Source organism: Argopecten irradians, chromosome 14, assembly GCF_041381155.1.
Source record: "Argopecten irradians isolate NY chromosome 14, Ai_NY, whole genome shotgun sequence".
NCBI classification, from domain to species: domain Eukaryota; kingdom Metazoa; phylum Mollusca; class Bivalvia; order Pectinida; family Pectinidae; genus Argopecten; species Argopecten irradians.
In genome coordinates, this window is record NC_091147.1 from 1,421,462 (window position 1) to 1,691,973 (window position 270,512).

General features: G+C 36.0%; 9 protein-coding genes, 1 non-coding gene and 1 pseudogene across 19 annotated transcripts; 2 read left to right on the forward strand and 9 right to left on the reverse strand.

The window, feature by feature from the left end:
- Positions 1–22,886: 22,886 nt before the first annotated feature.
- LOC138308080 (N-methyl-L-tryptophan oxidase-like) lies at positions 22,887–26,770 on the reverse strand (annotated as a pseudogene).
- A 28,286-nt stretch (positions 26,771–55,056) lies between these two features.
- On the forward strand, positions 55,057–67,877 carry LOC138307739 (ankyrin repeat domain-containing protein 39-like). The gene is made up of 3 exons (XM_069248595.1): positions 55,057–55,377; positions 62,572–62,778; positions 67,338–67,877. Exons 1-3 carry the CDS (start codon positions 55,189–55,191, stop codon positions 67,515–67,517), a joined length of 576 nt encoding a protein of 191 aa, XP_069104696.1. The 5' UTR covers positions 55,057–55,188; the 3' UTR covers positions 67,518–67,877.
- Positions 67,878–71,123: 3,246 nt separating this feature from the next.
- LOC138307740 (uncharacterized) lies at positions 71,124–77,615 on the reverse strand. The gene is made up of 4 exons (XM_069248596.1): positions 77,484–77,615; positions 75,265–75,437; positions 72,937–73,023; positions 71,124–72,372 (listed from the first exon to the last, which is right to left on the reverse strand). Exons 1-4 carry the CDS (start codon positions 77,539–77,541, stop codon positions 71,965–71,967), a joined length of 726 nt encoding a protein of 241 aa, XP_069104697.1. The 5' UTR covers positions 77,542–77,615; the 3' UTR covers positions 71,124–71,964.
- Positions 77,616–83,506: 5,891 nt separating this feature from the next.
- On the reverse strand, positions 83,507–93,620 carry LOC138307256 (uncharacterized). Its single transcript, XM_069247898.1, has 4 exons — positions 93,454–93,620; positions 88,742–88,911; positions 88,312–88,398; positions 83,507–85,256 (listed from the first exon to the last, which is right to left on the reverse strand). Exons 1-4 carry the CDS (start codon positions 93,479–93,481, stop codon positions 84,975–84,977), a joined length of 567 nt encoding a protein of 188 aa, XP_069103999.1. The 5' UTR covers positions 93,482–93,620; the 3' UTR covers positions 83,507–84,974.
- Positions 93,621–97,942: 4,322 nt separating this feature from the next.
- Positions 97,943–101,621, reverse strand: LOC138307559 (uncharacterized). The gene is made up of 2 exons (XM_069248361.1): positions 101,245–101,621; positions 97,943–100,512 (listed from the first exon to the last, which is right to left on the reverse strand). The coding sequence occupies exons 1-2, from the start codon at positions 101,444–101,446 to the stop codon at positions 99,299–99,301; spliced, it is 1,416 nt and encodes a 471-aa protein (XP_069104462.1). The 5' UTR covers positions 101,447–101,621; the 3' UTR covers positions 97,943–99,298.
- Positions 101,622–111,060: 9,439 nt separating this feature from the next.
- On the reverse strand, positions 111,061–111,132 carry Trnah-gug (transfer RNA histidin (anticodon GUG)). The gene has a single exon. It is a non-coding gene; the product is annotated as a tRNA-His (tRNA).
- A 1,021-nt stretch (positions 111,133–112,153) lies between these two features.
- On the forward strand, positions 112,154–138,238 carry LOC138307742 (uncharacterized). 4 transcript variants are annotated; one of them, XM_069248597.1, is made up of 18 exons: positions 112,154–112,878; positions 114,937–115,006; positions 115,278–115,429; positions 124,134–124,264; positions 125,870–126,005; positions 126,905–126,973; positions 129,039–129,154; positions 129,336–129,417; positions 130,139–130,306; positions 130,819–130,905; positions 132,217–132,311; positions 132,947–133,054; positions 133,414–133,474; positions 134,703–134,813; positions 135,158–135,222; positions 135,560–135,631; positions 136,004–136,173; positions 136,526–138,238. In XM_069248597.1, the coding sequence occupies exons 2-18, from the start codon at positions 114,943–114,945 to the stop codon at positions 136,717–136,719; spliced, it is 1,881 nt and encodes a 626-aa protein (XP_069104698.1). In that variant the 5' UTR covers positions 112,154–112,878; positions 114,937–114,942; the 3' UTR covers positions 136,720–138,238. The 4 variants fall into 4 exon arrangements, with proteins under 4 accessions (XP_069104698.1, XP_069104700.1, XP_069104699.1 ...); XM_069248599.1 differs by lacking the exons at positions 112,154–112,878; positions 114,937–115,006; positions 115,278–115,429 and adding an exon at positions 116,340–116,363; XM_069248598.1 differs by lacking the exons at positions 112,154–112,878; positions 114,937–115,006; positions 115,278–115,429 and adding an exon at positions 122,793–122,807.
- A 24-nt stretch (positions 138,239–138,262) lies between these two features.
- LOC138307743 (thrombospondin-2-like) lies at positions 138,263–212,314 on the reverse strand. Of its 7 annotated transcripts, XR_011206039.1 has the most exons (8): positions 211,835–212,314; positions 201,291–201,390; positions 145,989–146,048; positions 144,437–144,613; positions 143,403–143,573; positions 142,043–142,207; positions 140,113–141,514; positions 138,263–140,078 (listed from the first exon to the last, which is right to left on the reverse strand). XR_011206039.1 is itself a non-coding variant. In XM_069248607.1 (7 exons), the coding sequence occupies exons 3-7, from the start codon at positions 146,032–146,034 to the stop codon at positions 141,435–141,437; spliced, it is 624 nt and encodes a 207-aa protein (XP_069104708.1). In that variant the 5' UTR covers positions 146,035–146,048; positions 201,291–201,390; positions 211,835–212,314; the 3' UTR covers positions 138,263–141,434. The 7 variants fall into 7 exon arrangements, 6 of the variants coding, with proteins under 6 accessions (XP_069104708.1, XP_069104703.1, XP_069104704.1 ...); XM_069248607.1 differs by having other exon boundaries at positions 138,263–141,514; positions 142,058–142,207; XM_069248602.1 differs by having other exon boundaries at positions 138,263–141,514.
- Positions 147,306–148,669, reverse strand: LOC138308083 (uncharacterized). The gene is made up of 2 exons (XM_069249031.1): positions 147,910–148,669; positions 147,306–147,799 (listed from the first exon to the last, which is right to left on the reverse strand). Exons 1-2 carry the CDS (start codon positions 148,667–148,669, stop codon positions 147,306–147,308), a joined length of 1,254 nt encoding a protein of 417 aa, XP_069105132.1.
- A 13,296-nt stretch (positions 212,315–225,610) lies between the features above and the next one.
- LOC138307840 (uncharacterized) lies at positions 225,611–229,688 on the reverse strand. Its single transcript, XM_069248743.1, has 2 exons — positions 229,632–229,688; positions 225,611–228,994 (listed from the first exon to the last, which is right to left on the reverse strand). Exon 2 carries the CDS (start codon positions 228,813–228,815, stop codon positions 227,130–227,132), a length of 1,686 nt encoding a protein of 561 aa, XP_069104844.1. The 5' UTR covers positions 228,816–228,994; positions 229,632–229,688; the 3' UTR covers positions 225,611–227,129.
- A 19,735-nt stretch (positions 229,689–249,423) lies between these two features.
- Positions 249,424–263,286, reverse strand: LOC138307610 (thrombospondin-2-like). The gene is made up of 5 exons (XM_069248414.1): positions 262,999–263,286; positions 254,273–254,467; positions 253,435–253,605; positions 252,909–253,070; positions 249,424–251,986 (listed from the first exon to the last, which is right to left on the reverse strand). The coding sequence occupies exons 1-5, from the start codon at positions 263,042–263,044 to the stop codon at positions 251,892–251,894; spliced, it is 669 nt and encodes a 222-aa protein (XP_069104515.1). The 5' UTR covers positions 263,045–263,286; the 3' UTR covers positions 249,424–251,891.
- Positions 263,287–270,512: the final 7,226 nt, after the last annotated feature.

Consider the following 270,512-nt stretch of genomic DNA (forward strand, 5'->3'; position numbering starts at 1 on the left):
TAACTTTTAAAATAAAATATGGCAGAAAAAACTATGATCTATGACCTGGGCTGATGCGAAATATCTGTTGAAAAAGTTTCAATTTTCAGCAGCTAGATAATCTGAATTTAATACATGTACCAGCACATGCTGACTCCAGTTTTATCTAAAATCATTTTGAGTATCACTAAAAGTTGAAGTTTGTGTCAATGAAAAATTAGTAAGTATTATATATGTATTTAGAGCCTATGCTAAAATTGGTGATGAAACTAGAACTGTCGCCAGCAGATCTAGAGTGGGACAACTAATAACCCCCGCTGCACAAAATTTAGTAATAACTCCATTAATAGGGAACATATCAGAACCCTATAGTTTATTCAATTTCCCCTTTATGTCAGGGTTCTGTGCACCAAATTTTATCAAAATCTGTCAAGTAGTTTAGAAGGAGTTTGCAGGACAAAGTTGCATCTACAGATGGACAGACAGATGGATGGATGGAGGACGGACAGACGGACAACCCCGATTCCCAGTAGATAACCTATAACACAAAATTTGCCTTAAAACCAAATATTCAACATATATTTTTTCTATCTGCTTTTCTTTTAAATACAGATTCAATTTACTACCGTTATTAATGAAAGTTTAATACAACAGGAAGATAATGCATGTTAATTGTTCTTAGCTTTAGGTAATTTTCTTCTATAATTATATACATATGTAAATAACTATGACTATTAACTTAATTATTATAAAAATTCAAACTATTAAAGTGTTATTTTATAGATCCAGTCCAGTGCCAATACTGTAAATCGTTGGACTTTATTATCGTGCAAGGGGGAAATTTTGTTCAATGCTAATTATCTATCGGGAAAATAACAAACACTGTGTGAAAGTTTACAATGCATACCAATAGCGAACAATTAAGCGGAAAATACTCCATGTAGTATACACTGTATGCTTTTATTAGTAAAGATATGCTCTTAAAAATAATGCTTCTTTATACAGTACATGCATTTAATCATGTGGAGAGGGCATATATAGGCTTTGTCTGCTACCCCGATCCAAAAATTGAGTCTCTTTGATTTAATAAAATATTTTTAAAATAAAAAATAAACCTACCATATCAAATTTGAGAGTTATTTCCTTCAGTATTTCCTGAGAAATACCAATAAAAACTTCATTAAATTGTTTTTTTGTGACAATTCCAAGAAGAAGCTGCCTGGCTGGCATCGTTGTTTTTGATCAGACCCAATAGGCAATGTGTACATACTAGACACCAAGAAGAATTTACATATGCCAATATGAGAAAAAATTCCTTCAGCATTATCTGAGGAAATAGTGCTCATGGCAAAATCCAGAAGATGGCTGTGCACAGTCCTGCCATCTTGCATTGGTCAAAATACAAAATACAAAAAAGGCACCAAGGGGAACCAATATACCCAATTAGAGAAAGATACCTTCAATACTTTTCTGAGAAATTAGCGATAATTGTCAAAATCCGCAAGATGGCTGCCAGTCCGCCATCTTGTTATCCAATCAGTCCTAAAATACAATATGCACAACTAGGCACCAAGGCAAACCTATAAATGAAATTTGAGATAGATCCTTATGTATTTTCTGCAAATAGCTATAACAAGAATTGTTTAATATAGAGGGCTAAAGGACAGAAGGAAGGAACGGATGAACAGATCATGGACATTAGACAATTTGAATCAGATAGGGACTAAAAAATGTTGTTGAATCTTGGAAAAATCTATGTCAGCTTTTGAATAATTCAGGAATGACATTAGCAACAACCCAGGGTCTATACAACAGAGACATGTTCGCAAAGAGAATACACCTTCTCTTCAAAATTGATATAACAAATTTGCTGTCACTGGACAACAACATATTTCTTTAAGACTCTGCAAAAATTATCTCTTTTATACCCTGTAACTTTTCTTCCTTGAGATATCTTTGGTTTAAAGTACAGATAACACTTATCCACCACGGAGTCTTCATCCATATGTATAAAAGACAAATTTCTTCAGAAATAGTTTTAAAACTTTGACATGTTGCGATACAATTCTTAGTCAACCAAACTGTGTAATTTTTCAAGACAAATTACAGTTTGCGTGTTCCTTGACATTATTCAGAAATTACACCAAGATGTAATTCTGGGTGAAAATATGGTGACTATGTGCGAGCTCGATAGCATTACTATTTGTAATTGCCATAAATTGAAACATAATAATACCTTTACAGTTTTGAGAACAAAGAAACCATTAATGTACTATTATTCCCTTCTTCAATGGAATCCCTCTGAAACAACCTTGAGCCCACAACTCTATCATTGACCTCGTCCATTTGATCACCTCGCGGAAGACTGCTCCAGAACAAAAATTTATCCAGACTATCAGGCATAGGATGGTGATCCATCTCTTGGGAAGCTTCTGCAATTTGTCCTTACCACGAAGGCCCTTTTCAATCTGGCCACACTTGTCAATAAATAATATTGAATCAATTAAATTATGTAAATGAGCAAATAGCAGGAAAATGAACAAAAGGGAGAGTTCAATTCAATAGTTTATGTCATCCCAGAGTGGCTACATGAGCATTAAACAGGAAAATACAATAAAGCCTATTCTAAGGCAACCATAATGACCAACAAGCACACAAAACATTTTAATAAGTAGTTATAACTAGCACTTGCAAAGCAAACTGGTTAACTAAATATGCCCCAAGATACTTAACCACTCATTTGGGGAACATAGCAACCAAATGTTGTTTTAATCCCATGGATAAAGTTCAATTATGTTCAGTCTTTTGACATTTCATTTGGTAACAAAGACGAACCAAATGAACAGCGCCATTGTATTTGGCCATCCTTTTCAAAAACTCTGTGGCTTAATCAGGACAATATCCTTCATTTATATATGAATAACCAGAAGCCCTCTCCTTTTGTTGTTTCTATGGTTTTGATTTGGTTTATTAGACTTAATGTCTTATTAACAGCTATCAGGTAATGTAAGGACAGCCTATCCCTCCCCTGTGTACAATGTGTTGTGTGTGTGAATGTCTGTATGATGGTTTGGGAGGCTTGTGTTATGTGATATATTTATATTAGTGTTTCCAAGGTATCCATTGTTATTATTAAACCATGTGATCGGTGGTAATAAATAGACATCCATGTGTATGACAAAATTGATTCAAAGTTTAAAGTTATTGCCTATATTTACAAAACCTGTGTATATTGACTTGGTTACCTTGGCAATCAAAAGTTTGGGAAAATAAGTGTTCTTTTATATCTACACATTATTGTGAATTTTTCTTCACAGAATTGGTCCAGTTCAGGAGGAGTTGTACGGACCAACATTTGCAGATGACAGACATCCAGACATAAGGACAGACTATCCTAAGGGAAGTTTACATCATCCAACGAATATAGCCCTACACTTCAATTGCAGGGGGTATAAGAACAAAATTATTTCAACTATATTCAATACAATTTAAGTTACTTACCAAATGGGCAGGACATAGATGTAGATCAGGAAACTGGTGATGTAATTTCCCGAGCATCTTCCTGTCGCCATTCTTTCCAGAGTCTGAAGATTATCTCTACGTGCATTCAAAGATAAAAGATAAAATGTAAAATCTCTTAATGAAAGCAAAGCAATATTTCCGATATCCAAGATACAGGTAAGCTTGTTTACCTAGTACATGAGCACAATGTATTTCCAATTTCAAGAAGACTTCACGTTCGTTTTTTATTTACAAATGTACATCTCAGATGGATTTGGACATCTGAGGCCTAGGCTATGCCCATTTAACATGCAAGTCCTTTCCAAATTATCAATTAACATTATAAATATACATTCTGCATAACAGCAGCGGTTTTACACTGATATGTGTTGTACTAAGGGCGACACTGACTTTCCTAATACCCTGACTTTCCAATGTTATTGTCATAAAAATGCACGTTATGATTAAATGATACATCCATACCAGCTTGAGCTACACCAATTAGGCTTCCTCAGAAACATAGGTCTATAACATGCTGCTGTGCGAGTTGATATGTTACTTCTGCTGTGTTCTAGTGACTTCCTGATGGCATCCACAGGTAATGGAATTTGTATAAATACTTAACTTATAAATAAATTCAGTCAATTTAACTACAAGTATAGATAACTATCAACAAGAGGCCCAGAGGGCCTGTATCGCTCACCTGTTTTGTTTTTTTTGAGTAATTCTGTAATTTAGTAATTAGTGATTCAAAAATCACAAAGACTCTAACAATTAGGAAAATAGCAAAATTGACTCCATGATTTTGTTTAATTTTGAATCCCAACCATATAATGATGCTATAGTCATACCATACGAATATGCTATCCAATACATAGTTTTCAGAGAGGAAGTAATTTTTATGAAAATAGTAGCCTTATTAACCTTTTTGGCCCCGCGCCTAAGGCCCCGGGGGTCAGCCCCATCATTTGTACAATTTTGAATCCTCACCTTAAGGATGCTACCATTGCACTATGAGTGCTATCCCATGCTTAGTTTCTAGAGAAGAAGTCGTATTATATGGAAATAGCCAAATTGACCCCTTTTGGGCCCCGCCCCTCAGGCCCCTGGGGGGCACGCCAGCCCCATCGTTATTTGTACAATTTTGAATCCCCACCCTATAAGGATGCTACCATTGCTTTATGATTTGCTATCCCCATTCTTACGCGCACGCGCTCTTGGACGGGCCCGCCCCTCGCTCGCCGCCCTTTTTAATTAAAGAATATTAATTTTCTATATTTTTTTTAGAATGTTAGAGAAGAAGTATATTATTTATATAAATGTATATTAATGTTATCGTTTATATGGAAATTAGCCAAATTAGCCCCTTTTTGGCCCACATACCCCTCAGGGCCCCCGCCCCTCAGGCTCCTGGGGGTCAGCCACAATTTTTATTTTATTGTACAATTTTCAGTCAGGTAATGGCCCCACCAATAAGGATGGCTACCAGTCAAATCATATTTGTTGAATTCCGAACAAGCGAAGTTATGCCCATAAGGAAGAAGAAGTCGATATTTGTTGGCGGACGGACCGGAACGACTGTCTACTCGGACGCCACGGTATGGCATAAGCTCACCTCAACCATCGTAACCTTCTCGGACCAAGGTGAGCTAATAAATTAATGCATCTGGTCTAAAGTGAGATATTGACCCTGGTAGTGATCAACAGACATATCTCAAATTTACCATATTGTGAAAAAGTAACTTCACCTCTACTGATGTCTTTGGCTGTAGTGCCATTTTTCATTGAAGAGATCTGGTTAGCATGACGTCATGATCACGATCTGTAATGAGAGTAAAAAATTGTCTAGCGATAAGTGAACAACCACATTGCCACCCTTATATTTAGGATATCTGTAATCCAATAATCATATTTCAAGTCAGCTGTTACACAAAAGACAGTTTTATTCTGAATAAAATATAATGAAATATCCTATTTTCAGGAGTTTTTTTTGTTATTTAATGAAAATATGAAATGATTGATATTATAATATTATGATCATTTTATGAATTTTCAAAGGAAGTTTTGCTTCTAGAAGTATATAGGTTAGGTCTAATGATCAAGGCTCCAGTTGTTCACAAGGTGAATTATTAATAAGCTATCATCATAGTTATGTATGTTTATATAAAATAATCTGAGGGTTGATAAACACAATATAATATAACTTACATGTATAATTGATTTATTGCAATAGAAAAACAAATAAAGATGATATAAGAATGACCTTTTTTTACAAAAAAATGTTAATTATTCATGGCAACAAGTAAGTCCCAAAATGGTGCACTAAAGAACTATTACTGTCGACCGCGGGATTACTTCGAAAGGCCACGGTCTGCATTACTTTCCTCGATATGTGGATGAACTAGTTTACCTGTGCATCTATACACACGAGTGTGGGTTAATTTAATTCTGGGAATTGCAGCGCTTGTTTTCAATGTCGACGCATTTCACTATAAACACCATCGCCCATTTCCTCAAAAAAATAAGCTTCAGAAAAGAAATCATATTTAAAAATCAGTTTCAGTTACCGATACATATCTGACATACGTCGACGTAAAGCAGAAAATTTGTAGGAAAAGCACACATTTTTGCCGATTTTACCTGAAAGACGAATTCTCTATTTATCGTATGAGCATTTTATTTGTAACAAAAAGCCATGCGTGTAGTCAAAAGCCCCAAAACAGCACCGCTGATCGAGGCCTAGAATCTACAACGACGTCCCGTAATTTATTTACCGGCAGTAAACCACAGAAAATCTAGTTAAGTATTAGTTCTTTGTTATATTTCGTAACTAAACATATGTTTTTTTTAATTATAAATAGAGTCGGTTGCTTTTTTACGAAACTACTGCTGAAAATGTTTACATTCTGTTTCGTAAAAATTAGGTCACAATCGAACTGTCAGATTGTCTACCCCCCACCCGATCGCAGATTGTCTTACGTCTACAGATACAGATTTTAAACTGATGAAAAGTAATGTATCGTTTACGGTTACATTGTTAAAATATTACCAACAAGTGGATTGTTTTTGGCTGGAGCTGAATATCCAGCGTTCTCGCTGACATGACACCCGCGTAGGGCTAACTGGCTTGCCCAAACCAGCGTACGGCAACAATGTTTTTACAATATGTGTACGTTGTTGGGGGTGCTGTTTTTTGTGCACATATCTCAGCAGACGCAAATAAAATCTTATTATATATCAGATATTTCAGCGCCAAATAATTTTATTTATTACTTAAAATGTTCATTTGAATTCATTTTCTGTTGTAAAAGGCATTAAATAATGAATCATTTATATTATTCAGGTCTTTAATTCAAAAATCTTTGTGGCAATAATCAAAATACCCCAGTACCGAGTCATTTAAGACAGGATCCCCTATGTGCCTGATTTGCCGACAAAAAATCTTAATTTTTACTTTGATCATGTTGTTTCGAACTGATTTAACTAAAAAGATTTTGTTTTCCCTAAAAAAATGTGTGTTTTAACTATCCGTCAGGTATCAAATTAATCGGCAGCGGCATTACAATATACAGTATATATGTAAAAGTTCTACACCGAAACTGAGAGAGGCCATGTACTAGGCCGTCACAATCTCGGTGATCTCACCTGAATTGAAGAGTTTTTACATGAACAGTGTAGACGTGCTGTCAGTGTTGTTTTATGGGGCGGGGCTTATGAAGTCAGACTCGACCAATCGCCACGCGCATGTTATCCCATATCAATTTTGTGCCTCTAGTGATGAAAGGAACTTCCTCTCCGTCTGTCTGGTATAGTACTTTCACCTGTGGCCTTTCGAAGTAATCCCGTGTCCGACAGTAAATTAAATGAATGAAAAATTAAAGATCCACTATTACTTCAATCTTAAACTCAACAGACTGACAATGATAATCTTAAAAAGGGAAACAAAAGAGCCATGCCGGACTCCAACAAAATGAATGACATGTTCATTCACTATACTTGGTGCCTCTATAAACATATTTTGCATCAGTTTACTTTGAATTCGTAATTTCTGTTTGTAACAAATTAATTAATTTCGTTTACAGTAATCATACCTTCATCAAGAACTGACCAAGAGTTACCCTACCAAACATCATTCATTGGTATGAAAATCAGTCACGTTACTTTCCTCCTTTACTCACCATTCTCCTCCTTGTCATCTTTGTCCTCCTCGTCATCCCCAGAATGTGTGATAAGTCCTCTAGTTGGAGGCCGGTGGGCTTCTTTCATTTTACCTGTAAAGTACACTTGGATAACATAAAGGAAGTAGACTAACTACCCACTGTCACCAGAGTAAACAACTAATAACTCCCCTGTTGCACAAAATTAATAATAACTCCATTAATAGAGGCAAAATTGCAGAACAAGTCCCAATATAGTTTTCTCTCATATCCCCTTATATATCAGGGTTTTTATGTACAAAATTTTAATCAAACTAACACCCCCCTGCCAACGTAGTTTTTAAGGAGATCGAGTTCACCCGAACAAAGTTCCAGTATACCCACCCATTAACTTCATTGCTGGGTGGTATAATAAAAGGAGTCACAATGCTACAATAGTTATTCTGACTTAATTTTGTTAATCGCCTACACTTTTGACTGTTTACCTTACTGTCCCCTACACTTTGACTTTTACCTTAAAGTGCACTATACTTTGACCTTAACCTTACCATGCCCTACCCTTTGACCTTTACCTTGCAGTTCCCTACACTTTGACCTTTACTTTGCAGTTCCCTACACTTTGACCTTTTACTTTGCAGTTTCCATACACTTTTGACCGTTACGTTACTGACCCCCTATACTTTGACCTTAACCTTAAACCGTGCCCCTACACACTTTGACCTTTACTTTACTGTCCCCTACACTTTGACCTTTACCTTACAGTGCCCTACACTTTGACCTTTACTTTGCAGTTCCCTACACTTTGACCATTGGGCCGTGGTGGCCGAGTGGTTAAGATGTACCGACATATTACCAAATGCCCTCCACCTCTGGGTTGCGAGTTCGAATCCCATGTGGGGCAGTTGCCAGGTACTGACCGCTGGTTGGTGGTTTTTCTCCGGGTACTCCGGCTTTCCTCCACCAACAAACCTGGCACGTCCTTAAATGACCCTGGCTGTTAATAGGACGTTAAACTTATCAAAACTTTGACCATTACCTTACTGTCCCCTACACTATACTTCGACCTTAACCTTACTGTCCCCTACACTATACTTTGACCTTAACCTTACCGTGCCCTACACTTTGACCTTAACCTTACAGTGCCCTACACTTTTACCTTAACCTTACCATGCCCTACACTTTGACCTTTAACTTACTGTCCCCTACACTTTGACCTTTACCTTCAAGTGCACTATACTTTGATATTTACCTTGCAGTGCCCTACACTTTGACCTTTACCTTGCAGTTCCCTACACTTTGACCACTACCTTACTGTCCCCTACACTTTGACCTTTCCCTTACTGTCCCCTTCACTTTGACCTTTACCTTACTGTCCCTTACACTTTGACATTTACCTCACAGAGCCCTAAACTTTGACTTATACCTTAAAGTGCCCTACACTTTGACCTTTACCTTGTAGTTCCCTACACTTTTGACTATAACACCTACACTTTTGACCTTTACCTTACAGTCTCCTTCACTTTGACCTTTACCTTACAGTCTCCCTTCGCTTTGACCTTTACCTTAGAGTCCCCTACTCTTTGACCTTTAGATCTTTACAGTCCCCTGCACTCTTTTTGTCCTTTACCTTACTGTCTCCTAGACAACTGATTTGAGAGCTGGACCGATGACATTGATGTGATGTTTTTTACAGTGTGGTTCCATATTTTTGGCCGAAGTTTAACAAATGGCTATTGTCATGTTCACCTGCAAACAAAGAGATATACACTTTCAATGTGATTTTTGCTGGGAATAAAATTGTATTTTCTTTCCACAAAACACATTTTTCTAGCCATTTAGATGTTCAAAATTCACAAAATTTAATTTTATAAAGTGTATCTAACAGAAACACATTATCAGGCTTAATTTACTTACAACAACTAGAACTGTCGCCAGAGTGGACGACTAATACCCCCTGCTACACAAATTTAGTAATAAACTCCATTATCAGGGGACATTGCAGAACCCTATATAGTTTGCTCAACTCCCCTTTATGTCAGGATTCTGGTATCAAAGGACTATGTATGGTTTTGGGCCCTTTTTGGCCCCCAAATCCATCAAATTTTCAAACCTGTTCATTTGTTGTATTCTAAATATTTAGTATATCCCTAATTCATCTATGATGACTGTTTTCTAATTTTGCAGATGAAGTTACCATGGTAAACCATTAATTATGCAAATGTGGAAATTTTGACAATTTTTGCTATTTTTTTTATAGGTATCTAATTTTGCAGCTTCAGTTGCCATGGTAACCACTCAAAATATGCATAAATTATGAAAATGTGGAAATTATTGACAATTTTTGCGATTTTTTATAGGTTAAATTGTTGTTTTAGAAACCATAGAGCGCATCCTTGAACAAACTTTATACTTCTCCTGAAGTATAGGAAGTGCAGACATATTCTCAGTCAATATTAAGTTTGTTCGAGGATGCTCGATAGTTTCATAGACAAAAACTGTCTATACAATTAAGTTAGGGATATACTAAATGAATATGAAAACTACAACAATTTAGATACCAAATAACAGAAGATACTGGTGTCCTTCTTCATCCACACCCCGCATGAAGATCGTTCTGCTGCCTTAGCATAGCACTGCATTGCTGTCCTTCTGGTCCTGCCCAACAACCCTAAAGCAGATAGCAACGATTTAATAATGATTTGCGTAATCATTACTTGCTCCATTAGCAGTAATAGGCACCAATCGTAGCTCTAAAGACGACACTATTATCTGTCTAAAAGTCTTTTGAGCTACAATATTGCAGCTACATTCCTGTTCTACGTCCTGGACGGTACATTTTCACCTTTCCCTCAAGGTCCTGTTAAGTTATTAAAACATTTCATGATTATAATCAGATTCACAATGTAGCCTACAGTAGGTCTACTCTGATGTGAAAACAAGAGGCCCAGAGGGCCTGTATCGCTCACCTGGTTTGTAATGCCAAGTAATGTTCTGAATACAGGTTCATTGCTTCTTTTCTGAAGGAATTTTAATATTAACCTCTAAATCCCCTATTGGGCCCCACCCCTCCTGCCCCCAAGGGGTCAGAGCCAAAATTTATACAAGTTCTGTTCCCCTTCCCCCAAGGATGTTTATGGCCAAATTTGGTCACAATCCAAGCAAAACTCTAGGACAAGAAGTGATTTATAGGATTTACCTCTATTTCCCCTATTGGGCCCCACCCGTCCTGCCCTCGGGGGGCCAGAGTCAAAATTTATACAAGTTCTGTTCCCCTTCCCCCAAGGATGTTTGTGGCCAAATTTGGTTACATTCCATTCAGAACTCTATGACAAGTAGCGATTTAAAAGGATTTTACCTCTATTATCCCTATTGGGCCCCGGGGGGGCCCCTCCTGCCTACCCCCCAGGGGGTCGGAGCCAAAATTTATACAAGTTCTGTTCCCCTTCCCCAAAGGATGTTTGTGGCCAAATTTGGTCACATTCCATGCAGAATTCTAGGATAAGTAGCGATTTTAAAGGATTTACCTCTATTTCCCCCTATTGGGCCCCCGCGCCCTCCTGCCCCCCGGGAGTAGCGATTTAAAGGAAATGTTGACGGACAGACGGACGGACGGACGGACGACGGACGACGGACGCCGCGCCATGACATAAAGCCTCACCGGCCCTTCGGGCCAGGTGAGCTAAAAAATCATACAGTTAAGATTAGTAACGTTATTAAAGGGAAAACAAGTATAACTTGTATTTCAAGAATCGTTTGAGACATTCCCCATTCAAGTGGGCAGCCATATTTGTTTTACATTCCGACACGCTCACTGACCCTATATAAAAGCGTGTGAATTGACACACGAGCGCTCATGATCAGTCTATAACATGTACATATACACCTAGGAGTTGTCCCACTGTGTATCGCCTACTAATACGTAAACAAAGTCATTTATCTATAATTCTGTATAGGGCTTGTTTTAGCAAAAAAACATGTCAACTCCTCTAAGCTTTTATTTTAGATGTTTGTCAAAATCAAAATTTCACACGTTGTCAAGTGAATAGAAATCCAAATAATAATCCGTCCCACATATGCACTCAACTGGCCATGTGCACGTGACTACTTGTCCCGAACGAGTGACAACTTAGCTACCAATTACACACACGTGTCAATGTACGCGTAAAACCTATAAATAGTGTATATTGAAAGTGTTATATTTAAGCATTGAAGTCACTATCTTTTAATTTTCATCAGGGTATGAAAGAAATTGTGTTTGCAAAACTGGCGGATTCTCACAAATGTTTGCAAACAAAATTTATTGAGAAAGTTTTTATGGTGCCGGGCCCCCGATAACTTTTGTGCAGTACTATTGGTTTCTATTGATGGTGAGTTGGAAATGTACGTCAAAAGAGGAAATCCTGTGCTAACGTCATTTCAGCAGGAAGATTACAAAGAGTGACATTCCATCACCACTGGAAATGCTAGTCCCGCACAAACGTTATCGGGTAACACATGGGTTATCGGGTGTATCACGTGCGTTATCAAGGTATCACGTGGTACGATTGAATATGGCCCCATTTGGGATCTAGCTGACAACACATTCATGTATTACTTTCACAATATGTATATATGATTAAACCTTGTCAGGTGAGTGCAATGTTTATTTTTCAGTTTGACATTGTTATTTGCAATATAGGGGCATGTGTACCTAGAGACAAGATATGTTTAGAATGACGCACGTGGTTAGCCCCGAGATTACTCTGGCCCTGACACCAGACTTATAGACATTATGACAGATAGATCGTGTCTGGCGTAGGGAGGGCCAGAGCGTGCAGTAAGAGCACAGTAGTACTCGAAAAACCTGGAATAAGCCCATCTCCGATTCAGATACTGCTTAACAAAACATTACCTAAATCCGCCGAGAGAAGCGTTCCATTTCCTTCGGTCTTTTCAACAAATGAATATTTTTTTTCTATCCATATAAATCCATTTTACCATGCATGCACCTCATAGTCATCTCAATACAGTAGCTTTGGCATAATATGAGAAAATGGCGACGGGCGAGGAGGGAAATTTCAAACTGCGGAAAAGAAGCTACTGTATTGAGATAATATGAGGTGCATGCGTGGTAAAAATGGATTGGTATGGGTAGAAAAAATATTCATTTGTTTGAAAAGACCAAAGTAAGGGACGCTTCTCGGCGGTAATGTGTTTACAAAACTGTCTGAATCGGAGATGACCAGACCCGAATACCAAATGGTTGTCGGCTTATTCCAGGTTTTCGAGTACTACTGCGCTTTGGCCCCTACGCCAGGAACATCTATCTGGCCATAATTTAATGTCCCAAGTCTGGTGTCGGGGCCAGAGTCTCACGGGCTAGACGACACGTGTGTCAAGTCCCTCTCCCGTGCCTTTATATAGTGGGTTGGCCAGTGAAGGAAATAATTTAAGCAGAGCAAAAAGAAAAATGATGCTGCCACTGGGACCTTGGATAGGAACACTGTCTCAGATATAATATTTTTTCGAAAAGTATTTCATGAATCATTATATATTTTTTTTAATTTCGAAAATGCTTGGTTTTTTAACTTGCATTGGTCAGTTTTAAGGCTTACATAGACATAAGAACCTACTTGGTATAGTAGCAGTGTCATTAAACATTGATATATTCAACATCTTTCATAGGTAAAATTTCGTCCATTTTTATTTTTTTGAGGAAAACAACAGTATAGAAAAACAGGTACATTTGTACTTGTCCCTTAACTGTACAGTACATCGCAGGGATTTCGAAATACTGTTTCATTCGCTTACCTCTGTTCAACTACTTAACGCTTAAAGGCTAGCTGTTTGACCTACATGGCATGGCTTCCTGGCATAACGTAAGACGTTATGATGCTATCCTCAGTCTAGGGCATACTACGAAGCGTAGGCAATATGGCGGCGATCGATGTTATTCAAAACCGGAAGCGGGTACTGTAGTTTTTTGATTGGTTCCACCAATGAGATACAGTCCTCTCAAATACTCATTTTAAATACTTTTTTACAAATATGGTCATCCGTGGTTTGGGACCAATCGTCCCTCTGGAAAGTGTGATATAGCTGATAATAATGTACTTGGAACACAAAAACTCATAGCCAGAGTTTTTATAATATAGCACATGATCGAAATTAGATTGCCTCTTGAGATATGGAGCCATTTAAGAATGTGGAGAGGAACAGTCAATACTCTGTACTTGGAGGTAATCATCAACTCCTAGAGTAACCAAATTATGAAAACACCCAGGACATACAGCCTGAATATATTACCTATTCCTCGACCAGTCTTAAACACTTCATATTAGAAAAAAGAAGACTATACTGGGGTTATATTTTAACAGAACCAAACAACACTATAATCCATATAGATGAATAAATACATAAAATATTTGGAGTTACATGTACAGATAAATAGATTAGAGTGAGATTATGATAAATAGATAAATACAGGGAAAGAGATAATGCCTAAAGCCTAATATTATGCTTGAATAACTCCTTATCACAGTGTATCACGCCGATTCATAGAAGTTTACTAAATATCATTGAAATACACATCATATTCTAAGTCAGCTGACTTCTTACATGTACCCCCCCCCCCCCCCCGGCCAGGACCCTAGCCCCTGTGTGTCATACTGCCCCCAAACCCCTGTGTCATAATTGTGACATAAACATCTTCTGTATAAGTCACTTTCTAAGATATTTGGTTCCAGTGCTAAGCTATATTAACAACATATGTGTAATGTGACTTTTTTTAACAAAATCCTCCAATTTACAGTGTTGTTATAAAGACAGGTAGGCCTCCGTATTAAAAATAACTACCAAATATGTATAAAGTACAAGCAAAATACCTTCAACATTCGATTTCCATGTCAAAAACAATGCAGATTGGGGTTCAGTTCAAATGGTAGTCCAAGGGACGCTGAATGATGAAAACGTCATATCCCGTTGTCATCCAAAAAAAAAAAAAAAAAAAAATATAGCATTTTACATATTTTTTTCAAAAATTACCATTTTTGGAAAGCTACATGTCCAAATAAGGACTCAGATATCCAAAACATGGTGAGTTTTGGCTCTCTGCCCTGGGTTGGTCCTGTGTAAGTTCAAGGCTATGTACTGAGCGCGAGAGCGTCGACGATAGGGAAATCCCCTGTAAGAAAATATTTATGAGAATTGAAACAGTTTAAGACTAATAAAAAATTTAAATATTCTTCAATGAAATTTGACCTTAGTACTTTTGACTTATTATCTTATATACTATAGTATAGATAGTGTACAACAGGATAATATGAACAACTGAATTAAACTTTAAGATCAGGGGAGATAACTCACTATTCTTTAACCCCCACTCCCCCATATACATTTGCAATATCTATGGCAAAAAATTTATCCAGAACTGCAAATTTAAGCAAAAGCAAAGTTCCAGAACTGGCCCAGTACTATAGATATATATAACTTAGTAATCAAAAAATATCATAAAGAAATGATTTATAACATATTAGTATGTCATAATATATCTGATATAACACAGAGAAATATGGTGCAGCTTATAATTGGAATTAAACAGCCCCAAAAATTTCAAAATTGCCCTGATTTTCTAAATGACATCTAAAATGCAGAGCAATTTAAGTGATTGTAATTATCACCCTGAACAGATTATATTACAGGAATTATAATCCAAAATTTAAGCAAAAAAAGTTCATTATAAGGCTCAGAATTTCCATTTGAAATAAGTCGATATCTATTCAGAACTTAAGGAAAAAATAATATTATGATCTAAGCAACGTTTTGATTTTATTCATAAATTGTAGTTATTAGTCATGTAACTTAAGAATCGAAATTAACTTTGAAAAAATAATTTTGAAAAATGCAAAATTGAGATCTTTGATGGATAACTTCCAAAAATGGGGGTCAGCCCCAAACCTTTTAGTCAGACCCCATTGAAGATGGAACTGACCTGATTTATAGTCGAATAGTCACCCAAAACGATAAAATTTATTTTATGGTGTAATATGCCAATAACATGTTAATATTAAAATAAGGGAATATATTGTTGTTCAGCAAATGAAAGGTAACTCTTCACCTTATTATCCATCTGAAAAATTAGATAAACAAATCATAATTGAAAATGAGTCTTAAAGTGAAAATATAACAAAGTAATACCAAAATTGCACAAAAAGATCGCTGCAAGAAATTTGTCATAAATATTTCATACCAGAAATTGTAAAAAAATCAAACAATTTAAAATAAAATATAAAATAAATTTTAATCTTTCAATTTGATATATTCATTTTATGTTATTACGGTCAAAGTTACAAATTTTAATCATGAAAAATTAAAATTGATATCTAAATTAATGCCAAAGTCATTTATGGAATAACTGTTGAATAAAATATTCCAGACCAAATTTCAATGACAACTTAAGAATGTTTAAATAGTACAGACCCATGTATATTTTAGAAACAAAACAACACTAATAATTTATAATCGTAATTAAAATTTAACGTTTCAGTTTAAATGCTAATAATTTATGGCGAAATAGAGTAAAAAACTGATAATTTGAAAGCCTATATTTACTTAAAACTTAAAAATTTAATTTATAAATGGAATTGGAATAGAAATTGAATTTCAAGGATTGACATCAAGTTTTATTGGAAAACACAATAGTACACCCTAAATATAATACATTGGTATTTTTTATTACCCTATAATTCAATATTGAATATGATTTGCCTGAACATCCTATTCTATTTCATGAAAATTCATTTTTTATAAAAGAAATATTACTTACGTATTTTCAAAATTGTAAACAGAAAGAGGCACTATCATTCAAATGTTTATTCCAGTAATGATACCCACTCGTGTCTTCATTACTTACATGGGGATTTTGAAAATTACCCAATAAGGTATTAATTTTTTCAATAATATTAAATGTATAACAGAAGAAATGTATCTTATAAATAAATAGGTAAGACAAAGTAATTAAAATGAAATATAGCCAAATTGCTGATTTTGACCACAATCATTAGTTTCAATTCTAGTATCTAAACAAATTTATAATTTGTACACATTCATTCACAGATAAGGATAGCTACCATTTTATCCATTTAAGGATGTGTCAATAACTTGGTTATAACAAAAGAACCTTTAGTATGAAATAGTAAATCATTAAAATTTTTAATAGTTAACATATTTACCCTACAGTGCCTGAATGATCAAAGAGAAGAAAATCATTTGATAACTTTTTGTTATCCCTGGATGTAATAGTCAATTGCATTATGGTGAATGCTATACCATGTTTAAGTTATCAGAGAAAAAGTTTTAGATATATGAAATTGACCATCTTTTGATTTTTGAAGCCTCCGGGGGGTGGAAAACTCAAGGAAATACAACATGACCTAATTAGGAACTCAAAAATGTCATTTTTACAATTTTGAATCCCCACCCTATAAATGATGGTTGCTACCATTGCATTATGAGTGCTATCCCATGCTTAGTTTAGAGAAGAAGTTGTTTATATGGAAATAGCCAAATTGACCCCTTTTGACCCCAACCCATTGCCCCCGGGGGTCAGCCCCATCATTTGTAAATTTGATAATCCCCACCCTAAAGATCTGCTACCATTGCATTAGGTTAAACTTTTCATGCTTGGTTTCAGAGAAGAAGTCGTTTATATGGAAATAGCCAAAATTGACCCCTTTTGACCCCGCCCCTCAGGCCCACCCGGGGGGTCAGCCCCATCATTTGTACAATTTTTTGAATCCCCACCCTATAAATATGCTACCATTGCATTATGGGTTGCTATCCCATGCTTGTTTCAGAGTAGTAAGAAGTCTAAATAACCCCGTTTATATGGAAACCGCAGCCCAAATTTTGACCCCTTTTGCCCCCGCCCCTCAAGGTAAAATGGGGGGTCAGCCCCATCATTTGTACAATAATCCCCACCCTTAAGGATGAAGCATTATGGGTGCATCTCGGTTTCATACCTGTGAATATAAAATAGAAATAAAGATCAGGCCCCCCCGGGGTGATCTTTACACTTTTATGTGGGGGGTCCACCATATGTTTTTTTCCGCACCAAAAATTTACCATTTTTGGTTATCAAGACCATTGAAAGCTATTTACATGTCAACATAAGGTCCTGATTCCAAAATGGGAGTTTGTCTCGCATTTTGCTGCATGGGTGGTACTGGTACTGCAAGCTGTGTACTCGTATCGACAATGAAGATTCCTGTAAGAAAAATTATGAGAATTGAAACAGTTTTGAAATAAAAATTTAAATATTTCAATTAAATTTGAACCTAGACTTTTGACTTTTACTTACAACTATAGTATAGTTAGTGTACTACAGTGAAATATTACCAACTGAATTAAACCTGAAGGTTCCCAGGGGGAGATAACTCATATTCTTTACCCCCACCCCCCATTTTTGGAATTTCTAGCAAAAAAATATCCAGAACTGAACAATTAAGCAAATCAAAGTTCCAGAACTGGCTCAATACTATAGATATATAACTTAGTAAACAATAGAATATCATAAAGAAATGATTATAACATATTATGTCATAATATATCTGATATAACACAGAGAAATTACGGTGCAGCTAATAAAAATATGGATACAAAATAGCCCCAAAAATTTCAAATTTGCCCTGATTTTCTGAATCAGATGATACAAAAGAGATATCCGATTATTTACCGGAAACTAGACTAACGACATCGTGTCCGCTTTAGCAGTCTCCAATCCATTTGTATTTGCCATATGGTCTATATTTTAAAGGCTAACATTCTCAACATTTGTATGTTATATACAAGAACTATGTTGTTTAACTAGTTCCTGACGGGCAAAAATAACAACGTCGTGTAGAATCGCCTAAACAATACACGGAATACGTGTGATGTATATAAGATTTTACTTACATTGCCATTACAAAATATCTTTTTTTTGACATTTTTATATACAGAACTGAGTGATATCTGTAAACACTGTCATGGTACGTGTAAATCTGTATTCGGTTAAATTGTGATAGATAAAACTGTGCTTCTCAGAAGTAGAGATCTAGAATGGATAACGTCATTGGATGTGTTTTCCATTTTTTTTAATAAGTTGCACGATATATTGATGTGTTTTAATAGTCTTTTCAAATGAAAAACCATGTTGATTGTTAATCCCTTTTAAATGTAAAATTTTATACTTTTCAAGCACCTTAATTAACTTGACTTTACACGTGTACTTTATATTAAAAAGCACATTGCGTTCTCCTACATGCTAATCTGATTGTTCCTGTTTTATTTTGGTTATTTTTGATAATTTATTCTATCACCATTGAATGAATCTCACGGGACTTACCGATGAGGAAATGGACGGAAGATGTGTGTACGATATCATTTAGTTTTCACGTCTAGTGTTTAAATGGCAAACCAAACTTAAATTATTAAAGGAGAATGTTGATTTTATCATGTATATTTGTATTACACACTCAATTTCTTTGCCCTTATATGCTTCATTAAAATATCCGACATCCGTGATAAAAGGACGCTCCAATAAGCAATTAAGATGACCGATATCACCGTGTAATTAAGATATGTAGTTCAAATCAATGTTTGGAATATGCAACTTAAGTCAAAGCTTTGAGACCTGGATGGTGGATACCTGTTACGGTTAAGTGAAGAGTTCAAACATTTCCCGGGGGGGTAGGTCCGTTACGACCATACTGGAATGTATCATCATCCTAGCAGCTATATCCGACCGATCTCAATCGCTTGATTTATGCCGCCCAGCCGTTGTCTCCCATGACGACGGCCTAATGCGTCGACGTCACGAGGTCGAGTGTATGGCTGAGAGTTTGGCGTTACCATAGTAGTGATGCATGACCCATCACACCATGGTGACTGGCTGAGAAACTTTACCCCTGGAAAACACAGAAATAGACAAAAGATCAATATAAGTCACTGACAATGTGGTCATCAGACAGATGTTTTCTCCCGGGAAACTTCTAAATTGACAGTATAGGTGGATACTGATGACAAGACGTCGCCACCCCTCGAGGTAAAAATGTCCTTCGCTGAGTATGTAATGAGTTTTTCTCTGTCATGATGTTTTTAGTTATTTCATTTTCCAAGTCACTAACGCTTTTAGTAGCGACCACGGATAAAATACGTTGGTAAGCGTTATATATATATTTGATGTATTCAATTCCAAACCGTGTTTCAATTACTAGTACTACCTGATAATCCACCCTTCAAGGAGTTTAAGTACTAAGCAACATTTTACTGGTAACCTTGAAAAAGTGCTTAACATTATTAGATTACTTTTCCTGGGTAATTATATATTGAAGGAGTCTAATTATCATTGATATTTTACCAGTGGGTAAGTATTACTTAAAGGAGTATAAACATTATCAATACTTAGTACACTGGTAATGTTCCTTGAAGGAGTCTAAACATTATGTAATATTTTAGCGGGTAATATTTCTTGAAGGAGTCGTACCATCATTAATTTTCCCTACCTGGTTCATAATTACTTGAAGGAGTTCAACAATCTTAACCACACTTACCTGACACTGGTAATGTTCCTTGAAGGAGTCTTAAACATCTAGGATAATACTTTATTCTGGGATTATTGCCTTGAAGGAGTCTAAATATTATTATAACGGTTACCTGGGTTGTAATATTCCCTGAATGAGTCTCGAAACTTATTTATAAACTTACCTGGGTATCCTTGAAGGAGTCTAAAATATTATTATAACTTTGCCTGGTAATAGATTCCTTGAACAGGAGGTCTAAAACTTTATTATAACTTTAACTGGTAATATTCTTGAAGGAGTCTAAATAGTCTTAATAACTGGGAGGAGATATTCCTGAAGTGGTCCGCACTATAATACGGTAGCTTGTACGAATCCATGCAGTGAGATCTAAGCATTTCTTCATCTAACGTCATTTGCCCTCCCGCAGTTCATTTCCTGGCATTTCTGCCACTTGTCATAGGTCCCTTTAAAATGACATCACTGTGGCGAGTTTAATGTAGTAGTTTTCCTGAAACTCACAACCAATTTAAACAAACTGCAATAACATCTTGAATATTGGTAGACGGAAATGTATACCTGAGTACAATGATGAGCGACAGACTGACAAGTCAATCATCAACATACTGAGATTACATATTTACAGGGAAATATACAAATTTAGATTATAAATATATATATCGTTAAATGCAGATGATAGCAAATTAATACAATCTGAATAAACTAGTAAATTCTTCGTTGATTTAGACATTTCTGTCAGCCTTAGACTGTGTGGAGGGTACCGACAGGTAAGACTGGTAGCAGGTCGAAGTCGATATTAGTGACTCCCTTCGGGTAATCCTGTGGCCATGATTAGTCCACCCGTAACCATCCTTCACAGAGGGCATACCTGTTCATCAATGATAACCTGCATCATCTAGGGGTACTAGAGCCATCTATGAGGGCAGAGGTCCGCCCGTAACCTTTATACAGAGGAACATTCGACCCTGTCACATCAGATCTATATAGACCATAATCTAGGGGTATCTGAGGACCAGTATAGGTCCACCGTAACTTTTTTACTTCACTGAGGACACCCTTGGGTAGATCATAGACATTTCATCTAGGGCTGTAGGGCAGTTAGGGTTCTACCGGTAACCCTTTCATACTTCACAGCAGGACATATCAGCTCATCGTGTCACATGTATACCTTTAGAACATAATAACTAATCTGAGGACTGAGGGCACCGTACTTTTTTCCTTCCCAGAGGGGCACATCATCAAGATAACATAGGCATCAATCTAGAGGGTAATTTCCAATCCGTAACCTTTTTACCACAGAGGGCATTTTCCCTGTCACGGTCAAGAGAAATATAGACATTAATCAATGGAATTGAGGACCCAGTTAGGTCCACCGTTAAACCTTTATACAGAGGACAGATATATATATCCTCTAGGGTGAGGACCATAGGTCCACCGTCACCTTTTATACAGAGGACATATCCACCTATAGGGTAATGGTGATCGAGGACCAGTTAGGTCCACCGTAACCTTTTATACAGAGGACATATCCCTGTCACATCAAGGATAATATAGGAATCATCTAGGGTATTTTGAGGACAAGTTATGGTCCCTACCGTAGACCTTTATACAGAGGAGGGACATATCCCTGTCACATCAAGATAATATAGATACACCACCTAGGGTATCTGAGAGGACCAGTTAGGTCCACCGATAATATAACCTTTATACAAACAGACATATTCCTGTCAGGACATAACATCAAGATAGAATATAGACATCACCTAGGGTAATTTGAGGACCAGTTAGGTCCTGTCACCGTAACCTTTATACAGAGGACATATCCCTGTCACAGTCAAGATAAACATACGACATCATTCTAGTGTAATCAAGTTAACCGTAATAGACTGTCACATCGTCTAGGGGAGGACAGTTAGGTCCTCCGTAACCCCTTTTTGAGGTCACCAGTTAGGTAATCTGAGGAGACAGTTAGAGTCCAACCGTTTATAATCGACGCTTTATCCCTGTTCAACAAGATAATATAGATTATCATGTCTATGGTAAACTCGACAGAGGACCTCCGTAATCGCTTTATCCCATCCCCTGTCACATCATCATAGACATAATAGATCGAGACCAGTTAATCTTTATAGACTTCACACGAGGGCAGTATCTGATCAAGATAATATAGGACCAGTTAGGTTCCGTAACTTTCTACCGGACAATCTGTCACACATTATAGACACATCTAGGGTAATTTGAGGACAGGTCCACCGTAACCTTTCCCATATTCCGTCGCTGTCACATCAAGATAATATCAGACGATCACCTAGAAAGGACCAGGTTAGGTCCACCGTAACCTTGACATATCCCCTGTAGTTAACTGATGTAAATCTGAGGGCAGTTAGGTCCACCGTAACCTTTTAGGACATAATCCCCACCAAGATAACAGTAACCATCTAGGGTAATATACAGAGGACGTAACCTTTATATCCCTGTCACCACAAGATCAATAGATCTATGGTAAATAGGGCAACATCACCGTCTTTATAGGGGTAATATCAATGGTAATCTGAGGGCCAGTTAGGTACTCGTTAACCTTTTTGTCACTGAGGGCACCTGTCACATAAGATAATAGTAGACATCCCTGTCATATCAAGATAATATAGCCATCATCTAGAGTAATCTAGGGTATACATAGAAAACTGAGGGTTTACCGTAAACGTTCAGCATCATCAGGTGAAATCTCAGCCAGTGTGACAGTCTGTGGCATGGGAACATACAGAGGTCGGAGATCGCCGAGAAGGTCATGAACCTCCGTAAAAAACGTTTGTTGCCAGTAAACACCTTGCGAGTCAATATTGTCCTCCTATTTTCCGTCACCACTCGGCTATTTCCGTTTGGTTGTCGGACTATTCCGGTGACTGTATCGCGTATAACGTCACATCCGTTTTTCGAAGCAATACTTATTTGCGCCATAACAATTTTCCTCGGATTGATTATCCCAGCTTTCTTTTCCTCGGAGATTCCAAGGTCGTCTGGTGCAAAGTCGAAATAGGGAAACTTACTTTTCAGTTGTCGATTATCCAGTATGTCCATATTGCTTGAATATCCCTGATCCCTGGCCTGTTTTTCTACTTTCTCTATATATATTCGGAGTTCCTTGTTCCTACTGTGAGTGACCCTACACTGTCGTAAAAATGTACTCCTGGAGTAAATAAATATAGTAAAAGATTAAAAGTTTGTCTTGAAACTTTGCTATGATCACAGTATACAGTGAATAAAGAAGTATCTTTCTTTGAACAAATGCATTCAAAGCATTCAATATTTAAATTCGTAATAAAGATATTGCGCATGTAAATACATATTAACAAATATGTTATAGCTAGCAAATCAGATTCAAATTATTAAGTCGTATTAGAAATGCGACAATTTTCCACAATCGACTAAAATAAGACCAAGACAAGGTGGGACCTATGTATGTAATGCATGTCTTACATTGTTAGTCAATGACATTTCTCCAGCTTAAAGCTGACAATGCAAGTGAAAAAGTCTGCATTTGAGATATTAAAAAAGTGTAAAGAAGTATCATTAAAAAACGTTCCTGAGACCCTCTCTAGTTATGACAGTATCGTATCCAAGGAAGGGTGTACCGTATCCAAGGAAGAGAGTGTACCGTATCCAAGGAAGAGAGTGTACCGTATCCAAGGAAGAAAGTGTACCGTATCCGAGGAAGAGAGTATATTTTGCTCTACTTGGATATCTTATTTGACCTCGACAGGGGAATATCTCATAAACGATTCGTGAAACACTTTATATTTTTTTTTCAATCTCAATTGAATGCTGTTTACTTGTATTGTCAGCTTTACCTAGATGATAAAAGTCCTTGGTAGTGTGTACCTGATAGCTGTTCCAGCTCCCCGTACCTACGAATTGACCTCTCCGCCAGTATACCCCAGACAGGAACCTTGGACGTTGTTGCTGATGCGATCCTCGCCTCGTCATAATGGGAGCCAAACACTTCATTACCCGTGACAAGTTTCCGTACCTTAACATGGAAGGAGAGAACCCAATCAACATTGGTATTGAATAGTATACACAAACTAAATATACATCGTGGCTAACTCTGGAAGCGTTAATTTATGAAAAAATAGTGAATAGTTCTAGGATATATACGAGCTAATGACAACTGAAAACATTAGAGCATATCTTATGTTACAGGTATCTAGTGCAAATCTTGATAAGATCATGAAAACATTTTATCATTTGATCCCCCTGATTTCTAGTGATTTTACCCATGTAATACTTTTGCTTACATGTATGTTACTAGACATTTGTTATATAACCTGGAGTGTCTTTGAAGAGGACATTGTGACAAAATGACTTCCTCCACAGGTTTTTTTGTGACACATTTTGAAGTTGAGATTTTTTTCAGATCTAGGTTGCTGTTGTTATGTGATCAAAGATACCTTGAAATTTTATGCGTCTATTAAGTTATCTTTAATTTTGCGAGACTTGGATTTAATGTTTACACTGCAAGGTTCGCGATTAATAAAATCTAATGCTAGGTTTACACTATGTTCCCGGCGGCCACGGCAGCCCCGTTTCAGGCCACCGTGGACAAAACGTGGTGACCGCGAGACAACGTGAGACAACGCAGAAGGACGTGATAGATAAACGTGAGCGATCGTGATTACCGTGGATGCCGTGCCAGATTTTTAAACTGTCAAAAAATTTGCTACGGCAGTCACGGTACAGATGGTGAACGCCACAGGACGAAATAAAACGGGATTGACGTAACAAAACGTAACAGTGCGTACGAGGCCGTAACAGAACTTCAAGACGGTCCGTGGTGGAACGGGCAGCAAGCACGGTCCCCAGAATCTCACGGTGATTTCAAGTTTTGTGACGTTCTGTAGCGTTTTTTTTTTCACGTTTGACCACGGTTTGCTGCAGATTGGCTGCACGTTTCGTGCCGTTTTGTCCAGTTTTGTCAAGGTTTTTACGGCAAGCCAAAGTGGATGAAAACCGTTTTGATGCGTTCTGACAAGGCTTCTTACGACTTTTTGCGGTTGAAAGTCCAACGTCATACGGCTTGTTACGTCTTATTACGGTCTTACGTTGCAAGCAAAATATGATAAGGGTATCATTGCCTGGCCTGGTACATATTTGCTACTTCATTAAATTATTTGTATTAATAAATAGGAATATACATTATCAAACACATTTAAACCCTCGAATTATACCAAAGCTATTATTGCAAAAGGCAGAATAAATGAGTACAGAAAAAAAAATATTTGCGTAGAAAACACTTGGCTATAATAATTATATATTTATACCAAATATGCTTTTAACAAATTATGTAATTAAAACGTGTTTTGAAATGACATTTTCGGCAATAAATATTGTTTCATTTGCTCCAAAAAGCCGGCATAAGACTTTCATCCTAGTAAGCCTTGGCGGACCGTGAAAAACGTATTGGAGTCCGATCAAAACGTGTAAAACGTAGCAGACCTCATCAGATCGTAACAGGGCCTAGAGAGAACGTAGTGGTATCCTTGATAGACCGTGCTCAAGCCGTAGCGTTCCTTTAACCTCCGGGAACAGCACTTTCCCCTATATCCACGGTCCACCACGTAATCCGTAAAAGACCGTGTTAAAACTTCACAAGACCTAGCTCAACTTGAATACAGTTGCAAAAATAGCCAAAATTCCACGGCGCACCACGTTTCGGACAAACGGGGCTACCGTGGTCGCCGGGAACATAGTGTAAACCTAGCATTACATGAAATGAGCGATCATTTAAAACCCTGTTTACAACAATTTACCAAAATATCTAACTACGTTGGTAGACGTTAATTCCAGAAAATTTCTAGTCGGTACGTACATGTATACATGTACAATACATAAGCTTGTTTAGCGGACTATTGTTCAATTTTAAATAACGTACACTATGCTAGTATAATGTAATGCAGATTGTACGTGTATATAAAACTTCTGTAGAGGGTCACCTAGTAAAGACGCTAACTGCATTTAGTATAACGCATTTAATAAAAAGGTTTCATTTAAACACCAGGAGCATTGCTATATAAACCATATGTATAATGTGGACTCATGAATGACGAAACCAAACTGCAGGATATAAATAGAATATGTAAATCAATCAATATTGGATCGCGCTTTACAATACATGGAATCAATATGTTACAGTCTGGATTAGAGATAAATAACAGACATACCTTAGGTTCCGCGGGTCCGACCAGACACACCTTGTAGTTAGGGAGTGTGGAGGCCTCCCGAGCGGCCGCGGACACCCGTCATACCAGCTCCTACTACACACAGATCATAAACAAACGCCATGTTGTGGCATTAGTCCACTATGCAAAATTGGCATAGCATGGAGTTACACATATGAATGTGTAATTGGCAATGTTCCTACCTAGGCAGACACTGATTTGGATTACTATTACGTTAGCTATCTAGTGATATGTTACACAACATTTATATATTGTACGTCCATGCTATTCTAGGAAGTCACGGGTGACAGTGTGGTTTATTGATAAGTACGATAACACTAGTACTACTGTGTGCACATGGATACTCTCACGTCGTTTATGTTTACACGATACACCTGACCTCGGTCTATATTGGTATAACTACCTCCTGACCTGGGTCTATATAGGTATAAACTATCTCCTGACCTCGGTGTACATGGTATAAAACCTCCTGACCTCGTCTATTAGGTAACTACCCTCTGACCTCGGTCCTTTACAGGTATAACTACCTCCTGACCTCGGATTGGTATAACTACCTCCTGACCTCGGTCTATATAGGTATAACTACCTCCTGACCTCGGTCTATATTGGTATAACTACCTCCTGACCTCGGTCTATATAGGTATAACTACCTCCTGACCTCGGTCTATACAGGTATAACTAATCTCCTGACCTCGGTCTTTACTAGGTATAACTACCTCCTGACCTCGGTCTTTATAGGTATAACTACCTCCTGACCTCGGTCTTTATAGGTATAACTACCTCCTGACCTCGGTCTATACAGGTATAACTACCTCCTGACCTCGGTCTATACTAGGTATGAACTACCTCCTGACCTCGGTCTTTACAGGTATAACTACCTCCTGACCTCGGTCTATACAGGTATACCTACCTCCTGACCTCGGTCTATATAGGTATAACTACTCCTGGACCTCGGTCTATATAGTATAACTACCTCCTGACCTCGGTATCGGTCTAAATACATGTATAAGATTACCTCCTTGACCTCGGTCTATACAGGTATAACTATGCCGATTCCTGTACCGCGGTCAATAAAGGGGTATTAACTATCCTCCTGACCTCGGACAATATAGGAGTAACTACCTCCTGACCTCGGTCTATACAGTTATAAACTACCTCCTGACCTTGGTCCTATATAGAATAACTACCTCCTGACCACGTCATTTACTAGGTATAACCTACCATCCTGAATCGTTCTATAACAGTATATCTACATCCTGACCTCGGTCCTATAGAGTATAACTCACCTCCTGACCCATCGTCCTATATCGGAATGAACTACCTCCTGACCTTGGTCTATATAGGTATAGACTACTCCTGATACCTCTGTTCTTACAGGTATAAACTAAACCTCCTGACCTCCGGTCAATACAGGTATATCTTCCCTCTGACCTCGTTGTAAGGTATAACTACCTCCTCCTGACCTCGGTCTTTATAGGTATAACTAAAACCTGTCCTTTTTTATATACCTCGGTCTATACAGGTATAACCTATACATCCTGACTCGGTACAACTACCTCCTGACCTCGGTTGACTTTTACAGGTTATATACTATGACCTGGTCCTCGGTCCTCCTGATACTGTATAGGTATAACTACCTCTTTACCTGACCTCGTTAAAGGAATAACAGTTTAGAAAGACGGTCTAGTATAGGTATAACTACCTGATCCTGACCTCGGTCTAATACAGGTATAAATACCTCACCTCGGTCTTAGAGGTAAACGACCTCCTGATGGGTCTATACTGGTACTACCTCCTGACCATCGACTATATAGGTATAACTACTCGGTATAGGTATAACTACCTCCTGGACCTCGGTCTACGGAATAGATAATTACACCTCCTGACCTCTCGGAACTATCAGGGTCTAACTATAACCTCCTGAAATCGGTCATCAGTATCTAACTAATGGCTTGACATCAAGATATTTCTGAAATAACTCGGTCTATACAGAAGTATAACTACCTACCTCGGACTGTACATGATTTGTCTATTTTAACCCAGGTATATATAAACTACCTCCTGACCTCGGTCTCTATATACTTCGTATAACTACCTCTGACCTCGGTCTACATAACTCACCTCGGTCTAATATTGTAAATGTACCTCCTGACCTCGGTCTATACTAGGTATTATCTGTGACCTCGGTCTATATAGGTAGGACCTCCTGACCTCGGTTATACATTCTTATACCTCCTCTGACTCGGTCTTTATCTTTTTGTTAATAAACTACCTCCTGACCTCGGTCTATACAGGTATAACTACCTCCTGACCTCTCATATAGGTCTTTACCTCCTGACCTCGGTCTATACAGGTATATAACTAATCCTCCTGACCTGGTCATAAAATCAAAAGACCTCGGTTTATGATAACTCAGTCTGGTCGGTCAAAACCTCCTGGCCTCGACTGATATAGGTATAACTAGATACGGTATAATATAACTACTGACCTCCCTCGGTCTTTATAGGTATAATCTACTACGTATACTCGGTACGGTCTATTAGGAATATCAAGATAACGTACTGGACCTCGGTTTCCTTACAGGTATATGTAGGACTCCTGACGTACCGTATCACCTACTAGGTATAACTACCTCCTGAGACTCGGTCTAAACCCTTGTGTAAGTATATAAATACTAATCCTCCTGACCTCGGTCTATATAGATAACTACCTATCGTCTAAAAGATAATATAACTACCTGATTGACTCTCATTGGTTTTTGTATATTACCTCCTGACCTCGGTCTTGTAACCTTTACTTTACTTAGGTATAACTACCTCATGACCTCGGTCTTTCAAGTATTACCTACTTCAGTCGGTCTATACTAGGTAATTTACCTTTAGGGACCTCGGTCTAAGTTATAACTACCTCCTGACCTCGGTCTTATACTTTATAAAAAAAACTCCTGAATTAAAAGGTATATACACCATGTTCTATATAACAATACCTCCTGACTCAAATCTACCTAAATTTTTCATATAGGTACGTGGTCTAACTACCTCCTGACCTGTATACGGTCAACCTAGGGTATAAACTCCTGACAATCAAATTTACCTCCTGTGACCTCGGTCTATATAGGTATAACTACCTCCTGATTGGTATCTTTAGTGTCTACACTACTAGTATAACTACCTCCTGACCTCGGTCTACTACCTCCTGACCTCGGTCTATATAGGTATAAACTACCTCCTGACTCGGTCTATACTAGGTATATCCTCCTCCTCACCTCGGTCTATATAGGTAATAACTACCTCCTGACCTCGGTCTATACAGGTATAACTACCTCCTGACCTCGGTCTATACAGGTATAACTACCTCCTGACCTCGGTCTATACATAGGTATAACTACCTCCTGACCTCGGTCTATAAGGTATAACTACCTCCTGACCTCGGTCTATCCAGTACACGGTCTTTATAGGTATAAACTATCTCCTGGACCGCGGTCTTTCTAGGTAAAGACTAACCTCCAGACACGTCGTGTCCCTACAAATGTATAACTAGCCTCCCTGTACCTCGGTCATATTATAGGTATAATACTACTCCCTGACCTCAGTCTAAACTAGTAATCTACCACCGCCAGTACTCGGTCTACACTAGGTATACCTACCTCCTGACCTCGGTCTTTATTAGGTAGTATAACTACCAATTCCTGACCTCGTCTATATAGGTATAAGACTACCTCCTGGACTCGGTCTATCACTAGGTAGATACTACCATCCTGGTTCTCGGTCTCATGACTAAGTACTAACATACCTCCTGTACCTCGGATCTATCCTAGTTATGACCTACCTCCCTGATACTCTGGTCTTATAACAGGTAATAACTACCTCCTGACCTCGGTCTATATATAGGTTATAACAACTACCTCCTGACCTCGGTCTAGATAGGTAAATACTACCTACCTGAACCTCGGTACTATAGCGTAGGTATAGACTATCCTACTGGTACTCGTCTTTACAGGTATAAAACCTACCTGTCTGACCTTCGGGTCTTATACGAGGTATAGTCCAACCTCCTGACCTCGGTCTATTACTAGGTATAACTACCACTCCTGGACCTCGTTTCTATACTAGATGGTAACTAACTTCCTGACCTCGGTCTATATAGTGTATAACTAAACCTCCTGACCTCTCGGTCTATACATTAGGTATAACTAGCTACCTCCTGACCTCGGTCTTATAGGTATACAACTACCCTCCTGACCTCTGGTCTTTACTAGGTATAACTACCTCCTGACCTCGGTCACAATACTTAGTATATAACTACCTCCTGACCTCGGTCTTATAGGTATAACTACCTCCTGACCTCGTCCTATATATAGGATATAACTACCTTCCAGACCTCGGTCTACATACTAGGTATAACTACCTCCTGACCTCGGTTCTTATATAGGTATAGTTCTACCTCCTGACCTCGGTCATTACTAGGTATAACTACCTCCTGTTACTCGGTCTTTACAGGTATATACTACCTCTGACCTCGGTCTATACAAGGTATAACTACCTCCTGTACTCGTTCTATATAGGTATAACTACCTCCTGACCTCTGTCTATATAGGTATAACTACCTCCTGACCTCGGTCTATACTAAGTTATAACTACCTCCTGACCTCGGTCTACATAGGTATAACTACCTCCTGACCTCGGTTCTATACTAAGGTATAACTAACTCCTGACCTCGGTCTTTACAGGTATAAACTACCTCCTGAGCGACCTCGGTCTATATAGGTATAGACTACCTCCCTGACCTCGGTCTATACTAGTATATCAACCTACCTCCTGACCTCGGTCTATACAGGTATAACTACCTCCCTGACCTCGGTCTACATAGGTATAACTACCTCCTGTACTAATACTAGTAATAAACTACCTCGGTCTATATAGGTATAACTAACTACCTCCTGACCTCGGTCTTTACAGGTATAACTACCTCCTGACCTCGGTCTTTATACAGGTATAACTACCTCCTGACGCTCGGTCTACACAGGTATAACAACCTCCTGACCTCGGTATACATAAGTAATATCTACCTCCTGACCTCGGTCTATACCCTAGGGTATAACTACCCTCCTGACCTCGGTCTATACAGGTATAACTACCTCCTGACCTCGGTCTATACTAGGTATAACTACCTCCTGACCTCGGTCTATATAGGTATAACTACTACCTCCTGACCTCGTCTATATACAGGTATAACTACCCTCCTGACCTCGGTCTATATAGGTATAACTACCTCCTGACCTCTGTCTATACTAGGTATAACTACCTCCTGACCTCGGTCTATACAGGTATAACTACCTCCTGACCTCGGTCTATATAGGTATAACTACCTCCTAAACCTCGGTCTACTCGAGTCTACCTACTAGTCTATAAAACTATAACATACCTCCTGACCTCGGTCAATATAGGTATAACTACCTCCTGACCTCGGTCTACATACAGGTATAACTACCTCCTGACCTCGGTCTATATATGTATATATCTACCTCCTGACCTCGGTCTATATAGGTATAACTACCTCCTGACCTCGGTCTATACAGGTATAACTACCTCCTGACCTCGGTCTATACTAGGTATAACTATCTCCTGACCTCGGTCTATACTAGGTATAACTACCTCCTGACCTCGGTCTTTACTAGGTATAACTACCTCCTGACCTCGGTCTATATAGGTATAACTACCTCCTGACCTCGGTCTATACTAGGTATAACTACCTCCTGACCTCGGTCTATACAGGTATAACTACCTCCTGACCTCGGTCTATACTAGGTATAACTACCTCCTGACCTCGGTCTTTATAGGTATAACTAGCTACCTCCTGACCTCGGTCTATACAGGTATAACTACCTCCTGACCTCGGTCTATATAGGTATAACTACCTCCTGACCTCGGTCTATACTAGGTATAACTACCTCCTGACCTCGGTCTATATAGGTATATCTACCTCCTGACCTCGGTCTATACTAGGTATAACTACCTCCTGACCTCGGGTCTATATGAGGTATAACTACCGTCCTGAGCCGTCGTGTCTATATGAGGTATAATACTACTACTCCTGACCTCGGTCTATATGTATAACTACCTCCCTGACCTCGGTCTATATATGGTAATAACTACCTCCTGACCTCGGTCTATAACAGGTATAACTACCTCCTGACCTCGGTCTATACTAGGTATAACTACCTCCTGACCTCGGTCTTTACTAGGTATAACTACCTCCTGACCTCGGTCTATATAGGTATAACTACCTCCTGACCCTCGAGGTCTAGTACTAGGTATATACTACCTCCTGACCTCGGTCTAATATAGGTATAACTACCTCCTGACCTCGTCTATACAGGTATAAACTACCTCCTGACCTCGGTCTATACAGGTATAACTACCTCCTGACCTCGGTCTATACAGGTATAACTACCTCCTGACCTCGGTCTATATAGGTATAACTACCTCCTGACCTCGGTCTATACTAGGTATAACTACCTCCTGACCTCGGTCTAATATAGGTATAAGACTACCTCCTGACCTCGGTCTATATAGGTATAACTACCTCCTGACCTCGGTCTATATAGGTATAACTACCTCCTGACCTCGTGTCTATATCAGGTAGAATAACTACCTCCTGACCTCGGTCTATACTAGGTATAACTACCTCCTGACCTCGGTCTATATAGGTATAACTACCTCCTGACCTCGGTCTATACTAGGTATAACTACCTCCTGACCTCGGTCTATATAGGTATAACTACCTCCTGACCTCGGTCCTTTCTAGGTATAACTACCTACCCTCCTGACTCGGTCTATATAGGTATAACTACCTCCTGACCTCGGTCTATACAGGTATATAACTACCTCCTGACCTCGGGTACTAGGTTATAAACTACCTCCTGACCTCGGTGACTATATAACTACCTCCTGACCTCGGTCTATATAGGTATAACTACCTCCTGACCTCGGTCTATACTAGGTATAACTACCTCCTGACCTCGGTCTATACTAGGTATAACTACCTCCTGACCTCGGTCTATATAGGTATAACTACCTCCTGACCTCGGTCTATACAGGTATAACTACCTCCTGACCTCGGTCTATACAGGTATATCTACCTCCTGACCTCGGTCTACATAGGTATAAACTACCTCCTGTACTCGGTCTATACAGTATAATAACTACCTCCTGACCTCGGTCTATACATAGTATAACTACCCTCCTGACCTCGGTCTATATAGGTATAACTACCTCCTGACCTCGGTCTATACTAGGTATAACTACCTCCTGACCTCGGTCTATATAGGTATAACTACCTCCTGACCTCGGTCTATACAGGTATAACTACCTCCTGACCTCGGTCTATACAGGTATAACTACCTCCTGACCTCGGTCTATATAGGTATAACTACCTCCTGACCTCGGTCTATACAGGTATAACTACCTCCTGACCTCGGTCTATACAGGTATAACTACCTCCTGACCTCGGTCTATACAGGTATAACTACCTCCTGACCTCGGTCTATACTAGGTATAACTACCTCCTGACCTCGGTCTATACTAGGTATAACTACCTCCTGACCTCGGTCTATACTAGGTATAACTACCTCCTGACCTCGGTCTATATAGGTATAACTACCTCCTGACCTCGGTCTATATACAGTATAAACTACCTCCTGACCTCGGTCTATACAGGTATAACTACCTCCTGACCTCGGTCTATACAGGTATAAACTACCTCCTGACCTCGGTCTATTAGGTATAACTACCTCCTGACCTCGGTCTATATAGGTATAACTACCTCCTGACCTCGGTCTATACAGGTATAACTACCTCCTGACCTCGGTCTATATAGGTATAACTACCTCCTGACCTCGGTCTATACTAGGTATAACTACCTCCTGACCTCGGTCTATACAGGTATAACTACCTCCTGACCTCGGTCTATATAGGTATAACTACCTCCTGACCTCGGTCTATATAGGTATAACTACCTCCTGACCTCGGTCTATACAGGTATAACTACCTCCTGACCTCGGTCTATACAGGTATAATAACTACCTCCTGACCTCGGTCTATACTAGGTATAACTACCTCCTGACCTCGGTCTATACTAGGTATAACTACCTCCTGACCTCGGTCTATACAGGTATAACTACCTCCTGACCTCGGTCTTTACAGGTATAACTACCTCCTGACCTCGGTCTATACAGGTATAACTACCTCCTGACCTCGGTCTATATAGGTATAACTACCTCCTGACCTCGGTCTATACAGGTATATCTACCTCCTGACCTCGGTCTATATAGGTATAACTACCTCCTGACCTCGGTCTATACTAGGTATAACTACCTCCTGACCTCGGTCTATACAGGTATAACTACCTCCTGACCTCGGTCTATACAGGTATAACTACCTCCTGACCTCGGTCTATATAGGTATAACTACCTCCTGACCTCGGTCTATATAGGTATAACTACCTCCTGACCTCGGTCTATATAGGTATAACTACCTCCTGACCTCGGTCTATACTAGGTATAACTACCTCCTGACCTCGGTCTATATAGGTATAACTACCTCCTGACCTCGGTCTATATAGGTATAACTACCTCCTGACCTCGGTCTATACTAGGTATAACTACCTCCTGACCTCGGTCTATATAGGTATAACTACCTCCTGACCTCGGTCTATACTAGGTATAACTACCTCCTGACCTCGGTCTATATAGGTATAACTACCTCCTGTACTCGGTCTATATAGGTATAACTACCTCCTGACCTCGGTCTATACTAGGTATAACTACCTCCTGACCTCGGTCTATACTAGGTATAACTACCTCCTGACCTCGGTCTATACAGGTATAACTACCTCCTGACCTCGGTCTATATAGGTATAACTACCTCCTGACCTCGGTCTATACAGGTATATCTACCTCCTGACCTCGGTCTATATAGGTATAACTACCTCCTGACCTCGGTCTATATAGGTATAACTACCTCCTGACCTCGGTCTATACTAGGTATAACTACCTCCTGACCTCGGTCTATATAGGTATAACTACCTCCTGACCTCGGTCTATATAGGTATAACTACCTCCTGACCTCGGTCTATATAGGTATAACTACCTCCTGACCTCGGTCTATATAGGTATAACTACCTCCTGACCTCGGTCTATACAGGTATAATACCTCCTGACCTCGGTCTACTACCTCCTGACCTCGGTCTATACTAGGTATAACTACCTCCTGACCTCGGTCTTTACAGGTTATACTCTACCTCCTGACCTCGGTCTATATAGGTATAAACTACCTCCTGACCTCGGTCTATACAGGTATAACTACCTCCTGACCTCGGTCTATACTAGGTATAACTACCTCCTGACCTCGGTCTATACTAGGTATAACTACCTCCTGACCTCGGTCTATACAGGTATAACTACCTCCTGACCTCGGTCTATATAGGTATAACTACCTCCTGACCTCGTTCTAACAGGTATAAACTACCTCCTGACCTCGGTCTATACAGGTATAACTACCTCCTGACCTCGGTCTATATAGGTATAACTACCTCCTGACCTCGGTCTATATAGGTATAAACTACCTCCTGGACCTCGGTCTATATAGGTATAACTACCTCCTGACCTCGGTCTATATAGGTATAACTACCTCCTGACCTCGGTCTATACAGGTATAACTACCTCCTGACCTCGGTCTATATAGGTATAACTACCTCCTGACCTCGGTCTATACAGGTATAACTACCTCCTGACCTCGGTCATTATACTAGGTATAACTACCTCCTGACCTCGGTCTATATAGGTATAACTACCTCCTGACCTCGGTCTATATAGGTATAACTACCTCCTGACCTCGGTCTTTACTAGGTATAACTACCTCCTGACCTCGGTCTATATAGGTATAACTACCTCCTGACCTCGGTCTATACAGGTATAACTACCTCCTGACCTCGGTCTATATAGGTATAACTACCTCCTGACCTCGGTCTATATAGGTATAACTACCTTCCTGACTCGGTCTATACAGGTATAACTACCTCCTGACCTCGGTCTTATAGGTATAACTACCTCCTGACCTCGGTCTATACTAGGTATAACTACCTCCTGACCTCGGTCTATACAGGTATAACTACCTCCTGACCTCGGTCTATACAGGTATAACTACCTCCTGACCTCGGTCTATATAGGTATAACTACCTCCTGACCTCGGTCTATACAGGTATAATCTACCGGTCATACAGATAACTACCTCCTGACCTCGGTCTATATAGGTATAACTACCTCCTGACCTCGGTCTATACATAGGTATAACTACCTCCTGACCTCGGTCTTTACTAGGTATACTACCTCCTGACCTCGGTCTATATAGGTATAACTACACTCCTGACCTCGGTCTTATACAGGTATAACTACCTCCTGACCTCGGTCTACAGGTATAACTACCTCTGAAGGTCTATACAGGTATAAAACCTACCTGACCTCGTCTACAGGTTAACTACCTACTCGGTATAAACTACCTCCTGACCTCGGTCTATACAGGTATAACTACCTCCTGACCTCGGTCTATATAGGTATAACTACCTCCTGACCTCGGTTCTATATAGGTATAACTACCTCCTGACCTCGGTCTATATAGGTATAACTACCTCCTGACCTCGGTCTATACAGGTATATAACTACCTCCTGACCTCGGTCTATATAGGTATATTCTACCTCCTGACCTCGGTCTATACAGGTATAACTACCTCCTGACCTCGGTCTATACTAGGTATAACTACCTCCTGACCTCGGTCTATATAGGTATAACTATACCTCCTGACCTCGGTCTATATAGGTATAACTACCTCCTGACCTCGGTCTATACAGGTATAACTACCTCCTGACCTCGGTCTATACAGGTAGAACTACCTCCTGACTCGGTCTATACAGGTATAACTACCTCCTGACCTCGGTCTATATAGGTATAACTACCTCCTGACCTCGGTCTATATATAACTACCTGACCGCGTCTATCAGGTATCTACCTCCTGACCTCGGTCTATATAGGTATAACTACCTCCTGACCTCGGTCTATATAGGTCTCTCTATAACTACCTCCTGACCTCGGTCTATATAGGTATAACTACCTCCTGACCTCGGTCTATACAGGTATAACTACCTCCTGACCTCGGTCTATATAGGTATAACTACCTCCTGACCTCGGTCTATACTAGGTATAACTACCTCCTGACCTCGGTCTTTATAGGTATAACTACCTCCTGACCTCGGTCTATATAGGTATAACTACCTCCTGACCTCGGTCTATATAGGTATAACTACTCCTGACCTCGGTCTATATAGGTATAACTACCTCCTGACCTCGGTCTATATACAGGTATAACTACCTCCTGACCTCGGTCTATATAGGTATAACTACCTCCTGACCTCGGTCTATATAGGTATAACTACCTCCTGACCTCGGTCTATATAAGGTATAACTACCTCCTGACCTCGGTCTATATAGGTATAACTACCTCCTGACCTCGGTCTATACTAGGTATAACTACCTCCTGACCTCGGTCTATATAGGTATAACTACCTCCTGACCTCGGTCTATATAGGTATAACTACCTCCTGACCTCGGTCTATACAGGTATAACTACCTCCTGACCTCGGTCTATATAGGTATAACTACCTCCTGACCTCGGTCTATACAGGTATAACTACCTCCTGACCTCGGTCTATACAGGTATAACTACCTCCTGACCTCGGTCTATACAGGTATAACTACCTCCTGACCTCGGTCTATACTAGGTATAACTACCTCCTGACCTCGGTCTTTACAGGTATAACTACCTCCTGACCTCGGTCTATACAGGTATAACTACCTCCTGACCTCGGTCTATACAGGTATAACTACCTCCTGACCTCGGTCTATACAGGTATAACTACCTCCTGACCTCGGTCTTTATAGGTATAACTACCTCCTGACCTCGGTCTATATAGGTATAACTACCTCCTGACCTCGGTCTATATAGGTATAACTACCTCCTGACCTCGGTCTTATACAGGTATAACTACCTCCTGACCTCGGTCTATACAGGTATAACTACCTCCTGACCTCGGTCTATACTAGGTATAACTACCTCCTGACCTCGGTCTATATAGGTATAACTACCTCCTGACCTCGGTCTATATAGGTATAACTACCTCCTGACCTCGGTCTATATAGGTATAACTACCTCCTGACCTCGGTCTATACAGGTATAACTACCTCCTGACCTCGGTCTATATAGGTATAACTACCTCCTGACCTCGGTCTTTACAGGTATAACTACCTCCTGACCTCGGTCTTATACAGGTATAACTACCTCCTGACCTCGGTCTATATAGGTATAACTACCTCCTGACCTCGGTCTATACAGGTATAACTACCTCCTGACCTCGGTCTATATAGGTATATAACTACCTCCTGACCTCGGTCTATATAGGTATAACTACCTCCTGTACTCGGTCTATACTAGGTATAACTACCTCCTGACCTCGGTCTATATAGGTATAACTACCTCCTGACCTCGGTCTATATAGGTATAACTACCTCCTGACCTCGGTCTATACTAGGTATAACTACCTCCTGTACTCGGTCTATATAGGTATAACTACCTCCTGACCTCGGTCTATATAGGTAGGTATAACTACCTCCTGACCTCGGTCTATATAGGTATAACTACCTCCTGACCTCGGTCTATATAGGTATAACTACCTCCTGACCTCGGTCTATACAGGTATAACTACCTCCTGACCTCGGTCTATACTAGGTATAACTACCTCCTGACCTCGGTCTATACAGGTATAACTACCTCCTGGTATACAGGTATAACTACCTCCTGACCTCGGTCTATACAGGTATAACTACCTCCTGACCTCGGTCTTTACTAGGTATAACTACCTCCTGACCTCGGTCTATACAGGTATATCTACCTCCTGACCTCGGTCTATATAGGTATAACTACCTCCTGACCTCGGTCTATATCAGGTATAACTACCTCCTGACCTCGGTCTATACTAGGTATAACTACCTCCTGACCTCGGTCTATACTAGGTATAACTACCTCCTGACCTCGGTCTATATAGGTATAACTACCTCCTGACCTCGGTCTATATAGGTATAACTACCTCCTGACCTCGGTCTATATAGGTATAACTACCTCCTGACCTCGGTCTATACTAGGTATAACTACCTCCTGACCTCGGTCTATATAGGTATAACTACCTCCTGACCTCGGTCTATACTAGGTATAACTACCTCCTGACCTCGGTCTATATAGGTATAACTACCTCCTGACCTCGGTCTATACTAGGTATAACTACCTCCTGACCTCGGTCTATACAGGTATAACTACCTCCTGACCTCGGTCTATATAGGTATAACTACCTCCTGACCTCGGTCTATACTAGGTATAACTACCTCCTGACCTCGGTCTTATACAGGTATAACTACCTCCTGACCTCGGTCTATATAGGTATAACTACCTCCTGACCTCGGTCTATACTAGGTATAACTACCTCCTGACCTCGGTCTATACTAGGTATATCTACCTCCTGACCTCGGTCTATACAGGTATAACTACCTCCTGACCTCGGTCTATACAGGTATAACTACCTCCTGACCTCGGTCTATACAGGTATAACTACCTCCTGACCTCGGTCTATACTAGGTATAACTACCTCCTGACCTCGGTCTATACTAGGTATAACTACCTCCTGACCTCGTCTATAGGTATAGGTACTACCTCCTGACCTCGGTCTATACAGGTATAACTACCTCCTGACCTCGGTCTATAAGGTATAACTACCTCCTGACCTCGGTCTTTATAGGTATAACTAGCTACCTCCTGACCTCGGTCTATATAGGTATAACTACCTCCTGACCTCGGTCTATACAGGTATAACTACCTCCTGACCTCGGTCTATATAGGTATAACTACCTCCTGACCTCGGTCTATACAGGTATAACTACCTCCTGACCTCGGTCTATACTAGGTATAACTACCTCCTGACCTCGGTCTATATAGGTATAACTACCTCCTGACCTCGGTCTATACTAGGTATAACTACCTCCTGACCTCGGTCTATATAGGTATAACTACCTCCTGACCTCGGTCTATATAGGTATAACTACCTCCTGACCTCGGTCTATACAGGTATAACTACCTCCTGACCTCGGTCTATATAGGTATAACTACCTCCTGACCTCGGTCTATACTAGGTATAACTACCTCCTGACCTCGGTCTATATAGGTATAACTACCTCCTGACCTCGGTCTATATAGGTATAACTACCTCCTGACCTCGGTCTATATAGGTATAACTACCTCCTGACCTCGGTCTATATAGGTATAACTACCTCCTGTACTCGGTCTATACTAGGTATAACTACCTCCTGACCTCGGTCTATATAGGTATAACTACCTCCTGACCTCGGTCTATACAGGTATAACTACCTCCTGACCTCGGTCTATACAGGTAAACTACCTCCTGACCTCGGTCTATATAGGTATAACTACCTCCTGACCTCGGTCTATATAGGTATAACTACCTCCTGACCTCGGTCTATATAGGTATAACTACCTCCTGACCTCGGTCTATACAGGTATAACTACCTCCTGACCTCGGTCTATATAGGTATAACTACCTCCTGACCTCGGTCTATACTAGGTATAACTACCTCCTGACCTCGGTCTATACAGGTATAACTACCTCCTGACCTCGGTCTATACAGGTATAACTACCTCCTGACCTCGGTCTATACAGGTATAACTACCTCCTGACCTCGGTCTATACTAGGTATAACTACCTCCTGACCTCGGTCTATATAGGTATAACTACCTCCTGACCTCGGTCTTTACTAGGTATAACTACCTCCTGACCTCGGTCTATATAGGTATAACTACCTCCTGACCTCGGTCTATATAGGTATAACTACCTCCTGACCTCGGTCTATACTAGGTATAACTACCTCCTGACCTCGGTCTATACAGGTATAACTACCTCCTGACCTCGGTCTATACAGGTATAACTACCTCCTGACCTCGGTCTATACTAGGTATAACTACCTCCTGACCTCGGTCTATACAGGTATAATCTACCTCCTGACCTCGGTCTATACAGGTATAACTACCTCCTGACCTCGGTCTATATAGGTATAACTACCTCCTGACCTCGGTCTATACAGGTATAACTACCTCCTGACCTCGGTCTATATACAGGTATAACTACCTCCTGACCTCGGTCTTATACAGGTATAACTACCTCCTGACCTCGGTCTATATAGGTATAACTACCTCCTGACCTCGGTCTTTATAGGTATAACTACCTCCTGACCTCGGTCTATATAGGTATAACTACCTCCTGACCTCGGTCTTTACTAGGTATAACTACCTCCTGACCTCGGTCTATATAGGTATAACTACATCCTGACCTCGGTCTTTATAGGTATAACTAGCTACCTCCTGACCTCGGTCTATACAGGTATAACTACCTCCTGACCTCGGTCTTTATAGGATAACTACCTCCTGACCTCGGTCTATATAGGTATAACTACCTCCTGACCTCTGTCTATATAGGTAAAACTACCTCCTGACCTCGGTCTATACAGGTATAACTACCTCCTGACCTCGGTCTATACAGGAATAATTACCTCCTGACCTCGGTCTATACTAGGTATAACTACCTCCTGACCTCGGTCTATACTAGGTATAACTACCTCCTGACCTCGGTCTATACTAGGTATAACTACCTCCTGACCTCGGTCTATACAGGTATAACTACCTCCTGACCTCGGTCTATATAGGTATAACTACCTCCTGACCTCGGTCTATATAGGTATAACTACCTCCTGACCTCGGTCTATATAGGTATATCTACCTCCTGACCTCGGTCTTTACTAGGTATAACTACCTCCTGACCTCGGTCTTTACAGGTATAACTACCTCCTGATCTCGGTCTATATAGGTATAACTACCTCCTGACCTCGGTCTATACAGGTATAACTACCTCCTGACCTCGGTCAATATAGGTATAACTACCTCCTGACCTCGGTCTATATAGGTATAACTACCTCCTGACCTCGGTCTATATAGGTATAACTACCTCCTGACCTCGGTCTATATAGGTATAACTATCTCCTGACCTGGGTCTATACTAGGTATAATCTACCTCCTGACCTCGGTCTATACAGGTATAACTACCTCCTGACCTCGGTCTATATTGGTATAATTACCTCCTGACCTCGGTCTTTATAGGTATAACTACCTCTGACTCGGTCTATACAGGTATAACTACCTCCTGACCTCGGTCTATACTAGGTATAACTACCTCCTGACCTCGGTCTATACAGGTATAACTACCTCCTGACCTCGGTCTATACAGGTATAACTACCTCCTGACCTCGGTCTATACTAGGTATAACTACCTCCTGACCTCGGTCTATACAGGTATAACTACCTCCTGACCTCGGTCTATATTGGTATAACTACCTCCTGACCTCGGTCTATACTAGGTATAACTACCTCCTGACCTCGGTCTATACTAGGTATAACTACCTCCTGACCTCGGTCTATATAGGTATAACTACCTCCTGACCTCGGTCTTATATAGGTATAACTACCTCCTGACCTCGGTCTATATAGGTATAACTACCTCCTGACCTCGGTCTATATAGGTATAACTACCTCCTGACCTCGGTCTATATAGGTATAACTACCTCCTGACCTCGGTCTATATAGGTATAACTACCTCCTGACCTCGGTCTATACAGGTATAACTACCTCCTGACCTCGGTCTTTACAGGTATAACTAGCTACCTCCTGACCTCGGTCTATACAGGTATAACTACCTCCTGACCTCGGTCTATATAGGTATAACTACCTCCTGACCTCGGTCTATATAGGTATAACTACCTCCTGACCTCGGTCTATACTAGGTATAACTACCTCCTGACCTCGGTCTATATAGGTATAACTACCTCCTGACCTCGGTCTATATAGGTATAACTACCTCCTGACCTCGGTCTATATAGGTACAGGTATAACTACCTCCTGACCTCGGTCTATATAGGTATAACTACCTCCTGACCTCGGTCTATATAGGTATAACTACCTCCTGACCTCGGTCTATATAGGTATAACTACCTCCTGACCTCGGTCTATACTAGGTATAACTACCTCCTGACCTCGGTCTATATAGGTATAACTACCTCCTGACCTCGGTCTATACAGGTATAACTACCTCCTGACCTCGGTCTTTATAGGTATAACTAGCTACCTCCTGACCTCGGTCTATACAGGTATAACTACCTCCTGACCTCGGTCTATATAGGTATAACTACCTCCTGACCTCGGTCTATATAGGTATAACTACCTCCTGACCTCGGTCTATACTAGGTATAACTACCTCCTGACCTCGGTCTATATAGGTATAACTACCTCCTGACCTCGGTCTATATAGGTATAACTACCTCCTGACCTCGGTCTATATAGGTATAACTACCTCCTGACCTCGGTCTATACAGGTATAACTACCTCCTGACCTCGGTCTATATAGGTATAAACTACCTCCTGACCTCGGTCTATATAGGTATAAACTACCTCCTGACCTCGGTCTATATAGGTATAACTACCTCCTGACCTCGGTCTATACTAGGTATAACTACCTCCTGACCTCGGTCTATATAGGTATAACTACCTCCTGACCTCGGTCTATATAGGTATAACTACCTCCTGACCTCGGTCTATATAGGTATAACTACCTCCTGACCTCGGTCTATATAGGTATAACTACCTCCTGACCTCGTCTATATAGGTATAACTACCTCCTGACCTCGTCTATACAGGTATAACTTTCTCCTGACCTCGGTCTTTACAGGTATAACTACCTCCTGACCTCGGTCTATACAGGTATAACTACCTCCTGACCTCGGTCTATACAGGTATAATACTACCTCCTGACCTCGGTCTATACAGGTATAACTACTCCTGACCTCGGTCTTTATAGGTATAACTACTACCTCCTGACCTCGGTCTTTATAGGTATAACTACTACCTCCTGACCTCGGTCTATACTAGGTATAACTACCTCCTGACCTCGGTCTATATAGGTATAACTACCTCCTGACCTCGGTCTATATAGGTATAACTACCTCCTGACCTGGGTCTATATAGGTATAACTAGCTACCTCCTGACCTCGGTCTATACTAGGTATAACTACCTCCTGACCTCGGTCTTTACAGGTATAACTACCTCCTGACCTCGGTCTATATAGGTATAACTACCTCCTGACCTCGGTCTATATAGGTATAACTACCTCCTGACCTCGGTCTATATAGGTATAACTACCTCCTGACCTCGGTCTATATAGGTATAACTACCTCCTGACCTCGGTCTATATAGGTATAACTACCTCCTGACCTCGGTCTATATAGGTATAACTACCTCCTGACCTCGGTCTATATAGGTATAACTACCTCCTGACCTCGGTCTATATAGGTATAACTACCTCCTGACCTCGGTCTATATAGGTATAACTACCTCCTGACCTCGGTCTATATAGGTATAACTACCTCCTGACCTCGGTCTATATAGGTATAACTACCTCCTGACCTCGGTCTATACTAGGTATAACTACCTCCTGACCTCGGTCTATACTAGGTATAACTACCTCCTGACCTCGGTCTATATAGGTATAACTACCTCCTGACCTCGGTCTATATAGGTATAACTACCTCCTGACCTCGGTCTATATAGGTATAACTACCTCCTGACCTCGGTCTATACAGGTATAACTACCTCCTGACCTCGGTCTATATAGGTATAACTACCTCCTGACCTCGGTCTATACAGGTATAACTACCTCCTGACCTCGGTCTTTACAGGTATAACTACCTCCTGACCTCGGTCTATACAGGTATAACTACCTCCTGACCTCGGTCTATATAGGTATAACTACCTCCTGACCTCGGTCTATATAGGTATAACTACCTCCTGACCTCGGTCTATATAGGTATAACTACCTCCTGACCTCGGTCAATATAGGTATAACTACCTCCTGACCTCGGTCTATATAGGTATAACTACCTCCTGACCTCGGTCTATATAGGTATAACTACCTCCTGACCTCGGTCTATATAGGTATAACTACCTCCTGACCTCGGTCTATATAGGTATAACTACCTCCTGACCTTGGTCTATACTAGGTATAACTACCTCCTGACCTCCTCATATTTTATTTGTGTCACTTGATGAACTCGTCTATTGATTGCGCATGGATCATGAATTGAGTAGTAAATGTCCATTTAAATTACAGTAAATGCTGCCCAAACTAATTCGTAACATGGCTAAATTTTAGAAGGCGTACGCGTTTTTCCGTTCCGTGTTTGACTTTGAGTTGTTGATAGTTCTAGCGTTGACAATGTTTTATTTCACACACCCCAGCTCAGTCCTAATTACTGTGACTCCTTGTTGTGTTGTCGTCACGTCGAATGCATAGTTCTCCTTATGTTACACGTTTTGTCAATCCCGCCGAGAATCCTGAATAAATATAGCATGTCACATGGAATTTTTCTTTACTGAAGACATGGAATCCCTAGTATTTTCAGTCATTTTGCATGCGTTTTGTCTTGAAGCATTTAACCTGCTTTGTTGGCCTTCTTTGCACATTTTTCAGTTTTTATTATGTCTTTTCATTATAACGGTCACCACACTGTTAATATTCGCGTTGCGGCCTTATTAGCGACTTAAAAATTATAAACATCTCATCCATATAGGGATTGGATTGTTAGCGCCCCATATTGAATATATTCTTAGAGGAATTGCTCCATACAAGCATGGTTAACATAAAAACGAAATCCAATCCCTATATTTACACTCACACGAATTTTTATTTATATTGTATGCAATAAAATCGTCATTTGAAAGTGACGTAATAATTCAATAAAAGTCGGTCAAAAGTGGGAGGAGCTTACTCAATTGAACTGCGAATGATGACTCTTCACGTAAGATAGAATTACATGTATTCATCCGCGACGAAAAAAAAGTTCAATATTTTAGTGTAAAATAAACATGACAAACAAAGTAAATTTCAGAGATAATTTTATTTAAACATATCAGAACTTTAAATAGGTATTCAATTTTGCTAAACGTTAATATATACTAATATGATGTTTATAATCTTCGTGTAGTTTCGTAGTTTGTTGTGGTGTGTATAGATGTATGTTGAGGAAATGTAGATGTAGAAATCCAACGCAGAATGGTACGATACGTTTATTGGAGTCTTAGGAATCGACCCTGTACAGAGATTATTGGGGAGTTAATATAGCAGTACATCAGGATAACATATGTCAATATTTGGGTATGAAAGCCAATACCTGGAACAATTCATACCACCGTAGTTGCTGTATTACATAGGGAAACATGGTTACTCATTAGAACTTACCATGTATCATAATTAATAACATGGCTAGGTAATTAGCAGTTATACAATGACCCTAACAGAAGTTGGTTTCCACTAGACTTTACATGCACGTACATATACTATTGTAAATATGAAACACATGTGCTTGACCTACACAGTGTAACATACCCCGTACGGTGAAAGATATTACAAATGTAGGTAATTATATATTAGTCCAACTTTCAAACTCTAAAATTCTTATCATTTATATATATTATACCACAATAATATAGCGTAATAACATAAAGTATTTGTACTCGGCCACACGTGTGAACTCGGTGACCGTTATTGTGCAGTGAGGCGAGGCTGACGCACGATTACACACTGGAGTTTTCCGAAGTTATCAAAACACACCGATGTTCAAGTAGCTAAATTTGTTTGGGATTGTCGTCTGACTTGACGATATTACATCCTTCGGAGCCATGTGATTATATAATCTACGCTTATATCTATCGCCATCTATAGATGGAACAACTTCACTTGTATTCGATGGATACAATGTATTTGTGGTGACGTGTGACTGTCAACACGTGGATTACTAGCGGTGCATGTTTTATAATACACACACAGGGACCTGGCACGACTTTTTTAAACAAACAGTATACATATATATATATTATAGTATCAAGGGTATGAACTCGGCGGTCGAGAAAAACGGACCTATTTTTTTAAAACCGTGATTATTTTAATAAATGGGTTCTACACAACATTGACGGATATCTTACCTTAGAGAGAAATAATTTATCTTTCCATTGAGTGCTTGATGAACAAAATTGGCCAAGTATTGACGAAGTTATGGCTTGATGAATCGGGAAATTTACGAAAAATATGCTAGGTAGACATTTCCCTGTCCGGTCGAAATGTCGTCTCGGCTCTAATGGGCACCTCAAAAACCAAGCCAAAATCACAAAATCTACGCTTGTGGTGGTAAACAGTATCCATAACTGTGTTCATCCACAATCTCCTTTGGAGTTGTCATGACCCGTACTTTGTAGAAACCCCATTTAAACATCGTTTCAATTTAATGATATTTGGCGCACGCTGATTCTGGATTGATATAAATGATTTCGAGAGTATCAGTTCTTCTGTCGTACCCTTTTTAATACGTTACATCGAGCTGAAATTCTCCTTTAACAAACTGCTTTCGTATTGTCTTTGTCATCTGTCTCTATGTTCGATATTCCTAATTTAGAATTGTCTTAAAGTTGTATGGTCTATAACTTTCGCTCTTTTGGTCATAGTGAAAACTGTTTAAGTGTTATACATATTTTTCTACGTCTGCCTGAGGTTTAAACTTTCTAATTTTACCATTTTTTATAAAGTTGCAGCACTGGAAGTATCTTTAATTATAAAAGTAAAGAATCTTTTTAACGTGTACACGTGAAAAATAGGCTCGAAAGATGCCGAATCATTCCGAACTCTTCCGAACATCGTCGCGACAATCTTGAAGTAAAACGAGAGTTGTGAAACCAAGAGAAAATATCAACAATTTTTCATAAACAAAACATGTGGTCGACCTCATCAGACTCTACCTACAAAGAAAATAATGCTCGCACATTACAATATTTGATACACACAACATTTTACGGTAATGTGTAAATTGGATGTTTCAAATACTCAATCTGTGGACATATACCAGCATGATTTGCTCATATAGGCCAGAAGGAAAACGTAAACAAACACATGTGTGCTTACGCTAGTTACCTGGCTCACCACGTGCAGATCGTGTCGAACGTCAGTCACGTGATACGATTAGGAATCCGACAAAACCCGAAGTCACTGAACATGGCGGTGATTGAAGGTGCTTTATTCAAAACCAGGAATATATGATTCCTAGATTTCGGCTCTCTTATAGGCCGACATATGCTTTTGGGGAGCTAAATCATCAAGTTACATGTCAATGTTTAAATATCAAATGTTTAAGTTACATATCGTTACAGTGTAATTAGCAGCAATACAACTTTAAATTTCACAAATTGCCAAATCTTGTTTGGATTTGATTTTAATTTTCTTTCGCTTCTCGTAATGTATTGATCCTTTCCTTAAAGAGGATTTTGCTTTGTTCTGGTCAGTAAAATGTATAATTTGTATTTGCTATGTAGTAAAATTTCCTTTGTAGATATGCCATATTTCTGTTTACCTTCAGTGCCTTATATTTATAACTTCCAGGTTTACACTTTATGTACAAGTTTGAAAACTTATGCCAATCCATTTACACCCATGTAAAATATCACCATAAAACATGTCCAAATAAAAAAGATGATGAGCTTTATCCACTTTCTGATTCACTAGTAGCCATTGCTTTAATTTTTCTCCGTACTTATACACATTTTGTCGACAAAGTATTTCCAAGAATTTAGAGTGTCCAGTTCGTTGTCAGTGTTTTACATTTGTCTCTATAAAAGACCTTTCTTTTCTGTCGATTTCAGATCGATACTGTATGTTAAAGTTGTATGACTATTGTGTCCAAATGGATTCCTGCAGATCTGTAATGCCATCCTCTTCCTTTGTTATAATCGCTTCGAATTCTATGATTAATGGACCTTGTCTATATATCTAGTCTTGTACATGCTTTTCTTAATACAATATCCTGGAGTCAATTTCAAGCGGCCTAAGTGAGGGACTAATCTAGTTTATTTTCTTATACATGTACATAAAGTCACCAACAAAGATTACATTTTACTATTTAAACATACACAATAATCTGATATAATATTGTCGCTGATAGATGATTCCCGTTTCGTCTTTTTTTTCAAAACAAAATTCACATGAAAATTTCAGCAAAAATAGCAAACTACAATGTATTTAATTCTTTGTTGCTGTTTTCATCGCCAGATTGACTTCTGTAAACACAGCCAATGATAATTTCTAATTGTTATTGTGACAAAAACTGGACCCGGGGTGGTATTAGAATTCTTCGTTGGTAGCGCTTTGGCAGTATCCAGCACCCAGAGAGACCAGTATGCTTTACTGTATTGATCCTGATGTGATACATCTTTCCATAGTGGTTTTTCTTTATATTGCTCTTTCCAAGCTATTACAGTTGCTAGGACTTTATCAGTTTTCTGTGCTTCTCTGAGTTCATCTTTGGTCCTGGCTTGGAACCAGTCCATATTTGTATCTGTGGTTAGAGATCTAATTTGACCGTCATTATTTTCCTTAACTTCCTGTCTATGACAATAGTCACAGGGATGACATGGCCTTCTCGATAATCCGTCCGCATTACCGTGTAGTTTTCCTGGCCTATGTTTTATGGTAACTTGGTAGGTCCCTAGGATTTCCAACCAGCGAGCCATCTGTCCTTCTGGATTCTTGAATTTTAACAACCAGTTTAAAGCCCCATGGTCGGTTCTAACAACAAACGGAACACCATATAAATAATGGTGGAAATGTTTTATAGCAACAACTATAGCTAAGAATTCCCTCCTAGTTACACAGTAATTCCTTTCGGCTTTGTTTAAAGTTTGGCTGAAATAAGCTACAACTTGCTCCTTGCCGTCTTCAACTTGAGATAAAACTGCCCCGATTCCGGTTCCGCTTGCATCGGTATCCAGTATAAAAGGTAGTGAAAGATCTGGGTATCTCAAAATGGGTACAGTAGATAATTTACTTTTCAACTCTTGAAAGGCATTTTCACATTCGCTTGTCCATAGGAACTTTTCCTGTTTCTCCGTCAATTTATGTAAAGGTTTAGCGAGCTTGGAAAAATCCTTGATAAATCTTCGATAATAGGAGCAGGTACCCAAGAAGCTTCTTACATCATGAACATTTTTAGGTTGTGGCCAGTTTTTAACTTTTTCCACTTTTGCTGGGTCTGTAGCTACTCCTTCATTTGACACAATATGTCCCAAAAAGTTGACCCTCTGTTTAAAGAAATGACATTTCTTTGAAGAAATTTTCAATCCTGCATCTGTTATCCTGGTCAAAACCTCGGCAAGCCGTTCTACATGAGTTTCTATGTCCGAAGAAAGTACGATTATATCATCCAAGTATATCAGACAGTGAGTATACTGGAGTCCTGCTAATGCATATTCCATTAGTCTTTCAAAGGTTGCTGGAGCATTGCATAGACCAAAAGGCATTACATTAAACTCAAATAAGCCTTGACTAGTAACAAAAGCAGTTTTGTGTTTATCTGTAGTGTCCATTTCCACCTGCCAGTAGCCACTAGCAAGGTCCAACGTCGAAACCCTTTAAAGCATCCAGAGAATCTATCTATCCATGGAAGGGGATAAGAATCCTTTAAAGTTACGTTGTTAAGTTGTCTATAGTCAACACAGAATCTTATGGAACCATCAGCTTTGGTAACCAGAACTACTGGAGCTGCCCAAGGACTTGTAGAAGGCTCTATTATCTTATTATCCAACATCTTTTTAATTTCTTCTCCTACTACTTCTCGTTTGCTGAGTGGGACTCGTCTTGGTGGTTGTTTGATTGGAGTTGTCTCCCCTGTGTTGATTTTGTGTTTAATGATGTTTGTTTTTCCCAGGTCACTCTTGCTTTTAGCAAAACTGTTTTGAAATCTCAGCAGCAGCTGTTCTATATTCTCTCTTTTATCTTTTGGTAAATTTTCCTGGCTCCTTTCTAAAAGATCTTTTAAATGTTCTGGAAAATCTTTTTGGGCTCTAATTGAACCTACTCTGAAATTATCTGTAGTTTCTTCTGATACATTCCTTTATCTGTAGTTTCTTCTGATACATTCCTTTGTACAAAGTATAGGGTTCCCCAGTGGTGTTACAAAGTCTTAATGGGACTCTTCCTCCTTTTGGATCCACTAATGTCTTAGCTACGGCAATACCTTTCTTGGTTACACAGGTATTTCCTTTATCAATCAATACAGCTTCTGTATCTTTGTTTCCCTCTATCTTAGCTGTCACAACCATCTCTGACTGTGCAGGGATTACTACATTTTCCTCCAGGACAATACGAAATATTGAATCCATTTTACTCTCCTTCTTGCAGGTTAATTCCTCTCCATCAAAATGTAAAACACCAGTTCCTATATCCATTTGACGGTGATGGGCATGCAGGAAGTCATATCCGATAATTGCTGGAGAATTGATGTCAGCAACAACCATTTCATGTTCAACTTTCTTCCCATTGATCTCTAATGTAGCCATGGTATAACCCATAGTGTTAATTGTAGCACCATTTGCTACTCTAATATTTGTTTTGGTCCTTATTAGTTCCGGTCTTTGATCTGCCGGGATACTATTATATTTATCTGGATGAAGAACTGTGATTGTAGATCCTGTATCAAAGAGACAATTTAAAGTTACACCACAAACTGTTGCTTCAATATAGAGTCCGTCTGGAGTTGCTTTATTTTTAGCTTGTACTAAAGGTTTAGACCTTTCCTTACTATTGGCTAATGTATGGTCCATTACACCAGCCGAATCTAGTTTTCCGATTGCCCTGTCTTCTTAAATTTCTTGTTAAGATACTTTTTGTACTCTGTGCAATCTGCCTTTCTATGTCCTGATTTCTTACAAAAGAAACAAAGCCCTTTAAATCCAACTTTGTCATTTTCCTCATTTCTTGCCTTTTCCTTTGAAAATCTATCCTGATTATCTCCCATGGAAGCAATCCTCAGAGTGTCCAAAGTTTTCAGTAAATATCCTAGATCTTCTATTGATGTCTGTTTTCGTTCCGTCTCTTCGTCCATGGAATGGCTACGAATTATTGTTCTGGATGAGGCTACTTTCCTTTTCCTGATTTGAAAAGACTCGTATTCCATGCTAGCTCTCACTGCCTCATCTATAGTCCGTACTTGTCTTTGTTGTACAGCCCATTCCATAGCAGAGTCATTCAAACTGTCTATATAACAGTCCATCATTATTTGATCTCTCATTGACCCATTGTCCTTTGGGTGAGCTAGCCTGACTAATCTTTTTACGTCCTGAGCCAGTTCAGGTAATGTTTCGTCTTTCCTCCTAAGTCTACTTTTCATCTCGGCCTTGTAAATTTCTGTCAAATTATCTGGATGAAATCTGGAGGTCAATGCTTTTACCAGCATCTGATAATCATCACGTTGAGAGGGTGCCAAACTGCCTAACAGCGCCTGCGCAGACCCACGTAGGGCTACGGCTAGCTCAAATGCCTTTTCCTCTTCATCCCATTGGTTTAGCTTAGAAACCATTTCGAAGTGGACTAAATAATCTGGCCAACTAGTCTTGCCATCATATGCTGCAGGTTTCCTATTTTTCTTTGGTTTCCTATACTCTACAGGTCTAATCGATCTATGACTTAACAAGTCTCCTCTATGTTCTATGGGATCAAACTCTTCTATTAATCGTTGATACCTTGTGCGATCAGGAGGACCCTCCAAAGAGACAGCTCCCCGGGCATGATCCAGGTCTCTCGAAGCCCGAGTAGACCCCCACATGCCTTGATTATTTCCCTCAAGACATGGGCCTGTAATATGCGACTCTCCATTACTCTCCCTTGAGTAATATAGTCCCTGGCTATATCCGCCTTGTACATGAATATCATGTATTCCCATTACAGGTATATTATGATTTCCGCCCTTGCTGAGCACGACTCCTCCCGCTGCTCCGTTTCCCCCAGTAGTGTTCCCCTCTCCACAACTACTGGACGGGCAGTCTCTCCCATGGCAGTGGCCATTCTGGGATTCGCTCCACCACCTGTGGCTGGGGCACCAGCAGGCAAGAACGTTGATGTCAGACCCCTATTTCCGGTCTGCTCATCCCTACCACAAGTCTGACGAGTAGTTGTTATCTCCCTTGTTCTGTCCTCCAATTGTTGCCTTAATATATTTAATTGCTCATGCAGGTATTTATTTTCTTTTGTCAGGGTTTCTCTCGCTGTGATGGAGGCTTCTGTTCCTAATCCACTATCCAGTGGACGTGGAAGTCTAAATTGTATTTAATGGAGTTTCTACAAAGTACGGGTCATGACAACTCCAAAGGAGATTGTGGATAAATACAGTTATGGGCATTGTTTACCACCACAAGCGTAAATTTTGTGATTTTGGCTTGGTTTTTGAGGTACCCATTAGAGCCGAGACGACATTTCGACGGGACAGGGAAATGTCTACCTAGCATATTTTTCGTAAATTTCCCAATTCATCAAGCCATAACTTCGTCAATACTTGGCCAATTTTGTTCATCAAGCACTCAATGGAAAGATAAATTATTTCTCTTTAAAGGGACAATTCGGTCTAAGAGTACATTTAAACTTACACATATCTTGGAAACAAACCAGTTCTAATGGAAATTAGATTAGTTGGTTTAACTGTGATATGTCAGAAAAGTCCACTGTAGCCAATTGTATGTGAAATGTTCAATCGCCATTGCACATAGCCTTGTATGCCGAACCCTGACCCTTGCCTGTGTAATAAAGAATTTTTTGTCTAGAACTACTGAAAACACTCTTACAGTTGTATTAACAATAGAAGATGCATGTTCTTGTCTAAAAATAATTTCATCAACTCCTCAGTGGTTATATATTGCATTTGTTTAACGTGCGTGACTTTGACTATAAGGGTACAACATACATGTTGTACCTGCTTAATCGTATTGATCAACGATTTGGAATTTCAACGGCATTAATAAAAATACTTAACAATGTTGTGGAATTTGTCACTATTTCTTGTCATATGTTTCATAAGGAATGTAGAACAATTCATTTATGTCATATTTTGCTTTGTGGTTATGTAACGAATTAGCCTGAGTGAATTGTCCCTGTAAGGAAGATATCTGTCAATGTTGTATAGAACCCATTTATTAAAATAATCACGGTTTTTAAAAAATAGGTCCGTTTTTCTCGACCGCCGAGTTCATACCCTTGATACTATAATATATATATGTATATTATTGGTTAAAAATTTTCGTGCCAGGTCCCTGTGATGCACACCAATCTGCATTATCGCCAAAACAATCACTATACGTATTTGCGAAATATTGTGTCAAGCGCATTCGGGCTTCTTACTTTGAAAAACAAAAGTTTATTTGAATATCGACATTATTCATCCAAATCCACATACAAATATATATATTTATTTTTAGATTCCTGTCCATTTTTGACCGGGTCAATTTTTACATGGTAATCTTTTGTCCTAGCACCGTCACCGCTGAGACGAACTCTTCTGTAGCATGAGGAGGGAAAGGTGTATCAATATAAACATGGATTCCCCACATGTCAATACAGCTTCTGCGAGTTGTTTCATGACATATCTTGAGATGTAAAGCCTGTCTAGCGATCGTGTACAATGTCGAACAGCTCACATTCGTGTTCAGGGCACCTTGCCACCCCATCTGTCCACCAGACACTTGATGAACTGGAGTTTGGGAGAGGAATCTGGATGTCTGCCCTGGACGGAGATGTCGGTGAGGTCGAGAAACATTTATCGAAAGGTGTTTCTCCCAATGTTACAGACAACTCCGGCTATACAGCCCTAGTGCGTATTATTTTAATGTCTTGCGCATTGTCATATCTCTCAAAACTCATTATATATGCCATAGCTTGATATGTAAAGATGAATTCATGAACATGCTATTTTATTTTTCTGACAATTCATCGGTTCACGTCCACAATTACATATCATGCTGCTTATATTGACATATCAGGAGTGCGCATGGTGAAAATATCTAAAATCCACTACTGTTCCAAAACGGCTCTAAATTTTTAAAAAGGTAATGTAAAACGACATCAATTATTTTGTTGAGTCGCAAAAGTTGTTTACTTTACGTAATACTACACACACATCATCATCTTCTGAACAATTTAATTTTTAATCAATAAAATTTTTTCATAACGCGGTCAGTGTCATTAGCAATTAAATTACAAATACAATTGTATGGTATATACTGGTTTAGAGAGAGGCTTCCTGTTTGTGAAGAAAGCACATAGGTAAAATACTAGCTGTATGCTCTACTGATTGAGTTATTTGGTTGCTGTTGTTTGATCCACTGCAGCCGACCCCGCTATACAGCCAATACTAGTTAGCTTTCTTACATCCCATTTCCTACTGTATATATATATGTAATGAAACTGCGGTGCGCTTCGTTGCTATATTTTCCGGAAATTATATTAACCGGGACTTTGGCGGGAATTTGCTGGGCACGAGATCTCGGGACTGCGCCGAGGCTTTTCAGTTTTCAACCGGGCCTTGAGAGGTGAGGGTTGTGTTTTTGAATCCTATGTAATTTTTATATATTTGTCGCCCATCCTTTCCCTAATTTGCTGTTATCGTATAGTATGGAAATGCATTAACATTACTGTGTGTGTATTTTTCGCTGTCAGTCGATATTTTTGCTATATTTTTGAGTTTGAAATACTTGTGAAATTGTGCAATGTCGTACTTGGCATGTCTCGCTTGTAGACGGGTTTCGATAGTAATTAAAAGTCTTCACTCTTGTGTTGAGAGACGTTGGTAGGCTGGAAAAGAGTGGGAGCCTCCTGTGGTGAGTTTCGGGGTTAACCGTTAAGGAGATATTTTGAGAATCTTCGCTGGAGAACGGTGTTTGTGAAATTGGAGGTTAAACTATCGATAATCGGCCCGGTGTGTAGTGCCACGTGCTCGGTCTTTCATTGATGGGTAGGAGTTAATTCTGATAGCGAAAACGTGAGAATATTAGCAGCAAAACTGTCCATTACACAGTACTTCCCACTGAGCCACGCAGGTATTTTCTTGTTCTCACCTTTACACATGTTAAATATTAATAAACTGTTAAATGAATTTGATGTCGTCCATTGTCCATACTCACTAGTACCTTTGAATATTGTAGCGAGACATAGGAATCTGCAAGCTAACGCGGCAGTCGAACCCAGGGCAAAACAAATTAATTGTATCATTCTTACTCTACGCTAATGACTGCGGTCGTAGCGAAACAAGTCGTTACAATTTGGAACCTCCGGCGGGACCCTAATTAACTAATTAATTAAATTGAATTTTTGATTGTTGACTTCCTACTCGTTTATTAACTAGGCGGTGTGACGAGTCCCTGTGTTTGTGAAATTTATACAGGTGAACTGTTTACGTTTCGGTTGAGTGGTTATGCTTGTGTGTATAATTTCTCAGGTGTGAGCTATTTATAGCTTGCACTGTGTTTCTCTATTGTATTCTAGATTTAGTCTGGTTAGCTTGATTAACGAAACTTGTGTAGGCGTTTCACATTAGTACTGGTGGGAATGTGGACAGTGCAGATTTTGGAAATGAAATATAGGCTTTATAATCCTGTGTAAAACTTTCATTGCGAATGCTCATGGGAGGTGTCGTGTAACAGGGCATGGGGGAAGGATGGGCGACAGTATCACTGGGGAGGCCGCTCATGGGTAAAGGGGACTAAGTAGGATTTATTGTAGTAACTGATATGGGGTTAGAGTGAGTTAAATTCCGAAACTGATAAGGCCAATACTGAAAATACAAACTTGTAATTAAGATATAAGAGGGGTTGTTATTGTTTAGTAGTATTGATGTTACAATTTGATGGGACTGACATTTGTTGTTCAACTTGTTTTTCATATCTGCTGTATACTGGTGCCCCTGACCTGGGGAGGAGGAACCAAGGAAGAGGACCCAGGACCCTGTGTCATTGCTGGTGCCACAACGTCAAAGCGGTTTGGGGAAATGCATACGGCCCTGCCTGGACCCAGACGTCCTTATTGTTATTCCGGAAGTACAAAGTGTGATATAAAGTGCCCGGAGGAACTTTGATGTCATAAGTGTCGGGACATTGGGGTGTTGCTTTTGGCCATGGTAACAAAAAACCCCAGTACCTGATTCCAGGGAATTTCAGTGTTACACAAGGAGAACATTATAGTTTGGGCCCGATCGGGCAGGGTAATTACCCCGAACCGCGCAGCACAGGGGTCTGGAGGACACCATGTCGACCCCTGAATATCCCTTCCCCCAGGGGGTATCAGAACTATTGGATAATGTGCATAGTGAACATTCAAATTTCAATGTATTGATAAGTATTCCTGAAATGTTCATATCTGTTTTATATTTTTTTTCGTTTTGTTATTGGTAGGCTAAATATGGCTTTAGTCATGTAGTGTTAAGTATAATTTTTTTTTTTGGGGGGGGCTGTTTGTAATATTGTCTATATAATGGGGGTTGTAATGTAGGTGAACTGGGGGGGGGGTATATAATGTTAGGTGTAATTGGTGGGGGCGACCAGGGGCATGTAGATAAGACTAGGTATAATTGTAGTTAGTTAGAGAGAAGGTCCAGGTGGTTGGGGGTGTCTCAGCGGGGGGGGGGGAGGGGGGGGGGGGTAAGAGTTAACATGACCAACACCTCGAGGTAACCCTAACAAGGACTTCTCCTATCAAAATTGTTGGGGTGGGTATTTTTGGCTGTTAGGCATTCTGGCCACTGGGGACTATGGTTCTGGTGGTTAGAGTTGATACGATAAGTAAAATCATAAGAGTGGCTTCCCCAGTCTTGTAGGATCGTTTAGGACCCGGTGGAAAACTTTGTTTTGTTAATTGTATGTTTTTGTATTTGTGTATTTTTTCCCCATAATGTCATTTTTTTTCTTTCGTTCTAAAAATCGTGTAAAAGGGATGTGGTGTCCAAGGCAGGAAAAAAATATCTAAGGGTACTTTTCAGATTTTGGATTTGTCTAAAAGTATAAAGGAAATTTAACTTGGTTAAAAGACTCTTGGGACATTGTTCTGGTTTTTTTTTTATAAATGCTGGAATCTTGTGAAACCCACAAGGTTAATGACTGCAAGGGAATATTACGTTTATCTATAATCTTAAAGTTTTCGTGTACAGAGTTCCGGGACATGGAGCTTAAACTTTTTCTGCCTTGGAAAATTATTCAACTCTCTAAGTTATGTTTGGTGGTGTCTAACTTTGCACAGCGGAAAGTGTAACGCGTGCAAATATATATGTTAGGGGTAAAATCAATTGCTGATTGATGTCCATTTCGCAATAACAATTATTATGGTCTCACCATTGTAATACTCGACAACATCTAATATACATTTATTGCAAAAGTAAGCAAGGGTGCCTGTTACAATTCTTTTAGCACCCATTTCTGCACTGAAATTATCCAGTCTGCTCCGAGGTCACTTGGCATTGTACATATACAAGGCATCTGCAGTTGATTGCTAGGGCTGTAAAACAAGTATACAAAGAGAAAGAAATACAAAAGAAAAGGAATGAAAAACAACCATGCCCTAAGCTATATATATATAATCACTACTATGCAGATGTGATTGATGTACTCATAGAGAAAATAAGTGATATTACAGGTGAGCTGAGTATTGAATTTTGCTAGCCACCAGCTACTACCTATACCAAGGGCACATAACTCATGTGACTCTCTGAGCTGTCTGGGGGTTTCATAGCTTGTCTCTGACAATACTACATTTAATACAACAGGGTTGTTTAAAGTGTATGTTTTCGGGTACATACCAGTGGTGTTACAGAATAAAGATGTTGAAATAATTAAATATCTATAAAAAAAAAAAACATAAGAGAAATAAAAGATAAGGAAATATTACTTGTGTAATTTGGTTGCAAATGAAATTCGTAGATTCGCACAGGATTCCTTGATGAAATATAATGCTTTCGTTGTTTTAACCTTTGATGCACTAGCATTGTGGTTATTTAGCAAGAATATCAATATTGAACATCTTAGGGATAATTAATCGGTGATACTTGTACATGTTCTATACTTGTGATGTGATATAATTAATATTGTGTACTGGCGTTGGGATGATTGTAATTTTTTTTATTCCCAATTCCACTTCAGTATAATTGTTATATAGAGAGTCCACCTCCTCTGTTTTTGGTACCTTGTACAATTGGTTTTTTTTTTGTTGTTGTTGTACATGTTATGATTGTGATTTTGGCCAGTGAGGAATAATTTAAAGATAATGACATGTTCTATCTCCTGTTTAGAATGGCCATGGTATGTTGATGCATTTCCGTCCTCTGTAATTGTAGGAAGTTCTCACATTATTTTTTTTTTCTTGCAGTAGGTTGTTAGTGGCTGCGGGTCGCATCCTGTCTAGGTGGTTGGGGGGACAATACAGGTAGTTTTTTTTTCTTTTTCTTTTTCCTTAGCTGACGTTTCCTTATTAAAGGATTTGTGCAGTCAAAAATCATAATTTTAGTTTATGCTGGAAATGGCTTTATTAGCAAGTGTACCTCTCCGTGCCGTGCGCGACCGGAATAACCCGTAAGCCGTCGATATTGAGGTCCAAAATTCTGACCGCCCGATTATGCATATTTTCTAGCTCTAAACCGTGTGACGTCATAATAGTCCGTGGCTTATAGCTGTACTATAACTGATGTGCTATTACTTACATCGACTGTCACAGAAACAGCCGATCAACGATATTTTATTATTACTTTTGAGTGAAGTTAATCGTACAGTAACTTTGGCTCGAATGTAAATAACTAAAAGAAAAAAAAAAGAAATTTGATGTTTCAAATACTCTAATTTATGCTTTAATAGCAGGTATTATAAAAGATCAAAATATTGAGATATTAAGCAAAACAAACTATTTTTTCAGACCGTGCGGTAGCTTTTAATTTTTAATCGATATACATATGTACGAGTAGATACTCCGATATAGATATATAATTAGCCATGCCTTTGGTTTGATGGTTATGTAATACCTGGAACAGGATGTTGTTTACCTGTACACAACGTCATTCATCGAACTCACCTGTAATTACCTGACCGCGGGCAATTTGCTATTCGGTGGACTATATCGGGTATTTGCTATTGTCTTACTGTCAATCAGGTTAGGACATCCGTTAATTGGATTGTTATTTGAATTATGGAAATCCATAATCTGATTTTCCTTGGATTACCTCCCTTTATTAAGAGATGTTTGATTTTGTGAACTTAAGGTTTTTCTTTCCTTAAATTACCTCCCCTTGATAGGTTCTTTAAAATTTAGTTTGGGTTTTTTCCATTCTATTTTTATTCTAGTTCGAGTTCGTGAACTGGATACTTCCAAATTCGAAATTTGTGCATCTTACTTTTGGCTTTAAATGTTTAAACTTTTGTTAGGAACTTTGTGGTTTATTTTTTTTCCAAATTATCTCCCTTGGATCAGTTTTATGGCTATGGGTCGCAGCCTGTCTAAGTGGTTGGGGGGTATGTAACGAAGCTGCGGTGCGCTTCGTTGCTATATTTTCGGGAAATTATATTAACCGGGACTTTGGCGGGAATTTGCTGGGCACGAGATCTCGGGACTGCGCCGAGGCTTTTCAGTTTTCAACAGGGCCTTGAGAGGTGAGGGTTGTGTTTTTGAATCCTATGTAATTTTTATATATTTGTCGCCCATCCTTTCCCTAATTTGCTGTTATCGTATAGTATGGAAATGCATTAACATTACTGTGTGTGTATTTTTCGCTGTCAGTCGATATTTTTGCTATATTTTTGAGTTTGAAATACTTGTGAAATTGTGCAATGTCGTACTTGGCATGTCTCGCTTGTAGACGGGTTTCGATAGTAATTAAAAGTCTTCACTCTTGTGTTGAGAGCCGTTGGTAGGCTGGAAAAGAGTGGGAGCCTCCTGTGGTGAGTTTCGGGGTTAACCGTTAAGGAGATATTTTGAGAATCTTCGCTGGAGAACGGTGTTTGTGAAATTGGAGGTTAAACTATCGATAATCGGCCCGGTGTGTAGCGCCACGTGCTCGGTCTTTCATTGATGGGTAGGAGTTAATTCTGATAGCGAAAACGTGAGAATATTAGCAGCAAAACTGTCCATTACACAGTACTTCCCACTGAGCCACGCGGGTATTTTCTTGTTGTCACCTTTACACATGTTAAATATTAATAAACTGTTAAATGAATTTGATGTCGTCCATTGTCCATACTCACTAGTACCTTTGAATATTGTAGCGAGACATAGGAATCTGCAAGCTAACGCGGCAGTCAAACCCAGGGCAAAACAAATTAATTGTATCATTCTTACTCTACGCTAATGACTGCGGTCGTAGCGAAACAAGTCGTTACATATAGGGGTTTTGGCTTGGTGTATGTATTGTATTCAAAGTTTAAAAGTATCATACATATGTAAGTCTAGTGTACTTATTGTAAAATTAAGAATACTCTCAATTATGCTAATACTTTTGATAAAAACATGCACATACATATATTGATGTGATTTACTTGCTATTATTCAATAACTTTCATAATGATAGTAATTAGACTATCTGCAACATTTTATATTTTACAATGTATCATACACTGTACATACTGCAGGAATACCATGTAACATTTGTAAATATGAAAGGAATATAGACAATGTTTCATGGAAATTAACTCGAAAATAAAAATTCCGGGCATCAAAGTATGTCATAGAAATGTGTACATGTCTTGTGGCTTATTTTTATATAATACATGTAAGTGCAAACATGTACATGCATGGTATATGTAAGTTTAATATATTTCAAACTTTAGTGTAGAAAAAGTTCAAATTATTATGTTTATGAATGAATAAGTAAAATCATTTAATTTCCAAATCTAAATGGGTTATATGTATCTTTAAAAGAAGCACTTTGCAGAATGTCCTTTAAATTATCCATATATTTTACTTCATTGCTTCATAAGAATAATAACTCCAAGATTTTTTTATCACATTTTGGAGTGAGGATTAATTTCTCTATTTACAGCATTATGCCTGTAGACATGGCAAGAAAGCTGTCTGTGAATTACTTCTGAGACACGGCGCTGATGCCAACTCTGCAACTAAATCTGGAAGAGTTACTCCCCTTCATCGGGCAGCTTACTGTGGCCATGAGGGGATTGTCTCCCTTTTGCTAAGTAAAGGAGCAGATTCCCTCATTCAGGATGTGGATGGTAAAACTGCATTACACAAGGTATGTACTTAATGATCAGTGTAGGTAGAAACTAAACAACAAAATGTCTTATAGTCGCTTATATTCACGGGGCAAAATCTGAACGATTTGCTTTAAAGATGCTCCACTGCCAACAGAGCATAAATGACACTCATCATTTGAACAATAATTAGTGTTTAATTGTGCATATACATGTCTAATTAACACAAAAAATAATGCAAGTTAATTTATTTTGCTTTTGCTCCATGCATATTCAGTACTTGGATTTTTTTTTGGATGCAATTAATTATTTTTAAAATTTTTATCTGGAAGTAAAATGGGAAGCTTAAACTTTTAAATGGTGGCAATGGTGTAAAGTAACTTTTGTAACCGAAGAAAAATACTGATTTGTCTGCTCCTGTTTTTGATAGAGAAAAAATACTATTTGACATCTGTAGGGCATCTTTAAAAATTTTAGTGACTTTAAAATGTTTATGATTCAAAAGATATTGTCTTTAAAACCAAATGTTGCTTTTATTTTATAATCATTTATGTATTCCACAATTTCCTGATTTCTCCCATTTAAAAAAAATCCAACAAGGAATTACCTTTACAGGAAAAAATCCTCATCTGATATAAAATATTTTGTTTACATGTTTTAAAATGAATTAAGGAGATCTGTTTCACATACAAATATCCCAATGTTACTTTTTGTCATTATTGTTAAAGATGCTCAACCGCTGACAAATGGTATTTTTTCACTATCAAAAACAGGAGCAGGCGATTTTGTATTTTTCTTCAGTTACAAAAATTACTTACTTTACACCATAACCACTATTGAAAAGTTTGACCTTTTCATCTTACAACAAGTTAAAAATATAAAAAGTAATTTATTGCATCCCAAAAAAATTCTGTGGCACTACATCATATATGGAATGAAGTACTGATTGCGCATGCACCAAAGGCAAAATAAATTATCTTATATTATTTTTTGTGCTAATTAGACATATATATACACAATTAAACACCAATTATTGTTCAAATGATAATTATTATTTATGCTCTGTCGGCGGTGGAGCATCTTTAACTTCTTAATTTATTTAACTTTGATCTATTCATGATGCATTTAGGTTAGGACTACTCATCATTTATAAGAACTCTTTAGTCATAATTACATGTACATCAGATAAAATATAATGGGTTGTTTCCCTTGAACATTGAAACAAATTGTGATGTGTACATGTACAACTATGTACAAATAATTAAAAGCAGTTTTTAGGTCATCTGACCTGAAGGGTCAGGATCTCCTATAGTCATCATGTTTAGTCCGTCGTCTGTGCTGTGTGTAAACTTTTTACATTTTGAACTTTCTGCCTGTGCAATTAAACTGAAACTTGCCTGAAATGATCCTGACATGGTCCTTCCCAAGTGTTGTTATTTTTTTGGTTGATCCGAAATCCAAGATGTCTGCCACAGCCGCCATCTTAAAAACACATTTTGAAATTCTTCTCAAGTTCTATCAGTGCGATTTGGGTGAAACTTGTCTGAAATGATCATGATATGGAATTGGTCCCAACCAAGTGTTGTTACATCTCTGATTGATCCCAAATGGAAGATGCATGCTACCATTACAACATATCTAACTAATTTCCTATATGACTATTGCCGAGGTAGTCAGACGACTGTTAAGGCCCTTGGGCCACTTGTTAGAATGTGTAACATGTGAAATAAAGAATTGCAAACTACATGTACCAAACTTCAAAATATTTTATATCTATTATTTTTTTACTTTAACCACTCAAATACTGTAGGTTATATAGTTTTTGTTTGCTATGGTGACCAGGTCACTATACACAGATTTCTTGTGGACATTTTGGTTGCTATGGTGACCAGGTCACTATACACAGATTTCTTTTGGACATTTTGGTTGCTATGGTGACCAGATCACTATATAAAGGTTTCTTTGTGGACATTTTGGTTGCTATGGTAACATGGTCACTATACACAGATTTCTTTGTGGATATTTTGGTTGCTATGGTGACTAGATCACTATATACAGGTTTCTTTGTGGACATTTTGGTTGCTCTGGTGACCAGGTCACTATATACAGGTTTCTTTGTGGACATTTTGGTTGCTCTGGTGACCAGGTCACTATACACAGATTTCTTGTGGACTTTTTGCTTGCTATTGTGACCAGGTCACTATAAACAGATTTCTTTGTGGACATTTTGGTTGCTATGATGACCAGGTCACTATATACAGGTTTCTTTGTGGACATTTTGGTTGCTCTTGTGACCAGGTCACTATACACAGATTTCTTGTTGACATTTTGGTTGTTATGGTGACCATGCCACTATACACAGATTTCTTTGTGGACATTTGGTTGCTATGGTGACCATGTCACTATAAACAGGTTTCTTTGTTGACATTTTGGTTGCTATGGTGACCAGGTCACTATACACAAATATCTTTGTGGACATTTTGGTTGCTATGGTGACCAGGTCACTATTCACATATTTCTTGTGGACATTTTGGTTGCTCTGGTGACCAGGTCAATATGCACAGATTTCTTGTGGACAGTTTGGTTGCTATGGTGACCAGGTCACTGTATACAGGTTTCTTTGTGGACATTTTGGTTGCTATGGTGACCAAGTCACTATATACAGATTTCTTTGTGGACATTTTGGTTGCTATGGTGACCAGGTCACTATTCACAGATTTCTTGTGGACATTTTGGTTGCTATGGTGACCAGGTCAATATACACAGATTTCTTGCGGATAGTTTATTTGCTATGGTGACCAAGTCACTAAACACAGAATTCTTTGTGGACATTTGGGTTGCTATGGTGACCAGGTCACTATACACAGTTTTATTTGTGGACATTTTGGTTGCTATGGTGACCAGATCACTATATACAGGTTTCTTTGTGGACATTTTGGTTGCTCTGGTGACCAGGTCACTATACACAGATTTCTTGTGACCTTTTGGTTGCTATGGTAACCATGTCACTATACACAGATTTTTTGTGGACATTTGGTTGCTATGGTGACCATGTCACTATTAACAGGTTTCTTTGTGGACATTTTGGTTGCTATGGTGCCCAGGTCACTATATACAGATTTCTTGTGGACATTTTGGTTGCTGTGGTGACCAGGTCACTATACACAGATTTCTTGTGAACATTTTGGTTGCTATGGTGACCAGGTCACTATACACAGGTTTCGTAAAATGACCCATACTTTATGATATTTTTGATCAATTTTGTTCAAACGTGGTCAATTGATGTAACTGTGTATAATTGACACATCACATGTGCCAATAAAGGTTACCATAAGCATGGTTACTATGGTGACATGGAGGAACATTAGGGTGCCATGATCTGAAGTAAGGAGTTATGGGGATATTAGCTAGCCAATGTCATATACATTTCTTATTATTTCTCATTTTCTATGGCAGGCTGTGGGTTAATGTGTATATTAGTAATCCCATACAGTTCTTAATTTTTCTCAATTTCTATGGCAGGCTGTAGGGGTTACAGGTATATTAATTAGCCCATACAGTTCTTACTATTTCTCATTTTCAATGACAGGCTGTAGGGGTTACAGGTATATTAATTAGCCCATACAGTTCTTACTATTTCTCATTTTCTATGGCGGGCTGTAGGGGTTACAGGTATATTAATTAGCCCATACAGTTCTTACTATTTCTCATTTTCAATGGCAGGCTGTAGGGGTTACAGGTATATTAATTAGCCCATACAGTTCTTACTATTTCTCATTTTCTATGGCGGGCTGTAGGGGTTACAGGTATATTAATTAGCCCATACAGTTCTTACTATTTCTCATTTTCTATGGCGGGCTGTAGGGGTTACAGGTATATTAATTAGCCCATACAGTTCTTACTATTTCTCATTTTCTATGGCGGGCTGTAGGGGTTACAGGTATATTAATTAGCCCATACAGTTCTTACTATTTCCCATTTTCTATGGCGGGCTCTAGGGGTTACAGGTATATTAATTAGCCCATACAGTTCTTACTATTTCCCATTTTCTATGGCGGGCTGTAGGGGTTACAGGTATATTAATTAGCCCATACAGTTCTTACTATTTCTCATTTTCAATGACAGGCTGTAGGGGTTACAGGTATATTAATTAGCCCATACAGTTCTTACTATTTCCCATTTTCTATGGCGGGCTCTAGGGGTTACAGGTATATTAATTAGCCCATACAGTTCTTACTATTTCCCATTTTCTATGGCGAGCTGTAGGGGTTACAAGTATATTAATTAGCCCATACAGTTCTTACTATTTCTCATTTTCAATGGCGGGCTGTAGGGGTTACAGGTATATTAATTAGCCCATACAGTTCTTACTATTTCTCATTTTCTATGGCGGGCTGTAGGGGTTACAGGTATATTAATTAGCCCATACAGTTCTTACTATTTCTCATTTTCTATGGCGGGCTGTAGGGGTTACAGGTATATTAATTAGCCCATACAGTTCTTACTATTTCCCATTTTCTATGGCGGGCTCTAGGGGTTACAGGTATATTAATTAGCCCATACAGTTCTTACTTCACGTATTTCTCATTTTGTTTGACAGGCTGTAGAAGAAAGACATACCGATGTGATGAAGCTGATTGTAACACATTGTCCAAGTTGTACAACCGTTTTAGATTCTAAAGGCAAGAAACCAGCAGATTATTTATCAAGTGATCAACAGGATTCCCTAACGTTCCTAAATCAGGCTGAAAACCAAAGGGAGAGAACTTTACAAAACTGAGTAATACGAAAACCAATGGGAGAGAACTTTACAAAACTGAGTAATACGAAAACCAATGGGAGAGAACTTTACAAAACTGAGTAATACGAAAACCAATGGGAGAGAACTTTTTCAAAGCTGATTCATACATCCATGATGTTCCTAAATCAGACTGAAAACCAAAACTTGAGAACTTTACAAAGCTGAGTGATATATTACTGGTGTTCTAAATCAGGCTGAAAACCAAAGGGAGAGAACTTTACAAAACTGAGTAATACGAAAACCAATGGGAGAGAACTTTACAAAACTGAGTAATACGAAAACCAATGGGAGAGAACTTTACAAAACTGAGTAATACGAAAACCAATGGGAGAGAACTTTTTCAAAGCTGATTCATACATCCATGATGTTCCTAAATCAGACTGAAAACCAAAACTTGAGAACTTTACAAAGCTGAGTGATATATTACTGGTGTTCTAAATCGGACAGAAAACCAAAACGTGAGAACTGGACAAAGCTGAGTAATACATTACTGATGAAAGGTTCTAGTGTGTGAGTAATGTACATACTGTGTATGTACATTAATTATAGTATCAAATGTCAACATAAATCCAATGTTGAAATGCAATAATTATTATGTAATTTGATGATAAATTGATAAGATGTTTCCATTGCTTCCTTGTGTACCTGAATAAACATGTTTTTATATAAATGATATAAAAAATTTTCATTTTCCAAATGATATATCCAGTAAATTTGTCTTCCTGATATATGTTTCCACTGTTGAAATATCATTAAACACTCTAAAAATCCGTTATAACAGTTAAACTAGCAAGATATCATCTCTTCAACTATTCGAATTATTAGTAATGCACATGATGACATGTGTCTTGCGCTAGATATTGGCCGGCATTAAAATTCTAATACTTGAAGAGTGTCCAAATTCGTATGCGCCAATTCTATCTGTAAATGTGCTTTTAGTATTTCCTGAATTGTCTTTCATTTACTTCCGTTGAACCCTATCTGTGAACGATAAAGTACTATACTAATTTAGCTAGTGTACATTGTATTGAATGAAGTGACGCAACAAGATAGTCGCGTCCCACTCACCCTAAGGTGGCGATGATTGGCTGAATTTGAAGTAGACAGTGTAAGATGAAGATTTCTACATGTATGTACAGTACTACGAGTCCTACATTAAATGTGTGTGTATCTCCAAATTTGAACTGCATGCGCGGTAGATTTTAAGTAAAGCTCTTGAATTTCCTACCTTCCCGAATGCATATTGCCGATAATGAAAACTAAGCCGGGTACTTATTGATAAAGAAAATAACACCAATGATAATTTGATCGATCTTAGATTATTATAATTGTTTATGTTGACATATCATCGGTCCTCGCTGATACATATCAATACATTCAATTACATATGAAGACCCCGTCATTTTCGGCACAAACATCCAAACCCACGTGCCCTTCAAGTCATATTTAGCCCCGTCCACCTTGTAAACGAACCATCCAATGAGAAAACGTTTTGATTTTCGACGCCGCGGAGTACTTGTCTTTGATAATGTACATCAAAGGCAATCCTTGTCGTAATTGTATTACACTTTCGGCGTTCACAGATAGGGTTCAGTAACATTAATGAGACAAATCTTTCGGCTACATATGTAGGTGCATGTCAAATTAAATAAAATCTACAGAAGAGAATTGAACACATCACATGAATGATGCCCTTACTGTTCTGTATGCATTGCAAATGGAGATACAGCGAAACACATGTACTACAGTGATTGTTAAACCAGAAGACTTTACAATGATGTTATGGTTAATATTACACACATTAACATTTGTATGTGACCATGTCTAGTATTAAATTGTTCACGTTAAAACAGAAGACATTACAATGATGTATGGTTATATTAATCTAGTATTGTTACACGAAGACACATGTATTTTAATATTACAAACACATTTGTATGTGACCATGTCTAGTTAATTGTTCACGTTAAAACAGAAGTCAATGATGTCATTTTTAATATTACACAAGTAACATTTGTATGTGACCATGTCTAGTATTAAATTGTTCACGTTAAAACAGAAGACATTGCAATGATGTCATTTTTAATATTACACGACAGTAACATTTGTATGTGACCAAGACTAGTATTAAATTGTTCACGTTAAAACAGAAGACATTGCAATGATGTTATGGTTAATATTACACACAGTAACATTTGTATGTGACCATGTCTAGTATTAAATTGTTCACGTTAAAACAGAAGACATTGCAATGATGTCATTTTTAATATTACACGACAGTAACATTTGTATGTGACCATGTCTAGTATTAAATTGTTCACGTTAAAACAGAAGACATTGCAATGATGTCATTTTTAATATTACCACGACAGTAACATTTGTATGTGACCATGTCTAGTATTAAATTGTTCACGTTAAAACAGAAGACATTACAATGAAGTCATTTTTAATATTACACACATTAACATTTGTATGTGACCATGTCTAGTATTAAATTGTTCACGTTAAAACAGAAGACATTACAATGATGTCATTTTTAATATTACACAAAGTAACATTTGTATGTGACCATGTCTAGTATTAAATTGTTCACGTTAAAACAGAAGACATTGCAATGATGTCATTTTTAATATTACACAAAGTAACATTTGTTTGTGACCATGTCTAGTATTAAATTGTTCACGTTAAAACAGAAGACATTGCAATGATGTCATTTTTAATATTACACGACAGTAACATTTGTATGTGACCATGTCTAGTATTAAATTGTTCACGTTAAAACAGAAGACATTGCAATGATGTCATTTTTAATATTACACAACAGTAACATTTGTATGTGACCATGTCTAGTATTAAATTGTTCACGTTAAAACAGAAGACATTGCAATGATGTCATTTTTAATATTACACATCAGTAACATTTGTATGTGACCATGTCTAGTATTAAATTGTTCACTTTAAAACAGAAGACATTGCAATGATGTCATTTTTAATATTACACAAAGTAGCATTTGTACGTGACCATGTCTAGTATTAAATTGTTCACGTTAAAACAGAAGACATTGCAATGATGTCATTTTTAATATTACACAACAGTAACATTTGTATGTGACCATGTCTAGTATTAAATTGTTCACGTTAAAACAGAAGACATTGCAATGATGTCATTTTTAATATTACACGTCAGAACATTTGTATGGTGACCATGTCTGAAGTATTAAATTGTTCACTTTAAAAACAGAAGACATTGCAATGATGTCGAATTTTTAATAATTACACGACAGTAACATTTGTATGTGAGACATGTCTATATTAAAATGCTCACGTTAAAACAGAAGACATTGCAATGATGTCATTAGTAATATTACACGACAGTAACATTTGTATGTGACCAAGTCTAGTACACAATAATGTACTCTGTCTGCCTGTAGTACTCCCCTATTAACACTGTGGGGAGACTGCGGTATTTCGTGTTGTGTCCTTCTTTTATAATGGAACTGCCTGTAGAAACTACCACACTTTGGTGGTTCTCGGCCAGACAGAACGCAAGCCTTCCTCACACAAACGCCTGTGAATACAATGAACAACAGCAAAAGTTAAATATGAAGGCGTAAAAGTGTACGACTGAAAGACAATTTCTTGATACCTTTGTATATTTATGTTAGCGTGCCACGTCATTGGTTTGATGAAGGTGACCGGGTAAACACGTCATTGGCACGTCACTCATACAATTTACTCTAACAATATCATTATATAAATCATATTTACCAACCCGAAATAAATGTTTAGAGATAAAATATTACAAATCTAACAATTTGAGGTACACATTTCGATTCTTGGAATAATGAAACTCAACATAGTATATATATATACAATCACATGAAAATAAGGACATTATCCAAGACAAGTTACAATTTTAATATATATTATAAGCTTTAATTTGTATTGTTATATCGTAGTTGCGTGTATATATATTCAGTCACTTGGTATAATTTAAAAGTTGTTGTCTAATACCAGATAGTTTCTGACTTACCGCTAGGCTACGTCCTAGGGTACATTTTTTACTTCAGTTAGTTTCCAAAAATCGGGGCAAGATTTTAAATTGACGTAGAATGAGGGTATGAAATTTAACCGCATTGTGTTGACATTTTCGTTTTTCACTATAATCGGATAAAGGGGTAATCCAGTCGGTATTCAGTTTTTCACTAGAAGCAGATAAAGAGGTATCCCACTTGGTGATCACTGTCTTTCACTATAATCATGTGGAGGGGTATTCCAATTGGTGTTAATATTTTTCAGTATAATCAAGTTGAGGATTATTCGAGTCGGTTTTCACTGTTTTTCACTATAGTCAGGTGGAGGGGTATCCCAGTCGGTGTCCATTGTTTTTCACTATAAGCAGGTGGAGTAATATTCCAGTCGGTGTTCACTGTTTTTCACTATAAGCAGGTGGTGGCTTGTTCCAGTTGGTATATCCACCATTCACTTGACCAGTCTGGACTCCACCATAAGTCGGGGGAGCATTACCACTCTCCGCCTGGGCGAGCCGCCTCTGAAGATTTTCTACTTGCCTCTCTACCAACATAGCCCGATACGCCGCACTATACATTTGGAAGGCGTTACGATACCAGAAGAAGAACACCATTCCACAAATTCCACAAAGTAACAGAGCCACTGAGACGCCAATGGCTGCAGACAAGCAGACAATGACGGTTTGGCTGTCGTTGACAGAACAATCCTGCGTCACACACAGACTGAGCCCTCCCCCGTTATAGCCAGTAGATATCCCACATATGCTCATAGCACCAACAGACATCCCGTAAAACAGGCCTAGCTGTAAAATAGAAAAAAAAGAAGTACTGTACAATGTACATGTAAAACGAAATAAGAACCACTGTTTAATATACATGTAAAACGAAAGTAGAAATACTGCACAATCTACAGGTAAAACGAAAGTAGAACTATTCTACGATGGTCATGTAATACATGTATCATACCACAAGGAATTCACATTTACATCTTCGAAATTTGTTTTGAGCTATCACTTTCAACGCAACAACCAATAGTTTTGTCAATCGAATGGCAAACAAAAATATCTAAACAAGCAAACAAAGAGCTACTTTATGAGAGATTTTAGATTATCTATTTATCTACGTGTACCTACAAGTTGATCGTTAAAATATATATAATGGGAAAAAAAATTATTCATCACTCATCAAACCGAATATTTGAAAAGCATTTCCAAAAAGCATCAATAAAATCAATCCCAAGTAGCTGGCAGATTTGATAAACCAACGTGTACAGACTTACCATCATTGTTATTATTTGATCTCATTTTTAAATCGTATAGCCCGAAGGCATTAGACAGGAAATTAGTGATACATGTATGTGGATTTACCTTGCACTTAAAATCTCCTAGTATGTTCTGTTTTAGGTTTCCATGCGTCCGAGAAGTGAATATACCTAGTAATCCAGTTAAAACCATCTGGAATAAAACACATAGGATTTTCTTTAGAAAGTGTTATGTTTCCATCATTAGAAACACGTATATATATTAACAATAAAACATTTAGAACCACAGAACAAGTCTTATCGTAAAAGATACAGAGTAATTAACATCTTGAATACACTTATGTAGACCGTCAAACTTCTTTGTAGTCTTCACCAACCTGTTTTTCTTATACAACGGCATCAACTGATACTTTCACTTTACGTTTTGTTTCTTTTATATACAATTTCGGTATGTTGGAAATGAGTTTAACATATATGAGTAGTTGTTTCAAAAGATAGCATTTACACTGTTGTACTAAAAGTGAAGTTGAATTCTTTGTCGTCATTTATAACTCAAATAAATGACCTTATTTATTTTCAGTAATTATTTCTGTTATTATAAATCCTTTCGACAAGCTGATAACATCCTTTCTCAGTCATTGATGCATATATAGCTATATGATTATAGATAAATGTCTTAATTAGAACAGCAGTCAATCAAACGAAAAGCGAAATATCAATAATACTACATTGTAGTGAGGATAATCCTGATAATGTACTTTATTTATACTTAATTTACATGTTTAATACTACATTGTAGTAAGGATAATCCTGATAATGTAGTGAGGATAATCCTGATAATGTACTTTATTTATACTTAATTTACATGTTTAATACTACATTGTAGTAAGGATAATCCTGATAATGTACTTTATTTATACTTAATTTACATGTTTAATACTACATTGTAGTAAGGATAATCCTGATAATGTACTTTATTTTTACTTAATTTACATGTTGAGCTGAAGTGGTCGTCTTACACATGGTCAAACTAAATATGAAATATTTAACATGTACAGTGTAAATAAATATGTATACATTGATATTAAATAGATACTTTAATGTAAACAACAGATAAACATAGGTGTAATAAAACTAATTCCATAGTTTAAAAAAGTTGTACTGATTTTAAATGTGCTAATAATGTTTCCTAACGTGAGCTTCTTGACATTTCAAAGAGCTTTTAAAAGTAATTTGGTAAATAAAATGTACTTGACTGTGATTGAAATCATTTTCCATTTATTAATAATATCAAAAAATAATTAGAATTGTGTGGAGTTAGATTATGTTTTGAGAGATTGAGTATAAAATACTTTTACTAAAAGGCAGCCATTTAAAACATTAATAATGAAGGAAGATCGGTAAACATAGTAATACAAACGTACAATTTACACATTCATCATATACGCACAATTTACACACATATATGTACCTTCATCATATACGCACAATTTACACACATATATGTACCTTCATCATATACGCACAATTTACGCACATATGTGTACCTTCATCATAAACGCACAATTTACACAATCATCATATACGCACAATTTACGCACATATGTGTACCTTCATCATAAACGCACAATTTACACACACATATGTGCCTTCATCATATACGCACAATTTACACAATCATCATATACGCACAATTTACACACATATGTGCCTTCATTATATACGCACACTTTACACATATATGTGCCTTCATCATATGCGCACAATTTACACAATCATTATATACGAACAATTTGCGCACATATGTGCTTTCATCATATACGCACAATTTACACATATATGTGCCTTCATCATATACGCACAATTTACACATTCATCATATACGCACAACTTACACATCATCATATACGCACAATTTACACATATATGTGCCTTCATCATATACGCACAATTTACACATTCATCATATACGCACAATTTACACATTCATCAAATACGCACAATTTACACACATATATGTACCTTCATCAAATACGCACAATTTACACAAATATATGTACCTTCATCATATACGCACAATTTACACACATATGTGTCTTCATCATATTTAAATTTGTTGTATTATTTTATGTTTTGTGATGACAAACATTAGGAATATTGTTATTTTTCACTCATTTTATACCATAAGTAATTGGAAACTATTAATACTTTATTGTATTGTAGGCAACACTCTCAGACGGTCGAGTGAAACAAGGCTCATAGCAGCTGAAATCTACACCTGATTACAAACACTTATGCAGTTACATTTTATCAGTGTCAATAGTAGCTCCCCCTTCAGTTGAATCAGCCGAACACTAATTGATGATACTTAGTCCAAAAATACCTACTTTGAATTACTTCTGACAGGCTATCGTGGTGCTTGGTATATACTTACGTAGACTCCACACCATATTGAGGCACCTGAGGTGAGAGGGAAGTCAGCATCACTATCTAACGACACGACTATCACTATCCCCAGAACAGTGTTGGTTACTCCTAGTGCCGCCATAGCGCATGAAAGGTATGCCATCTTTGTCAGCGCCTGTACTCGTATTGGGTACGCTCTTTCTGAATTACATAAACTTGTATCGATATCATTGAATTGTATCGCTATAACTGTAAATTGTATCGCTATAACCGTGAACCGTATCGATATAACTATTGTATCGCTATAACTGTGCATGATATCGCTATAACTGTAAATTGTATCGCATTACTGTAAATTGTATCGCTATAATTGAATTGTATCGCTATAACTGCGAATCGTATCGTTATAACTGTGAACTATATCGCTATAACTGTGAATTGTATCGTTATAACTGCAAATTATATTGCTATAACTGTAAATTGTATCGCATTACTGTAAATTGTATCGCTATAATTGAATTGTATCGCTATAACTGTGAATTGTATGCTATAACTGTGAATTGTATGCTATAACTGTGAATCGTATCGTTATAACTGCAAATTATATTGCTATAACTGTAAATTGTATCGCATTACTGTAAATTGTATCGCTATAATTGAATTGTATCGCTATAACTGCGAATCGTATCGTTATAACTGTGAACTATATCGCTATAACTGTGAATTGTATCGTTATAACTGTGAATTGTATCGCTATAACTGTGAATTGTATCGCATTACTGTAAATTGTATCGCTATAATTGAATTGTATCGCTATAACTGTGAATTGTATGCTATAACTGTGAATTGTATCGCTATAACTGTGAATTGTATGCTATAACTGTGCATTGTATGCTATAACTGTAAATTGTATCGCATTACTGTAAATTGTATCGCTATAATTGAATTGTATCGCTATAACTGTGAATTGTATGCTATAACTGTGAATTGTATCGCTATAACTGTGAATTGTATCGCTATAACTGTGAATTGTATGCTATAACTGTGCATTGTATCAATATAACAGTGAATCGTATCGTTATAACTGTGAATTTGATGCTATAACTTTGAATTGTCTCGTTAAAAATGAATTGTATTGCTATAGCTGCAAATTGTATTGCTATAACTGTGAAATGTACTGCTATAGCTGTGAATTTGATGCTATAACTTTGAATTGTCTCGTTAAAACTGAATTGAATTGCTATAGCTGCAAATTGTATTGCTATAGCTGCAAATTGTATTGCTATAACTGTGAAATGTATTGCTATAGCTGCAAATTGTATTGCTATAGCTGTGAATTTGATGCTATAACTTTGAATTGTCTCGTTAAAACTGAATTGTATTGCTATAGCTGCAAATTGTATTGCTATAGCTGCAAATTGTATTGCTATAACTGTGAATTTGATGCTATAACTTTGAATTGTCTCGTTAAAACTGAATTGTATTGCTATAGCTGCAAAGTGTATTGCTATAACTGTGAAATGTACTGCTATAGCTGTGAATTTGATGCTATAACTTTGAATTGTCTCGTTAAAGCTGAATTGTATTGCTATAGCTGCAAATTGTATTGCTATAACTGTGAAATGTATTGCTATAGCTGCAAATTGTATTGCTATAGCTGTGAATTTGATGCTATAACTTTGAATTGTCTCGTTAAAACTGAATTGAATTGCTATAGCTGCAAATTGTATTGCTATAGCTGCAAATTGTATTGCTATAACTGTGAATTTGATGCTATAACTTTGAATTGTCTCGTTAAAACTGAATTGAATTGCTATAGCTGCAAATTGTATTGCTATAACTGTGAAATGTACTGCTATAGCTGCAAATTGTATTACTAGAACTGTAAATTTCTGGTGGTTCTATGGAATGATAAGGTTGAGAGCGGTCCATGAAACAAATATCGATACCCTGACAAATCTCAATGGGGAGTTCTTTGGATTTCGTGTATCATTCATATTAGGATAATAGGATTGGCGTTTTGAAATATACTAAGAAGTTATCGCATTAAACCTATAACTCGTAAACCCGCCGACCAATTCGGAAAATTTTTTCAACCTAGAATGCCTTACGGGAATATAAATGGTCTTTGGGTCAACAATTTTACACAGCATTATGATTATTTGTTGTGTCGTTATAACGGAACAAATTTTATAATTAACAGTACAGTTACTCATCGTGATGTTAATCTTTAACAGGATTGCTTACCATTTTCAGCAGTTGTACCCGAATATGACAGGATGTCCCTCGGTCCCGAAGAAATCATGTTGAATCCAAAACAACAACGGAATGAATGTAGTTATCTTTGTTATACTACATATAATGTATCTTTGTTGTATATGTATTGTGTATCTTTATCATGGTACACCTGATAATGAGTCACTGAAAGGCCTACGTACATATCGTTATCGTACTTTGATTAGCAATGGTTGTGTCGGTCATCATTTGATAATTAATAATATCACTTAAATATAGTATTTCCTAATATGTTGCAAAGGTTTGATTATTTTGAAAGCTTTCGGGTTGAATTTCGGCCCTATTTTCAATGACGAAGTCCCTATTTTTTTCCAATAACTCCAGAAGTTTGGATGGGCGATAATTGCCAAGGAAATATTTTTTTCGCGAAATGTGACATTGGTGACCGCTGGCTTGAACCTTGCTTCTTAATTTCCCATCAAATAAAATAATCTTTAAAGGTGTCTAAATGTTTTTGACATACTTAATATAATAATTGTGCATTTGCTTCAGAAAATTATGCAATATACAATGGATATAAATAATCCAATTTATAATGATTTAATTCAATTTTTATTGTTTTCTTCGATTTTGTCGCCCATTTTACCCAATTTAAAGCCATGGGCTTATTCCCAAATCTGGGAGGAAAGCCCTTGTAAAAAAGTCTAGGTACATTGGAGACATACCAGTGTCGTTCTGCAGACGACCATCGGTTACCTGTGTGTTCGTTGTGTATGTACCCTAATCAATCTGTGATATATATGGTATAAAGTCGGCTGACTCGAGATAACTTGATGTATACATTAGTTTGACTTCCCTGTGACCTATATTTACACCAACTATAAGTAAAACACTTGAATGGAAATCAACATATTTTATTAACCATACCATCCATTTGAAGTTCAACGTGGTTGTAGGAACTAGTAGGTTCTATAATGAATTAAAAAGTTGTAATATATATCGATTTACTTATGTAATTGTTCGGTTTTATATAATGCAAATACGTATTTAAGAAGTAAAATCTACGAATTGCTTATATTTTAGCATTGTCATATAATACATATACTACATATAAGATTTGGATTTTCACGAGTGCTATAAGAGAGAATAAATACTGCATACATGTATATATTTTGTATTTTATTAAACGGTTTAAATCAAATTGACGAAGGCCACATACAATCAGTACAACCGTAGATAAAGCGAGATAGTTTCGCGGTTGTTTGATTTATATATTACCATCTAGAATGTACCATTACCATTAGTTTACGATATATCACTATATTTAAGGATTATATCAGATATGTTTTGATGATATGAAATATGCATGTAACACAAAAATCATCGCGTTTTATGATGAATGTACAATCGATATTTTTCTGTTATAACTCTATTCAAACTAACCCTTATAATTCAAGTTATTTAAGACAATATCTTCAAAATTCAAAACTGTAGACTTTTTTTCTATCAAATAATTACGCCATTATTCCAGCCAATCAAAAGTGACTTAATTTAAAAACGGTGATGCTATATTATTAGTTATATAGTCAGTTACTGACCCCCTATAAAGGCATAGAGGGTCAGTAAGATTTATAGGGGGCGAGGGCGTAGACCGAGCCTCCTATACTTCTAACTGACCCTCTATGCCTTTATAGGGGGTCAGTAACTTACTATATAGTTAACGAATTTATCGCATCGAGGACCATTTATTTGTTTTATTAATTCTTTGTTTCCTATTTGTTTGGTCAAGAATCTGAAATCAAACTTAAATCATACTGGCACGAATGCTAGGCTAAATATTTATCTATGTATTTCTTTCAAGAATTTTCAAATATACTGTATAAGGAACCTGCAGAATAATAATGAATAATTCATAAATCAACAATAATTTCGACATTCCTATGTGCACAGTCATGCAGTAGGCCTACCTCAATACGATACCAGACCTGCTGTATATTGAAAGCATCACAAACAAGAGTGACACAAACATCCATCTAACATTTTAAGCACAATCTCCTTGATCATCTGTGCATTTTCGCTGAGATAATCACTTAAAAGTTATGCCGATAAATTGATTGTAGAGTGAAGATTGATCTGTAGGTACGAACACCTTCATTTGTTTATAATCACAGTCTAGAAAACGCTTGAATTGTTACGTTTGACTTTCGCCGCGTCATCAACTTTCAAACTGGCGTAGGGGAAGCAACTCGTATTTAAAAAATGCATTTCAGTATTAAAACGATTAAAATTATTTTTACACAAAAATTAACAAGTAATATATAGTTTTACGGTAATGAAGTGGTATATTTAGATGAAGAGAATGTGTTTAAATTTTGAAGCGAGGGCGACAGCCGCCATATTGCACCATAATAAAATTTACTGACCCCCTATAAAGTGTTAGGGGGTCACCACGTGACGCCAATCATTTGGGGACATTTCTGTCCGAGGTGCGATAATTTCCTTTAAAACAGTTGTGATATCATCTATTGATGTATCTTTACTTTAACTCCCGAACTATCGGACTATTACCCGTAACTGTCCTATATGTTACCTTTTACTGTCTTATAAGTGACTCTAATATAAGACAGTCACTTATAAGACAGTAAAAGGTAGCATATGGAAGAGTTACACAATACGGGTGAGTATATGTCTCCGTGCATAATCCCATAATTATGTTAACACACAACACACAACCTGCCGGACTATTCCATTATTTTCTAATCCAAATTACGTAATCAAAGTACTCAAAGTACTGCAAATACAACGCAGCAGAAACAGAAAAATAGCATGAAATCAAATGAATTTCCAAAATCAAAATATATAAACATATTATAAAGACTTTAATATCAATTATTTCAAGAACATTCAACTGATCACAGAAAATACATATGTTTTGTTTGACAATTTTCTCAATTAAAGTTCCTACATGTATGAAAATTACAAAGAAAACAAGTCTTCATTAAAATAAGTTTTTATCCTTAATATACTCTTGTTTCTTATGTTGCACGTACACTTATTTTGGTAAAACCATGCACATATGAGGGCAGCCTTACAAGTTATTTTGCCTTTACCTCAGATCTGTGTTTAACATTCATTTAAAACATTATTTTAAAGTACACAAAAAGTGCATATGATTAGTTTACTTTGAAACTCTTATATCTATAAGCCTTTGATAGTAAGTCCAATTTGAATTATCATTAACAGAGATTATGTAAGTTGGACAGAGGAGTCACCAGCAGGCAACAGTTGACCTAGATGGGCTGTGTATTATATAAAACTCTGTGTATTCTATACACACTCTTTGTATTCTACCAATCAGAAGGCAGTCTTCCCATGACTACTGATAGGTCCAAAGGAATATTATTCAATGAATAGGGAATTTATGAATGGAAGTTTATGAATTAAATGGTTCAAGAGGTCACGTCTAGATGTCAATGTAGGGCAAGTCCTACTCAGTCCTACACATTAATAGTAAACCGGATAGCATTAATACTTTGGTTTTGATTTGTTTATTTTTACGTCCTATTAACAGCCAGGGTCATGTAAGGACGTGCCAGGTTTGTTGGTGGAGGAAAGCCGGAGTACCCGGAGAAAAACCACCGGCAAACGGTCAGTACCTGGCAACTGCCCCACATGGGATTCGAACCCGCTTCCCAGAGGTGGAGGACTTGTGGTAATATGTCGGGACATCTTAACCACTCGGCCACCGCGGCCCCAGCATTAATACAAACGCTAGTCGCGTTGTATTAAAAATGCCACACAATGAATATGTAAAGAATTTAATCCTCTATTGATGCAGAATTAAACACATTCACAGAATTTCTGTATATATCCCTTATCGAGTTTTCCTCCTTATTATGAATTAACTCCAATTTCCGCTTTCTGAAACCTTGTTGTTTTTGTACACCATTTTTGATTTTAAGTTTCCAAATCATCTGCACTGTTTCAACTATATTTCAAAATTTCACCTATATCCCATTGGCTTGTTGAATGAAATTGCACATGTATGGTATAAATAAATCCAAGATTGTCCCTAGAGACAATGAAAGCTGTGTGGCACCGACTGTTTTGAAATGGCCTGTAAATCACTGTTATATGCGATTATTTTAGCAAGACGCTTTCAAACAAACGTCTTAATTGCAAGTCTAGTTTCATATGTCATTTCTTTACCACATCAGACATTGGAAAGAAATGTCCTTTTAGTCATAAAAGTCACTAAAGCCACCTTATTATATCGCTTAAATTGTGAAAGTAATATCCCTCCATCACTGTCGGTAGACATGGTGTAAGTGAATTTACATAAAGTTGTCCCAATCCAAAAGTCTGCTTCGTGCATTCCGTTCATAAATGCTATTCATCACATATAACACAGGCAAAGGTAATTCTATGATGCCATTGCCTATATTGGATTTGTCATGGTTGAATGCACATTGGTAGAGTTACCTGAGCTCATAGACAAAGGCAAAAAACTGGCTTATATTAGAAATAAAATGTACTTTATCAACACAAAGACTTGTTATGTTTTAAGTAAGAGATAAGCCTCAAACTGTACAATATGAGTGAGAGAGAACAGATATCGGCTCTGATGGGCCTCGATACAGTTCAATCTCCCACATATGTTACAGTTTTCGGCTTATCTCAATAACTTATGGACTAACAAATGATAATGCTTGTTGCGAGCAAAATTGAATTATCTAATTATAATCTACTATTACCACTAGTTATGATAATAGTAAACTACATTTGAGACGTTCATGAGACGTTCATTTCGCAATAAAACATTTCTAGACAACACATGTATGTGAAGTGTGAAGAATAAGATATGCAACCAGATGCATACAGAATGCGGGGATTATTCGGAGTATGATATCTAAAACGCATGCGCGGAATGTTCTTTAAAAGTAAATATAAGTTAATGGGGCCGTAGATTTATAAATCCTTGATAGAGACTAAGCTTGTGAGGTGACATGGGTTAAATTAACGTTATACAACGCTATCTTCAGGCACCTACTATATCAAATCGATAACTCATAATCTCCTGTCCACGCCCTCTTCAAACTTACTCATTGACAATACAAACAGAAGGTCACATGGACTAGTTTACAATTACACTAACCTATTTTGAAGTTTTGCTATTGTCAATAATTTGTTTAGCATGCGTAATGAATGATCTGAACTGTACTTCACAAACCCACAAACCCAAGACTTTCTGGCAAAAACTGCAAAAAGTATCCAAATTTTATATTTAACTAATTCGGACGTAAACAATGTTTGAGTAAATTCAGCTGACCCAAATGTATCTTCATGCAAAATATTGTGCTTATCACCGAGTGAAAATGAAAATGTTAATCCTTGAAGCCTAACAATCCATACCGATGTCTAGACGTTAACCGTGGTTCGTGTTTAGGTTCAGGCAACACTGTTTGTTTGGCAAACATTACCACAGTTTTTAATAAACAACTCCATACATGTTCGGATTTCCTAGAGTGTTTTGAATCGAATGTTGTATTTGAATTGCCTTTGTACATTTATAGATTCTAGGCACATGACCATCTCGAAAGTGACGTCATTCAGTTTTGAGTGAAATTCTCGCAGATGTCTCTAACGAAATATACGGTTACGATCGGAAAACACCTTATACAACAGTATAGTAACGACCTCCCTACAAGGGTAAATAACTCTGTAAATAAAGTATTGATGGAGGACGCTTACACAAGTATCATAATAAACCATGTCATTACATCTTCGTGGTGGTAGACTGCCACAAAATAATGTAATGTTTAGTATTCAACAAAGATTCTATATTTAAATAATATGTTTACAATAGGCCATTTTCGAGTTGCCGTCTGGTTTTTTTCCTTTATACACGACGTAAGGCACATGATTTTGCTAAAACGTCTGGGTACTTCCGGTCTACTATTTACATTGACGACACTATGCCCACTAACCATTGATTAGCATTATTATTATCAAAGCTTCATAACAATAAGATCAAGGATGTTTTCATTACTTTATTTTGTCCATTATGTGGTATAGAGCTTAACATAATATCATGGTCAACATAAATATCTAAATATATATATTACATCAAAAATCATATATAAACTAAAACGCCAAGTGTATAAATGAAATCACGTAAACACTGTAAGTAAACAGCTCTAAAATTATAAGGAACATCTGTCAATATTATTATTCACATGGAGCTTTGTAACTTCCTCTAGTATCCCCGATACAATGTGTTTGTGCAAGTTAACAATACTTGTTACATTGATCGTATTCTGATGTTCTTAACGTAGCTTCTTGAAAGTTTAGTTATCTTGAACATTCCGCCATGGATAAACTCAATGCATTAAATATTAACTTAGAGAGAACTAACGAACTGTGTAGAGCAGTTCCCTATATCAAGTATAGAAATTATAACAATAAAAACGAACAGAAATCAAAGTATTATATTAATATTCAATACCCGTATTTCATTTTTTTAAATATGAAACAATCATTTATTTTTGTGATTAACAAAGGGAATGTATACAACCAGTCACCACCTCATACGCCAGGTTAAAATACAAAGTACTTTACAATTAAGAACTAAAACAGTACATATAGTATCATTTCATCACCACACAATACAGTGCGACTTGGTGTTAAAGAAGTAAACCAACAAAACAGCAATAGAATACACATGTATATCGTGCTAAACATTCTACACCTAAATCTTCTCTGTCAATATCTACAGAAAATGATAATGCTGATTGGTGTATCTATGTACATACGCAAAATAAATCAAATTAAAAATAATCAAAACACAAACAAAGCTGTTCATAATTTACCCTATTAATTACTAAAGGAAAGCAAATGTAACATAACATGCTCTCTGGAAATGATAACTAGCACCTACATCAACTAACATACTAGACGCAAGTAAAAATTCTTTGGAACAGGTGACGCTGTACCTTTGGTCCGCGACCATACAATGTTTGACATTACACACAACATCTCCATGGTTACGTGGACGATACAAACAGAGTGAGAGCCATGGCCTAGAAGTACATCATCTGAATTAAGGCCTCATTAATACTGTCGTTGACTAAGTCGTTACATATGAGTGAAACGGTTTTTTTTCTCAATTTGTTCACAACTCGTACTTTTAAAAGTGTTGATGATCCTATGTTTACACCACAGTTGAAGTAGCGAGATTGCACTTTTATCTTAATTTAAACTCTTTAAAATATCTCGTCGTGAGCCCCCACTTTTATATATACGATACAATCGAAGTTGGACCATATTCTCTGTATTCTTCAGTTGATTACGTCAACTCCCGATATAATGGCCATCTCGCAGATATTCTTTAGACAGTGGTAATGTCACCTAACTTGTCTTTATTATTACACGATTGTTGACCTACCGATCTTTATCCGCCCACACACATGCACGTGGTTATCATTGACTGTTCAGCACGTGAGTTTAACTCTTCTGCATCATATTGGTGGTAGTCATCTGTTTGATCTCCTTATCATAGAATACTCCATAGGCCTTCCTGAACTTATAGAAATAGTACTGTCCCATCCAGCCACCCACACAAATACCCAACGTCAGGGCGATGGTGATAGCGTGGAGGGCAATCAGCAGATCGTTTCTGTCTGAGCAGCCGTTCACGGCACACATTACAGTACCGGCGATAGCGTAACCAAAGCCTTGCGTAGCCAGCCAGTTCACAGTATTGCATGCCCAGAAAAAGCCGAAAAACTGCAAGAGATTAATGACATTATATAATACAGGAAGATGTCATAGGATGAAGTAAAATGGGACTTTTCTTATTTGAGTGTATTTCTCACTTCTCTAGTGTACATTGTATTATAATGAATACTTTCAAACCTAAATCATTATCATTATTGAACACGTGTCATTGAATACATTATTCGACTATGATTATTGAACGTTTTCATACATATTGTTATAAAATCGTTGAGTTACTACTTTTTGAAATAATGGAATCAATAAGGAATCATATTTAATGCCCGATTGTATATTATAAAAACTACAACACTTTAACCAATAATAGGCTATGATTTGAAGTAATGAAAGCAGATACTTAATCATATCAAACACCAGACCGTATGTTATAACAAACAATATAAAACTGGTGCTCATGGTATCTTGAATCAACAAATATCAGCATCTGAAATACTTAATTGTGTCAGCAAATTAAGAAGCAATAAAGCTGTTGGTGAGGACTTAGTTTGTAATGAATATATTAAATCTACTATTGATATTATGATTCCCGTATATGTAAAAGTTTTTAACTACAAAATTTGACACTGGTATCATTCCAAAGTCGTGGCTTATGGGAAATATTATACCTGTATATAAAAATAAAGGGGATAGGTTTGACGCGAAAAATTACAGACCTATCACTCTTGTTAGTTGTTTGGGTAAGCTATTTACTACTATCATTAATGAAAGACTAAATAACTATGCCAATAGCATTGAACTTATACTTGAAAACCAAGCCGGATTTCGAAAGCAATACTCTACCTTAGATCACATATTTTCGTTATATTCTTTATATTGAGCTGTCAAAGCAATTTAAACAACGTATGTATTGTGCTTTTATAGATTTCGAAAAAGCTTTTGACAGTGTCTGGAGATTAGGTCTATGGAACAAATTAATATCAAGTGGTATAAATGGAAAGTGTTTTAATGTAATATTAAATATGTATAATGACATTAAAGCTAATGTCGTTAAAGGTAAATCAGTTTCTAGCATATTTAATTGTAACTCTGGAGTGAGACAAGGAGAAAACTTATCTCCTTTTTATTTTCAATATTTTTAAACGATTTAGAAGATTTTTTAAAATCACATGATTGTAAAGGTTTGTCAGCTTTATCTGGGAAACTTGAGAGTGAATTACAAGTTTACCTTAAATTGTATGTCTTACTGTATGCTGACGATACTATATTACTTGCAGACTCTGCTGAAGATTTACAAAAGCAACTTAATGTATTTTATAATTATTCCAAGCTATGGCACCTTAAAGTTAACATCGATAAGACGAAAGTTATGGTTTTTGGTAGAGGGAATCTATCTCGAGATATGAGGTTCACTTTTAATGGTAACAACGTGGAAATTGTGAAAAATTTCAAATATCTTGGTGTTTATTTCACCAAAAATGGCTTCACGCAGTTTAATGTTAAGAAATTATATGAAAAGGGTATAAAAGCGATGTATGGTGCCATTGCTAAATGTAGGAGTCATAATCTATCTATTGATTGTAATTTAGATATTTTTGATAAAGCTATAAAACCTGTTATATTATACGGTTGTGAGGTTTGGGGATTTTGTGATTATAAACTTTTAGAACGTCTCCACCTGAAATTTTGTAAACATATTCTTAAGTTGAAAACATCAACACCCAACTTCATGGTATACGGGGAACTTGGTAGATTCCCATTATCTATCAGTATTAAAGTTCGCATGATTGGCTATTGGGCAAGGATGATAGAATCATCACATATCAAGCTTAATTTTAAACTGTTCCAGATTACTAATAATTATAATACACAGTGGTTAAAATGTATTAAAAGTATTTTTGAAGAATGTAATCTTGTTAATGTTTTCGAGAGAAGGGAATTCACTAGTTCACATTGTTTGAAAAAAGTTATTTTCCATGCCCTCAAAAGTAATTTTATATATAGTTGGAAAAATGATGTTTTCAACTCTCCGAAAGGTACCAATTATAGAATTTATAAGCATGATCCGATTTTTGAAAACTACTTGATTGTTCTTCCTCCACGTCTGGCGAAGGCTTATTGTAAATTTAGAACATGTAATGTAAAACTAGCGGTTGAATGTGGCAGATGGATTAATATACCAAGACAACAACGATTGTGTAACATGTGTAACTTAAACGAAATTGGAGATGAGTTCCATTATTTATTTAACTGTACTGATGATCGCTTAGTATCCAATAGAAAGAAATTTATGTCTAGATACTATTATGAAAGACCAAATACTTTTAAATTTGAAACTCTATTTAATTATGTAGTTAACATTGAACTTATTTCACTTACAAAATTTATAATTATTATACAAGACAGACTTAATTCAGTTCATTAATATAACCAGTATATTATATATGTATATTCTAGTATATGTGTAATATGTACTGCACTATTTCATTGTTAATGCTGTTTACATGTATGTGTCCTGTTTATATATTCTCTACACTACTGTTTGTATGTTTACGAGAATAAAATCTTTGTCATTGTCATTGTCATTGTCTGAGCAGCCGTTCACGGCACACATTACAGTACCGGCGATAGCGTAACCAAAGCCTTGCGTAGCCAGCCAGTTCACAGTATTGCATGCCCAGAAAAAGCCGAAAAACTGCAAGAGATTAATGACATTATATAATACAGGAAGATGTCATAGGATGAAGTAAAATGGGACTTTTCTTATTTGAGTGTATTTCTCACTTCTCTAGTGTACATTGTATTATAATGAATACTTTCAAACCTAAATCATTATCATTATTGAACACGTGTCATTGAATACATTATTCGACTATGATTATTGAACGTTTTCATACATATTGTTATAAAATCGTTGAGTTACTACTTTTTGAAATAATGGAATCAATAAGGAATCATATTTAATGCCCGATTGTATATTATAAAAACTACAACACTTTACCCAATAATAGGCTATGATTTGAAGTAATGAAAGCAGATACTTAATCATATAAAACACCATACTGTATGTTATAACAAACAATATAAAACTGTAAATAAAGAGACGTGCCTGCTTCCTGAAGTCTTGTGAGAGTTCTTGTTTCATGTTTTCCGATGTTGATGCCAGTCGGATTCCACATACACCAATGATAATAGACTGAAAACGAAAACAATGTTCGTTAACAATGGATGATTAAACTCGACTATCTCCATTTGTATATTAGTGACCTTCTTTTCTCATTAGGTTTAAGATCAATCAGTAAAGTTTAAAATTTGCGAATTGAATGCAGTTACTTGTTTTGAATGAAAATTGTCATGTCGTTTGTTCATTTTCTGGTTCGTACCAGTTGTACTGATACTCATATGCATTGTACTGGAACGCGTGTGGATTCATTCCAAAATGGCGACACATATGCAATTTACGAAACAATATTCTGTGGTATTTTTTAATATTGGGTATTTTTGTATTCAATGGTGTGTCGCTAGGAATGATGACTTACCAGAATGCCAGTCCAGAATTGATAGCCGGAGGAGATCGGGTACCTAAAATTGTCGAGGAACACAAAAATGACAATTCCGAGGACAATGTTGATGATCCCAATAGGTAATAACGAGTAACCTACGTATCGTGGAATCTGCATCTTCTCCTCCCGGAGCTGGTGGTCGATTTCTGGGAAATAGAGGAAAACTCTTAGTGTTTGGTATGTTTACACGTAAGTATCTATAGGAGTGTTCATCGGTGTTAACAAATATGGACACTGTAAGGAAATCAAGAATACAAAACGTTGTATAGAGATATCTAACAATATATGGACACTGTAAGGAAATCAAGAATACAAAACGTTGTATAGAGATATCTAACAATATATGGACACTGTAAGGAAATCAAGAATACAAAACGTTGTATAGAGATATCTAACAATATATGGACACTGTAAGGAAATCAACAATACAAAACGTTGTATAGAGATATCTAACAATATATGGACACTGTAAGGAAATCAACAATACAAAACGTTGTATAGAGATATCTAACAATATATGGACACTGTAAGGAAATCAACAATACAAAACGTTGACCACAAGTACTGAATATATTGTATAAAGATATCTAACAATATATGGACACTGTAAGGAAATAAAGATTACAAAACGTTGACCACAAGTACTGAATATATTGTATACAGATATCTAACAATATATGGACACTATAGGGAAATAAAGATTACAAAACGTTGTATAAAGATATCTAACAATATATGGACACTGTAAGGAAATCAAGATTACAAAACGTTGTATAGAGATATCTAACAATATGTGGACACTGTAAGGAAATCAAGAATACAAAACGTTGACCACAAGTACTGAATATATTGTATAAAGATATCTAACAATATATGGACACTATAGGGAAATAAAGATTACAAAACGTTGACCACAAGTACTGAATATATTGTATAAAGATATCTAACAATATATGGACACTGTAAGGAAATCAATATTACAAAACGTTGACCACAAGTACTGAATATATTGTATACAGATATCTAACAATATATGGACACTGTAAGGAAATCAACAATACAAAACGTTGACCACAAGTACTGAATATATTGTATACAGATATCTAACAATATATGGACACTATAGGGAAATAAAGATTACAAAACGTTGACCACAAGTACTGAATATATTGTATAAAGATATCTAACAATATATGGACACTATAGGGAAATAAAGATTACAAAACGTTGACCACAAGTACTGAATATATTGTATAAAGATATCTAACAATATATGGACACTGTAAGGAAATCAACAATACAAAACGTTGACCACAAGTACTGAATATATTGTATAAAGATATCTAACAATATATGGACACTGTAAGGAAATCAACAATACAAAACGTTGACCACAAGTACTGAATATATTGTATAAAGATATCTAACAATATATGGACACTGTAAGGAAATCAACAATACAAAACGTTGACCACAAGTACTGAATATATTGTATACAGATATCTAACAATATATGGACACTATAGGGAAATAAAGATTACAAAACGTTGACCACAAGTACTGAATATATTGTATAAAGATATCTAACAATATATGGACACTATATAGGGAAATAAAGATTACAAAACGTTGACCACAAGTACTGAATATATTGTATAAAGATATCTAACAATATATGGACACTATAGGGAAATAAAGATTACAAAACGTTGACCACAAGTACTGAATATATTGTATAAAGATATCTAACAATATATGGACACTATAGGGAAATAAAGATTACAAAACGTTGACCACAAGTACTGAATATATTGTATAAAGATATCTAACAATATATGGACACTGTAAGGAAATAAAGAGTACAAAACGTTGACCACAAGTACTGAATATATTGTATAAAGATATCTAACAATATATGGACACTGTAAGGAAATCAACAATACAAAACGTTGACCACAAGTACTGAATATATTGTATAAAGATATCTAACAATATATGGACACTATAGGGAAATAAAGATTACAAAACGTTGACCACAAGTACTGAATATATTGTATACAGATATCTAACAATATATGGACACTATAGGGAAATAAAGATTACAAAATGTTGACCACAAGTACTGAATATATTGTATACAGATATCTAACAATATATGGACACTATAGGGAAATAAAGAGTACAAAACGTTGACCACAAGTACTGAATATATTGTATACAGATATCTAACAATATATGGACACTATAGGGAAATAAAGATTACAAAATGTTGACCACAAGTACTGAATATATTGTATAAAGATATCTAACAATATATGGACACTGTAAGGAAATCAAGAATACAAAACGTTGACCACAAGTACTGAATATATTGTATAAAGATATCTAACAATATATGGACACTATAGGGAAATAAAGATTACAAAACGTTGACCACAAGTACTGAATATATTGTATAAAGATATCTAACAATATATGGACACTATAGGGAAATAAAGATTACAAAACGTTGACCACAAGTACTGAATATATTGTATACAGATATCTAACAATATATGGACACTATAGGGAAATAAAGAGTACAAAACGTTGACCACAAGTACTGAATATATTGTATACAGATATCTAACAATATATGGACACTATAGGGAAATAAAGATTACAAAATGTTGACCACAAGTACTGAATATATTGTATAAAGATATCTAACAATATATGGACACTGTAAGGAAATAAAGAGTACAAAACGTTGACCACAAGTACTGAATATATTGTATAAAGATATCTAACAATATATGGACACTATAGGGAAATAAAGATTACAAAACGTTGACCACAAGTACTGAATATATTGTATAAAGATATCTAACAATATATGGACACTATAGGGAAATAAAGATTACAAAACGTTGACCACAAGTACTGAATATATTGTATAAAGATATCTAACAATATATGGACACTATAAGGGAAATAAAGATTACAAAACGTTGACCACAAGTACTGAATATATTGTATAAAGATATCTAACAATATATGGACACTATAGGGAAATAAAGATTACAAAACGTTGACCACAAGTACTGAATATATTGTATAAAGATATCTAACAATATATGGACACTATAGGGAAATAAAGATTACAAAACGTTGACCACAAGTACTGAATATATTGTATAAAGATATCTAACAATATATGGACACTATAGGGAAATAAAGATTACAAAACGTTGACCACAAGTACTGAATATATTGTATAAAGATATCTAACAATATATGGACACTATAGGGAAATAAAGATTACAAAACGTTGACCACAAGTACTGAATATATTGTATAAAGATATCTAACAATATATGGACACTATAGGGAAATAAAGATTACAAAACGTTGACCACAAGTACTGAATATATTGTATAAAGATATCTAACAATATATGGACACTATAGGGAAATAAAGATTACAAAACGTTGACCACCACAAGTACTGAATATATTGTATAAAGATATCTTAAAATATATGGACACTATAGGGAAATAAAGATTACAAAACGTTGAACACAAGTACTGAATATATTGTATAGAGATATCTAAGCGTTGTTTATAGATCTTTCAAAAAGGGTTGAAAACTTCACTTTAACATGCATTATCTTTTCGTTTTTTAAATTGACAGAAGCAGGACTGATGCTTTACAATAATGTGTTCTTTCATTCGTACGGCCAGCGAATACTAAATAGTTAGTGTTTAACATTCTACCGGATTTCCGAGGCATTTGGCTTGGTACTCGTATTTGCCATATCGATGACACTTTCTGCCCCCTTACCCCCGGACTTATATAGCAAGCCTTTGAAATAACGAAAACTGCCATGTTATTACCAATAGGTAGCTAACACAGCTCGGTCGGAATGTGTTCCGAGAAGACCATCATATATCCAATTCTGGTGTTTTCTACGTTGCAGTAAGGTCTTACATTGTATATAGGTAAACAGACACCTGTTCATACCATGAGTGACATGAGATATGTCCAATATCCAGCATACGTAGATCTAAATATACCATGTATTACGGTCATTGGACTTATGACCTACTTATAAAGCATCGAAAATTCAGCTTATTTCTTTGTTAACAGAGCGACATAATGATCAGTATATTAGATTTACTACCGAAAGACTGTTTGCGCTAATTAATGATACTAAATTCGGGGATGTATGTCAATTGGTGTAACATTTGCCGACAGAAAACCTGTTCTGTAAAGCGGAGCATATGATAGCTCTGAAATGTGAAAGCTATATATGTTATAGTTTCGTGTTGTATAACAGCCATATCAACGATTCATTAAGTTCACAATTTTATGTTGACGAGTAGCATGCAAAGTTCTTAAATTAAGTTTTACATCAATCACCTAAACGCTTTCACAGGTTAGATGGCATACATTTTCATAATGATATCTCATTTCAACAACCTGGTCAACAATCAATACTACATGGCAGGATCAATACGATAGGCCTGGATAGTTTCGGGTTTATATAATCACTTTACGAAAAAATCTTGAATAAATCTGGTGATTATCATAAAATAACAGTAATGTTTAGTACCCTGCCACCAAATAAAAACATAATTTTAAGGGTGATTATTTTACATGCTCACCGGTATTGTATACTAAGGTAAAACAAACATATTTATACGTACCACCCTGTTGGTATTGTCCACACGACATTATGATGTGTCTGATTCCTTTCCGGGTATGCACAGCTTTGTTAACAAACTGATTATGGCTGGTCCTTCTCAGTCCGACCTCCTTATATTAACACTGGCGTTCTGTAGCAACCCACTCTCTGTCAGAAACTAGGACAGCTATAAATAGACTGTAAGGTAGCCCTAAAGTGTCATACTTAACGTCTATATAACACTGTCACTTAAGTAGATTAGCAGGACGCATTGTATTAACAAGTAATACTGCGGTATTATTACATTAACATTACATTTCATTCTACGATCATTGCTATCTATGGGGTAATTAATTCTAAAACGCACACAATGCGGCTATCAATGTAGAATACGATATCTGGTTGTTATACTACACTGGTGGCGTTCCGTACACGGTCACATAAGTTTTCAACAGCTGTGTATTTCGAAATGGCCTCTGAAATACCCGTATATTTTTATATTATTAAGTGTTTTATTTTCAATGCATTTCGAAATCCCCTCAACACATGTGTAAATGAATCATCCGGGATATAACAATACAACTTGATTTCAAATATTTATAGGTCCATTATGTAATACACATACTGGTATGTTTAGTTGACAAGGTTACAACAAGTGCGCTCTACAATACTAATCTAACATGCATATGATACAAACTAATCTAGCAGAAAGTGAATATAATACAACTTGGAGTCGTATTAGTTTACTATGTCGCGTTATATAATTGCACATTTGTAGTATGTATAATTGTGGATGCACATTATGATAATGATGGGTTGTTATGGTATTTTTAGAATGATGCCATTTTGACGGAAATATGTATTTATAGTATTAGCTTTCTTTGACTTAAATGATGTAGATATTATTCGAAGCATGTAAAATTAACAAGGTTAAGTTATTTAATGCATTATTTCATTATGATGGCTACTATTTGACTGTAGACTATTGAAACATTAACTGTGTTATATAAGATTTCGTTCTGTAAATATCATAGTGTAAATTGGCATACTCTACACGAGTAACACATATGTCAAATGGGATAAAGACGTTGGAATTCGCTGAAACGGAAGTATGGAGTATTTATCGATGATGAAATAATACTCATAAAATTGTAAAGTGTTTGCGTCTAATAACTTGATAATAGCGTCTAAAACGGTCTCCTGAAGTAACGATCTAATATACACATTTTGTTTATTTCCATAGAAAACAGTACATTTTGTTTAAGATGTTACTGAAACTTTCATTTTAAAGTCCCCTAATTATGTGTGGATAACACAGGTTTAAATAAATATTTCCATCAAAATGGCTTCATTCTAAAAATACCAAAACACCCCCATCGTCATAAAAAATAGCATACACAATTATATATACTGCCAATGATCTGAACTAACATTATCCCTAATTAATTGATCTTTTGTTTTTTTCTTCTATTTTGCTTCTTCTTCTCCCTAGGCTTTTAAAAGTGAGATGACTATGCATATATTCACGTCTCAATGGCGAATCGAGGCCAGTTACCTTACTTGAAATCGACAGGTGGCGCTTCGGGCGACCCGGTCCAAGTTGTTTTTCCGGTAACATTACGATTTTAGACGATTTCGTCAACGATTTTCTGCGTCTCTTTTATCGCTAAAAGTCGTTATCCTGAATGAAACTTTGCCGGTAACGATGTCTTCAGACAAGTATGGAACATGGACAATTGATCAACTTAAGTGTGAACTGAAGAAACGCAATGCGAAAGTGTCTGGGCGTAAAAAAAGAACTGATTGAAAGGTTAGCTAATGTACTGTACAGGTATGTAGGGCCTATGTATAACGTAAACAAAGATGGTCTGATGCGCTCATCCTGTTTTGGTTTTTGACAAAGGTCGCTAGTGTTATCAATTAATCATACTTGCTGTAAATAATAAACAAATAAAGAATTATTATGGCTGTTTTAGATTCATGGCGTTATTTGTTCTTGTTTAAAATACGTCTGTATTCGGTAGACTTGTGTAAGTCCGACTGTGCTTGAACGCATTGTAAATTCTTATGGGGGATCGTCAAGTCGATATCATCGCAGCTATGCAGCCTATCTATTTTATCCAGACATGATTATTTAAAATTTCTTTAAAAAATGTTTATAAAATACAAGATCAATATAAGATAGTGGACTGCTATTGTATGTAAATTTGTCTGTATAATGTAATCATTTGTGAACATATGATAACACCCCTTGTTATAGATATAGACTACTACCGTCTACTGTAAATTTGTTGAGCTTCATAGCTAAAAAACACTCAATATTTGAACTACAAGAACTTGTTTAATGGCTTGAGTTAATTTATTGATATCTATAGTAGTAGTATTAGCTTCAATTGCAATTTCAGACTGGAATCATATACAAGAAATTTCAACTTTGGCAGCAATAATGACGTCAGAATGGAAGATTTCAAAATGCAGCTTCCAGATGAAGCAGGGTATTGTGACCTGAACAGTGACAGAAAATTCCCTAATGTAACAACTGCTAATATAAACACTTACCTTGAACAATATGACAAATCTATTGAGAAGGTATCGATGAATATGTACAAAGAGAAATACCTCATGTACATGCGAAGTGTTAGTTATAATGATATGTTCTTTGTAAGAAGTTCATGTCGTGCTGAAATGTCAAAATCAGTAGCTTACAAAATTGATGTTTCATTTGATTCTGATGGGCATGTTCAAGAGTCACAGTGTGAATGTGCTGCGGGCATGGGACCAAATGCTCACTGTAAGCATGTGTGTACTGTACTGTATGCTGTATCAGAATTTTCTTGTAAAAAACATGTGATCGTGGAACTAACATGTACAGAAAAGCTACAAACTTTCCATCATGTAAAGAGGTATAAGGGATCTCCACTTAAAGCAAGAGAGTTGAAAATGGATGGTGCTAATGAAGTCTGTAACATAAAATTTGATCCTAGACCATTGCATTTGAGAAAGTGTGACAACTATAAGGACAATTTCAGAAACATTTGTCCGTCTTCTCCAGGAATTTCTAATTTACCAATTTTTCAAACTTTTGTTCCAGCAAATACATTGGCTGTAGCTCATGATCATGACTACTTTGCTTTGACGCATGAGGATAATTTTCTGACTTCAGTAGGTGTAAAAGATGTTGATGAACATTATGTTTCTAAAATTGAGTCAAACACGAGAGAACAATCAAACAGTAAACTTTGGGGAGCAGAGAGAAGCAAAAGGCTTTGCTCCTCTTCATTTGGAAGAATATGCAAGTTGACAAGCCTCACCGATAAAAAGCGGCTTGCAAGTGCATATCTGAAACCAGCTGAAAAGTTGAAGGCCCCATCCATTATTCATGGGAAGAAGTATGAACCATTTGCTATAGAAAGATACATGTCAGAAAAAAAGTGTGATGTTTCAAAATGTGGACTATTCATTTCTGAATCCCATCCTTATTTGGCAGCTTCACCCGATGGTGTAGTTGAAGGGTCACATTTAGTTGAGGTTAAGTGTCCGTATGTTTCTAGAGACAAGGAGATCACCCCGCAGTCCATACCATTACCTGAGAGAAAATGGGGAGGGAAATCTAATCTTATCTCCTAAGCATGATTACTTCTATCAAGTCCAAGGACAGCTTTTTTGTACCAAAATGCACAGATGTGATTTTGTTGTTTTCACTCTGTGTGATATGAAAATAATTGAAATTGAAAGAGATGATAACTTTATATCAAATATGGTTTCCAGTCTCACCAACTTCTTTGATGAATACTTCAGTTCTGTCCAGCACTTCTGAGCAAACAGTACTATAAAACGTACAAAGGAGATGTAGAAGTTCACAGAAAATAATCACATAAGAGTACTTGTCAGATTCTGAGTTGGATGTATGAACAGATGTATGAGTGTTAAAGGCTTAGTAATGTCAAATTTCCATTCTTCCTTGAATGTTTTTTTTTTTTATTTTGTTAAGGTTATGAGAGAATAATGATTGAGCACAAGTAAAATTAAAATTGCAAAATCATGGCATAATTTAAGCTGATTGATGTAAAATTCACTGTCTCAATTATCAATTTATCATTATTTCAATTATCATTTTCCTCCTATGGCATAATATAAACAAAGTAAATAATTATTCCTTCTATTTACAGTTTTTCTGTAAATATATCATGTTTTTTTTTACCAAAATGTTCTGTCAAACATCCTGACATTGTCTTAGATCTATTCAACAGCTGATTCATGATCAGTGGAACACATCATTTGTTATGGAGGCTGAGGTATCCTGTTTGTATAGTGTGATATTTAATCATAAACATTACCACCAATATTTTCATAATAACAGTTACAGATCTAGTATGTGTTTCAGTATCATTTACATTATGCAGCACTTGATAATGATAATTTCAGAAGGTACATGGGTGATTAATTATTGAGTCAGTGCCATTTGTAAATATATCACATATAAACTTTATGAAAAATAATGGAAAGAGTAATGAATTTATGTACTTTTATTGTTATCAGTTATGTATTCTGACATGTGCGTACCAAGTACCCGCTACTGTATAACATGATAATTAAAGATTTGAGTTGTCAGTTCACTCTTCTCTGAACGATTAAGTTTATCAGTACATTGCATAAAGTACACTTATATGATACAAGACACTACGAATGAATCTTTATGATCAAGTTGAAATTTAACCTCTCCAAAATATTGACCAAGTTCATTTATTAGCCAACTTGTTGTTTGTTATGTCTAAAGCATACAAATAAAATTTTTACTTTTATACATGTAAGTGATATACACTGTCACTTAATTAATGTAAACAAAAAATATTTCGCATGTAAATTTGTTGCAGTATTTGATTTACCGGTATATAAAATGTAAAGACAAAGTGAGTTTGACTCTGGGATACTTTAGCTGAGTGATTCATGTCCTGATAGGCTGAAAGTGAACATTACCATGGCAACAATCTCTAGATTTCCACATGTGCACTAATACTTCTAGGCCGCTAGTTTGAATCCCATGTGGGACATGAACAGATAGACCTGTAGTGACCGCTAGCTATAGCTTGTCAACGGTTTTTCGCTGGGTACTCTGGCCTTTCCTCCACAATCTAAACCTGACAGGTCCTTATAAGCCTGGCTGTTCCAAACAAACCAAACCTTTAAATTACTTATAAACTTACTGTGTTCCAGATTAGCTTCAAAATCATTAGGACCTTTTGGGATTTTTACAAAATTTTGTTATGACAATATTGATATCTATAGCTAGCTCTATTGGAATGATAATGGATTTTCAAAATCTTAAGGACATTTGGAAAGAGTATATACGTACTAGCAAAATGGACTAAATTAAGTAAATTTATCCCCAATCTGAATCATTGACTTAATTTATATACACGATTAATATAAATATTTAGTTATAAATGTAAATACATTTAAAGGGACAATTCAGTGAAGCTAATTCTGTTACAAATGTATTGTTCTACATTCGTTATGAAACATATATTAACAAGAAATATTGACAAATTTCATGAGTCATGACATTATGTAATTTGATTGATATCGTTGAAATTCCAAATCGTTGATCAATACGATTAAGCAGGTACATCATGTATGCTGTACCAACACCCAAGCCAAAGTCATGCAAGTTAAACAAATGCAGAACATAACCAGAGGAGTTGATAAAATAATGTTTAGACAAGAACATGCATCTAATTAGGTAAACACACTACTGTAAGAGCGATATGAGTAGTTCTAGACAAAAAATCTTTACTACAAGACTGGCAAGGGCCAGGGTTCTGCATGCAAGACATCCGATCACTATAGTGTAAAACTGAATTGTCCCTTTAAGCATGAGATGGAACAATGCAAGGGCGAAAATTACAAAGCATGAAGCAAATAAATATAATTTCAGTTGCCAACTTTGTCTCTGTACTTGTCATAGACTCAGTTAATATTTTATAAGTTTTTGCTAAACCAATTATTCGTTCAATATGAACACGCTTGCTTGCAATTTTCCTATCCTTCATGACAATTTCTCCAGAAAGTCTATTCTTCTTTTTAAAGAAACTTGGTATGTTTATAGATATATCCATCGGTGCAAATATATCTTGTACATTAAAGCCTTTGTCAGCCATAATAGAATCCCCAGGGTCACATTTTGTTAATAGATTGCTTCTCTCACATATCTGACGGTCACTAGTTGAACCAGCATAAGCTGGGGAAACATATGAAATAAACCCACCAGGTGTGGCACCAACGAGAGTCTTCACAGTGTTTCTGTTTTTATATGTTGAAAAAGTAGCTTGTTGAGCCTTGGGTGCTTTTGGCTTCTTAATAGGACACTCAGTTCCATCAACAATTAATCTGGTGGTGGGAAACTTCAATCCAAAGTCAGATGGTGTAAAGTGATGTACAAGTTCTCTCACTGGCCACAAATCTAACTCTTTCCATTGTAAATACATAAAATTTATCCAAGTTAATACAATATTAGATACTGTGTTGTCAGATATCCCGAAGAGTCTTGACAGTTCAAAATTAGTAGTGTGACGTCTTAATTTCATCAATGTCATAAAAAATTGATTTTCAACTGACATATTACAAACTTGATGTCCTATATATTCCAACGAATATGCTGCTGGTCCAAGTGTTCTTAAAACAAACAGAAATCGAAAATAATTTTCTAGTCCAGTATAAAAATGTATTCCAGCATCATCATCAATGAAGTTATAAATGTTAAACATTGGATGAGCTGGTGTCTGAGTGGATGAAGTAAAGGTGGTTGGAACACTTATGTCAGATTTGGTTTCATTTTCCTGTAATACTTCACCGGTTTCATCATCACAAATCTCAACATTAAGTCCAATGTCTGGTACAGTATGTAAATTGTCATCAGACTCAGTATTAGCTACAGCATCAAGTTCTACGAGTAGTTTCCTTTTGATACCTCTATTCATTACACGTTGTCCTCTAGCATGGTCCTGTGGCGATGGTTCATCAGTCCATGAGAATACACTTGGAACAACACCTTTCTTTAGACGTTGATGTAATGGTGATGATCCTAAAAATATTAAAAGTGAAAAATAAAAATTAAATTTTGCAGCTGCATGAATCACATTTTAATACCACTTAAAATTTAATATGATAATTACATATTGCTTTGATGTAAAAAAAAATTAATACACATTTGCTCATTTTTTGTTTGTTTATTTTGCTTTTTATCCTTTTTACACATACACAGAGTATCATGGGAATCTCGTTTCATTAAACCATAGCACTTGCAAGGCGTAAATTAAATATTTTATATCTATCTACATGTGCACGTGTCAAAGACGTAATAGCAACGATATATTCCAGATAACACTGAATCCTTATGTATGTTGTGTGTGAGGGTGTGTGTGTGTGTGTGGAGGGAGGGGGCCGGGTGTGATAACGAAGCGACTATGTTTAGCCGATAGCAGTATTTACTAGATCGCTCAATATAACAATATCAGTATTATATTACAACATTAGTTGTACATGTCGTATTTTCTACATCGTGAATATGTCTGACTGTACTGTAGAGATTGTGCGATCACTGGTTGCAGTACCGAGCAGGTACCGAGCAGGACCTGCCGAGTGCATTTAACTGTTTACAGTCATATCTCTTTCCAGTCAGATAACATTAGACCGTCGCCTCGGACGGTAATCACTACGAGTCCGAAATACCATCATAACATATATGCATACACAATGGTCAAACACGTTTTTTTCAATGAAATATTATAATTAGTCTATCTATAAACTAACTTACCATAAGATGTTTCTTGACTGTAATCATCGTCCTTGAAATGCATTTTACAGACGACGCTATGTTGGTTTGGCTCCCACAAACTAAACCTGGTATTGCCTCGCTTGATAGCACAAATCCATGCTTTTCGCAGCTTACTTTCGGTGGGGAAACTATGACCTCCTCTATTGTGACACCCAGGTACGGAACAACAGGTTGAAGGCATTATAAAACAGCTTTGTTGACAGTGCTCACGGTTCAGTAATTCACAATGGCGTATCTAATATAGCTGGATAAAACCCGAGACTTAATATAGAGGAGTTCCGAGAGCGGGACCGGCTTTCCCCCTGCTGCCACCTAGAATACCGGTAACGGTAGATAACTGGCCTCGATACACCATTAGAAGTCTAATTAACTATTGGATATTGCAATAACTAATAACCTGCAACTTCTGCAATTTCTCTGATGTGTTTTGATGCAAAAGTTGTCTACAAATAATATCTTAAAGAAACAAAACCCCAAATATAGTTGTATACAGTATTCTTAGGCGACGAATTGGTGATTTCTAAACAGTATAAATGGAAACGTTAAGACTTTCTTGATAACAATTTATTCAGTATTCTGCTACAAAGAGACACAATGACAGTGGACATCGATGATCCTATATTAATATTGATCCACTAATATTGACAGCACCGTGTTATCTCTATCATATTCATATTTACCTAAGGCCTCTCTGTGTACACGTGCGATAAGTGATCACTCGTGTGTTACGATAAACAGCCGAAAATTACATAATCATATTTATACGCGATATAATACCAGATAAAATCAATGAACTAGGTCAGGAGGGGACACCCTGTACTTCTGCATTCCTTTCTTATATAACCACCAGAGTTTGTTTTAGTGTTTGTTTACAGAACTGTTTACCACTCTAAATTATGATCTCATTTAAGTATTGTAAATGTCAATAGTATTGTAAAAAAAATCTATAAATTAAACGTTAATTGTGTGTTTTGCCTTTTTTCAGATGTAAGGGAAATATTTGATAACAGATCGTCACTGATTTGCTCTTTGGTTTACAGTTAAAGCTGTGCTTGGTAAGCCCATTCTCACTTTGCTCTTTGGTTTACAGTTAAAGCTGTGCTTGGTTAGACCATTCCCACTTTGCTCTTTGGTTTACAGTTAAAGCTGTGCTTGGTTAGACCATTCCCACTTTGCTCTTTAGTTTACAGTTAAAGCTGTGCTTGGTTAGCCCATTCTCACTTTGCTCTATGGTTTACAGTTAAAGCTGTGCTTGGTTAGCCCATTCTCACTTTGCTCTTTGGTTTACAGTTAAAGCTGTGCTTGGTAAGCTCATTCCCACTTTGCTCTATGGTTTACAGTTAAAGCTGTGCTTGGTAAGCTCATTCCCACTTTGCTCTATGGTTTACAGGTAAAGCTGTGCTTGGTTAGCCCATTCCCACTTTGCTCTTTGGTTTACAATTAAATATTTGCTTGGTTAGCCCATTCCCACTCTGCTCTTTGGTTTACATGTAAAGCTGTGCTTGGTTAGCCCATTCCCACTTTGCTCTTTGGTTTACAGTTAAAGCTGTGCTTGGTTAGCCCATTCCCACTTTGCGCTATGGTTTACAGTTAAAGCTGTGCTTGGTTAGCCCATTCTCACTTTGCTCTTTAGTTTACAGTTTAAGCTGTGCTTGGTAAGCTCATTCCCACTCTGCTCTTTGGTTTACAGTTAAAGCTGTGCTTGGTAAGCTCATTCCCACTTTGCTCTATGGTTTACAGTTAAAGCTGTGCTTGGTAAGCTCATTCCCACTTTGCTCTATGGTTTACAGTTAAAGCTGTGCTTGGTAAGCTCATTCCCACTTTGCTCTTTGGTTTACAGTTAAAGCTGTGCTTGGTTAGCCCATTCCCAATCTGCTCTTTGGTTTACAGTTAAAGCTGTGCTTGGTTAGCCCATTCCCACTCTGCTCTTTGGTTTACAGTTAAAGCTGTGCTTGGTAAGCTCATTCCCACTTTGCTCTTTGGTTTACAGTTAAAGCTGTGCTTGGTTAGCCCATTCCCACTTTGCTCTTCGGTTTTTTGGTTTACAGTTAAAACTGTGCTTGGTTAGCCCATTCCCACTTTGCTCTTTGGTTTACAATTAAATATTTGCTTGGTTAGCCCATTCCCACTCTGCTCTTTGGTTTACAGGTAAAGCTGTGCTTGGTTAGCCCATTCCCACTTTGCTCTTTGGTTTACAGTTAAAGCTGTGCTTGGTTAGCCCATTCCCACTTTGCTCTTTGGTTTACAGTTAAAGCTGTGCTTGGTTAGCCCATTCCCACTTTGCTCTTTGGTTTACAGTTAAAGCTGTGCTTGGTTAGACCATTCCCACTTTGCTCTTTGGTTTACATGTAAAGCTGTGCTTGGTTAGCCCATTCCCACTTTGCTCTTTGGTTTACAGGTAAAGCTGTGCTTGGTTAGCCCATTCCCACTTTGCTCTTTGGTTTACAGGTAAAGCTCTGCTTGGTTAGCCCATTCCCACTTTGCTCTTTGGTTTACAGGTAAAGCTGTGCTTGGTTAGCCCATTTTCACTTTGCTCTTTGATTTACAGTTAAAGCTGTGCTTGGTAAGCTCATTCCCACTTTGCTCTATGGTTTACAGTTAAAGCTGTGCTTGGTAAGCTCATTCCCACTTTGCTCTATGGTTTACAGTTAAAGCTGTGCTTGGTAAGCTCATTCCCACTTTGCTCTATGGTTTACAGGTAAAGCTGTGCTTGGTTAGCCCATTCCAACTTTGCTCTTTGGTTTACAATTAAATATTTGCTTGGTTAGCCCATTCCCACTCTGCTCTTTGGTTTACATGTAAAGCTGTGCTTGGTTAGCCCATTCCCACTTTGCTCTTTGGTTTACAGTTAAAGCTGTGCTTGGTTAGCCCATTCCCACTTTGCGCTATGGTTTACAGTTAAAGCTGTGCTTGGTTAGCCCATTCTCACTTTGCTCTTTAGTTTACAGTTTAAGCTGTGCTTGGTAAGCTCATTCCCACTTTGCTCTTTGGTTTACAGTTAAAGCTGTGCTTGGTTAGCCCATTCCCAATCTGCTGTTTGGTTTACAGTTAAAGCTGTGCTTGGTTAGCCCATTCCCACTCTGCTCTTTGGTTTACAGTTAAAGCTGTGCTTGGTAAGCTCATTCCCACTTTGCTCTAAGGTTTACAGTTAAAGCTGTGCTTGGTTAGCCCATTCCCACTTTGCTCTTCGGTTTTTTGGTTTACAGGTAAAGCTGTGCTTGGTTAGCCCATTCCCACTTTGCTCTTTGGTTTACAATTAAATATTTGCTTGGTTAGCCCATTCCCACTCTGCTCTTTGGTTTACATGTAAAGCTGTGCTTGGTTAGCCCATTCCCACTTTGCTCTTTGGTTTACAGGTAAAGCTGTGCTTGGTTAGCCCATTCCCACTTTGCTCTTTGGTTTACAGTTAAAGCTGTGCTTGGTTAGCCCATTCCCACTTTGCTCTTTGGTTTACAGTTAAAGCTGTGCTTGGTTAGACCATTCCCACTTTGCTCTTTGGTTTACATGTAAAGCTGTGCTTGGTTAGCCCATTCCCACTTTGCTCTTTGGTTTACAGGTAAAGCTGTGCTTGGTTAGCCCATTCCCACTTTGCTCTTTGGTTTACAGGTAAAGCTCTGCTTGGTTAGCCCATTCCCACTTTGCTCTTTGGTTTACAGGTAAAGCTGTGCTTGGTAAGCTCATTCCCACTTTGCTCTATGGTTTACAGGTAAAGCTGTGCTTGGTAAGCCCATTCCCACTTTGCTCTTTGGTTTACAGTTAAAGCTGTGCTTGGTTAGCCCATTCCCACTTTGCTCTTTGGTTTACAGGTAAAGCTCTGCTTGGTTAGCCCATTCCCACTTTGCTCTATGGTTTACAGTTTAAGCTCTGCTTGGTAAACCTATTCCCACATTCCCCTATACAAATCTATTTTCTCTGCCACATTGGAATAAAACTCACATTGTGTAACATACAACAAGTTTGAATATTGTTATATAACCTTATTGACATACCAAATAATGTGTTCATGTTCATTGTCAGTGAAATTGACAACTTTCCAAAATTAATGTAGTAACTCCTGAGAGTTCAACTGGCAGTACCTATTGACAATCCCTGTTGTACAATACGTACGGTATGAGCTGTACTGGGATACCTATTATTCTTATTTCCGATATTTGTCCTTATCGAGCTATAAACTGGGACTAGGTGAAGATCGTGACAATGGTTTTACCTAATCGATCCATTCTACCCAACACTACACCCGTAAAGTGTGTGTCAGGGTTTGTGTGTTTAGTATTTCTGGAACTTTAATTTGTAAAAGTTCAACAAAGTTTAGTCTGTTGGCGGTTACATATATTTACTACATCACTTTATACCATTTTTTCCTCTTGAAAGCCTCATTTAAGAATTGATCTCACTATTTTCAATTCATAGGAATCAGAAAAAAATGTGTTGATGAACTGCATGCATCCGCACAGCAAATACTTTGTTTTGATAACGCGATGGAATTTAAAAATAATAGTGACACATATGTTACTAAGATTAAAGATGCTCCACCGCCGACAGAGCATAAATGATATTCATTATTTGAACAATAATTGGCGTTTAATCGTGTATATATATGCCTAATTAGCACAAAAAATAACATAAAATAATTTAGTTCGCCTTTGGTGCATGCGCAATCAGTACTTCATTCCATATAGGATACAGTGCAACGGAATTTTTTCGGGATGCAATTAATTATTTTTCATACTTTTAACTTGAAGTAAAATTAAAAGCTCAAACTTTTCAATGTTGGTAATGGTGTAAAGTAAGTAAATTTTGTAACTGAAGAAAAATACTAAATCGTCTTCTCCTGTCTTTGATAGTGAAAAAAATACCATTTGTCGGCGGTGGAGCATCTTTAATGTTCAGACTGTTCAGACTCCTTGACAAAATCAGATACGTTTGAGTATAAGAATTCATAGATATATTACTGGCTGTAACTTAAGGTATTACTTTTTTGAAAACAATACGCACCCTGATTAATTGACAAATTACAGCGTAGTACAATCATAACCAAGCAATGAGATATAGCTAAAGAAAGGCTTCATAAAAAGAAATTGCATTATATACCCAAATATATCTACTATGTAAGGTATGGTCAAACTCTCGTTTGCTTTTGCATAAATTTTAATGTGATTATAAAGAACTGCGTTGATTTTACATTCTTTATCACATTGCATCGTCACTATTGTCAGCTTGAGTCATTTAGGGACGAACCTCCCCTCCGTGCAATGTCATTCATATATATGGTTTTACAGTTATTCCCGAAGCATTTGAATTCGTGTTCAAAATCTGTATCTCACATAAATACAGTGGGTTACAACATTATGTTCCATATTAGTAGGAGTTTAATTGAATATCATTTACCTAGAAATGGGCCTATCTTTAATGGCTTTGCAATGTGCCATATAACATGGTCCTGCTAGCTCATATACTGAAAGGATTCAGTTACTACACACTAACGTTGGTCTCCCAGCATTGTAGTGTTTATATGCGCCTGGTTGGTGCTGATCATGTCGGGTGAAGATTGGTTCATCGTTCATGTAATCCCTAAACATGATATATTTTCAATTACGATATACAAGTCAAGTTGACAAAACGGAGAAGACCTTTGTGTATACAAGCCTTCTTCCTTATGATATAGTATTACGAAATGTTATTGGCATATAACAAGCGATAGTGTATTCTGTGCTTAATTCTACCATTATGTATATATATTGTCGTTCCGTCTGAATAGTGTCTTGATTCTGATAAGGATGGTCCACATATATGTACTGGTGATAAGAATAATTGTCTGACACAGATTTGAAAAGTCCAGATTAGAAGTATTATTGTTATAGATTCATACATCACTGATGTATGCGGTAATCATTCATGATGACATTTCGTAATAAGAACGTAGATTGCAGCAATTATAATGTAGGTTAGGAGGTAACATATTTGAATCAACTAGGATCCGAAAATGAATTAATATAAGCTTGATTTCCAACCCTAGTTTTAAATGTATTTACATGTATACGTTTATGAATTTACCGGAGTCAGATACTGTTATGCTATTCAAGCACCTTCACCTGTCAAATACATGTATAAACCATCGTCAGATTTAATACAGTGTATCATCATTTGTACATTGAAAAAGAACTCTTGCTCCCTGTTAAATGTCCGTCCATGGGGGTATTTATATGTAAATCTGGACCCATTCAGTTACATGTACATTTCGTATACATCCAAAAGCTCTTATATTTGTTCCCCATTTTAGGTGTTGGTTTTTATACAAATTGCCATATCTACAGCTAAAAGCCATAACCCGATCCTCTCTATGCGCAGGAAAACGTGCTGTAAATTTCCTCTTCATTTAAATATTACCCCTTTAAATTAAATACTACTAGTATATAAAAATTAGATACTAGCGCATTAAAATTAAATACTTCCATATTAAAATTAAATACTATCCCTTTAGCTTAAATACTACCTCATTAAAATTAAATACAACACACGGAAATTAAATACTACCCCAATTTTGAATAACATCCCATTGAAATTAAATAATATCCCTTTGGAATTAAAAATATCCCGTTGTACATACAGAGAAATAAAGATCCAAATTTAGTCGCCTTCTAAATCAATGAGCAAACCTAAAGTGAGTATGGACAGAGTCAGACAGCATTACCACGTACACAACATCCTCGATACTCCAGGGGTTACTATTACTGTCGTAGTGGTGAGCATTAGGATAGAGATCAGTGGCGTTGGAAGATGAAACGAAATGGGGGGGGGGGGAGCAAAGGTCCTCAATATTTCGTAACACCCCCCACTCGCGCGCCCCGCACCCACAGGAGATAATTGATATACATTTTCCATATATTATTACATATAATCCTTGTGCACATCTACAGACAGTGGCGTCGTAAACAGGTAATTAATGAATACGCAAATTAGCGTGCGAGTTTTGGTGGTTCTGGGTATCCCCTGGAAAGATATTACGATTAAGAATAACTGAGATGAGCTTTGCGATGTATTTTGATGGTTTTGCGAGCGCCGAAAGCGCGATATTTTGGTGTTTGGGGGGTCCGGGGGCCTCCCCCGGGAAAAAATTATAAGATTTAGAATGGCAGAGATGAGTTTTACGATGAATTTTGTTGAATTTGCGAGAGCCGATGGCGCGATAATTTGGTGTATGGGGGGTCTGGGGGTCACCCCGAGGAAAAATATACGATTAAGAATGGTTGAAATGAGTTTTAGTGTTTGGGGGGTCTCCCACGGGAAAAATTGTACGAATTAGCATGGCAAGGATGAGTTTTATAATGTATTTTAATGATTTAACAGCGTTCTTAACATGGTAATTTTTCGATTTAAAGTTACCTGCATTTAGAAATGATTATTGTGAATGTTGTCATACCATTATGCAACCCAGCTCGATCTGAACATACCGGATTCACACCATTGGCACGTTGTTGTGTAACTCAAAATAATAACGAACTGATTGTCTTGCTAAGACAAATAAACTAATTAATCTTTCAAGAAATATTGTTTTGAAATAGTAGAATCCCTTGATGGACATTTTTTAGTCTAGTTCGTGTGTATTGAATTTTCATTATTAAAAGTTTGTACATTGCGTGCTTGAACGTTTTAGGAAACGCGTCGCGCAGCGGAACTTTTTCTAAATTGAAGCACAGAAATGTACTGAAGGACGTTTTTTCTTTCAAATGCGAATTTTAAGAACATGTCACTCGGCGAAAATTGGGGGGGGGGGGGGGCAAAAAGACATGTTGGCCCCCCCCCCCCACCCCCCACCCCCATGTCTTGGGAAACGGGGGGAGGCAGCAATCCCCCCCTGCCTCCCCGTTTCCTACGCCCCTGGTGATTGTAACCCCCGGAGTGTGAAGGGTGCAAGCACCAATATAACTAAACATAAATTGTAACTTTATATACGTCTGATAGTTATACTGCTGTCACTACTCACATCTACATGTATTGTTTATTTACAGGTAACCAGAACGTAATAGTTTGTTATGATAATTGGACGAAGCTGCGAACGTTTTATTAAATCTATTACGAAATGAACCATATACAAACATATCGTATAGTGTGGGTTGGAATTCCTGTCTTTCTTTGTCTTATATTCCAATGCTTTTAATCGAGAGGAAAACATTGTCATACTGTTATCGTGCCACCTCTGAGGACACACTTGACAGGCAGAGAACCGACAGGGATACACATTAACATTCCGTTTGTATTAGTTGTTGTCGACTAGTTATCACATATAGGGATTGGATTTCGTTTTTATGTTAACCATGCTTGTATGGAGCAATTCCTCTAAGAATATATTCTATGGGGCGCGTTAGCGCCCCATATTGAATATATTCTTAGAGGAATTGCTCCATACAAGCATGGTATAATAAAAACGAAATCCAATCCCTATATTTACACTCACACGACTTTTTATTTATATTTTATGCAATAAAATCGTCATTTGAAAGTGACGTAATTATTCAATAAAAGTCGGTCAAAAGTGGGAGGAGCTTATTCAATTAAACAGCGAATGATGACGCTTCACGTAAGGTAGAATTATTCATCCGCGACGACAAAAAAAGTTCAATATTTTAGTGTAAAATAAACATGACAAACAAAGTAAATTTCAGAGATAATTTTATTTAATCAGATCAGAACTTTAAATATATATTCAATTTTGCTAAAAGTTAATATATAGCGTAATAACATAAAGAATTTGTACACGGCCACATGTGTGAACTCGGTGACCGTTATTGTGCAGCGAGGCGAAGCTGACGCACGCTTACACACTTTAGTTTGCGGAAGTTGTGAAAACACCGATTTTCAAGTAGCTCAATGTGTTTGAGATGTCGTCTGACTTGACGATATTACATCCTTGGGAGCCATGTGATTATATAATCTACTTTTAGATCCATATCGCCATCGATAGATTAAACAAATTCACTTGTGTTCGATGGATACAATGTATTTGTGGTGACGCGGAACTGTCAACACGTGGATTATTAGCGGTGCATGTTTTATAATACACATGATTAAATACTCAAAGAGCAAAGACAAGAGGATATGTTTATAACTGACCTCTATCAGAGGGTCTCACACCCGTCCACCCCAAAGGCTCGATCGTAGGACGAACATAGGCACAGAGGTAATGTTTACATTTGACACCCATCATTTTTAACAAAAATGAAAGCACGTCGCCCCGGTCGGGATATTTTTCCGTTTCTTTATACAATTGTTAATTTAAAAATTGTTTGAATCATATATAAATATAAAACATGTATATATTGTTTACATTTTTCCAAAATTCTATGAAAAACAACAATATACACGTAATGTTTCGTCAAAATGTAAACAAAGCCATGTGTTTCTTTTAAAAAAAGTAGTCCTTTTACGTTGCACAGAACATTTCCTTACGCAAGTTCAAAGTTCAATGTTACCATGCAGTTATGGTAAACAAAATCGGCTAGTATTAGCGTATAGTGACCAAGCCTAGCAAGTGTAAATATACCTCGATAGATGTCATCAACAGCACATACCACACTGTACAACTAAAGTTAAACTTAAATATCGGGATTCAATACTATTTAGATTTAATAAAACGCGGCCAGAGTCATTTCTCACTACGAATTAATTGATAAGGCCTAGCTTGTGAATGTCTTTTCAAGAAGAAACGCACCCACTTACTCACAAAAAATCAGCATTGGTTCCATAAACAAGAAAAAATAATTCCGCCGTGCCGTAACAGCGACTGACACAGCTCGCTGCCGTGACCAGGATTCGAACCTGGGTTGTCGCGGCCACAACGCGAAGTACTAACCACTATACGATCACGGCTGTATTGGCGGATATGGGAACGAGGTAATCCGTACTTGGTGTTACCATAAGGCACGTGTAGTAAGTAGTGATAACAGTGTCTAAGTACACCTTTATCTATGGGATAGACAGTGCGATTTTCAACTTGGAGGACTAAACCACTAACTGCTAGTCATAGAGTTCCACATGGGGTGTAATCCAAATTGCCTTTAAACATGCTTTGTGGAAGAGGAGCAGATTATGTATAAATTCTTGGCTCCGACCTGTATGGGACAGGAGGGACGGGGTCCAAAAGGGAAAATATAGGTAAAGCCTTTAAATACCACCTGTCATAGGGTTCTACATGGATTTTAACCGAATTTGGCCTGAAACATCCTTTCGGGAAGGGAAAGAGTTTGTATGGAGTTTGGCTCTGACGTGGACAGGAGGGCGTGGCAGAATATTGGTAAACGATGGAAAATCCTTTATATTGCTACTAGCCATAGAGAATTGTAAGGATTGTAACCAAATTGGCCCATTGCGACCTAAAGGGGACCGTTTTTTAAATAAAAAAATAAATTGCTAAATATGTGGTTTTTGATTATATATGCATTTTACATTTAAAGAAGCTCCACCGCTGACAAATGGTATTTTTTCTCTATCAAAAACAGGAGCAGACGATTTAGTATTTTTCTTCGGTTACAAAAATTACTACACCACTACCACTATTAAAACGTTTGAGCTTCTAATTTTACTTAAAATTAAAAATATAAAAAATAATTACGATTAAACACCAATTATTGTACAAATGACGAATATTATTTATGTTATGTTGGTGGTGGAGAATCTCTAACTTAGAAATGATATAATAGGTGAAAAAGTAGAATATTCATCAGATGACCATCATTATGCGATTTGTGACATTTGGTGGGGTTTTCCTTATTAAAATCCATTTTGTTTGATAGAGCGCATTAACTTCTACTATCACTCATTTAAGTCAGTGTAGTAAATTACAATTTAATCCTATTGCTAAAATAGCAGTTCTCTTTTAATTAAATATAGCTAGACTGATATAAATAAAATTAGAACACGTGTACTTTGCTAAGATGGCTCCATAATGTAGGACTATCTCAGTAGACTCATCCACAACTGAATCTTTATTGATATGAAGTAAAGGATTATACAATCATGTAACGTCAACTAGTGTTAGTACATAGGGAGGAGTCCTATGTATAAATTCACTAATACTTGTTTCCGCATCATCATATTCATGTTATTGCAAATTTCCCCATTACATAAATATTTGTTAACCCAGATTGCCTATAGATGATTAAATCATTGATGATATATGACAGGATAACAACAGATTTTTATGCCTTAGGCCACCAGTCCTTGTTTAGGAGATGACGTTCTAGGTTACTATACAGGGAAGTCAGAGTACCAGGGGAAAATCACAGACAGAATGTAAGCTGCGACCCATGACCCGAACAGAATGAGTGCTATATGTAGAATGCTCGGCACTTTAATCAACGGGAATGATGAAGGATGTCTATAACTGTAGCCTTTATAATGCTAAATCGATTATCTTTATCCTATCACTAAGATTCCTTCACGTTTTTGTTTTTTGTCATACCCTCCTTGTACTTCCTGTTATTATCTCGGAGTCGAAATCTTTCATCTGAACCTCCCTACAGTCACGTGACCACTATAGGGAGGAGAGACTTGAGGCAGTTGTCTGGAGCAGACAGTTCACGCACGTCATTGTGGCATTACGACGATTAAAAGGCGGTAAGTACTTTATAATTCACCAAGAAAATAATATTGTAATTATTTTTATTAATGTTATTGCAATTACATATATATTTTGCATCTGTTGCAAAAGAGAAATGGTTAATTTGATAACGTGTAATATTTTAAGCATTAACCATGAAACATGTTAAAGGATAATTGTAAAACATCTCCTTTTCTTCATTATAATATATACAATGTCCGTGTAGCATAAACCACACATACTTATTTGCTATTTCTATTTTAATTACGCTTCCTGTAGCATTTCGTCATCCCTTTATGTTAGGAACAATTACATAGCTGTAGATGTAGATAATACAATTACAATTAGGCTGGGAACTATCCTATCACTACGCATGCAAATTATAATTGTACTATTGAAATAATGATTATTTATTAGCTATTACATCTGTAGCATTGAAAAACGGCAAATGCAACACATGTCAATGATCAGATATCAGAATTAAAAAAAATTATATATAACGTTGGATTAATTTTTGTAGAACGTTTTTATTTGCTAATTAAAAGATTAAAAAGACATAGACTAGTATCATTGTACCTACCATTTCTGATTTGAAATGTATTTGTGATAGTATTACATTACACATATCCCCTTGTGTATCGTTGAAATACCGATTAGCAGTGCCGGGTTCACGGACCTGTGATGTCGGGGTCACGGACCTGTGTTTGTCTACATGCGTCTGATTGTGTTGGGTGATGAACACCGTGACCTGACGGCGTAATCAGGAACCAGGTGGCCTTACCATGTGACCTTGAGGCCCCATAGTTCCCTTCTTCACAGAATACACAATACATTAAGAGAAAAAGGTTTGATAATGTACATATGCTGCTACGGAAGAAACTAGCCTGGCTTTAAAGCATACTTGGAAGTGTTACAATTTCTCCTCTATTATCTCTCTCATCTGGACATGCATGAACGGGATTACGATTCACTTGTGTGTAGTCTGTGTTCATAAATCAGAATTTGAATTGTTAAATTCACATCTCTCTGCAAGCTTTAGGTATACCAACATTTCTCTAGACTAACATAATTACATTATATTGTTAGATAACTACGTTTTAAATTCATATATGTTTAACGAAATAGGTACTTGCTATAAAATCTTCAGTCTTATTTTGATATATTCCGTCAGAAAATATGTGGACAAAATCTGTATAATATAAAGATAAGATATATGCCAACATATTCAACATACACTTGTCTTTTTCTTGCCAAGAAACAAATATGGCAGAGGTTCCTGAATAATGAACTTTCCTACAGACATGTTTGTTGAGTTTAGTTAATGAGAGGTTCGTTTTCACTTTACATCCTCTTATGTACTTTCATTTAATTGGTATGTGTTAAAATACGGTATACGTCAGGATTATACGCACTTGTGAATGGTAATGACATTTACACACATCGCTACAGTACCTAGTGCACGGTCAGCAAAAATGTCCCCAGCATTCTTCCTGATCATATTCGTAGTACAGATTGGGGATAAACACGAGGGATAATATGAACAAAAAAATCCGGAAATTGATGAAAGCCTTTAAGTATAAAAACTATAAGTTTACAAAGCATTCCAAACTAGATGATGAGGAACACGAGAAGACTTCATCAACAATAGATTAGTTCACATATCTCACATAAACAAACATCAAACGTACAAATTGAGAAATTATGCTCATCAAACGGAAAGAAGGATGTTTTAGCGATTGAGATCATGTATATTGAAAGTTTTGCTAAAATTATAGTTAAGAAAATACGAAACCGAAACCTCTTCGATTATTTGTTAGAAATATAATTTAAGTTGTAATACAACTGGTAATGGGTATCCTACAAACAAAACTAATATGAAATTGTATTACTGCCAATAAGGGAACAGTTCAATATTCAACCCTCGAAAGGTCTATGATAATATCGAGATAAATAATATCATCGATAACTATTCATTCTTATTGAAGTAATTGATGGTAAAATGAATTCAATTCACAGCAGAAATTTTATATCAATGTTAGATTGTCTGCATTAAAAGATCCATGTTACATTGACAGATAAACATGACCCCGATGAAGGTTGTATCGTATCTCCTGGCAGTGGTAGTGGTAGTATCATCATTCGAAGGTAAGAGGGAAATGTCTTATACTTTAAAATAAATTCTGCTTAGTTTTGGTAATTGTAAATACTTAAACTCTTGAAATTAAAAAAAAAAAATCTGAAAGTCTCTATTTCACATTTTTCTTATGTTGAACCTGTATAATATATTTTTTTCTTGTTAATTGATATTTTGATTAGGTTGACCCAAATTCAAAATTCAAAAACTTTAAAACCCCATTGTGTAAGACACTAAATGCATTTTTATATTGAAAAGCTGACCACTCGTGTTGTTTTGTAGATAACCATGTAGTTAAGGAATTCAAAAGTATTCAAAATGATTTCGGGAGATGGAAGTTGTCTTTACATCCAGAGTATGCTACAACGAAGGGTGTCAACGATTATAACGACAGACTCGAGTCGTATGACGTCACGGAGTTTGATAGATTGAAGGTTAGTACACCAGTATACTGTCAGTATTTATAATACATCACTATGACATTACAGAGTTTGACAGATTGAAGGTTAGTACACATGTATACTGTCAGTATTTATAATACATCACTATGACATTACGGAGTTTGATAGATTGAAGGTTAGTACACCAGTTTACTGTCAGTATATATAATACATCACTATGACATTACGGAGTTTGACAGATTGAAGGTTAGTACACCAGGATACTGTCAGTATATATAATACATCACTATGACATTACGGAGTTTGACAGATTGAAGGTTAGTACACCAGGATACTATCAGTATTTAGAATACATCACTATGACATTACGGAGTTTGACAGAATGAAGGTTAGTACACCAGTATATACTATCAGTATTTATAATACATCACTATGACATTACGGAGTTTGACAGAATGAAGGTTAGTACACCAGTATATACTGTCAGTATTTAGAATACATCACTATGACATTACAGAGTTTGACAGATTGAAGGTTAGTACACCACTATACTATCAGTATTTAGCATACATCACTATGACATTACGGAGTTTGTAGATTGAAGGTTAGTACACCAGTATATACTGTCAGTATTTATAATACATCACTATGACATTACGGAGTTTGACAGAATGAAGGTTAGTACACCAGTATATACTATCAGTATTTATAATACATTACTATGACATCACGGAGTTTGACAGAATGAAGGTTAGTACACCAGTATACTGTCAGTATTTATAATACATCAATGTGACATTACGGAGTTTGACAGAATGAAGGTAAGTACACCAGTATATACTATCAGTATTTATAATACATTACTATGACATCACGGAGTTTGACAGAATGAAGGTTAGTACACCAGTATATACTATCAGTATTTATAATACATTACTATGACATCACGGAGTTTGATAGAATGAAGGTAAGTACACCAGTTTACTGTCAGTATTTATAATACATCACTATGACATTACGGAGTTTGACAGAATGAAGGTTAGTACACCAGTATACTGTCAGTATTTATAATACATTACTATGACATTACGGAGTTTGATAGAATGAAGGTAAGTACACCAGTTTACTGTCAGTATTTATAATACATCACTATGACATTACGGAGTTTGATAGAATGAAGGTTAGTACACCAGGATACTATCAGTATTTAGCATACATCACTATGACATTACGGAGTTTGATAGATTGAAGGTAAGTACACCAGTATATACTATCAGTATTTATAATACATCACTATGACATCACGGAGTTTGACAGAATGAAGGTTAGTACACCAGGATACTGTCAGTATTTATAATACATCACTATGACATTACGGAGTTTGACAGAATGAAGGTTAGTACACCAGTATACTGTCAGTATTTATAATACATTACTATGACATTACGGAGTTTGATAGATTGAAGGTTAGTACACCAGTATACTGTCAGTATTTAGAATACATCACTATGACATTACGGAGTTTGACAGAATGAAGGTTAGTACACCAGTATACTGTCAGTATTTATAATACATTACTATGACATTACGGAGTTTGATAGATTGAAGGTTAGTACACCAGTATACTATCAGTATTTAGAATACATCACTATGACATTACGGAGTTTGACAGAATGAAGGTTAGTACACCAGTTTACTGTCAGTATTTATAATACATTACTATGACATTACGGAGTTTGATAGATTGAAGGTTATAGTACACCAGTATACTATCAGTATTTAGAATACATCACTATGACATTACGGAGTTTGACAGAATGAAGGTTAGTACACCAGTTTACTGTCAGTATTTATAATACATTACTATGACATTACGGAGTTTGATAGATTGAAGGTTAGTACACCAGTATACTGTCAGTATTTAGAATACATCACTATGACATTACGGAGTTTGACAGATTGAAGGTTAGTACACTGGTATACTGTCAGTATTTATAATACATCACTATGACATTACGGAGTTTGACAGAATGAAGGTTAGTACACCAGTATACTATCAGTATTTATAATACATCACTATGACATTACGGAGTTTGACAGATTGAAGGTTAGTACACCAGTATACTGTCAGTATTTATAATACATCACTATGACATTACGGAGTTTGACAGAATGAAGGTTAGTACACCAGTATACTGTCAGTATTTATAATACATCACTATGACATTACGGAGTTTGACAGATTGAAGGTTAGTACACCAGTATACTGTCAGTATTTATAATACATTACTATGACATTACGGAGTTTGACAGATTGAAGGTTAGTACACCAGTATACTATCAGTATTTAGCATACATCACTATGACATTACGGAGGTTGACAGAATGAAGGTAAGTACACCAGTTTACTGTCAGTATTAATAATACATTACTATGACATTACGGAGTTTGATAGATTGAAGGTTAGTACACCAGTTTACTGTCAGTATTTATAATACATTACTATGACATTACGGAGTTTGATAGATTGAAGGTTAGTACACCAGTATACTGTCAGTATTTATAATACATCACTATGACATTACGGAGGTTGACAGAATGAAGGTAAGTACACCAGTTTACTGTCAGTATTTATAATACATTACTATGACATTACGGAGTTTGATAGATTGAAGGTTAGTACACCAGTTTACTGTCAGTATTTATAATACATCACTATGACATTACGGAGTTTGATAGATTGAAGGTTAGTACACCAGTATACTGTCAGTATTTATAATACATCACTATGACATTACGGAGTTTGACAGAATGAAGGTTAGTACACCAGTTTACTGTCAGTATTTATAATACATCACTATGACATTACGGAGTTTGACAGATTGAAGGTTAGTACACCAGTTTACTGTCAGTATTTATAATACATCACTATGACATTACGGAGTTTGATAGAATGAAGGTTAGTACACATGTATACTGTCAGTATTTATAATACATTACTATGACATTACGGAGTTTGACAGATTGAAGGTTAGTACACCAGTATACTATCAGTATTTAGAATACATCACTATGACATTACGGAGTTTGACAGATTGAAGGTAAGTACATCAGTATACTATTAGTATTTAGAATACATCACCATGACATTACGGAGTTTGACAGATTGAAGGTTAGTACACCATTATACTATCAGTATTTATAATACATCACTATGACATTACGGAGTTTGACAGATTGAAGGAAGGTTAGTACACCAGTATACTATCAGTATTTATAATACATCACTATGACATTACGGAGTTTGACAGATTGAAGGTTAGTACACCAGTATACTGTCAGTATTTAGAATACATCACTATGACATTACGGAGTTTGACAGAATGAAGGTTAGTACACCAGTATACTGTCAGTATTTATAATACATCACTATGACATTACGGAGTTTGATAGAATGAAGGTTAGTACACCAGTTTACTGTCAGTATTTATAATACATCACTATGACATTACGGAGTTTGACAGAATGAAGGTTAGTACACCAGTTTACTGTCAGTATTTATAATACATCACTATGACATTACGGAGTTTGACAGATTGAAGGTTAGTACACCAGTTTACTGTCAGTATTTATAATACATTACTATGACATTACGGAGTTTGACAGAATGAAGGTTAGTACACCAGTATACTGTCAGTATTTATAATACATCACTATGACATTACGGAGTTTGACAGAATGAAGGTTAGTACACCAGTTTACTGTCAGTATTTATAATACATCACTATGACATTACGGAGTTTGACAGAATGAAGGTTAGTACACCAGTATACTGTCAGTATTTATAATACATCACTATGACATTACGGAGTTTGACAGAATGAAGGTTAGTACACCAGTATACTGTCAGTATTTATAATACATTACTATGACATTACGGAGTTTGACAGAATGAAGGTTAGTACACTAGTATACTGTCAGTATTTATAATACATCACTATGACATTACGGAGTTTGACAGAATGAAGGTTAGTACACCAGTATACTGTCAGTATTTATAATACATCACTATGACATTACGGAGTTTGACAGAATGAAGGTTAGTACACCAGTATACTGTCAGTATTTATAATACATCACTATGACATTACGGAGTTTGACAGAATGAAGGTTAGTACACCAGTATATACTGTCAGTATTTATAATACATCATTATGACATTACGGAGTTTGACAGAATGAAGGTTAGTACACCAGTATACTATCAGTATTTATAATACATCACTATGACATTACGGAGTTTGACAGAATGAAGGTTAGTACACCAGTATACTGTCAGTATTTATAATACATTACTATGACATTACGGAGTTTGACAGAATGAAGGTTAGTACACCAGTATACTGTCAGTATTTATAATACATCACTATGACATTACGGAGTTTGATAGAATGAAGGTTAGTACACAAGTTTACTGTCAGTATTTATAATACATCACTATGACATTACGGAGTTTGATAGAATGAAGGTTAGTACACCAGTATACTGTCAGTATTTATAATACATCACTATGACATTACGGAGTTTGACAGAATGAAGGTTAGTACACCAGTATACTGTCAGTATTTATAATACATCACTATGACATTACGGAGTTTGACAGATTGAAGGTTAGTACACCAGTATACTGTCAGTATTTATAATACATCACTATGACATTACGGAGTTTGACAGATTGAAGGTTAGTACACCAGTATATACTGTCAGTATTTATAATACATCACTATGACATTACGGAGTTTGACAGATTGAAGGTTAGTACACCAGTATACTATCAGTATTTAGAATACATTACTATGACATTACGGAGTTTGACAGATTGAAGGTTAGTACACCAGTATACTATCAGTATTTATAATACATCACTATGACATTACGGAGTTTGACAGAATGAAGGTTAGTACACCAGTATACTGTCAGTATTTATAATACATCACTATGACATTACGGAGTTTGACAGAATGAAGGTTAGTACACCAGTTACTGTCAGTATTTATAATACATCACATACTATGACATTACGGAGTTTGACAGATTGAAGGTTAGTACACCAGTTACTTCAGTATTTATAATCAGAAGAATGAATTTACACAGTTACGAGTTTGAAGATAAGTTAACACTCATATTTATATAATACTATGACATGTTATACATTACGGAGTTTGACAGAATGAAGGTTAGTACACCAGTATACTGTCAGTATTTATAATACATTACTATGACATTACGGAGTTTGACAGAATGAAGGTTAGTACACCAGTATACTATCAGTATTTATAATACATCACTATGACATTACGGAGTTTGACAGATTGAAGGTTAGTACACCAGTATACTGTCAGTATTTATAATACATCACTATGACATTACGGAGTTTGACAGAATGAAGGTTAGTACACCAGTATACTGTCAGTATTTATAATACATCACTATGACATTACGGAGTTTGACAGAATGAAGGTTAGTACACCAGTATACTGTCAGTATTTATAATACATCACTATGACATTACGGAGTTTGACAGATTGAAGGTTAGTACACCAGTATACTGTCAGTATTTATAATACATCACTATGACATTACGGAGTTTGACAGAATGAAGGTTAGTACACAGTATACTGTCAGTATTTATAATACATCACTATGACATTACGGAGTTTGACAGAATGAAGGTTAGTACACCAGTATACTGTCAGTATTTATAATACATCACTATGACATTACGGAGTTTGTAGAATGAAGGTTAGTACACCAGTATACTGTCAGTATTTATAATACATCACTATGACATTACGGAGTTTGATAGATTGAAGGTTAGTACACCAGTATACTGTCAGTATTTATAATACATCACTATGACATTACGGAGTTTGATAGAATGAAGGTTAGTACACCAGTATACTGTCAGTATTTATAATACATCACTATGACATTACGGAGTTTGACAGAATGAAGGTTAGTACACCAGTTTACTGTCAGTATTTATAATACATCACTATGACATTACGGAGTTTGACAGAATGAAGGTTAGTACACCAGTTTACTGTCAGTATTTATAATACATCACTATGACATTACGGAGTTTGACAGAATGAAGGTTAGTACACCAGTATACTGTCAGTATTTATAATACATCACTATGACATTACGGAGTTTGATAGAATGAAGGTTAGTACACCAGTATACTGTCAGTATTTATAATACATCACTATGACATTACGGAGTTTGACAGATTGAAGGTTAGTACACCAGTATACTGTCAGTATTTATAATACATCACTATGACATTACGGAGTTTGACAGAATGAAGGTTAGTACACCAGTTTACTGTCAGTATTTATAATACATCACTATGACATTACGGAGTTTGACAGATTGAAGGTTAGTACACCAGTATACTGTCAGTATTTATAATACATCACTATGACATTACGGAGTTTGACAGATTGAAGGTTAGTACACCAGTATACTGTCAGTATTTATAATACATCACTATGACATTACGGAGTTTGATAGATTGAAGGTTAGTACACATGTATACTGTCAGTATTTATAATACATCACTATGACATTACGGAGTTTGACAGATTGAAGGTTAGTACACCAGTATACTGTCAGTATTTATAATACATCACTATGACATTACGGAGTTTGACAGATTGAAGGTTAGTACACCAGTATACTGTCAGTATTTATAATACATCACTATGACATTACGGAGTTTGATAGATGAAGGTTAGTACACCAGTATACTATCAGTATTTATAAATACATCACTATGACATTACGGAGTTTGTAGATTGAGGTTAGTACACCAGTTACTGTCAGTATTTAAATACATCACTATGACATTACGGAGTTTGAAGAATGAAGGTTAGTACACCAGTATACTTCAATAAATGACATTACGGAGTTTGAAGATGAGGTTAGTACACAGTATACTTCAGTATTTAGAATACATACTATGACATTACGGAGTTTGACAGATTGAGGTTAGTACACCAGTTATACTGTCAGTATTTATAATACATCACTATGACATTACGGAGTTTGACAGAATGAAGGTTAGTACACCAGTATATACTATCAGTATTTATAATACATTACTATGACATTACGGAGTTTGACAGAATGAAGGTTAGTACACCAGTATACTGTCAGTATTTATAATACATCACTATGACATTACGGAGTTTGATAGAATGAAGGTTAGTACACCAGTATATACTGTCAGTATTTATAATACATCACTATGACATTACGGAGTTTGATAGATTGAAGGTTAGTACACCAGTATACTGTCAGTATTTATAATACATCACTATGACATTACGGAGTTTGATAGAATGAAGGTTAGTACACCAGTTTACTGTCAGTATTTATAATACATCACTATGACATTACGGAGTTTGATAGATTGAAGGTTAGTACACCAGTTTACTGTCAGTATTTTTATAATACATCACTATGACATTACGGAGTTTGACAGAATGAAGGTTAGTACACCAGTGTAACTGTCAGTATTTATAATACATCACTATGACATTACGGAGTTTGACAGATTAAAGGTAAGTACACCAGTTTACTGTCAGTATTAATAATACATCACTATGACATTACGGAGTTTGACAGAATGAAGTTTAGTACACCAGTGAACTGTCAGTATCTATAATACATCACTATGACATTACGGAGTTTGACAGATTAAAGGTTAGTACACCAGTTTACTGTCAGTATTAATAATACATCACTATGACATTACGGAGTTTGACAGAATGAAGTTTAGTACACCAGTATACTATCAGTATTTATAATACATTACTATGACATCACGGAGTTTGACAGAATGAAGGTAAGTACACCAGTTTACTGTCAGTATTTATAATACATCACTATGACATTACGGAGTTTGACAGAATGAAGGTTAGTACACCAGTATACTGTCAGTATTTATAATACATCACTATGACATTACGGAGTTTGACAGATTGAAGGTTAGTACACCAGTATACTGTCAGTATTTATAATACATCACTATGACATTACGGAGTTTGAGAGATTGAAGGTTAGTACACCAGTTTACTGTCAGTATTTATAATACATCACTATGACATTACGGAGTTTGAGAGATTGAAGGTTAGTACACCAGTTTACTGTCAGTATTTATAATACATCACTATGACATTACGGAGTTTGACAGAATGAAGGTTAGTACACTAGTATACTGTCAGTATTTATAATACATTACTATGACATTACGGAGTTTGACAGAATGAAGGTTAGTACACCAGTTTACTGTCAGTATTAATAATACATCACTATGACATTACGGAGTTTGACAGAATGAAGGTTAGTATACCAGTATACTGTCAGTATTTATAATACATCACTATGACATTACGGAGTTTGACAAATTATTACTTGATGAGTATATAAACTTAGTTCTTAAATGATGAGTACGTACACTTAGTTATTAGTTGTTGAGTATATAAACTTAGTTATCAGTTGATGAGTATATAAACGTAGGTATCAGTTGATATAATCGATATAGAAAATGAATTCTTTATACTATTTCTTTATTAAAGCTTTTAACATGAACATAATAAAGAAGTATTGATGGTTGGAACGTCTAATTGAGATGTGAGTACCCCAATGTAGTCACATTCCATTACTTACAGGCCATAGCGGATTCCTTTGTTACACGGCTGCGTCGTTTACCATACGAACAAATGCCAAACGACACTCAGGTTGATTACGACATACTGAAGCACACACTTCACACATTCCTGTCCGGATACCAGTGGAGGCTGTACGTATTATAATAATATATTGTATACTCACACAGACTTTACACATTCCTGTCCGGATACCAGTGGAGGCTGTATGTATTAATACTATTATATTGTATATTCACACACTTTAAACATTCCTGTCCGGATACCAGTGGAGGCAGTACGTATTCCTGGAACACATTATACTATTATCTTGTATACTCAAATACTTTACACATTCCTGTCCAGATACCAGTGGAGGCTGTACGTATTAATACTATTATATTGTATATTCACACACTTTAAACATTCCTGTCCGGATACCAGTGGAGGCAGTACGTATTCCTGGAACACATTATACTATTATATTGTACACTCACACACTTTAAACATTCCTGTCCGGATACCAGTGGAGGCAGTACGTATTCCTGGAACACATTATACTATTATCTTGTATACTCAAACACTTTACACATTCCTGTCCGGATACCAGTGGAGGCAGTACGTATTCCTGGAACACATTATACTATTATATTGTACACTCACACACTTTAAACATTCCTGTCTGGATACCAGTGGAGGCAGTGCGTATTCCTGGAACACATTATACTATTATATTGTATACTCAAACACTTTACACATTCCTGTCTGGATACCAGTGGAGGCAGTACGTATTCCTGGAACACATTATACTATTATATTGTACACTCACACACTTTACACATTCCTGTCTGGATACCAGTGGAGGCAGTGCGTATTCCTGGAACACATTATACTATTATATTGTATACTCAAACACTTTACACATTCCTGTCTGGATACCAGTGGAGGTTCTACATATTCCGGGAAATGTTATACCACATGTAGTATATTGCATAATTACACACTTTACACATTCCTGTCCGGATACCAGTGGAGGCTCTACGTAATCCGGAAACATGTTTACCATTATATTGTATAACAACTTGTCATTTGTCACGTTGTAATGAAGCTTATTGTCAAGCGTTTATAAACATGTACGTATATGTATTTTGTTTACAGAATGCCCCTTTAAGGGCCCCATTTTATTTGTTACCAATTGTGACGTTAGTATCTTATTGTCATGCTACGTTAATTACAAACCTTTCGTGAAGTAGCCTATCTAATCACATAGCTTATCGACTGTGAACATTGCACATGCTTGCAAAATTTCCCTAGAAGAATAATAACATTGCATACCATCACCATGCTTAACGATAGACAATGGTAAAGTAGCACTATCAAAGTTTATAGCCCTAGTCGAACAGGGTCGAGACTCAAATACATTCTAACAGCTCTAAACCATAAACATGTACAGAGCTGCCAAATCCGGATCACTATCATTTTCGACTGAATTGTATTTTAAAGATTCTTTAATCCGGAAAGCTGTCGATGTCGGCTATATATGCTGAGTCTAATGGCATCTAGAGAGGTTATACTGCAAATTGATATTTTCTTACATTTCAGTAAAATCCAAGATGAACATATATCATACGAATCTATCGGGATCACTACCCACATAAATTATCTTCCTTACTGCATTCCTAGTTATATTTAGATTTTAACAATGTAAAGATTCTACCAAATTATCGGTGTATTATAATATTTTGATTGTCGTTATTTAGATATGGGCCTATGAATTCCGTGAGTATCCTCGACGGACCTGTAGATATACCGGGCATGCTTGTAGAACACTCACCGTTCTCTACTAAGGGCGATTATGAAAACTTCTACGAAAGAATCCAAGCCTTTCCAAGAATGGTATGTTTCGCTCTGTACTCTGCACCGATTCAGATCAATGGTCCTCTTATATACTGTTATAACTTTAATTAAATACTATACACAATGGTTCACATAAATTGTGTCACCCTTATATCCAAATGCCCTTTTTCAGTCTAGAGCTGGGGTTTTGTATTACTTTATCAAATTACTCCAGCGTAGTCTACACATTTATTGAAGTACACAAAGAAGAATATGATATATCATTTTTATATGAATATATTTATGTTCAACATCCATATTCATATTTTTGTTCCGTGTCCGAGAAGCATATGTGAACAAGTGATACACGGCAAAAACAACAACGAAAGAAAAGAGAAACAAAACCACAGATACTTCTTATATTAAAGTGTAGCTTTCATATCGTATTATGTTTTATCTTTACTATTAATAAAGTAAGTATATACTTATGAGCATGGAAACAAGATTTAAGACTTACTTTGATGTTTCGATTATCGGCTTCCTACGGTGTAGCTACCTCTGTCTGTTTATAGTACATTATTTCCAGGTAAATTTAGGTCAATTTCGGGTGATTTTTTTTTCGGATCAAATACCTGAAAAGAGCAAAAATGCCGTTTAGTTCCTGAAATTGACCTGAATTTCACATGTATAATTTTCAAATCAATGTCAGATGAAATCGATCTGAAATCGCCCTGAATTCAAGTGAAGAATTTTTTTCAGGTTATTTACAGGTGAAATTGACCTGATGTTTTCTTCATGTGAAATTAACCTCAGTTTCAGGTCGATTTAAGGTACAGATATTCCCAGGTCAAATTGGCATGAAGATATATTGTCTGTGTACATATTATGTGTATCATGTAGAGGTTAGAACTTGATGAACGGGAGTAGATCAGTAGAAGTTCTGTTTGGATTTTCCTCAGATGGATCAGCATATAGATAGACTGAAAAGAGCCGTGCAGAACAACCGTACCCATCACCAAGTCTCAATGGTATGTAATAATATTAAAGGTTATAGTGTGTATTGTGTATTGAGTAGTGACGTTTTATTGAGAAAACACCTTTTGTCAAAAAATACATTATAAATTCCGTCTGTATAAGAACTGTTTCAAATGAATGGTAGGTTAGTTGGTATCACTGTGACCTGCCAGCAAATGTGAATCCACATATTCCGTATACCTGTTTATAAACTTTTTAGTTTCTGACCTTTTCTGAAAAGTAACTTTATCACATAGCTGGCCCGTCCAGCAATGTCATGCAGCCAAGTGATAAATATCGTAAGACACATGACGTCACCTGTAGTTTAGACGTCATAATCTATACACATGTAATTACGTCGCATGATTGTCTCAGTAGACGGAAACGTCATATCCGAGCCGGATTTCTATTGTTTTATATAAAAACGAACTTTTAAAGTTTTACTTAAATTTAATCTTACACTGGTAGCTATGTCATATGACATTTATCAAACTCGTTAAATAACTTGATATGTCACTCCCCTTAACGCTTGTGGCATATCAAATTATTGAACTCGTTTAATAAATTTGATATCACATAGTGACTCGTGTAGGATCATCTATTTCCGTTGTAAAAGAGGCAATTGATGACTCTCAGTTTGCTATTTTGTTGAGTTTTTGGAGGTTTTCAAGGCATTTTAATAAGGTAATTTTTAGCATTTTGATAAGTTTGTAAGTCGATGGTTTTTTACAAAGGTAATGAAATAAAATCAATCAAAAAATGGAATGAAAAATCTATTTTAGATTGGAATGCAATATGACATTCTTTAAATTATTAAATAATCGAGAGAAAAATGAAGGATTTCCAATGCAGAAGTTATCATAGAATTTTAACGACTGGATATATACAATATGTACTTACAAAATGTACATGAAAATTAAGGCAAAAATCAAATGGTCAATGTAATCTATGTAAGAACGAAGAAGAAACACAATATTACCTCCCAGTGATCTACAGGACTCGCCTAGACGAGTCCTGGACTCATGATTTGCCTGTTGGACTCACTAAAATTTTGAGAGCCCTCTATATTTCTTTGTATTGGGACTCATCAAAATTTTGAAAATTAGTCTTCTGGACTCGCCGTAGAAAATCCTACATAAATTGCTGCCTCTTTAGCAATTGTATTTTAATGAATCAATTTGAAACAAAATAGAAAAAGTAATAAACGATTCCATTGTAAAAACAATATAGTTGAACAAAATTATATTAATTAATACATGTATGAAAAAGAAAGAATTTTCGGATTCTCCAAGTATGCGGATGGTATAAATAAATGGTGTAATTTTGAAATTATCAAAACCAAATGGCAAATTTGGAAAGCAAGGAATCAAAAGAAATTTGAAAATGAAACACAAAACGCAGATTCTGTAGTGAGCGAGATAAAAAAAACAACTGAAAATTAAAGCAGACTGTACAAATATTATTAAAAATCCTGTAATCATTGTTTTAATAGAGGCCTTAAAATTACATCTAAATGGCTAGTGAAATATGGTCAGTTTTGTATGTAAAATAAAAATGTGTGTGGTGACAGAAAAAATACTTATGGAATGAAAGAATAATGGATTGTTGAATGATAGATTTCAATGCTATTAAATGAGTGAAAGAGTGAGATACCAAAATGTTATATTTATAAAGATTAATAATTACATAAATTATGAGAGAATGAAATATGACTGTTGCATATTATCTGTATTTGCTGATTACTTAATAAAAATGCATTTAGGAAGAAAACATTTTGGATGTAGGGTTTTAGTATAACGTACATATTGTACTTTCTCGATCGTGTGACTACCCGATCAGAATTGTATCTGTATCAGATGTAAGCAGTACCATGTATTTGTCAGTACGTACATATTGTACTTTATCGATCGTGTGACTACCCGATCAGAATTGTATCTGTGTCAGATGTTAGCAGGACCATGTATTTGTTAGTACGTTAAAGTCAGGCCGTTAACCGTTACCAAAAATCGTTTCTGGTAAATTTCACTCATTATTCACCAACAGCTCTTTATACTTAAGTCATTTCCTGTTGAATTCCAGTCGGACGTAAGAGAACAGTTTAAGGCCATTCTTACCGGCAGACCAGAACAATTCATCCTCTACCAACCCTTTAATCAGACACTAGATGGCGTTGAAACTTTGACGATCAATGAAAGGTAGGATTTATTTTACACTAAAGGGTTTTGATAAATACACAAGATTGCATAATTAAAAAAGCAACATATTATGTATATATATTTTATGACTAATCATGCATAATTACTGTTTTTATAAAAATGACAGGGATTAAATATACATTTGTTAATTTATTTTAATGTTATACTTTTTTCTCAACAGAACGGGTTATCGAAACGGTGCTAAGAATTGGATCAAGAAAACATTGGATGCTTACAAAAAGCTAATCTCCTTTATTATGAAAGTAAATATATAAAGAGAGGTATAACTACTGGAATTGAATACTGACAAAAAGTTGATTTACTTTAATTTGTATATTTTAATGTTACAAATGTTCCTTTAATTGACCAGCTCTTGTTGTAAAGTTAACAGTTATAGTGGCACTTAATTAAAACTGTTATACAATAATGCTATAATACAATTAATTCAGGGGTATTGAACATGTCCATCAATTCAAGGTTAATGAACATGGCCATCAATTCAGTGGTATTGAACATGACCATCAATTCAGTGGTATTGAAAATGGCCATCAATTCAGGGTTATTGAAGACGGTCACCAATTCAGGGGTAATGCATATGACCATCAATTCAGGAATAATGAACATGGCCATCAATTCAAGGGTATTGAACATGACCATCAATTCAGGGTTATGAACATGGCCTTCAATTCAGGGTTATTGAAGATGGTCATCAATTCAGGGGTATGGAACATAGCCATCAACTCAATGATACTGAACATGGACATCAATTCAATGATACTGAGCATGGACATCAATTCAATGGTATTTAGCATGGTCATCAATTCAAGAGTAATGAACATGGTCATTAAATCAGGGATATTGAACATGGTCATCGATTCAAGGGTATTAAAGATGACCATCAATTCAATGGTATTGATCATAGTCATCAATTCGTGCGTTCGAATTATACATATGAACTACAGTATATTACATTAATTCTTTTAGACGTACCTTCCACGCTTACGTACTGAGCTAGGCGTTGGTTCCTGGGAGAATGGACGAGAGTTCTACGCTGCAGCCCTGAAGTGGCACCTCACCACTGACATAGCGCCGAGACAGGTAAACGACATAGGGATCCGGGAGGTGAGGAGGATCAAGGATCAAATGAACGAGGTGTGTATAGCCCGCTGACAAACCGATACATGTTTGTTTCTTTCATCACAAGGCGAAAACGGGAAAGGGAATAACGCTTAGTGCTTACACTTGCTGAGCACATGGGTTCGATTTGAAGTACTATTTTGATGTCTCCTTATAACTTTATTAATTAAACTTCGATACTGGGATAAGTCGTTAGATTCTATTATATAAGATTTCTATAATGTTTTGATAAAATAATGTGTAATATTAAAGTATGACCTTATGGTAAACATCGCTCGAAAGCCTGTATCAAAACTGTTTACAAATGTCGTCTTATGACCTTGGTTAGCCTTCCAATTTATGGAGTGGGTATTGTAGTTGAACGTTGTCTTCTTTTACAAAGTATTCTAGAAATATTACGTTTAACATTTACTCGAAGGTTCCATTCCATGTCTTCATTAAAAGTTGAGTCACTCCGTTTAGAACAGTAGTACAGGTTTATGTTTGTGACATAAAGACACGACTGTTTCTATGTGGTGCTTTTTAAGGTGATGCGCCGTATTGGGTTCCGTGGTACAATCAGGGAGTTCACTACATCAATCAAGGGAGATCACAGATATACCATTAGTAGTGAGGTAAGTCAGAAGGGAGATCACAGATATACCATTAGTAGTGAGGTAAGTCAGAAGGGAGATCACAGATATACCATTAGTAGTGAGGTAAGTCAGAAGGGAGATCACAGATATACCATTAGTAGTGAGGTAAGTCAGAAGGGAGATCACAGATATACCATTAGTAGTGAGGTAAGTCAGAAGGGAGATCACAGATATACCATTAGTAGTGAGGTAAGTTAGAAGGGAAATCACAGATATGCCGTTAGTAGAAAACGAAAATCAATGTGATTGAGATATAAGGATTTCATAAATGTACAATTTTGATCGAATCTAAATCTGTTGATAACTTTAGCACATTTCAAATTAGTGGTTAGTAGGAATATTCGAATATTCGGTCGGTATGTTGGTATCCGAATAAAACAACGCTAATCGAATATTCGGTCGGTATGTTGGTATCCGAATAAAACAACGCTATTCGAATATTCGGTCGGTATGTTGGTATCCGAATAAAACAACGCTATTCGAATATTCGATCGGTATGTTGGTATCCGAATAAAACAACGCTATTCGAATATTCGAGAAATGCTTATTTATTATACAATGTACGGCCGACCCCTCATGTAAACCTCTCAATAATCGACTGGATATTGATCGATTGTGATTGAACATTTCATATGTAAAGTAAATGTATAAAACAAAGGCTAGGTTAATAAGTACTGACCCCGAGATTTGACCAAAAGTAACGTATTTTAATAGTCAGTACAGATCAAAGCCATCGTACAAAGCAGATCACACATGTCTTCTAATATTTGGAAATACTCTTAAACGTTGTCACGCCGGCAAGGCTGTCAAATGTCAGCTTTGTGAAACAGAACTGTCAATTGTGGCATATTCACCAATATGATTAGCCATCTTAACTTATTGTAGTATAGCGATATATTTGTTTAAAGCGACATTTTGATATAACCGAACATGAAATTTCACGTCGTCTCGTGAACGTTTCGGGACTTAGAAACAGTTCAAATATTCCCGATGATGACTGGCAATTAACACTTAACACAGTCTTTTTCATTAAACTTTTATTTTATTTATACCCAAAATGGTAAGATCGATTTTGCCTCCATTTACCACTGTTTATCAACATGTTAATATGGTAAACATTAGCAACTTCAACCCTGTCAGTGGACGTCTCCCGATCGTGTACTGAAAATCACCCGAAACGAATATTCGAATATTAAAGTGACCGAATATTCTAATGGTAATTTCAAACGAATTGCCATCCCCAGTAATAAGTAATGTATACTATTTTCTTTCTCATTTCTTATTTTTCAGAATGCTGTTTTGAATATATATAAAGACATCATCAAGGATAAAATTGAACCAATGCTTCCTAGATTATTCAAAGATATCCCAGAACTTCCATTAAGGTAAAAGTGATGTTAGAATATTTGTGTTACTTTGTGTTTGTAGGATATCAATTGTTCATTGATCGTATGTATCGATGGAGTTATTAATTAACTGCTATTGATAACAAAATTAAAGATGTGTCCTTGATCAATGGTTGCATAGCCATGCTAACTAAGATATATTTGTTAAAAATCAAATATTGATGGATGTCACTATTTTTTAACTTCATCGGGATATGAAGGAACTTTTGTTTGCAAACTGTGTGAATCTGTGTAGCGGACTCTGATAAAAGTTTGCAAACAAAATTTATTTCATACCCTAATGAAGTTAAAAATAGTTATATCAATATTTTATTTTTTCAGACTACTTGATAATATATGATACGTTTAAACGTACGATTCCATTAGATTTCCAATTATTCTTTTAATCAATACGCAATATCTATTGTTACGTCATGATAACGTCGAGTTTTTTGGCCATTCTCGAATTTTTGCTTCATAGTGGTATGAAGAAAAAGTATCTGCAAATCAGAATGTCGGATTTAGTATGAAAACAAACAAAAAAATAATTACTACATAATGCACATAATATTGTACATGTTTTAAAGCAGACTAATATAGTTACTAAGTATTAATGATTTGTCCATATACTATAGGGTGATGCCTAGCCCCACGGACGGTCCGTATGCTGCCTATGAGGCTGGGTCGAGGGATGGTGCACGACCTGCCGTGTTTTACGTAAACTTATTCAGACCTACCGACGTGTAAGTAATATTTGAAATTTTTAACTTCACGTGTATTTCATATCATTGAAATGTTAATTACTACATTAAGTTACTGTTTGTACCAATTTCGATAACCGATTTCATCAGGTTACTGGATTTGGTATTAATGCCATGCACCTGTATTTCATGAAATTATACATAGCTACTAGATGTTCTTATCTCTTGTATCATTCCGATTAACGTTTTGATAGGATAACTCTAATTGACATTAGTACCAGGTACCATTACTTATATTGAGCATACACTTGCACCTTTCATATTATTTTTTCTTGTGATTTTGTATTCTATCATGCTTCCATCTTTAATAAATACATTGCAAAATGGTTGAATCAATCTAGGTCTATCCCGGATTTCATGCCAATAGCCCTTCACGAAACATTGCCAGGATACCATTTACAAGTAAGTTTCTGGTAACTTAAAATGAAACGGAGCAAAATAGAACTTTTCTGGGATTTTAGACAAACTTTGTTGGAAATAAATGTCATTTAAGTTGACTATACAATGGTAACACATCGGCCATTTATTCCACATACAAAAAAATGTAGATTTTATATTTATATTAATATATGCTGAAAATAATGCATATATAATTCACTGGATAACATGAACATTTTATAGGTTTTATTATCCACAGTTTTTGGTTATTTATTTTGTTTGCGTTGATCTTATGTTTTTGTCTGCGTTGATCTTATTTTTTTCTGCGTCGATCTTATCTATTTTGATTGCGTTGATTTTATTTTTTTTGTCTGCGTTGATCTTATTTTTTGTCTGTGTTGATCTTATTTTTGTCTGCGTTGATCTTATTTTTTGTCTGTGTTGATCTTATTTTTGTCTGTGTTGATCTTATTTATTTTGATTTAGTAGATCTTATTTTTTGTCTGCTTTGATCTTATTTTTTTGTCTGCGATGATCTTATTGATCTTATTTTTTGTCTGCGTTGATCTTATTTTTTGTCTGTGTTGATCTTATTTTTGTCTGTGTTGATCTTATTTATTTTGATTTAGTAGATCTTATTTTTTGTCTGCGTTGATCTTATTTTTTGTCTGCGTTGATCTTATTTTTTGTCTGTGTTGATCTTATTTATTTTGATTTAGTAGATCTTATTTTTTGTCTGCGTTGATCTTATTTTTTTGTCTGCGTTGATCTTATTTTTTGTCTGTGTTGATCTTATTTTTTTCTGCGTCGATCTTATTTATTTTGATTTAGTAGATCTTTTTTTTTTGTCTGCGTTGATCTTATTTTTTGTCTGCGTTGATCTTATTTTTGTCTGTGTTGATCTTATTTATTTTGTTTGCGTTGATCTTAATTTCTTTAATGAGCTCACTAAAGTATTGTGTTGGAAGAAACCCCAAATGAAAACACAATGAGTAATGCCACTGTAGGATTTCTTCACGCAATGCACTGCTGGTTTGAAATGACATTGTATCCGAACATTATAGAAACTGTATGAAGTTGTATTTGAGTGTATTTGAGAGTGCTCCCGTTACAGACATCCAGTCGTTCACAGACACAGTTACCTCTGTTGTATTTGTGCGAATTTGTGTATTTGTGTGTATTTGAGTGTATTTAAGTGTATGTGTGTGTATTTGTGTGTATTTGAGTGTATTTGATTGTGCTCCCGTTACAGACATCCAGTCAGTCACAGACACAGTTACCTCTGTTTAGACAACACAACAAGGGCAGCCATAGGTATTTCCAGGTTCCTTATGATTTCCCAGATTACAACGTGTTTTCGGAGGTAAGAGAAATGTGTCTCTTTAATAAATATTTCTGAGATCAGATGTTTAAAAACAACATTAATTCTATCTTTTGGGTGAAATTACAATGTTTCCATTATCAATGAAACATCTTCGTGAGTTAACTTGGTTTTTTTAGTTAATCAAAATTGCACCCACTGTATCACTTTCGGTACTTTCACTGTCACCCGAACAACCTATTTAATATATATATATATATATATATATATTGTATAATTTAGTCATTAAATTGTAACGTCTAAGTAACCTCGGGTGATAAACTACTAGAATGATTACCTAGCTTATGAAATAATGCACCACATGTAATATACGTTTGTGATTACAGGGCTGGGCATTGTACGCCGAATCCCTGGGAGAGCCGATGGGGTTATACAGGGATGACTACTACTTGTAAGTAAAGTAGTTAATCGATTATTTAATTTAATTATACCATTATTTATTTTGAATGGATGTGAATGATAGAGATGTATGAGAATGTAAACGAATATATGTAATGATGTGAGAGTGTCGTAGGTGTGTGTTTCAAATTAAAATAATCAAATATGGAAAATGGTGTGAGAGCCCATCTGTCAAAGGGAAATATATTTTTACGTGATACATGATATATGGAATAAAATGGGGAAAAAAGAGCAGAAATGAAAGTTTCTAAATTGATAAAAAAAACTTTGCTCAGCTTGTAACCGCAGTTATGTCCCTTTGGTCATGGCTCCAAATTTTATATATTTAGGTTGGGTCGGTACAGCTCGGAGCTGTTCAGGGCGTGTCTCCTTGTCGTCGATACAGGTATCCACTACTACAGGTGCGTGGTATTTACATAGATATACATTCTAAAGTCAATATACGTAAGATATATTGATTTGATTGGTACAAAAGGACGTTATTAAAAATGACTCAACCATTAAATACATAATGTAGCAGAAATTCGGTTAGAGTTCAATATCATATGTTCACTGAGAAAGGCATATGCAATTCCTAAAAGGTATACCAAAGTAATTTATTTCGATAAGCTGCACAGTTACAGTGGTATTAATAATAGCTTGATTTTGTTTTCTATGTAAAATGTCATTTTTTATCACATTGATTACGTTGCATTGGAATAAGTTACTTTTAGAGTATTAAATATAGAATAATATTATTTATAACTAATAAATGTATTTGCTGTTTTGTGAAGCTGGAGCAGAGAACGTGCTATAGAATATCTGATGACCCATTCTACATTTGGCCTAGACATTTTGGAGGACATGGTTAACCGAATAGTCACGTGGCCCGGACAAGTATGTAGTGCCAAGATAGGAGAGATGAAGATACGGGAGCTTCGTCATCGAGCTCAACGGAGACTTGGTAATTACTGAAATCCTAAAATAAAGGAAAGCTAATTAACGTTAGGATGTCTGACGGCAGATTATAAATTGTCCTAGTGTCAAAACATGGTTGTCATGTGACAGCTTGCTTTAACGTTAGGATGTCTAACAGCAGATTAGAAATTGTCCTAGTGTCAAAACATGATTGTCATGTGACAGCTTGCTTTAACGTTTGGATGTATAACAGCAGATTAGAAATTGTCCTAGTGTCAAAACATGATTGCCATGTGACAGCTTGCTCTCTCGTTTGCTACCTATAAAATAGTAGATTAAGTCATCTATCTTGTACTTCGGCAGTATATATTCAATGGTCTTATGCTTGATTTTTTCAGACGGAAAGTTTGACATTAGAGAATTCCACGCTGAACTTCTTAGGCACGGTAATGTTCCTTTGCAGGCGTTGGAACGTATTGTTAATAATTGGATCATCCGAACAGCAAACAGCACCACATGTGGGTCAGCTTCAACAGTTCATTTCTGGGGCCTCATTGTATCTACAATTCTGATCCTATTTATAGTGATTTAATAATAGTTATAGACTTAAAATAGCACACATAGAAAACGGTAGAAATACCCACGGGGAATATAGATCAGTAGAAAGAATATTTGAATGATGTGATAACCAAAATGACCGTCAAAACTACGAAATGTAAATTCTACCAACATATACTGTACACTAACGGATTATGTTTCGTTGTTTAAAACGATTTTTTATGTTGGTTCAGATTACGCAAAAAGGTGTCGTTTTAGAACACAAAGAATTTTTACTTGAATGGCTTTGTATATTACTCGCACTAGTACTAAAATATAATTAGCTGTTATTGGTGTCATATGGAACCGAATGAAGCGCATCATAGACAAAGTAAGGGGGATAACTGCTGTATTACTGGTGCGATCGTGTGGATAATAAAAGTGGAATGAGTATGGTTATAAGATTGTACCATTTGTAATAAATGAACGAATGTGTGATGTCGTTATTGGATAGTGGAACTACAATAAGAGCGTTGACCACTGCGGGATTGAATTGAGAGACAATGACTTAACTTATTCAGGACAATGTGAGACATACATTCAGAATCTAATTATGTTGTTAGTGAGGATGTGTACATGTGTTAGTGAGTGCTAGACTATTTACATTGTGTTTGAGAGTATGTTAACTCATTATTACCTTATTGATAGATGTCATCAGTACCTTAAAAAAGATATTAAGTGTCAAAATATGAATACACGTTTCACTATCATACATACTACTTTACTATTGTATTTTTCTACTTCCATCCACTCTTGTATTTAGTCTTATTACGGAGTTATCTACCTTGTATGTAGGTATCAATGCCTGCTTATCATCCTTTGCGTCATACCTTGCTTATGAGTAGAATTATGTTGTTTAATCCGAAAAAATATGACGTTTCATTCATAGAAAAACGTGACGAATCAATCCGTACTTACCCACACGGGCAGACATTTGTGATCAGCAGATACAGTTATATCAATCTGATTAAATTACAGATCTTTATAACCACTCCGTTCAATAGAGGATCTGACACCGTCCCATATGGGGTTACGTTCTGATCACCTTAATACCACCTGTACTTCAGATCAAATGCATTTTTTTTCACTTTGCTATCTCAATTAAAAACGTCATTTCGTCCCAGTATGCACATAAATTTAGATTTGTTGTGCTCCTTGGGCGAGATGGCTACATGCACGAAATAAGTCTGTCAGCTTCTTCAAACTAATTCGTCCCAAGTCAAGTTCTGGCAGCAGCAATTTGATTGGCCATGTCCAAAGATCACCTGGACATGACCCTTATGGAATGTTGTAAGATCCTCTACAAAGTGATAATAAGGATATGTATTTTAATCAGAATACAGTAATGGGTGCACAGTAACGAAATGTTAAAGAAACATATTAGTCTATTTATATAATCAAATATGACGATTTATCCTTCAATATCAAATAAATATAAAACAGATACACAAAACTATCACACATTACCACTGAGTATTTATAAATTGAACAAAAACATAATCACTTGGTTTGATAGCTTACAAAAGTAATAAAACGAATAAACATGATGTTCTTTATTATTCATCTCAATTTTGATATAACGTACATGTACATTTCGCATCAATTGCATATATAGTATTATGATGAGGGAATGTAACATACAAGTATATTATCCATGTTTCAACGTAGATAACAATTACAATATTTTACTTAGATATTGCGATTATCTTTGTATTGTGATATCTAAGCGCACGAACTACAAATCACGTAGGTAATTCCTTAGAACACACACATGTATATATTAAGGTTGTGTGATACATAGATTACATTTGTAGGTTGTTACTACACGGCTTTCAAACATGCATACACTACACACACTCATAGATTATTCGCTTTCATTTTGAATTTAATTTTACATGTATAACCCCTTATTGTATATGAAAAGTGTGTTAGTAAAATAATCTTATTAATGTCAATTGTATTTTGTACAACAATCTCGTGTCTATTTTCATGAAAGATTATCCAACCTTGTTTCAAATTACAAGGATATTAAATGAATTGATACATATGAAATAAGACCAATCAGGAAATATTATGGAAGCATACAGGAAATATTGTAGGTTATCTTTAAATTAGTGATTTTACTTCATTTCTTTATCAAATACAGACATATTAATCGAGCTGTCCATCAAATCGAGATATCAAATATGATCTGACTCAAAACATATATATCGAATTGGTGACATGTTTCGTTTTTGAAAAGAAAGTACTTGTCTTTTGCATTGTATATAATTTTATTCATTCATATCCTTTATCACCAAATTATGAAATAAAATGTATGCTTACGATTCATGTAAAAGGTTAAACATATATGTGTTCGAATAAAATAAATCTGAAATGATAGCTCTGTACATCTTATTACTATTATAGATAGTAATTCTTGTTGTATCAAATAAAATACACAAAGTACTTAGTATATAGATTATTTAAAAAGAGACGCACCAGAATTATCACATTCGATTCCGCAATATTTAGATAATGCATGATACATTAAATTACTACTAAATTATTTAATTTGCATTATAAAGTTTGTGATTAAATGTATTGCATACCATTAAAGATGCTACACCGCCAACAAATGGTATTTTTTCACTATAAAAACAGGAGCAGACGATTTAGTAATTTTCGTCAGTTACAGAAGTTACGTACTTTACACCATTACCAACATTGAAAAGTTTGAGCTTCTAATTTTATTTCAAGTTAAAAATATGAAAAATAATTAATTGCATCCTGAAAAAATTCCGTGGCACTATATTCTATATGGAATGAAGTACTGATTGCGCATGCACCAAAGGCAAAACAAATTATTTTATATTATTTTTTGTGTTAATTAGACGTATATATACACGATAAAACACCAATCATTGTTCAAATAATGAATATAATTTATGCTCTGTCGGCGGTGGAGCATCTTTAACAAAATCTGTAATGTGTACAATCAATAGTTAAACACATAATTATGTTGCTGATTCGGAATCACAAATATAAATGAAATAACAATGATGCCATTTTTATTCGCTGCCAAACATCAGTTGAAACTCACATCGGAAGCAATTAGGTATCTGAACCGAATGTAATGTTTTAATAGTGAACTTGTTCTATTTCAAACTCTATTTAATTTTGTGAAACATTTCAAAGTAAATTAATAATAATAATAATAATATTCATTCAAGATGTAACATTAAATGCTAAAACATTTTGATTGATAATTGTACCATATTGGATTTGTTTGGAGTTGGGTAATATATGCTTTACCTGATGCCACATCCATTTGCATCTTATTTGTTGAAATTAAATGTCAAAGTAAGCCAATTCCTAATGTAAAATGAATGGGTAAATGTTAATTGACTCCCAGCGTCTTTGACGATTATGTTACAGAATGTATACAAACGAAACAGAGAACACCCCAACTATCACACTCGTAGCATGCTTGTCGTATGTAGGTAAACGGACATATATTCTCTCATTCATACTCATGTATCATGTACGGACATTAAATAAATATAGAATGAATAGTTTCTTCTTGTTTTGATATGTTCCTTCCGTTACCATACAAAAACATACATCTATATAAAAACGATAATAAAATGTAAACATACGAGCATTAACTAAATGTGATATAGGTCATTAAACATTGTATAGTTTAATAAAGTTCCTTAATATCATGTGGTACTATTTATAACTGTGACATGAGTAGAATCAATCAATAAAACGTGATATATATCTAGTCATTTGTTTGACAACTAAAGGGCAGGTTTGTTCAAAAGTTAAACTGCAATTTTTGTAGGGCATGTTGCCCTTTCGAATTCGTAACAAGTAAAACGGAGGATTCGAAATAAGTGAAATACGATTTACCGTCGATTATTCGCGTCTCATTGTGATTAACACGTCGCAAAATACACGTCAAAATGAAACGTTACAATCACGTGGGAGTAATCGACGGTAAATCGTACTACACAGAAGTCGTTTTTGTATCTACAACCTCACGTGTTGTAATTCCACAAAGACTATAAAAAAAAATGTAGTATCTGTTGATTTTAATATGAACCATCTGACCTCATCGAAATCAGAAACAACAATCGAAACGTTGTTATTTAATTGCTGATTGTTCTAAATTTGTACCCAAACACAAATTGATGCTGTTAAACTTCACCAGCACAGCAAACACAACTGAAAACCATAAAATATTACATCAATTGCAATAACATAATGTATTTGATAATATCATATTGTAAAACTGCATATATAATTTCTTAAATGTCTCTGAACATTTTAATGGGAAATGCCCAAGATAAACTTATTCTGTTTTCGTTGATAGTACCCAGCTTTATATGAATCTCTACACAAAACACAATGAAATCACACATATTCGCATCGCGTTTTCTGTAATCAACTTAGATTTAAAATTAATAGTCATAGATTCATAAATCACAAGCAAAGAGATACTAAGATGATGGAGAATCTCCGTATATTAGAATCATTTCACTCGGTGAATCAATATTCAATAAATACAACATGAATATATAACACTATTTTCACTACGATGTCTCTGTCAAGATGGCCAGTCTATATAGTAGGTTTCTCTCGCCTCTAAGGAAGCCCTACTTCGCTGTAAATATCACAATTGAGAAGTTGACAGTGTTCTCCTTACACACATGTCGTCAGCCGGTGTCAGGAATATTGGAAAGTCCTTGTGAATATTAGTCCCAAAACTGTTAGAGCCATGGACTGGCCAGATATGTATACACAATCTGAAATGTAAACATGTACATATAAACAAGGAAGGCAACTCTGATGTAATTCTTCGTATTTGATGATAAATCAACTTTAGCTATTAATTCACTGACTAATATCAAAAGGAAATGCATGTTACCTAATGAAGTCACATCATCATATATCATTTATGTATTTCGTCTTCACAGAATATTCTTTTTATGGTTACTAGATTAATTAAGACTCTGCTGCAAATAATTATTCCTATATTTGTTTACATTAGTTTACATTTGACGTCATGATAAATATACTTTTTCGTGTTAAACGCCAAGTACGAATTATTTCTACATGAACAGAGTTTACATATCCATGAGCAGAAATATAAAAAAAAAACATCACCATGCCCTGAACATTTCTACTTTAAAATTCAGCAGAATAACATGATTGTACGATTGATTATTATTAAAGCAGATCAAAGAAAATAAGTTATGTAGGCAGATGATAATGAAGTCATGGTTTGTATTTATAACAAAAACAGGGCGAGTCGTCCTGACAGGCAAGCTAACCGTTACTATTCATACTGAGGTATAGGTAGCAGTCCTTCTCGTCACTGCCGTCATGACAGTCCAAGTCCCCGTCACAATGCCGGGAGTCCTCCACACACTGTAGCTCATTGTGACACACGAACGTCGTCTTATTACAGACGTCCATATTGAAGTTTAACGGCAAATCTGTAAGTAAAACCATTATCAATGGAATTAAATTTCTACATTGTATAGTTTGTCTATATATGTATATAGTATGGGACAAAGAAGTAATTCCAACCGTGTGGACAGCAATATTGTCAAATTTTCGAGGCGATCTGCCCCTTAATCAAGACACACAAAACGAACACGATTACATAATAGGGTATGAACAGTAATACGGGACAAGGAATGTAGAGTACGTATATAGTACAAATTCCAAAAACTGCCGACCAGGACTAAAGTGTTTCTTTTTTATAAACTGAATGAATGTTACTATAATCATCATTAGTGGTCATCAGTCTTCGGTCTAGGATCTAAGTTACAGGAGATACTGATCTATTCACATATGTTTCCTCATGTTACATTTCACCAGTGAAATACAGCGACTTATCACACTGGTGGTATATAGTGTACAAAACCATGTTTGTATTATCTTAGAACAGCGCCAGGCGTCATAAATGTATTTCCTTGGCGATACGAACAGATACCTCGATATATCGATCTATCAATGCAGTATTTTCATTGAATATTTTAAAACACTAGTTTACGTTGATTGCGTCATTATTCAATTATCGCTAGGATGAGATTAGATGGAAAATTGCATATTTTGAATGCCAAATGTCAAACTGTATCTGATATGCAGTGTTATCCATAAATATGCGGCCTTGACACTGTAGCAGACACTGGCCTATCATGGAAGGAAGGACATCACGAGCTAATTGATCTTCCAAATAACTGCTAAATAAAGGCGAGTGAATATGACCACAGGCTATTACCTTTAACAGGTTTATAAAAGCAGCGATCACAAAATTCCAAAAAAAAATATGTAAAAAAATCAGTCATGGCGATTAGCATTTTCCTACACTCTGTGTTGAGAAATATGGAAAAAGATTATACATAACCGAGAGGTAAAATCTATCAATACAATGCCTGGTGTGGATCGTAGTGCCATTAATCTTCCATCGACCTTTGAGTAGTTTAGATAAATATTAGTCTGTATCTGACTATAGTTGCTCGAAACAAATTTAAGTCAAAAACTGACTGAAGTCAAAATATTTTACATGTTTAACATAAGGAGAAACAAGGACTTAAGTCGAGACTTCTGATTCAATAAATCGGAGCTGGATCCTGTGAAACAATCGGTAATGGTAAGGAGTAAATAACACGTTACATATAATACCTGGACATGGCAGCTCATTGCAGCCTAATACTTCCATTGTTTCTCCGGGGCAGGGCTTTCCAAAGTTCATTGGCTCCGGCGAATTACACAGCCTCGTTCTGGTGCGAGTGCCGTTTCCACACATGACGGTACACGGAGTCCAGGCCGTCCATACATTCCACTGGCCGTCTCCTGTAAATACATAAATATAATTTTACTTAGATCAATATTGAAACCAGTTACAACGTATGCGAAATTAACATAAATATAATAAACTTTTAATTACATGTTAGAACACAACAACCTAAATTTTAAAGAATTTCAAGCCCAAACTAATCCGTAAAAATCGTCATCGAAATCATGACATCACGTCATTTTCCCTCCCGTTATTCCACTTTGCTCTGTCCAGACCTCACAACGACTTTCCTGTCTGACACAGCTGATGAAAATCGCTCTACATGTATTCACAGGCGTTTCTTTTTTCATTATAGTATAAGAGTTATTTTAATTCAACATGCATGCAATTAATTTATGTTAATCGTAATACATGTGGCGCTACCTTCACGACATTAACTCACTTGGACAGGGTTTTTACATGTGCCGCTACCTTCACGACATTAACTGACTTAGACAGGGTTTTTACATGTGCCGCTACGTCATGACATTAACTCACTTAGACAGGGTTTTTACATGTGCCGCTACCTTCACGACATTAACTCACTTGGACAGAGCTTTTACCTGTGCCGCTACGTAATGACATTAACTCACTTGGACAGGGCTTTTACATGTGCCGCTACCTTCATAACATAACTCATTTGGACAGGGTTTTTACATGTGCCGCTACCTGCATGACATTAACTCACTTAGACAGGGTTTTTACATGTGCCGCTACCTTGACGACATTAACTCACTTAGACAGGGTTTTTACATGTGCCGCTACGTTCATGACATTAACTCACTTGGACAGAGTTTTTACATGTGCCGCTACCTTCACGACATTAACTCACTTGGACAGAGTTTTTACTTGTGTCGCTAGCTTTATAACATGAACTTACTTGGGCAGGGTTTTTTGGTCCAGCACTCATCAAACGATATATAGGTGTAGTTGAAGACAGTGCCGTCCTCCTTCAGCCAGACTTTACTCCTCCTGATCGTCCCGTACCCACAAGTTACAGAACACTCCGACCATTCGCCCCACTCTCCCCAGCCACCGAATACAACCGCGTCTGAAACTGCAACCACAACATACTTAACCTACAGCCATTGGTGTGTTAGGAATTTATAATGTATAGGTTTGCTTTATCAGTTCTATCTGTAACAGCACCACCAATAAATATTTCTGAAAGGTCTGTAATTTTTTTTTTCATTTGCGCAATTATTTTTGAAGAATTCAATAAATTCGTTATTCAATAATGCGAAATCACAAGCAATTTTATTTTTTGACCATGAAGTAATAAGATATTAGTAGACATCCAGGAAATAGCATCATTGCCTTTTACACTTTTATCACATTTTCTTAAAATAAGACTCGAGCTTTTGGTATATAAATGTATATGTCGACATTTTTGTTATTTTGTACATCAGCTGGTGCTACTAACTGTATCAGCGTGGTCTGGAGATTGACATCAGTACCAGAACGGTCTCGTGACGTAAACACTTCCTCAATGTTGGGTTCTTATCACTGACCATTTACTGTTACGTCCGGTAGGTGTACTTCAGCCATGATATCATTAGGACGATAGCACAGACATGGCGGGGGAAATAAATACTTATAGACTTATATGAAGACGGATGTGTTTCCTCATAATTTGGTAATAACATGAATCATGGGTTGTAATTATTTCATCTCATGCACGTTTTCAAAAAATACAAAAAGGTCCCTTTTAACTATTACAGAAGACTAACAGAAGTAATTGTTTATTTACACCGAGCCACGGTGTATGTCTTCTATTGATATGGTTACATACTGACACTTACCTTCATATAGTGTAACTAGGATTAGTACTTACAGATACTTACCTTCATATAGTGTAACTAGGATTAGTACTTACAGATACTTACCTTCATATAGTGTAACTAGGATTAGTACTTACAGATACTTACCTTCATATAGTGTAACTAGGATTGGTACTTACTGTTACTTACCTTCATATAGTGTAACTAGGATTGGTACTTACTGATACTTACCTTCATATAGTGTAACTAGGATTAGTACTTACTGATACTTACCTTCATATAGTGTAACTAGGATTAGTACTTACAGATACTTACCTTCATATAGTGTAACTAGGATTGGTACTTACTGTTTCTTACCTTCATATAGTGTAACTAGGATTGGTACTTACTGATACTTACCTTCATATAGTGTAACTAGGATTAGTACTTACTGATACTTACCTTCATATAGTGTAACTAGGATTAGTACTTACTGATACTTACCTTCATATAGTGTAACTAGGATTGGTACTTACTGATACTTACCTTCATATAGTGTAACTAGGATTAGTACTTACTGATACTTACCTTCATATAGTGTAACTAGGATTGGTACTTACTGATACTTACCTTCATATAGTGTAACTAGGATTAGTACTTACTGATACTTACCTTCATATAGTGTAACTAGGATTAGTAGTAGACAGCTAACATTCATCACTCGTCATGTATCTGAAACATATAGAAAACGGCAATGTGATATGATCTTCTAAATTCAGTATTATCTACAAAACCAACAGTAATGCTGGTCGTATGACGTCATGTCACTTTCTCTGACGAATATAAAATGTACATTTCAAACTTCCACTATAGATTTACATGCATGATGTATTCTTGTTAACATTGTTCCCAAAGACTTTTATTTTTGCTCATATGTATGTCAAACAGTTAATATCAAAAACTAAAGTGGAAGTATATACAATGCATGGTAGCTCTATATAGGTATAGAGTTGTATAGGTGCTCTATTGTCTGACAAGTGTCTGAAATAATATGACACATTTATATCTGTATTGAGACAGAAATTTAGATGTCAATGCTCACTAAAAGTATATTTTTAGTAATTTAGTATTGTTTATCAACTGGTAAAACAATATTACATTTACATGTGAAGGTTTTATTGAAATCATATCAAAATGTTATATCCACTATACCATATCTGAAAGCTTGTGTTTGGTGAAGGCGATATTCCTTTTAATACATGGTCTCGGCATTTACATTGATCTTAGCTTCCCCCTAATATACAATATCTTCGTCTATAGATCGTTTTACATATGTATGTATATATGGGAATTGAAATTGCGGCCTAACATGCAAACATGCGCAATCAATAATTCCCCAGAAAATAAATCACGTTAGCAGATTTGAGACGTTGATCTGATTACAGGACTGTTACATCAGTTACTCCTGTGTTAAAGTCGACCCGGAAATACATTGTAACATCGAGCAGTATCCATAAACACTATCAGGCTCTTTTATATGTGGATATGATGGATAGGGATATTATACTCCAGGGTCACAAAGTGTTGCCTACCGAGGGATTCACAACATTTTGTGATCCCGGGGTACCTTGATGTTGTTTAACAATTATGATATATCCTTTTTTGAAATAAGTTCTAGTTTGAGAAAAAAAACCAACCGTAAGTCAATTTACCATGCGTTCTTATAGTTAAACCAAGTGGTATAGCAAGGGCTGAAGCTCTGCGTCAGTAAGCACAATACTGTTGTATGACAAGGGCTGAAGTTCTGCGTCAGTAAGCACCATACTGTGGTATGACAAGGGCTGAAGTTCTGCGTCAGTAAGCACCATACTGTGGTATGACAAGGGCTGAAGTTCTGCGTCAGTAAGCACCATACTGTGGTATGACAAGGGCTGAAGTTCTGCGTCAGTAAGCACCATACTGTGGTATGACAAGGGCTGAAGCTCTGCGTCAGTAAGCACCATACTGCGTCAGTAAGGACAAGGGCTGAAGTTCTGCGTCAGTAAGCACCATACTGTGGTATGACAAGGGCTGAAGTTCTGCGTCAGTAAGCACCATACTGTTGTATGACAAGGGCTGAAGTTCTGCGTCAGTAAGCACCATACTATGGTATGACAAGGGCTGAAGCTCTGCGTCAGTAAGCACCATACTGTGGTATGACAAGGGCTGAAGTTCTGCGTCAGTAAGCACCATACTGTTGTATGACAAGGGCTGAAGTTCTGCGTCAGTAAGCACCATACTGTGGTATGACAAGGGCTGAAGTTCTGCGTCAGTAAGCACCATACTGTTGTATGACAAGGGCTGAAGTTCTGCGTCAGTAAGCACCATACTGTGGTATGACAAGGGCTGAAGTTCTGCGTCAGTAAGCACCATACTGTGGTATGACAAGGGCTGAAGTTCTGCGTCAGTAAGCACCATACTGTGGTATGACAAGGGCTGAAGTTCTGCGTCAGTAAGCACCATACTGTGGTATGACAAGGGCTGAAGTTCTGCGTCAGTAAGCACCATACTGTGGTATGACAAGGCTGAAGTTCTGCGTCTGTAAGCACCATACTGTGGTATGACAAGGGCTGAAGTTCTGCGTCTGTAAGCACCATACTGTTGTATGACAAAGGCTGAAGTTCTGCGTCTGTAAGCACCATACTGTGGTATGACAAGGGCTGAAGTTCTGCGTCTGTAAGCACCATACTGTGGTATGACAAGGGCTGAAGTTCTGCGTCTGTAAGCACCATACTGTGGTATGACAAGGGCTGAAGTTCTGCGTCAGTAAGCACCATACTGTGGTATGACAAGGGCTGAAGTTCTGCGTCAGTAAGCACCATACTGTGGTATGACAAGGGCTGAAGTTCTGCGTCAGTAAGCACCATACTGTGGTATGACAAGGGCTGAAGTTCTGCGTCAGTAAGCACCATACTGTGGTATGACAAGGGTTGAAGTTCTGCGTCAGTAAGCACCATACGTGGATGACGGTTTTGTTTTTCTGCGTCAGTAAGCACCATACTGTGGTATGGCAAGGGCTGAAGTTCTGCGTCAGTAAGCACCATACTGTGGTATGACAGTGGCTGAAGTTCTGCGTCAGTAAGCACCATACTGTGGTTTGACAAGGGCTGAAGTTCTGCGTCAGTAAGCACCATACTGTGGTTTGACAGTGGCTGAAGTTCTGCGTCAGTAAGCACCATACTGTGGTATGACAGTGGCTGAAGTTCTGCGTCAGTAAGCACCATACTGTGGTATGACAAGGGCTGAAGTTCTGCGTCAGTAAGCACCATACTGTGGTATGACAAGGGCTGAAGTTCTGCGTCAGTAAGCACCATACTGTGGTATGACAAGGGCTAAAGCTCTGTGTCAGTAAGCACCATACTGTGGTTGACAGTGGCTAAAGTTCTGCGTCTGTAAGCACCATACTGTGGTTTTGTTTTTCTGCGTCAGTAAGCACCATACTGTGGTTTTGTACAAGGTTTTTAAACTTCTAATCCTGTCTACATGTAGTATCGATATATATCTTAGAAAAAAAACATCAGATTGTAATATATAGAAACATGACGTCCAATCAGAGATCTCTTAACATGAACTCCCTGCTTGTCATTCTGTACAGTGTTGACGTCCAGTCAGAGATCTCTTAACATGAACTCCCTGCTTGTCATTCTGTACAGTGTTGACGTCCAATCAGAGATCACTTAACATGAACTCCCTGCTGGTCATTCTGTACAGTGTTGACGTCCAATCAGAGATCTCTTAACATGAACTCCCTGCTGGTCAATCTTTACAGTGTTGACGTTCAGTCAGAGATCACTTAACATGAATTCCCTGCTTGTCATTCTGTACAGTGTTGACGTCCAATCAGAGATCCCTTAACATGAACTCCCTGCTAGTCATTCAGTACAGTGTTGACGTCCAATCAGAGATCACTTAACATGAATTCCCTGCTTGTCATTCTGTACAGTGTTGACGTCCAGTCAGAGATCTCTTATCATGAACTCCCTGCTGTTCAATCTTTACAGTGTTGACGTCCAGTCAGAGATCTCTTAATATTGAACTCCCTGCTGGTCAATCTTTACAGTGTTGACGTCCAATCAGAGATCACTTAACATGAACTCCCTGCTAGTCATTCTGTACAGTGTTGACGTCCAATCAGAGATCACTTAACATGAATTCCCTGCTTGTCATTCTGTACAGTGTTGACGTCCAATCAGAGATCACTTAACATGAATTCCCTGCTTGTCATTCTGTACAGTGTTGACGTCCAATCAGAGATCTCTTAACATGAACTCCCTGCTGGTCAATCTTTACAGTGTTGACGTCCAATCAGAGATCACTTAACATGAACTCCCTGCTAGTCATTCTGTACAGTGTTGACGTCCAATCAGAGATCACTTAACATGAATTCCCTGCTGGTCATTCTGTACAGTGTTGACGTCCAATCAGAGATCACTTAACATGAATTCCCTGCTGGTCAATCTGTACAATGTTGACGTCCAATCAGAGATCACTTCACATGAACTCCCTGCTAGTCATTCTGTACAGTGTTGACGTCCAATCAGAGATCACTTAACATAGATTCCAGGCTGGTTAATCTTTACAGTGTTGACGTCCAATCAGAGATCACTTAATATGAACTCCCTGCTGGTCAATCTATCTGTACAATATTGATATGTACATGATACAGAGATGATAAACCGATACTAACAATATACAGAAATTGTTAAGATCTTTACAAATCGGCTAGACATAGGACCATTATATAACATATACCTAGACATGCAGTATTTTTTTTTTTTGAAATTGCCACCATCTCCTTCAGAACCTTGGCTATATCTTGTTGTCCTACCACGTGTGAATCAACAAAGCAGTACTAGACTATTCCATAGGGTTTTCATCAACTTCATACACAAGCATATTATGGGTAAACTCGACGGACGTAAGTGTAAAATATCAACTATAGGAAAGAATGAATTCAAAACACGTCTCATATGACCCTTTATATTTCCAAAATCATAATGAACATCGTGAAAGGTGTGCAACAAAGCCTAAAGAGTTTTATCTTAAAATAAAACAAAATTAGAATACATTTTGCCAAACTGTTCCCGACATATTCAGATTTTACGATGCCTAGAAGTGGCAGTAGATGGAGAATAACATTGCATTCCTAGAAACATCACACAAACTGGTGAACATGACGTCGGTTATACATTTAGTACATCGATACTAACATGTACTATACAATCTATGGTAAGATACTAGAGCGACTGGTTTGGGGTAAAATAGGCGTATTTCTAGTAGACATAGATATATGCATAGATCACTAATTCACGATCTGAAGTCACAGAATGACACAAATCTGATAGCTGATTGTTTCACCCATTGGTGTAGCCTATATTGTGCCCGGTTGTTCACAAAGCCTAATTACATTATTAATGGACATATTATTTCTTATTTTATGAAAAACTGGTGATGAAATCTGCTGTTAAATGAGAAAGTAGAGCCATACTGGAGTTCTGCATTTGTCTAGTTATACTTCCAAGAATAGTTTTATCTTAAATGGAAAACTGTTGATTAGCCTAATCAACGTTTGAACACCTGAACTCCAACCTTTGTAAAGTCACATAGACCACTAACTCATGACGAGGAATAAGAGAGGTGATATCACATTATATCACATACCTTAACCTTTATAAAGTCACATAGACCACTAACTCAGGACCAGGAATAAGAGAGGTGATATCACATTATATCACATACCTTAACCTTTATAAAGTCACATAGACCACTAACTCATGACCAGGAATAAGAGAGGTGATATCACATTATATCACATACCTTAACCTTTATAAAGTCACATAGACCACTAACTCAGGACCAGGAATAAGAGAGGTGATATCACATGATCTCACATACCTTAACCTTTATAAAGTCACATAGACCACTAACTCAGGACTAAGAGAGGTGATATCACATTATATCACATACCTTAACCTTTATAAAGTCACATAGACCACTAACTCAGGACCAGGAATAAGAGAGGTGATATCACATTATATCATATCCCTTAACCTTTATAAAGTCACATAGACCACTAACTCAGGACCAGGAATAAGAGAGGTGATATCACATTATATCACATACCTTAACCTTTATAAAGTCACATAGACCACTAACTCATGACCAGGAATAAGAGAGGTGATATCACATTATATCACATACCTTAACCTTTATAAAGTCACATAGACCACTAACTCAGGACCAGGAATAAGAGAGGTGATATCACATGATCTCACATACCTTAACCTTTATAAAGTCACATAGACCACTAACTCAGGACCAGGAATAAGAGAGGTGATATCACATGATCTCACATACCTTAACCTTTATAAAGTCACATAGACCACTAACTCATGACCAGGAATTAGAGAGGTGATATCACATGATCTCACTCACCTTAACCTTTATAAAGTCACATAGACCACTAACTCAGGACCAGGAATAAGAGAGGTGATATCACATGATCTCACTCACCTTAACCTTTATAAAGTCACATAGACCACTAACTCAGGACCAGGAATAAGAGAGGTGATATCACATGATCTCACTCACCTTAACCTTTATAAAGTCACATAGACCACTAACTCAGGACCAGGAATAAGAGAGGTGATATCACATTATATCACATACCTTAACCTTTATAAAGTCACATAGACCACTAACTCATGACCAGGAATAAGAGAGGTGATATCACATGATCTCACATACCTTAACCTTTATAAAGTCACATAGACCACGAACTCAGGACCAGGAATAAGAGAGGTGATATCACATGATCTCACATACCTTAACCTTTATAAAGTCACATAGACCACTAACTCAGGACCAGGAATAAGAGAGGTGATATCACATTATATCACATACCTTAACCTTTATAAAGTCACATAGACCACTAACTCAGGACCAGGAATAAGAGAGGTGATATCACATTATATCACATACCTTAACCTTTATAAAGTCACATAGACCACTAACTCAGGACAGGAATAAGAGAGGTGATATCACATTATATCACATACCTTAACCTTTATAAAGTCACATAGACCACTAACTCAGGACCAGGAATAAGAGAGGTGATATCACATTATATCACATACCTTAACCTTTATAAAGTCACATAGACCACTAACTCAGGACCAGGAATAAGAGAGGTGATATCACATGATCTCACATACCTTAACCTTTATAAAGTCACATAGACCACTAACTCAGGACCAGGAATAAGAGAGGTGATATCACATGATCTCACTCACCTTAACCTTAATAAAGTCACATAGACCACTAACTCAGGACCAGGAATAAGAGAGGTGATATCACATGATCTCACATACCTTAACCTTTATAAAGTCACATAGACCACTAACTCAGGACCAGGAATAAGAGAGGTGATATCACATTATATCACATACCTTAACCTTTATAAAGTCACATAGACCACTAACTCAGGACTAAGAGAGGTGATATCACATTATATCACATACCTTAACCTTTATAAAGTCACATAGACCACTAACTCAGGACCAGGAATAAGAGAGGTGATATCACATTATATCACATACCTTAACCTTTATAAAGTCACATAGACCACTAACTCAGGACCAGGAATAAGAGAGGTGATATCACATTATATCACATACCTTAACCTTTATAAAGTCACATAGACCACTAACTCAGGACCAGGAATAAGAGAGGTGATATCACATTATATCACATTCCTTAACCTTTATAAAGTCACATAGACCACTAACTCAGGACCAGGAATAAGAGAGGTGATATCACATGATATCACATACCTTAACCTTTATAAAGTCACATAGACCACTAACTCAGGACCAGGAATAAGAGAGGTGATATCACATGATCTCACATACCTTAACCTTTATAAAGTCACATAGACCACTAACTCAGGACCAGGAATAAGAGAGGTGATATCACATGATCTCACTCACCTTAACCTTTATAAAGTCACATAGACCACTAACTCAGGACCAGGAATAAGAGAGGTGATATCACATGATCTCACTCACCTTAACCTTTATAAAGTCACATAGACCACTAACTCAGGACCAGGAATAAGAGAGGTGATATCACCTTAACCTTTATAAATAGACCATAACTCACTACACTATTCACATACCTTAACCTTTATAAAGTCACATAGACCACTAACTCAGGACCAGGAATAAGAGAGGTGATATCACATTATATCACATACCTTAACCTTTATAAAGTCACATAGACCACTAACTCAGGACCAGGAATAAGAGAGGTGATATCACATGATCACTACCTTAACATTAATAAAGTCACATAGACCACTAACTTAAGAGAGGTGATATCCTACCTTACCTTTATAAAGTCACATAGACCACTAACTCAGGACTATGAGAGGTGATATCACATTATATCACATACCTTAACCTTTATAAAGTCACATAGACCACTAACTCAGGACCAGGAATAAGAGAGGTGATATCACATGATCTCACATACCTTAACCTTTATAAAGTCACATAGACCACTAACTCAGGACCAGGAATAAGAGAGGTGATATCACATGATCTCACATACCTTAACCTTTATAAAGTCACATAGACCACTAACTCAGGACCAGGAATAAGAGAGGTGATATCACATTATATCACATACCTTAACCTTTATAAAGTCACATAGACCACTAACTCAGGACCAGGAATAAGAGAGGTGATATCACATGATCTCACTCACCTTAACCTTTATAAAGTCACATAGACCACTAACTCAGGACCAGGAATAAGAGAGGTGATATCACATGATCTCACATACCTTAACCTTTATAAAGTCACATAGACCACTAACTCAGGACCAGGAATAAGAGAGGTGATTATCACATGATCTCACATACCTTAACCTTTATAAAGTCACATAGACCACTAACTCAGGACCAGGAATAAGAGAGGTGATATCACATGATCTCACATACCTTAACCTTTATAAAGTCACATAGACCACGAACTCAGGACCAGGAATAAGAGAGGTGATATCACATGATCTCACTCACCTTAACCTTTATAAAGTCACATAGACCACTAACTCAGGACCAGGAATAAGAGAGGTGATATCACATGATCTCACATACCTTAACCTTTATAAAGTCACATAGACCACTAACTCAGGACCAGGAATAAGAGAGGTGATATCACATTATATCACATACCTTAACCTTTAATAAAGTCACATAGACCACTAACTCAGGACCAGGAATAAGAGAGGTGATATCACATTATATCACATACCTTAACCTTTATAAAGTCACATAGACCACTAACTCAGGACCAGGAATAAGAGAGGTGATATCACATGATCTCACTCACCTTAACCTTTATAAAGTCACATAGACCACTAACTCAGGACCAGGAATAAGAGAGGTGATATCACATGATCTCACATACCTTAACCTTTATAAAGTCACATAGACCACTAACTCAGGACCAGGAATTAGAGAGGTGATATCACATGATCTCACTCACCTTAACCTTTATAAAGTCACATAGACCACTAACTCAGGACCAGGAATAAGAGAGGTGATATCACATTATATCTCACATACCTTAACCTTTATAAAGTCACATAGACCACTAACTCAGGACCAGGAATAAGAGAGGTGATATCACATTATATCACATACCTTAACCTTTATAAAGTCACATAGACCACTAACTCAGGACCAGGAATAAGAGAGGTGATATCACATGATCTCACATACCTTAACCTTTATAAAGTCACATAGACCACTAACTCAGGACCAGGAATAAGAGAGGTGATATCACATTATATCACATACCTTAACCTTTATAAAGTCACATAGACCACGAACTCAGGACCAGGAATAAGAGAGGTGATATCACATTATATCACATACCTTAACCTTTATAAAGTCACATAGACCACTAACTCAGGACCAGGAATAAGAGAGGTGATATCACATTATCTCACATACCTTAACCTTTATAAAGTCACATAGACCACTAACTCAGGACCAGGACTAAGAGAGGTGATATCACATTATATCACATACCTTAACCTTTATAAAGTCACATAGACCACTAACTCAGGACCAGGAATAAGAGAGGTGATATCACATTATATCACATACCTTAACCTTTATAAAGTCACATAGACCACTAACTCAGGACCAGGAATAAGAGAGGTGATATCACATGATCTCACATACCTTAACCTTTATAAAGTCACATAGACCACTAACTCAGGACAGGAATAAGAGAGGTGATATCACATTATATCACATACCTTAACCTTTATAAAGTCACATAGACCACTAACTTATGACAAGGAATAAGAGAGGTGATATCACATTATATCACATACCTTAACCTTTATAAAGTCACATAGACCACTAACTCAGGACCAGGAATAAGAGAGGTGATATCACATTATATCACATACCTTAACCTTTATAAAGTCACATAGACCACTAACTCAGGACCAGGAATAAGAGAGGTGATATCACATTATATCACATACCTTAACCTTTATAAAGTCACATAGACCACTAACTCAGGACCAGGAATAAGAGAGGTGATATCACATTATCTCACATCACCTTAACCTTTATAAAGTCACATAGACCACTAACTCAGGACCAGGAATTAAGAGAGGTGATATCACATTATACTCACATCCTTAACCTTTATAAAGTCACATAGACCACTAACTCAGGACCAGGAATAAGAGAGGTGATATCACATTATCTCACATACCTTAACCTTTATAAAGTCACATAGACCACTAACTCAGGACCAGGAATAAGAGAGGTGATATCACATGATCTCACATACCTTAACCTTTATAAAGTCACATAGACCACTAACTCAGGACCAGGAATAAGAGAGGTGATATCACATGATCTCACTCACCTTAACCTTTATAAAGTCACATAGACCACTAACTCAGGACCAGGAATAAGAGAGGTGATATCACATGATCTCACATACCTTAACCTTTATAAAGTCACATAGACCACTAACTCAGGACCAGGAATAAGAGAGGTGATATCACATGATCTCACATACCTTAACCTTTATAAAGTCACATAGACCACTAACTCAGGACCAGGAATAAGAGAGGTGATATCACATTATATCACATACCTTAACCTTTATAAAGTCACATAGACCACTAACTCAGGACCAGGAATAAGAGAGGTGATATCACATTATATCACATACCTTAACCTTTATAAAGTCACATAGACCACTAACTCAGGACCAGGAATAAGAGAGGTGATATCACATTATATCACATACCTTAACCTTTATAAAGTCACATAGACCACTAACTCAGGACCAGGAATAAGAGAGGTGATATCACATTATATCACATACCTTAACCTTTATAAAGTCACATAGACCACTAACTCAGGACCAGGAATAAGAGAGGTGATATCACATGATCTCACATACCTTAACCTTTATAAAGTCACATAGACCACTAACTCAGGACCAGGAATAAGAGAGGTGATATCACATTATATCACATACCTTAACCTTTATAAAGTCACATAGACCACTAACTCAGGACCAGGAATAAGAGAGGTGATATCACATGATCTCACATACCTTAACCTTTATAAAGTCACATAGACCACTAACTCAGGACCAGGAATAAGAGAGGTGATATCACATGATCTCACTACCTTAACCTTTATAAAGTCACATAGACCACTAACTCAGGACCAGGAATAAGAGAGGTGATATCACATTATATCACATACCTTAACCTTTATAAAGTCACATAGACCACTAACTCAGGACCAGGACTAAGAGAGGTGATATCACATTATATCACATACCTTAACCTTTATAAAGTCACATAGACCACTAACTCAGGACAGAATAAGAGAGGTGATATCACATTATATCACATACCTTAACCTTTATAAAGTCACATAGACCACTAACTCAGGACCAGGAATAAGAGAGGTGATATCACATGATCTCACATACCTTAACCTTTTATAAAGTCACATAGACCACTAACTCAGGACCAGGAATAAGAGAGGTGATATCACATGATCTCACATACCTTAACCTTTATAAAGTCACATAGACCACTAACTCAGGACCAGGAATAAGAGAGGTGATATCACATGATATCACATCACCTTAACCTTTATAAAGTCACATAGACCACTAACTCAGGACCAGGAATAAGAGAGGTGATATCACATGATATCACATACCTTAACCTTTATAAAGTCACATAGACCACTAACTCAGGACCAGGAATAAGAGAGGTGATATCACATTATATCACATACCTTAACCTTTATAAAGTCACATAGACCACTAACTCAGGACCAGGAATAAGAGAGGTGATATCACATTATATCACATACCTTAACCTTTATAAAGTCACATAGACCACTAACTCAGGACCAGGAATAAGAGAGGTGATATCACATTATATCACATACCTTAACCTTTATAAAGTCACATAGACCACTAACTCAGGACCAGGAATAAGAGAGGTGATATCACATTATATCACATACCTTAACCTTTATAAAGTCACATAGACCACTAACTCAGGACCAGGAATAAGAGAGGTGATATCACATTATATCACATACCTTAACCTTTATAAAGTCACATAGACCACTAACTCAGGACCAGGAATAAGAGAGGTGATATCACATTATATCACATACCTTAACCTTTATAAAGTCACATAGACCACTAACTCAGGACCAGGAATAAGAGAGGTGATATCACATTATATCACATACCTTAACCTTTATAAAGTCACATAGACCACTAACTCAGGACCAGGAATAAGAGAGGTGATATCACATGATCTCACATACCTTAACCTTTATAAAGTCACATAGACCACTAACTCAGGACCAGGAATAAGAGAGGTGATATCACATTATATCACATACCTTAACCTTTATAAAGTCACATAGACCACTAACTCAGGACCAGGAATAAGAGAGGTGATATCACATTATATCACATACCTTAACCTTTATAAAGTCACATAGACCACTAACTCAGGACAAGGAATAAGAGAGGTGATATCACATTATATCACATACCTTAACCTTTACAAAGTCACATAGACCACTAACTCAGGACCAGGAATAAGAGAGGTGATATCACATTATATCACATACCTTAACCTTTATAAAGTCACATAGACCACTAACTCAGGACCAGGAATAAGAGAGGTGATATCACATTATATCACATACCTTAACCTTTATAAAGTCACATAGACCACGAACTCAGGACCAGGAATAAGAGAGGTGATATCACATTATATCACATACCTTAACCTTTATAAAGTCACATAGACCACTAACTCAGGACCAGGAATAAGAGAGGTGATATCACATTATATCACATACCTTAACCTTTATAAAGTCACATAGACCACTAACTCAGGACCAGGAATAAGAGAGGTGATATCACATTATATCACATACCTTAACCTTTATAAAGTCACATAGACCACTAACTTATGACAAGGAATAAGAGAGGTGATATCACATTATATCACATACCTTAACCTTTATAAAGTCACATAGACCACTAACTCAGGACCAGGAATAAGAGAGGTGATATCACATTATATCACATACCTTAACCTTTATAAAGTCACATAGACCACTAACTCAGGACCAGGAATAAGAGAGGTGATATCACATTATATCACATACCTTAACCTTTATAAAGTCACATAGACCACTAACTCAGGACCAGGAATAAGAGAGGTGATATCACATTATATCACATACCTTAACCTTTATAAAGTCACATAGACCACTAACTCAGGACCAGGAATAAGAGAGGTGATATCACATTATATCACATACCTTAACCTTTATAAAGTCACATAGACCACTAACTCAGGACCAGGAATAAGAGAGGTGATATCACATTATATCACATACCTTAACCTTTATAAAGTCACATAGACCACTAACTCAGGACCAGGAATAAGAGAGGTGATATCACATTATATCATATCCCTTAACCTTTATAAAGTCACATAGACCACTAACTCAGGACCAGGAATAAGAGAGGTGATATCACATTATATCACATACCTTAACCTTTATAAAGTCACATAGACCACTAACTCAGGACCAGGAATAAGAGAGGTGATATCACATTATATCACATACCTTAACCTTTATAAAGTCACATAGACCACTAACTCAGGACCAGGAATAAGAGAGGTGATATCACATTATATCACATACCTTAACCTTTATAAAGTCACATAGACCACTAACTCAGGACCAGGAATAAGAGAGGTGATATCACATTATATCACATACCTTAACCTTTATAAAGTCACATAGACCACTAACTCAGGACCAGGAATAAGAGAGGTGATATCACATTATATCACATACCTTAACCTTTATAAAGTCACATAGACCACTAACTCAGGACCAGGAATAAGAGAGGTGATATCACATTATATCACATACCTTAACCTTTATAAAGTCACATAGACCACTAACTCAGGACCAGGAATAAGAGAGGTGATATCACATTATATCACATACCTTAACCTTTATAAAGTCACATAGACCACTAACTCAGGACCAGGACTAAGAGAGGTGATATCACATTATATCACATACCTTAACCTTTATAAAGTCACATAGACCACTAACTCAGGACCAGGAATAAGAGAGGTGATATCACATTATATCACATACCTTAACCTTTATAAAGTCACATAGACCACTAACTCAGGACCAGGAATAAGAGAGGTGATATCACATTATATCACATACCTTAACCTTTATAAAGTCACATAGACCACTAACTCAGGACCAGGAATAAGAGAGGTGATATCACATTATATCACATACCTTAACCTTTATAAAGTCACATAGACCACTAACTCAGGACCAGGAATAAGAGAGGTGATATCACATTATATATCACATACCTTAACCTTTATAAAGTCACATAGACCACTAACTCAGGACCAGGAATAAGAGAGGTGATATCACATTATATCACATACCTTAACCTTTATAAAGTCACATAGACCACTAACTCAGGACCAGGAATAAGAGAGGTGATATCACATTATATCACATACCTTAACCTTTATAAAGTCACATAGACCACTAACTCAGGACCAGGAATAAGAGAGGTGATATCACATTATATCACATACCTTAACCTTTATAAAGTCACATAGACCACTAACTCAGGACCAGGAATAAGAGAGGTGATATCACATTATATCACATACCTTAACCTTTATAAAGTCACATAGACCACTAACTCAGGACCAGGAATAAGAGAGGTGATATCACATTATATCACATACCTTAACCTTTATAAAGTCACATAGACCACTAACTCAGGACCAGGAATAAGAGAGGTGATATCACATTATATCACATACCTTAACCTTTATAAAGTCACATAGACCACTAACTCAGGACCAGGAATAAGAGAGGTGATATCACATTATATCACATACCTTAACCTTTATAAAGTCACATAGACCACTAACTCAGGACCAGGAATAAGAGAGGTGATATCACATTATATCACATACCTTAACCTTTATAAAGTCACATAGACCACTAACTCAGGACCAGGAATAAGAGAGGTGATATCACATTATATCACATACCTTAACCTTTATAAAGTCACATAGACCACTAACTCAGGACCAGGAATAAGAGAGGTGATATCACATTATATCACATACCTTAACCTTTATAAAGTCACATAGACCACGAACTCAGGACCAGGAATAAGAGAGGTGATATCACATTATATCACATACCTTAACCTTTATAAAGTCACATAGACCACTAACTCAGGACCAGGAATAAGAGAGGTGATATCACATTATATCACATACCTTAACCTTTATAAAGTCACATAGACCACGAACTCAGGACCAGGAATAAGAGAGGTGATATCACATTATATCACATACCTTAACCTTTTTATAAAGTCACATAGACCACGAACTCAGGACCAGGAATAAGAGAGGTGATATCACATTATATCACATACCTTAACCTTTATAAAGTCACATAGACCACTAACTCAGGACCAGGAATAAGAGAGGTGATATCACATTATATCACATACCTTAACCCTTTATAAAGTAAATACATAGACCACTAACTCAGGACCAGGAATAAGAGAGGTGATATCACATTATATCACATACCTTAACCTTTATAAAGTCACATAGACCCACTAACTCAGGACTAAGAGAGGTGATATCACATTATATCACTACCTTAACCTTTATAAAGTCACATAGACCACTAACTCAGGACCAGGAATAAGAGAGGTGATATCACATTATATCACATACCTTAACCTTTATAAAGTCACATAGACCACTAACTCACAGGACTAAGAGAGGTGATATCACATTATATCACATACCTTAACCTTTATAAAGTCACATAGACCACTAACTCAGACCAGGAATAAGAGAGGTGATATCACAAGATTATATCACATATCCTTAACCTTTATAAAGTCACATAGACCACTAACTCAGACCAGGAATAAGAGAGGTGATATCACATTATATATCCACTTTATACCTTAACCAGGTAAGAGAGGTTTATAAAGTCACATAGACCACATAGACCACTAACTCAGGACCAGGAATAAGAGAGGTGATATCACATTATATCACATACCTTAACCTTTATAAAGTCACATAGACCACTAACTCAGACAGATAAGAGAGGTGATATCACATTATATACATATTCCTTAACCTTTATAAAGTCACATAGACCACGGACTCAGGACCAGGAATAAGAGAGGTGATATCACATTATATCACATACCTTAACCTTTATAAAGTCACATAGACCACGAACTCAGGACCAGGAATAAGAGAGGTGATATCACATTATATCATATCCCTTAACCTTTATAAAGTCACATAGACCACTAACTCAGGACCAGGAATAAGAGAGGTGATATCACATGATCTCACATACCTTAACCTTTATAAAGTCACATAGACCACTATCTCAGGACTAAGAGAGGTGATATCACATTATATCACATACCTTAACTACCTGATAATAACCAAGACCTCACTACAACACCCATTGGTGAAACCTGCATGTTCACATCGTGATACATTTGTGGAAATCTATGTAATAAACTACAACATTCTAATCGAAATTCGATGTAGAATCTATGGTGTAGAAAATCTTATTACTTTATTTGTAATTATGGGTAATGTGTTATCAATTATTTTTTTACAAGTCTGTATAAAACATTTAAACTGTGAGGCCAAGACGGACTCCATCAATCCGTAACATTTTGTGTTTCCACATACCTTTATCGCGGCAGCGAACAACACAATGGTGCATCTGCTTTCGCACGTGTGTACATCCCAAACGCGTTTTACGTCAGATGCATGGTAACACATTTTCATGTTTCTCTAATATAACGTAATACACACTCTCCTACGTATACGCTATTATAATCTATGACACACATAACATAAAAAGTTCCGTAGTGTATCCTCCATCAAATTGTCTACAGTAGTCGTGCCAAAGACAATCGCAGAATGAATACCAACTTCCCATAACACTTTTATTCACAAGGTCATCGTAACACAGGACGTTATACCACTACATAACTGACGACACGACATATACACCACACACACGATGAAGGACTACAGCAGGCATCACTAACTATACAGTATATGTATCTCAATTAGTGAAGCTGTGGGAAACTCTCTGGCCCGATGTCGTGCATTTTCACAGAAGCCAAGATGGGCTGCAATAAATACGTCAGTGAATGGATTCCCTGAAGTGCCGGATTGGGTAAAGCAGTCAACATGACGGAATACATTGTATCGCCATTACGTCTCAAACCACTTACAATGTACACACACGGTAACGGTAGGACTAATTGTTTGTGCTGTGAGAATTCTATAATATTGAAGATGGCTATCAATTCAGTGAAACAAAGTGGGAAAATGTAAACAGTGGGAACGCCCAGATTTTGAAAAGTGTCTAACGTTTCATCCCCAAAATAAATGTAATATTCGACTATACATTATAATTCATTCTGATGAATGAGTTTATTATTGTGTAAAGTTGTAAACATTTTCTGTCACTTTATCAGTGTTTTTTACCATTGTTTAAGCCATCCGTCCGCACTCTTTACACGTTATACCTTAGTATATATATAGTTGGTGTTATCTAGCCCTATACGTTTGTAGATCCCGATGTGTGTGAGGTATCTCCATCAGTGTTGGCCTACTGTACAAATTAGTGGTGTAAAAACCCTTCTGATTAACATCAAACATTACAATGGGGTCGACCGCCTATTGTTTCAGTGATATTCCCTTCCGTTATCGCCATTCTGTATACCAGTACGTGTGGTTACAAGAAACATCTGATTGCTACTGTTTTATAGTAATATTGCACTCTCCAGTAGAAAAGGAAAACATTCTAACCATAACCAGCTTCCTCTGCTGATATATTAGGATATTACTTTAAAGAATATTGGACAAGAATTAAAGTTTCAATAATCAACTAGGTTAAATAATGTAGGCTAAGGTTTGTTGAAGATACTTTGAACGACTTCCAATGTAGATAAATTACAATAATGACTTATCATTAACTAACTTGACTCGCATTGATGGAAGAAGCAAACGTATTGCTCGAAAATTCATATATTATAGTTCTAGAGAATTGTTCCTTTTCCAGTCTAGATACTCTTGGTAACTTTTCACGAGAACATACAATGTAGTTATTTATAGGATTCTATATCCCAGACAAGCGAACAAATACAATCCTTATAAAAATGTTGATTTAGTGTCTGCGTGCCTCAGGACCTTAAACTCAAAAGATTGCGTGCTAAATTTTATATTTTCACACTCTCGACTTCTTCCTGTAAAATCAAGTATTCATAACTAGGAGGCTGGGACAGAAACTATTGCGTGATGTTTCCATTCAACAAAAGCATCGATTCCTTAGAGGCTAGTAATTCCTACTCTAGGAAATTGCACGATTTGAATAGCAATAGTGCAGCCTTTTGAGTTTGACGATGTTTTTTTGACTAAGTAAGATAATTAAACAAAAAAATGAAACAAAGAATAACTTTACTCTAAAATAGTATCCGATGTGAGTAAGTATTTTCAAGCACAGATATTTCTGTTGTAATATTAGGACACCGTATGACCAGTACAACTACTAAATATGTAGGGGACACGTACTCGCGCCTAATGGTGGAAGTTCTTATTGGGTCGCTACTTCCCTGAGGTCACCTACCCTGGCCTGCGTGTGATTTGGTGATATTTGATTATAGCATCTTCGAACGACTACACTGTAAATAGATATTCTACGACGAATTTTATTTATTGAAATTTGTAAAATCATCACTTTTGTAACGATGCTAAAGTGATTAATTCTGAATTTTAATCTTACACTACAACAGCTGATCGGAGGACATGAACTTTGTAACTTTATATCCCATGTGTGGTGGTACTGTCAAAATGGCAGCCGCTGTCATTCATCCGCGGTCTCAATGACATACCAAATCGTCTGATGTGTTCTGAGTGCAAATGAAACTGAAATCGACACAACTAGCTTCATTCGGAACCCATAGATCTTCCTGCGTATATTATATGTCTTTATCATCATCACCATTATCATCATCATCATCATCACCATTATCATCATCATCATCATCACCATCTTAAGTAGTATGAGTATTATTCATCATCATCATCATCACCATCATCATCATCATCATCATCATCACCATTATCATCATCATCATCATCATCACCATTATCATCATCATCACCATTATCATCATCATCATCATCATCATCTTAAGTAGTATGAGTAGTACTGATGGACTGGGCCATCATGTGGTTGGTGTAACGCCAATCATTTTACAGTGTCGATGCCAATAATTGACATATAAATTCGTCAATATATATCGCCGTCTCTAGTTGGAGTAGGCATTTCACGTGTGATTGTTGATTTAGGAAAGTTTGTATCGGGATTTACACCGTAGGAACTCAGCCTCAGGCGGTGTCTTTCTGATTGAGAGGGACGAAATGAAATACATGAAAGCCCCGAAAGTGTATTTCCGTGACAATTAGAATGTCATTAGTTTTCGCAATTGTCCCCGAACACCTGAAATCTAGACCCGCCAGATGAAATATTCCACCGACAAATGGTTTCATTGTACCAAGAACAAAAATAAACAGTGTTTGTAAATTGCCGTAAATTTCAATACCAATTCTGCGTTCATTTCTTTGTGACAATTAAGAGACTGCCGAAAGGGAAATTGTCACTCGTACACTCCTTAGTTTGCACGACTAAGACTTACTACGCAGTAGAATTACTTTGCCATCAAATTACTCTGCCGTGAAGAAACATAATCTTCTCTTACAGTTAGTGCTAGCTCCCGAGCACTTGGCATGAATCAATCAAGAATGTATATAGCCGACTTGGAAGGGTTTTAGCTTCAATCAGCAGTAACTCGTTCGTACCATTTTGCAAATGTTATATCTAAATGTGCCACTAATTTCATAATGATTTGATTACTCGTAAAATATCTTAGTTCTTCCATGTAAACAAATGAAACAAGTTTAAAACTAAAACAATGTTTATGAATCTTTCGAAACGTCTAGCTACTAAAGTTTGATTTCAAACCGCATTTAGATTCATTTCGTTTGGGCATTTGCAATTCAGGGGTTCTAGAAGTAATCTCTTCGCTAAATTTGCTGTAAATTTCAATTTCAATTGCAATGCTTGGTGCAATTGAAATCGAAGTCAATCCCAGCAAATCCGATCATTGCATTAGGCTTTAATTAGAAATTATCTCAAAAAGTGCCGACGGCTTAGCCTTGGATTAGGGGAGTCATTCTGTGAAATCGAAATATTTAGGGTTTGTTAATCACTCCGATCAAAGGTTAACCTGCAAAATAATTCAGACTACTGTTATGTGTATCCACGTTAACCACAGCGACAGTTTATTAGTAACAAACAAAATTTTATAAATTGATTTGCTAAGTTTTTTACGCTTTGGAAGCTGTTTGCTGAAATGTTAACGTTTTATAAATCCAGCGGGCAGTATCAGTTAAGTTTTATTCTTCTTTAGTAAAAAGCAATGATATAAGCAAAATATATAAGATTATGTGGCCATAAATCAACTACTTGTCTTGACAAACAAATCCGAGTTAATCTTCACAAAACAACAAACATAAGTCACTATGGAGCACACTTACTGCGATGTGATAAGACCGGGGGTTTAGTTTTTGATGATGTTTTTTTCTTATTGCACAAGGTAAAACACGAGGGTTCAAAGCATTGAACAATTGAGTTACCTCGTATCATATGACGTTTGTTGAATCTATCAAGAGGAAACATGCTGGTTCTGTACAACGCGGTAACATTTATCATAACAAATCCGGAAGTTACACATCTGTATAATTCTGATATATCATAACCGAGAACACAATACGTGGCATCTCAATTAAATTGTTTTTCCTTCTGTAGTAAGATGTGGTACACCAATTAGCCAATGATAGGTAAAAATTTTATGTAAATATATTTTGCTGTGATTAATGCTTTTGGCATATTTTTACAGCATTTCTGTATTGTTTACATCAGTTATATAAGATAATATATATGTATAGTTTACGATGTGGCGATTCAATAAAGCAATTAAAAGTAGTGAACAATCCATGCCAGCAGCCAAAAGGTCTTACACAGTAATTTCGTTTTCTGTTCGTTTTTCATTTCTTTTTAGATACAAAATGACCAAAATGTATTGGTAAACTGCAAAAAATGATTTAATAGATTGAATATCTTGAAACGATGTAAATGATACTGATGTACTAGTAATATGTAGAGACAGAATACAATAAATGTGGTGTAGGAAATCTTAGGAATGATGCGAGGAGTGTTGTATGGACGGCGACGCCATGACGATCTCAGATGTAATGTGTATTGGCAGGGTCCGTGATAGAATAACTACCATCAAATCACGTCTGACGAAACAAACTAATTAGATACAGACAAATATACCACAGCAAGGTGTCCTGTATATATCTACAAGGAGTTATAATGAGTTGTAATAGCCATTGATTCATGAATACATAGATGGATACCTCACTCGCGTGTGTATCGGATATTATTCCCTGTAACGTTGTGTGTACATTTACACAGAAAGTTGTACTCATACTCTTCAGTCTTAATGAGGCTTCACGAGCACCTGATCTGTACTAGGCCACGTGCTGGGGTTATAAAGGTTCGGAGGCTATCTTTATATTATTAAAGCAATAATTCAGTTAGCATCCTACAGATTTAGAGATTCAAATTTCTACTACGAGACTGATGATATACTGGCATTATATTTGGTGTAGGTTTCGAAAAGTCATATTCAAGTTTGTCTGAAGTGAAGGTCTGGTAATTTAGAGTACTGTAGTAAACCTATTCGTTTCCATGTATACATTATAACGTAGCTTCGTAATCAAAGGGTGTCACTGAAAACCGCGTATTCTTAAAACGGTTTACACATGAATCATTCGTGAACATTCGTGACACTAAACAACAATTCGTATCTCGTGAATAGGATTAAGGTATTACCGATGGACTCTTACATAATATCTTAATTACCTTCCCATATCTGCTGCTACTCACAGACACAGACATTCCACTAAAAAGAAACTAATCGTGCCTGCATTTTAAGTAATTTAATTAAGCATTTGATGTAACTATTTTCTAACTTCATCGGGGTATTCTAACAAAAGTGTGCAAACAAAATTTATCTCATAACCCAATGAAGTTCAAAAATAGTTACATAGATGCTTATAATTATTTTTCAGACTACTTGATAACGTAATATACGTTAAAAGTGCGATTCTATTGATTTCCAATGCATCATTGTTTTCTAAACAATACGCAACGTTTAAGTCTTTATTTTGATTTTCAGGTATTCTGAAAAATTAATTGTAAGCATTGATGTCACTAGTTTTTCACTTTATCAAGTTATGAAATAATTTTTGTTTGCAAGCTTGTATGAGAATCCACTACGTAGATTAACACAGTTCATAAACAAAATTTCTTTCATACCCCGATAAAGTGAAAAAATAATGACATCAATGCTTAATTAAAAGAAACAGATTCTGCCAAGCAGAAAGTCGGACTTAGTATTAAAAAGGAATAAAAATGAATAACATTAATATGAAGAATATTACGTAGTTAATGCCTTCCTTATCTTGTCACACAGAATAATGTGTGGAAACGATGTGTTATCTTTATTACTCTGAACAGACTAAAATACGTAATGTGATAACTACGTGTACATGGTATAAGATTTTCTATTAAAATAACTAATAAAAAACCATATCTAGACAGATCTAGCTGTGTCATTATTTATACCATACAGTAATAACAATCTCTATCTCTTCTTATGGGGTTCCTGTCAAAGTTGTCAATTAAACAAAATTCGTTTGTCAAATCAATTTCACTACAGAATGATCAGAGCAGTAACTTTAAAGTGTGTGTAGGAATGTAAAGATAGACATAAACTTTTCCGTGTGAAACAATGTAAAACTTCAAAGGGACGATGGTCGGATTGTGGTAATGGACGATGGTCGGATTGTGCTAATGGGCGATGTTTCCAGTCGAACAATGATGGAGCGATATAATAACACTACTATATAATAAACTATCACCGTACCTTATCTCTACTGACAACTATGGTAAAGTACCCATCATTTGGTGTGATGTTATATGTAACTCGTTATATAATAAAATCGACTCCATCATTTTTGTTTTGGGATCCTATGTCTCTGTTTTAGGATCGGTTTCGGTTAAGGGACTGTACAGTAAAATAAGATTTTGCTCCGTAAAACGCTGGATGGATATGTCTAAAGAAAGTGTTTACAAAAAAAAACCCACCCCAATTTGATGCATTGCTTCGCAATACAATTTTTGAAAGAAAAACTACAAAATTGTTCGGTATAATTTCTCGGATTTTGAGCTCTAATCGGCTTCTTTTTGTCGTATTGTAGAATTCATCAAGCGGAACTTTTCAATTTTGTATTTAGTGAAATAAAATGTAGAAAGCTCTGTCACCTTTATAGGATACCCTTCATAAAATCAACATAGGAATAAGGGTTATACATTTCAGTAATTGACATTGCCTTATTTTATAATTGAATGTATAATGAATTTCCTCAAAACTACCAAACTTTTTTTTTCAAAAGTGATTACAGTATAATAACTAAGTTTTTTTTGTGAGTTTAGAGTCAGTGTTACGCTGTATACGTCACGACTGGACAATTAAACAATTACTACAGCCAATTCTGATTCCACTGTCTTCTGATAGAAGAGGAGTAAGTGATATAAAATGAAATGAGTCGGATGATTGGCTCGTAATCGTATTAATCAGTAACATATAATGTGATATATATATACGATGCCTTTAGGTGTGATATTAGACCACACAACATTACTGTATCAGCGTCCTATAATCAATCAGCACTGATCTGCTTTGTCAATACAGGTACATAAGGTGATACTGAGATCCACTTGAGGTACTTAAGCTAAGGTGATGATGCTATTGTATTCCTACTCCAGGCAGAGACACCTCTCTTCATCTGACATCAAAAGCTCTCCATGTTTACATAGTAATACACAAAGGTCTTGTTCATGACAAGACGATTTTTGTCTTATGAAATAAAATTACACACAGTGATATAATTTAAAAATAGAACAATAAACTAGTTGATAGTACTTGTTGTAGGCGTACACCTTATAAACCTTACATGAATCCATTAAATGATGTAATACATATTTCGTAAAACAGCCTATAGATAATCATAGCACAGTATATCATCATAGCGCTATTCAATAGCTGACAAGTTGATTGGTATAGTGCTATATCACTGAAGCTTGCCGCCGAAGACACCAAGCAACACACCTCACCCGGTCACATTATACTGACAACGGGCGAACCAGTCGTCCCACTCCCTGTATGCTGAACGCTAAGCAGGAGCAGAAACTACCACTTTTATAGACTTTGGTGTGTAATGGCCAGGGGACAGAACCCAGAGCCTTCCTCACAGGGGCGAACACTCAACTCAAGGCCAAATTGCAAAGGGAGGAATCAGGAGTCAGTTAGGAAGAAAAGATAAGATCCTAAATTTAGTCGCCTTTTACGATCATGCAATAGGGGCAGCAGGTACAATTCTAACGCCCTACCTGCAGTGCAAGTCATAGTAAAACTGAGGTAATTTTAGAATAAAAAATATTATCAATCACACACATGCACGTTCTGTTATTGGATTATTTGGATGTATATCAAAGGACCAAACTACATAACTACATAGGTATCACATCTAATGTCACACACAGAGTCGTTACATGTATGACATAGTGTATAGGTGGATATTACGACAGTTACATGTACTGGATTATCAAGGATGATCATCGGTACCTTGTGTGGTTCTGGACAGGTGCCAGGCAAATAGACCGTTTCCTATTACACCGCCAGTGCCAGAATTCACAAATAGTTTCAACATATTAAACAAATATTTACCCATTCCGACCCATCAAAGTTCACCGTGATGTTACCTACCGGGGTGGGGGCCATATGTACGTCTACCAGGTAAATATTATTTCTACACGTTATATTGGTATACACCGATGTTCATAGCCAATCAAATATGTTAAAACGACACACCGATGTTTATATCCAGTCAAAGATGTTACAACGACACACCGATGTTTATATCCATTCAAAGATGAGACAACGACACACCGATCTTTATAACGAGTCAAAGATGTCACAACGACACACCGATATTTATAGTAAGTCAAAGATGTCACAACCACACACCGATGTTGATGTCACAACGCTACACTGAGGTTTAAAGACAGTCAAAGATGTCACCACGACACCTCGATGTTTATAGACGGTCAAAGATGCCACAACGACACACTGATGTTTATAGTCAGTCAAAGATGTCACAACGACACACCGATGTTTATGGCCAGTCATAGATGTCACAACGACACACTGATGTTTCTACTCAGTCAAAGATGTCACCACGACACACCGATGTTTATAGTCAGTCAAAGATGTCACCACGACACACCGATGTTTATAGTCAGTGAAAGATGTCACAACGAAACACCGATGTTCATAGCCAGTCAAAGATGTCACCACCACACACCGATGTTTTATAACCAGTCAAAGATGTCACAACCACACATCGATGTTTATAGCCAGTCATAGATGTCACCACCACACACCGATATATATAGCCATGATGTCACAACGACACACCGATGTTTATAGCCAGTCAAAGATGTCACCACCACACACCGATATTTATAGCCAAGATGTCACAATGACACACCGATGATTATAACCAGTCAAAGATGTCACAACGACACAACGATGTTAATAGCGAGTCAAAGATGTCACAACGACACACCGATGTTGATGTCACAACACACTGATGTTGATGTCACAACGACACACTTATGTTCATAGCCAGTCAAAGATGTCACAACGACACACTGATGTTGATGTCACAACGTTGATGTCACAACGACACACGTGACATCAAATTCACACGATGTTTCAAAGATAACTAGTCAAAGATGTCACAACGACACACTGATGTTTATATGTCACACGTCAAAAGATGTCACAACGACACACCGATGTTTATAACCAGTCAAAGATGATGTCACAACGACACACCGATGTTTATAGCCAGTCAAAGATGTCACCACGACACACCGATGTTTATAGCCAGTCAAAGATGTCACAACACACACCGATGTTTATAACAGCAAAGCCACAACGACACACGATGTTTATAGCAGTCAGTACAACACAAAGATGTCACAACGACACACCGATGTTTATATCCAGTCAAAGATGTCACAACGACACACCGATGTTTATAGCCAGTCAAAGATGTCACAACGACACACCGATGTTTATAGTCAGTCAAAGATGTCACAACGACACACCGATGTTTATAGTCAGTCAAAGATGTCACCACGACACACCGATGTTTATAGCAGTCAAAGATGTCACAACGACACACCGATGTTTATAGTCAGTCAAAGATGTCACAACGACACACCGATGTTCAAAGCAGTCAAAGATGTCACCACGACACACCGATGTTTATAGCAGTCAAAGATGTCACAACGACACACCGATGTTTATAGTCAGTCAAAGATGTCACCACGACACACCGATGTTTATAACCAGTCAAAGATGTCACAACGACACACCGATGTTTATAGCCAGTCAAAGATGTCACAACGACACACCGATGTTTATAGCCAGTCAAAGATGTCACAACGACACACCGATGTTTATAGCCAGTCAAAGATGTCACAACGACACACCGATGTTTATAGCCAGTCAAAGATGTCACAACGACACACCGATGTTTATAGCCAGTCAAAGATGTCACAACGACACACCGATGTTTATAGTCAGTCAAAGATGTCACAACGACACACCGATGTTTATAACGTTAACCAGTCAAAGATGTCACAACGACACACCGATGTTTATAGCCAGTCAAAGATGTCACACACGACACACCGATGTTTATAGCCAGTGAAAGATGTCACCACGACATACCGATGTTAATAGCGAGTCAAAGATGTCACAACGACACACTTATGTTTATAGCCAGTCAAAGATGTCACAACGACACACCGATGTTTATAGCCAGTCAAAGATGTCACAACGACACACCGATGTTTATAATCAGTCAAAGATGTCACCACGACACACCGATGTTTATAACAAGTCAAAGATGTCACAACGACACACCGATGTTTATAGCAGTCAAAGATGTCACAACGACACACCGATGTTTATAACCAGTCAAAGATGTCACAACGACACACCGATGTTTATAGTTAGTCAAAGATGTCACACCACGACACACCGATGTTTATAGTCAGTCAAAGATGTCACCACGACACACCGATGTTTATAGTCAGTCAAAGATGTCACAACGACACACCGATGTTTATAGTCAGTCAAAGATGTCACCACCACACACCGATGTTTATAGCCAGTCAAAGATGTTACAACGACACACCGATGTTTATAGTCAGTCAAAGATGTCACAACGACACACCGATGTTTATAGTCAGTCAAAGATGTCACAACGACACACCGATGTTTATAGTCAGTCAAAGATGTCACCACGACACACCGATGTTTTATAGTCAGTCAAAGATGTCACAACACACACACCGATGTTTATAGTCAGTCAAAGATGTCACCACGACACACCGATGTTTATAGTCAGTCAAAGATGTCACAACGACACACCGATGTTTATATCAGTCAAAGATGTCACACACACACCGATGTTTATAGTCAGTCAAAGATGTCACAACGACACACCGATGTTTATAGTCAGTCAAGATGTACAACGACACACCGATGTTTATAGTCAGTCAAAGATGTACCACGACACACCGATGTTTATAGTCAGTCAAAGATGTCACAACGACACACCGATGTTTATAGTCAGTCAAAGATGTCACAACGACACACCGATGTTTATAGTCAGTCAAAGATGTCACAACGACACACCGATGTTTATAGTCAGTCAAAGATGTCACCACGACACACACCGATGTTTATAGTCACCAAAGATGTCACCACGACACACCGATGTTTATAGTCAGTCAAAGATGTCACCACGACACACCGATGTTTATAGCCAGTCAAAGATGTCACCACGACACACCGATGTTTATAGCCAGTCAAAGATGTCACCACGACACACCGATGTTTATAGCCAGTCAAGAGTCCCACAAGATGTTTCAGTCAAAGATTCACCACGACACACCGATGTTTATAGCCAGTCAAAGATGTCACAACGACACACCGATGTTTATAGCCAGTCAAAGATGTCACAACGACACACCGATGTTTATAGTCAGTCAAAGATGTCACAACGACACACCGATGTTTATAGTCAGTCAAAGATGTCACAACGACACACCGATGTTTATAGCCAGTCAAAGATGTCACAACACACAGATGTTTATAGCCAGTCAAAGATGTCACCACGACACACCGATGTTTATAGTCAGTCAAAGATGTCACCACGACACACCGATGTTTATAGCCAGTCAAAGATGTCACCACCACACACCGATGTTTATAGCCAGTCAAAGATGTCACCACGACACACCGATGTTTATAGTCAGTCAAAGATGTCACCACGACACACCGATGTTTATAGTCAGTCAAAGATGTCACCACGACACACCGATGTTTATAGCCAGTCAAAGATGTCACAACGACACACCGATGTTTATAGCCAGTCAAAGATGTCACCACGACACACCGATGTTTATAGTCAGTAAGTCACACACACACCGATGTTTATAGCAGTCAAAGATGTCACCACCACACACCGATGTTTATAGCCAGTCAAAGATGTCACCACACACACACCGATGTTTATAGCCAGTCAAAGATGTCACACACACACACGATGTTTATAGTCAGTCAAAGATGTCACAACGACACACCGATGTTTATAGTCAGTCAAAGATGTCACCACGACACACCGATGTTTATAGCCAGTCAAAGATGTCACAACGACACACCGATGTTTATAGCCAGTCAAAGATGTCACAACGACACACCGATGTTTATAGTCAGTCAAAGATGTCACCACGACACACCGATGTTTATAGCCAGTCAAAGATGTCACAACGACACACCGATGTTTATAGCCAGTCAAAGATGTCACAACGACACACCGATGTTTATAGCCAGTCAAAGATGTCACAACGACACACCGATGTTTATAGCCAGTCAAAGATGTCACACACACACCGATGTTTATAGCCAGTCAAAGATGTCACAACGACACACCGATGTTTATAGTCAGTCAAAGATGTTACAACGACACACCGATGTTTATAGTCAGTCAAAGATGTCACAACGACACACCGATGTTTATAACCAGACGATTTTTATAGCCAGTCAAAGATGTCACACGACACACCGATGTTTATAGCCAGTCAAAGATGTCACCACGACACACCGATGTTTATAGTCAGTCAAAGATGTCACCACGACACACCGATGTTTATAGTCAGTCAAAGATGTCACCACGACACACCGATGTTTATAGTTAGTCAAAGATGTCACCACGACACACCGATGTTTATAGCCAGTCAAAGATGTCACAACGACACACCGATGTTTATAGCCAGTCAAAGATGTCACAACGACACACCGATGTTTATAGCCAGTCAAAGATGTCACCAACACGACACACTGATGTTTATAGCCAGTCAAAGATGTCACACGACACACGATTTAGCACAAAGATGTCACAACGACACATCGATGTTTATAGCCAGTCAAAGATGTCACCACGACACACCGATGTTTATAGCCAGTCAAAGATGTCACAACGACACACCGATGTTTATAGCCAGTCAAAGATGTCACCACGACACACTGATGTTTATAGCCAGTCAAAGATGTCACAACGACACACCGATGTTTATAGCCAGTCAAAGATGTCACAACGACACACCGATGTTTATAGCCAGTCAAAGATGTCACAACGACACACCGATGTTTATAGTCAGTCAAAGATGTCACCACCACACACCGATGTTTATAGCCAGTCAAAGATGTCACAACGACACACCGATGTTTATAGTCAGTCAAAGATGTCACAACGACACACCGATGTTTATAGCCAGTCAAAGATGTCACAACGACACACCGATGTTTATAGCCAGTCAAAGATGTCACAACGACACACCGATGTTTATAGCCAGTCAAAGATGTCACAACGACACACCGATGTTTATAGTCAGTCAAAGATGTCACAACGACACACCGATGTTTATAGTCAGTCAAAGATGTCACAACGACACACCGATGTTTATAGTCAGTCATAGATGTCACCACCACACACCGATGTTTATAGTTAGTCAAAGATGTCACAACGATATCAGTTAGGATTAAGAAGCACGATTAATCTATGATATATACGGCATTGTATAGGAAATAAAAATGGCATTAAATACACGCTCAAAGAAAATATTTGATCGTGTAAATGTACACAGTAACCCGTACGAATTAAAGGTATTTAAGTAAGGGACTATCGCAAAAGTTATGTCAAAACAAAACAGAATAAAACAGTATATGGTTAATGTAAATACAATACATCAATTAACAATATATACGTAATGGCCATAGACTCTAAGCTTGTTTTTTTTTTATTTATAAACGTTTCAATGTATTTGTTGTTGCATTCACTGGTGGAAGCCATATCAGGATACAAATCTGGTGTCACCAGTGACATTAAACTTGGCTGTAACTAAGTTGTCTTCACGAATTGATGGTGCCTGAGTACCATTTTGTTAGACTTATCTTTAAGAAGCTGACTGATATTGTTAAATGATTGTTATAACTTATTTTCCCGACATATGTGATTGTTCGTCTATTTAAATCATGTGTAATAAATATGATGAAAATATAATAGCAATTTTCTATCTGACAGAAGCACCAATTTACATTTTTCACAAGAACGGTACTTGTAACGATACAATAATCAAACTAAAAATCGCGCGTTAAATTCAAATATTTTTTGTATATAGAAATCAGTTCATTGGTTTAATCGAAATTATTGTATCTAAAGTAAATATGACATGTTTGTTAAGGTACGACGGGAAACGCCATAGATGTTCGATGATGAGACCATTGAGAAATGGGCATATTACCATAAAGTAGTCAATACGTGATTACGGATGATTACACACAAATAAACCTATGTCTAGTATTTATACTTCCTTAATTTTCTTCTTAATCAATAGGAACATTAATGTCTTTCTGGCTCATGACAGGATGATTTTTTTTGGAAACGACGCATTGTATTAGTAATTCTGTGGTCCTAAGCAACACATATGAAACTCCTTTAACTAAGTAAGGGATATTGAGCCCTCACCAACTTGTTAATCAGTAACAGTACCGACATAAATCGCCTGACACAGCACTTCCTCTACCTAACCTTGGTATACCGTTTTATATTTCATGGCGGTGTTTACATTAACAGTAAAATTACTAACACCTGTAAATAGCCACGCGACCATTAACAAATTACACGTGACTGGAGCAGGCATTTTGTTTGGTTCGACACCAGCCAGCGCATCCTACACTGTTAAAGAGCCTGTACATATAATACTCACATACTCCCATGGCCGTAACAACTTGACATACATTTTACTAGAGTGCCATCACCATACAATACGTGTGTACGTCACACATGTATTTTATAATTGTTAGGGTGAATATCCTATTCTAAAATGTGTTAAATATTACATGTGTTCGACTTTCTTCCAGGTTCTGACATGATCTTGACATAAACTCACACGTAAAGACTAATGCCATATCGTGTGCTCAGTTGAAAAGTCGTTCTCCCAATGCACCACACTTGATTTTGTTTAATCGAAAGACTATTTCGTATTTCGTTCAAACGCTTTATGTATATAGTGAAATGGGATCGCCCTGTATAACGCTATATTTATTTAGTGAAAATTTATATTGTGAAATGGGATTTCCTTGTATAATGATATATATATATGTAGTGAAATGGGATTTCCTGTATAACGCTATAGTTGATTTAAGGCAACTGGTCCCATAAATGTGTGATACAAAGTCAATTCGGCAACAGTATACAGGTTGACGAGATTTTCATTTGTTAGTCAGTTTACATTTTAGCGCTTAAGTGAATACACGGGTTTTGAATAGCTTCCGTTCGCTGCCTTTATAAATGCTGCCTGTAGACCTTTATATCCTACAAGTGTTATTAATATTTTATACAACAGTATTGTGACATAGCCATTTTAATTTTTATCTGCTTTAAACGATTATCAAATGAGGCAATACACCCTCTGTGTTACAATTGCAAACAACAATGAAAAGGGTGAAAGGGTGTTTACAGAAAAAGGCGTTTAATCTATCGAATATCTTTCATCCCTTTCACGAAAATGTCATTCTACATTTGTAACGTGAATTACTTTACCATCTCCTCTTGTATTATGTTGACATATTAAAAAATCCCCATTTAAAACAAGAATCTGACATCAGTTGAAAATCAGTTAGAAAGGCGATTGCTAAAAACAAATTGTAAACATCGACGTTTGTTTCCAACTTGAAGGTTTTCTAGGCCGGTTATATCATTAGAAAATATTTGTTTGATGTGTTGTATTTTTAGCCCAGGTACATGACCTATTCCGACTATAAAATGGTTCAATTATAAACTTACCAGTCACGAAATACACAATTTACTAACCAAATGTGGGGTCATATGCTTTCTAGTCTAAAGCTTAAAGTATGGTATCAAACTAAAGAAAAATTATTTAGCCAAAACGTTAGCCAAATGTATATATAAAGTAGTATTCACCAGATACATGCATGTTCTATCAAGGTGTGGGGCAGCGTCCTAAAGGATGTTGTTATATAGAAAAGCTCCGTAACAAAAAAATAACGAATGGTTTATACTTGTGCTGCCTACCGACAGCGTAACGAAGATGGAAGGTGCCGCTGGGCCTATACATCACACAGCACGAACGGCCAGAGATGGTTAGAAATACTAAATATCAATTTAGACAATTTTACGTCAAATCAAACTTCGCGATTCTATCTAGAATGTCTCAATATATTTGACAGGAGTTGCTGTTTTTATTAGGCACATTTGAATATCCGTTGGAATGAGATGAGTTTCCAGTGCCAGATCGGCGAGCCTGTCTGAGGCGCAAGTCTGGCTCTATCCTTGTCGAACATGTGCGTTAATGAAATCCCTGACTCTCTATTCTCTTTCTGACTGGCTTTATCAAACTGCCTTGTACATGTCATTGATATGAACATACATCAATTGTGTCGATTCGATTCTCTATGTATGGTTTTCCAATAATGCTTAATGGTCACCCCAGTTTAATTTTAGGATATGGTTGTCGTGATGTAGCAATATACAAATACAGAATAACATCAATTCTCTTCGATATTTTGGCCTATTGTCCTTTTCTTTCTCTGTATGCGCCCTTAGCGAGTAATATAAATATATTAACTGAACTTCAGATTTTAAATGAATGGATATGATCGGAATCGTTTGAATGAAGAGTTCTATTTTTACCTCTTGATTCAAACTTCGATACAACTAATAAGTATATATATATATAAGTCAGAGCGATTCTCTTCTATTTCATAGTCTTTCCGGAATGGAAAGGAAACAATTGATAAATGGCGCCGGAATTCGATCCTGCCCATATGCATAAGACACGCGATCATATTTTCCAAATGTAATAACCTGAATGATGGACTTAAACCCAAACCAATATATTCTACACGTGTATTTTTATACCGAAAATTTAACATGAAAATAAGCTTTTCTTATAATGCTCGCAATAACATACAATGATATTATTAGTATGTATGTAAACAGTAATAGTATTACGCTTCTTAGATAAATTCAATGTGAAGTTATAGAAGAATATAAATTTATCTATAACTGATATACATACCGTGCCTGTACGATATTTGATCAGATGTAGATGTCATTTGTGTGTGTACTAAATACATCTATTAGATCTCCTAATTACTGCCTTCGTCCCCGTAGATTTACACCAATACACACAGTAACCCTCACTGTATCATTATCGAGGTGGTAAAATATCCTAAATATCCAACAACGTTTCTGATACAACATTCAACCCGCGACATTAGTAAATGGAGGTGTGTCGTCCAATCCGGCTTTTTCCCTGGAATCACTAATTCAACTAAAACAATGTGTTAGTGAATCATAATGACCTAATTGGTTTCTACACCGCGCGCTATTACACGTGGTATTACACAACACTCCGGGAAAGCAAAATCACTTCAGTTACGTAACTAGGCTAGCACAATGATTACCGTGGAGTTTTAGGAAATGTCAAACATTTTGGAGACACTTGATTCCCACGGTAGTGGATATAGGTGAAACACACCTAAATAGCGGAACGTGTGCAATTAGCAGGATTGCAGAGACCATGTTAGGTAACGGAGACTTATATCTAAAATCCTTCTTCCAGGATTAATTAGCACGTGACGTAATCAACAGTAAGACGGATCCCTTTTAGAACCACATCACAATGGTAAATGTCACTATGAGAGGGTTACGTCGTCAGGTAAAATGTCCGCCATGTGAATACCCCTCACGATATGTACTTGTCATCCTGCTGCAGTGTTTTAAGTCATCAAGGCCTGTAAATAATTAAACAACTAAGTGGCTATAGTGTGATTTGTAATCCTTTGTTCTCGGCACCACAGGTACCGCCGGCTTTTCAATGTTTGTCAACCGCAACTAAAATACTAAATTTAATTTGGTCGTTCTAATTAGAGGACAAACTTAATGTGACAGCAGAATTAATTATTGCTGCAAAAGTGGCGGATAATCATGGCAAAGTGATTAGGTGGTCTGCTATCGACACGTCTAGTGTTCATCAATGTTACGTATTGTCAACCTACCGGTAAATCATCATTAGACGATATAGGAGTAGTTTTATGAACAGTTTATCAAAACTTAGTTGTATCATTTGATGATGACAAGTTAAGTCTTTGGCCCAAGCCAAAGAGTTTATTTATTCTGAACCTGGAGGTTTTGTTAAACTTTTAACTGTTTTGTTAGACTAACTTTGTCCTAGACGTTGATAACGTCTCAGTCACACTAAGCATTATCATGGACGTCTGTATTGTCGGGACGCAGTGAGACGTGTATAGATGTGTATATGGTTCACAGTTTTAATTCTACTGCTCTGATTACGATAACAGACAATGTTTTACTGCTGTCGTGACTACATTAACACCAAAGGATAAACAGATCAGCCATGAAAAAATAAACCCTCTGTCGAAACAAATGGATAACTGTTCCTTATAAATGGCAAATACATGGGGGATTTCTGTTGAGATAAATTGAATCACTTCATTTACACTCTATTTACCGTAATACATAATCATTTACAGTTTTAAGCATTGAATACACTGAATATATATTAGTATACACGATATGTCACATTGGTTAAACGCACTTATATTAGGTAATTGATGCTACGCCATGTATCGTAAAAGACATGGAATGATTTTTAAGATAAATTATTTTTTTACTTTTACTTACAAGCCTTTTCTATGTTTATACGATCACAGGAACAAACATATAAATGATTAGTATTGAATCAAACAAAACCATTTCTATATATTTAAATGAATCATTCTCACATAACACTGACAATATAATCATGATAACAAAAGCATCACAGTATTTGTATTATTATCGAGGTAACTAGAAAATCATTATGGTAAATCGGCATCCTATCCATTCCACTAGATATGTGAAGGTATTAAACGTTAATGAACAAGCGACGTCGTTATGTTTCCATTATATAGTGCATGCTCTTAAATGATTTCCTCTTCAATGTGAAGTTCATTAACAGAACAACCAATCTGCCCTGCAGGTAGGGCGTTAGAATTGTACCTGCTGCCCCTATTGCATGATCGTAAAAGGCGACTTAATTTAGGATCTTATCTTTTCTCTTCTCCCTAACTGACTTTGTTTCCTAATGCCTCCCTTGGCACCACCTCACTTTTGGCCTTGAGTTGAGCGTTCGCCCCTGTGAGGAAGGCTCTGGGTTCTGTCCCCTGGCCGAGACACACCAAAGTCTATAAAAGTGGTAGTTTCTGCTCCTGCTTGGCGCTTAGCATACAGGGAGTGGGACGACTGGTTCGCCCGTTGTCAGTATAATGTGACCGGGTGGGGTGTGTTGCTTGGTGTCTTCGGCGGCATGCTTCAGTGATATAGCACTATAAAAAGGGCAACAGTTCCACTATACAAGAAGACACAACATGAATATACTACAGTCTCCCAAAACACACACCTCGCACAACATACATGCAACACACCGCATACATGGGAGGCCGTCCTTACATGACAATAGCTGTTAAAAGGACGTAAATTAATCAAACAAACAAACAAACAATACTGTAAATCAAAGTTGTATTTCGATAGACTTTAACCTCTAACCCCGACACCTGTACGGTTTGTATACATAAGAATGTGTATGTACCATTTTTGGGGTCGATGAGTACATTCAGACAAGAGCTCGTGCGTACTAAGACTGTCACGTTATATAATGTACGACATGTAAACAAGCTTTGGTGTGATCACGTTTCATACTCTCGAACAGGAAAAAATAATATCGCATACTCTGTTTGCTGGATAGCACGCAATTATAGGGCGTTCTACCACATATCATAAAGGGACATGCTTTGCATTTTTAACTTCAGACATATAAGTACTAAAGTCATGACAGCGTGTAATTGTCTAGTACTTAGAATCATGATATATGTTATCAGATATAATCTGTATATGATTATTTAGGCTTAACAAGCAATTAAAACATAAAACTAAACAAAGACGATTAACAGTATCGTTTTCAATGTTGAGATATTTTTTATTCATCAGATACATACGTTTCCATTATTTTGAGCCAGTATTTGTTTGGTTGATTGATACCTGTGAACAATCAAGGTCATTAAAGGACGGTCTTGAGTCAATACTGTGATCATGTATATGCTGCACATTCTGATATTTGTATATAGCCAGCATGTATTAGTGATGTTCTCGTGTTCCTCTAATATCTTTAAGTTGGCAGCGCCAGAACATCGCGATTAATTAGGAACTATACCAACAGTTTGTATACTGTACGAAAATGTAAATGTTTATACAATGTACTTAGTTCCCATTAGTTCTAAATAAATAGAGGATATTTCTTGTTTCTTGATGAATACCAGTTATATTTTATAGAGTTAGGTGGAAACTTTGAATTTTTTCACAAGGAATATTCTATTTATTGCATTTTTTTCTCGCTTTCATTTGCAGAAGACCATCACAACTAGTTCCGCCAAAGGTTATTCTGCCATTGTAATTTGTAGAGCTATTTGCCTTACGATTATTACATCGTATACAAAAATATGACGTCATATTTTTTGCACAAACTCGTCGGTATAATGTGATCGGGTGGAATATGTTGCTTGGTGTCTTCGGCGGCATGTTTTAGTAACATAGCACTATAAAAAGGGTAATAGGGCCCTGCAGGTAGGGCGTTAAAATTGTACCTGCTGCCCCTATTGCATGATCGTAAAAGGCGACTAAATTTAGGATCTTATATTTTCTCTTCTTCCTAACTGACTTTATCTTTCCTATTGCCTCCGTTGGCACCGCCTCACTTTTGGCATTGAGTTGAGCGTTCGCCCCTATGAGGAAGGCTCTGGGTTGTCCCCTGGCTAAGACACACCAAAGTTTATAAAAGTGGTAGTTTCTGCTCCTGCTTAGCGTTCAGCATACAGGGAGTGGGACGACTGGTTCGCCCGTAGTCAGTATAATGTGACCGGATGGGGTGTGTTGCTTGGTGTCTTCGGCGGCATGCTTTAGTGATATAGCACTATAAAAAGGGCAACAGTTCCACTATACAAGAAGACATAACATGAATTTACCGCAGTCTCCCGAAACACGCATCCGCCCAACATACACGCAACACAGCATGCATTGGAGGCCGTCCTTACATGACCGTTGCTGTTGATAGGACGTTAATTAATCAAACAAACAAACAAACCACTATACAAGAAGATACAACACAACATACCGCAGTCTCCTAAATCACGCACCTCACACTTCACACACCTTACACACCCTATACATGGGAGGCCGTCCTTACATGACCATGGCTGTTTATAGGACGTTGATTAATCAAACAAAGAAAAAAATTGAATCTGCAAAAATAAACAACTTTCATGATAATAAACTATGTATGTATTGAATATGTAAATCACAACAATGTGAACAGCGTTGAAAATGTGACGAATCTGGGGACCAAAAAGAGCCCTAACCGTACAAGGTCCATTTGGCAACATTTTTGCCCACACATGATTATGATTACTTCCATACTATATATTTGATGGCAGAGGTCATATCGGACGGATACAAACTCAGGAGGTAATACAATTAAAGACATCGAGGTCTATAGCTATTTATATAGGAAAGGAATCGTGACGAAGATTCCTGGAGCAACAAAACAATTCAGAAGGAATCAAACGACAGCACGAGTGGTACAATACATCTCTTGGATATATCAATCCTGAAGACACCCGTGCAGTTCAAACACTCGTGCAGTACACCATGGATGAAAACGTTGAAAATGATGTTATATGATTCTATGAATAAACATGTGAAAGTTGTTGAGGAACAAATGGTTTGGAATCACATGCGTTGAGATATCATGGCTCTTAAAAGGATATTTAGTATTGTTCATCATCGGATCGACAATATCGATAAGCAAGACAGACATCAGATTGGTATAAATCTGTCATTTTGCCTGGAATGTTATTACTTAGCGATAAAATAAATACAGCTCGTGTTAACAGAAAATATTGATAGCCGGGTTATCATCCAACAAAACAAACAGAAATAAAGGCGATTAGAAGCCAATCTAAACCCGCCATCCTAGAGTCCCTCCTCGATCAGTGGTATCTGTCTGTATCTATACAACTAACTCAGAAGCCGGCTTCGCCTTACTAAACAAAATCCCGATAGCTATTGTCATCCACTTCTCTGCTCACTTCTGTCGTCTACTTCCCCAGATAGAGGAGGGCACACAGTCTAAAGTGGTCATTGTGTGTACATTACATTGACGTGAAAAGCCGTAGAGGTTTTACTGACCCTATGGTTTAGATTTTATCGACTCACACACCACCTATATATACTATATGGCTACAATCTATCAAGCTCTATACATTATGCTAAAACTTCTCATAGACAACTCTTAATACATTAATAGCCTTTCAGATAAACATCCAGTCCTTAAAAAGCTAATATTTCTACGAGCAAAGACAATGATAAAACCTGATTTCCTATCGTGAATCCCGAAATGTGTTAGAGTGATAATATCAGGAGTGCTCTTCTAATGATTCAAAACTGCAAATGGAAACTAATTGCACTTGATTCTTTGTTTTTATTAGACCTGATATGGTGTTGATCATGATAAACATAATGATTATGATGAAGATGATTAAACTGATTATGATGACCTTTAAGCTGCCTGTAGTCTTTATGATTAGTTTTTACCACAGTTAACAACCAATATATGTAAGAAAGAAGAAAGTGAAACAAAATATTTTCCATTTTCACATTGTAAGTAACGGTGTAGCTCCAGTTGAGTTGTCATGCGATATAATAAGTATAAATTTGTAATCTACAAGTATATCAGGTCAGAATGCATTGTAGGTTTGACTTTGTTAAAAGGTCTTCTAATGAATATAGTACAGTAATCAATATCATCACTCGACGTCACTTCCGGTTAGTTTTGTAATCAGCGTGTGGGTCTCCAGGGTGATAAGATGGCTTCCGTCTGTTGTCCTCTCACTATATGTGTCTGTATTTCCCAATGGGTTTTGATTTTACCAGGATACACGTTTTTTACGTTCAGTACAGATTTCTACGTTTATTCACCATGACGTCGCTACACCAATACATACATGGAGATAGTCACAGCCATTTGAAATAAAAATACAGCTAAGAAAGTAGTGTCATAGCGTATTTCTGCCGTTAAAATCCTAAGTTAGTCTATGACACTGCAAAGACTTTCTTTTTCTTGGTGCATGGGTATAACTATCCAGAAATGGGTCACTACAATTAGGGGAATATTTCTAGCAATCTGTACACACTATCTGCACTTTGCAAAGAAACTGTGTAGCGCCGGGTGTTAACATTTATGTAGCTTATTATGTTGACAGCAAAACTTCGTTGCGAACATTGAATCACCAAAGTGAAAACAATTTTATCTCAAGATATACACACCTTATTTACCCCTTTAATCAAGTATCAAAACACCGCAGAATAACGATACCCTGAAGTGATCCATTCCTTTATGATTCCAATTCCTTTGAAAGCCAGTCGACTCTCCAAGCATTGTCCCCATAGGAGTTGGTCTGTTGGAACTTTCCATTATTTAGATGGTATCGATCAACGATTCTCACGATTAAATCTGAGAAACAACTTTAAATGTCGAAAATGTAAACATCGTGGTTATCGTTTTCAATCACTCGCCTCTCGTGCTAAAATAAATGAAGAAAATAAAATGTTTACCCAAGTTCTGTGGGATTTCTGGGGACATCCATTATCCATAAGCATTGTTCTTTTTCTATTACATTACAACTTACAACATGTTTATATTTAGTCAAAGTATCACAGGACAGAAGAGGATGTTTATGTTTAGTCAAAGTATCACAGGACAGAAGAGGATGTTTATATTTAGTCAAAGTATCACAGGACAGAAGAGGATGTTTATGTTTAGTCAAAGTATCACAGGACAGAAGAGGATGTTTATGTTTAGTCAAAGTATCACAGAGATCAGAAAGAGGATGTTTATGTTTAGTCAAAGTATCACAGGACAGAAGAGGATGTTTATGTTTAGTCAAAGTATCACAGGACAGAAGAGGATGTTTATGTTTAGTCAAAGTATCACAGGACAGAAGAGGATGTTTATATTTAGTCAAAGTATCACAGAACAGAAGAGGATGTTTATATTTAGTCAAAGTATCACAGGACATAAGAGGATGTTTATATTTAGTCAAAGTATCACAGGACAAAAGAGGATGTTTATATTTAGTCAAAGTATCACAGGACAGAAGAGGATGTTTATGTTTAGTCAAAGTATCACAGGACAGAAGAGGATGTTAATGTTTAGTCAAAGTATCACAGGACAGAAGAGGATGTTTATATTTAGTCAAAGTATCACAGGACAGAAGAGGATGTTTATATTTAGTCAAAGTATCACAGGACAGAAGAGGATGTTTATATTTAGTCAAAGTATCACAGGACAGAAGAGGATGTTTATATTTAGTCAAAGTATCACAGGACAGAAGAGGATGTTTATATTTAGTCAAAGTATCACAGGACAGAAGAGGATGTTTATGTTTAGTCAAAGTATCACAGGACAGAAGAGGATGTTTATGTTTAGTCAAAGTATCACAGGACAGAAGAGGATGTTTATATTTAGTCAAAGTATCACAGGACAGAAGAGGATGTTTATGTTTAGTCAAAGTATCACAGGACAGAAGAGGATGTTTATATTTAGTCAAAGTATCACAGGACAGAAGAGGATGTTTATATTTAGTCAAAGTATCACAGGACAGAAGAGGATGTTTATATTTAGTCAAAGTATCACAGGACAGAAGAGGATGTTTATATTTAGTCAAAGTATCACAGGACAGAAGAGGATGTTTATATTTAGTCAAAGTATCACAGGACAGAAGAGGATGTTTATATTCAGTCAAAGTATCACAGGACAGAAGAGGATGTTTATATTTAGTCAAAGTATCACAGACAGACAGAAGAGGATGTTTATATTTAGTCAAAGTATCACAGGACAGAAGAGGATGTTTATATTTAGTCAAAGTATCACAGGACAGAAGAGGATGTTTATATTTAGTCAAAGTATCACAGGACAGAAGAGGATGTTTATTTTAGTCAAAGTATCACAGGACAGAAGAGGATGTTTATATTTAGTCAAAGTATCACAGGACAGAAGAGGATGTTTATATTTAGTCAAAGTATCACAGGACAGAAGAGGATGTTTATATTTAGTCAAAGTATCACAGGACAGAAGAGGATGTTTATATTTAGTCAAAGTATCACAGGACAGAAGAGGATGTTAATGTTTAGTCAAAGTATCACAGGACAAAGAGGATGTTTATGTTTAGTCAAAGTATCACAGGACAGAAGAGGATGTTTATATTTAAGTAAAAGTATCACAGGACAGAAGAGGATGTTTTATATTTAGTCAAAGTATCACAGGACATAAGAGGATGTTTATATTTAGTCAAAGTATCACAGGACAGAAGAGGATGTTTATATTTAGTCAAAGTATCACAGGACAGAAGAGGATGTTTATATTTAGTCAAAATATCACAGGACAAAAGAGGATGTTTATATTTTAGTCAAAGTATCACAGGACAGAAGAGGATGTTTATATTTAGTCAAAGTATCACAGGACAGAAGAGGATGTTTATGTTTAGTCAAAGTATCACAGGACAGAAGAGGATGTTTATATTTAGTCAAAGTATCACAGGACAGAAGAGGAGTGTTTTATATTTAGTCAAAGTATCACAGGACAGAAGAGGATGTTTATATTTAGTCAAAGTATCACAGGACAGAAGAGGATGTTTATATTTAGTCAAAGTATCACAGGACAAAAGAGGATGTTTATATTTAGTCAAAGTATCACAGGACAAAAGAGGATGTTTATATTTAGTCAAAGTATCACAGGACAGAAGAGGATGTTTATGTTTAGTCAAAGTATCACAGGACAGAAGAGGTTTATGTTTATGTTTAGTCAAAGTATCACAGGACAAGAGAAGATGATGTTTATGTTTAGTCAAAGTATCACAGGACAGAAAGGATGTTTATGTTTAGTCAAAGTATCACAGGACAGAAGAGGATGTTTATATTTAGTCAAAGTATCACAGGACAGAAGAGGATGTTTATATTTAGTCAAAGTATCACAGGACAGAAGAGGATGTTTATGTTTAGTCAAAGTATCACAGGACAGAAGAGGATGTTTATGTTTAGTCAAAGTATCACAGGACAGAAGAGGGATGTTTATTTTAGTCAAAGTATCACAGGACAGAAGAGGATGTTTATATTTAGTCAAAGTATCACAGACAGAAGAGGATCAAGACAGACAGGGATGTTTATATTTAGTCAAAGTATCACAGGACAGAAGAGGATGTTTATATTTAGTCAAAGTATCACAGGACAGAAGAGGATGTTTATATTTAGTCAAAGTATCACAGGACAAAGAGATGTTATTTAGTCAAAGTATCACAGGACAAAGAGGATGTTTATATTTAGTCAAAGTATCACAGGACAAAAGAGGATGTTTATATTTAGTCAAAGTATCACAGGACAGAAGAGGATGTTTATATTTAGTCAAAGTATCACAGGACAAAAGAGGATGTTTATATTTAGTCAAAGTATCACAGGACAGAAGAGGATGTTTATATTTAGTCAAAGTATCACAGCAAAGAGGATGTTATTTTAGTCAAAGTATCACAGGACAGAAGAGGATGTTTATATTTAGTCAAAGTATCACAGGACAGAAGAGGATGTTTATGTTTAGTCAAAGTATCACAGGACAGAAGAGGATGTTTATGTTTAGTCAAAGTATCACAGGACAGAAGAGGATTTTTATATTTAGTCAAAGTATCACAGGACAGAAGAGGAGTTTAGTTATCCAAAGAGGATGTTTAGTCAAAGTATCACAGGACAGAAGAGGATGTTTTATGTTTAGTCAAAGTATCACAGGACAGAAGAGGATGTTTATGTTTAGTCAAAGTATCACAGGACATAAGAGGATGTTTATGTTTAGTCAAAGTATCACAGGATATAAGAGGATGGGAGGATGCTCCCTGTTACTGGTACTCTATAGGAAAGTATGCCTGATGACGTAGGTGTAGTGATTCGGTTATTACCAGAACAGGAACGTCGTATTCTCTGTATTATTCCTCAGGGTCCATAATACAAAGCACGAAACAAATTCCACAAAGTCGTCAACTTTCCCAAAATTACAACTCTAAAATCTTCTGAGATCCCAAAATATAGACACAAAAAATATATATGTATATACAAATGTATCATTCAGAAATCGATTCAACCTGTAATACATAATATCAGTTTCTACGCCCTACGTTATTTGCTATGCATAAAACAATTTAACGAGACAAAATGGCATGTGTTGCATTTTATTGTCTCTCTGAAAAGGTCACAGTCGACAGGTTTGACAACAATGAAAACTCACCGCTTTATAGTTGAAACACCCTACATCCAAAGGAAGTCCTCAAAGTCGTATAAATATTCCACATAGACATCTTCTCAAGAGATCCAACCGCATTTACGTATCCTTAGAGAAGATCATAAAGAGGACAGTGTACAACAAACTTCCGCACGTGAAGTGCCTGTTCTACATTGCTAGCTGGGCCTTAGTAGCAGCCTCTCCGTTCAACAGACGCACGCTGTCACAAGAACGCTTGTGTGTTCAATCATTATCCGAAAGACTCTTCCATTCCGAACAAATTATGGACTCAATTATACCTTGGAGGGGAGGGAAGATTGACATTTCGTGGCAGAAGTCAGGAACTCTAACCTGCTCTGTCATATCCTTACACATCCAAACACTGATTCGAGTCTTTCTCTCCCAAACACGCATAACTCGGCCGGGTATCGATCGAGTCCTCTCATTAAAACACTGTATCATTGTATCCAGATGTCGCCCCGACTTATACATTACTGTCGGTATCAAGGTGATATAGCTTTACGTCACCCGGGGACATCATCATCACTGTATTTACCTCTATTTTGTAGGTTATTAATACATAGATGGCCATTTACACAACCTTCTGTGTGTGGGGAAGTATTACCACCACTCGAATGATTTCCAGAGCGTTTTAAATAACAAGCATATAAGCATAGTTCATATCACGCCGTTCAGAATTACATCTAAATAGGTACAGTCATTTAAAGGTTACTCAACTTGATTCTTAAATAGATTGAGTATGCCACGCGCATTTCAGAACCGCGGTCCATTTCAAATATCGATACCCTACTCAACTTTATGCTTCGATATAACCACCAAACTTTAATCATTTGATACAAGATAAAAGTTAAGTCTAAAGAATAATTTTCTATCTTACAAAGTGAACATGACACCACTACAACAACGTTACTGTGTAACTTGTGACAGATTATTTCATACTATAAAAAGACTGAGTATAGAACAAATAAATAATTCATCCCTGATTCACAACGAAATGCAATTATGTGCAATACCCCCATACCCCCGAGAAAACTATTTATTTTGTTCCTTTTTCGCATTATTTTTTTACATTGTAAATATTGCAGCTTGAACAAGGGAATTGAAGATGAGACAAAACATGTTTATACTGTATAGGATAAAATGTTTGTTAGGTAATGACAACTTATTCAACCCAGGTTGGTGACATTAACCGTACACTGCTATGATAGCATATCACCAGGAAATTTCTGAATAGGCTATAGAATATACTCTCTGTTTCTACTTTAGCAATCGCTCATGGCGACAAATATTGGTCGTATTAGGATGTAATAAACAATTAATGTAGCCGGCGGAAGGATGTCCCAACACAATTTAATAAAGTTTGATTTTGATATACGCTTCATTAAATCAATATGTACTGTATTAAATATACAATTTATAAAAAGATAACTTTACGGTAATTTCACGACAACGTACCCCCAAGATGTTGTAAAAAGTTTTATGTATGCATGAAATGTTATCTACCGGTTCAGACAATGAATCTGATTCAATACCAGCTGATCTTCAATGTCTAAATAAGGTTAAAGTGTGAACCATGCTGCACTATACGAGTACACACGGGGGATTTAATCACACAGGCACCCGATTTCGCTCTCTTCTGTCTTTTAAACTAATCAGCAAATCTTTTTCCTGGAAACAAAGTGCACTAGGTCATGCGAACTCCGTCATCTCGTGGTGTTCGTTAGAACCCCATATATCACTAGATTGTCCTCTCGGGGATACGACACAATTATATTTTTAGCCTTTAACGTGTTGACGTCACAAATGTACCCTGACGACATAGTATCGATAAAGTTTGGGGGCAAGGTGGAACCAGTGCATGTTTTATTAAACATTAAGTACACTTACTTTAATCTAGATAGATGATAATCAGTCACTTTAATCGCCCACGTATAGGCACGGGCTATATCAAAGGTTTGAGGTCAATTTATTAATTTGTAACACCCAATAAAACACTGGAAATCATCTGAAGTATCGTGGTTGTAAAAAGAGTAATATCTAAAAGTTATTCAAATTTCCATCATTTCCATCACTAGTTTTAACATTTCTGCTCTTCCTTGTACTATTAGCCTTTGTTTACCGTTTACGAATGCATTTCCTAAAATAGATTGTTTCAGTGCTGTTTCGTCAAAGCACTCCCTCTTTATATAATTATCCCCACTATACTGTTTATTCTCTATGCATCTATAACTTTAATCATTAATTAATACATCCGTATGGCATGCCTAGTTAAATGTAATTAGTTGAGTTTTCAAATTGTTCTCGTAAACTATGCGTTCATTGTTAAAATGCCTATAACATGGGAAAAACATTGATTTACTCTGAAGAAGTTACCAAACAAGTAACTATTGTTTATCATGTTTATCAAACTAGAGTTAGGTAACTTTCATTTTTAAACACGGGAGCTTTTTAAATTAAATAAGAGAGTTTAGATAAACATGATCATTGACAGTAAAGGGTTTGACTTGTTCATCTCATAATTTTAACTAATTTTCGCACTGTAGCAAGGTTTTATTTCTCGTCGATATACCTGCAATAAACAACATTGCCTAATATACAAAAACACATGTATTAAATGCAATATAAAAGAAAAAGCGCTTAAAGTTTTTAGGTCACCTGATACGAAGTCTTATGGTGAACTATTCTAATCGCCTTTTGTCCGTCGTCTGTCGTACGACGATAAACAATTTGTATTTCCGTTCTTCTTCTTCTTCTCCACTCACAGATGTGGTAGAATCGAATACTCTTCATAGATAGAAAGGTCTCAAGGCCCTCTACTAAAGTTGTGAATGATATGACCCTGGGGTCTCGGGTTTTCCCCGTGGGAGGTGGTTAAGTTTACTATAGTTTATAAGGGGAAACACATTTTTGAACATTATTTGGTCATTTGTGAGAGGAAATTAGTCAAAAGTTGTCAGAATTATTCCTGTGTAATGGCCATTGAATATTATTTACCAAATCTCCATGACTGACCCCAAGGGACCTTAGGGGCGGGGTCAAAAGTGTTCAAATTGGCTAAAACTTCAAAAATCTTCTTCTGAAATTCTGGTGTAACAAACTATAATTATCTGCTATAGAGTTTATTACATATGTTTTACACTGGGAACCTGGACTAGGTGTACAATGAAGACTGCACTTTTGAACTGGCTGCATTTTTCAACAGACGGCTCCATAAACATCCCTTCCTGGTAACATGAATTACTTTCCCAATAGTAAAAATCACCAGGGAATAACCTGAACAACAAAAAACTTCCGTTCTGTCTGGGGAAAAATCGCAATTGGAAAATCCAATAGTAGGCGAAAACATCAACACTTTAACGTGCCGGAGCGGGAGCGGAAGTGCAACAATGACTTGGTACCAGGGGGCGCCGTGATCGATCAGCCTGGCACTGTGTGTCTCCTATCACGTTTATACCGACAGTCGTCCACGCCGCACAGACTGTCCTTCTACATATTACTGAGAACGTGTGTCTACATGATAACGTTTTTAACGCTCTGAACTGAGATTATTTCATTAAAGACAAGAGACTAATGTTAATGTATACATGACATCGATCACGATTATAGTGTGATGGCAAAAGTCGACCGCAACTGTATGATTAATAATTTGGATACAAACAAACGAGCAACTAGAAAATAAGAAAATGGAAATGCGAACTAGGACGCGAATACAACTAAGTAAACAAACCATAAACTTATACCAAGGATACTCCATAAAGATGCAAGACTAAACGATCATATACTTCGAGGAAATGGATGTTCTCCAAATTTATCGTCAACCGATATATGCATATATTGAAATAGTGTTTTATTTCATTCGACATTTAGAATAAGTATATTACTAGCAAATGTATCTGAGGTATCGGCTGTAGATTTAATGAGAGGACATCCTACTGTATCACATATTGTGGAATCAGGGATGTCGTTATTCAGAAAAGGAAACTAAACAATGAGTCTTTCAGAACCATGAAGGTAGCCGTACAATAAACATCTACAGACGCCGGCAAAAATGTGAAGAGAGTTTCAACAGTCAACGGAAGACTTCTTTCTATGGAATGTATGTTGAGATTTGTAAATACATGAGATGGAATGATCCCCACTAACAAGGAGTAGAATGGGCCAGACATAGGCAAAGATAAAATCAGGAAACGGTAATAAAACCAATGTGATTGTCTGTTATAAGATCAAGCCGTCTACGACACGGCGAAGGTTTATAGCACAACAAAGAGAAACCGAATAGGATCCTGTCAGAAAGTAATTTCGACTACAGGTCGGACAGAGAGTATGTACTACTCGTATTGACCATTGATCGAGTCTCCGACAACTCTTGATGATGAAAAGTGCTGGTCGCGGACCTCCTGTTGTATTGTGGATATCATTTCACGACATTTCAAATTTGATGTTTATCTAGATCATTTATCATACTGTCGTATTTAGTTGCGGTAACAGTTCATAGACAGTCGACAGTGTGACCTTTGATGGAAACGATACATATAATTTACATGAGGTCAGACAGTGTTACGGGGTATTCCTGCTGGTGTGCAGTACCACTCTTCTGATTGTTAGTTAACACGAATTCCACTAAAATTCACAGACATGTACTATTAGTGAAACAACTATCTACACATCTGTAAGGCATGGAACTAATGGTCCTGCCGCCGACCAATAGCCTAACATTATCACAATACTTGATATTAAATCTTGTGCAATTCTTTTGGAAGTTTTTGTTCCCCAGTGTATTGCTTCCTACCTCAATGTAAGGTAAGATAATGCTGGCCAAAAGTAGGAACAGGAACCAGTCTTTGATAATCACAACAAGATTCTAGTCTATCGATTTTCTTTCGCGATTGGCGACCATTAGGTCAATGATCCCAAAATGTCATCCAAATATAGACATACTTAGGTATACATTGGCATGGTCTAATCAACAGCGATTACTTAGGTATACATCGACAGGGTCTAATAAACAGCGAACATTTATGTCTGGGTGATCATGAAGTTAAATCCATTAATCATTCCATTCCTGATATCGCATCCTTATTTGGAAATATTTAAAGCTTTCACCTTATACCAATATCAACCAATTCAGGCTCTATATCAAACTCCTGTATCCAGACACTGTAGGTAATAGATATGTGGAAAACGACTGGTAGGTGCAAGACCACGAGAAATGTCATCATTTAAATGAATAACAAATCAGAAAAAAAAATTGCTGTAGTTCTTTGGTCATACCTACATAGCATGATATATTATTATATCGCCTGAGATATTAAATCATATTTAATGCATTGCAGATTAAAAGCTACAATGACGTAGTATATTTCAAAAAGAATTTTGAGACAGCCCCTGGTTTTGACAGTTGTATCCAAGAAGAGCACTTTCTTCCCTGCTTGGATACAAGTGTTATTACCGTTCGTTATATAACACCTGGGGATCAACATATAATAAATACATTTGCCCTCGATTACACCTGTTTTGGTAACTAAACTGTGCACAAAAGTATCATATTATTCTTGTTTTTTTTAATCTCAGTTGAATGATTTTTTAACTTCCATTGTCAACTTAAAACAATTACTGCAATGATGACTGCACTCATGGTGAATGATTATGAATATTTCCTTAAATATCCTATCGACAGTTACCATTATCTAGGACCGATTTCGTCCTACTTGCTGCATATTTATGTTTCATTAGACAGACCGTCTCTTGAATGTTATAAAAACAAAAAGAAAATTAGGCTTGGTAATATTTGCTATGATAATTCAGCATATAAATGTCATTGTTTGTTAAAAGCTGACGGCCAGCTATTCCCTAGTACATAGAAAACCCGTGCTTATCCACAGTAAATGCATAGTAATTATTCCGACCTCCTTCGTGAAACTACGATAGACTAAGCCTCCACCGAAGTTAGGAAGCAAGGTTACCTGCTGACAGTGGAAGGAATTTTATAAACACGGGGATAACACACCACCAGGATCTTATTTCTGATCAAACGTGACTGGGGTAATAATCTAAAAAGACATGCCGAGCCAATATCGATTTCCCATTAAAATCACTTTTTTTGCGGATTTCACTAGAACTGATTCTAATTTGATTTGAGGCGGTAATCCTACCTCTTTACGAGGTGTGGGAAGACAAGTCATTTCAAACGTCCAGATGATGTTGATTGATGTTGATTTTATTGACGATGTAAATTGATAAAAATGAGTTTTTTTCATTGTAGTTTTTATCACGGGCGGATTTTCATTCTGTATGTCATCACTTAAAGTTACATGTATTTTTCCATATACACTAATGGCACTGTATGTATTATCAACCTCATTAATTTTTTAAAGACGTTTATTTGAATAATAAAGCATGCATTCAAAAATCAAATTTCTGTGGTATTTCGAATAAAACCAGAGTTTTCTTATCGTGGTATTTGTATATATAGCGGGTAAACAACTTATTGATCTAACGAGACATACCTCAGTAGTATGAAAACACATTATAAATGCCATTTCACGAATCGACGTTAACTTCACATTAGGGTTATAGTTGTTTAACCAATAGCGAAGCATTTAACATCTAACGTATGGGGAATACTCTAACATGTAGTCATACTAAGAATGTATACAATTACAATAGATATTCTAAATTGTATATGTTCACTTACGACGCATACCATTGATACAAAGGCCTTGTTAAGAAGAACGAATTTACACACTTTTAGCAAGGAGTGGTGGACTATTTCCAACAAAACAACTCTACTAAGGTTTAGATTCATCACCACAACTTCCTTGTTCAATGAACTAATGCCATGGCATAGTAAAAGACAAACGGCCAATGTCAAAGTATTGATAAATACGAAAACGAAACAGACAAAATTACTTTTTACAAATGAATCTGTTTTCGTCTCCGTTATGCCCTATCATGAAAATTCGGTTAGTATTTCTACTAGGCAAATAGAGAACAGAGACATTTCAAACACATAAATTGTACTTTAAAAGAAAATTGGAAAATGCATGAAACTGGTATGATATTTCATTCACGACCAGATGTATGGCTCCGGCTTAGGGTTGTAAATAATTGGTTTGTACGTTTTATCAGTTAGAACGATGGTTAGGGCACTAGAACCACGCTTCGTCATCCTCAAAACTAATTACAAAGCCATGTTTCGTATACAGACTAAACATACCTTTACTTAATACGACGGCGTGCTTGAATTCGTAAGCAGGGTCTTATAGTTGAAGTATCAGTATATCAAGTCAAGGTACTAACATTAACAATAAGAGTTGTTTTGTACAGGGATGCTGCCTGAGACAAGGAAGGTATGCCTGATATTTCTACTGCTTAAGTAATAATGTTCCATGCTGTGAACAATTCAACGAGTGTTTCAATTTTGTTTAAAATCATTTTCATTCATATTAAGTTACCTAATTACTGGTATCATAAAATCCCAGTGTGGCTATATCGGCTTAAATTAGATATTTGTTGTCATTACTATAGGAAACTGTTCGAAAACAAAATCTTAATTATATCTATTGTTTCCCAAATGAGAATGCCACACATTTCATGTAAATAAAAAAATAAAGTTGGGTATTACCTATGGTAACTAAGTTCAGGGGTACTATGACACAAACCTTTGTCTACCAATAAAGTGTGTAGGTAATCATCTCTTACACGGTTCTGTCCAGTAAAACATTAAAATACACTAGTAACACACTGTACAGTATACTGATACCAAGGTAGATATCACTGTAACACCTTCAAAGCATGACAAGACACAAACCTTACGATTAGTCACTTAGATATCTTGTTTTGAAATATCTCCGAAAATCTAAAGTAAAACAAGTTTTGACAAGCAAACGATAGTCCATGACGTAACGTCATATCTATGATACATTTTTACCTACCAGCTCCCAACAAATCCTGTCATATTTTGGAAGCGATACGAGCACATATGTTGTCTATGGGCAGCTTCATTGGATGATAAGTCGGTTTTACAATAAGGTAATACTGCTTTTATGTTTACTGTAATAACCGCCTAGACCTAGATTATGACTAATATTCACAATGTTTTATCAGCATTTGTAGGATGCCTCTATGTGTTCAGTATTATTTCAATATATATTAAGATTGGCCACATAGTATATCCCTATTCAACTGAATACTAAGTTATAAGAGAAAACGAAGAATCAAAGCCAGCCCGATAATTAATTATAATCTACTTACGATTTAAAATTCAATTGACCGGATAACATCACCTTGTTCCTCAAAAGTGATTCAGTTTTTTTTTTATTCTGGCAGTGATTGATTTGAAAAAACTACAGTTCAGACTGTTCTGCAATTGAAACCGAAATTGAAGTTAAATTTCAATCAATAGGTGTTTCTTGTAGTGTGGTCTCATCACTAGAGTTGTACACTTAACCGAGATATGGGGCTTCCATAAAGACATCTTCATTCGTTTTACTCAAATAGAGAGCATGGGTAATCCAATCATCCATCGTGTTATCCGATTGTGTATGTCAGAGATTAAAATCACAAACATCTCTCTTTTTAACTACAAATAAGTCGTACTTTACTAGAAACAGTATCGCTGTGTCGACATACTACCCCTACAGTACAGGTATTGATCTAGGCAATATGGTGAAGATATAATATAGGTACGGTTTGAATATGTAAAACAGTTCTGGGGAATACAGGTAAAAAATAAAAGAACATCTAAAACAGTTCTGTGGAATACAGGTAAAAAATTAACAGGACATCTAAAACAGTTCTGGGGAATGCAGGTTAAAATTAGCAGGACATCTAAAACAGTTTTGGGGAATGCAGGTTAAATTTAACAGAACATCTAAAATAGTTCTGGGGAATGCAGGTTAAAATTAACAGGACATCTAAAACAGTTTTGGGGAGTGCAGGTTTAATTTAACAGAACATCTAAAATAGTTCTGGGGAATGCAGGTAAAAACTAACAGAACATCTAAAATAGTTCTGGGGAATACTGATCAAAATTAACAGGACATCTAAAACAGTTCTCGGGAATGCTGGTGAAAATTAACAGGACATCTAAAACAGTTCTGGGGAATGCTGGTGAAAATTAACAGGACATCTAAAACAGTTCTCGGGAATGCTGGTGAAAATTAACAGGACATCTAAAACAGTTCTCGGGAATGCTGGTGAAAATTAACAGGACATCTAAAACAGTTCTGGGGAATGCTGGTGAAAATTAACAAAATAAAATGTGAAGTGAGCAGTGGTGTAATGGCCACTAACAGACTACTCAGGGGAAATTGCCATTTCTCGTTGTGTATTGTGTTATCCATAATAACAACTATTGTCGTGATTGTGGGAGTGTGATACTGTATAACACAATAAACCAGAGATTATGTGGCTCTAGTGTCATCACCGTCTGATCCTGGCCATAGTAGCAGGTTATATACAGACAATAGTATAATTCAGAATCCTATATTGGTAAGTAAAAAGATACTTTATCGAACCGTCAATATATCTACTTAAACTAATTCAGTCACTTGTTAAGGCAGAGCATTTACTTTGAATGTGATCAATATTGAGGAACTAAGTAAGTCATCTCATAACAGAATAAATAACTCGGTTAATTTCATACGGGAAATCTAATCTTACAAATCAAACCTACAAAACTGTATAGGCCAACTGAACACATATAAGTCATTGAGCACCAGGTCTGATGATGAGATAAACGAAAATTATGATTTTTTCGGAGATACATATAAAACACTGTTTCCAAACATTTGACGGCGTACACATTTTTTTTCAATTTTGAAATAGTTCACTTCAATACAAAATTCCCAATTAACGTATTACATATTTTTGTTAAAGTTATTCACTAATTAACATTGATAAGAATAGATTGATATCAGTTTGTAAAGTATCTGTTACAATATATTTAGATTTTAAGTCATGGATATATAGCGTAATATAAAGAACACTTCGTTGTTATTTTTTGTGACATAATTAGTCCATTTCGTCCTTTGAAATCTCACCCAAATGACCCTTACGAAATAAGTTTATATCAACTACTGTACAAGAATGTCTATTTCATAATCGGGGTTTGTAAAAAACACATGAGGTCAGGTTACAACGCAGAAAAGTATACTATACAGCCTATCAACACCAATACATACGGAGGTTTAAAAACAGACATGGCTGGTATGAAATATCATCTTTTTTAATTGTAAAGATCAACACTTTATAAGAACATTTTGAAGTAGCAAAAACTGTACACTTACAACTTGTACAATCACGTAATAACTAATTAATATATATAATGCATATATACATATCTAAAGAGAGAGTAAACTTTGTTTTTCTTTCAATGAACACCTTGAGAGTGCATTATATCTAGCAGCCCTTGTAAATAACTTGGTTTACAGTATTAGAGAAGTTCAAAGTTTATAAATGAATATTATCATATGTCATATATCATATGTAAATGCTTTTTGTACCCATGTAAAATCTCTTCAAAAATAAAACAAAATACAAAAAAAAAAAACTTGTACAATCACATATGTTGTATAAAATTGCTATATCTCGTCGGACATCTGTAATGTTGTAAATAAAACTATCTAGTTTTACGTGCATCTATTGCCATACAAATGCCCAAAACATTGTAGAATAGCTAGTTTTACGTGCATCTATTGCCATACAAATGCCCAAAACATTGTAGAATAGTTTGATGTTATCGAACATAGCTCTCTCTGCAGCTTCTAAGTAAGCATCTACACAATTTAATGTTTGTCGTCATTCCCTCGTGGTTTACACCGACTCGTGCTATGTATATTAATTCCCTAGATATACCGGCCGTAGACACATCCATGTCATCTTACCTTTTTTCTGCTGGCCTTGGATGACAATACATCCGTGTGTTCATACATCTGAGGAGCAGTATTAGGTGGCTGTACTAGGTCATACTTGGTGGTAGTGAGTCTGCGAAAAGGAACAAAATATCTAAAATTAACAATAACGTTCAATGAACGACGACAAACACTGAAAAACATATACCGCAAACGTACTTATTTTGACGCAATCACATACGAGCATGATTCGCAATATCGAATTCACACAACTATCGCAAGGGCAGTAATTAACAATCTTAAGCAACACTTCTCCGCGAAAAGCGCAAAAATACGATAAAAAATATGTACAGTCCCAGTAAATCCAGGTGAATAAATATAAAATCCTGTACACAATTCAATCTGTGAAAATGGATAGATATTCAATTACCAATAACGGTAACGAAAAGTCCATATGAATATATAGTTACACAACCAGTGAACGTATGAACTATTCACAGGTTATGTAACACTCTCGTAACATATATACTGTCTGTCCTCAAAAAGAATGCTTAGACTGAAAGGTAACATAACAAATGCTAATTGTCAAAAACAAAAGGCAAATTACAGCCGCCAATGTTCAATTGAACACTCAGTATAAATATTTCCTTCTCATTAAACCTGCATAAAAACGTCGGATACGGCTCACTGATTGGACAGTGATAACCATAGCAACATAAAAAAACTACACACTCGTAACACACTATATATATATATGTGTGCGTTCCGACACAGGTGAATCAAACAGCATCCCTGCACACGCACAGTCCATGTGTAGGTTGTAGCACATCAAACAGCACTGGAATGTCTGTAGCCGCACAGCAATGAGAGATGATTCTCAATAATGCATAATTCATGTTTAAATGAAAGACGGTACTCCTGCCATTATATTATATTCCATTCGCACTGGCATGCCCGGTGGTTCGTTTCGTTATCATCAGAATCTGCGTGATAAATTGCCGTTATATCAAAGACATAGAAGTTATACAGCGTGGAGAGGCTAAGGTCAGCCATGCCATCCTAAATTACAATGTGGCTGATTTACAGACATTTTCCGCTGCTGATTTGTTACATAATGGCACAAGTCTGTAATGAACTTCCTCAGTGCCTAGTTTTGATAGTTTGTTATCATAAAGACAAAACGTCGACGGTTGTGAAAATAACTTGATATACACGGAAAACAATATGTGGTTCTTTACCTTAAAAGCAATGAAGGTCTTAACGTACGAAAGTTTAAAAGTTGATAGCAATTATGTCACACGGTGAACAATGCTTAATAAGATTTTTCTAAGTGTTATAATGATGTGCACGTGAAAATTTACGCAGGAGGGGGATTTTCGCTAATTACGCGGGTTTTTTCATCGCAAAAATTTTAGTGCGCGTAAAGTTATATTTATCGCGAAAATAAAACCAATGTGAAATATTGCAAAATTAAGTACTCGCAGAAATATCTACGTTTACGATGTAATCTTAACCATCCCCACCCTGTCTCCTAGCTGCAATATTGTAGCTCAAAAGACTTTAGACAGAAAATGGTGTCGTCTTACTTAGCTATAATTTGCGCCTATTACACCTTGTGGAGCAAAGTAATGATTATGCAAACCATTATTAAAACGTTTGTATGCATTTTATCATAATGAGGTAAAAACGGTATAAAGCTAGTATATTAATAATCCGAAATCAAAATCATGTCTATGGAATATATATTCAGCCACTATAGGGCCTTCTTCATTTTATCATGCTTGTTTTATATCTCTTAAATACCAGGCAATAAAACTGAACCGTATGAAAATATCAAAATCTCAGCAATCATTGGTTTTTTTTACATATTACACATGAAGGTCTTTCTGAAGGGAATTTATACGGCAAGTCTACAAGTTGAGATTTTCACGTCTTGTGAGCGGGACGGTAGATATTAGGATGGTCGTTATGTCCGTTTAGGACAAAAATAATATATAAACGCATGTATACGCTTAAATAATTGGAAACCTACAAAAAAGTATCGAAAATTGTGCCCGAGTGATTTTCGGAGGCAGTGATCAACTACGACACATAGGAACCATTTTGTACCCAGCCGGGTATGTACATTTGTATATTCGTTTTACCTCTCTCCTTGCCATCCACTGACAGTGCTATGTACGACACGCCCTATCTGTTATGATACAGTCGGGGAGATGACTAATACATGTTCCACAGGCCCCGGATATTAAGGCTAGAATTATAGCAATAACTCACTACAAGAAATGTAATCGATGTGCACATTTCATACAGAGAAACCATGAAAAGATTCACAACGCAATAAAGGTTATTTACTCCGGGAGACTCGGGTTCCGTTTACAAATACTACAGTGTCATGTAAAAATAGTAGCTCAACCTCATCACGTAAAGCCCTATAATATATATCTAGGTGATTTATTTTCTAATAGAATGCGAAATTTTATTTTCCTCCACACTATTAGCATATTTCGTTTCTTTTTTTCGTGTTACTCGATCGACCTGACAGGTTGTTTTATTCCCCACATCCGAACCGAACAGTACGTGTTTACTTCACTCTGTCATACTCTAAACACACCTTACAGATATCATACACCCTGCAGTCAAACCGCTACACCATTCCTCATCCATTTCCATCACCTTTTGCCTACCATGCCGTCTTACCGCCGAGTACAGCCAGTTAGTGAAGTACTGATATAAGTCATATTTACATAACAATAACACTACGTCACTGCGCTTTAGGCAAAATCTATGTTTAGCACTTATAGAGATATTTACATACATGTATAAATACTTATCATGCTGCTGTCTAAGCACCAGCTCGAGCTCTAGTAACAGCTGTTTTGGGGGAACGCACCAAGCCTAGTCAGTCTGATGTGGAGGAATGTGTTGGTGGATATTGATTTGTCAAAGTAATAAAGTCTGCACGCCTCCACCGGGTCTATTGAGAGTCGTGTAGTACATAAAACACACGAGATATATCATAGAAAAGGAAGAGTGTTAAATCGAAACATCTAAAGCCAAACTAATGGATTCTCCATATAATCATTCACACTGCACTTACCAAGCCAACACCTTGTTATTATAGAAACACACCAGGGATCGAACGTCTGCAATACTAACTGGTGATAGTTCTGTCATTTTGATAATATGAGCTGTAGACGATGTCTATGTCAATATACCACATCTGTTTTACCAGTCACGGAACAGGTATTTACAAATGTAAATTCATATTCATCTTTGTATACAGTTTTGCATTTTTATCAGTGATAGCATACGTTTTGAGTTCCTACTTTTGATTTTTAATTTTCAAGCCGTCGGAAGCAAGTTATAGTTATAAATAGGCTGGTAAACGGAGTACCCGGAAAACAATGGCAACCATCCTTATTTCCGAAATCCTGGTTCAAACACAGAGAGAGAATTACTCATTTTCATATATTCACCAACAATCCAGTTTAAACGTTTTATATTTTTCCTTCTTTGCAATGTTTGCGAACTACCAGGGTATCCTTAATCATTCATGGGTTCACAAATGTTTGCAAACTATGGGCGCTTTTAATGAAACAATATGGAGTTGATGATTGGTGATTGATATTGTCAATCTTCTGTGTTCTCACGGGCAGTTTAGGTCAATCGTTATATAATTTATTTACGAAAAGCATAATTCAAAATATTTCATGAGAACTAAGGAGTAAGCATCCTCTGTTTGATAAAGGAAATCGAGAATGCCCCTAAATGATGGAATGTCAGAACGCTAAGATATCATTGGACAGTTCGGGATAACAAGCCACATGATCAATAATGTTTAAGGCAATATGTTTGCGGGGTATATTAATAAAGAAACATGTCAATCATGTTGTCAATAAATACGATATCATAACGACATCTGTCAAAACGAATACAAGTTGTAGTTACCATTAATGGACCAACCGTCTCTACTCCTCCTAACAAATAACTTTGGCGCTAGATTCCTATACCGTAAAAGGTAGTGTTCCGTATAGTTATTGACCATTCTAGCCTTCCTATAATATTTATAAGTGATTATCGGGTATATTTGTAATGTTTCATGTCAGAATGTTGTATGTTTGTTGAACCGTTTGTGTCGAACTACTACTAAATACAATCTTGCCGATCTCCATGGAATGTCTGAAATTTTAATCAGTACACAACATGTTTAATGTGCCTTATAATAATAGTTGGTAGGCGGTAGAGGTACCCAACCTGTTTGATACCAAACAACAGACAGGCACTAATGAAGCGGAGTTTATACAATATGTTCCGTGAGGAAAAGGCCAAAGCCGATAATAAGTTCTTTGTTGGACTAGGTAAAGTGTTTTTATACATTCACGGATGAGATTATTCTATGTCTTACGTCAAATTCACATGGTTTGTTTGTTTTTTGTTTTGTTTAGTATCTAGCTGTTTAAAGCGTTGGTATCGTGTAGGATGGATCAGCTATTGTAATTCATTATTATTTTAAATAATTTCGATTGAAATTAATTATGTATGTATAATCAATATCTTATACAGCTATTTTATATTAACGCAAATGCAATATTTTACAGGCAATTAAAATGAAATCATATCAAAGGAAAAGAAAGAAAAAGAGAATGCGATATATATCATAACCATAATACGGAGCTGACAATATGTATAACACATCAGAGATAACCTGACAATGTCCATTAAACCACACTTTAAACTACATCAACTGGACTCCTGCAGTAACCTGCATGTTGACAATATTACCATCAAATGCCTGGTAAACTGTTTTGTATTATATCAATAGGGACGTCCCGGATGAAATATTATTTTATTGCCAAAATAGTGAATTATCTACCTAGCTAGTAAACGAGGCATCAAAATTTATCACATCAAAATGCTGTGGAAGCGATAATAAGGCCTACTTATATTGAGGAATTAAAGAAATATCACATACCTTTAAAGTTAGATGTGTCAAAACTGGACAAATATTTTAACATGCTATCTTGTATTTAGTTATTTATTAACAACTATATGATTTTAAAAAAAAACCTGTGAAAATCATTAAAATTTGCATATACATATGTATGATGCCTAAAACTTATAATTTACGACACAGAATATATGCATTATAAAATTCATGATTGTATGCCTTATGTATGTTTAAATGACAACAAACCTGCAGAAATCAATCAAATATTATTTATAACACTGTAAGAAAGTGAAGTGAAATTGTAGAAGAGATAATGGCTTCATTGTCTGACCGTATGTACTTAGTTCACTACACTTTAGGTGTAATTATAATGTTGCCAGTCCTTATTTGCACTAGTGAAATTAAAACCAATCAATGTCAAGTATTGTAATTCTCAAAATGTTTGGTGGTAAATAATTTATCAAAAAACTCCTTGATTCGGTAGCATGGAATATATAGCTTTGAAGGCAAAATGCAATTTTCGCATTTCATTTTAATCGGGATAAGTTTGATCCATTAAAAATCAGTCTTACGGTTGTGCAAATTGTTTGGATAGTTAAATCAGAAGCCACTTACTACCACTATATAGAGAAGGGATCAAACTGATAGTAGATCTGGCCAGGTTATTCAAAGCATGATTAGCTTAATCACATGATTAGTGAAATTTTCATTTATCATTAACTGCAAAATTGGTGATGGTATTTTCACCAAAATCATGTGAGTCGGTGAAAAATTAAGTTCTTTAGAATCTTTTAAACTTTTGTAAAATTTGCATTATCAGAAATTATTTTATCTTCATTTGAAAAGTGTCGTTAAACTGTGATTATCCTTATCACCTCTTAAACAACTGGGCCCTGCATTTAGGTCCATCTCATTTTATATAGTATGATGTTTACAAAAAACTTGCAACACTGAAGGGTAGCTCTATTGCAAAATAATAGTATATACTTTTATATACTTATGTACTTGTGTGATTATGGCATTATTACACATGGATACTTTATGAATTACATTGTAGCCACGAGTATGCTTATGAGAATACACTCTAAAATATAGATTTGAAATAAAGCGATTCCCCTGGGGTCGACTACCTGCATTGTGTTACTGAGCCTGATGCTTGTTGATTTCCCTGTAGTGAATTAACATGCAATCAATTTCAATTGTTGTGGACATCACGTGTACTACATAGTATGTTTTTTACAATCCTGGAATGTACACACGAGGTACATTATATTAAAATAATGTTTCCATGCAATATGCTGAATGATAACCATGTTGCTATTTAAACTTCAATATGCATCATCACGTGACAAGTGCTCATTTCGTGTGGTATAGATTGCATGACAAGAAATCCGTTTAAGAGACGATTATCGATTATTTCTATTTTCCAGATTTATCGTTGTCTATATATTAGTTATGGTACATTAAGTGATCTCTACTTCCTTGTTTGTTACCCTTCATTAGACTCTCTCTTCTATATATAGAGATCACGTGACTAAGATAGTGTATAATGCTGCTATAAAAGTAAAACTGAAACTCAGCAAATTAGAATGAAGCTTTCACAAAAATAGCAAATCCCATTAGTATTCAAAATAGCATTGACCTATTCCAACAAGATACTATACTATAACTATGTTGACCATGATTCCAAACCAAAGTATTACAAAGATATAATGACATTTGTGTCCCATTCAAGTTACTTCCGGTCATAGTAAAAAAAACATCCCTTTGTTTTGAAATATTTTATTATACATGTATTTCTCTGTGGCGATATATTTATAGTGGAGAGGAACACCTGCAAAACAAACTATAATGACATTCATTTTGGTAAATAAATAGAACATCACATTCGAGCTTGTTACCATCCACTTTACTTCCAATGTCAAATCAGTAAAGAGAAACTATAACATAGTAAAGTATGTTGCGACACAAGTTAATCAGACAGTAGATGCATCAGAATAAAAAGACTGGTATTTACAAAATAACCAAAACTCAATACTAGATAAATTGGCATTAGCCCTTTTCAACTAGATCAATCACTTCTAAATAAAACACCTGCCAACTATTTATGTTTTCTTCTTATATACGTTTGTTAGATCAGTGTACGAAAGAATATTGCTCTGGCAGATTGTTTAGATATTTCTAAACACTGAATTCTATTATTTTCACTTCTACAGTTCTTGACTAATATTTATATCAACCTCATGTCAAAGGTATATATAAAATATACATACATACATAAAATCATAATATTCTTCAACATCAATATAAAACGCTATCTGAGCCTGTACCGCTAAGACTATAGGCTATATTAGTCTGATTTACCTATGTGATGGCATATGAAGAAATTGCTATCTTTAAGTGCCAGCCTTACAGGTAGGGCGTTAGACTTGTACCTGCTGCCCCTTTTGCATGATCGTAAAAGGCGACTAAATTTAGGATCTTATCTTTTCTCCTCTTCCTAACTGACTTTATCTTTCCTAATGCCTCCCTTGGCACCGCCTCACTTTTGGTCTGGAGTTCAGTGTTCGCCCCTGTGAAGAAGGCTCTGGGTTCTGTCCCCAGGCCGAGACACACCAAAGTCTATAAAAATTGTAGTTTCTGCTCCTGCTTAGCGCTCAGCATACAGCGAGTGGGATAACTGGTTCGCCCGTTGTCAGTATATTGTGAGCGGGTGGGGTGTGTTGCTTGGTGTCTTCGGCAGCATGCTTCAGTGATAAAGCACTAAAAAGGGCAACAGTTCCACTACACAACATGAATATACCGCAGTCTCCCAAAACACGCACCTCGCACAACATATACGCAACACACCGCATACATGGGAGGCCGTCCTTACATGACCATAGCTGTTAATAGGACGTTAATTAATAAAACAAACAAACAAACACAAGGTCAGATTGATATTTTGCTGATGTTTGCCATTTTGAAATGGATGTAAAGTTGACATGTCATATTTACCGTTATGAAGCTACTGAGATGTCCTTCATTTCATGTTGTATCCCCGACGCCTTATTTATTTAGCGTTATAATGATAAATCCATTATCGGTCAGAGCGTGTGATCGGTAATATCCTCTAGGTTTATATAAAGGCGACCCACTGATAATGACTATGTTTTAGACGGCGTGAAAGAATCAGTCATCTAGGCGGATCGATCGGATACGATATGGAAAATAATATCTCGGGACTCGTTATAGATCAACATCACCTGGCCAGAACAAACACGTGGATCAGATAGGAATAGCAGAAACATGCAAACGTGGCTTTTATTTCCGACAGAGAAAGTAACATTAGCATTATTACAAGCGTCCCACCATATACTGTAAAACACTATCGATTGACGTTTGTCATTTAGGACACGGCTGACATTAGGTTGACCGGCCTAGTCTTGTTATGACGATCACTAGGGACTCGGATGACCTTCGGTTTCTTGAATATATATGCCACCATAGGATTCATTTACAAGTAAAATCAGTCCATACGTCTTGATATATAACATTCAGTTCCATAATGTCTGTTCAGTGAAACGTGTCGCTGATCACGCACTCTAACTATCATACATTAATGATTTTAATCAAGACGTGCCGTAATTGTTTCCGTGGGAGGTTTGTTTCTTAGTGATGTGTTCACATTTGAGTGACGATAAAGGTTATCTATTACTATTGGTACTCCCCTGACATACGTAATGTAAAGTAGAACAAACATATATAAATGTAGTTATGTTACATAATGTATCAACGTTACACGTAATGTAACGTAGAACAAACATATATAACTGTAGTTATGTTACATAATGTATCAACTGTATACATAATGTAAAGTAGAACAAACATATATAACTGTAGTTATGTTATATTATGAATCAACTGTATACATAATGTAAAGTAGAACAAACATATATAACTGTAGTTATGTTACATAATGTATCAACTGTATACATAATGTAACGTAGAACAAACATATATAACTGTAGTTATGTTACATAATGTATCAACGTTACACGTAATGTAACGTATATAACTGTAGTTATGTTACATAATGTATCAACTTTATACCTCAGTAAGCAACAAGTTGTCTGAACTGGTGTGATAACGGCCCCGCTGTATGTAATGTGTTGGGTATGTGAATGTATGTATGATTTGTTAGACTGTGGTATATTCGTGCTGTGTCTGCTGGATGTCCCTTTTTTATTTCACGTGTTATACAAGTTTGCATTTAATTGTAATATACTCGAATCGTTTATCGCCTCCATAAGGAAATTATTGATAAATCTAAAACTAATCATAACTTCTTGTAAGCAAAATAGTATCTTTACTAGATAACGGTGTACGACGACTACTTTGCATTGACAGTTTCAGTATCTGTAATTTCTCAGCGAGATGATGGTTGTGGTTGTATGTCAGGTTTATTTCCATTGGTATATATAAAGTCGTAAAATACCTTCATTGTCGAAATATCAGCGTCGAGATGATGTTAGTCTATAAATAGTTGTACGGTTTTCCTACAGTAAGTAACAGGAATTTAAAACTATTTTTGTTTGATATACTGACGTCACAAGAATGGAATGACGTGTGTTTCAATCATAAACAATGCTAACCAGGTCAGTTATTGTGGCAACTACAACATGCAAGATTACATAACACCCCCCACGCCCCTCCAATATTTTTCAACATGACTGCATTCCTCATTCGATGTACCTATACTCTGTCGCCATTTCCACGCAATTTCACCACGCACATGTTGATGATAAATGCTACTAGCTAACCCAAAGAATAATGTATTATAGACCATATAGTAACATATTCAAAGTTACATCATCAGTACTCCATAGGCTTATAAACAAAAGAACATATGTGAACAACATGTTAAGGAATTCTGAAATGTTCCTCAAAGGAAATCATGGTACTTGCACATTTATCTTTAGTTTTGCGCCTGGAATCAATTTATAAGTAAATCCTATGATGCATGTTATTTTTAAGTACAATATGTTTTGAGCTGTGGATTCGGGCCGGAAGGTGTGGTGAGATCATTTAGCCAAGTTTATAACCATGTAGCGGACACGAGTGGGATTCCCAGTAGAACTCTGCCTACTGCCGTGCTAGGTATTATATCACGTCGATAAAAAAAAAACCTGCACGCGCCAAGCTTTGGGGAGTACTTCCAAAATATGGCGCACGATATGACCCATGAGGGTAGCTTCAGATTTTGTGTACGGTAATTCTAATACCTGATAATGTCTGATCGATTCGTATCATTACTATTAGGAGGTAAACTTTGAGTTTTCTATTCTTCAATATCTAGTCTAGAAATAGCCCAGTATGCTACCATTGCTTTTTGGCATAAATCGAACGCTGCTCATACACAAACAACGTCATGCACAAGTTATGAGTAGTTATACTGATATAGTCTAAATGTTCCAATTAGCGTAAAATGAACTCCATCCGTATGTTATTCCATAAGACATACGGAACATAAGCTATTTGAAAAACAATCGCTTTTCCTTAAGTCGAAATGCACCAGTTCTGACATCAGTCTTAATAGTTCATTCCAGAAGTATTTGTATACATATCGTGATTACGAAGACAGTCTTACCTTTGCGAGAGTGGTCAGTTATGTGTCCAAGCCACTGGACCCTGAACGCCGTGACACCACTAAGACAGACAGCCTTGTATTAACTCGGACATTAGTCCTGTATCAATCCACACTCACAATGTATCAATAATTCCCCGATCTGATAGCTGGATTTCTCTAGACATTGGTGTCAGCCAGCAACACCGCCTTGGCTGAGTCCACACACCTTTTCTGCTACTTAACTGTGTAGACAAACGCTATTGTTTTCACTAAGCAACCAGGGACAAACAATGGCGACCTTCTAATTGAATAAGACTACAGTTTAAATCGTTCTAGGAAGTTCGATAATGGTAACTTGACCAAGCACAGAACCTGTTTGGGTTATACACCCAGCAGTGCCGACTCTATACCAATCTCAGGCAATATAGGCCGTGGCAGCAGGAACGGCCGTATGATGCCGTGATACGTGTGTTACATTGGAAGCCGTGGAGGATCGCAGCTAGGCTGTCTATACTAACAATATAAAGATTATAGTAGTCAAATATAACATTTTGTGACGTTGAGGAATGTACAGGAGCCAATGGTAGACGATATCTCCTCTACACCATTCCATGTGTGATGGAGCATTAAATATTGAATTAAGTGTATCAATATTTATATAGATATATTGATTTTTCTATTGAAATTTGTTAAGATAAGGATGCAGATTCAATAACTTTGAAAACAAACAAGCCCACCGCACTGTTGTTTTCTTATCTGTTTTATTTCGTTCTATCCACGATGATTTCCCATTTGTTATCGAATAAAAAGAGGACACAGACCGACAAAGAGTAACTTGTTGTAGTATACCGATGTGATGTTTTGTCACTCCAGATTAAATACGGCGTAGGAAAAATAGCAACACCATTCGCGTCCAAAAGATCTAGATAGCATATACATCCAAGACCCTAAAACGTTAGATAAAAAAGATTGTAGTTAGATATATAAAATATGAAATACAAATTAGCATGCTAATATCACCCGAGTCAAGCTTTAGCAATCCTGTTTATAACGAGCATTTTCGTTGGCTTCTAGATTATTTCGTCGGCACATGAAAAAGACCTTGCTATTCGTTTGTTTGTTTGCTATTCGTAACGTAGCTTCTGATTGGCTGATACAATGACGTCATTATTTCAAACGGAGATAAAAAAATGTCCCAAAGTGAACTTTGGATATTGCAGTGAAGTACTTTATACAGTAAATATAATCATTCAGACTTAAATTTAGATATATTTTTATGTGATAAAGATTTCACACTTCGCAATTTGATTAGATTACAGTCCTATTTTGAACGTAAAAAATCCTTAAATCAATAACTGTGTAGAAAGTAATTAACGAATGAAACACAAGTAAACCTGAAATGTTTCATAAAAGCTATCCCGAAAATATAATTTTATTTATTTCCCATGCGGAATATTATACCGTAATGACAAACTGCGCCGTGCAGGTGATAAACCTTACAATTATTCCAGCGAGATGGATTATAGCCGTAGAACATAGTGTTAATTGGTAATGTTTTGTATGAAGGGTTCATTTATATAAACACGAAATTAAAAACTTGACTTTTGTTATTGAGTTATCCTCAGTAGACAAACGTGAATATTTGTTTTAATTCCTAAAGCCCATTACGTTGTGTCTACCATCATTAATACATTATATAACAATGTATCACGTACATTTAACTATTGGAGTAATTGTGTATTTTCTGTTTACATATAGTTAAGCTGTCGATTGATAAATACATCATGATACTTAGGAATATACTAAATAACATGTAACGTTGTTGTCAAATCATTCTTGCATTAATGTACGAGTTAATTCGATATGTCGTTTATATATGTAATTTATCAATCCTTCTTGCATTAATGTACGTCGAGTTAATGCGATATGTCGGTTACACTTGTAAGTTTATCAATCCTTCTTGCATTAATGTACATGTTAATGCGATATGTCGTTTACACATGTAAGTTTATCAATCCTTCTTGCATTAATGTACATGTTAATGCGATATGTCGTTTACACATGTATGTACATGTTTATTCGATATGTCGTTTACACATGTAAGTTTATCAATCCTTCTTGCATTAATGTACATGTTAATGCGATATGTCGTTTACACATGTAAGTTTATCAATCCTTCTTGCATTAATGTATGTCGAGTTAAAGCGATGTCGTTTACACATGTAAGTTTATCAATCCTTCTTGCATTAATGTACATGTAAATGCGATATGTCGTTTACACATGTAAGTTTATCAATCCTTCTTGCATTAATGTACATGTAAATGCGATATGTCGTTTACACATGTAAGTTTATCAATCCTTCTTGCATTAATGTACATGTTAATGCGATATGTCGTTTACACATGTAAGTTTATCAATCCTTCTTGCATTAATGTACATGTAAATGCGATATGTCGTTTACACTTGTAAGTTTATCAATCCTTCTTGCATTAATGTACATGTAAATGCGATATGTCGTTTACACATGTAAGTTTATCAATCCTTCTTGCATTAATGTACATGTTAATGCGATATGTCGGTTTCACTTGTAAGTTTATCAATCCTTCTTGCATTAATGTACATGTAAATGCGATATGTCGTTTACACATGTAAGTTTATCAATCCTTCTTGCATTAATGTACATGTAAATGCGATATGTCGTTTACACTTGTAAGTTTATCAATCCTTCTTGCATTAATGTACATGTAAATGCGATATGTCGTTTACACATGTAAGTTTATCAATCCTTCTTGCATTAATGTACATGTAAATGCGATATGTCGTTTACACATGTAAGTTTATCAATCCTTCTTGCATTAATGTACATGTAAATGCGATATGTCGTTTACACATGTAAGTTTATCAATCCTTCTTGCATTAATGTACATGTAAATGCGATATGTCGTTTACACATGTAAGTTTATCAATCCTTCTTGCATTAATGTACATGTTAATGCGATATGTCGTTTACACATGTAAGTTTATCAATCCTTCTTGCATTAATGTACATGTTAATGCGATATGTCGTTTACACATGTAAGTTTATCAATCCTTCTTGCATTAATGTACATGTAAATGCGATATGTCGTTTACACATGTAAGTTTATCAATCCTTCTTGCATTAATGTACATGTAAATGCGATATGTCGTTTACACATGTAAGTTTATCAATCCTTCTTGCATTAATGTACATGTTAATGCGATATGTCGGTTTCACTTGTAAGTTTATCAATCCTTCTTGCATTAATGTACATGTAAATGCGATATGTCGTTTACACATGTAAGTTTATCAATCCTTCTTGCATTAATGTACATGTAAATGCGATATGTCGTTTACACATGTAAGTTTATCAATCCTTCTTGCATTAATGTACATGTTAATGCGATATGTCGGTTTCACTTGTAAGTTTATCAATCCTTCTTGCATTAATGTACATGTAAATGCGATATGTCGTTTACACATGTAAGTTTATCAATCCTTCTTGCATTAATGTACATGTAAATGCGATATGTCGTTTACACATGTAAGTTTATCAATCCTTCTTGCATTAATGTACATGTAAATGCGATATGTCGTTTACACATGTAAGTTTATCAATCCTTCTTGCATTAATGTACATGTAAATGCGATATGTCGTTTACACATGTAAGTTTATCAATCCTTCTTGCATTAATGTACATGTTAATGCGATATGTCGGTTACACTTGTAAGTTTATCAATCCTTCTTGCATTAATGTACATGTTAATGCGATATGTCGTTTACACATGTAAGTTTATCAATCCTTCTTGCATTAATGTACATGTAAATGCGATATGTCGTTTACACATGTAAGTTTATCAATCCTTCTTGCATTAATGTACATGTAAATGCGATATGTCGTTTACACATGTAAGTTTATCAATCCTTCTTGCATTAATGTACATGTTAATGCGATATGTCGTTTACACTTGTAAGTTTATCAATCCTTCTTGCATTAATGTACATGTTAATGCGATATGTCGTTTACACATGTAAGTTTATCAATCCTTCTTGCATTAATGTACATGTAAATGCGATATGTCGTTTACATATGTAAGTTTATCAATCCTTCTTGCATTAATGTACATGTTAATGCGATATGTCGGTTTCACTTGTAAGTTTATCAATCCTTCTTGCATTAATGTACATGTAAATGCGATATGTCGTTTACACATGTAAGTTTATCAATCCTTCTTGCATTAATGTACATGTAAATGCGATATGTCGTTTACACATGTAAGTTTATCAATCCTTCTTGCATTAATGTACATGTAAATGCGATATGTCGGTTACACATGTAAGTTTATCAATCCTTCTTGCATTAATGTACATGTTAATGCGATATGTCGTTTACACTTGTAAGTTTATCAATCCTTCTTGCATTAATATACATGTTAATGCGATATGTCGTTTACACATGTAAGTTTATCAATCCTTCTTGCATTAATGTACATGTAAATGCGATATGTCGTTTAGACATGTAAGTTTATCAATCCTTCTTGCATTAATGTACATGTAAATGCGATATGTCGTTTACACATGTAAGTTTATCAATCCTTCTTGCATTAATGTACATGTAAATGCGATATGTCGTTTACACATGTAAGTTTATCAATCCTTCTTGCATTAATGTACATGTAAATGCGATATGTCGTTTACACATGTAAGTTTATCAATCCTTCTTGCATTAATGTACATGTAAATGCGATATGTCGTTTACACTTGTAAGTTTATCAATCCTTCTTGCATTAATGTACATGTAAATGCGATATGTCGTTTACACATGTAAGTTTAATTAAGGTTATTACTATTGATTGGTTAAACATACTTTATTTACCTTATCCATGTCCATGCCTATGGAGCCGATTATACTTATTTGCCACCCACTTATTTTATTTCGTTTTATCGAAATTTTAATTCGAAATACTGTATCGTTTTCTCGAAATATTATTTCGACATAATTACATTTTCTTTGTTTTAATTCTAAATCTGGGTTTCTGATAGGCCAAAACTATTTTTGCATACCACCGTGAAAATTAATGGCCCGAAACCGCGACATTATAAGTGTAGTTTCTGTTTATATGTAGTTCAACTGTCGATTCATGATACTTCGGAATATATGAAAAAGTTACGCTGTTGTCGCTCCTTTTGGTATTTTCAAACACTTGATATATAATTGTAATGTAAAAGTGATATATAGCCGAAGATTGTTTTACATTACACGAAGTCAGTGATATCTACTACTGACGATTTGTTATATCATACTTTATTCATCTTGATTGATACCTATGGCATACATTACAGTAGAAGTATGCATTAAAGGAAAGAATAATTATAGATCGGATTTTACTTTTATTTTTATTAAATAATTTTTTTTTCAATAAATCTAATATCACAGCCAAACGTTTACATCACGATTTTTGTTTTAACTAAGACTTAAATCCTACCTTACCAAATGCATATGTAGGATGATCTATAATGATTTGATTTTCCGCTCTCATATATAGAATTAAAATTAAATTTTGTCTACATATCCATAGATAATATGTATATGATAAACATAATCTTACACGCTTGGCTTTGTTATTAACCTCATTAGTTAATTTGATATACCACTTGTCTAAAATACTTAGTTTCGATGAATGAAAATTACCTTAAAACATAGGGATATCAGAAATTGAACAAATTCAACTACTTGATGAGATAAATGGTTAAAAGAGAAAGATATGAAGGCTAACCCTGATATGTTTCAAGCAATAACAGTAGAGTACACGGGACATTATTAGCTCCTTTACTATTACCGGTTGTACCATAGTTTGTGAAGAATTTATAAAACATTTAGTTGTAGACATCAATTTTCACCTAAGATTTGATTTACATATCCCCAATTTATGCAAAACTTTATAAAAAGCTTTCAAGCAAGTCTGTGTTTTAAAACGTTTCGACAGTAACTTTTAAAAGTAAACAATGGAGAAATTTGATTAATTTAAATTATTGTCCCCTTGCATGGCTTTTCTGTAGTTTATGATCGACAAAAAAGATGGAAAAGATACAGGAAAGTGCCATTCGTTTTACTGAAGATGATTTTACAACTCCAATTTTACAATTTTTAGATAAGTGTCAATTATCATATGCACATGTAAACAAAATGAATAAAAGTATGTAGAGTTTTTTAGAATTGATCCAAGAGTTGCTTCAGAATATCGTCATAATTTACTTACTGTCAAAAAAGCTTTTATTGTTTTAGAAGTGGCCACAGCTGGAGCAACCTAGTGTCGGAACAACCAGGTATGGTTTGAAGTCTTTCTGCTATGAGTCTACCCGTATGTGGAAAGGTCTGTCGAACCATTTGAGGAAGTTGGATAATTATACAGAGTTTGTCAGACTGTTGCATGCATGGGATGGCCCAATTGCACTTTATGCACCTGCGCTTAATTATCTCCTTCTTACTTTTATATCTGTTTTTTTTTTGTCCTTTACGCTTTAGTTTGCTGACTTTTAGACCATTTTTTGCTGACTTTTGTACCAATTTTTTACTGACTATTATTAGTTATATAGTCAGTTACTGACCCCCTATAAAGGCATAGAGGGTCAGTAAGATTTATAGGGGGCGAGGCGTAGTCCGAGCCTCCTATACTTCTTACTGACCCTCTATGCCTTTATAGGGGGTCAGTAACTGACTATATAACGAATTTATCGCATCGAGGACCATTTATTTGTTTAATTAGATCTTTGTTTCCTATTTGTTTTTCTCAAGAATCCGATATCAAACCTGAACCATGCTGGCGAAGTATACTACAATCGCCGCTTTTTAAATATTTTGCCTACAGTAGGCCTACGTATTTATTTACATGTATGTATTTCTTTCAAGAATCTGCACATTATTATATAAGGAACCTGAAGAACAATACTGAGTAATTCAAAATCAACAATAATTCGACATTCCTAGTGCACAATAGGCCTACCTCAATGCGACATCAGAATGGTTGTATATTGAAAGCATCACAAACAAAAGTGACACAAAAAATCAATCCAACATTTATAGCGCAGACTCATGATCATCTCTGCATTCTCGCTGAGTCAATCACTTAAAGCAATGCCGATAAATTAGCTGTAGAGTGAGGGTTGATAGATCTAAAGATACGAACCCCTCCATTTGTTTATGGTCGCAGTCAAGAAAACGCTTGAATTCTTACTTTTGACTTTCACCGCGTCATCAACTTTCAAACTGGCGTAGGGGATTAACTCGTATTTAAAAAATGCGTTTCATTTAACTTGAAGTATTAAAACGATTTTAAATGAATTTTACATAAAAAAAAATAATAAGTAAAATATATTTTACGATAAAGAAATGGTATATTTAGTTGAAGAGAATGTGTTAAAATTTTGAAGCGAGGGCGACAGCCGCCATATTGCACCATAATAAAATTTACTGACCCCTATAAAGTATTAGGGGGTCACGACGTGACGGCTCTCCGCCAATCATTTGGGGACATTTCTGTCCGAGGTACGATAATATACCATGTTTTGTAATTTTACTAACTATTACAAATTTAATATTCCTTTATCTCATATGAAGCATACAAAACAGCTCATATTTCCTTTCATTTTAACTATAGTTAACCTACTAGTGTTTTTGATCTTATGCTACATTAGCATTTACTATGTAAATTTTTACCTTAGGCTTTATCAGCATATAAGTATATGACACTCTTATAGTGTCCCATTACAAATGTAGTTTCCATTAAATAATTATGTAAAGAAAAAATGTCTATTGTAAGATATGTATTAATATGTGAAAAAAGCAAAATGTTTTTAGCAGAACTATATAGCCATGATGAGCATCATGGCTGCATGTTGGTAGATCCGGCCTTTGACTGGCACAATTGTGCTCCTTTGTGTTGCTAAATATTTGTCTATTGTTATTGACCCATATTACTGTTCGTATCATATGCAATCGTGTTCGTTTTGTGTGTTTTGACAAATGGGCAGATCGCATCGAAAATTTGACATTTTTTGTACACACGTTTGGAATTACTTTGAAGTAATTCGTTTCCTACAGACTTACGTTTGATGGGATCCCGTGTCATCTGGAAAATCCTGTTGATATTACTTTTTTTATTTATTCACATATTTAAAAGTTTCTCTCAAGCCCTATTAGTATAAAATGAATGTATAAGTTGACTTCATAGTGTTAGATCATCTGATTTTCAATATGAAATATATCTTATATGCCAGAAAAAATAACATTGTAGCAAGCACGAGTAGGATGGGAACTTTGATATTTTTCATTAGTCCCAAGCAAGAGTGGGTGGGAACTTGTACATCAATGTGAAGTTGTTCATCGAGACACTAGGAATATTGTATTTATTATATTTTACGTCTCCAATTTATGTCTTAACTATATCAAATTATACCAGTACAAAAAAAATCGATCAGCCACGATTTTCCCACGATTATTTTCACACGTATATGAGGTACATTTTGTTAGGGAAAATAGCATTACATATTCTAATGCAACACAGCTATGCTCCAGCAATTCAGAATGAAAAAAAAAACAGTAATAGTGAAGATGCACGTTATGTTAAATTTTGGTTTTATATTTCAAAACTTTCCGTCATTTCCGTGCATTTTCAATGTACATGCCGTGATCTAACCCTGGTCCATATTGAGTGAAAATATAGCAAGAGGCCAATGGGCCTTAACGGTCACCTGATATTTGATACAAATTAGTTATGTGATTTTTGTAACCAACTGATGTCTTTTGTTCACGAAAAAGGAACATACATCTAATAGGTCTACATACAAAGTTTTATTAAGCTTGGTGCAGATTTACTAACATTACCGTATTCACAAGGTTCAATATTTTTTATTGAAAAGGGAAATAACTCCGTAAATGATCGTCAAATTAAGCTGATTTTAAAACATTCCCATTCTTTCCAATGAAAGTCTACACAAAAAGTTTCATTAAGCTCGGTTCATATTTACTAGATTTATTGCGTTCAAAAGTTCCAGTAGTAATTATAAGTACAAAGGGCAATAACTCCGCAACTTACTGTCGAATCAAGCTGATTTTCAAAGCCAGCGTCCGAGCTCTTTCCAATGTAAGTCTACACACAACGTTTCATTAAGCTCGGTTCATATTAACTAAAGTTATCGTATTCACAATGTCCAATAGCAAATAGTAGTGCAGAAGGCAATAACTCCGTAAATTATATTTATCAAGTTATCGCGTTCACAAGGAAACGTTTACGGACGACGCAAGACGGACAACGCACGACGACGGACAAAAGACTGTCGCAATAGTCAAGGTGACCTAAAAACTGATATTTTCATTCTGGCGACAAATATATTTGATTGATATCTTGTTTTCTGTGTGCGATCTTGTTTCCTGTGTACGTTCTCCCTATCTGTTCTACTCCATTCCACATTAGTACTACCATGGTTATATACAAAGTTAGGATGTTGAGCTAACTACAGTGTGAGATTAATGGGAAGTCCTGCTGACTCCTGAGATAACCATTACCCCAGCCCGCAGGCCCATCAACCTCTACCCTTACATGTCAACTGGCTGACCTTGTCTTTTTCAGAATTATTGACTTGACATCATTCTGAATTCAAAGGCCCCGTATCGACCGGCGACAATATTGATTCTGTTTTCCTTCACCCCACACCGATAATACAAACCACGAGAGATGCATAAATGGTTGTCTTTAAAGTATTTTTTACAGAACACTACAGTCTATACGGGAACAAAATGGTACTTCCGCGAGTTTCCTCAGAAATAAATATCGCTTGTTTCTAAACAATGCTGAACTATATGTGGGCCACCTTATCCGAAACCATACATCAAATATAAGATCATCTTACCCCTACCCAGTGTGATGGCATTGGAAGTCACGGTCATTATCGATGTTAGTGGTACGACATCAGAACAAAACTAACGATCAATGCTGTCATTCATTGTTTGAGTATTTCTGTGAATGCAAAACTTTCACGAAAGTCGATATTAATTTAATTGGTTCTGAAATAATTTCCCTCTGTGTGATAATATGTGAAACTTAAGGTTAAATAGCAAATCACTATTTTAACTAAGCCCTATATGTATACGATTCCACAGAGTATATGTTTTTCATCAAACACATTTGCCAATATTTTAGTAAATATAGACAAAAGTAGTCTAAAATATACGATGAAAATTAAGTACTTGTCAATGTATTTATTATACTATAAACTTAACATTGGGAAATAGCATGCTGTGTTCCTCAATATGTGTTTGAAAACAGCGAACATTAATGAGTTAAATACACTATAGATTCAGCCACACATTCTTCAGTTGAATTAAAAGTAGACCTTTGAATAGCGTGATTTCAATTATTTGGATGTGTCCTAATACCAAATCAAATAATAAAAAGGTCATTTACTTCGAAAATGTTTAATTGCTATTTATAATTCTTAATCATTTTTATTCACCTAAAAGTTTGCATTAAATGTTTACAATAATGTGATCATAAAGACATTATGAAATAAAAATCAAACTTCAATTAGAGTTATTCCCCTTAAAATGGATTGAAATGTTAACCATATGAGCAGAGTATAAAACATTGACCCAGATGGTTTCTTCCTTAACACAATATTACGAAAAAAGTAATTCCACAACCCAACCCATCCGAAAATAAACCTGAACAGACAAAACAAAAACAAACATAAAAAGCAATTAAAAACAGTTATAAAGTTTTCGTTCTTATTTATTTTACCTGCATTAACGTAATTATCATTGTTACGTCAATGACCAGCACAATCGTGATAATGACGTCACTTAATAGTGACGTCTCTTTCATTTCATGTTCGATCACCCCTATTCTAATAGTGCCCAATAATGCGAACTCTACTATCGTGGCATATCTATCTTACTTATGAAATGACACATAACGATTAAGAATTGGTTTGAAAAATACCCGACTTTTGATTTTGAAACGATGTACCAGGTAACATGAATATTTTCCGATAGTGATCAATATTTTAGTCAAATAAAGTAAAGAAGATTTTTAAGGTTCTACAATGTATTGATTTAAATTAAAACGTGATGACATATTATCGATTTAGGATTTTAAAATCAAAGTATGTCAACCATTACCTATCCTCGGCACATATACCTTGTGAACTTTAGATATATAAAACGGTGCAAGGCAGCTTGAGCATAGATTATCTTACATCAACTACACATCGAATAAGTTCTGGATTTAAAAGCAAAACTTATATTATGAACACAAAATAATTATCAAATAAATAAACTTACATGTGCCATATTTTCCATACTCAAGAATCAAGATGTAATTTTAATATGTTATTTAACACCAAAAGTTTCCAACATTTTAAAAATTACATTACCTACTATTTTAATTTTTATCTAGCTTGTGACAATAACAGATGAAATTGATTTTGACAGTACTGCCAAACATCATATTAATTACATGTTACAGTGTAGTGAAATGAGTACACAAGTCAGACCATGAAGTAATCTACATTTTCATTTTACAATTGTAAAGAGTTATGAGGAATTATAAAGTGACCTCTGCAGGTATGTTTACTTCTAAATATACGTAAGGCAGAACCCATTTGAATGATTTTCACATTTAAATTAACCAAACCTGATGATTTCAATAGATTACCAAATAGAAAATAACATGTCAAAATTTCCGTTATGGCACGTATAAATTTAGAAGTAAAAAAAAATATATATATATATTTATCGATATTGACACAGCCTTCGTACTGTCTATGTTGATACACATTACCGTGTATGGTTAATGTGAACACCGTAGGTTGTCTTGTCTACATACCTCACATTCTCTTATAACTTTTTATATAAACTGTTTACCCGAGTTAGTTACAACACACACGATGTTATCAGTGTAAACAAACATGATTTATAGATATAACGTAAATTTTCTCAATCCATGTTGGGTCTTTTAAACAACCCTAGACAGAACCAGGTAATATGATATGCGCTATGTCCATATCCATACATGTAGTGTATAATTAGATGGTGTACAGAGCCTCCTAGATAGTATCTAATGAATAGTTAATTAGTCAATTATTTTGGATATTTGATAATAATGCTCTGACATAAATTTGAGTTGTGGAATGGTAATGGACTGTGGTTAAAGTAAGAACTAAACCAATATTTCTTAAATAAAAATGATAAAACAATAAACAATACCATCAATCCCTATAAACTAATGGAAGACTTATGTTGACAGTCTTTGTGATAGTAAACGCTCAAAATAGCAGATGGTAATAAGCTGTGATTAAAGTAGGCAAACAAAACCAATACACTGCATTGTTTCTTAAATAAAACAATAAATAATAAATCGCTATAAACTAATGGAAGCCTTATCTTCGTAGTCGTTGTGATAGTTAACATTTTAAATTTATGATATGTTGTATGCTAGAAGTGGTCAAATCACCATTGTTATAACATGTTTGCGATGTGTATTAAATGACGTGTTGTCTGTTATATATTATCTGTGTATTTGATGACGTGTTGTATGTTATAACCTAGCTGTGTATTTGATGACGTGCTGTATGTTATATATTAACTTTATATTTGATGACATGTTGTATGTTAAAAACTAGCTATGTATTTGATGACGTGTTGTATGTTATATATTAGCTTTGTATTTGATGACGTGCCGTATGTTATATATTAGCAGTGTATTTGATGACGTGTTGTATGTTATATATTAGCTGTGTATTTGATGACGTGTTGTATGTTATATATTAGCAGTGTATTTGATGACGTGTTGTATGTTATAAACTAGCTGTGTATTTGATGACGTGTTGTATGTTATAAACTAGCTGTGTATTTGATGACGTGTTGTATGTTATAACCTAGCTGTGTATTTGATGACGTGTTGTATGTTATAACCTAGCTGTGTATTTGATGACGTGTTGTATGTTATAAACTAGCTGTGTATTTGATGACATGTTGTATGTTATAAACTAGCTGTGTATTTGATGACGTGTTGTATATTACAACATAGTTGTGTATTTGATGACGTGTTGTATATTATAACCTAGCTGTGTATTTGATGACGTGTTGTATGCTATAAACTAGCTGTGTATTTGATGACGTGTTGTATATTATAACCTAGATGTGTATTAAATGACGTGTTGTCTGTTATATATTATCTGTGTATTTGATGACGTGTTGTATATTATAACCTAGTTGTGTATTTGATGACGTACTGTATGTTATAAACTAGCTGTGTATTTGATGACGTGTTGTATGTTATATATTAGCTGTGTATTTGATGACGTGTTGTATGTTATAACCTAGCTGTGTATTTGATGACTTGTTGTATGTTATAACCTAGCTGTGTATTTGATGACGTGTTGTATGTTATAACCTAGCTGTGTATTTGATGACGTGTTGTATATTATAACCTAGCTGTGTATTTGATGACGTGTTGTATGTTATAACCTAGCTGTGTATTTGATGACGTGTTGTATGTTATAACCTAGCTGTGTATTTGATGACGTGTTGTATGTTATAAACTAGCTGTGTATTTGATGACGTGTTGTATATTATAACCTAGCTGTGTATTTGATGACGTGTTGTATCTTATAACCTAGCTGTGTATTTGATGACGTGTTGTATGTTATAAACTAGCTGTGTATTTGATGACGTGTTGTATGTTATAACTAGTTGTGTATTTGATGACGTGTTGTATATTATATAACCTAGCTGTGTATTTGATGACGTGTTGTATGTTATAACCTAGCTATGCATTTCATGACGTGTTGTATGTTATAAACTAGCTGTGTATTTGATGACGTACTGTATGTTATAAACTAGCTGTGTATTTGATGACGTGTTGTATATTATAACCTAGCTGTGTATTTGATGACGTGTTGTATGTTATAACCTAGCTGTGTATTTGATGACGTGTTGTATGTTATAAACTAGCTGTGTATTTGATGACGTGTTGTATGTTATAACCTAGCTGTGTATTTGATGACGTGTTGTATGTTATAACCTAGCTATGTATTTGATGACTTGTTGTATATTATAACCTGGCTGTGTATTTGATGACGTGTTCAATGTTATAACCTAGCTGTGTATTTGATGACGTGTTGTATGTTATAAACAAGCTGTGTATTTGATGACGTGTTGTATGTTATAACCTAGCTGTGTATTTGATGACGTGTTGTATGTTATAACCTAGGTGTGTATTTGATGACATGTTGTATGTTATAACCTAGCTGTGTATTTGATGATTTATTGTATGTTATAACCTGGCTGTGTATTTGATGACGTGTTGTATGTTATAACCTAGCTGTGTTTTTCATGACGTGTTGTATATTATAACCTAGCTGTGTATTTGATGACGTGTTGTATTTTGTAAACTAACTGTGTATTTGATGACGTGTTGTATGTTAAAAACTAGCTATGTATTTGATGACGTGTTGTATGTTATATATTAGCTGTGTATTTGATGACGTGTTGTATGTTATAACCTAGCTGTGTATTTGATGACGTGCCGTATGTTATATATTAGCAGTGTATTTGATGACGTGCTGTATGTTATATATTAGCTGTGTATTTGATGACGTGTTGTATGTTATATATTAGCAGTGTATTTGATGACGTGTTGTATGTTATAACCTAGCTGTGTATTTGATGACGTGTTGTATTTTGTAAACTAGCTGTGTATTTGATGACGTGCTGTATGTTATAACCTAGCTGTGTATTTGATGACGTGCTGTATGTTATATATTAGCTGTGTATTTGATGACGTGTTATATGTTATATATTAGCTGTGTATTTGATGAAGTTCTGTATGTTATATATTAGCTGTGTATTTGATGACGTGCTGGTTGTTATATATTAGCTGTGTATTTGATGACGTGTTGTATGTTATAACCTAGCTGTGTATTTGATGACGTGTTGTATGTTATAACCTAGCTGTGTATTTGATGACGTGCTGTATGTTATATATTAACTTTATATTTGATGACATGTTGTATGCTATAAACTAGCTGTGTATTTGATGACGTGTTGTATGTTATATATTAGCAGTGTAATTGATGACGTGTTGTATGTTATAACCTAGCTGTGTATTTGATGACGTGTTGTATTTTGTAAACTAGCTGTGTATTTGATGACGTGCTGTATGTTATAAACTAGCTGTGCATTTGATGACGTGTTGTATTTTGTAAACTAACTGTGTATTTGATGACGTGTTGTATGTTAAAAACTAGCTATGTATTTGATGACGTGTATAGCGCCCTGTGCCCCCGCCAACCATACCCGTCCTGTTACATCCACAGCTATAGCCCAAGGATTGACTATCATTTTATGTTTGTCCCCATCCAGAAGAATGTGTCCGTCCGTTTGTCCATCCTCCAACATATACACTAAATTATTATTGTAGCAGCTCACTAAGATATTTCCGTAGTTGTCGTATGTGATGCCGTGCGGATTAAACTCTGACCGAAGTCCGCTCCACTTAAGTTTTAACTCTCCTGAGCTTGAGTATACCAGTACGTTATTACCACAAGCGAGGGCGATGTCCTCATTGAAGAAGTTATACGCTACTCTATACGGATCATAGAGGATAGAATCCTCCGAGTCATCACATATCTCCATGGTGACTTCCCCTGTCAACGTTAACCGCACCACTTTACCTTTACGCTCCCCTGTCATATTGGCACAGACTAGAACATCGTGTGTGGTTGCCATGGTGATACCTCGCACACAAAAGGGTTTTAAGTTCTTGATATTCGTGAAAGGTGACTTTTCGAGAGTGAGATCATGAGTCCAAACTGTGGAATCTCCCGTTAAGACCATGTCTTTATCCCCACTCACAGTGAAATCCTGAACAATGAATGGCGTCTCCAATCGTTTTACCGATTTCCCAGTTCTGTCAATTTTCTCCACCTCGCATTTGTTTGAGCGTAAGATCCACGCCATCTGGTTGATGACAGGACAGATCTTCCCTATCCCTTTGGTGTGCTGAGTTTGTATATATTCCGAGATATTTACGTTATAGACATTGGGTTTACCCCCTCGTATTGATGTTTCTGGCTTGACAGGATCATTGGAAAGGTTTCCGAAAATGTCGTCAACAGTTCCTTTCGGTACCAGCGAAAAGTTGAAACTGCTATCAGGTTGGTCTGGTAAATGTGTGGTTTTGAATCTGCTGATGTTTTCTTTTGTGAGTGTTTGAAGATCACTCAAATCGTCTGTTTCCTGTTTCATCTCCAATTGTCTTCTGATATTATCTAACTCAATACGAACATTCCCACATCGTCCCAGCGTATGTTCGAGGTGCGTTTGACTATCCGAAAATAGCTTATCAACACGCTGCAACATTTTCTGCTCCGCTGTCGTCACTTCCTGTTGGAGAACTTCTGCACGCGCGTGTACCGCAGCATTTAAATCCGCTTTAATTCGCTGTCGCCGTTCTATTTCCAAATTAGTTTCTTGAAACAGAGTTTCAACTTGACCGGCTTTTCTTTTTAGAATATCTTTTAACGCTTTCACTTGGTACTGAAGCCGTTCATTTGCTTTCTTGTCGGCTGGAGTTGCTATCAGTTTAATCCCGTGGTCATCCTTATCACTGTGATTTTCTAAAACACACCGGAAACAAAGGTCTGCACTGTTGCACTTCTGACAAACGAACTTGATAAATTCGCCCGTATGGTTCGAACATTCTCGTTCTGATAATATGACGTTTCTCTTAATTCTAAGTTCTTTTAAATGCCTCGGAATAACTTCACAGTCTCGTGTATGTTTCGTGCGTGTATGCAGAGAGCCACAAACCTCACATAGGAATTGTTCACAGTTAACACAGTACCAATTGACATTGATCTTTATCTCGCACATTTCACAGAAGACGGCATTTTGAGCTTGTGTTTTATTCAAACTGGCCATCGTAGATTAAATCTAACTTTAACCTACTTCCTCTTTGTTATTTAGTTTACCGACATTGATATACTATTTGTATAATCCAATTGTTTTCCCACACCTTTTAAATCTCTGTTCATATACATAATATTCGCCCTTTGTTGTCTTCGCTTGAATAGAGAAAAAAGCTCCTCGAACAACGTACTCTGTTAAAGAAAGTTACAATGAATGTAATAATGTTAATACATAGACCCTGACCTGTCACCATTGAGTGACAAGTGTTACAGATAAACATAAAAGTAAATTAATATATAGTTAGGATATGTGTTATGTGTTAGAAACCTCCATGTTATGTAAGTTAAACCCCATGGACTATAATGTCACCTCCGATACCGTGAAATAAATAAAAACGTAAGTCTTCACACTATATATACTGCAACTGTAATAATAACTCTACAGTCCATTATTTAGTACAGGTAAAATGACACCTTGCCCCATCTGATAGAAAAACCTTTAATCCATCGATCTGACATTTTGAATTTATTTGGCAACTCTTCATTTCATGTCTGACTCACAAGTTCAATGCAACAACGATAAAATACAAAACTAAGTTAAGTTATATAATATACGACAATATACGGACATTGCTTGTCGATTTAACCAAATTTAAAACTCAAGATTCGTCACTTCTTTTGTTTTCACGTCCTACATTGGCCATGGTTTCCATCTGTACATACTTGGTACCAACTAAGAGAATCATTACTATTTGACTGACATAGTGTAACTGATACTACTAAACATGATATAGAGTGTTTATGTTGCTCAATCTAATTAGATACTTACCTAGCATGTCCCCCATCTTACATGTACCTTTACTGTGAATGTGTTTTACACTGCACGTTACACTGGGTATGATAAGAACTATCACGGTGTGTAAACGGATAGTGTAGGTTATGGTAACTCACCTGCCAAGTTTTGACGTAGAGGTTATGTCATAAGTGAACTAATTATAGATCAAAGTGATACAAATTGTATCTCCTAGAAATAAAAAAAAACATTTAGACAAGTTCAACACCACCAAAAAAATCTTTGAGAATATACTTAACCTGACACTGTACATTTAGGGAGTATACAATCAAATAATAAATTATAACAATGAAGTTATTGACCTTGAAATGATTGTATCTGATGATTAACTAATTAAAAACAGCCAAATGCTATTTGCACATATAAACGTGAGAAATTCAAATCTACACAAAACGATATGAGATATTGCTTTCACTGCATAAGAAGCTAGCTTCAGTGCGATACTGCAATAAGTAGGAAATCGTACTCGCTAGCGAAAAGCAAAGCGACATTTCAACCATACATAAACTTAACTAAATCAGCTATTTATTCTTTTTTGAATTAATATTTGTCCCCCGTGTTTTTTACTTCCAATTGATAGTTCCTCATGCGTTACTTTAGGTTTAAATATATCGAATTTCTACATGTACGTATACAGTGGGTGCGTCAATATTTAAATTGATCAGTTACGTGGTAATATCTATCGTGGTAAAATATTTGGTGTTTATGTATATTACATAAGATTACATGTTTTAGTTGTAACGTTACGTGGTGAATGCAATCTCAAGGTAATTAGTATGCAGTGAAACAATTATAATTATAAAAACTTACATTGTTTATATACTATTTCCTCTGTATGTGAAAGATGATCCATGAACTTTTGAACTTGTTTCGGAGTAACGCTCAACAGAAGATAGGTGTATGACTATTGTATATCTAACGTCCTTACAACCTATCATGGTGTCGGTTGAGTAGTAGCTGATTTCTAATCAGGACAAAGGTTAATACAAGCATATGTATATAGGTCATATCCTTAAAACTAATGACAAACTCATGCGTCAATAACTGCTTTGTACGTCTTATCCCCGCTATTCTTACAAAAAAATGAATAAGAAAATATTATTAATGACAAAAGATATGTCGATGTTTAGCTTTTTCATAAAAAGTGAAATTTAATTGTCTTATTTGCCATAGTGTCCTTGAGATAACCTCATACCGCTTTCAACAGAAAACCAAACAAAAAGGCGAACATCTGAAATAATATTAAAACTATGGCAAAATATGTCAGTGATATTTCTGATAAAAACTTTTCGTGAATACATATCTCATGATAAATATGCAAACACAAAACCATATGTTACTGTTTGCTCATAAAGTCGCTCAGGCTTGGTATGATCGTTTTATAATTCTTACGGTTCCATAATGACTTTGGTATTTTTTAAATGAACATTAATATGTACCATCCACGATAATCGCATGTTTGTTTCTGGTTGATTTACGTAACAAATAAGACTTTAGCTATCATAGGACGTTAAACTTACTAAGGTAAACCAAAAAAAATCCATCGTAAAGTATTGCTCACAAGAACTTCGATACCCAAGTCAAGGCCCAAGTCTTACAACAATCAACCACCTCCAATGATAACGACTGTCCAACCCACACATAAATCTGTCGGTTGATGGCGCTATACGGGAACTACTCGGGCGGCAATAGTCCCCAACAATGATCACTGGCGGTAAATAACATCGCAAGTCATGTAAAAGAAATCCCATTTGTCCTGACGAGTTCCGATCGACGTCTTTATAACACGTCCAATTTCAGTGATGACTCCCTAGCGAAACAAAAACATCAGAAACGTAAGTGTGGCTCCGGAAGGGTGATCATTTGGCTAGTTCCATCGTAAGTTTTACATTGTTGATAAAAAACCAGCAGTGATAAAATATAGAGAACACAGATCCAAATAATTCGTAATATATATCTAGCTAGGTTAAACGAAGTTTTTAATTGCGATAACGTGAGGGTTCCTCCTGAAGGGTTTTTCTGATCAGTGGTTTGTTCCATAATAAAGTCTACTTTGTTTATAAAAACCTAATATAAAGAACACAGATCCAAATAATTCGTAATAAACGTCTAGATAGGATAAACGAAGTTGTTAATTGCGATAACGTGAGGGTTCCTCCTGAAGGGGTCTTTCTGATCAGTGGTTTGTTCCATCGTAAAGTCTACTTTGTTTATAAAAAACTAATATAAAGAACACAGATCCAAATAATTCGTAATAAACGACCATGTTAATGTGGCAACTGTTTATGTTAAACGGAGTTTTTAATTGTGATAACGTGAGTGTTGCTCCTGAAGGGGTCCTTCTGATAAGTAGCCTACACATGTACGCCATGATCAGTGCTACGTTTGTGAAAGAAAACCGCAGTAGTCGACCTGAACATATATACCTTATGATAAGATACTTGGTCCTAAATCAACAAATTAAAGACCATGTTACTTAATATATGTCACAGTCTAGGTTAGATAAAGTAAACAATTCTAGTCGTTCAACACTGAGTTTTAAAATGGCATCCGTGAAGATTATCCATCTTGTGAAAATATAACATGAGGTCTGCTATCTTGTTTTGTATTTCAAACGAAAAACATGACAGGCATAGACTTACCGTGAAATCGGTTTTCAAAAAATAAATCCTTTTTGATCATATACTGTTTATTGATTTTCACAGCTTATATAGGATTTTAGTGGGTTTTTTCTTACCTCTTTCCGTATTATTTATACAATGTATGTGGGTGCACATTCAATTTGTCTTTTCAATATTTACTACAAAATTTTGGTTCTGCCACGTGGGAATAATTTTTTTTTATTTCACATAGATAGCCAAGGCAATACAAGATTAATAAAGAACGAATATTCCGCTTGTCATAGGGAAAAAGTGCAACTTTTGACACTTTAATGGGACGCAGTTGCGTGTATATCGCTCTCCTCAGAAATAAGTCATTTCTTATTTCTAGTTCCAGACACTGGTTACCACTATACAGTGTAAGCATTCTCCATGTGGAGCCACCTGATCAACTCGTCGCCGTACCAGCCATTCTGTCCCAGCCCAAATCTATAAAACGCACCAGACCAAACACTTGCAAGATTAAGTTCTGCTTGTGGTCGTCATCAAACCTTGACGGTGTGGCAGAGCTTGGTGACAGATTGGTGGAGGTGTTGATGTTTACACTAACATTAGATTCATTACTTTGGACGATGAGACAGCTCTGATCATTTTTTGTAAAACTTGTCAATACAGACACCGCTTCGGCAGTAAAAAGTGTCCTTTAGAAGATTATTAATGCTGCGAGAGGTAAATCCTGGTACCATTTTATTGTGTATATCTGTGTCTGTTGGTAATGGACACAACCCTGATACAGATTACTGCTCGGTAGCTCCCTAATATAAGTTAATGTATCCGTGTCCCCTCCGAAACTCAATTATAGGGATGTCCCAAATTGATGGAGCGGCCACTTTATATAATAACACGCCTGTCTACATGTGACAATTGTTTTACACATAGCGATCCTAGAGAGTCGACAAGACGGTACGTTAAAATATGTCAAGAAAGACAGCATTGACAGGTAAAACCTTTTTTACTCTCTGTAACCTCCTCCTCATCTGCACTCTCGTTATATCCACCATTGGACTATGCCATCGTTAATATAATAACCTGGATGAATTTAAGGGAAATAAACTGACCAATCACTGACATACAAACACTTCCTTCGGAGACTACATACAGAGACGAAAGTCATACAGTATAAAGTTAATCGATAAATTAGATTTGCATTAAAGATGCTCCACCGCCGACAGAGAATAAATGATATTCATCATTTAAACAACAGTTGGTGCTTAATCGTGTATATATATGTGTAATTCACACAAAAATAATATAAAATAATTTATTTTGCCGTTGGTGCATGCGCAATCAGTACTTCATTCCATATAGGATATAGTGTCACGGATTTTTTTCGGGATGCAATTAATTATTTGTTATATTTTTAACTTGAAGTAAAATTAGACGCTCAAACTTTTAAATATTGATAATGGTGTAAAGTAAGTAACTTTTGTAACTAAAGAAAAATACTAAATCGTCTGCTGTTGTTTTTGATAGTGAAAAAAGTACCATTTGTCAGCGGTGGAGCATCTTTAAGGGAAAAACTACTTTTCCTATCTATTATCGGATACAGAGCGTTCAGTTTTGCTATGACGTAGCCCATTATTGGAAGCGATAATAACCGCTTAAATATCGTGGATAATTTCTCCTAAGTCTGCGAAAGTTGTGGCACATGAACTGATCTATTCATATTTTTGATTACTTTTAAATATAAACACAGTTTGCCCTTAAACCCACGAATGAGTCAAAATTGCTCTCGACGTTTAGGTTACAAACAGCAGACTTTCTTGAAGCCATTATAATAATTTCCGTTAAATATTGATACCATTGATTTGCAGTATTTGCTCGAGTTCCTGTAGGACAGAACTGTTTTATGATGCAGGTCAATGTCCTTAACGACACTGACATCATGTGTGTCTTTTGTGTAGTCGCGTGTGATAACGGGCTGTTGTCATCACTGGTGAGTGTTTCCTTTTCTCTTTCATTATTATTTATGCTTAACTTAATTCACATAAAATAGAATTAATGTGATAAAGATGTGTTTTATTTAACCGTCGATGAAAAACCCTCGCTAATTAATTATTCATCAGCACCTTTAAACCTCCTGAAATGTAAGGTGTTTACATGTTCTCCTCACTATTAATTTAAACCTCCTGGAATGTTAGGTGTTTACATGTTCTCCTCACTATCAATTTAAACCTCCTGAAATGTTAGGTGTTTACATGTTCTCCTCACTATCAATTTAAACCTCCTGAAATGTTAGGTGTTTACATGTTCTCCTCACTATTAATTTAAACCTCCTGAAATGTTAGGTGTTTACATGTTCTCCTCATAAATGTTAGTGTTCATGTTCTCCTCACTATAATTAAACCTCCTGAAATGTTAGGTGTTTACATGTTCTCCTCACTATTAATTTAAACCTCCTGAAATGTTAGGTGTTTACATGTTCTCCTCACTATCAATTTAAACCTCCTGAAATGTTAGGTGTTTACATGTTCTCCTCACTATCAATTTAAACCTCCTGAATGTTTACAAATAATTAAACTCCTGAAATGTTAGTGTTTACATGTTCTCCTCACTATAATTTAAACCTCCTGAAATGTTAGGTGTTTACATGTTCTCCTCACTATCTGAAATTATGTTTACATGTTTCCTAAACCTCCTGAAATGTTAGGTGTTTACATGTCTCCTCACTAAACCCGTTTGTTTACATGTTCTCCTCACTATCAATTTAAACCTCCTGAAATGTTAGGTGTTTACATGTTCTCCTCACTATCAATTTAAACCTCCTGAAATGTTAGGTGTTTACATGTTCTCCTCACTATTAATTTAAACCTCCTGAAATGTTAGGTGTTTACATGTTCTCCTCACTATCAATTTAAACCTCCTGAAATGTTAAGTGTTTACATGTTCTCCTCACTATCAATTTAAACCTCCTGAAATGTTAGGTGTTTACATGTTCTCCTCACTATCAATTTAAACCTCCTGAAATGTTAGGTGTTTACATGTTCTCCTCACTATCAATTTAAACCTCCTGAAATGTTAGGTTTTACATGTTCTCCTCACTATTAATTTAAACCTCCTGAAATGTTAGGTGTTTACATGTTCTCCTCACTATTCAAATTTAAACCTCCTGAAATGTTAGGTGTTTACATGTTCTCCTCACTATCAATTTAAACCTCCTGAAATGTTAGGTGTTTACATGTTCTCCTCACTATCAATTTAAACCTCCTGAAATGTTAGGTGTTTACATGTTCTCCTCACTATTAATTTAAACCTCCTGAAATGTTAGGTGTTTACATGTTCTCCTCACTATAATTTAAACCTCCTGAAATGTTAGGTGTTTACATGTTCTCCTCACTATTAATTTAAACCTCCTGAAATGTTAGGTGTTTACATGTTCTCCTCACTATTAATTTAAACCTCCTGAAATGTTAGGTGTTTACATGTTCTCCTCACTATTATTTAAACCTCCTGAAATGTTAGGTGTTTACATGTTCTCCTCACTATTAATTTAAACCTCCTGAAATGTTAGGTGTTTACATGTTCTCCTCACTATCAATTTAAACCTCCTGAAATGTTAGGTGTTTACATGTTCTCCTCACTATTAATTTAAACCTCCTGAAATGATAAGTGTTTACATGTTCTCCTCACTATTAATTTAAACCTCCTGAAATGTTAGGTGTTTACATGTTCTCCTCACTATTAATTTAAACCTCCTGAAATGTTAGGTGTTTACATGTTCTCCTCACTATTAATTTAAACCTCCTGAAATGTTAGGTGTTTACATGTTCTCCTCACTATTAATGTAAACCTCCTGAAATGTTAGGTGTTTACATGTTCTCCTCACTATTAATTTAAACCTCCTGAAATGTTAGGTGTTTACATGTTCTCCTCACTACATCTAATTTAAACCTCCTGAAATGTTAGGTGTTTACATGTTCTCCTCACTATCAATTTAAACCTCCTGAAATGTTAGGTGTTTACATGTTCTCCTCACTATCAATTTAAACCTCCTGAAATGTTAGGTGTTTACATGTTCTCCTCACTATTAATTTAAACCTCCTGAAATGTTAGGTGTTTACATGTTCTCCTCACTATATAATTTAAACCTCCTGAAATGTTAGGTGTTTACATGTTCTCCTCACTATTAATTTAAACCTCCTGAAATGTTAGGTGTTTACATGTTCTCCTCACTATTAATTTAAACCTCCTGAAATGTTAGGTGTTTACATGTTCTCCTCACTATCAATTTAAACCTCCTGAAATGTTAGGTGTTTACATGTTCTCCTCACTATTAATTTAAACCTCCTGAAATGTTAGGTGTTTACATGTTCTCCTCACTATCAATTTAAACCTCCTGAAATGTTAGGTGTTTACATGTTCTCCTCACTATTAATTTAAACCTCCTGAAATGTTAGGTGTTTACATGTTCTCCTCACTATTAATTTAAACCTCCTGAAATGTTAGGTGTTTACATGTTCTCCTCACTATTAATTTAAACCTCCTGAAATGTTAGGTGTTTACATGTTCTCCTCACTATTAATTTAAACCTCCTGAAATGTTAGGTGTTTACATGTTCTCCTCACTATTAATTTAAACCTCCTGAAATGTTAGGTGTTTACATGTTCTCTCACTCACTATTAATTTAAACCTCCTGAAATGTTAGGTGTTTACATGTTCTCCTCACTATAATTTAAACCTCCTGAAATGTTAGGTGTTTACATGTTCTCCTCACTATAATTTAAACCTCCTGAAATGTTAGGTGTTTACATGTTCTCCTCACTAATTAAACCTCCTGAAATGTTAGGTGTTTACATGTTCTCCTCACATATTTAAACCTCCTGAAATGTTAGGTGTTTACATGTTCTCCTCACTATAATTTAAACCTCCTGAAATGTTAGGTGTTTACATGTTCTCCTCACTATCAATTTAAACCTCCTGAAATGTTAGGTGTTTACATGTTCTCCTCACTATTAATTTAAACCTCCTGAAATGTTAGGTGTTTACATGTTCTCCTCACTATTAATTTAAACCTCCTGAAATGTTAGGTGTTTACATGTTCTCCTCACTATTAATTTAAACCTCCTGAAATGTTAGGTGTTTACATGTTCTCCTCACTATTAATTTAAACCTCCTGAAATGTTAGGTGTTTACATGTTCTCCTCACTATCAATTTAAACCTCCTGAAATGTTAGGTGTTTACATGTTCTCCTCACTATCAATTTAAACCTCCTGAAATGTTAGGTGTTTACATGTTCTCCTCACTATCAATTTAAACCTCCTGAAATGTTAGGTGTTTACATGTTCTCCTCACTATTAATTTAAACCTCCTGAAATGTTAGGTGTTTACATGTTCTCCTCACTATCAATTTAAACCTCCTGAAATGTTAGGTGTTTACATGTTCTCCTCACTATTAATTTAAACCTCCTGAAATGTTAGGTGTTTACATGTTCTCCTCACTATTAATTTAAACCTCCTGAAATGTTAGGTGTTTACATGTTCTCCTCACTATTAATTTAAACCTCCTGAAATGTAAACTGTTCTCCTCACTATTAATTTAAACCTCCTGAAATGTTAGGTGTTTACATGTTCTCCTCACTATCAATTTAAACCTCCTGAAATGTTAGGTGTTTACATGTTCTCCTCACTATTAATTTAAACCTCCTGAAATGTTAGGTGTTTACATGTTCTCCTCACTATCAATTTAAACCTCCTGAAATGTTAGGTGTTTACATGTTCTCCTCACTATTAATTTAAACCTCCTGAAATGTTAGGTGTTTACATGTTCTCCTCACTATCAATTTAAACCTCCTGAAATGTTAGGTGTTTACATGTTCTCCTCACTATCAATTTAAACCTCCTGAAATGTTAGGTGTTTACATGTTCTCCTCACTATCAATTTAAACCTCCTGAAATGTTAGGTGTTTACATGTTCTCCTCACTATCAATTTAAACCTCCTGAAATGTTAGGTGTTTACATGTTCTCCTCACTATCAATTTAAACCTCCTGAAATGTTAGTGTTTACATGTCTCTCATATATTAAACCTCCTGAAATGTAGGTGTTTACATGTTCTCCTCACTATCAATTTAAACCTCCTGAAATGTTAATGTTTACATGTTCTCCTCACTATTAATTTAAACCTCCTGAAATGTTAGGTGTTTACATGTTCTCCTCACTATTAATTTAAACCTCCTGAAATGTTAGGTGTTTACATGTTCTCCTCACTATTAATTTAAACCTCCTGAAATGTTAGGTGTTTACATGTTCTCCTTCCTCCTGAAATTAGTTACATGTCCTCACTATCAATTTAAACCTCCTGAAATGTTAGGTGTTTACATGTTCTCCTCACTATCAATTTAAACCTCCTGAAATGTTAGGTGTTTACATGTTCTCCTCACTATCAATTTAAACCTCCTGAAATGTTAGGTGTTTACATGTTCTCCTCACTATTAAATGTTAGGTGTTTACATGTTCTCCTCACTATCAATTTAAACCTCCTGAAATGTTAGGTGTTTACATGTTCTCCTCACTATCAATTTAAACCTCCTGAAATGTTAGGTGTTTACATGTTCTCCTCACTATTAATTTAAACCTCCTGAAATGTTAGGTGTTTACATGTTCTCCTCACTATTAATGTAAACCTCCTGAAATGTTAGGTGTTTACATGTTCTCCTCACTATTAATTTAAACCTCCTGAAATGTAAGTGTTTACATGTTCTCCTCACTATAATTTAAACCTCCTGAAATGTTAGGTGTTTACAGTTGTTCTCCTCACTATCAATTTAAACCTCCTGAAATGTTAGGTGTTTACATGTTCTCCTCACTATTAATTTAAACCTCCTGAAATGTTAGGTGTTTACATGTTCTCCTCACTATTAATTTAAACCTCCTGAAATGTTAGGTGTTTACATGTTCTCCTCACTATTAATTTAAACCTCCTGAAATGTTAAGTGTTTACATGTTCTCCTCACTATTAATTTAAACCTCCTGAAATGTTAGGTGTTTACATGTTCTCCTCACTATTAATTTAAACCACTTTATTTTACTTCCGTGTCACTTAAACATATTCTAACAATAATTAAGCGAGCTAAGCCTAGAATTGTGAATACATTAAAACTTACTACAAAACTCCTGAAAATTACATGTCGCGAAAATAAATTTGCAGTAACGTGATGTTTTTCTTTTACTATCTCTTTATTAATGCTAAGTGTATTTGTTTATGATATTAAGGTGGGAATGTACATAGGGAAATTTAATTATTTTCATAAACTGTCATCAAAATGTCATCCTAAACACCGAAATCTGCCGATCTGTAAAGGTGTTTTTTTTTTTATTATTTTTAAAAAAGGATGAGTTCTGGCATATGTATCAGTATTGATAAAATGGCAAATATCTAATGATTATGTGTGAACAGAGTAAACCAACATATGATATGTATAGCATAATTGCAGATAGTTCACTCAGAAGGGAACACCGAGTCTGCATTGTACAGATATAGTACAAACCGATAAGATTATCCATATATGTTGATGTTAATTTATCCTATACCGGGTATATGTACGTTGATCAATGTAAGCCTTATATAATAACGATAAGAAAATCATATTTTACATATCGTCACTTTAATGATAGTTTTGTTCGCTAAAGACCAATTTCCATATATAATTGTTGGAACATATATCACAAATATCATTCAATCAAACGTTTTAGGCATCGCAGAGTTTCCTCCCTTCGTTTTCCTTCGTCTGAACGTAAATTATGCTGCATTATGTTGACTATTAATGAAATGTCTTGAATATCGTTAGAAATATGAAAACATAAATTTTGATAGAGAATATCTTTCAATGAAGATATAACTTTTAAAATTGTAAAACGATTTACATCATATTGCACTATAATACACTATTGTATAATGCTGGTCATTTTTTGTAATTGAATTTTATCTAATCAAATCTGATAACATGTGTAAACAATGATCGGTAAATATGGCGAATTTATGGCAGGACGGGCATGTACATAATGTGTTAATAGGATTAACTGTACAGGAAATATGATTTCAAGGACCAGTAATTAGACAAGGGTTCGTGTTTTGTTTGTTTGTATATACCACCTTATAGTGAGAGGACTGAGATAGGCTATGACTGATGTCCAAACCTATTAACATTAATATAATTTTGTCAAGAGAATGTTTAGAAAATGATATTGAGAGGTTTTATGAACTACTAAATAATATTTTAAGGCCGGCCGTAACAGAAAGTATGTGCATGTAGAAGGGAGATAACTCCCAACAGAATAATTTGTGAAGTTGGATATTATTTTGTCAAACATTTAATTTTATCTGAAAAAAAAAATTATCAGCATTATTGCATTGTTATTTTCAAATATGCTATTAGCAAAATTCTTCTTAATAAAATGTGATGAAGCCACTGTTATTTAAAAGTGTTGTCTTTTTATTTGTTCATGAACAATTGAGTATCCCCGATATACATATTAATGTTGTAAAATGTCCTAGTTATGTGAGCAAAATCAAAATTACTGTATATTGTACCTTCAGAAGGGTTCATATAATAGTCCGAAGGCTTAAGCCTCTTTTTTTCGTAGAATCGTACACTCTGTGATACAGGTATGAAATTTGGTAAACCAATATAATGACCTAATACAAGGTATTTAAGAACGGGAACCCCAACCGAATCTTGCTGTTAACGGCCATGACGGCCATTTTCTCAATGAAAGTATTTAAAGTCTAATATGTATGTTTTTTAAAGGTCGCCATGGCCGACAGCAAAATCCGGCTATTAGGTGAATACAAATGTTAAAGGAGGGGTATCACTTTTGGCCGTTTCACTGCCACTCAGTGATAAGAAAAATATGTTTTGCAAGAAGATACATTAGGGTCAGCTGCATTTTGTATGCTATTCAGAATATCCGATTTATTCTGCGTTCATGGTAATTTCAGAGGTCAAAGGTCAAAGAGTGAAAATTCCCATTCTCATTGTTTAAGTCCTAATTTATCAAATATTCGAATAGAGATAACTTTTTTGCAGACTTTGCCTGTAAATATTGGGTTTGTGAAGTTCAGTTCAGAAAAATGTTGAACAATTCAAAAAGTAGGTCACAGTGACCTAGTTAAGCGTTTAGTCTATTTTTGCGATAAAAACATCAATATTTTTGCTAAAAACAAGGATTTTTCAGAGATTTAAAAGCTTGAACTTGATGTTTATTAAGATTATTAGATCCTCGGGTTACATTTGCTGGGTCACGTGTATAAATGAGGTCACATTCAATGAATATTATTGTCTGTCATTCAATTATCATCTGGATTTTCCATGTTTAAAGCAAGTTTTTAAGCTATTTAAGTTTGTTGAAAGAGATAATATTAAGCAACACCTACATTGCAAGTAAAATGTTAGAATTGTGCCTTCTTCCTAATTGCATGATCGGAAAAGGCGACTAAATCTCGGTTCTCAATTCCAGTGGCTACCTAAATCAAAATATATTGGATTTCTGTCTCGAATATCATAGAGAAAGTTTCTTTCTCAGGAAAACTTTCCAGTCACTACAAATCAGCTAATAATAATAAGATAATACAATTTTATGGTATACACTAGATGTTAAATATATGATATTGTTTGCTAAAGCCACGAGATAAAGGTTCTATGTTTAGTTTATATTTAAGTTCTGACAAAATGCTTGCAATACAGGTGTTGCTTGAGGTTATCTCATCAAACGAAAAAATTAAATAGCATAAACACTTACTTAATATATAGAGAATCCTTGGCTCTGCAGGTAGGGCGTTATCGTAAAAGGCGACTAAATTTGGGATCTTATCTTTTCTCTTCTTCCTAACTGACTTTATCTTTCCTAATGCCTCCCTTGGCACCGCCTCACCTTTGGTTTTGAGTTGAGCGTTCGCCCCTGTGAGGAAGGCTCTGGGTTCTGTCTCCTGGCGGAGACACACCAAAGTCTATAAAAGTGGTAGTTTCTGCTCCTGCTTGGCGCTCAGCATAAAGGGAGTGGAACGACTGGTTCGCCCGTTGTCCGTATAATGTGACCGGGTGAGGTGTGTTGCTTGGTGTCTTCGGCGACATGTATCAGTGGTATAGCACTATAAAAGGGGCAACAGTTCCACTATACAAGTAGACACAACACGAACAAACCACAGTCTCCCAAACACGCACCTTACGCAACATACACGCATCACACCGCAAACATGGAAGGTCAACCTTACATGACCATAGTTGTTACTAGGACGTTAATGAATCAAACAAACAAAAAGATACGTAATTTCAACCAGATTATTACCGAACCAAAATAAAGCTCTAAACGTCACTCTAGAGCTATGGATTTATTGAAAATATAAACTATTTGCATCTTAGTAACCACGAAATTAAGATTTAAAATTCAGTCGCCTTTCACAATCATGCAGTGGGGCAGCAGGCATAATTCTAGCATCCTATCTCAGAGAAGGCGTTGCTTGAAATTTAACTCATAAAACAAGTCTAAATAATTTAAAATCATGCTATAAACATGGAAAAACATCATGCTTATTTGACAGATGATACCATTCATTGAAATGACCTAATTTATGCACGTGACTTAGCCAATGTGACCCTAGGATGTAATCATTCTAAGCAGATCATACCAATTCAAGATTCTAATACAGTACTAAACATCAAATTCAAGCTTTCAAATCTCTGAAAAATCCTAGTTTTCAGCAAAAAAATTAAAGTTTTTAATGCTAAAATAGAATAAATGCTTAACTAGGTCACTGTGGCCTACATTTTGAATATATCATCATTTTCATGAACTATGAACTGAACCTCACAAAACCAATATTTATAGGCTAAAACTGCAAAAGATGTTTTCTCTGTTCTAATATTGAATGAAAAGGGGAATTTTTACCCTTTGACATTTGACCTTTGAAATTACCATGAGAGCAGAACAAATCGGATATTCTGAATAGCATACAATATGCAGCTGACCCTAATGTATCTTCATGCAAAATATTTTGCTAATCACTGAGTGGCCGTAAAACGGTCCAAAGTGATACCCCTCCTTTACCACATATCCTACATGTCAACATTTTCACAGCAACCCCATTATGTAACCTTATCAAACACAGCTGGCATTGTTTAGCTGTCACCCGCTTATATAACGGCGTCATTATCATAGTCAATGCACAAGTAATTGTCGTTCCAGTGATCATAATATTGGCTGCTGAAATTGCTCAGTTCTTTAAGGATGTACACTTCTGAGTCAAAATTTTCTTGCATTAAACTTTTTTTGTCACATAGATTTTTGGAAATATGAGTTCATACCATAGAAGAAAATTGAAGAAAAAACATATGTCCCTGTGCTCGTTTTTGAGCTATTAACACTGAAACCTAAAGCAGGTATACAATGTATATAGATTTAGAATTTTACTAATTAAACCGGGAGTAGCCGATCTTCTCTGATCCTAAATTAGACGGTTAGAGCGATTTAATTTGTCAATCCGCATTACATCACGTAGAAATGGCGGTTTTATAACTCATTCCAATCCCTTATCTACAATATACATGTACAGTACATTTATACAAGTCAAAATGATATGCTTGCAATATAAATATTTTCCAATTAATCATTTTTCCGAAAAATGGCAAGCAAACCATCACTATATTTGGTAGTAAACACACAATCACGTGGTCACTAGTTACTCAGAAGACAATTCTATATTTCGGCCAATGACATGAATGAGGTATAAGCTCGTGACTTGTTTAACTACGTTTTTACTACAAAATATAAATGTAAACATGTTAAACTAGTTTCCCAATGTGTAGTATGCACCTGTACTGTGACCTTTGTATATTGCTTTTGTAATAAATATTTAATTGTTTAAAGGAGCTGTTTATTCTTCCTCTCAGCAGACAGACAAGCGAAATCTAAACCACCCACCGAACCTAGGTTGCAAGGGCGAGTCGGGAGTACAACGTACATTATTTAGGTTTATGATCATTTCAAACCGTGCTCAACACTTCAGAACAGTTAAATATAGCACACACAAAAGCTCTGTCAAGAGGCCAAATTACAATGCATATATATTAAAAACAATGTCAGAGAGATCAAAGTCAATCTTCTGATTACTTGTTACACATAATGTCGGCCAATGGCATGGATGAGGTATAAGCACATGACTTGTTTTACTATACTACGTTTTACTACAAAGAACGCGTGTTTTTGTACCATTATAATCCCCCGCGAATCGTGGTTTCATTTCCAACATTTGAAATTGTTAAGCAATATTATCATATCATGGATTAATTTTCCACTTCGCTTTTTGGTAAGCTAATTCTTGTGTGCTAATTTACTTTCAATAAGCCTATCAAAAGAATAGGGCCTTCTCCTAGCACCAACTATGGGTAGAAGGGTAGGTTAGGATGTTGATGGCGAGTTAAAGTCAGAATAATAACCAGGAAACGTTCAACTTTTGTATCTTTCACATTTATATTATATAAAATTATATTATACATAAAATACAAATATTTTGGTATCCCTGATACACAGATTACACTTATGATATAAAGTCAGTTCATCTTTATCCTTAAAAGAAGTGATAATATTGATTATTTTGCGTCTTTATATTAGATAAATATTGTTTTGTAAATAATCCTAATGAAAATACAAATACTTAACTGTAAATGATTGCTAAGCTGGTAAAACTGGAAATCATTAATCGACAAATTGGGTCATTAATTCTCCATGGTTATTTTCCTATGGAACATATTTTCAATAAATGTTACCGAATTTAATGTTCGGGAAATTCGTCAAAAGAACTTAGTTTTCAGCTGAATAGAAGTTTCAATCTCGCCTTGCCAAAGACATTCAAATGGTTTATAAATATACGGGTAACAATTTTATCTACAAAGTAACACACAATCAATAATCAGAGGAAGCCATCATATCTGATACATGATACGTATACGACACTCTGTAGCCGCCCACATCAACGTCTATCTCGTTAGTCATCAAACAACCAATTTAGCCAATAGGTCCCAAGACTTTCAGGGATCACGACCAGGCCACATCTATTGGAGAAAACCGATTGCCGTGTATGACATTAGTGTGATTTAGAGCATATATTCTGGAATAAAGTACAATTAAGTATGAACGGGACTTAACCGTCACTCGTCTCCGAACACCACCAATCGCATGTGATTGGAGTATATTTCAGGGCTCTGGGATCAATGAAACAGTAGCGTTAACACTTATATGATAATCTCAGTCTCCACAAGGTGATGCTGTCTAATAATCATAGATGGACACTGTCCATGGACATGTTTAGGAAATTTCTCTTACAAATCTACAGTACCTGAACACTTTTAAAAACATTTTTTTTTATTCCATGTCCCTTCTTCGAATCAATGAATACATATACACACGTATTACTGTAACATTACTAGTCCTATCTGTGTTCCGGTCCTGTTACTGTTTTACTGCGGCTGTAATGGCTATGGACTATGAGTGGCCTTTGATAAAACTTTCAGAATATCTATATCTCATCGTCATTTTCATTTTTTTTTCAGTCAGCATTATAGAGAAATGGAACTCGGAGTTGTTATGACCGCGTTGCTGAAATGGTTTCTAGTTTCAAAGTTACAAGATTTGATATAACAAATTGATCATAAAATTATCAGATAAATATTTGAACGAAAGAATATTATGTTATATATTTGTATTCGAACCGAATATGTGAACTCGAACCAATCCAAATATCATCTATAAAATAGAAGCAGCACATTCTAGTAGTTCCAATGCACTCACATACATGTACATGGTTTCTCTTGGTTTCTGTTCGGGGGAGTGTTTATGTCTGTTTTATTGACGCGACACAAGTCATATCCTTTAACCTCTGTTTAACGAAATTGAAAACGAATTTTACAATTCTCCATCGATACTTATCTAAGGTACACACATTCTAACCCTGCTTTACTGTCCATGGTACGTCCGTGCACGGCCTGTCAATCCTTGTTAATAGTCGAACCCCTTGTCCAGGGAATTCCGTGACAGTTTCAGACGCTGAGCTGATTTTACTATGGATAGTCCAATCCCTGGAGACGCCAGCCCTCCGCGCCGCTTCACCCACTCCCAGCCTCTTCTACAGTGCAGACGAAGGTCGAGATTTATCTGCTAAAAGAAATGACTGTAATGACTCTTTGTCGCCCCAGAGATTTACACTAAAAGTAAATATGTGTTATTAGTTAGGTCTTGTAGTGATCGCTCGATCGTAAAATTAATATTGAACCGATGTCTTGGCCAATTCTTTGTTTGGCGTAGCTGCTATAGGTTTGGGGTATGGCCTTTTTACTACACTAACCTAACGACTGAACCGTTACTGACATCGACACAAGAACGAGACATCATAGTCAGTTTGGAGGACGAAAGATGGTACATTTAACTCACATGTGACACCAAAGTGGTTCCGATACCAACTTTTATGTTTATTTTTTCTTTCTTTTAATAACATACATGGCAATCGGTTGTGGAGAGGGCGTATATAGGTTTTGCCTGCTGCCCGATCCAAATTGAATCTTTTGATGTAAAAATATCTTTTTAAATGATAAAATGACAATCAGTTTATTATGAAATACAATTCATATAATCTTTATGTGATGATATTGTTACAGAAAAAGGACGTATGAGCCAGAACTACTGGACAGGTTAGTAGTACGTGGGGAGCTGTTTCGTGTCTGCAGTGATTTGCAGTCATGACATTTGTTAGCTCATTACCTTGTCCTAGTCTCCCGCCTAATTTGGCTGTTTGCCAGGTCAAAACATATCATGGTTATGCAGAACCAGTGTCCTGCTTAATCGAAGGAGTCGTTTTTTGGGTCCCGCCAACCCCTGTATAACAGTGACACTGTTTATGTAGTTTCTTTTGATACTATCGACAAATGGACTGTTGGATTGATGAAAGTGTCTGTAGAGATACTTCAGAAAGCAATGTAAAATCCTTGTAGTCGTGTTATTTGATATTGTCCAGGGTTCTAACACCGTAGATATAGTAAAACATTCCTATAATGTGTATAGTCGTACCTCTGTATTGACTTTGTTTGTATCGTTTTCAGTATTTTCAACGAATACTTGCAATTCTACTATACAGCATAATTTATTTATTTATCGTTGTACTTAGTTAAGCGGGGCTTTATTATTTATTTGTTTATTTGTTATTTGATTATCTAGATATTTAACTTCTCATAAGCATTCCAAAGGGAATGTAATTTACAATATCCATAATATTTACCGTCTCTGCTCCATAGCTTTTGTCAAGGGATAACTGCAAAATCTGAAAGACGTTCATTACGTATATTTACATTTAAACAGTTTTATTTATAATGTTACGTTAGTATCTTGTTTAAGATTCGTCATAATTATGTATGGCGTATTTCAGGGCATAGATATGAATTGTTTCAATGCAATTTGACTTTTTAAATGAATATTCAGATACGCTTATTTTAATAGTAATTCAAAAGCTATGTCCCCTGTTATCTCAAGATTAATGACATTATATTTACATTTCGATTACAGTCTCACTATGTCACCTTACCAAGCGCAGTCTGTACCTGCCATCCACTTATTATGACGTCATTATCATTGTTCCGTCACTATTGTCGAGCTAGTGATCACGGACAATGGCTGTTCAAATTGCTGTTCCATCCTTGACGATAACGAATTTTGTGTTCATTATAGACGCAACGTCTCTTGAGATTTCATTATACAATTGTTATCAAATGTAAATATAAGCATTGAAAGTCATTCAGTTGGCATCAATTGTCAATATGTATAACAACTGGACAGCGTCAATTCAACATGAAGCCCATTCTTATTGAAATAAGACTTGTAATTCCGCTTCACTTCGATGCTCTGTGTTACGCTCTAATACAAGATCTAACAACTTTCCGTTAGGGGTCACCTCAGCATCACACCTGGGCTGGAATCGGAATATCTTAGGACGTACTGTTAGCCATTATTCTTCCGAGAAAATCAAACACACCAACACACCAAAGATTGGCTAACCATATATAGGGGTTATGCTGAAGAGACTTTGAACGAGAAGTTGTTAGATCTTGTATAAGAGAGTAATGTAAAGCATGATAATAGACCGCAACTACAAGTCTAATTCTAACTAGATTGCACATTTTATGGATTTTGCCCGTGTCACGTGTTAGAAGTTTATTTGGTTGACCCTAATCGCTACATCATTATCCTTTAATAATGTAAGTCTGACGTCCAGTCAACCGAGCCAGGACGTCGACACCCGAATGCATTTATACGTAACCTGTCCGTCTGTTGCTTCACTGATAACCAAGTACAGTGGTACTCTACCAGTGTGTGATTGTACCATTCTATTATGTGGTCTTCTATTTTTCCTATTGTACGATTCATGTTCGGGCTGTACCAGTATCATCTTCAGGATTTAATTGTTGAATCGACTCCTGATATCATGAATTATATCACTCCGCATGCATTATACAGGTATGAGTGTCGAAATAAATAAGTGCCTGAAGCATGTTGTAATATTCCCTAATTCCGATACTGGCGTCACGTCATTTCATCAGCCGCCAAACATCACTAACGTGGCACCATTTTATCTACTGGGCTAACCAAGTGTGTTTTGGTATCATTATGGGTTTTGAGTTTTTATTAGTTTAAGAGTCCTATTAACAGCCAGGGTCACGTAAGGACGTACCAGGTTTGTTGGTGGAGGAATGCCGGAGTACCCGGAGAAAAAACCACTGATCAGCGGTGACAGTACCTGGCAACTGCCCCACATGGGATTCGAACTCAGAGGTTGAGGGCTTGTGGTAATACGTCGAGACATCTTAACCACTCGGCCACTCATTATGGAATTATATTTAACAAACGTATGGTTATTGAGACAATGGCAATGTAAACTGTCAATATACATGTATGCATTAAATAATGAGCTGATAATACAATAAAATATCATATTTAAACAAATAATATGTAAATCATACAATCATACACTTCTTTTTCAAATGTAAACCTTTACTTAATATGTTCAGTGAACGGTGCTATGTTATGTGACTTATACACATATGTAATTTTATTCAAAAATAAAAACGAAAGAAACTGGATTCCTTGTATTATCAACTTGAAATAGCACAAGACGTTTAAACAGTAGTGCAGTCTGTTTAATTAAGAATTCCAATCGATAACGACGGTATATAACTAACAGCGAACCTCATAATTACATGAACGACGCCGAATGACAAACATGTTTAAGGACTAACTACATTATCGGAATTAAAAAGACATCAACTGAAATGCAAATGAGTAGCCTTTCTGACTTCAGTATCCTGTTGTTCCCAAGCAGATTGACTTCCATTCTACCGAACCAGTTACCAGGAAGCTATATACCATTTTCACTTATATACAAATAAATGATAAACCGTATGCCCTACTTAATTAACGATATGAAATGATGTATTATTTGTTATAACTTCAGTTCATAATATTTACATTTTCACTGCAGTCCCACTATGTAACCTTACCAAACGCAGTTTGCAGTCATATAGACAATGAACATCAAGCGCTTATTATGACGTCATTATCATTTTGACGTCACAATTGTCGTGCCAGCGATCACGGATGACGGCTGTTCAAATGGCTGTTCCATCCATGACCATAACAAATGATTATTTCATTATAGATGCAAAAATCCTTGGAATTTCATCATAAAATTGTAACCAAATGTAAATATAAGAATTGAACGTCTTTCAGTTGGCATTCATAGCCCACATGAATGCCAACTGAACAGAGGCAAATTCAACATGATAGCGCTTCGTGGAATTTGCCTCTGTTCAATTTGAATTCATATTGGCTATGAATGCCAACTGAAAGACGTTCAATGCTTAAAGTGAACAGTCGGGCAAGGATGGCTAAAGTCGGTAAAAATGGTGTGAATGTATCCAGTATAATTTCTTATGAAATGGAAAAATAAAAATCTCTCGTCAAAATCTGTCTGCGTACGAAGAAATCAATTTAAAGTATGGGAATTCTAAAACGTCCTCCCGGCTCACTTTGTCCGTGGTTACATTTCCACACAGCCTCGCTTTCAATGCTTTCAACTTTTTTTACTTTAATGGTCAGAACTGGGAAACCAAGCAGAACTTGACCGTCGTATTAATATGTGAGAACTTTTGGAAGGCCAATGAACGCATTTAGACATGTTTTCTTTGCCCGACTATTCACTTTAAGTAATTTTAAATAAACATATTTCCCACGTAGATATCAAATTTACAATTGATAGGAGATCAATATCACACTCAACGTACATCATTTAGCATTGTCCTTTTAATAATGATATGTGACTCAGATTTACATCTGATGATCTTACCGAACTAATAAAGTGTACGCTAAGAGCGACAATAATACATTGTACTAACATTTAACGAGAATGGTAACCCACTGACTCTTTAAACTTATATAAGTTCTGGTAGGCTGAAACGCATGGCGTTTTGAATTAATTAACACTCACTTCCCTTTGACCAAGGATTAGCTAACAGTAGGAATGCTAGCGGGAGTCTAGCCACACTAAGTGTACATGTCGTAAACGTTAAATCACATAGACATACCGAGGTTAGCTGGAACTTTAGTCTGCTATGTAGGATATATCACAAATGTCCAGCAGCACTGTCCGAGGTTAGCTGGAATTTTAGTCTGCTATGTAGGATATATCACAAATGTCCAGCAGCACTGTCCGAGGTTAGCTGGAATTTTAGTCTGCTATGTAGGATATATCACAAATGTCCAGCAGCACTGTCCGAGGTTAGCTGGAATTTTAGTCTGCTATGTAGGATATATCACAAATGTCCAGCAGCACTGTCCGAGGTTAGCTGGAACTTTAGTCTGCTATGTAGGATATATCACAAATATTCAGCAGCACTGTCCGAGGTTAGCTGGAACTTTAGTCTGCTATGTAGGATATATCACAAATGTCCAGCAGCACTGTCCGGTGATACGTCACGCGACCCTCTTACACACAACCAGAGCGAAGATATGTACAACACAAAATATTATAAACTTCAGTCACTATAACCAGTAGCCCTCATATCCATACAAGACTGAAGTACACTGACAAAGCCGATCCTCCTCGAAATATCGAGGCACAACATGGTCCAATATAGTAAACACACGCTCTGATACGTCATAATGGTGTAACTTTATTAACTTAATCTTATGTAGTAGGTTTCGAATAGTGTAATGGAGTAACTTCCGTTTCCGTTGAATATCCAGGTCCAATATAACAATATGACCGAAAATTGAGTTTTCATCGACGAAATCGTTTTGATTATCGCCTTGGTCACATACTTTTACATCTCACTGCAAATATGCAACATACCTATACATAACTCGGTTTGTGTTAGTTCACAGATTAGACACATAGCATTCCAGCCGTAGCTAGCTATAGGCTCATAATTCTGCAGTATCCATCATGACGTAACGATTCATCACAAAAAAAGTTTTTGTCAGCTTAAGGAATAAAACATAAAATAAGTAACCACCCATATCTTTTCTGGTCTTTAATGCATCGTCACGTGACCTTTAACTTAGTAAGAAAAACGAAACAAAGCGATATCATCAGAAGGATAATGTCAATCTGTGAAAGGATGGCTGAGGATCTTGACCCTGAAAATAAAAGGATAATTAGGTATACATGGTTTTACGTAAGTGTCTGAAGGTATGTACCTGCCTAAGTCCCATGTCGGATAACAATAGCTTAGCAGCGAAATATAATAGGACTTAGTTTTAGAATCGAGGTTTTAATCAACAACAAAATCTTGTATTTATAGCTTTTTTTGTTTATTTATTTGATTAATTAACGTCCTATTAACAGCTATTGTCATGTAAGAACGGCCTCCCGTGGATGTGGTGCGTTGCGTGTATGTTGTGCGAGGTGCGTGTTTTGGGAGACTGCGGTATATTCATGTTGTGTCTTCTTGTATAGTGGAACTGTTGCCCTTTTTATAGTGCTGTATCACTGAAGCATGCCGCCGAAGACACCAAGCAACACACCCCACCCGGTCACATTATACTGACAATGGGCAACCAGTCGTCCCATCTCCCTGTATGCTGAACGCTAAGCAGGAGCAGAAACTACCACTATTATAGACTTTGGTGTATCTCGGCCAGGGGACAGAACCCCGAGCCTTCCTCACAGTAGCGAACGCTCAACTCAAGGCCAAAAGTAAGGTGGTTCTAAGGGAGGCATTAGGAAAAATAAAGTCAGTTAGGAAGAAGAGAAAAGATAAGATCTTAAAAATAAGTCGCCTTTTAATACTTTAACAATAATATTTATCGTATGTGCATTAACCTCTTGTGATACTATATTGTCTTTTGCTAACACAATACAATGTGAAAGATTGTCTATATGCTACATATTATGTAAACGGGTTTTCATATCGTAAATAATTGCGTTTACCTGTTAATTGGCAAATGGAAAAGTGTCATTCTAACGTATGAGAGGCCGTTGCAAAAGACATTGTAGTAATTTGCTATCTTGTTTTATTATTTTTAGGATAAAGTATTAAGGAGACTTTGTGTTACTGACCATTCCATCTAAAGACGTAACTGTAGCACTTCCGCTCGTCCGAGCCGTCATGACAGTGCAGCACGCCGTCACAGCGCTGACTTCCGGGGACACAGTGGTGATGGCTGTCACAGATAAATGACGTGTGATCACATGACGACATCGTAAAATTGGCGGGAATTACTGTAAAATAGCAGACGATAACGTTGACCTTAAAAGCTAAAATGCAAATAATTGTATAAGGAAAGGTCAATCACGATTCGTCTTCTGAATTCCAAATACATAGTTCTATACTTATCAACAAAACACAAAGATAAGAAGATTGTGGGATAGATAAAGTACATGTAAACATGTAAATCATATCACGATGTCACAAAACAATATGACAACGAAGAAGAAAACGCTTAGGAAAGGACAACTATCGATATATCACCGATTAAAATGAATTTCATCAATATTAGTAAACTCTACATTAGTGTAACGTTTTAGATTTTAACCTGAATATTTTTATCATTTATATTCATACTATAGATTTTGAGATTTTTACCTGGACATTTTTGCATTCCACATTCCTTTCCCTCCCATTTGGCACCATAACATTTATTGCCGCCATGCTTTGGTTCCGGTTCATTGCACTGTCGCTCCCGTCTTTGTACCCCTCCGTTACACATGACTGGACACTCTGTCCATTCCTCCCATATGCTCCAGCGACCATGTACTATTTCAATGAAATAAAGAAACAGATTATTAAATACAATAATTGTTATTCCATATTCAAAATTGAGAAATGAAAACTGCCATACGTTGACATACTAGTATAATGATAGATGAACGTTCAAATTTCTCGACGACCTTTCTATATTAAATTAACATGATCTATAAACATGATATTCCGAAGGTATACCAATTTGAAATAAACTTTCATTTAGTTGAGCAAGTAGCCAAATACTTTTCACTACCGATCATACAGTGCTCACTCCCGCGTCTTGGTAAAAGACAACAATGTTACTAGTGTGAAACCTTACCAGCAACTAAAAACAATCATTCTCCAAACAAACTTAAGTCAACAAAAGTTACACAGGGAAAAAACGAGTTTTGACTTGAGTTTTGATTTAAGTCTGCATTTTTGTTTCGGGAAATTGGAGTCTGGTCTGTGTGACATAACTCAAATACAACAGAAAAAGAGAAGAAAAACATATAACCATGACATGTGATTGATGCCGTTTGTCGAACAATTTTTTTAAAACGTAAACAATATATTGCGTTATTGTACATCCGACACTGATAACAAACTGTAGTTAATTTTACATGACTAGGTATGTTTGATAATTAAGTAAATCTCCACCTATAAAACCTAATTACAAATGTTTGTTTATTTGCCTTACTCGGACACTCCACAGTTGACCAACATTCTATTATATCGTAGAAAGGAAACTTTTCCTTCCGGTCCGACTGCCGCCATATTTTATGTCTGCTGGCTGTACCATATCCGCAGGTCACGGAACATTTCGTCCAGGCTGACCACTCACCCCAGCTCCCTAGTGACCTCTGACCTTTAGCCTCCGCCAGCGACAGCGAAACTGAAATACAAATATAAGCAGAAATTTTAAAATCTCGGAATGGTGATCATGGCGTGAATCTTGTTATCAGACTAATATATACAAATGTGTAAAGCTTTAATAAATGAATTCAATATTTTTTATAACTATAATGAATAAATACAATAAATGTTCACAATTATAGCAAATAAATACAATATGTATCCATAGCTATATGTTGTAATGTGACCTTTGTGAACCTGTGGGGGTGTGGAGGAGAGATTGTATATTCGGTACTGTATTACGTAATTTGTAATTCAGTCGGGACTAGAACTGTTTCCAATCTATGTTTTGTTAGACATCTGATACAAGTTTCAGCACCCCTTTTGCTGGCTGTCAGTGACGATGAAGCAGGCCCTTTTTAATCAAATTTCACTAATTGATATAACAATGGTGATGTGTATTTTTGGTTGTATAGTGCTGTCATGTAGTCGATGAGAGTGATTGATTAAATGGCGGGACTAGTAATTTAGTCAGTACAGGAATCTCCATAGTTATACAAAGGATAGAAACATGTGTGTTAATTAGTAATGCAATGTTATATAGAACTGTGTCGCTATATATTGTCTTCATATTAGGGTTTTTTAATGCAAAATATTTCATTTCCAAATACAAAAGTGAGTATATATATTCTTTAATCGCCTCTGACAGGGAATTAAACCAACATCTCCGTATTACTGCACAACATTTATAAACAATTTCATTTCTTTTAAAAATAGCATGATAAATGAATAAAATATAGTTGAACAACTTTGGGTTTTGTTTTGTTTGGGACATATCTGATCTGATTAAGAGTTAATTGTCTTCTTTTGACACTCCTTGGTAATCACACACTTAACGATTAACGGGAAACAAGCGTCACCAGCACCACTAATAGGATCACAACATACCTATAACGAACACGTTAACCAAAATATCTCCCCGGAGATTCACACAATCCCATGTCGGTACTGTTTACAACATTTAACAGGAGTTCCACCAGCTATCACATGGTGAATAGTGTTGTACGTGTTAGAATCGTAACTGTAGCTAGTCCTTCATGTAGTAAAGCCATTTTGTCTCGCGCTTTATCATGCTTAGGTTTGCAATAAATCACCGATATATTGAATTTGACCTCTACAACAGGCAGTTATATGTAAAAATGTCGTTTTTACAGCCGTGGGTATATTTGTGTAGTTTACAAGCCTGAAGCTTTCCTGATTATAATGTCCGGGAGACTTGACGAATTACATTTTAATTCGCCTGCAATGGTAACATAACAGAACTATTTTCTGAGACATGCAATATTTTCTACCAAGGGAAAGTCTGTTTCCATGTAATCTGATTTACTGGTGTAATTTGACGCATGAAAGAGCACAGAGGATACAATTGTTCTACCACCGGTTGTGTGCAGTAAGCTCCGGAGATAAAATGTATTTTGTTGGTTTAATGAAGAACACTTTGCTCTATTCAAGTCTATTTTATATCGACGTAATTTTAACTTAGGCGAGTAGTCTCTCTTGCGTGTCTGTGTTATGTTAACTCGATAAAAGGTCAATAACTGTCATCACGGTTGATAATTACATGTTTCTATATGATACTGAATAGTGAAACATACCTTACATACAAAAGTATTCTCAGGTAGGTTTAGACATTAAAGTTATGTGAACTTTATTTTTCTTACGCCAGAATCAAGCAAAGACTTTTTAACAGAGCTAATAGTATCAATAATGACTTTTTAAAGTATAGTTCTGATGAAAAGTTTTATTTCGTGATGTCAAGCAGCCAAATACAGTCCATTTTAGCTAGTTCTATATTCAGTTTTTTAAAGAAAAGACGTTTATCGAAAGTTAAAACAGTGAGAAATATGATACCGTACACAAAATGCAAATAAACAATATATGACCGTTATGTTTGATCTATCGGTCTCGTAATCTACCAAACGACTCGAATGCATGCAATGATTAATGATTAATGGAATATGCTTTTTCCCGAAATTCTAAAACTAAAAAGTATTTGGTTTGACAGGCTGACGATTGTAAATAGATATGAACTACTTGGCACAAGATGCAAACAATATCCAAACCTAGCCAATTGTCTTGTTGCTGTCTTTGATGGTATAACAATCATTCTGTCACAGTCACTTAGGGAGAATTATACTGTACCAAACATTACCACGTGACTTTTTAGCGGAAGTGTGATAAATTACTCGGCACCAGGCCCTGACAGATAAATAACAATACTTCCAGCTACTGACACAGTGAGCGTTCATTGATGTTTTAGGTAGAGTGGTCTGGACACTCGGCAGCAGCTGGCAATAACAGTTACTAAAAGTAAGATCAGGGACTTTCTCACTTCAATAACAAATCGTTCCTATCATCGTTTAAATAATTTGTCAACCCGATTTTAGTGAAAATCTTTAGGAAATTATGTTATCTTTGAAGATTGCATTGGGCATTTTTGTATTAAATTATCTGATGTAAAAAAATCGTATGTGCTGCCCTCATGGCATGATCGGGAGATAGAAGTCAATCTTAGATGTAATCTAGACGTTATACCCCTCTATATGGCGGGTTTGCTTCTAAAAGGGTTTGTGTTATTCGTTCAGAAAATATACAAAGAATTGTTTATACACAGATCCATTTGTGTTTATTTTGACTTTTTTTTCTGCCCATTATCCCACACAAAGCGTTATAATTGACGAACTTTGCGACAGCTATCAATGACGTGATTATACACTTTGTATGTTGATGTTTTATATTTTCGAATTAAACCACTTTTTCTATTACTGTTACCTATTTTCTCGTGTGTGTTTCCTTTGACATTTCTCACATAAACATTGATCTGGGATATCTCACTCGAGACCTGAGATATCTTACTCGGAATCTGAGATATCGTACTCGTGACCTGAGATATCTGAGATTTATTACTCGAGACTTGAGATATCTTACTCGAGACCTGAGATATCTTATTCGAGACCTGAGATATCTTACTCGAGACCTGCGATATCTTATTCGAGACCTGATATATATTACTCGAGACCTGAGATATCTTACTCGAGACCTGGGATATCGTACTCGGGCCCTGAGATATCTTACTCGGAACATGAGATATCTTACTCGAGACCTGAGATATCTTACTAGGGACATGATATATCTTACTTGGGATCTGCGATAACTTACTCGAGACCTGGGATATCTTACTCGAGATCTGATATATCTTACTCGAGGCCTGATATATCTAACTCGGGACCTGAAATATCTTACTCGAGACCTGAGATATCTTACTCGAGAACTAAGATACAGTGTATCTTACTGAAACCTGAGATATCTTACTCGGGACCAGAAATACATGTAATCAATAGTGTACCTTTGTCCGTACAAAAAGAAACTACGGAAAACTATCGATTCTCGTCGTCTCAAAACCTCTTATCGGACAGAGATACACATCCTCAACTGATAGGGTGGCACCTTCCATTATAGGGAAGGATTCCTAACGCTTTCAAACTACGGCCCAGGAGACTAGAGAGGGAAGATCTCCGGCCCAGACAAGGCCCAGTGATCTACAGACGAGTCCTGCTATCATACTAAACATGTCAAACTGAGTATACCTGTCATTCCGTCAGTGTCAGCATTTAAACATGGTATATTGTTTACGTAATGGAGGATCCAAACAACATCCGTTTTTATAAATTGCCAAAACTGTTCCAAAGGGAACGTTATATTCAATACGTCTATGCAAAAAATGACAGGCCTTCCCGGCTACATTTGATGGCAAACTATGTCCTAGTCAAAGGATATGTAGCCGAAATCTATAAGAAAAGACTTGTTGTATACGTTGATATATTCAAAATATTTTATTTTTTTATGCTTCGACCTGTTACATATTTGTATTTCCATTTCATTAAAAGTACATAGCACTTGATGTTTTGAAATAATGAATTAAAACGCTGTTCATCATCAGCATGTTTCGCAATTCACAAAAAATATAAGCACAAAAATCGTTTAAAGATATTGTAGTCAGTGAAAATAGCGGGCAGCATCAGAATGTCCCGTGTTGTAAAGTTTTCGATGTAAAATAGTTAAGAAGCTTTGACATTTGAAACATTTGAATTATACATCATATCAACATGCTTGTCATTAAATTGATGTCACTTAAATGTGATTGAAATAGACTGTAGATGCAATCCCTTACTGGGGCCATAGTTATCGACAAAACATAAAAATCTCAACTGGAGTTATCTGGAATCTAGCTTTAAGACCCATTCGCCAGTTTTAGCTGAAGTTGTACCATTACAAATCTGCTTCTCTTAGACAATACTACGCCTAAAGACACAAAAACTAATTTGTTGGCGAATATGTCACAAGTAAACCTTTAGCGAGTGAACAAATATCCAAATGAATTTTACACCTTTCCCCGCCATTGTAGGACATAAGTTGATGACAAAGAGAATTACATTAGCCTTTGTCACCTTTTGTTCACCACGTATAGAAGATAGTTGCAGCTTATGACGTCAGAATACCGCCGACCTAATCGAGACTTGATCAATGTAGGATGTTCGTTTGTTTACAATCTGTACTGAATGGTAACTTTTCCTAAAACGTTCTGTCCATACATAATTCAAGATCGTTTGGTCCGATAAACTGTAACAGTGCAGTTTTCCCGTGATTTATGTGGTTCGGTTTTTTATACATATATTTGTAACAGTTATATACGAGCCTAGATATACTTCAATGCTAGCTTGGTAGGAAGCGAAAGGTCGCCATGCGCATATCTCCATTTGTAATGGCAATTCTTCAACAGAGACAAAGCAACCATTTGCATTTCCAAAGACCATAGTGCTTGTGTGTGACTGTAATTCAATAAGGAAAGTATGAAGAGCTGTAGCTAAAGTTTATGGTCTTATATGAAACTTGATTTTTGAAATAAATGATGTCCTTCAGCTTAAATGTTTGATGTAACGAATTTTGTGTCATCTTGGCTCAGTAAATATATCTGATTTGTCTGAAATTTAACAAATGTAAAGATCTACCAGACTTAAAACATTATGATTATCTGTCAGGCTACATATCTAGATTGGACTTTAAGTATATACCGGGCAGACCGCCCAATAAGTATTTCGTCCGAGTGTCAATTTTCTATACACAAGGAAAAGTTCAACTGGTAATTTTTAATTTGTTGGCTTTTCACTTTAGTGGAGTTAAGCTTCTAAAGTTAAGAACAATGTTGTCATCAATGTTTGTTTTAATAAGTTGTAGGCTACAGAAAATACATCTCTAATTATACCATCGACTCCATATACATGTTTTCATGATTTTCTGCGTGGAAAAAAACTACAAACAATGCTTTAAAGTGAATTTCGTGACATAATTGTATACAATAAGATTTATTATAGAGATGTGTGTAATGAAGTGGAAGTGTACTATATCCAACGTATGGGAGCTAAAAATACTCCCTATAACCACGTGTTCGTGGGCAGTATTCTGTCTGTCTAAACAATAGATATAATTTGGAGTTGATGGACCAGACTATCTCAGATATGTGTTTATGTGTCACAATTTAATGTTTAAAGATGCTCCACCGCCTACAGAGCATAAATGATATTCATCACTTGAACAATAATTGGTGTTTAATCGTGTGTATATACGTCTAATTAACAAAATAATAATATAAGATAATTTATTTTGCTTTTGGTGCATGCGCAATCAGTACTTAATTCCATGTAAGATATATAGTACCACGGAATTTATTCGGGATGCAATTAATTATTTTTTGTAATTTCAACTTGAAGTAAAATTAGAAGCTCAAACTTTTCAATGGTGGTAATGGTGTAAAATAAGTAACTTTTGTAACTGAAGGAAAATACTTAATCGTCTGCTCCTGTTTTTGATAGTGAAAAAATACCACTTGTCAGCGATGGAGCATCTTTAAAATCTAAAATAAAATACAGAGAAACTACAGAGTGCTATTAGACACCATCAGTGATATACTACATATATATTTCCTAGTTTGGAAACTTACTTTGCTTTCGTTGTCGTAACCAGTGAAATATTGTTTATAGGTCATAAATTTAATTCGTCTATTAGGTAATCTAATGGACAGGCATATTTTGTAATTTTTGCGAACTCGAGATTATAGTTTGTACTGACTTAATATTATTTTTATGATTGGATAACGAATTCGAATCTTCTATCAAACGTAGACTCCAGCAGTGTACGTGGCCGCAGTGAACACACCGATTATAGAAGTCGTCTGTTTATCGGTAAGAATTAATCAACATGGCAGAACCGCTCAAACTTTTACCACTATCAAACTATCTGTATTCAACTCAGAAAATAAACTACATGCCTTCACTTCATTTTCAAAATGAACAAAAACAATCCCGCCATTGTTCGCTAGATAAGTAATCAAACTTGAACGCAAAACGGAATAACGTTAATTGCTTGGTGAAGCTAAAATGCACACGACAATGCGTGTTACCATAGTGATCGTGTGTTGTCATTGACGAAATGAGGTAATTACGTAAGGTTTCTATGATAGTATATAGTCTATGTATACTGTATATTGTATAAATGTAGCTATAAGTGACACCTGTAGACCGAGGCAGGGTCCATGTTTAATCTACCAGGAACACTTGTAGGATGACGCTACAATAATTGGTATGTCTGGGTTTTATAACAAAACTACATATCATCCACAGAGCCTAATAATTGAGTTTCACTCCCGATCCATGTCTGACATTGATACAGGAGAGGTTTGGCAGGGACATGGACATTTTATGAAACAAAATCATCTTGAATACAATTGTTCAGCTAACCGAATATGTTACTTAACTGCATTCTAATTATCTTCAGCAAACTAAATCTCAGCGTTATAACCTGAGAAAATATGTATACTGGGTATCAAGAAGTACACAAGCACCCTGGTAAAACTGATTCTCATTTTGTAATATATTTTATCACAAAATTCACATCATATCCATGGCCCCTGTAATTTGTATATTTCATTTCAATTTATTGTGGCGTCAGTAAACAATGACGTCAGAATTCCTGGACGTCGTGACAAATGGCGGACCACACCTTTTGAAGTTGAAAGTCTTCGAAATGTAGGTAGTTGTAGTTATATGATAAAACGTATTGCAAAATTTAAAAGAAATCAACTTATGAAATGGACTTTCGTTTAAGGTCCTATATTGTGGACCAACTTTGTTCTGCATTAATATCTATCTTTTATCAATATGAAATTATTATTTTTTTAATCTATAAATGTTAATCTTCGCAAATTTGTTTTGCTATGGATATCACGAAATAAAGAGAGTTGTTTAATGGAGGAGTTATGGGGATGTAACACGGCAATCAGAGTGTGCACTATATAAACCGCTGTTCACGATGAAAGGACACTCTCATTTTGTAGTATACCTCCGATAGGATATTGTCATGTTAATCATTGTTATCAAATCCTGCGTTACAAACTTCGACGTCATAGTTACGTTGTGAGACGATAATACGTTTATGAATAGTTATGGAAATAATTGATACAAACATTTATCTATTTCTTGGAGAAAATGTTAGAGGGAATAATCTTATACCAAGGTAAACCTAAGAGATAAGGGTTGACTGAGTAATGTTATGGACTTCTAGATCTTCAAAATGGATAGAGTCATCAATATCTCTCCGATAGCTGCCCCCCTCCCAATACACACATACATAAATTGTTTGAGAATATCTATGAGTACTTCAAAGACGATTTATGTATCCACTTTAAATATACCATCCTGGAAAAGAAATTTCTGTTAAACGGAGCTTTTGAAATTTCTGAAGAGTTAAATAATAGGAAAATAAACTAATTCGATTTCTGGATCCTGACCGTAATATCCAAATTTTTATCGGAACATACATGCTTACGTTGCTTTCATTTTGGCGCCTACGTATATCTTTAAAATCACACGAAGATGCTGGATTCCGCCCGATAGTGCAAGTCCAAGCTTAAATAGTGCACTTTTCTCGCTTAAACCAATTTATTCTTCACAATGAGTGCTTGAATTATTTATGCTCCGAACAAAACCGCCCGCTAGTACAAGTATGAGCGATCAACAGACCATGTAAATAAAGCACATTCGCAGTTACATTTCATATCATAAATACGATATATTAGCCTAAATATACATGAAAAATTATATATATATATATATATATTTGATCTGTGTCTTGTTGTACCTGAGACATAAACGGTCGTAAAGTATGCAGCAAAGCTGGAATTCCAGGGGATAAATCTTTCTACATGTCTTGAAAGATAATGTTGAAGAATAATATAATATGATGGTATGACAATTTGCCATCATTATCAGATGGTCATTTCATACATGGCTTTGAGTTTCATGTGGAGCAAGCAATATGATATTTCATAAACTGTATTTAGACCATATTTGTGTTCAATTCTATTATCCTTTGTTTAAGGTCGTAGACATAAAAAGGAGGAATACACTTTAATCTATAGCATAAATGTTAAAAACTTTCCATTTATAAACAACTCACCTTTATAAAGAAAACAGATTAATTCCAATATGATAACAGTATTCATCCTCTGAGTACCGTGTCCTCATCGTCCCTTGTTCCGGAGAAAATATATTATCCTTTTATTTCCCTAAAATGATTCCCCAAACCCTCCTCATCTCATCTGATCTTATGTCACAGTATCCATGTCTGTAAAGATGCTAGTATGGCATATCCCAACCCTAGTAGTCACACGAAGACACTACCTAGTCTCGTCTGTGTCCCCTTTAAAGGTGTCTTAAGAGCGTTCGATACGATCGCTTCAAGTAGCGAACCTCTCCGAGCCAGATGTCTCGAGTTAAATACACGGTACAAAAGATCTTTAACCCAGTCAATCAGTCAATAGAATCGGAGGATATCGAATGTCTGCCTATTATTCCGAAATGAAAATACATTGGCCCGTCCGACCCTTCCGTGTGATATTTGAAAACATGTTAATAAAGTATACATTGATAATCTGATATTGTGCTGTTGGTGTGCGCTACATAAGTTCATATATTGAAACATGGACCTGAATAATAATGAGTTAAATATTTTAATGTAATTAATACCAGGTATTGATTAACAAGATTGCTATTGGACAGATGGCTGTATATCTGATATTATAGCTCTGTATATCTGATACTGGACACACAACATATTGTGAAGTCGGATATGTTTAAGATATAACGGCGAGACTAAATAATCAAATAAATTGCTACAGTTATTCTATGTATATCTAGGACATTTAAGGTCAAATAATAGAAACCGCTGTGCCAAAAAAGTAATACACTTATACTATAAAGAAATATCAATACAAAGTCTAGATAGACTGTTTATCAGTGGCGGTAATTGTGAGGTTTAGTAGAAAAAGAGTTTTGTTGTTTCCTCACAATACTCTAAAAACTCTTGACCTCCCAAAAGGAAACTATGCCTTATACGCATACCAACGGGGCATTACTGAACATTTCCTAACAATATACTCTAAAACTCTTGACTCTCCCAAAAGAAAACTGTGCCTTATACGTATCCCACAGGGGCATTACCGAACATTTCTCGCCTTTGGTATCCATTTAATCTCTCGCTGAAACAGTAACTTTCGGTATCGCCGAAGTCTGAGGAGCAACACTGATGCTATTCTTTGATTTTAGATACCAGAATAACTGACAATGGTATTTTTAAAAAATCCCTTTCTCATTGTATATAGTATGATATAGAAATGCCCAACAGCAAGTATCGATGTCGCAAATTGATACATGATACAAACAATTTTTATTCCGACTAATTTCTCTACAGCTGAACATAGAGGCCTTGAAAATCCCTTTGTATAACAAACGGTCTATCGATCTGATATACCGTTAAGAATGTATTTATGGACGATGTAGACTTTTCTGCTTTTTGAAGTTTCAAGGAAACATTAAGTATATGTGATAGCTAAAATATATACAATGTAGGTCTTTCTACAATTATTTTTTCTTTTCCTCCACAGTAAATTCACAACATATTTAACCAGGCGGTGTTTCCGTGCAGAAATGCATTCGATATTCTTTCTTTCTGTGACAAATTCTACATCTAACAATGAATTAACACATGAGTCCAGCTGTTCAAAAGATTGTAAGGCTAATCGTTATCTAGATAAAAATAATTTCTTGTCAAATTAGCTTGAAAGAAATGAATAATCAGAATTTTGCAAATCAAATTACTAAGCTGCATTTTGTAATTACATTTTGGATCATGATGTTAGCATATCTATATAATTGTATGTACGTGATCGTTTATACATATTTGCACAATGTGGAGTGAATTAAACGAGGTAAGCAATCGAATTTAGCAGGAACCTGGAATAATAAGATCAGTTTGATCCTTTTTCGGTCTATAATATTCTTTTGATCGTATTTTCAGGAAGATACACAACAAAGGTGATTGTTTTTACAAGGGGATAAAATAATTATTGCATTGGAGGAAGATGTAAAAAGCAGGACTAAGGGCTGAAACGTTTGCCTATGATTTAAGAAAATAAACAATACAGAATTGTATTCGTTTGTTTTTTTTTTTTTTTATTATTATTACAGAAATGTAATTAAAGTCCCATTTACAGCCAGGGTCATGTAAGGACGGCCTCCAATGTATGTGGTGTGGAAGACTGCGGTATATTCGTGTTGTGTCTTCTTGTATAGTGGAACTCTTGTCCTCATTATAGTGCTATATCACAGAAGCATGCCGCTGAAGACCCAAACAAAAAACCCACCGGGTCACATTATACTGACATCGGGCGATCCATTACTCGTAATAAACCGAACATGGAGAATATATTAAACAGGATCTTCCATACGGCATTAAATTAATTACTAGATAAATAGAACTGACTATAACTGATCTCACGAATTTTCAATATTCAGAAATAATTTCCAGTATCAGTACTCTGTGATTGATTTATCATATTACAGTGTATTAATAGTTATCCTGAGTACAATACACTTTGACATTACCATGTTACCCCTCAATGATACTGTGCGGTATGTGACGGGTTGTAGATATAACAATCGAGGAGGATAAATACGTTTTTATTTACTCAGCGACTTAGTCCTATAGTGGTATTTATGTACAACAGTTGATGAATAGATAACACCTTTATCTGTACATACAGCTGATGTCAAGTAGATTACCAACAATGGGCGAATTCAGACTTCATTCTTGATTCAGTTCCAAACTCTTACACAGAGGCGAATTCACGTAATAAGCTTTGCGAGAAATAATTATAACATGTTTCATGTTTTTACAGATTAATATGAGACATAACTCTGATTTTAAATATTTACATCTGTGATTTCTCCTTAACAATGATTTAGTCCGGTTTAAATCCTCTTTGGTGTATGTATGTTGTCATTACTGGGTATGTGGCATGGGAATTCATTCTCCTCAAGTTCCCATGTGATCGACCCTCATTGGTATCATCTGAATACCAATCGAGTATATAATAATACTAAAAATTCATCATAAAGCTTACATATTTCACATATAGTCAGCATATTGATATCCATTAATTTAAGTTATGTTTACATTTTCCTACTCATTATTATATTTCGTCTCATACAGGTAGAAAATGAGATTAATTAAAGTATAATTTTATCGTTACGTTAAACCTACTTGGTATTACCTAACCCATTTATGTAGCTAACTTTATACGCACATATGTAACATGTACAATTATGAAATAGCGCGATATATTTATTGTTATTTATTATTATATCTCAAGTGTGAATCCTGCATTCTGATTGGTCGAGAGATATTTGGTATTTTACACTATCACACGGCAGGTAACATTAGAACAATAGGAAACAATAGACACGTTCGTAGCAACCCCCTAGCACGGGTGATAGTGTATTTTTGACAGTGCAAAATATTAACCGCCCGAAAAAGATGCGCACTCGTTTCTTTTTTCGACGCCATCTTTGTTTTTTGAAGCGACGCTTCAAAATTTATCTGGAGCTATTTAGTAATAGTTTTGCCAAATTAGTCTGTTTATCAATAAAGAAATCACGTTAATGACGGAGCTTTCCGTTCACGTCTTTTCGCTTACCGTCAAAGCGCTATATGTTGGTTTTTTTATGAACCCGTCGGTGATTAGGTGAACGGAAGACATGCGATTTCAAGCGTCTTCGTGAAGTTACTAATGTTGTAAACAGACGACGGGACGAAACCAAAATTCATTGAGATTTACAAAAACGTTAAGATTTAAACAAACGCAGGAGACAAGACAACAAGAATTTTCACTAAATGCTTATTGTGAGTATTTTTTTTTATAATGCAATGCTAGTTAGCCTTACTGAGTAGAAGCTGATATGCTATTCTACTGCCGACGATGACTGTTCGACTTTTGCTAAAATCAGTTAAAATGTTTCAATAGATTGTAAATACTTGAAAACTACTTTTGTTTCTAGACTTTGGTATAATAAAATAAATACTACCTACATAAGAGGGTGACAGTGCCTAGTGTCACCCCTCGGAATATCACTGTCACCCTCGGCTTCGACTCGGGTGACAGTGATATCCTCGGGGTGACCCTAGGCCCTGTCACCCTCTAATGCAGGTAGTATTTATATACTATATCACGTATTTGTGTGTATGGTTTAATCAACTTTTACATTAATTATATTTGTTATATAATTTACAATATGATTTAATTAACCTTCGCCTCGGGTGGCAGTGATATCCTAGGGGTGACACTAGGCCCTGTCACCCTCTAATGCAGGTAGTATTTATATATTATATCACGTATTTGTGTGTATGGTTTAATCAATTTTTACATTAATTATATTTGTTATATAATTTACAATATGATTTAATTAACCAGTAACAAATTGTGGAATGTACTTGATTAGTAATACATCATTGAGTTTTAAGACTCACTAGTACAACAACAGCAATGTCATATACCAGTTACCGCGGGGTCAACATAAGACTCCATAAAGATATAAAGAAGTTTTACTGAGCAGGATCGTTGTACAAGATCCCTGTACAGTAATTCACGCTGAGGTATTCGATGGGATACCAGATACAAATTAATATTCTCAGTAAATCAAAAGTAAAGAAGAGAAGAAAGGACAACCAACATATACATATATAGTATAAATCGTGTAAGGAAACTTAGAGGCAATGCTCAAGTGTTGGGCAATGAATATATCCAAAGTAAAATATAGATAACCATACATATACCAGTTAGATCAATTAGTTGAGGTTATACCGTCATAAATGTTAATTCACATCAAGATATTTTATCATATATATTTATAGACAATGACCTGTTACAACCCACTTTGAAAAATTATTTCAAAGTGCGTTAAATATAGTGCAGGTTCAACGCATTTTGAAAAATATTTTATTATTTCATTTTGCGTTAAGATGGTACATATCAAACTTCAAAATTTAAATTCTTCTAATATAAATGATAGTTTTACCTTTGCCTTTTATGCTAAAGAGTCCATGCCATAGGAATGATATATTGTTATAATTATAGTGATCTTGATTCTGACTCGAGTTATAACGTATATCATATTTTCTCAAAAATTGTTCTTGTGGAAAATAATCTGTCAAACATATAAATATACTGTGACATGTATCTGCCATCACACCGAGATAGTTAAGATGACTTACAATGTAACTAGATAATAAGTCAAATTGGCGAAATAATTGCAAAAATGTCTAGAAAAACAATTATGTTTCGTTTCATTGAATTATCTTGACTTTACCCCACCTTGTTCAGAACTGCCATATTGCGAACGAAATGGGAAAAAAATGATATTTTAAGTGTCTTGTCCCATTTGGAAAGGACTATGTATGTTTCGCCTGCTTTTTGACCTCCAAATCCATTAAATTTTCAAACTTGATATTTAGTGATTAAATTGTTAAATATCAAATATCGAGTACATTTTTGATGTAATAGGTATGCTCATTAATCATCATTGCAATTGTGGTTGCTATGGTTAACATACTAAATATGTAAAAATTATGAAAATGTTAAAATTTAGTCAATTTTGGCCATTTTGTGGGTAAGTTTTCATCTAGAAATCATAGAGCGCATCCTTGAACAAACTTTATATTTCTCCTAAAGATGTATCTTAGGTAGCTACACATTCAGTAAATGTTAAGTTTGTTCAATATTGCGCTCTATGCATATTTCGGATGGGTACCATGGAAACCTGAAGCTACAAAATTAGAAAATCGTAATTACAATTAAATCCGGATGTACAAGTCGACTTATTACGTAACTAAGTAGACATCAATGTCTCGGTATTAAATGGCAGATTAATGACACCATATTAAGACAGTGAAGTTAACATTAAATTATAGCTAGAAATATGTGTTTATCATGCTGTCAATGGATAGAATTACATAATAGTGTACACTTATTATTATATAATTGCTTCTTTAAAGTTTATATAGAGACTTCTCAGACACCCAATACATTATATTTACATATGCCCCTATATAGTCAATCGCAGGAGAGTTGCGTTCAAATTAGCGTAATCACAATGATGTATGAATACAAACGCATTGCAGGTTCGGACTACTTCTAGTTCACGCCTCCATAAGATTTTGCGTCAAAAGTTGACGGATTTCAAAATAACATTAAAGAGTTTTTATTAGATCCAATTTAATATTTATTTGACATCAAAACAAAAGATGTGTTCAAGCATTGTAACAGTAATAAATAACAAAATGAATCGCTGGTCGGGGCTACACCTGGGGGGCTTTCCTCAGGAATGTTCGGGAAATTCTATAGTTACGTCAGTATGTGTGAACGGTTAATCCTCTCACCTAAATATACAGAACATCTGATTGTCAGAGATCAATTCTGGGAACGTATAACCGAACAATAGATAAACAGGTCATGTACATGTTTCCAGGAAAAAAATATTACAGGTAGCCTATCCGAAACAACTTTACCCCCGTCTTTGCATTTAAAATAGGTCTACACACACCATGCAAACACTTGTTTATCCTCCGTACTATAAAATAAAAGTCATGACCATAAAGAATTTAGCCTATATTGCGTTCGTAGACCGATACATACATGACAAACATTCAGCTGCTCAACGGTCATACCATCAATAGGCTATATCCAGGGGCGTCTGCTTCTGGTTTGAAAAAAATATCATAACCTACCCCTACTATATGAACAAGGTGAGACACTCCGATACTTCAACTGAGGAACGGAAGTGGAACTCTTCAAACGAGCTGTTGCAAGAAGCAGTTAGATTGGTCAATTAATTTAATCAACCAATCAGATTGCTCCTTGCAAAACTTCTTGCTTGAACAATCAACTTCCATTCCATAGTTAATGCATCGTCCGCTACTTGGATACTTGGTGTCCTGTTTCATATAAAAAAAACTGTAACTTCGCAACAAAAACCTGGCATGCATTGCAAAAAGAGGATTCTTAATAAAGGAACGTTGATTAAACGAGCGGACACTCAATATTTTCGTCAAATTTGATTTAATTTCAAAGTGAAATGGAGCGTACCCTCAACTTCCGGTTCATGGAGTGTCTCACCTTGTTCATATAGTAGGGGTAGGATATTTTATTTTTCCGAAACCAGAAGTAGACGCCTGTGCTATATCACAGTATCCTTTCTCTGTTGAATATTGAATATGGCGGCTCGCTCAAATTTAGACCGCGTCACCACCCTGACAACTATACATACCGACAGTCGTTCCTCCGCGGTTATCTCATTTTTTATTCGAAATAGACATTATTGATATATGATTAATAGAAAAAAGATAATTGAAAGCTGTTATATTTCAAATCAAACTGCAGCTATAACATTCAACAATCGGAACTATATCTACGGCCATCCTGACTACCGTAATTACCCAACTTAGCAACCAACACCGTTTTAAATGTGGTCACGAACATGTAAAAATAAACTTATTTATGTGAATATATAGATTGAACAGTGATTTGATTGCGTTAAAGGTAGGTATAAACACAATGGGATACAAACATATTCTACATG

What these genes read in the sequence shown, in the direction of transcription:
- LOC138307739 (XM_069248595.1), top strand. Translation starts at nt 55,189, where the DNA reads ATGTCGAACAGCTCACATTCGTGTTCAGGGCACCTTGCCACCCCATCT. An exon ending in ACTCCGGCTATACAGCCCTA is followed by an intron (nt 55,378 to 62,571) that starts GTGCGTATTATT and finishes CTCTATTTACAG; the next exon opens with CATTATGCCTGTAGACATGG. An exon ending in GTAAAACTGCATTACACAAG is followed by an intron (nt 62,779 to 67,337) that starts GTATGTACTTAA and finishes TTTGTTTGACAG; the next exon opens with GCTGTAGAAGAAAGACATAC.
- LOC138307740 (XM_069248596.1), bottom strand. Translation starts at nt 77,541, where the DNA reads ATGATTTCTTCGGGACCGAGGGACATCCTGTCATATTCGGGTACAACT. An exon ending in GGGTACAACTGCTGAAAATG is followed by an intron (nt 75,438 to 77,483) that starts GTAAGCAATCCT and finishes TATGTAATTCAG; the next exon opens with AAAGAGCGTACCCAATACGA. An exon ending in CAATATGGTGTGGAGTCTAC is followed by an intron (nt 73,024 to 75,264) that starts GTAAGTATATAC and finishes GTTTTATTCCAG; the next exon opens with ATGGTTTTAACTGGATTACT.
- LOC138307256 (XM_069247898.1), bottom strand. Translation starts at nt 93,481, where the DNA reads ATGTCGTGTGGACAATACCAACAGGGTG. An exon ending in TGGACAATACCAACAGGGTG is followed by an intron (nt 88,912 to 93,453) that starts GTACGTATAAAT and finishes TCTATTTCCCAG; the next exon opens with AAATCGACCACCAGCTCCGG. An exon ending in CACAAGACTTCAGGAAGCAG is followed by an intron (nt 85,257 to 88,311) that starts GCACGTCTCTTT and finishes AATCTCTTGCAG; the next exon opens with TTTTTCGGCTTTTTCTGGGC.
- LOC138307559 (XM_069248361.1), bottom strand. Translation starts at nt 101,446, where the DNA reads ATGCCTTCAACCTGTTGTTCCGTACCTGGGTGTCACAATAGAGGAGGT. An exon ending in CAGTCAAGAAACATCTTATG is followed by an intron (nt 100,513 to 101,244) that starts GTAAGTTAGTTT and finishes TAATATTTTTAG; the next exon opens with GATCATCACCATTACATCAA.
- LOC138307742 (XM_069248597.1), top strand. Translation starts at nt 114,943, where the DNA reads ATGACCCCGATGAAGGTTGTATCGTATCTCCTGGCAGTGGTAGTGGTA. An exon ending in CGGAGTTTGATAGATTGAAG is followed by an intron (nt 115,430 to 124,133) that starts GTTAGTACACCA and finishes CATTACTTACAG; the next exon opens with GCCATAGCGGATTCCTTTGT. An exon ending in TCCAAGCCTTTCCAAGAATG is followed by an intron (nt 126,006 to 126,904) that starts GTATGTTTCGCT and finishes GATTTTCCTCAG; the next exon opens with ATGGATCAGCATATAGATAG.
- LOC138307743 (XM_069248602.1), bottom strand. Translation starts at nt 146,034, where the DNA reads ATGAATGTTAGCTGTCTACTACTAATCCTAGTTACACTATATGAAG. An exon ending in CCTAGTTACACTATATGAAG is followed by an intron (nt 144,614 to 145,988) that starts GTAAGTATCAGT and finishes TTGTGGTTGCAG; the next exon opens with TTTCAGACGCGGTTGTATTC. An exon ending in CCTCAGTATGAATAGTAACG is followed by an intron (nt 141,515 to 142,042) that starts GTTAGCTTGCCT and finishes TTTACATTTCAG; the next exon opens with ATTGTGTATACATATCTGGC.
- LOC138308083 (XM_069249031.1), bottom strand. Translation starts at nt 148,669, where the DNA reads ATGGTGCTTACTGACGCAGAACTTCAGCCCTTGTCATACCACAGTATG. An exon ending in TCAGCCCTTGTCATACCACA is followed by an intron (nt 147,800 to 147,909) that starts GTATGGTGCTTA and finishes TTACTGACGCAG; the next exon opens with AACTTCAGCCCTTGTCATAC.
- LOC138307840 (XM_069248743.1), bottom strand. Translation starts at nt 228,815, where the DNA reads ATGGCCAGTTTGAATAAAACACAAGCTCAAAATGCCGTCTTCTGTGAA.
- LOC138307610 (XM_069248414.1), bottom strand. Translation starts at nt 263,044, where the DNA reads ATGAATACTGTTATCATATTGGAATTAATCTGTTTTCTTTATAAAG. An exon ending in TGGAATGCAAAAATGTCCAG is followed by an intron (nt 253,071 to 253,434) that starts GTAAAAATCTCA and finishes GCTATTTTACAG; the next exon opens with TAATTCCCGCCAATTTTACG. An exon ending in TTACGTCTTTAGATGGAATG is followed by an intron (nt 251,987 to 252,908) that starts GTCAGTAACACA and finishes TTTTATTTTCAG; the next exon opens with GGTCAAGATCCTCAGCCATC.